Source organism: Camelus bactrianus, chromosome 3, assembly GCF_048773025.1.
Source record: "Camelus bactrianus isolate YW-2024 breed Bactrian camel chromosome 3, ASM4877302v1, whole genome shotgun sequence".
Classification (NCBI taxonomy): Eukaryota; Metazoa; Chordata; class Mammalia; order Artiodactyla; family Camelidae; genus Camelus; species Camelus bactrianus.
In genome coordinates this window covers 28320989-28609346 of record NC_133541.1, presented here as the reverse complement: position 1 = coordinate 28609346, position 288358 = coordinate 28320989, and the positions used below count along the sequence as shown (strand labels likewise).

The 288358-nt window shown below is 42.6% G+C and overlaps 2 protein-coding genes and 2 non-coding genes across 7 annotated transcripts; 3 read left to right on the top strand and 1 right to left on the bottom strand.

The window, feature by feature from the left end:
• Positions 1-46624: 46624 nt before the first annotated feature.
• LIFR (LIF receptor subunit alpha) lies at positions 46625-117146 on the top strand. Of its 3 annotated transcripts, none has more exons than XM_074357252.1 (20): positions 46625-46643; positions 68712-68872; positions 70630-70744; positions 73181-73305; positions 78888-79051; positions 81568-81742; positions 83790-84044; positions 87993-88122; positions 88561-88730; positions 90537-90682; positions 91904-92066; positions 94223-94293; positions 96591-96804; positions 99078-99257; positions 102150-102251; positions 102871-103038; positions 106737-106898; positions 107860-107953; positions 109553-109631; positions 109998-117146. In XM_074357252.1, exons 2-20 carry the CDS (start codon positions 68731-68733, stop codon positions 110619-110621), a joined length of 3279 nt encoding a protein of 1092 aa, XP_074213353.1. In that variant the 5' UTR covers positions 46625-46643; positions 68712-68730; the 3' UTR covers positions 110622-117146. The 3 variants fall into 3 exon arrangements, with proteins under 3 accessions (XP_074213353.1, XP_074213357.1, XP_074213350.1); XM_074357249.1 differs by lacking the exon at positions 46625-46643 and adding an exon at positions 46946-47271; XM_074357256.1 differs by lacking the exons at positions 46625-46643; positions 109553-109631 and adding an exon at positions 46945-47271 and having other exon boundaries at positions 109998-110175.
• TRNAG-CCC (transfer RNA glycine (anticodon CCC)) lies at positions 58900-58972 on the top strand. The gene has a single exon. It is a non-coding gene; the product is annotated as a tRNA-Gly (tRNA).
• Positions 117147-125946: 8800 nt separating the features above from the next.
• On the bottom strand, positions 125947-287795 carry EGFLAM (EGF like, fibronectin type III and laminin G domains). Of its 2 annotated transcripts, none has more exons than XM_074357268.1 (23): positions 287465-287795; positions 231453-231562; positions 230218-230385; positions 227218-227244; positions 219453-219570; positions 218064-218199; positions 201116-201282; positions 176749-176864; positions 175841-176159; positions 175083-175183; positions 173740-173840; positions 171751-171895; positions 168535-168724; positions 160000-160125; positions 158637-158880; positions 155492-155603; positions 151188-151304; positions 150229-150409; positions 142742-142820; positions 139634-139777; positions 132850-132933; positions 128364-128467; positions 125947-127549 (listed from the first exon to the last, which is right to left on the bottom strand). In XM_074357268.1, the coding sequence occupies exons 1-23, from the start codon at positions 287559-287561 to the stop codon at positions 127395-127397; spliced, it is 3141 nt and encodes a 1046-aa protein (XP_074213369.1). In that variant the 5' UTR covers positions 287562-287795; the 3' UTR covers positions 125947-127394. The 2 variants fall into 2 exon arrangements, with proteins under 2 accessions (XP_074213369.1, XP_045374120.2); XM_045518164.2 differs by having other exon boundaries at positions 230302-230385; positions 287465-287794.
• On the top strand, positions 238698-238773 carry TRNAV-CAC (transfer RNA valine (anticodon CAC)). Its single transcript has one exon. It is a non-coding gene; the product is annotated as a tRNA-Val (tRNA).
• Positions 287796-288358: the final 563 nt, after the last annotated feature.

The window sequence follows — 288358 nt, the reverse complement described above, 5'->3', positions numbered from 1 at the left end:
TTAGGAGTTCAGGGTTTGCAGATACACACTACTATATATAAAATAGATAAACAACAAGGTCCTACTGTATAGCACAGGGAACTATATTCAATATCTTGTAATAGTCTATAATGAAAAAGAATATGAAACGGAATATGTGTACATATGTATAACTGAATCACTATGCTGTACACCAGAAATTAACACAACATTCTAAACCAACTATACTTCAGTAACAACAACGACAGAAAAGCCCCCATCAGGAACCAAATTATCAAGTCATTGGGGTTTTTAATTTCAAGTTCTGTTCATTAATTGTCCCCACCAGGGGCAGATTTTGTGAGGCTTGAGCTTATGTTTTTTGGGGGCCCGATCAGGAAAAAAAAACTACGAAATTACAAATACAAAGTTATATCCAGGGCTTGTAAGGGGTGCTCATGCGGGAGCAGAAGCTTGTACTTCCTTAATGACTTTCAGGGACTCTCCCCTACTTCCTGTCCTATGTATCAAGGAGCTTTTTATTTTCTAATTCTTCTGCTTCTGGAAACAGAAAACGGTCAGTGCCATGCCCTGACCGATGCATTCCCACCATGTTCCTTTCTCCACTCTGGGGATGTAAAACTGATTCAGGGACCTTGAGTCAAGCACACTGTTCTGCTCCTGTGACGGTTGGAATTACTCAGCACAGGGCCCCTTCTCTGTTTACTTCTCTGACTGACTTAATCTGTTCTATCCTTTGGCACCATGCAATCCCCAGAGGCTTTAGTCCCCAGCCTTTCCCAAGCTCCGGGCGTGTGTGTGAAGTGTCCTCTCTGACACCATCACATGGGCTTTCTCTTCCCCTGGCTCTCTCCATATCCATCACAGTCCTATTGCTTCTTTCTCCAAAAGAAACCTCAAATCCAGGATTCTTTTTTCTTTTCCTTTTCTTGCATTCCCACAGCCACCAGCCCAGTCACCTCAACTTCCTATGTGGTCTGCCCAGACCCACGAATGTCCCTCTCCAGGCCAGTCTCCATTCAGCATCCAGAGTTATTTGCAAAAACCTGAATGGATTCGCACCATCAATGGCTTCTTGTTGAGCTTTACATGAGGTTCTATATGGTGGGCCATAAAGCCCTGTGTGGTCTGCCTCCAGCCTCATCCTCATCACCCTCCTCTTTAACCACACGGCTGACTTAGTCCCCCGACTCACCACTCGCATTTCTGTCTCTGAGCCTTAGCCCATGCCGTGCCTGCCGGCCCCAGGGGATCTCACCTCTGCTCTCGGCATGAAGGCCCTTCTGTTCTTTGGGTCTCAGCTGAGATGTCTGAGAAAACATTTCAAGGACCACTTCAAGAGGATAGGTTCACCCCTTTCATTATCACTGCTCTCTTTGTTTCTTTTATAGAAATGAACATTTTTGGAAATTACATGCTGATTTTGTTTTTTGTTCATTCACTTGTTACTTGTCCATTCTTCCATTAAGCTTCAAGCTCCATAAGGTTAGGGACCGAGTCTGTTTTTTCCCCAACGTATGCTACATGCCTTGGATAGTGACCAGAAGAAATAAACACTAAATACATATTTGTTAAATAAATGAATTAATGAGCTACCTCCAAACACTGAACAGACCTTATTGTACATTTATCACAGTGTACCACAATTTAATTATTCCACATACTTTTCCCTGCTTGACTATGAACTACATAGGCAAGTTACAAATAATAGGTTCTCTCTGTATTGCCAGCATTTGACACAATGCTTGAGAAGCACATAGCCTACTAAGTACTCAGTTACTGCGTATTTAATTAAATTAGCTACCAAATTATTGATGACCATCAGCTCTCAACTTAGGAACATTCAGTGGAACCCAGAAGAGGTGATCATCTCAGCTGTAGGAGCAGATGATAGGGAAAGAATTTTCAGAATTACCCAGAAATAGGAGAAACAGATGTTATTTCCACAGTAGTAAGTTAGGTACTTGAAAGATACTTGAGATCGAAGATAACACCACGCCACTAACTGACGTGTTAATGCAGTGCGTTACTGCAGTTTATAACAAAGGAAGAAAAGTTTGCATCTTTCCCTAAACGTATCAGCTCTGTTACCTGTGATATTCATTAGGTTAGGATCTAACTCTGCAATCGGTTTCCAATCAACGATCACTGACTTAATGAAATACCAATTGGCATTTTGAAATGTTTTTATCTGATGTCACTGTATCTCTCCAACCAAATTATAACCTTATTGATATTAAAACCTTAGAGATATAATAATATCTATTTCTTTGATTTTTCCGTAACAATGCCCTGTATTTTTTGTATTGAGTGTGCTCAGTAAATGCTTGCTGATTGATATATAACACATTCCCACACTATATGCCAAGGCAGAAAACCAGGCACCACATGGTTATTTAAAGTTGGCCAAACTAGTCATGTACCTTCTCCTAATTCCTAAACTTGGAAAGGATTGGCATATCACCTGGTGACACCATCACTTTACTGATGAGGGAACAGTCTAGAGAAAGTGACTTGCTGAAGTGGTACCATAGCATGAACTCCAGGCTTCTCAGCTTGGGGTCCAATGTTGCTTCTTCTCTAGGATGCTGAGTGTGTGGCTACAGAAGAATAAGAAAAGAAAGAAACGGAAATTAGATAGGATTGACTTAAGTTACAGATTATTTAATGAGATTCTTGAGCATTGAGAAGTATTTTTACGTTACCGATTTCATCAGTGAGAGCACAGTAATGATCCCAAGGTTAATGCTAGATTAATTTGCCTTGTAAAGACTCCATTGTTTTGAAACGGGGAGGAAATGTACAGAATGAGACTGGTCATATTTCATAGAGGCGATGTTTGTGATTTATGATACTATCCCATTGTTTTTCGCAAGTTGTAATCCATCTCAGAGCTTTAATTTAGGATTATTTTATTTTTCTGCAAGAGGAAAAAGGCATATTTTACCCCAAGACAAATAAATAGCTAGCAGATAGTGCTTAATTATGAAGATAGCTTTTAAGCTTTGATTTACCCTCTGTTCCTGATTTTGATAAATGTTAAAAATTAGAGTAAGCCCCTGCTTGAGTTACAGAAAGACTCTGAACAAAGACGCTCAGATAATCTACATTTGCCTAGATGACCAAGGCTGACCACACAACTGAAAGACTTCCCTCCTGCTGTTCCATAGTGTTAAAGGGCCTGGGGAGAGTAATTTCCCACAGCTCTTTGGGTAGGTCTGTTCTCCCCACGAGGACCAGGCTGCCAGCCCAGGGGGTTATTGGCTCTGGTTGCACATTGGTATTGTCTGGGGGGTTTTAAAAAATATCACTCAGACCCCATCCCAGACCAATTCAGTTTGAATTCTGAGTATCCGTATTCTAAATATGTAAAATATTTGAAATGACACACATGTGCTATGTAGCCTGGGTTGAAAGCCGTTGGTGTGAATGGGTTCTTCTGCCCAGACGGAGTCCCTCTGTCCCAGCCCCTGCTCAGGAGGGAGAAGAGGCCACATGGGGAGCAGAGAGGCTAGTTCTCCAAGGTCCCACTTGTTCTCTCCAGTCCTGAGCTGAGCAGTGGGGAAGAGAACAGCGAGCTCCGGGTGTGTCCCTGGAGGACAGACTTTGTTTTGTTTTGGTTTTTTGCCAAAGGCACCAAAAGAGAATAAAGGTGTCCACTGTCTCTTAGAGCAGGGATTGTTGACCTCGGCTCATTGACATCTGAGACTAGACACTTCTTTGCTGTGAGGGGCTGTCCTGGGCATTGTGGGATGTTTAGAAGCATCCCTTTACCCACTAAGTGCCAATAGCACTCCCATCCCCAAGTTGTGACAACCAGAAAAATAGCTCCACACATTGTCAAATGTCTTGGGAAGAGACCATCATTTTATCTGTGCTTTTTTATGATATCCTCATAAAGAAAGATCACTCATTATGTTTACCTGACAAAGGGAATTATGGCCTTTGGCAAAACGATGGATCATATAATATATATATTTTTGTATATGTACAGTAAACTCTTTGAAACAAACAAAAAACAACTCAGAAACACTTCCCAAAGTTGGTTCACATATTCACCAGCTTTTCTGGGTTTATGGAGGGAATGACTTTATTTTTAAAGTAAGGGGGTGCAAAATCACCCCTGGTTGACATATTTTAGAGATAAGACAGCAGAAAGCTCTGGTGAAGAACTTGGTGATGACTGGGAGGGCATGACTTTTGTAATTAAGTGTTGGCAAAGGAAGGCAAGTATGGCTGTGTTAGTGAAGACATTGACAGAGATGGGGATTTTGGTCAATGCAGCAAGAAGAACCCTAAAGGTGGTCATACTGGTGTGACTGTGGGCCAGAAGAGGGTGGTGGGAGAGATTTCAACTGGTCATACTAAGGCCCTGGATTAAGGGAGCAATGGACGTTAGGCAACCAGGAGGTGGGAAAAGTTGCAGATTCTTCAGGAAGAGGGAAGATGTTGGTTGAACTTCGGGGTTCATGGAATGAAACATGGAGAGCATGGAGAAGGATTGGGAGGGGACGTGAATGCCACTTTTGAAGGACTAAAGAGTTATATTTGGATTGGACTGTTGAGGATAGCCAATAAGAAGGAGCTATCCTGGATAGGGTGGGACTCCTGGATGATAAGTCAATGGAATGAAAAGAAGAGCAGACTTAGCTTTGAAATCTCCTCAAGATTTATGTAGCACTATAATTAATGTTTCATTAGTCATAGGTATTAAAGTAGGACCTTAAAAGTTATACTGCATTTCCTTCCACTCGCATAATATTAGTCGTATTTACCTACCTCACTCTCCCTCCGCAGATGAAAGAGGAGAAGGAGGTTAGAGAGGATGAGAGGGAGCAATTTCCAAAGCCGATGAGATTAGACCTGATGCCACAATTTAAATCACATAATTCTAGCATTTAGGCTGGAAGAGACCATCATTTTATCTGTGCTTTTCTGTGATATTCTCATATTGAAAGATCACTCATTATGCCTACACTGACAAAGGGAATTAATGGCTTTTGGCAAAACAATGGATCATACAATATATATATTTTTTTGCATATACACAGTAAACTCTGAAACAAACAAAAAACAACTCAGGTTTAGGGAGCAGATGACTTTATTTTTACAGAGAATCATAAATTTTAAAGCAGAAAGTGATGTTACAGGGTTAGAAGTTATCTGGTCTACCAAATATCAACCTTAACAAAAACTATGGACTATAAGACTTTTGCCTTAACCAGTTCTAACCTTTAAAATGCCTTTGGCTAAATACAAGGAATGTTAAAGGATGCCTATGCTTCAACGTAAAAAAAAAAAAAATTCCATTAGCTTTCTATTTTCCCTTCTGATATATGTAAGTACCATTTTACCATCACTCATTCAGTAGAGTAGGAAATGTACTGTTATTTTATCATCTTCAAGTGTTTCAGTGGAAATAAACCAATTGGCACTTGGAAAAATTGTTGAAATGTGTTTAGAGAACCCTACACCGGGGTTTAGCTGTTTGCAGTCCAGGTCCCATATCACATTGCAAACAGGCTGCTTTTAGACTAGACTGGCTCAGCTTACTTTTTTTTTTTTTTTTTTTTAACGTCATGGAAGCTGAAAGTTGAAAAAGCAAACAGAAAAAAAGAACATGCACATTTTCTCCAGCTTAGAGATAAGCAGGAAACCCAAAGAACGTGTTCTTAACAATAAGACCTCAGTAAGAATGCCGAATAGAAATTCACCCAAGTGCATCTGACAGAAGCCCAGGCAGGTGTCCAGGAGATTCTTGTGGTAAGCTGCTGAGTCATGCCCTGTGCCTCCTTTTCCTCATCTGTACATTGGGGATGTAAGCAATGAAGCCTGGATCACCATGAAAGTATGATCTCATCTGTGTATTTTTAAAAAATGTTTATACATGCATAGGTTATTCCTGATAGCAGCATCCTCTTGAGAGACAGAGGCAGAACTGATGTGCAATCCCATGTCCTGAGTGGCCGGTTAAAAAACTTTGTTGCTTTCATCATGATCACCTTCGAGTCAGTTTCAAGTTGGCAACACTTGTTATCTGTACTACTGCCCCTAACCCCATGCACCTGACTCTGCCTGTCTTCCGACAATCCTGATTCTGCCACTGGCTTGCTGTGGGATCTACAGAAAGTTCCTTACCCTCTCTGGGCATTGCTTTCCTGGTCTATCAAATGGAGAGGGATAGGTAGGTTCCTCTCCGGGGGCCCCTGTTCTCACATTCAATGATCAAGATGAGTTATGAGTCAACTGTAGCTCACTGATCCTCTGTTTCACTCACTCTAGAATAAGGGTCTACAAATAGGAAGACATCTGTCTATGAAGTATGGTCTCATTTCTTTATATTATAAAGAAGATGCTTACAAATGAATAATTTTTTGAAGTGATATTTAAGACTTTGGAGAATGGAACTGGTGGGGATGGAGAGGGTGAAGGAGGAAAGAAGCTTGCCTTGCATTGTAGTGTGTGGGGGAAAAAAGTGTCATGTGCAAGTTGAACTTTTCTAATAAAACTACTAATTAGTTCTAAACATCCAGATGGGATATGACCTGTGTTGTGTAATTAAAGAGGTTTCTAAATTACTTCCTGACTAGTAAGTCATGGGAAGTAATGGGTTGCCTCTAACCCAAACATCCCCCATGAGAGAAAGTTATCACTTGATGAGAAAGGTTTGAGCTTGGGAGTGGGACAGACAGGAGTGTGAAGCCTGGCTCCATCACCTAACATGGACATTCAGCATTACAGCATTCAGCACCGTACCCTCTGAGCCTGCTTTCTCTCTAAAACATGAAAATAGTACCCACTTCATAGGTTGTTTGTAGAATAGAGAGTAGAAGCACTAGTTTTTATTACTATTTTAAAACAGTGGCTGCTGGAAGTACAGATAATTTGCACTATCTGGCAAAATGAGACTTCATTGTCTCACCCTGGATCTGCCTCAACATGGAAACGGATATTGATTGATTGATTTTACAAACACTTAAATTGCATTTGCTACAAGCTAGGCACTCTTCTAAATTCACCATAAATTGTAACTCATTCAGTCCTCATAAAAATCCTAGAAGGTAGGTACTAGGAGTGTCATCCACATTTTACAGATGAGAAAATACCCAGAGAGGTCAAGGAATTTGCCCACAGTCACAGAACAGCAAGTGGCGAAGCCAGGACTGCAGTCCATGCACTGACAACAGCCCTGGTCCTAAACCCCTATGTGGTGCTGCCTCTGTGCAAAGCTGGAAATACAGCCCATGTCTTTTAAAATGCTTGTTCTTTTTGGGAGACTGTGCTGGATATCCAAGTCAGAGATGCTATTCTGCCCCTCCTCCCCTGCATGGGCCTGGGAGTTAAATAGGAACTAGTGAATTCATTTTCTTCTAGGCAAAACAGTATAAAAAGGTCTATTCCCCTGGCCTTAGCAATTGCTGAAAATGCCCCCCAAGGTCTCCGAGTTCCCAAGCTCAGGTGCCGTGTCATCACATTTGCAACTTTTACGTCTCAGATATTAAATTATGCTCGTGTTTACTGCATTCAGTAAACACATACCAGGAGCCCACTGTATGTTTGGGACTTCCAGTGTCTACGGGAGAACTGTGTAAATGACCAGCACCTACCCTCAGAAAGCCTGAAGTATTGTGATTAAAGACCACTAGGACATACACAGGAACATAAAAACAGCAGTAGGATAACAGCTGAAAAGTGTGAAGTGAGTTGAGTTTAGGGGTGGGATTCAGCCCAGGGAAGGCCATTTCCAAGCTAAGTCTGACAACAGTGATGACGTGAGAGAAGGACATCCTGGAAGACTTGCTTTTCTTTGTATAATAAGACACTTCTTTTTCTTCTTCTTCTTCTTTTTTTTTTTTTTTTTTTTTAGATTCCACATATAAGTAATATCACATGGTATTTTTCTTTCTCTTTCTGGCTTACTTCACTTACAATGACAATCTCTGGTCCATCCATGTTGCTGCAAATGGCATTATTTTATTCTTTTTATGGCTGCATAGTATTCCATTGTATAAATATATCACAACTTCTTTATCCAGTCACCTGTCAGTGGACATTTAGGTTGTTTCCATGTCTTGGCTGTTGTAAATAGTGCTTCCATGAACATTGGCCTGCATGTATCTTTTTAAATTATAATTTTCTCCAGATATATGCCCAGCAGCAGGATTGCTGGATCATATGGTAAGTCTATTTTTAGTTTTTTGAGGAATCTCCATACTGTTTTCCATAAGGGCTACAACAAACCCCACCACCAATTCCCACCAACAGTGTAGGAGTGTTCTCTTTTCTCCACACTGTCTCCAACATTTATTGTCTGTGGACTTTTTAATGATGGCCATTCTGACTGGTGTGAGGTAAGATCTCATTCTGAAAAAAAAAAGACACAAATGAACTTATTTACAAAACAGAAACAGACTCACACTTACGGTTACTGGGGGTTGGGGGACGGGTGGGAAGGGATAAATTGGGAGTTCCAGATTTGCAGATACTAACTACTATATATAAAATAGATAAACAAGTTTCTACTGTATAGCACTGGGAACTGTATTCAATATCTTGTAGTAACCTGTAATGAAAAAGAATATAATGAATATGTGTATGTATATGTATGACTGAAACATTATGCTGTACACCAGATGTTGACACAGCATTATAAACTGGCTAGGCTTCAATAAAAAATGAATGAATAAAACTGCACATCCACTTTAAAAAAAGAAAAAGACACTTCTGATGGTCACCTCCAATCTGAGGCTCAGTCTCTGGAAGTATTAGGGTACCACAGCATCTCCTTCTCAGGGGTTAAATTGGTGACTATCCTTTTGTGAGAGATGGAGGTTGCTTCCTCCAGATGTGCTTCCAGAGCCGCTCAAGCCTGGGCTGGCCCCTTCTCTGTTCTCCAGGTCACCCAGGGCACATCTTTACCTTTATCCCTTGCACACATGTTATAAGGATCTGCTTAAGGGTCTTCCCCTGCCCTGGCGTTTGGAGGGACTGAGTTAAACCAGATCAAACAGATTCTGCTGAGAGACTTCCCTGAGCTCATGTGTATTGTCAATATGCTGCTTTCCCCAAACGTATTTAACCATAGATGCCTGTGTGAGGAATACCTTTTAATAACTCATGGGACTAGAATTCTGAAGAAGACAGCTTTAGAAGCCCTGGGCTAGCTTCAGAGAAGAAAGAAATTATGAGACAGGGTACCCCCTGACCCAGGAGCTCTGATTTTAGTGGGAAAGTTAAAAGCGTCAACAAGAAATTACAATTCAGTCCATTAAGTGCTGGTTTACAGTTGTGTACAGGGAAGTGGTGGCACAAGAGTTTAGAGAAACAAGGAAAGGTCAGAGAAGGCTTTAAAGAGAAGCTGATACAAGAACCAAGTGTTCGAGGATGAGTTGGCATTCACCACGCGGAAGGAAAAGGGCATGCCAGCCAGCAGACATGCACGCACAGAGGTCTGGCATTGGAGACAGCAGGGCTATTTGGGAGATTGCCCCTAGATGTAGATGAAGCATGAGGTACTACTTGGAAAATGCCTGTAAATAAACCTAGAAGGAAGAGGGCAAATCAGGGAAGAGACTGTGTGCCAGGCTTTGTGTTTAAATTTTATCTGGCGGCGACCAGTGAGGAGCCATTGGACCGTGGAGTAAGATCATCAACTTCCTGCTTTGAAAAGTACCAAGTGGCGTGGCGACTGGGAGGTTGTAAAACTAGACACAAGTGACTGGTCAAGAGACTGCTGGAATAGCCAGCTAGAGATGATGGGGGATAGCCAAGAAATGGGCGGTGGAGAAGGACAAGTGTGAAAAGTGAACAAATGATTAAGAGGCAGAGTTGACTTAGGGATAGAGGAAAGAAGAAGAGTCGAAGAGGACTCTACAGTTTCTGGTTTGAATGACTGGGTGGCTGGTTGTATCATTACCAGGAGAGAGGGCACAGGCAGAGAAACAGTCAGTGAGAGCAGATGACAATGGCTTCTGTTTGGACATGCTGATTTTAAGGGGTTTTTTGGCAGATATAGGTAGAATTACCAGTCTGGAGTTTTGGGCTGGAGATATGTGTTTGGGAGGTATCAACCTAAAAATAGTATCCCAAGCTGTGGGAGTGGATGAGATCACCCAGCAAAGCGAAATAGGAAATGAAAAGAGGAGAGCCAAGTGCAGAACCCTGGAGAACAAATGCCAAGTGAACCTGAAGGAGGAAGGAGGTCCCGGCTCAGCGATGTGGCAAGGCCTCCTGGAAACCTGGTCTGGAAATCAGTACCTATGTGTTGTTCCTGATCCTCTAAAGGGTGCACTAACCCATGGAAGAGCTGTGCCATGGTCAGAACTCAGGGTCTGTGAGAGAAATCTTGAACTGACACCAAATCTGCCTGTACTTTGCATCTCTCTCTCTTCCCATCTTTACTCCAGTCCTTCAAGTTTGCATCCTGATTGACTGGCCCCTCTAAAGTCAACCTTCCTGCTGCGTCCCCTACTCTGCCTCTGTCCTTGTCTATTCCACCAGACGCATGTTGGCTCTCAGCATCCACCCGCATGTTGGCTCTCAGCATCCACCCAGGGCTGCTTCCTGCTTTGTGAAAGGGAGCCTGCCCTCAGTTCCAGAGGACCAGGTCCAAAGTGATCTGGAAAGACAACAGGGCTTGAGTCTTAGATTTGGAAGTCCTCTTCATCGGAGCCATCACTGAGACCATGAATGTCCATTGTCAAGGGAGAGTTTGAAAAAGGAGAGGAGAGGGACAAAAAGAAATTTGAGTAAGCCTCTGCTTTCAGGGGACTGAGAGAGGAACCAAGCCAGCAACGGACGCTATGAAGTAATATTCAAGAAGACTGACAAAGAGCCAAGAGAAAAGGTGGTATGGAAACCATGGGAGGCAACGGTAAATGAAGGTGCTGGATGCTGCAGCTTGCAGAAGGTGACTCGAGGAGAAGCCGGTGGATTTAGTGATGCAGAAGTCACAGACAGCTTGCTAAAGAGACACGTCAATCATGAGAGAGTGGAGAATCCAAATCGTGGAAAGAAAAGGAAGTGGAGGCAAAAAGCAAGCACTTTCCAGAAGTTTAATGATAGAGGAAACAGGTTTAATTCATCCATTCATTTAATTCTTAAGCCTCTACTCTATCCAAGGCACTAAGATGACCCCTCCCCCCATTTTTTAAGCATCTAAAGCTTCTTCTAACAACAAGGAGTCTGTGATCTAATTGAGAAGGTAAGTTGCACATAAAAAGTTAACTGAAAATACAGGACATGGTGGAACTGTTTGTCGTCTTCCCCACTCAGCCCTGTTCTCTCTGCTCTCTTTGTTTCTCCACCCCCCCCCCCCGTGCTTGCACTTGCTCCCACAGCTTCAAGGACCACCTGTGACATAGCCTCTTTGTGTACTAAGACGACCGGAACCAGGCCTTAGCCCCAGACCTGCTCTCCAATCTCCAGGTCTGCACCTCTGCCCACCGAGGTCTTCCATCTACCCCGTCACTACTCTGCCCCGTGGGTTCTGTTCTTGGACGGGTGATCCTGTCAGTCCTAGTGCCAGAACACTTACAGGCAAATATGGGGGCCTCTTGACCAAAAATGCTTATCTTAGCTCTAGGACTTAAAGGCAATGATTTTCAAACTATGCTAGGTGGAGACCTCAGCGTGGCTCCTGGTGTATTCTCTACAGAGGAGACTGGAAAGGCCTTGTGTTTATACAACCTGTATCCCTGACTCACTTTCTGCCCTTGCCTGTTTTTCCTGTGACTGGTTTCCAAGTGATGCTGTTTCTCTGGAAGCCTAGCTTTTCAGGAAGACTGTTAACTCTCTATTTCTTGGCCAAAATCTGGGTGAGGTTTAGGACCCAGAAAGGAACACAGAAGAGCACAGCTATTTCTCATCCAGGAAATCCGTGCTCCTCTCTGTAGACTGGGGACGATTATAACTATCTCAAAGGGACTGAGAGGATGAACTGAGAGAGTGCACGCAAATTCTCTCGTGTTTTAACAAATAGGTACTGAGGGTCTACTATGAGCCAGGCATTGTATTGGGTGAGGGTTGATGCCTGCCTATAAGATGCAGTGAATTATTACAGTAAAGTGGACACAATGCTGCAATCAGGGTAAATGACTGTTGTCTAGGGGAGCACAGAGAAGGGATAAGCAACCCGGGGTAGAGGGAGTTAGAGCTGCTGTCAGTCCTTCGTCCCTAATGGAGGAGCTACAGTTAGCCACCCAATGGATGCTGGGGGAAGGAGAGGAAAGGGTCCAGCGAGGTGGGAGCAGCATATGAATGATTCACTGTGGCTGAGACCAAGAGTGATGAGTGGGGTGTGGTAGGAGCCGGGCTGAAAGTGTGCCTTCCACCTGGTATTTATATTTTATTCCGAAGGCAGTAAGAAACCAATCTTAAGTCCCAGAGCCACAGCCATCAATTTGTCTCATTGAAAGATTCCACCATGTAAATCCTGGACATAGCTCTAGAAAGCATGTCAATCTAGATTCTAATCTAGACCAGTGTCTCTCGACCTGTTTTTCATTATCATCTCCCTAAGGAGCCTTTTAAGACCTTTTTTCCCTAATCACTCTGCCTCCCATGAAACTTTAATATCACAAAAATGCTGTTTATCTGTTCAGATTCTGTAGACCTATCTGTGCTTTATACATAAATGATTATGTGTCTTTGTTCCCCAAGAACCAATTTTTACCTCCTGGAAAGTGATCACCTCTCTCTAGACTCCAGGTCAAGAGATGTTTGCCCATTCTCCCCAACTCACCTCCCTCTGCCCTCCCTCCTGCCTCCCCCACCTTCCCAAGCTCAGTATTCAGTTGTCATTTATCAGAATCCTATCTAGATTCCCTCCAGTGCAGGGGTGCCTGAGCATTTGGGGCCGGATAATGCTTTTTTGGAAGGAGGAGGCTGTTCTGTGCGTTATATAACATTGAGCATTTTCCCTGGCCTCTGCCTTTAGATGCTAGCAGCAGCTCTCCCTGCCCCCAGCCCTGGTTGTGACAACCAAAAATATCTCCAGACATTGGCAGTGCCCCCTAATTGAGAACTATTTATTTAGTGCTTTCGCTGCTCGTTCTTCAGCTCCTACAAAGCAATATTTGCAATTAGAGTGAGAAATTTTTCAGCCCAGGAGAGACGGCATCCCTGGGCCAGAGAGAATCCGAAAGGGAAAGCCCTTGCCCCTTGCTCTGTAATCTCCTTGCCCTACAAGCTACTTCTGTGTCTTTCCTTTACGCAGCTCTGGACTCTCCAGCTCAGACCTCCAGGTCTTGAGTTGATAATCTCATTAAGACTAATCCTGTTTACGGCCATTCTCTTGGCAGAACAATCTTGTCAGGTCCGAGGCTCTTCCCTTGCCCCCAGCTGTTCTCGCTGCTCCATTGTTCCTGGGGACTGTGGCCTGGCTGTGTATAAGCTGTCATTGATAGGGCCTATCCTGTTTACGGGGAGTCTGCAGAAGGACCCCATCAAATACTTCCATCCCTTCCTTCAATAAATAGCTCTCTTTGATCTCTGCAAGGCCAAATCGTGTTTATCAGAAACTGGGCTTCCTCTAGCTGATGATGGGGACATCCTGGCTCCCCAAAATAATATTTTCAGGTTTCTCTTTTTTTCTTTTTTTTTTTTTTTGTAACTTTTTTTTTTTGGCCAGGTATCTCTTTATGGCAAGGAAAGAAAGGGGCTGATTTTAGTTGTTGAAGCCCAGGGTAACATAAAGCTGAACGGTTGCCTGCAGGTCACTGCCAAACAGGAGAAGAGGACAGGGCTAATCATCATACAAACATTTGGAACCAGGACAAGAGACAAGATTAGTGCTGGCCAGGTGAGATCCCTTTTCATGTTGTCAGTTTAAAGCTCCAAGTTATCTAACAAGGTGAGAAAGAGGTCATGGGTGTTAGTCATCTGAATAACAGGGTGGTAGGAGCTAGTTCAATTATGTGGATGAATGGTAAGTGGGATTTTACACTTTCTTAGCTTGGAAGAGGAGAGAGGTTCTTAGCCAGGTGAAGACAGGTTCTGTGTGCTGCAGAGGTTCTCAAAGTGTGGGCCCTAAATCCAGCAGGATCGCCTGAGAACTTGTTAGAAATGTAGATTCTCTGGCTCCACCCCAGATACTGAATTGGCAGCTCTGGAGGTGGGACCAGCATCCGTGTGCCAACATGCCCTTCAGGTGATGTCAACGCACGCTAGTGTTTGAGGACCGCCCATCTACCTCCGTCACCCTCAAACTGCAGTGGACTTAGGAATCATGTAGGGAGCTGATGAGAGTGCAGATTCCCAGACCCCGTCCCTAAAGATACAGATCCACTTGGTCCAGGGTGGGCCCGGGGCAGTCGGCCTTGTTAATAAGTATCCCAGGGTGTTTTGGATGCAGGGTCCAAGGCCCAAGCTTAGAGAAGCCCTGACGTATACAGTAGAAATTTTCCACAGAGCTCCAGTCCTGTTCTGAAGAGACTCCGCTCGCGGCTGAAAATGAGCAGGTATCACAATTCAGCTTCCCTTCCCAGTCATTCCATGAAGCTGGCTACTAGGGTTACCTGTGGTGGCAGGTGGCTCTTTTCAGGATTGCTCTCATACTAGAAGGTTCAACGGGCCCCATCGGTTCCTCTCACGCTGATGTCTGAAGCACTTTGCTGACTCCTAACCTGGGTTGGGCTCACGCCACTAGCCTAGAAGGGAAAACTTTGTATCCCATTACTAGTTACTAGTTCCTTGAACCACAATCCAAGACAGCCTCGTTTTCCCAGGAGTTTTGTTTTGCACAGCAGATGCATTCCAGTCGTTGTTGGGGTGCATTTTTCTTCTCCTCTTTCCCTCCAGCCCTCAGCTATGCCGTAGGCACATATATAGCCTCCTGGGGTGATCACCCTCAAATCCTAACCCTCTCTCCAGGGCTGTCTCTCCCACCAGATACCCGGCCATTCACCGTGCAAAGCTGAGCTCACCAAGATCTCTGTCTGCTCCGAGTTCCAGCCCAGAGAGGGAGCCGCAGCTGCTGTGTCTCAGATTTAGGCTTCTAGGTACAGTATTGCTGTGGTTTGGCTCCTGCCTCCCTGGCTTTATTTCTTGTGTCCCCTTTGACTTCTTACCACTCAACTTTTCTGCTGGTTCTGAGGGTCACTCAGGGCTCTGTCCTTGGCACTCCACCAATGAAAGACAGTATTTCTCATGTGGTTTACCGCGATGTGTTCTCAACAGACTCTTCCTCCAGTTAGTCTTTGGCAGCCTACAGAGAGGGTCCTCCTTTGCCCCCAGTCACTATTTGGAGCCCCACAGTAGCAATGGATGGGGTACCCTAGAGCCACTGTGTCCAGTTGTTCAGTGTGTGCACTGCACAAAAACACCTGAGGAAGAGGGTAAGTGTGGACTGAAATCCAGCTTGTGCTCTCCTCACCAAGATGAGTGCCTGACACTGTGCTGTGGACACCTGGAGGAAGGTACACTGTTGTTGGTTTTTTTTTTTTACATTATTTATATATATATATATATATATATATATATATATTATATAATTAATTACATAATTAGATTATCAGCTGAGACTAGATTGTGTTTTATCGTCATCTTAGTGTTTACATGAAAATGAAGACATTTAGAGTGCTTGAAAATATTTTATGAGAAATTGTTAATTCATAGATTTTATTTCTTAGAGCAGTTCCAAGGTTACAGAAAAACTGAACAGAAAGTTCCTAGATATCCCTACCTACTCCTTCCCACCCCACCCCACCTCCAGTTTCCTCTGTTACCAACATCTTGCATTAGTTGTGGTACGTTTGTTACAACTGATGAACCAATATTGATCCATTATTAGGAACTAAAGCCCCTAGTTTACATAAGGGTTCACTCTGTGTTGTACGTCCTACAGGTTTTGGCAAATATATAATGCATGTATTCACCATTTTTGTATCAGAAAAGTTTCACTGCTGTAAAAAACCCCCTGTGTTTCACTCCTTTACACTGCCCTCCCTGGCTTGCCCTCCTCAGGTCCTGGAAACCACTGATCTTTTTACTCTTTCATAGTTTTGTGGAAGGTATGCTTTTCTTTGTATAAAGGAATATCCACCAGTTTAAACTACAGGGATGCTTTGCCCAGAGATGCACCATTTCTTACGTTTAACCAATGCCTTGAGTCTAAGTTGAAATGTAATTCAAAACTAATTTAGTTCCTTTCTCTGATTCACTCCAGTGTACCCCATCCCCCTTATTTCTCCTCATCCAGTACAACCTTTCCTTGGTAAACACGACTTTATGGTTTCCTTTCTCCATTCATCCATCCCTTCCCTTCTCTGCTGTATCTTCGATGTCAGTGTTGTCCAAGAGGCCTTTCTGCAATGATGAAAATGTTCCACATCTGCACCACCCAGTACAGCAGCCACTACTTTCACGTGGCTACTGAGCACTGGAAATGTGGCTAGTGAGATAGAGGAACTGAATTTTAAAATCCCATTTAATTTTCATAATTTCATCTTAAATAGCCCCATGTGGCCAAAAGCTACTGTATTGGACAGCTCAGATTTAAGTTTTTGCCTTAAACGGGGGCCAGATCGCCCACTCCCATAGCATTCATAAACTTTCCCCTACTTTCATACTTGAAATCCACCTCCTTCCCCTTGAATCTTCCCTAACTAATTAGAAAAGAAACTGAATTCTGCCTGATCCCATGGCTGAAATACACAGCTCCCACATCTGTCACATTTATCACCATCGAATATATTCCTTTTTTCCACAGAACGTTAAGATGTCTTATAAAATTTATTTATTTTATGAGGGTCTTTCATGTCCCTTGCCTGTGTGTTTTTATGTTTCCCTCTGTTAAATGTTTTCTGTTCAAAACTATACTCCTAGAAAACAGAGCAGCGTTACATAACCAATGCTTAAGTTGGCAGTTAACGACAAGCCATTGTGAGTGGGTTAATGCATGTGTTTTAGATGATCGTGACACAACGTTTAAGGTATGAAAGAGGGGAAAGAGAAGAAACAATAACCTCAAAGGAAATCAAGAGTTTCGAGCCAGGAGTCAGCATGGAATGAGTAAGGAGCTAGGGGTTGTGGCTCCCAGGAGGCTGGACTTCTAAGCACATCCGTGCCGCCAGCTGGCCCACGTCATTGGTCATATCAGGCACTCAGCTTTTTCCTTCACAGAATGAAGGGTTTTGACCAGAGGCCCCAGTTCAAGGTGTCTCCCAGATTAAAATGCTCCTTGGGTCAAAAGTAGCACAGGAATGACTAGGAAATTTTAAATAAACTGGTTCACCCAGAATATTTCACACAGCCTCACACCCCACCACCCGTTTCCTCAACTGGCAATGTTTGTGATGAACACATTCACTTTGCTGAGGACAAGACTGAAACAATATTTGAAGAACCAACAAAACCCAGTTCCGAGTGAGTCACCGGTCCTGACTATAGTGGCTAAACTGACCACAGAAGTTTGTGAATAGTCTATATGGTGTCCTTAAAACATCTGCACAAACCTTTTATTTGCAGGGCTTTGAACAGAAATAAACACAGCCTTTAATTCCAAATTCTACGTTCCGCAAAACAGATGAGAAGTTCAAGTATAGCCCGGGCTCCCTTGGCTGAGTGTCTCCCGCCTGAGTGCCCAGGCCAGTGATCAGGTAAATGCCCGGTCTGGTTACATAAGCAGTAGGAAATCTCTGCATATAAAAGAGGGGTGAGTTGTGCTAAAGTCAGAGTCCTGTTCTGGAACTCGTAATGTGCACGTAATTACCACTTAGGCTTCCAAGCTAGATGGTTTGCTAATAGCAGCTAAAACGAGACATGCCCCAGAGTGAAATAATTGATTCATAACTTGGGAGGGTCTGAGTAGATTATCCTCAGCCAAGTGCTTAAATATTTTTTCTTTCCCCTCTAAACCTTGCTTCAGTGGTGAGGAGTAAGGATAGTGTTGCGATGACTAAAGGAAACGGGGGCATAGCGCTGTAAGGCCTTCCTTCAGAGTCCTTGGCACCATTGCAATTATACATTTGTTTATATCATCACTGGCCTTCTGTCTCTCTCATCTAGACTGTAAGTGCCAAGGGGGCAAGGATGGTGGCAGCTTTTGCTCAGAGCCTGGCATGTATGAGAGAGTCAACAAAAATCTTTGGAATGAAACATATAAATCATTTGGCATCACTGGAGTCAAATTCCTGGGTTCAGAGCCTGTATTCTTGGACAAGTAGCTTTTCTGCCTGTGCCTCCATTTCCTCTTCTGTAAAGGATAAGAATGGTGACTACTTGATTGAATAATTGTGAGAATTAAGTGAGATAGGATATGCAAAGATCTTAGAACAGTGCCTGGTACTTGAGGCCTCAATACATGTTGATTTTTAATGATGATGATTATAGGGGGTGTGTAATAGGCACTTCATTAGTGACATTTCTTCTTCTAATTTACTATTGTCATTGAAAGAGGATTTGCCCTTTGAAGTATCAGTTATATGGAGGTCCTCAGTTCCATATGCTGTAACAGGACAGCTACTTTCCCTTTGTACGCTATGCCAGGGACAGGGTGGAGACAGCATGTCAAAGGAAACACCGAAATGATGTTCACAATTGTACATGGGTCTTTAGGGTTCAAGGAAAAGTTACAAAACGTTTTCCCACCTCCCTGTGTTACATCATCCCTCTCACCCCCGGTACCCTCCTCTCGTCTCTATTTGACCACTCGTCCCAGAAAATCCCCAGCTTGCAAATGAATCTCCCCTATAAAATCTGTCTCTACCCATAACAGTTAAAGGATGTTTTTCAGCAATGTATTCTCTTGTGGAAATAATCTATTGCCAGAAAGTAAATGATAGAAGCCTATATTTCTATATTCAGGACAGGAAGGGAAAATAAGAAAAAAAAAAGAAAAAGACTTGAGGCTAATTCTAGATCCTGACTTTACTTCTGGTAAGTTACTTGATTAATTGTGTCTCAGAATAAGATCAGTTAGATGGGAATAATCGATGTGAGATCTACCTCTCAGGCTTATGAAAATTAAATGAGATAAATATGCAAAGGACCTAGTTCCAATTAGGAGAAGAGAGTTTCTAAATTGTGAAAAGAACAAATCTTGTCACCCTTGCCCTTCCAACTCTAGTCATTCTGAGTTTTCAAACTGAGCTGGGAGATTTAGCTAAGGGCTTTTTCCTTTCCCTAGGGACTCCCTTTTTAGATGGTGTGGCTATTTCCTATCTGAGGATAAAGGAGGGGTGGGGAAGGGCACACACACACACACTTTCTTTTCTTCTTTGCCTTCTGGCCTCTAATTTGTAAATAAAATTTGAATAATGCTATAATTCCATTCTAGTATTTTCTATATAGTATTCTTTAATGGAATAAGGTTATCAAATCTTATCCTTACCCTCTCCCCTAGTTTTCTGGATTTAATGACACTAGATTTGAATTTGATGACATTTCAGGAACAAGTTTTTGCCCATATAATTTGGGATTTAATTTCATTTGAGAACTGACTGTTGTTAAAATCAAATTATTTTTAATGAGCAAAATCAAATTATTTTTAATGAGCAAAATCACTTTGATCCACTCTTCTTCTTCTTTTTTTTTTTTTTTTGCAATTAAAGAGCATTCATGTTAGTATTCACAGGTCTTTGAAGTGTAACACCACACGTTACTATTTCTTGTTTAAACATGATCTAGCAAGATCAATAGTTAACGTATGAAAAAGAAAAGCAGGGAGGGGTCAGCATGACACCTAAAGAAGGCAGGATCCCAAAGAACATAATTGTGGGAAACGAGAACAGTATCACACATCTCCTCGATGTAAATATACAATAAATACTATGAAATATATGCATAATCTCATCCATTTAATTCTGATGGGCAGAATATATAAAAACATTGCTAACCTACAGATAAATAGTTTAGATAGATGGCTGGGTAGATTATCTGGAAAATGAAGTGAAAGGCTCAGAGCTCATGGTAAACCTTGCTAGAGCAAACCTAGTTCTGAAGAAAAATGTTCAGGCAAACTCTCACGTTTAGGTCTTAATACACCTTTTATCCTATTAGGAGCCATTCTTTTTCTGAGCATTGAAAGGACAAGATCTGGGAGGTGCTTAATTAATCCACAGGGATCTAAAGCCTTTTTTAAAAGGCACTCAAAGACCTCAGCAAATATTGCCTCTGGATTTTGTAAATATTTTATTCCTTACTTCTTTGAGCAAAATCATATGTCCTCCTAACAACCCTAACTAGATACAACTTTTAACCTAAAGAAAAAAAAAATTGGAAAGAAAAAATGGGTTTTGGGATTTAGTTGGAATTGAAAATTCTTTTCCTTTCTATCTAGTAATGAGTTTTGTGTGGATTTATAACAATAAGTTTGGTTAAAAATATCTAAAGCCATGAGAAATGATTGGACAGCCCTGAATCATGCAGTATACAACATTCTTTGTGTTAAAATCATGTCTCTCAAACTCTTCCTCTTCCCTCTGTCTCCCTTTCCCTCTTGCCTGGAGCAACCTCCTGATCAGAGGGAAACTGCTTGGCTGAGTAGCCCTGAGAATTTGGTTCCCAGAGGGCAGACGTTGGTCTCCCAGTTCTGGAATTTTCTACCTGTATGACCTTGGGCCAATGGCTTAACCTTCCGAACCCCAGTCTACTCATCTGCAGCTGTGCACCACTGCCCAAGGCTGTTGTCAGAATTAAATCGGATGGTGGGGATTTTGCTTGCAGGAGAATGGTTTCCTTCACCGCCCCCAGTTGCAGTTAACTTTCCCTTAGACAGGATGTTGCTATTGGTCTAAAACAAAGTGGGCTTTGGAACATAAATAAATAGATGGGGTCAGAATACAGATGCCAAAAACCACATCACCACGGAGAAGGAATGAAGGCAGGGCCTTTGAATCCCTACACCTTGTGTACATAGTAAGCACTAGACACGTATTTTTGAACGGTCTTTTGGCCGATGTGATAGAGATCCCGTGCCCTGACTGGAATGAAGCTGGTTAAGCGAGAAGATGGCAGAGAATGACTGGTTAAGAGCAAAGGATGGAGATCAAGCATGCTGGGTTCAGATTCCAGCTTTGGAGTGACTTTGGGCAAAGGTGCTAATTGCTCTGAATCTGCATTCAAACCTGATCATTCTTCTCCCTGTCACACCCCTGCCTCCCCACCCCAAACACACACACAAAACAGTAACAACTGCAGTTACCACTCTGAATGGCTCCTCCGCATGGCTTCACCTTGTCTTTAGGATAAAGTCCCAAGCATGGCACACAAGCTGTGGTCCCCCTCACCCTTCTATCCCCGATTCTCTTAGCTCCAGCAATAGTGCCCTTTTTTTAGTCCCTCAGAAGTGCTAGCTGGCACTTTCTTGCCCCTGTGCTATCTGAAAACATCTTGTCTCATCTACCTGGGATGATTTTCACCCCCAGCACGAGTACCCCCTCCCCCATTAACTGAATAACCCTGGTGTCTGGGCTTAAACATCATTTTCCCAGTGAGATTTTACATTCCGACCCCCTCTAGGTTAGAGCTCCTGTTATATGCTTCTTAGTTTTCCTCTTTCTTTACTCTCACTGCACTATGACATCTCTTCCTCCCAGCAGACTCCATGAGACACCTGCATATGTGGAGAGACTCTGCAGTCCTGGTGACCAGCCCAGTGTCTGCTCAGGACATACACTGGATGCGTGAAGGACTTAGTATCAAGAGACAGAGATCTCCTCACAGACATGTGAGGGCTGAAGGAGAAGATGTATGTATAGGGTTTCGCACAACTCTCGGCACCTGGTAAATATCCCAGCCAATGGTGGCTATTAGCATTAATAGAAATGTTTAAGTGATGGATTTGCTTCATTTCTAAATACTTTGGTGGGCACTTCTCCAAATGGGAAAGTTAAAGGAAGATAAGCAAGCTGCCCTTTGGTACCCATTCTTCTGTTGGAGAGTTTTAGAGCAGAACGAGATGAAACAATGTGCCAAACCAAAATTGGAGCCAGGACAGAAAATGTCTTTGATGTGATGGATATGGTGTAATTGTATGTTTGCATGGGCCTTGGGTCTGGCTATGCTCCAAGTGCAAACATCCATAACCCAGTCCATCAACCAGATGTTACCAGTTTGGAGAGTTTTTTTTAAAACAGAAATATGACCTATGCCTATAGAAACCTACATGTTAGCACTTGGAAAGTGACTGCAGTGAGTATCACATAAAAACACAATTTGCAAAAGGTAATTATGAAATCCACTTGGAAGTCTTATACCTGGGTCTTATACTTGAGTAATAAAGGGTGAATACTGTACCTCCAGCTGGAATTTAAAGATAGGATTTTCATAATGGAGGCCAGATTATATAAAATTTGATATGATAAAGCTGAATCTTCTTTTATTAAGAAATATAAACAAGTGTGAGACTTCTTTTATTTTCAACTGACCAGGACTCTTAAGTTACAGACTTTGCTGAAATCCAACATGAGCAGGATAGACACTAATAAATCTTAGTATTGAAAGAAACTTCATGAGTCAAAGAAAGGAAGTGATAATGTTGACATGTCATGTATCAAGACTGATGCTTTAAAATGGGAACTTTAATTTCATCTTCTGTGATTGGTCTAAAATTTTATGGGAAGGTGAGGGGGGAAATGAAGGGACATTTGGAAAGGGGAAGAAACATCTGACTAGCTTCTACCTCTCCTAAACTATTATCCCTTCACTACTGGTAGCCTGCTGAGACTGGCTTTTCTCTGAGCATCCCTAGTGGAGCTTCTGTTAATAGACTTGATATGTCAGTTAGGAATGTGTTTGGCTGCAAGTAACAGAAAACCAAAACAATACTAGCGTCAACAAATAGGGGACTCTTTTTCACATGTTACAGAAATCCAGAGTTAGGTGATTACTGGCATTGTTTGTAGCTCATGATGCCATGATGGACCCAGGTCATTCTATCTTTCTGCTCTGCCTCCTTAAAGCCTCATGTTCCAAGGTGTTCCAAGATGTTTGCTGTAGTTCAAACATCACATGTGCCTTGAAAGCAGGAAAAGAGTGTTACCTCTGTTTCCTTTTAACAGGAAATCAAAGGCTTTCTCAGAATTCCCAGGCAAATTTCTACTTGTGTTTAATTGGCTGGGAAAGAGAATATTTAGCTGGACAAGTGTTTAGTGAGGACAAAGAGGGAAGTGGGTATTGGATAAGCAACTAACAGTGATGCTACATTTGGCTTGGTCTTCATCATTGCTCCTAGTTGCTGATGGGAGGTGGGGAAGGGGGTTGAATGACCTATGTGTTTAGTCATGCTCTCTTGGTAGGCAGTAGTGAAGAAGTGAAAATATGACAGGCCATTTCAGGGGACTTCCAAATCTGAGCTCAGCCAGCAAGGGAGCTCACTAATAATATTTTGCTCTTAATTTTCACTTTGAAAATCATGATGTCATTTAGATTAAGGTAGATAGCCATTCTGAACTGAGCTAGGTGCTTTCCTACCGAGAAGACAAGCCACTAAGTAAGCATTCACAGTGGTTCCTGGCTGAGTGTGTATGACTCTGTGTCCCTGTTCTCTAGAAATAGCTGAGCCTTCCTGATGTCCAGGCTGGCATCTCTTGCCAAGCAGAAAGCAATCTGAAATTCCCATTCCATTCCATTTGCAGAAGACACCACAGCATTTCTTCTTCCGACCCTAATGAGAAGCACATGGAGGTCACTGAACATTGGGATCCCTTCTTTGCTCAAATTATGTTTTTCAAGCAAGAGCTATGATAAAGTAACCTCTAAACATGACCCTGGCAAAAGTCAGTAGCCTTGCTTATTCTGGCCACGTTCCTGGTGCAATCCAAGGTTCTGGGAAGATTTACTTTAATTACAACCTCCTTCGCCCTCTTTCTCTCCCTCTTATACTCTTGATCTCTTACATAACATGTGTTAGAGTTACCAAAACTGAAAATTTTATTCTTGAACTAATTAGATGAATATAATTTGGACTTGGCTTCTTTTCTTTTAGAAGATCTGGTCCAACGTGCATGTTGTACTGTTTTTCTAAGGCACATATCACTTAAATTCTCTTTCCCTAGTTTTTACGTCTCAGTAAAAAATTCATTTTTGTTTTCGGTGGCTAGGATAATAAAGAGACATGCATCTTCTAAATTTTCTTTAGCCATACAATAGCCTAGGAAGAATATGTTTAAAGACTTTTTTTCTTAGTATGCTAATAAATGCTCATGAGAATTGGTTCATTTTTGAAAAGTTTTGCATAAAGCTTATATATAAAAATTAAAAATCACACTAATTAACTCAAAACATATTAACTCAAAACATAAAACACTACATTCTTCATGAATTATGAAAATATTATCATACATTAAAACACCAGATTGAGAAAATGTTTTCAACTGTACTGTATCACTTGACACAATTTGTGTTGTCATAATTTTTGCCTTCAGTTCAACAGCAGCTTCACAAAACAAACATTAACTGAGCACCTTATTATGCACTCTGCTCTGAGTAAGAGAAGAATCAGACAGTACAATACCTGTTGTCAAAAGACTCTTATTCCATTAAGAGGAAACAGACACATAAATAATTACAATGCAATGTGATAAAACATGATGATAAAAAGATAGACAGGGAAAGGATTGATCCCAGTTGGAGGATGGTGAAGAGAGGACATTGGAAAGAGTTCAGAGGAAGGTGATGCCTGATGAAAAGGCACTTTTCATCAGTCAAGACATTCTTGATTGGAGGAGGGCATTCTGGGCAGAGGGAAACAAGTAAGAGCACAGGTAAGGAGTGATGAGATCCTGAACTAAGTGCTGGAGGAGACGACAGGGGATGAATTTGCAATACTGACGAGGTAAAACTGAATACCTCAGCGATTTGATTTAGTATCTTCCCAGAAGGCTACCAAAGGTGTGACTAATTGATGGTTCATCAAGATGATTTTACTGACAAAGGAAAATCTTTTCTGGAACACCCTCATACCTGGAAGAACCAGCTTATTAGATTCACTTCTTAAGTGCTCTCCAGTAACAGTATTAAATTTCAACAGCCTAAAACTCCTTAGAATAACATGAACGATATTTGTATAGAATTCCCCAGGTTTTTTTCTGATGACTTAGTAGAATACCAGAATTTTTTTTAAAACATGAATAGCTTGAAGCTACACAAAATTTATTGTGCAATATTCTGCCAGGAATATCCCACATGCTTGCTTCGTAGTAGAGAAAGGAGAAAATGTTACTCTGTCTACAACACAAATGACATCTTTGTCCAACCCTCCTCACATTGCTGAGGTGTGATGAGATGGTGTTTGAAAAGGGTTCCATGGAAGCAAAGCATGGAGACATGGGGTAAATCATCTTAATTTTTTCCCATTGCAGGACTTCTGAGGCTTTTAATACTCTGGTTTACATTGTGTAGCTCCCGAGGTTGCTAGAGGATGCAGCAGTCCGCAAACTGATCTGACCAAAGATTCCCTCTTTTTTTTTTCGAGAACACATGATCTACTTTATCAGTTGTTTTATGTGGTAGGTTATATTTCTGTTCAAAATGTTTGCTTCTCCTCCCTTTAGTATCCTTTTTCTCTAGGATTATCCTTCCCCACTCCACTGAACACAGGAGTGGTTATGTGACCTGCTTTGGTTAGTTTAATATGGTTGCAAATAACATGGGTCACTTCTGAGTGGACACTTTGAGACCAGCCTGCAGTCCTCCTATTCTTTTCACCTTCTGCTACCAGACCAGTTATGTCCCAGAGAAAGATTGTTCCAGTAGCCCTGAGTTCTGGCATGTCCTGTGATGGATATGTAAATGCATAAGGAATAAACCTTCGAAGTTTTAAGCCATTAATATTTCAGGTCATTTGTTACTACAGCTAACTTACCCTGAGCTGACTACATCCTACCTCTAAGCATTTATAAACTACCTGAGCCTTACTCCTTTTACAGGTGTGCTCATTCAATCTTACAAATGATGAGATCTTCTTAGAATTATTCTTTAGGTTCAGACAGTAACACTTGAAGGTTTACTAAAAGTATGTATATGAAACAGGACTTAAATGATGCTCAAACTCTTGTATGCCTAGAAAATTACCTGGAATTCTATCCGAAATGAACACTGTCAGACCCAGTCCCCAGAGATTCTGATTCAGTGGGCCTAGAATGGGTGCAAGGAATCTGAATTTTAAACCAACCCTCCAAGATATTACCAGTGCGGGTGGTCTGTCCACCACCCTTGAGTGTGTTGCTCTAAAGCCACCCATTTAATTACCAATTATATGATAAATAAATGCCATTTCAATTCAAAGAGGCACCATGGAGACTCCTCTTCTAAATTACTAGATGCTTGTATAATTAGTTTCATCACATTTTAGCTTATATTTATTATAGTTCATTGTATTTCACTGCAAAATATTTTATGCACAAAATGGTAGCTATGTTTGAATGTTCAAAAAATGTTTGAATATGTAATATTCAAAAAGCCTGCCTCTAGATGACCCTTGTCTCTTCCAAAAAAATCAATCTGCTCTAAAAAAATTAAGTTCTGTTATCTATGAAAATCAAAGGCTTTCAGTTGCAAGTGACAGAAGCTTAATTCAAACCACCTTAAGCAAAACAAATTTATTAGTTACAAAACTAAAATGTCCATGATTTTGAAAGAATGAAGTTTGAGCAGATTGGACATGTTAGAGCTAAAGACCAGATCTGCCTTTGGGAAGATGCTGCAAGTGGGGAATGTTGCAGATGAGGGTGGTGTGCAGGTTCTCATGGGAGGAAGGCCCACGACCAAGAGGCTACCTGGAGAGTCTAGAGACAGGTGAAGCGGAGGTCTAGACAGGTGATTTGCACCGGAGAAGTTTTGTGAGGTGTGATCAGGAGGAAGTCCTGGAAGCTGGGCAGGGAATGACCAGAGGTAAGGAATAAGGAGGCAGACAGAGTAAAGAATGTTAGTCGTCTGGAATCAGGGCTTCACTTGGAGGCTAAAAAGATGACTTCATGTATCTGTTTTTTTTCCATCTCTCTGCTCTTCTTTCTTCCACGATAGCTTCCCTCTCAGGCAGGCTCTCTCATTAGAAGCAAGATGGTGGCCACCAATTTAGTAGCCGCAAACTGGGTCTCATTGGTCTGGCTTGGTCAAGGCCAATCTTTGACCCAATCACTGTGGCCAGAGATACCTTATTTGGCCAGCACTGGGCCATGTGCTCATCTCTGGAGACAAGAATGAGTTACAGCTACTGAATCACAAAGGTTCTCCAAAAGGGAAAAGGTTCCCGCTATTCCCAGCAGGAAGAGGGCAGTGAGGACCGGGCAGGGAAATTCAATCTGTCTCCTGTAGATCCGATGACACTTCTAATCTGGGTCAGTAATCTGATGGGGAAAGGAACTGGACTTTCCTTTCTCCCAAAGGGGATTTTTTTCTAAGATGAAAAAAGCAAGCAATTTTATTCCAAAGTGTTTGAATTAAGCAAACCGTGCCTATTCCTTCTTGGGAAAATACCAAAGAGGAACCCAGTGTTACAGGCTGCAGTTAGGTCTAATTGCCATCCTAGGAACCTGTGTTTTCTACCTCAAGGTTGCCTGTTAATAATATTTTTCCACTAGATATGTTGAACCTATGAATCTTGCTTTAAATTCACAATTGTTTAGTTTGCATGGAAGCCAGATTTCCTATAGATGCATAAAGTGTATGGAGAAAAATGCTGGCAACCTCTTGTCCTTTTAAGTCTGTTACTAAAGACTGAAATCAGAGCCATTTGCTGCAGAGTTCTCAAAATAATCACAGAGAAAAGCAGTTCAGTCTTTACTATGACTTTCACTGACTCACTTGTGAGTTTCAACCAAGATGCTCCACGTCAAGTCTCTTGACAAAAGCAGGTTTTGGATTTTGCTGTATCTTTCTATGTATAGCTTGTATTTTCACTTATTTACTATCCTGGGACAGTGCTAAAGTAAGGAAGCTTATAAGTAAAGTTGTTTGTTGTTTCTCGTTACCCTATTCCTTTTACCTAAAGAAAACATCCTCTACTTGTCCCCCTGGTATAATTAAGCTCCCCTTCTTGTACTTTTGCTTGTATACTGTGTTAGCATGATGCCTGGTATACAAGGAGTGTTCAATAAATGTCACTCATCAGTGACTCAACACAGGATCGGCACGTTTTGCATTATGCCACCGTTCATTGAAGCACTGTCGAGTCCTTTCTGAGACAACTGGGAAGTCTCCCAAGACTGAGCTATTTGGGCATTTTACCAGAGACCTGGGAAATTCCAAACATGAGACTTTAAAAAATATATATGGCTTCCTTTTTTAAAATCAAAACAGAACAGCAACTTTTATTTGTTAAGGCTCAAGGCGTAAAGGGAGCACAGTTAATAAGGTTTATTTAGGAAGACTATTAAACTCTATCTAGATGTTGGCAACTTTGGCATTCAAGATTTCAACGTCTGACTGCAGAGAAATAGCTCCAATGCCTATAATGCATATATAACTTGTGTGATGGTGCAGATTGAGCAGTCTCTGCCCTTTCTCACGTCACATTTCCTCCTCTGCACAGCTGATACAGTAATAAGTGTATTTATCATTTTCTGACCATTGTAGAAAACATAGAACCAGCCAGGAAACCAGATTCTTGTCCTGCCCTTGCAGTGTACCAGCCATTGTGAGTGTGATAAATACCCCCGCCACACCCCCGCATAGCAGTCAGGCATTGAAAAGTTCAAGGGCATGGAGCGCTTATCTCTGTCAGCTCCTTCCTTTGGTAGCTTGTAGGAAAACTGTTAGAAGTCAGAATGGGAAGAGAGAGGAGGGAGGAGGGTGGGTTGGCTGGATACCATGGCCAGATGTCCAGAAACCAAATCATAATCATCTTTTCAACTAGTGTCCTTGAGCTATTCATGAAATGCTTATAACCTCCAATATCTGATTAGGTCATCAGTGTCAGCTCAAATCATGGATTCCTTGGATAGTTTGATAAATGACCTTCAGTTTTCTCACAGGCAAATGCATTCTGGTTCAATCAATTGTTTTGTTTATGTGAGCACTTTGGGCTTGTGTCCACAGATCTATTTCTAGGTTTAAAAAGTTTTAAGAGTGTTGCTTTGCCAGTTCTAATAAGTATGTGATTTGGATGTATATGGATTTTGCTCCCAAATGCCTCTCCTCTACAGGCAAACAAGCAAACCTGAGGCAGAAATATTATGCATTTGGTTACTTGATTCTTTCTTATCACAGGCAACTAACTACTGTATCCAGATAAGTCCCTGCTGACATTATGGTGGTGTCTGCCAAAGAAACTGTCTAATGTCACGTTAATGCAACAGAAATGAGGACCAACCTTGACTTCAAGTTCTCCTTCACTTGAGGCATCTTGACTTTTGGCATTTACAGTTGTTTGCTTGTTGAACGGTGTTGGGTTTCTATGGCTCCAAGAGCTGGCTCACGTTACAGTCAAGTGGAAGCAAGAAAACTCAGGCAAGCCTTTCATGGAAAGATAGGCCTGCCACAATTTCAGGTTTCATGGTAAATGAACAGGGAAAAGGGAGATGTAATCGCTTGACTTTTCCAAGATTTGGACAGAAGGAAGTTGTGGAGTTGGAGACGTTGGAAGGTCATGTTAGAACTGGAGAGCAGACCAGCTCCACTTCTGGGAAGGTGGTGGGTGGGGGCATTGCTGGTGGGAGAAGAAGGTTGAGGACGGTGTGCAGGCCCAGTGCGGGGAAGGCAAGGTAGCAGGGGTCACAGCATCTGGAGAATCTAGGGGCAGGAAGGTGGCGATCCAGACAATTAATCTATCCTAAGAAGGTGGAGGTAAAGAATGAGCAGGTGGACATCCGGGCAGGTGGGCTAAGCACAACCAGAAATAGTGGGAAGGAATGAGGCTGTCCAGATCAAGAGTGCTGGTCAACCAAAGTCATGGTGCCCTCTGGAGTTGAGGGGCAGACCATAATCTTAGGGGATGGAGGTTACAAGAACAGGAAGACAGAAGCAGCACAGTGACTAGGATGCTATATGCATGTCAGACACAGAACTGGGCTATAGATTTTATTCATTCATTTATTCCTCAAGTTTTAATTGAGCATCTAGTCTGTGCCAGGCACTGTTCCAGGAAAGGGAAAAAGAAAAAGTCTTGCCCCTTTGAAGCTTATATCTTCATAAGGGAGACAGATATCAAATAAATAAGCTTGTTTTAAACTAGATTGGTGGGTAATAAGTACTCGAGAGAAAAAACAAAGAAAGGGAGAGACACAGGGAGTATGGAGGATTCAAATTTTAAATAAGAAGGTCAGGGAAAGCCTCACTGAGAAGGTGGCCTTTGGGACGATCCTTGAAGGAAGTGAGGGAGTGGGCCACGCAGATACCTGGGGGAAGAACATGATAGGTGCCGAGTAAGGTGAGAGGGTGTCTGGTGTATTCAGAGAACAGCAAGGAGGCTCGATGGCTGGATCTGCACAAGTGAGGGGCAGAATCAGAGAGGAGAGAAGAAGCAGACAAGCGATGAAGGCGTGAAGTCCTCTAAGCCCTTTTAGGCCAGTGATTTTCAATTGGGGTCAATTCCAGGCATATGAAACAGCCCGAGGGAACTCTACAGGGGGCACTTGAGGAAAAGAGACAGTGAGTGTGTAGACAGAAGGCACGTGGAGGAGGGGGAGAGACAAGAAGGAGGGGCAGGCAGGACCTTTAAGTGATGAAATTTACATCAATTGACATTTGCCAATAAATGGAGACATTTTTGATTGTCACCACTGGGGGGCTGTTTGTTCCAGTTGAGACTTTAAACAAATGCAAAATGGGCTTTTTATGCATAGGAAGCGCCCACCTGGGCCAATAGTGGCCCCACACCAGACTGTAGCATTAGATTTCAAATTGGTCTCTGTGGATTGAAGTAATCAGAAACAAGCAAGTATGAAGTTGTTTCATAAAATCTATTATTGAAGGATAATATACATCAAAAACAGTGTTCATGCCATCAATGCACATATTGGTATATTTTCACCAGCAAAACTCCGATACCTAACTAGCATCCAGATACCAAGAAACAGAACATTAGCAGTGCCCTGAAAACCGTCACCATCTCCTCCAATCACTACTCTTCCTTAAGTAGCCACTATTCTGACTTTTAATACCATAAATTAGTTTGCCAATTTTTAACCTTTTATAAATAGAGTCACATAGTGTGCACGCGACTCCTTTCCCTAAACATGACGTTTGTGAGATTCATCCATATTGTCATGTAAAGTCATAGACCATTCATTCTCATTGTTATATAATTTGCCATTGTGGGAATATAAAAGAGTTGGTGTATTCTACTTGGATGGACATTTGGATTGTTTCCAGTTTGGGGTTATTACAAGTCGTGCTGCTATGAAGAGCCCAGCGCGTGCCTTTTGGTGAGCACATGTATGCATTTCTGTTGTGGAGTGAAGTGGAATTGCAGGGTAGTAGGAGAGAAAAGAAATCTTATTAGTAAGATGAAATTAGCACATTATAGCGAGAGCAGTAGACAAGTCATATAAATATGATAGGGAAGGTTTGGATTGGTTCAAGAATGAAAGAGAAAGCACAGAGCTCACTGCGACAGTGAGGATGCGAAGTAGTGTTGTTGAAGCTACGGAGAACAATGTGTGTAGATAGGCATGTAGCTTGCAGAAATCAAGTGGCAGCTGTGCAGGGTAGGAAGGGGCTTGGGTAGGAGTCAGAGAGACCAGAGTTTGAACCTTGCTCTACCGAATATGACTGTGTGACTTGAGGGCTTCACTTGGCAGTTTGAAGCTTTGACTTTTCCATTGCAGGAAATATAGGTTGTTGAGAAGATTAAATTCATTCATTCAACACCTTTTGATTGAATACCTACCTGTGTGCAGGGTACTGGGGATTCAGCAGTGACCAAAATGAAGGGTCCTTGTCCTCAACGATTTTACTGGAAAGGAAAGCAGTGAACTTTGGTCAGTTAACTAAAATTAAGGTAAGCAGAATGAAGAGATCTAACTTAGTCTGGGGGTCAGGAAGGCTTTGCTGAGGCCAAGCAGATACGAGCCAGGACAAGAGTTGGGAATGAGAAATTCCAAGCACATGAAACAACTCAAGGGAACTCTATAGGGGACACTTGAGGAAAAGAGACAGAGTGTGTAGACAGAAGGCACATGGAGGAGGCGGAGAGATGAGATGGAGGGGCAGGCAAGACCTTTAAGTGATGAAATTTATGTCAATTGATTAAAAAAATTTGTTTTAATTGAAGTATACTCAGTTTACAATGTTGTGTCAGTTTCTGGTGTACAGCATAGTGGTTCATTTACACACACATATATATTCTTTTTTATAGTCTCTTTCATTATAGGTTACTACAAGATATTGAATATAGTTCCCTGTGCTATATAGTATAAACTTGTTGTTTATTTATTTTATATATAGTAGTTAGTATCTGTAAATCTTGAACTCCCAATTTATCCCTTCCCACCCTCTTCTTCCCCTGGTAACCTCAACTGATTTTTAAAGATTTTAAACTGAAGATAAGGAGAGGGCCAGCCAGGGAATGGAGTAGGAGAAGTGACAGAATCGGATAAGCACAAAAACTTAAGATTGATTTGTGAATTTGTATTTCAGTATTTATCCATGAATTCATTTATGTTTATAGCATGTGGGGCTAACAAGTGAATCTGGTAGTGTTGGAAATTATTTGGCTATCAATAACTATTAAATGGATGAATACATAAATAGTAATTTATGAGGTTAACACAACTTGGAAAAAATCTATTTAATACTATTTAATTCCTTTTGCTCTAATATTAACTTAGTTTAAGTACATCTCTACTCTAGGAACAGTAGCTAATATTCATTGTGTTACTATGCACCAAATTCTGTTCTAAGCAGTATGTAACAGATATATTTTCTCATTTAATCCTCACCACAACAACCCAGGGAGGTTTGTTTTATCATCGTCCTTGTTTTCTGATGGGCAAGTAGACACCAAAAGGCACGCTAACCTACTTGCCTGAGATCAGCCAATTGGTAAGCATAGGGTCAGGATTCACACTCAGGCAGTCTGATTCCAGCCCACAAGCTCTCAATGACTGTTCTTTATAGCCTCCAGAAAAAGGTCGCAAACAAGCCAACACAAACATCTCGTTGGTTGATTGCTCCACTTCTCACTGTAAGCTAATAAATTAGCACTGTGTTTCATGCATTCATCTCTTGTGAGCTGATCAGCATGACTCCATTCCCTAGGGCTTCATCCCCTGGTAGTAGACTAAGAAAGCTGAGCTTCCAAGCCTGCCAATCCAGCTGTGGATGGAGACTGATAGAAGTAGAAATTGGGGAGGTAGGCAGGGTCCAAATCCTATAGGTCTTGTAGACCATGGAAATGTTTCAGATTGTCCTCTTAGTGCAGAGGGAAGCAATATGATTGGTTAGGAGGTGATTGAAATAGTCTGGGTGAGAGATGTTGGCAAGTGTGACAGCAGTTAAAATGGAGATAAAATGAGAGAGTCTAAGTACAAGGTCTTGCAAAATGCCTGGCACGTAGTAGGTACATTGTAAGCATGGCTATTGCTAACGATGAAGACAAGATCACTTCAATCTAGCAGGTCAGATTTCATGGAGTGGAAACTGCTGCCTGAAGCGTGGCGTTGAGAAAGATTTCCGAACATCTTCCAGACCCACATGGAGGGCGTTCTGGGATGGATGAGAGATGTGTCATGGGTTCCGGATCAGCATCTGGTAGCACGCGTGCTGAGGGGTGCTTTAATAATGATTTTCAAGTACAGACAAAATTCATACATAGATGATTCTGAGTCATTTTTCTCAGTATAAAAATAGTATTAAACTATAATATGAAATAGTACCTGATATAAAAAGATAGATAGGCTTAAACTATAAAAAGGATTTTTTTTAATTAGAAAAAAGCAATATCTAATGGATAGTGGATTATTAAAACTTACTAAATTGACCTTGGACTTGGAAATATTCATGGACAATGCACTGCTGACAAAGGGCTCCACGGGCGAGTTAGTTTGACTTGGGTCAAATGCTTTAACCCCCTCGTAGATCCATGATGTGTAGCAGCATGTTAGAGGTTCAGCAGAGGACGTGCACTTACAGGAAACCTCTTTAGTGTTGTTGCACCCAGAATTTTCCAAATTGGCTTGACCTTGGAATTTTTTTTTTCACCTCTTATTAACATCTCAGAGAAACATGATGGCATCTGTATGGATATTGTGTTATAACAACATGATGCTGTGCTACACAATTTCTAAGGCCATCTCTTTTGGTCCTGGCTTCTGTGGAGCTCAGTCAGTGAAAGAGAGACAGGAGGGGGAGAACTGTATATAGAGTTTGTTTTTAGAGAACCATTCCTACTTAATGATAATTGGTTGTATATAGGGCAGCTTTGCTCTGAATCTGATCACTGACTTTGTAACTCAGATTTAATCGTTGACTGATGAAGATCAATTCCTAGCCTGAACCCATGTTCTGAAGTTGCCTGAATTTCAACGACCCAGCAGACACACAGATTCCACAGATGTGGGCCAGTTACAGAACACTAGGGCTTATTCATTTTTAAAGTTTCCAATTTTCAGTTCACTGCTCGGTACATAAAAGAGACTCCACAAATATCTTTTGAGTAAATGAATGAATACATAGCTGAAGGGATAATAATGGTCACTGTTTGTTCTCACAAGAAAAGCTATTTATAAAACCACTAGGTATTGTACCAAATCAAGGAGAAAATTTTCAATAAAACAATGAGTCTGAGAAATAAACAAGATTTCTTTGTCTGTTCTACGGAGATTTAACAAGTTAGATCTACTTTCGTTTGAATTATACATACTGAAAAGAACAGCATCTTTGGGCAAAAACTGGATAATGTTACTGAGTAACTTTGTCCTTTGATAACTTGGATAAGTTTGAATGAATTAAAGTCACATAATCCCCTTGTTTTCTTGTCTCCTGCACTAGGTGGTCTCTAAAGTTCCTTTCAGTTCAAAAGTGTCTGCGAATCTATTCGCTTGTAAATGTGATACTTTGTGCTTTTCTTTTTTCCTTGCAACATTGGAAAAGGGCATAATCTTCATTATAAAACCAGGTCTGAGTCCAGATTGAAAGGGCCCCAGGAAAGCACAGAATTCCAAAGCATTTTGCAAGAATATCTTCACTCATTTAAGGAATGTTCGTGAGAGGAAAACCAGAGCTCTGTTAACAGGTTTCCCTGCAGAAGTGCTGTGTGACGGCCCCTTTACTGAGTATATGATGGCGAGAGAGGGCAGCGGTCTCCTCTGTGGCAGTCTTGGTGAGGACGGGTGAGCGTCGGTCAGCAAGGGGGCTGGAGACACGGGCTGGTCCCCTAATGATCTCTAGGCACTACTATGAGCCAACACTTATACGTGCTTATTAAGTGGCAGCCATTGTCCTACATGCTTTGTTTTTACCAATTCACTTAATCCTGCCAACAACCCCATGAAGTCAATGTTATGATTATGGAAATGAGGATTTTACAGATGGGTAAACTGAGGCATAAAAGGTTAAATTTTCCCAGGATTATGGACCTAGGATGTGATGAGCCAAATTTTGAACCCAGGAGTAGGGATCCAGAAGCCCTGCTTAACCACTCTGCTCTACAGCCATCTCAGGATATTGTCCAGCCATTGATGAAACCTGCAATGCACAAGTCACCCCACATTTATGGGGAGCCCTCGATGTTAAATGCTGCTGGGGCCTGAGGCAGGTGGTGGTGAAATAATGAAGACTTCATTGCTACACTTACCCAGCTAAGAAATCAACAACTCACGCTAGGCAGAATGGAATGAGTTTTAGAATAGAAGTTCTGGGGAAGGAGGAAGGTAGAATTTGAACTAGTCCTGAAGCGTAGGGTTTTGATAGATAAAGTGAGAGCAGAGCATCTCTGGTTCCAGCAACAGCTTGGATTTTAGGGTGTCCCAAATAGGCTTGTCTGCACAGACTGTAAGGCATGCAGTAAGGAGATGATGTTCGGCTTTTAGAAGGTACTGAACTCTGTGCTAGGGAGACTACATGTAATTCTGTGGGCAATACGGAGCAATTTGGCTTTTACTTGGAGTACAGTTCTGGAGATAGCATGGTGGAATGAGAAATTAAATCAGTTGCAGTGACAAATGTAAAAAGGGATGGTGGGATGGATGTGTGATATGGTACTCAGACTCCCCTTCAGGAATAAAGGTCTTACTATCCAAGTCACTGGGAGGGCTGCCAGCAGAGAGCCCTCAGCTGTTAAGCTCCTTTACCCAAGGTCATGCCCTCTTCCTGGGATGTTTGGCATCCTGTGACTAATTATTGTGGGGGTATAAAGGCCTCTAATTCTCACTGTAGCTCAGGACAGCTCTGAAGGGTCATCCCAGCTTCAGGACTCCTTGCATTGCAGTTGAACTTCCTTCTCTGCCCAGTCTTTCCTCCTTCCTTTCTCTCTGACAGGCTGTTATCCCAAAAGCACTCCCTAATAAACCCCCTCCATGCTAATTTCTGTCTTCCAAGTCTGCATCCTGGGAAACTCAACCTGCTTCCAGTGGCTGTTTGGTGCTTTGTAAAACAAAACCCGCAGTTGGGCATCTGTGCAGGCATGTCGTGAGTGAAAGAGAAGGCAAGTCAAAGAAGATGCCCAGCCAAGGTGGCTGGAAGGATGATGGTCCACCTAGCAAGGTGTCCCCCTGGACGACTGTGAGAGGCCCCTCAATGACCTCCCTGTTTCTCTTCTTGACCGCTAAAATCTGATCTTCACACATAAGCCAGAAGGATTGCGTACAGAAGATAAAAAGTCTTTATCATACCTACAATGCTCCATCTAATCTGGCCCTCAGATACCTCTCCAACCTCTTCGTGCTCCCCATGTTCCAGCCACCCTGGCCTCCTTGCAATTCTGGAACATTCAGCCACACACCTGCTGGTCCCCCACATATTCCCAAGGCTCCATCTCTCATTTCATTTACACCTCTTTGCTCAAAAACTCCTTCTCAGGGAGGCCTCCCCAATTACCCCACTTAGAATAGCACCCTCTGTCATTTCCTATCCCTTAACAAACCCACTTTATTTTTTTCCAGAGCACTTCTTTCCCGTTGACATTTACATTGTATTATTTACCTGTTTGTTGGTGTGTTTTTCTCCAGCATGAGAGCTCCATGAGGACAAGAATTTTGTGTTCTTCCCTGTTATATTCCCTGGTCAGAAACATAATTGGTGCAAAAGTTAACGGAAATTAGGGACATGGGAGGAGCATACTTTTGGTAGAAAATATGAGTTTCATTTTGAATATGTTGGGTGTGAACAGTCCTCAGAACAGTCGCATCAGAAGTTTAGAAGACAGTTACCAATTCAGGTTTCCAGGTAAAGATGAAGACGAAGATGCACCTCAGCGGGTCCAGTGCCCTGTAAAGTGTATGGCAGAGAATGAGCTAGAACAGCAGTTCCCAAGTTGCTCTGGGGAATATGAGTCTCATGAGAGACTCTTTGAGAAAAAAAAAGAATAGCATGGTCATATTCTTTCAATGGAACAGAGCCTAATTCAAACAGGTGTAATAAAAGAAAAATAAATAAGCTAAGAAAGAAAGGACGAGAGAGAGAGAGACAGAGAGAGACAAGATGGGGAAGGGGATTTATTGGCTCATGTAACTGCGAAGTCCAGAGACTCAGGCAGGTCCATATCCAGGGATTCAGAAAGTGACACCAGAGCTTGGTGTCTCTTTGTCGCTCAGCTCTGTCCTTCTCTCTCTGAGGTGACTGCATGCTCAGCCAGCCTCCTTTGAAATGGACCACATGGCAAGTAGGTCACCAGAATTCTTTCCAGTTCCTTCTAACAGCAAACCCAGCTGAAGACAGTGCCTCTTCCACAGGCAACCTTTTTACTAACAGTGGTGAATTCTTTACTTTCTGCTCACTTTTGCTGTGAGCCGAAAGCTGCCTTTAAAAAATAAAGTTTATTAATTAAAGGAATACTGTAAATAATTTTAGTAGCTGAACAAATGCCAATAGCATCATTTAAATAATGGATACATGCTCCTACAACATAGAAGAACCATGAAAAAATTATGCTCAGTTAAAGAAGCCAATCACAGAAGATCATATATTGTACGATTCCATTTATATGAAATTTCCAGAATAGGCAAACCTGTAGAAAAAGTCATGGTTGCAAAGGGCTGGGGTGAAGGATGTGAGAGGAAATAGAGTGACTGCTAAGGGTTACAGAGTTTTCTTGGGGCGGAGGGGGAGGTGTGGATAATGAAAATGTTCTAAAATTATTTGTGAGGATAAATGCATATTGCTGTGAATATACTACAGACCACTGAATTGTACACTTTAAATAAGGATATTTATTGGTTTGTAAACTACATCTCAAAGCTATTCAAAAAATCCCCCAAAATTCAAGGAATTGGACCTAAGGAGCTGGCCTGGCTTGAGTCATGCACCCGGAAGGGTAAGTGGTCTGATTCACTCAGTCTGGGACGTATCTGATTTGATGCTAGAGGTTCCTACACTGTGTGCGTCTCTTTCCAACTCCACATGCAGGGATGTCACCTCAGTAGCTTGAAATTGGCTATGGTGGGAGTATTTACACCTCAGAAACTGGCAAACGCTATAAATAGAGACTATTTTTCTTTGAAGAATTAGTTGTTAAATACCTGCCAGCACATCACTGGTCTTATGGCCATTTCTAAAGCTAGGGAATGGGGGATGGACCCCCCCAGAACCGAAGGACTGAGAATGGAGGAGAGGTGGCTCCCTAAAGGAAGATATTGTTACTGAAAGACAGGAATGAATATTGGGCACTCTCTTCTATACTGTATATAATGTTATATCATATTATTACATCGCATCATATTATAATTGGAGATCCACAATGAACGTAACAGCTCTACATGGCCTACGATCTAAAAAGTTGTTTGGGTCTATTTAACCCATTGTCACCCAAACTTCTTTGATTAGAGAGCCTCTTTTTTTTTTTTTTCAAAAAACCCTGATTAACTTCCTGAAGTCTTTGGAAACTAGTGAACCAGAATATAGAGATACAAGACAAGGGAACTAAAAATAGCAATAATATTAATACGTATCTATTGCTGTGTTAGTGGCTGGGGAAAAAAATTAGTTTTTAAAGTTTCTTTCTCTCTTAAATAGCAACTAGAAAATACCTAAAATGAAAAAAGTGTTGATTTTAATTCAACTGAGATGTTTGCATATTTGATTTTGACTTTTAGCCACTAAAAAAAGGTTTAAAATCACAGGAACAACCTATATCTTTTAGGTTGGATATTATATGTTAATTTTGAATACTTTTCTGAGCAGTAATTAACCTTGGGCCTTTGAGAAATCAAATGTTAAGGTTTTAAGCATTTTGGTATAAAAGTTAATCTAGTGATGTGATAGGAACGAAAAATGAAAAACAGAAAGCATTGGGAAACTATAGTTAACTAGTAGGAAATTAATTTCAGAGCAGTTTTTGTTTTGTTTTGTTTTTTGGTAAGTCAGGCTAATAAAGTACATTCTGACTATGTGTTGGAAACATCTTAGAATGCAAACTTCATGAAAATAAGGGCTCCGTTTGTTTTCCTCACTGTTGTGTCCTTAGCATTTGTATGTAGTAAACGATCAATGAACATTTGTTGACTATCAAATGAAAACATCTAAAAATGATGACAGATGTACGTTTTCTCCCATCTTATGCTTCCTCATAAACCTGCCCACCACGCATCCCTTTATTTAGGATTGATCCTGCTTCCACAGCTCTGACCACAAATCTCCACAGCCATCTGAAAGTTCTCATGTTTTTTCATACTCTCTCCCCCTTCCCTTTTTGCCCTGCATTGAAAACTTATGGTTGCATTTCTACCATGTACAGGAATCCTCATTGATCAGTCTTCACTGATGTCTATTATACTGAAAACTGTATTTGTGAAATATCGACATTCTTTGTTCTTTAACTGAATTTTTTTTTCTAAAGATGGACAAATGTCTTGAAAATCCAAGTTTCAATAACTGAATAAAATTCTAGTGTAATTTAAAGAAACTCCTAGCAAAACTGCTGTGTGTAAAATTAAGATATTGTTGTAAGGCATTAGCAAAACAATAACCTCTCTAAATCCACTGGAAGTATTTGGGGATGCTCTTGGATGTTGGGGGTTTGAATACAAAGACACTCACTTTCAAGGAAACAGTAACCCCACAGAGGTAAATGATAATATGAAAATCTGATCCCAGATCTCAATGCAGAGCAGGGGAAGCCTAGGGAGAGTGGGATGGGCCAGGTCCTGTGAGACACAGTACTGTACGATATGGCAGAACTCAGTACCCAGAAGATACAGCACATCATTTATCTCAATGAGTGAAAACATCTGAAACAGGGATGTATGAGGTAAAGAGTTAGATTCATGCCAACAGAGGCAGAAGAGATGGACAAATTCGACTACGGAGACTTTGGAGAACATTCAGAGCATGACTCCGGATTGAGGTGGGCTTTGTATAGCACTGGGTCAAAACCCAACTTTGTCAGAGCCTTATCTCCAGCAGCAACGAATTGTAGGCGAGATCTCAGTGAAACTCCTGAAACTGAAAGGGCAAAATGGTTAGCTACCACGCTGGCACGGATAGTGGAATGCGAAGTCCAGTAATTAGGAGTGTGGGTGTTGGAGCCTGACTGTAGTGGTTTGAATGACACTGTTGTCAATATCCATGTGGCCTCCTTTATAAATGGGGATGACTACCTTCCCTGCAACTCACAGGGCTGCGGAGAGGATGGAGGGATTGGTGCACAGTACCTGGCACGCTGTTAGAGCTCAAAATATGTTCATTGCTGGTAACTAGCAAGTAAGTGTTCTGAACCCTACTTTTAGTCAGTGTCTTCTAAATCATTAGAATGACTTTGGAATTAACCTGGTATATTGAAATATTTATTGTTTTACTTCCTTGAGCTTTGGTCTCTTCCATCTGTTAAGTGGGACTAGTACCTATAAGATAAAGAAAGTACCCAGCACTGAGACAACTCATGTTAATAACCAATTAATAGTCATCTCCCAACCTGAGGGTCACATGTACCCCTGTTTCTCTTTCCCAGAGTTAAAAAAAAAGTCTAGCGAGCTTAGATGAATTGGTGTAGTCCAGCCTGCTTAGGTGGATAGAATGAGATTCTGTGAGTACTCGAGTTTGAACTGGATGGTAATTTAGGTAGTGTCAAGGTTTCTGTCAGCTCTTTGAGCATAAGATTCTGTGATTAAACAAAACGGCCAGAAACTTCAGATTTCTTGGGCATGTCACAGAAATGAATCTCCGAGCTGCAGGCTTTTCCTTTGAGAGTGGTGTCCTCAGTTACCTTAAGTTCCAGCAGGGACCGCATCAAAAGAAATGTCCCTGTCGACCACAGCTACCATAGCGATGGCCACTTTTGTTTTCCGATATGAGACCCAGACGGTGTACCAGATTAGGTACCCAAAGGAAACCCCAGGGACATTGCTGTTATTAAAATTAATTATTTAACTGACTGGTTATTTTTCAGCTACCTGATGTGTTAAGAGACCTTGAATTAACTCTATTGGCAAATGTGTAACCACTGAAAATTCTCCACAGTCAGAGAGACTGGAAACAAAAACTTACTCTCTTTCGGTTTTAGATTTTTTGGTCTTACACAGAGCATGAAAGTCTGTGGATTAAGTGCATTAGTTAGAATAATATATTTGAGGATTTAAGGAATTTGGGTTTGATTTCGAACCACTCCACTACCTTGGCTTGACCTCAACTCAATTCCTTAATCTTTTGGCTTCTTTCACTATCTGTACAAGATGCCTCTGGCAACACACAGAGTGCAGTAGCTGTAGGAACAAATTAAATAATGGGCTTAATATCACCACTGAGAATGGAGTAAATTGCTCTTTTGTGGGATCCATTAGCTCAACTGAGAATATGAGCGCAGGATTCTGGGTCTTTGATGGACTACAAGGAATAACGTAGCATCAATTTTAATGTCTTGCTTTGCCCCTAAATGACTCTAGACACCAGACAAAGAATACAGGAGAAGAAAGAGAAAAGCAGGGACAGAGGAGCAGGCTTGGTAAGTCAAAAGGAAGAGATAAAATGTGAACAGATGGAGGACCATGAGATAAGATGTGAGGTTTGAGTGCAGGCAGATGCAGAAAAGAGAAGATGGGAGAGGCAGGAAGAGAAACAAGAAGATGACCGCGTGAGAGGAAGACAAAGATTTGAAATGAAGATTCAATCAGATAGCAGTTCATAAGGACCAAGTGGGAGGGATGGAGAAGGAGGCAGAGCAGAGGGGGCAGGCAGTTTATTCCAGAAAGAGGGTTTGCTAGTGGTGTCCTCTCCTGTCTTCAGTGGCTCTCTCCGCAGTCTTGGTCCTCCCTGTCCCCAACCCTAGGCTCTGCCTCTGGGATTTGGCCTCAACAGCTTGAGCCATTGAGCCTCTCAGAAGTATAAGAAATTTAACAAGATTCTTGAGGTAACAGGTCTTAGGACACAGGGAGTTAAATAGATGTTAGCCTGTTGTGGGAAGGGATCCTTACCCAGTGCTCCTCAAATCAGACAATTGAGTGAAGTCACGTAGGACAGGAGATGATAAGCAAACAACAAAAGGAATATTCATTTACTCCTCACCGTCCTCTAAGCTTTACCTACTAAGGGTAACAAGATTTCACAGCCACCTCACCACCACATGTAGCCCCCACACGGGCTCATCTGCATGCTTTGACAGAAGCGATAGTAGAAATGGTAATAATGATAATATTTATAGCTAATATTTATTGCTTACTTTGTGTCAGGCACATACACCAAAAGGGATTTGAGAGGGGTTACAATAAAAGAGATTATAGGAGGGGAGGAAAAACTGTATGTACACACTTTGGGGAAAACTATAGCACATTCAACACTTGGAGCAGAAAGAGGTTTTATAGAAATTAACTCATTTGTCCTCCCTGCTACCCTCTGTTAGGCACTTTGAATAAGTCCTTTTTATAAAGAAAGAAGCTGAGAATACCAAGATTTGATATTACGTCCTTGATTTGCCTTCAAAAATAGTAACTAGAGAGGGGAGGGTATAGCTCAGTGGTAGGTGTTTGTCTAGCATGCATGAGGTCCTGGGTTCGATCCCCAGTACTGCCATTTAAATAAATAAATAAGTGAATAAACCTAATTACTTCCCCACATAAAAAAATTTTTTTAAAAAAGTAACTATAGGTACTTACTACTTACTTTCAACAATAGTGATTTCAAAGCTATGCACCAGAAAAAATACATTAGCCCTGCCTATTGTATACTTCTTATTTAGACTTTTGAATATCCGTCATATAAGGACCCTTACGACAAATTCCTCTCCAAGCTTGAGCCAGGAAAGACTTTCTCCTAAATAAACTCTACGCTATGATTCCTTGACTCACTGGACAATGAGAGTCATAAAAACCCTCATTTCCCCTATTTCACTTGGCTATGAGGCAGCCTGGAACTAAGTTTTATGCTTGAATGGTATTGTTTGTCTCAGCCAGAAGTTTTTTGTTTTGTTTTGTTTTGTTTTACTTTTTTTTTTTTTTTTTTTTAATATTTGTCTTTCATTGTAAACCACCTCAAGCCTCTTTGGAAGAAGGCACAGTATAAATAAGCAAAAGACAAGCAAAATACAATCCTGTTGGGGCCATGCTGGGGATACAATAGTTTATCAAAATAGTTTATATGACACTCTTGAAATCTATCTAACTAAGAGAATATTTTAAACAGAATCCCGGGGCAGATAATATCTTTCATGGTGTTTATTGCAGTTTTCATGCCCCTCAGATAACATTCCAAACCACTTTGGGTAAAGAACATAACATCTAGAGAAAATTAGGTGATTACTCTCATATATCTTCTTGTTACAGAGATCTAATTAAAGTTTTGTATCTTGTCCAAAACTGCTCTAAAATAAACCAATATAAATCCACGTTTGTAAGTCAGGCTTAAAGTGAAGAACAGTTTCACTCACTTCAACTATTCACTGGATACAATTAATTTGTAGATTTTTATTTGGTTCCAAAATTTCTTCCAGGAACAAAGCCATATCTTGTCCCACTGACTGATAAACACTACACATGTTAAATCACACATCCCAGGAAGTCTACTTAAGGGCCAAGATGTGACTAATTTAATAACAAAACCCCGTCATCTCACATTTGCTGCTTTTGTAAGTGATTGATCTTTTCAAAGACCAAAGCCTTTCATTTCCAAAACTTCCATTACAGGTGTGATTATGATTTTTGTTTCACTTGAAGATTTTTTTTTAATATTTAAGCATGTCAAATGAATCTTATTTATAAAGAAAAAGAAAAGGAAAGAAAGGAAGGAAGGAGGGAAGGAAGGATGGAAGGAAGGAAGGAAGGAAGGAAGGAAGGAAGGAAGGAAGGAAGGAAGGAAGAAAAAACCAGAATAGCAGGGAAAATAGCCAAAAGCCAGAAAGATGAGCACAAATCTTGGGCATAAAATAATTAACCAGGAAGTCAATTCCACTTATCCAGCAAGTAGTTTAAGTTCAAGGTTTTGCTGGTTCATTCCCATTCAATTTTAGCTTATTATATAACCTACCTTCTTCTAAATATGTAATCACTTCCATTTCATTCTTTATTTATTTGACATTGAATGAGAACTGCTATGTGTCAGGCTCTTCATATTATACAAGGTAAACATCAAACAAAAAAAAATTCATGTTCTGATACTTATTTTGCAACACTGTGGGGTTTTTTGCAAAAAAAAGTAAATATTATATAACATAGTATTTACAACATAAACTAGTCTATGACAAGGGAAATAAAAATGGTGTCAATCTGTGGCACTTGAAATTGGGTTGAAATTTCTTTAGGAATCCAGTGGTTATTTCACCTTTCATACTTTAGTTAAGGAAATTTTACCACTGTCAGCCCAGATAGCAGGACCATCTCAAGGGTTGCAAATCAAGTTTCTGGTCATAATCTGAATATTGCTAATGTAGTTTTAAAGCCCTTGCTTTGTTACAGAAATATAAAATCCATGATTTCTCATAAAAAGTGCTTATACCACTAGTCTTCAAAGCAGACCTCGGTATGGTGCGGGCACTGAGATGCTCCATAGAAGCTGTGGCAAGTTCCTAAGGTTCCCAACCTATGAAATGGGGGTATACAGCGGAGGCAAGTTTTCTGAGAAGCTAATTAAAGCATAAGCTTCAAGGCATCTTTCCAGACCCCCATCCAAGGCCCTGGCAGGAACCCTAGCAATACATTCACGTGGTCGTGTTTTTGCACAATTGGCAAAAGTAAGATATTTTAAACACAATCAGCTGAGACTGAGGTCTCTTTCCTCTTGGATTTTCCCTTTGTTACTTTCCCTCGTGTTGGGTGGTGCCGGAGCAGCTTGGGTGTGCTGTATTGTTTTGTTTGTCTTTTTTCTTTGGGAGGACCACCCAACTTGCATAAATTTCAGGCCTCATAAAATCTGGATCAACCCCTAGGTGTCATCAATACCTATTTTACAGGTGTGTTGTGTAGATTTAAATTAAATATAAAACAAAGTCACAGAAGTTAGAATTTTACACAATGTGCTTAAAACTACAGTTTTTTTTTTTCCACGGAAGGAATTTTTCAACCCAAGGTAGGGGTTGCATCATGATTGTCTTGGAACCTAGGCACTCTTGCCTTTGTTGAGCCCCCTCCTCCATTAAAAACATTTAAAATATGATAAATTTCCCAAACCACCAAGGACTCAAGAACCGGGGTAATACAAAAAGCAATGTTGTACATCCTAAACAGAGCTTCTGGTACACACAATAGAAGCATGTTTTGCAAACGTGGTCTTAGGGAATAGGAAGGATTCAGTCTTGACTTTCAAGAGATGCACACGGATGAAATTGGCCATTAGAACACCAGTGAGGACCTTGTCTTACTGTGAAACGCATTCATCTAGGGAGCCTACTTTTCAATCAATGCATTTGCTGGTGTTCTGTCTCCATTTTAGTTACATTATCAGCAGGGAAGTATTATTTCAGAAAATGAGCTTCGTTTTGCCAGTTTAGAAATTGCTTTGGAATTTCATCCAAAGGTCTCTAAAAAAACACGTTGGCCTTGGTGCTGGTGCATCAGATAAATCACAAATGAAACAAACAAGCTGGCTTCCTATTGAAGGTGTGTCTGCAGAGCTCTGTGACTCTGCGTGCCAGGGGCTCCATCTGGCACATTTCTGAACTTTGCAAAATTAATTGTGCCGAAGAGAACATCATCAAAAGCGTCCGGCATAGAGCGTAAACATCTTCAAACCATGATTCTGCGCCATCAAACGCTCTCCAGCTAATTTCTTTTGGTGCATTACTCTGGAATAAAATCGAGGCCAAGTGAAACTGCGGAAATGGGAACAATGCTAGGAGGAAAAATCTCACCCCATTAAGGGATCCGTTTTTTCTCCGTACAAATAAGGCAAGATTAGATGGCTCCAGGATATTCTCAGAATGCCCCCTCGGGCCTTCTCGGGCTGAGGGAGCCCTGCACAGGGCAGGAGGGAGGCCTGAGTGGCAGCGCCTCAGCCCTGGGGGCATTTTAGGTAACTCAAAATCTAAGCAGTCGCCCCCCCCTTATCCCCCATCCAACCGCAAAGGTTGGTTTTCCTCTGTATTTACAGAGGAAGCTTAAACACGGCCCCACGTTGCCCTCTCCTCTATGCAGTGTTTGCAATGAGCATCGAAAGCGTTTTAGGAGCCGCTCTCCGTCGCGCAAGGCCGCCGCGCGCTAGGCCAGCCTTCCGTGAGTATTTGCACCGGCTGGGCCGCTTCTCTCCCCGACTCTTCCATGACCTTCCGAGATTGGCCCGGCGACAGGACTCTCCGCAGAAGCACCACCCTCGGCGCTCGGGCCCTGCGCGCTCCCGCCCTTCTCCGACTCCCCGGGGCGGCCCCGCGGCGAGCGCCGGACGCGCGCGGCCGGGCTTGGGGGCAACGCAGGGACGCGCGGGCAGCTTCCGGCGGGGGCGCGCGGGGCGCGGGCGGCGGGGCGGGGCCGGGGGCGGGGCCGGGATCGCAGCGCCCCCCGCCGAGCGGCGTGCAGGCACCGCCCCCGCGCGCCGCAGTCCCGGCTGGAGCGTCTCGCCAGTGGCCGTGGCTGTTACTGTTGCCTCCGCGCGGCTCTGGCGGCGGCGGCTCCCGAGGCTCGCGGAGGGCAGCGGGCCGCCCTTCGCCCGTGGTCGCCTGGAGCAGCCCAGCGCTGGGACCGAGGAGGGGAGACGGCGGCGGCGGAGGCGGCGGGTTGTGCCCGGCCCCCCTCGTCCGCGCCTCCAGCGCCCGGGCGACTGCGGACTCCGGGCAGCCCCCGGGCGGCGGCCGAGGCGGCCGAGCTGACGGCCGGGGATGGCCACATAGCGGCGCGGGAGCGGCCCGTGAGTGGCGGGGGCGGGTGGGCGCGGCGCGGGCAGTGGGCGCTGCGGAGCCTGGAGCCCGGTCCCGTGGGCGCGTCGCCGCGAGCGCCCGGCAGCCGGCGAGGGGCGGGGGGCAGCGCTCCGGCCGGCTCGGGTCCCGGGGTCGGGGAGCGCCCCAGAGGAAGGACGGGGGGCGGGGGGTGGGGCGCGCCAGGTCGTGCCGCTGTCGGTGCCCCCTCGGGCCGCCTTCAGCTCCCAGAGGGCGCAGATTCCACGGCCGCGAACTTCTGCCCCACGTCGGGCAGTAAGTTCTCAGGCCAGTCTACCTGGGAGATAAGAAGGTGCTTTAATTTTTATTTTCATTACGAGGTGTAATCAACCGAGTGATTTCGTGACCCCGTGCCTCAACTCTTCTTTAAACTAGTTCTCTGGCCCTTCTGTATTCATGGTGTATTTGATTTACCTGTCTTTCTATGTGCTTGTATGTCAAGGTGCTATACTGATTTTAAATCTAGAGTTAAAAGACTTGGCGATCAAAGTTAGGCTTGATAAAAGATGCCACTTTTAATGTGTTGTTTAAAAGGACAAAGCTGGAATCCTGAGTTCTGACCGACAGAAAACTGCGCTTCAGATGTTGTGAATTTATGTCTGAGCTTGAATAATGTGATTCTGGTCTCCACCTTCGGCTACCAAAAATTTATGAGGTGTTTTATTTGCAGTTGGATATCTCTGTGTTCCTTTTTGTATGGGTGTGTTTAATGCAGTCAAATATTGATATAACGTATGAACTATTATTGAATGGCATTTGTATGGAAATGATTTTTTTTGCCCTTTGTAATACGTTCTTTTAAGATGTAGTTTTCAACAGAAAGGTTTCAGTTTAAAGTTTGCTTTCTGATTTGTTCGTTTTCAGTTTCGGATTTGTCTTTAATTTAAAAGTTTTTTTTTTGCTTGGAGTAAAATTAATGTGACTTAGTAGAATCATTTAGTCAGGGATCCAAAAATGATTCCTAAATTCAATTTAAAGCATTCCCCTCCTCTCAAAAAGAAAACTCAGAGCGTTTGTTTAGTGCAAAAGATGCTTGCCCCTTCCCTTAAATGATGACTTTGTCACAGACCTGAAATCACATTTCACTAATATCAGAGGGTTCCTTGTCTTAGCCTTGGCAGAGGAAAGGAAACCTAGGTATAGCATGTGTTTTTAAAAGCACTGTCCTCTTGCTTGTTTCTTACCTTGACTTTCTGTTTCATAGCCAAGGGGAGACTGTGTTGATTTGGAGGCTTCATTAGTTAGTTACAAGCTCGATTTGAATTTCCCTTCCAAGTATTGAATTAGGACTTATTTGCTTTGTAATAGGTAAGATCACAAGCGCGCCTCTCTAATGAGTGGAGACTTGGATTCTTTTGTGGGAAATAAGGATCTGGAACTGCCCTGTTGCTGTCGAAGGGGATGAACTTTTGTGACTTTTGAAAGCTTTTGCTTCTTGATGGTCATCCTTGAATAAATAAACATCCTTTAATGTTGACAATAGTATAAGTTCTAATGTTAAATTTTATCATGTTAATTTGTGGGACAGGCAGTGCATACTGTGCACACTATAGAAGATTCAGTAGATATAAAAAAAACTGTAGACTGGAAGCATACCTCTCCCTGCTCGTTCTTGCGCCCCCCCCCCCCCCAGTGCCTCACAGCACCCTGTTCTCCCAGGACCCAGGGTTACTAGCTCCTTATGTCTATCTTTCCTGATAAAGCCTATGCTAGGATAAACATTTTGTATGTGTTCTTTTTATTTGTCTTTCCACAAACGAGGACACATTGTATACTCTGTTCTGCACTAGCTCCCCGCCCTCCCCCCCCCCCTCCCCGCAGAGTCCTAAATCTTGGCAGTCTCTGTATCAGTACCTAAAAGCTGTCTCATTCTCTAACGGCTGCTGAGAACTCCATTAAGGACGAACCATAATTTATTTAACTTCTCCTTTCTTGAGGCATGTGTAGGTTCTTTCTAATATTTTGCTATAAAACATTCGTTTTTGAGGTTTCTAAGTAGATTTCAATTATTCCCAAAGGTCCAAAGGCAGTAGTAACTTACTTCTTTGCTTTATGTTCCAGGAAATAAGTGCCCCTTCTCACCAACATACACCATTTCCTTTGTATAATTTCAAAGCAGTCCATAAGGATCTTTGGTGTCTTCGTGGTGAAGCATGAGACCTCAAGGCCAGTTACTAAGGTCATAGTCCTTGATTCACAAATTAGTTCTTTGTTTCAACAAAAAAGTAAAAGAACAGATAAAAAATTTTAAGAATAATCTATAAGAAAAATTAAGAGTTTAAATATTCTGTATGTGAGAAACATCTTGTACCTTTGATTAAGTTGAAGATAAAGGCAGTTAGTGTTTCATAAAAACGTATTTGCCATTAGGCACTGATATCCCTGCCTTCTGTAGCTCATCACTGGTGTCTCATATTTTAATGTTGCTGTAATATAGTTATAAATTGTATAGTTTATGAGAAGGTTATTACTCTTAAGGGGAATATGGTTTTAGAAAATACTTGGCCCTTTTTTTAAATTAAAAATTGAGGTCTCGTAGAGTTCTTTTCAAACAGAGTAAATTATAGAAGTAAGACTAATGCTAGCTAGCAATTGAGGGAAATGCATTATAAAACTTGAGAATTAGCCAGTGTTGAGCTTTATATTTCCATTATGCTTATTTTTGAGAGTGTTTTTAAGACTAGTTTAAGAAGCTATAATGATCTTTTCTTTTTTAAACTGACCAGTCAAACCTTTTAGCATTCAAGGTCTTTTCTTTTTCCTTCATTATTGAGTACTTGTCATTGTGGTATAATACTGCTAATATTGCCTATATTTGCTTTTCGTAAATAAATACTTACTGATCATCTGTTACATTCCAGGCAACTTTCTGTGGACTGAGAATATAGCAGTACACCAAACAGACAGCCTCAGCTTTAATGAGTCCACATCTTAGTGAGGGAGGTGGACAAAAGCAGAGAGACAGGAGAGGAGATACTGTCAGAGAGTGATAGGTGCTGGGGGAATAATAAAATAGGGTTGCTCTGGTAAAGAGGGGCAGGGTTGGGGCTGCTGTTTTAGACTGGCCCTAGCAGCCTCTTTGAGGTGGAGAGATTTGAGTTGAGTGTTTTTGGAGAGCTAGAGGAATGGTGGCTCAGGCAACAGGGGCAGCAAGTGCAAAGGCCCTGTGGTGAGACTGAGTCTTACACGTCAGAGGAACAGAGGGCTTGCCTGTGTGGTTGGAGTTCATGATGATGGGGAAATGGAAAAAGTGGCTGGCAGGAGAGAGCAGGTGCTGGGATTGGTGCCCTGGGTATTTGTATACATCCAGGAGTCTTTCCAGAAGTGAAAAAGAGACCCTGGATAGTGGAGTTCCACCTGCTGGAAGCTCCAGGAGGGCAGGCTCCAATCTGCTTGTCAATGAAGATTGCTCCCCCAGCTCCAGGAACAGTCTTGGTCAGAATGCACTGTGAATATTTTATTGCATTAGTGAATAATTAGAGAGTTTCAGAAATAATCTTGCCTGATTTTGGTCAAAATACCTAGATTCGGGAGCCTTTTATTTGAGTGTTCCTCTTGGCTCTGGCCCTGATGTTACCAAATCTGTTCTACTATTAACAGATCCTCTCAAATTTATTGCTCTAAATCAGTTGCACTTGATTTTCATTCCCTGAAATTAAAGTACTAAGCCTTAAAAACATGCCTAATTCTACAGAACATCATAGTGACGTCTGAGTAATTTAGTCAGAAGTTTCATCTTGATTTCAGTGAATTAGCCACTTGCTTAAGTGTAAAAGTTTTAGAGGTGCCTTCTTTTGTACAGTGAATGTTTAAATTTGCAGGGGGGGGCAGATGGCAAGACATAAAAGATACGGGCTTTGTGCAGGTACTTTTATTCTCACAGGAGGAATGTGTGCCTGATCTATTTTAGGGAATATCAGGAAATGTGGTATTTCCTCTCCCCAGCTTCTAATCTGTTGGTCATTCTAAATATATGTTCCTTTATATTAATTGAAAGCTTGGGAAATGCGTTTTGTGCCCAGCACTTGTTATAGATGCTTAATTTGAATCGGTTGTCTTTTTTTCTTAGCTGTGCCTTTTGAGCCCCTGTTCAACATCAGGAGTTTTGTGACCTTGCAGAATGAGAGTTTTTGATTTTTTAATTTCCTGTTCTAATTGGTCAATACCTGAACCCAATAAGTTGTTCCCACAAAAGGTAATTTTATCTTCCAACATTCTCTCATAAGCACTGTGCACACACTGTGTAAAGGATGGATTCTGTCAGTCCTAAATCTTAAGTCAGGTCATTGCCTTACGTCTTTTGCCACTGTCCTTGCAGTGAAAGCTCTTCAGACAAATTGCAAAAGTGCGTAAACATCTATTTTATATGCCAGTGATACGTTTAGAGGCTTAGGTGCTTGTTAAAGCACTTTTACTGCTGCCTTTACATTTCCTGTGTGAACTGTAGAAATGCAGGAGTTCCTCATTTGTCTTCCATTGTCTACAATTTACAGCACATACATTCTTACCAGTCCTGGCTGCTGGTGCTGCTGCTCGTGTGAGAAAAGGTTGTGTTTTATTGAGTATCATTTTATGCTTTTATATTGAAAGTTGTGGAAAAACTTCTGGTAGGTGAATTTTTCTTGTGCTTTTGCAGAGAGGTGAGAAAATCTTGGCTCTTACCCATTCTTTTGGTTTGTGGGGCAGATACAAGCTTGGAATCATTGTATGTGCCCATAGTTGAGACTATGTATCTGTTATTATGTGGCAGTGTCCTAGAAGACCACAAGAAGGTGCTGTTACTTCCAGAAAGTGTGTGGCTCTTCCCTAGAGGGTGACTTGGGATACTGAGGCCCCTTGCCTTCCTCTAGCTGCTTCTTCAAGGAGACCCTGGAATAGAGGACAGCTGAAATGGTGGTGGCAGGAACATGTGGTGGAAAGTAACAAGTGGTGGCAGAAATAATGCTTCCCATGACTAATATTAGAAGTGCTAATGGAGCAGTGAGTTGTGGACTGTCTATAGACAGGATGTGCCTCTTGAATTGGGGGTGAGGGTAAGCTGGAGAGAGGTGAGACTCCCCCACTGCAACTTCAGTGCTGCAGCCCCTGAGGGCACCAGTGCACCACCTTAAAGCTGGGTGCCAGCCATTCCCAGCCACAGGCTTGGAGACCTGCCACCATACCAGTGACGTGCTGTTTCACGGTTTATGCCCTAGTATTTATACTGTAGTACAGAAGTGAACGAGGCAACATTTTAGGATCCTCTTCAAAGAAACAGTTGAAGTTGGGAGTATCAGTCTTCATCGAACTGGCACCTTATCCTCTGTTATTCCTTGCAGTTACCTGGATCACCAAAGGTTTACTGGAGAAATAAAATTGAGTTTTTTGAGGGAGAGGCTGGTTCTGATTTCATGAAAGAACTATATAGAACTAAAATGCAAAGCACTTAGAAGTAAGGGAGCTTTAGCATTCAAGCAAAACCAAAGAAGATACAGAAGTTGAGAGCCAGAAGGGACCTCAAGTCATCTGGTCAACTTTTTAAGTTTACTGGTAAAGAAACCAAGCCCCAGAAGTGTTCTAATGTGCCCAAGAATCCAGTAGTTCCAGACTGGTGTATTGTAACCATGATTTGCTGATTCCTAACTACAGGGTTCTGAGCTCCCCTCTGGAACAGCAGGAAATATGTGGGATTCACTGCTGTGTCTCCAGCATAGAACAGTGCCCAGCCCACAGTCGACTGATATTTGTTAAATAAATGAATCCATAAGACAATTTTTGAGAATTTGATTGCCACATTAGCTATTAGATGGTAATAATAAAATTTGAAATAATGTCCAATTTCATGAGTTTCCTGTTAAACAACAGAGCATATTGCTGTTAAAGCCCAGACTGTTAGTCTGATATTAGCCAGATGGGCAAGTGAAGATGTGGAGTTTTACTTACTGGCTTGACACCTTTCAGAGCCCGGTTTCACTGGATTTTCTAATAAATCATTCTGTTTGGCCTGCTGGGATCTGATGTCATTCAAGTTTTATATTTTGCATTTGAAAACATGCCTACTTTAAAATCTAGTATTTGTTGTCTGAATTGTTTGCTATTTTCCTAGATGTATTTTTATCAATAGTTTCACTGTTTTTAAAACTTAGGGCCATATAGGGATTTGATTGTTTAAAAACAATCTAGCTATTAGGTTTGGGGAATTGTCACTTTCAAATGCTGCTGGTGGGTGTTTCAATTGTTATAACTTTCCAGGAGGGCAATTTTGTATTACTCATCGAAAGCCTCAAAAATGTGCCATGTCCCTTAGTCAGGCATTTCCACCACTAGGAATTTAAACTAAGGGGAAAAAAATAAAGCATGTGTACAGAGATGGACCTATAGCAGTGGTTCTCGCCTACACAATGCATGTGGGCACCGTGTTCCTGTCAGAAGCTTTCTCCCCGCACACTGATTCTTAACCTGGTGGGAAGTCTGCTTGGTGGGGTGTCTCAAAATCTGGCAGGGGTGCTCTCCGAAGTTTGGAAAAAATTCATCTCCAGATTCTGGTGACCTCCACAGAAAGTACACCAAAAAACCCAACCTCTAATTTGCCAAAGTGATTTTTGTAGCTTTGTTTATGATAGTTATAAACTAGAAACAACTTAAATGCTTAGTAATAGGGAGATTGATTACATAAATTGTGGTGTATACATGTAATGGAAAACCCTTTCTTCATTGACGGTATTGATTGATGTGGAAAGATACTCAACATTTGTAAACAGCAAATTGAAAAAGCAGTTTGCAGAACAGTATGTGTAAGTTGATCTAAGGTTTTTTTGTTTGTTTTTGGAGAGAGAGAGAGGGAAAGAGCGAGTTAGCAATTTTCTACCTAGGATGTAGGAAAATGCCAGGAAGACTGTAGACCAAATATTAGGTGAGATTATCTCTGTGTGTTCAAAGCACAGGTGACTACTATTTTTATTTTCCTGGATTTCCAACATCTAAAGCATGTTGTGCAGTAGAGGGCATGAGAGCAGATCCCCTTGGGAAAGTTCTGTGTCTGATTTCTCATCCGTAGAGTGGGAATGGTAATACCCAGGTCACTGTGTCCGCAGGTTGTGAGTAAGTGGTAGATAAATGTTACCTTGCCCTCACTATTCTGTTATGAGTAAGGCCAATATTCCTATTAATACAGAATTTCGAAGCATAGTAGCTTGTATCAAACTGTTGTGAAAAGGATTTAGGACATTTTGACAAAATATTTCAATGCTTCTGGTCACTGGGAAACATTTTGTTGATTTTTTATTTACTTTAAAATTAAAATGCTTTCCATTGCCAAGTGACTTGGTTTTGTATTAAAGGCATTTTTTTTCCCTTCTGTTGTCATCTTCAATCGTCCTGTATGAGAAGTTCTTGAAGATCAGGGTCTGATCTTCTTTCCTTTTATGAAGTTGTTAAAGTGAATTGTGAGTCATTATTCAGCAACTCTTAAGGGCCTCTCTTTTTTTTCCAGGCAGTGGGTAGGAGTCAGATGTATAGCAGTGCCTGGGACAGACACATCCCCAACCACTTGAATGGCAGGGGAAGTGACCAGAACAGCTCAGGGCCAGGAGGCACACACACTCAATAAACATGTTACCACAGTTGACAGTCAAATCAACAATCCTCTCCTGCAATTTTATTTTTTAATTTTTTCTCCTGCAATTTTAAAAGAAACTGTATTGTGACGTGTCTTTTCAGCGAACACAAACATTGCCTCCTGTCTTTTCTATCAAGTCCGTGAAGAGCAAGTGAGGTCATTTCACCTTGACATCCACTGATGATTTAGTGATGACTTGTGTTATACATGTGTGAGAATATCCTAGGCTAATAGTCTTAAAATTGCACTATACATCTTCTGTGAAGGACATGCCTTTTTGAAACTATCTTGTATAAAATTATTGAGATGGATTTCTGCTAATAAATTTATGATGGGTGGAATTCATGGATAGCCCATGTGAGAAATTCCAGCACATGGTCTCACTGAGGATGAGGGTGATAAAGCATGAGGTTTAAAATAATGATTCCATTTGATGGTATATAAAAATGCATTTATTTTGTAATTTGTTCCTTTTATAGGGACAGCTTTTTTTCTTTTTAAAGCTGGCAAGAGCTGTAAATATTTTGATATAAAATAGGCCCTCAGTAGTCATGAAAGATGTCTTGGAACCTTCATGACAAACACTAATCTTGCATTTTATTTCCCTTAGACAGCCTAATAAAAAAAGCTGGTTTTATAAATCATTTTTTCTTGTTCCTGTGTAGAATGCATGTAGAGGTCATGTTACAGGTTGGAGCCACTAGCAAAGCCAACATTTTATCCTTTCTTTCTCTTACATTTTTTCTGTCTACACCATTGCTTTCCATGGCCCACTTGGGCCTCCACTGAAACTAGCAGTTACCTTTGTTTTTTGAGCTGGGGTGTGGAGGAGAGGGAAGAACCACTTTTCATGAAGAAATACTCTCTCTCTCCTGAGATGTACTGAGTGTATACAGAGAGAGCCACCAAGCTCATGTTGCTCTGCAGACATTAGGCTATTGGCTGCACGTAGCGCTTAGCCAACTTACTCTTTCTCAGATGACAGCTTCAATAAATGACAGATGATTCTGTTTTGGAACTTTTCACTCACTTACAAATAGTCAGAATTGTGTTTGCTGTACTCATGCATTCCATGAGCTACATTGCTGGGATCCAACACTCAAATGCTTACAGGGGCAGTGGAGGTCATGTCCATTGCAGAGTGGATCTGATCTGCCTTTTGTCTTTTATATTTGATAGAAACAATAAGAAATATTTTACTTTCTTCTTAATTCTTCTACAAGGCAGTGATCATCTAGATGCATGGCAACTGGAATTTGTCTCAAGTTTGGGCACCACTAAGGAAAGACACTGAGGAAGGTTGGATCTGGAGCAGTGTGAACTGAGCTTGTGTTTGACAAATGGACAAGGAGGAGTGGAGTTGGGGGGACATTCTGGGTAGAGGGTACAGTGTATGCAGGGACACAGAGGACAGCTGAGCCTGGCATGTTTGTTGGGACTCGAGCGCCAGGCTGGTGTGGGGCAGAGGGTGAAGGCAGGCGGAACTGCAGTTGGGTGGCATGAGACCGTGGAGAGCCTCACACCGCACTAGAAGCTGTCCCCTTTTCCGGTAGGCCAGAGAGAGCCACGGAGAATTCCAGGCATGTGAAATGGACGTTTCAGAAGAGTGGCTCCAGGTTGTGTCATGGAGGCTTGGGATCCAGAGACCAGTGAGCAACCTGGCAGTAGTGCAGCCGAGGGACGAAGCCCCAGCCAGGCCCCAGCCAGGCCCAGTCCTGCTTTTCCTGGTAATGTTGAGGCAGTGACACGTGCAGAAGTAGTGACTGCTTCTCATGCTCAGTCCGTCCTGCCCTTTTCCTAAAGCTTCTGATTAAACTGAAGTGATGAGAAAGTGTTCAGGATGTTTAAAGCTCTCAAACACAGATCTGTTGGTGCCTTACCCTTTAGTTGCTAAAAGTTTGAGGGGTCCCTGAGTGTGGGCGGTGTCATAAACCAGGAAGCAGGTGAAGTGGCAGTGACAGAGCGGCCGCTTGAGCTGAAGATGTTGGTCAGAGGGCGCAGGCTTTCAACTGTAAGTTCTGGGATCTGTAGTTAATGACACTGCATTATAGACTGGAGATTTGCTGTGAGTGTGGATCTTAAGCATTTTTACCACACACGAAAAAGAAGACACCTGTGAGGTGATGGACATGCTATTAACTTGATTGTGGCGATCATCCCACGATGCACCTATGCCTATAGCAAATGATCATGTTGTGTACTTCAAATATATACAATTTTATTTGTCAGTTATACCTCTGAAAAGCTGGGAAGAAATAGGGAGTAGGTTGCACCTATGAAGAGAAGGGATAAGAATACTTAGAGTAAGATTGATATTGAAGCAAGAATTTACAATAATTTGGACAATAATAGCTTTATGTTTCATATTAATAATACCTTAATGTTGGACTATCTACTTATTAATTTTTTAGACAAGAAATGAATCCCTTAATTTTAACACTATGGGAGAACGGGATTTTAGACGTTGTGATAAAATGAGGAGACAGAAGCATTGTCCCCCTTCGTATTATTTTGGCAGTTACGTTCCATTATTGGTACATTTCACTAACCAGTTTTTTGTGCTTTGCCCACATGTTGCTGTTAAACTGTGTCTCCCCCAAACTGTATTTGTTCATTTTCTGTGCATTATTGTCATCACCATCACCGTTTTATTTGGGACCCAGAAATTATCAATGCTAAATTTATCTTATTGGATTAGTTTATTAGACTAATTTATCAGAATCCTCATTATGCATCCAATATATTTACTATTTTTGCCTAATTTTTTTTGGAGGAGGATCCATAAATCTGACGAATGTGATTCCTGCTTCTTCCTCCAGTTCATTAATGAAAATGTTTAGAAAAACAGAACTCTGTCACATCTGTCCATAATCTTCATCCAGGTTGATGTCATCTGTTAGTTGGCACCCTCTGAGTAGGGTTGACCACGTGGCGAAAGAGCCCCCTTCACCCTTTTTCACACAACTCATGAACATCTTTGAGGTGTTAGGAAAGGTCTTGTTCAAATCCAGACACTTCCTGTCTGTTTCTGTCCCTGGCTTTCCCAGTTCAGTGACCTCGTCAAGCAAGAGGTGAGGTGGGGCTGTGATACATCGGATTAGGGCCCCTTTTCTGATGCATTCTGTAGTCTTGTCCAGGATCAATGTCAAGCTCACATGTCTCTGGTCTGTAGAACTTGCTGTCTTGATAGAATGCCCCTTTCCGAGATAGTTTTGACAAATGCCAATTATTTCATATTCTGAGGTATTTCTCATTCTCTTTTCCACCTTATGTAGAAGACTCAAGTACACGTTAGGTAAATGCTGTGCTTCCACATACTTGGAAGTTGGTAACCCTGGTCAGAAGCTAGAGATTTTATTTCAGTTCTTTTGTTTGTCTTTTTGAGAAGCATTTGTATTCTAAAATAATGCTCGGGATTTTGAGATCTAGGATTAAATAATATGATAAAGAAAAAAGAAAACCATCTGAATTCTTTCAGAGAGGAGAGCTTTCAGAGTTCAACCCCAAAGAATGTTAAGAAAATATTCAGGCACATTTTGGTCAATATCTGTGCCCTGAAATATAAGTCCTCAAACGGTTTATATTTTAAGATTATTTCAAAAACAAGGCAAGAATTTTTTCATTCTGATACATTTTGAAACAGGTTGTTAACTGGCGCCCTAAGAACTGTATTTGGCTTGAAAATGTATTTTGTTTGGCCTACAAAGTGTTTTTTAAAAGATGGGAATTAGTTGCTAGCATTTAAAAATAAGGAGATTTCACATTAAAGAAAAAAAAGGCCCTGCACTTCTGGCCTTTTGAAAACCTTGAAGGTCTGTGACTACACAGGACGCATGTACGTTACCTGCATGGAGGTAAAGAGGTAAGGAGCTAGCTGGGGCTGTCCCCCGGGGTCCTCCCCTCCTTACTGCGTTTCCTGGGGCCAGCATCACTCACTTCCTCTGCCTGGCCCTCAGTGTGTCTGAGCTTGCATCTGCCGAGTCAAGAGCTAACCAGTGGTGGGGGAGGGTATAGCTCAGTGGTAGAGCACGCGCTTCCCATGCACGAGGTCCTGGGTTCAATCCCCAGAACTTCCACTTGAAAATAAATAAGTAAGTAGATAAATAAATAAGTGAACCTAATTACCCCACCCCAATTTTTTTTTTTTTTAAAAAGAGCTAACCAATTGAAAGTGTGCGTAGAGTTGGGAGGACTGTAAGGCGGTAGCAGTTTGCTGTCTTGCTCCCTGACGCAGACTGCCTGGCCTTTGTCTGATGTGACGCTTGGAAGAGCTTGGCAGGGCGGGCGGTATTTCCTCCAGGAACGGCGCTCCACTGGGCTGGCCGGGGAGAGCAGCGTTCCTGTGCACATTCTAGGCCCCCTGCTTCACGGAGGTGGCCAGTTAAGTGTCCTAAGAAGAAAACAACTTATGACATTTAAAGTGGGGAAAGTAAGCCCTGGGTCGAACCTGTGTGATTTTAGAGAGGTTAGGGGATTTGTCCGAGGTCACACCCCTGCCACCTAGTCAGTGGTGCAGTGGGGACTGGAGTCCCCCACTCCTGACTCCAGTTCCATGAGTTTTCACTGCACATTTTTCAGTTTAGTGTAAGGGTCTCGAGATGAGATTTGTAGTCAGATCTGTATTTAAATCCAAGTTCTGACCCTGACTAGCTGTGTAACCTTAAGCAAGTGTCAAAAACTTCTCAGTGCCACATTTTCCTTGTTATAAAAAGGGGGAGAATAATGATAGGGTTGACTTCATAGGGTTGTTATGGGGATTAAATCCAATCCGATTAAATCCAATATTGCATTTAAAGAACGGAAAACGATGCCTTGCCTGTAGTAAACAATGCGTAAATAATGCATGATATCTGAAAAGTAATATTTATGAATTCTGTGTTATGGGAGGCTTAGCTAAAACCAGCATTTCAACTACTCAAAATTGTTACATTATTATTCTTTTTTCCCTCTTAAATTTAGAAAGGGCTTTAAGGATAGTTTTACTCCATGTATTAAAAATAAAAGCTTCCAGGATTTGAACCAATATTGTCTTTTTATTCATAAGTTTTCCAATAGTGAAGAGGTGCATTCAAAAGCATACCATTCAACTTTCTCTTCAGAATATAAAATAAATAATTGGGTGTCACCAAACTATTTTAAGTCCTTACCAAAGATGCCCTTTTGGGTGGGTTTGTTCAAGTCACTAAAAATAGATCTTGAACATGCAGTGCATATAAAGCCCTCTTAGATGCAAGAGTGTTGTAAAGACAAATTTCTGCTTTTAGGGAGCTTCTAATTAATGGGAAAAGAGAGTGGGAGGAAGGGAAGGGATAGTCTTCATAATACTTGGTGTGATATAAATGCCCAAAGTGGGACCTCAACACAGTGCAGAGGGAACATTAAGAGAACGCCAGTATCTGAATGTGATGGGCTGCGAGAGAGCCAAGAGGCAGAGATGCCCCAGCACAGGAGTAGGCAGAGAGGAGAGGCAGATTGTAGAATCGAGTTTGAATTTGAGTTTGGACCTATAGTCTGAGCAGTTGGTGTGACAGCCTCCAGATGTTTGGCCCAGAGTTTGAATGAATGATAAGAATCAGATGGAGATGATGTTCAGAGCCAAACAAGTCATCGTGGAAGATGGATTGTAGGAGTCCCTGCTGGAGGCTGTGGGATGAATGAGTGATTTAAGTGACCTATGCCAGAGATGCTGGTGGGCCTTCCAGAGCAGTGGGAATGGAAGTGGGGTCGATGCTAGGGGAAGAGTCAAGGTATGTTTTGGAGGTAGAACTGTTGAGTAGGTGGAAGGGGGCAGAAAGACAGGAGTTCCGTGTGACCCAGGAGAGACTGGTGCCAGGAATGGGGACTGGGGCCCAAGGCACAGGATTGGAAGGGAAAGGGAGTTTAATTTTGCACATGTGGAGTTTTTGAGGGATCTGTGGAATATCTAAGTGGATATGTAGCATCAAAATGTTTTGTCATTCCTGAAGGAACTCATTTGAGTGGAACTGTGCAGATAAGCGAGAAATTGCTCAGGAGATGGTTAGTCTGTGGCTGGGAAGAGGCCAGTTCTGGATGTACAGATTAGGAAGGCATTAGTTTTGAGTGATGGTTAAAGCCACAAGAATAGATGATGCTGTTCAGGGAGGGAGTGTGGGGTGAAGGAGCAGTGGATTGGAGGAGGTCCACCAAGGAGGTTGAGAAGGAATGAGATCCCGAGGTATCTCAAGTCAGTGGAGGAAGGAATGGATTATTTAATTAACAGGATTTGGACGAGTGGTAACCTTTGGCTGGGGAAGGGGAAAGCTGGGTCCCTGACTCATACTGTTCACCAAAATTAACTTCATATGGATTAAAGCTTAAAATGTTAAAAGCCTTAACTGTCCTTGAAAACAATATACATGACAGTTTTATAATCTTGGCATGAGAAAGAAGTTTACAGTCAAAAACTATAAAGAACAAAATTGAGACATCCAACTTAATAGAAGTCAAACAAAAACCTCAATGGAAGGTCGGAAAGCAAACTGGGGAATATATTTGCAATGTATGTAACAGAGTTAATTGGCATACTATATTTCTTTCTAATTGAGTGGTAAGGAGCAGATTAATGCCTAATTAGAAAACCAGGCAAAAGATAGAATAAGCAGTTTATAAATAAAGCTACCAATAAACATATGAAATGTTATTTTGATTACATGAGCAAGGAAATGAGATTTATGACTAACAACTGGAAGAGATTAAAATTTAAAAAAGAAGAAAAGGTAAGCCTTGATGGTAGTGAGTGTGGGGAAGCGTGGCCTGGAGGATGGAGCTGTTCTGGTTCTTTTTGAAGGTGAGTTTTTATCATGCTTTCTTGCATGTTAGGGATCTCTTGGCATGGTTTTGTAGAAGAAGGAATGTTCTTCATGTTGTTTCTTTACTACAGTAGTTGAGTGTCTCACCTTTGTGATAGAAGGAAAAAACAGGTTCATTTGTCTAATGGACATTCATTACCATTTATTGAAGGCTGCTGCAGTCACCCCTCTGCCCAGCCGAGAAGAGAAATGAGTGGACAGGTGTCCCTCTTTGTGGTGGAGCCTCCAGGGGCTCCTGAGGGATGGGAAGAGTTAGAGTGTGGAGAACATCACAAGGGCTATTCCACAGAGCGACAGTTTGAGGGGCGGCCCGAGGCCCCCAGGAGTGCGGAGGATGGGGAGCTGCAGGGGTCTAGCTCCGCTGTGGGGTGGGGTGGAGGCGGACTGGAGGGGCTCAGTGTACCAGGCTGAATAGTGACTCGATGTCAGAGCAGCAGGAGCTTTTGAGAGATTTTAAGCACCAGAGTGATGTACTCAAATGTACTCTTTTGGACGTGCTGAGGTGCGAACAGGCTCTCGAATTAACAGGGAGATACTGGAATGAAGATGACCAAAACCAACTGTGAGGAATGTAAGGATCCTGAGAAAAATCTAGATGAAAGTGTATAAAAAATTCCTAGGAAATGCAGAAAAATAAAAGCTAGTTTCTTACAGCAAAAGTTAAATTTCAGTATCATTCTCCTGCATGCAGAATGCAGACTAAAGTGTGACTGTGGAATCCCCAAGCAGCTGAGCTGACCTCTAATTTAATTCTCAGACTTTCTGATTTAAACTGTCCTTAGTGTTTTATTGTTTTAACAGTGCTCCCAGGTTGTAGGAAATACCTAACGATTCTTTTTATGCAGAAGTTAGGTCCAAACAATTCAATAAATATTTATCACCTGACAATTTAGTAGCAGTTTGAGAAAATAATGCATATCAACTGAAAGGAAATAATGTTTAAAATTTTATTCTTTAAAAGCCACACACATGAACCTACTGCGTGCTGCATAGCTTCTTAGACCTTGGAAGCAGATTGGGCACTGCCACCCCATTTCCATTTCTACAGTGATTTGGGTGGTACCTGTGTTTTATCACAGCATCTAACAACCCTTCCCTCCCACTTCACAAAGATATGACGTCCTTGAGAAGAACGCAACATGACCTACTGTTGAAACCAAACTGCCTTGAGATAAAGGTTGTGACAAAGATGTCAGTTTGTTTCCTCTGAACATTTAAAGTTCACTGTGGTACCCTAGTTCGTTTGCTTCTGTGCCTTGGGGCATGCCGGCACAGGGTTTGGGAACCACAGCTCTGGTTCCCCGTGTTGGCCATCCTCGGGCTAGTGTGAAGCCTGGCAGTCAAAGCATAGTGCGCAGACATGCACGTACTCACTTAGGTGCTGGTTCTCACCCACCCATCAGCCAGCTTCAAGTTTTGTGTGTGCTCAGTGCAGGTTCTGTGCTTGGACACTGGGGGTCTTACAGTGAACGGAGAGACAGCGTTTCCTCTCAGGGAGCTTGTAGTCTGCTGGAGGAATTACAGGCTGGGAGAAGGGTCAGCAGACTTTGTGTAAGGGGCCAGGTCGTCCAGTATTTTAGGTGCTGCAGGCATGCAGTCTCTGTGGAAATCGTTCAGTGCTAACACCATAATGTGACGGCAGCCCTGGGCAGTGTGTAAACAAGTGGGCGTGGTTGTGTGCAAGTGAAACTTTATTTACAAAAGCAGTGGTGGGTCCAGTCTGGCCCTCAGGTCAGGGTTTGTGCAACCCCTGTGATAGAAGGTGTCGTGCAAGCAGAAGGAGCCGCACGCCTTCGGGGAGTCCTGCCTCCTACCCAAACCTCCCAGGTGAGCTGAGGAGAGGCTGGCAGGAAGGAGGGAGCCAGGCGGGAGGGGTGCTGGGTGCAGAGTCCTGACAGGGTCCGGTTGCTGGGGGAATCCTATACATCTTAGTGTGATTGTGAGTGAGACCAGGGGGGAGGCACAGAGCTGCTCTCCTGAGTTAAAACTTCAGTTTCATGGGTCATTTTTGGTTTTCTACCTCTTCTTTTTCCCTGAATCCTATCTTCTAGTAACCTTCAGAGAACGGCAGCCAGGAAGGAATATCTTTTGAGAGCTGGTGTTTCTGTATATAATGTATGTCATTCTCTCAATCAGTAGTTTGAGTATAGAATTCCAGTGTGAAAATAATTCTCACTCAGCTTTTGAAAGATGCTCTCTTTAGCTGTTAGTGCTAAGAAGTCTGCATCCCCTTCTCCCCTGGCCCAGCCTCCCCAGCCTGCCCCAGGACCCCCAGAATGTTCACTGATCGCACACCCAGTGTCTCCTGCACGTGCACCCATGGCCACCGGCGATGGCCCTGTCACCTTCCCCGGGTGACGCCGGATGGCTGCTGGGCTCAGGGAGCTGTTCCCACACTGCTCTCCTTCCTGAGCCCCGTGTGGACCCCTGCTCCCTGGAAGTGTTTCTCCTCATCTTCTGTTCTCAGTGCTCCTCTGTGGAAGAAGTCTTTTTAAATTCCTCATGCTGGCTACTTGGGGAGCTCTTTGAGGACTAGATTTTTATAGTTGAAAGTGGATTTTGTGTATGTCTTTCTGTTATTGCAAGTGTCTCTTAATTAAGCTCCTTAAAACACCACTTCCTTCAAGCTCCCGCTCCCTTAAAGCCTTTCCATCTCCCCGCACAGCCTCGTCTCAGTCTGCCTTCCCACACCGAGCTTCCCCATCCAGCCAGGCTGGGGTTTTCACGGGTGCTCTCCTGTCCTTACAGCCCCGCACTGCGCTTTGCTGGTACCACAGAGTCTACCCAACCGCCAGGATTCCGGTCCGAGAGGCCCCCTGCAGAGGCAGTGCTGCAGGAAGTTAGGACCTTGGAGGGGGTTGGGGGGGGGAGTAGAATTAGGAAAGTGGTTGCTGCTCACGGTTTTCAGGTGATTTGTTATGTTCCCTGACAGAAAGCAGTGAAGAAAAGGAGACTAAGAAGAGCAGGAATCGGCAGTACAGACGCTGCTTTCCATTCGGTCTCCCTGGCTCAGGCGCCATCCTGGCATGTCCTATAGACTCTGCGACCTGCTTCTGCATTTATTTTGCTGTCTTGTATGTAGTTAAGCAGCTTTTCTCCCTCCAGTGTTTCATTCCTTTGTGAGTTAATGACAAGGGAGTTATCTCACTGTGGTGACAAAGATAGAGGCTCGAGATAAAGAGGCTTTGGGTCCTCTTTTTCACTCACCATCTCCTGACTGAGCAGGTGTTTCCGCAGCTCCGTCCCAGGCTGGGGTGGATTCCTGCCGGCAGAATGCTCTCTGTCACGTTCCCCGTTCCCTCTGTGCCCACCTGCCTCCCTACCCACACCGCAAAGGGAAAAAATGAATACAACACCCTAAACAAGATATGTCAGGAATACAGTTTCTGGTGCCTCTCTGCCTTTAGCTTTACTTTTCTCCCCTCTTTTTTCTAATTGTCCTCAGCAGAAAGGTCCAAAACTCTCAGAGACTGGAGCCAGAACTCTCAGAGCCCAGGGGAAGGCAGACGGTGCTGGTGCCCGTGTGGATGCCCTGCTGTCACAGGAGGGGCCAGCGCTCTGCGGTTTGGGGCGGAGCTCTGCACATGGGCCCAGCTCAGGCTGCTCGGCTGCCTGCCTGAGACAGAGGTCAGGATACCTGCAGAGAAACACAGACAACCAAACAAAAAACAGATTTTTTTTTCCTATTCAGCAATTTTGTAAATTGATTCCGCACGATTGATTTTCCTAAACAGAAGGGCTCATTGACATTTTTGAATCCTTCAATTACATTGCACAGGATACAAACTGGTAGTCCTTGTGCAGAATGCAGTCAGAAGGCGTGTTTTGCTTGGCCTTTAGAATGTTGGAAAAATATGAATCAGTTGCGTATGTTTACAAATTTGAGTATTTCATGTAAAATCCCAGATTGCTACCTTGTCTTGAAAAAGCAGAAAATCTGGCAAAACAAGCCCATTGCTGGCTGCCCTCAGAGCAAGTGGCTCTCCCTGCCATGGACACAGCTCCGGTTAGCACCTGCCTGTGTCGTTTCTTACCTGTTTTGCCCTTCTAGGCATTTACATTTGCATTCTTCTGTGTGTCTAGGGACAGCTATCGTAATTTTGAAAATTAGCTCCTGAAATTCTATAAAAAATGTGCTTTCCTCTAAGGAATAAGGAATTGGTGGGAAAAAAAAGTAAGTTCTGACAACGTTTCTATCAGAAGGGAGCAGAGACAAGTTTCACATGTCCTTGTTTTCCTGAAGTACACTGCAAGGCTCTGTTCATGTATTATTCTGGCCTTAAATAAGTCCATTTGAAAGTTTTGCTTGGTAGAGAAGCCAGGTCTATTACAAGCATAATATTATATGGTCTAAATGGCTTGCTCAAAATTTCGTACGTAAATGTTATAACAAGAAAGTCCTCTTTATCACCCTGCCTATTTTCAGCTAAGCTGGCAGCGGTGACAGTGCTGTTGATTCTTCTGTTCCCGGGCACCTCCACCCTGACCCTCACAGACCTTCCCGGTGGTGTCCCTGATTGGTGGCTGTTAATGGCACTGCTGACCTTGTGCCAGTGAGCTGCCGACTGCTGGCTTGTGCCTGCCAACAGGAATGGAATATTACAGCGTAACCTGGGGATGGCTCTCCTGTGGACCCTGAGAAGGGCTTGCCTCCGCCCTGCCGTGGTTGAGGTTGAAGCCCGGAGGAGTTAAGTGATTTGCGCTCAGTCATGCTGCTAATTAGTAATGGAGCCAGGATGAGAGTCTTAAGTCCACAGAACCCGGTGCAGAGCTCGTCCTTGGCCGCCTCCATCCCCCACCTGCCACTTGGTGGGACACACCCCTCTTTTCTAGAAGAACTGTACACTTGGAGTGAGGGACTGTCTCATTTCAAGATAATGTTTAGCCAGTCAGTGAATATGGTTTGTGATGATTTAGTCATGGGTTGGTCAAGTTTGGTCTCCTTTATTCAGTTATTCCTGTACATGCCATGTAATTCTGTAACTTTAGCGATTAGACATTCCATGAATACATTTTCATTTTAATAAGTAAGCTTGGCGACACTGTGTTTGACCAGGAAGTTATTCATCCACAAAATACTTGACCACTTTTGAAATGTGTACTTGTGCCTCGTGTATGTTTTGGTTAGAATTATTTACACCATTTGGGATTCATTTCCTGAGTTTTTGAAAGTACTGAACAGTAGCCAAGTAGCCATCCTTGCCACTTGCTGTCGCAGAAGAATGTTTCTTGAGTTCTCTCATTAGCCTCCAGTTATTTAGATGTTGGATCACCTTTCCTCCGTCAAGTCCCTGTTTCTCATATCTCTTCTCACATTTTACGTTTTTGTCTTTTGGTTATCCTGAAAGATGGCTCAATGTTTTATCTGTCATCTAAAATATTTTAATATCCACCAATGTATTTATCATGTAAGGGCTATCTTTATTTCTGGTTATTCATTTTTTATTGCATCCCCTTGTTTTTATGGCTGTGCCATGTCTGCTTGGAGAATACTGTTTAGAGGTGGTTTTCTGTTTGTTTGTTTGTTTGTTTATTTGTTTGATTTTCCTGTTTCTCACATTATTCCTATTTCCTCTGGGATTAATTTTTCTTTCCTTTTGGCAACCTTGTTTATCCTGAATTTATCTTTAATGATTTAGGCTTTGCTTGCGTGTTTTATGATCCTTTGTTGTCCATTCCAATATACAAATGAGGCACTATTAAGTCTGACAAGGAGTTTTCAGTACCTTTGGAGGCCTTGTTGGCTGGCAGACTTCTCCACGTAGCAGCTAGAGAAATCCTTCCAAAGTGCAGATTGGATCATGGATCTCCCCTGATTAAAATGCTCCAGTGGCTTCTCGTCTCTACCCCATTAAACTCTGTATCCTTTTGATGGCCATAAGGCCCTCTGTGCCCTGACCATCCCACCGCCTCTCAGCCTCTCTTCCTGACCTTTGAACCTGGGAGGCCCATCCTTACCTTCAGGTCTGTGTGTCTGTTCTTGCTGCTCTCTCCCCTGGTACTGTCATGGCAGTCTTCTCATCAGTCAGATCCCAGCTCGAATAACAGAACTTCACTCACACACTCTCACACATGTACTGACTCTGGTTTTTAAAGTGCATGCCAGGATCTTAAATTTATTACTTGTTTATGTATGTTTCTCTCCAAACTCGAACCTAAGCACCTGGAGGGCAGGGACTTTGTCTAATTCAGTTTTGCACCTCTGGTGCCTGGAGGAGGGCCTGGCACTTGGTCGGCTGTCTCTCAGCATTTGCTGACGGGGATCTTGCGGAGCTCTTGGGCTGAACACCACATCCCTCCATTGCTTCCCCTCCCTACTGCCCACCAGAGCCAGTCCCTGCTCGTCTGTATGCTTTCTGTTTTCCATAGCAATGTGTTGAAATCTCTAGTCTGTCAGTGATCCCTTCCCACTGTAGTTGTTGCAGTGTTTATTACGCTTTAGACATTTGTGTGTCATTGTCAATACTTTTGTCACGTCTGCAGTCCCCCATATGTTATTAATTACCCTGATTTTTTTCTTTAACCTTTTAAAATATAAGTGAAGTAGAAACTTTATATCACAGTGTACATGAAAAAGAAAACCAACATTTCTTGTCATAAATAAATAACTATAAAAGTTAATATGTACCAATTAAAATTAAAAACTTCATTTCATGTATCACTTAAAATTGTCAGAACCTTGGTTTTATGCACTGCTTTTCTATACTCTGGCAGTACTGGAGTGTTGATAAGTATGTACTCGGTTATAATCTTGAACCTGAAGCCCATCATTTAAAAACTGACCCTCTGATAGCGCCCAGAGCAAGAACTGTGTTTGACTGTCACGTCTCCTAAAGCCAGAGCAGCTGAGTCTAGTGTCTCCATGGTTTTAATGTGCAGTGTGTTTCAGTATTTGTCAGTATCCATTTTCAGTGTTGATGTGCACAGGGTAAGGTATGTCTGTGGACCAGTTTGAGCACCATTTGAAATTCTTCTCCTCATCCAGGACTGACTGCATTGCATGGATGATGGACATTTTTTTATGTTTGAAACAACCATCCCGGATGGTGGACAGTAAAAGAATGAGGATGACTTCAAATTTCCAGTGGATCTTGTTAACATTTCTTCTTCTATATTTAATGAATCAAGTAAGCAGCCAGAAAAAAAGTAAGTGCATCAGAGTCAGAGAAAATGAACCTATTGCAATGTCATTACTGTTTTGATTAAGAAGCAATCTTTTGTTTTTATCGAACCCTTCAGGTTATTTGTGGTTAAAGTCCATTTCTTTGTCATTTTTAAAATGTACTTCTGGTTTCTTTTAAAAAGCTCCGTGAAGATAGATCTAAATGTTCTTTCCCCATTAAAAAATTAAGGTACAACTTACATACAATAAAATTCACCCTTTTAAGGTAAAGATCTGTGAGTTTTGACAAATGCATACAGTCATGTAACCACCAGCACAATCAAGACACAGAACAGTTCCAATATGTCCATGTATAACTGGAAAATTTTGCTTTACACTGGAATTTGACACAACATTGTAAAATGATTATAATATAAATCAATAAAAAATGTTTAAAAAAATCTCAAAAAAAAAGACACAGAACAGTTCCATCATTCCAGAAAATTCCCTGTGCTCCTCTGTCGTCAGCCCCTCCCACTACCACCTCCAGCCAACACTGATCTACTTTCTGTCTATAGTTTTGCCTTTGAGAATGTCACATAAATGAAATCTAAATACCTTTTTAAGATAACATGTGATTTCTCTTCATTTTATTGAAATACATTAAGGATGTTTGTGTAGATGTTACCTAGCTTACTGCCCCTGAGTTTAGTTTTTATATAATTTCCATAATTAAACAGGTCTTCTCTTTTCTCCCAGAATCACTATTAAATAACTTTACTGTGATTACTGATGATTTCTGATGTGTTCCTAATGTTTTTGTTTTCTGTCTTGTATAAGTACCTTTATAATTTATTGCTGTAGTGAATATCATACCAACCATATGTAAAAATTGAAGAAAAATTCCTTTTTTATAAACATGTATGTAGAGAATCTGAGCTACAATAGCCTTTTCACATTATAATTGCTTTTTTCCCCTCCCTCCCTCCTTCCGTCCTTCCTTTTTTCCTTTTGTCGTCCCTCCCTCCCTCTCATGCTCTCTTTTCTTTCTCTCTCTTGTCCTTTTAGAATGACATTTTTTCACTGTATAGTGCTTATGTGTTCCATGATCTAATACTATTTTATAGATGTGAGAAAGAGCTGTTAGGATTGTAACCTTCTGAATTATTCATTACTTTCCTATTGTTTAAGCCTACACACAATATGTATATTTTTCAGATACTCGTGTGAGTTTATTACTGTTTATGTGATATACTTCATAAGAATCTAAGGATTGGCTCTGGGATTTCTGTACAGGTGGCAGCCTGGTAACAAGCCATGAAGTTGTGGCTGGGAGTGCCCAGAAGCTGTGTTTGTGGCTTGGGAGACACAGAGACACAGAGTTCCTAAGAATCTTAGAGTTCTGTTTTTTCTCCCCCACCAAATGGGACCATTGGCGATTAAAGTTCTCCCAGGCCCCCTCCTGGTCCCTTCACTGACTCTGTACAGCCACTCCCTGTATTTATCCTAGTTGCCTGGAGGTGGAACTTTTGAGAAAGGCCTCCCCCCTACGTGGTCTAGCGCTTGGCCCACTTTCATCAGTTTACTCATTAGCTTTTTTAAAACCAAAGCTACAAAAAGAAACATAAAACCAGCCACCTCCTGTGACTGCAGGTTCAGCTCCGCATAACGAGCACAGGCCCTCAGAGACTTACGCTTAAGGCTGAGGACGGTCTGACTTGTTGACTTTTACAGTGCAGTTAAATTAATAAGCGTATTGTGTGTGTGTGTGTGTTTGTGTGTTCTGTTTCTCCTTCTCTAGGGACTCCTCATGATTTGAAGTGTGTTACTAACAATTTACAAGTGTGGGACTGTTCTTGGAGAGCCCCCTCTGGAGCAGGCCGTGGTGCTGCTTATGAAGTTTGCATTGAAAACGGGTAATGGAAAAACTCTGATTAATTCATAGTTAGAACCTGAAGTTCTTTGTCCTTTGATTTTAGGATATAAAGATTTTATTCTGGAAATTTTTAAAAGAAATTTTAAATCTTAGTTCTCTAATTTCCTAAAAATCTGAATCTTACATCAACCAGGATGGAAACAAACCCTTCTCCTGCCTACAACTTTGATTCTCTTACTATGTGAATATTGAGTATGGAACACAGGGGCTGTGGATTCTGATCCTCTGGGGGGAGTATTACTGGTCTGTCCTGAGCCAGTGTTTGTCTACATCAATAAAGTTTAAGTTTTGACTCTGCCTAACAGAAAATGTCAGTAATAGTGGCTTAACAGACAGACATACACTGTCACATTAAAGGTCCGGAGTAGGCAGTTCAAGGCAGACGTGGCTGCACATGGCAGTGAAAGGCCCAGGCTCCTCTTTATTGTACTGCTCGGCTGTCCTCACTGTGTGATCTCGTGGTTCCAGATGACGCTTCAGGAGCTGCTGTAATGTCTGCATTCCAGAAAGCAGGAAGGAAAAGAAGGGTGATCTTCTTTAAGGAGACTTCCAGGAAGTCCCATGCAACACCTCTGCTTATACATCTCACTGGCAGAACTTAGTCAGATGGCTAAACCTGTTTGCCTAAGAGGCTGGTCGATGGGTTCTCATAGCTGATGGCAGTGTGTCTGGGTAAACCTTGGGCTAGTGTTCCCAAGGAGAGGGGGGGCATGGACATTATGAGACACTCAGTAGGTCCTGTCACACCACCTTACCGTCTCAGGTCATCTTGGAGGCAGCTACAAGTGCCAGAGCCTGGAGTGGAAGCCCTTGGGCTGTCTGCAAGCCAGAACATTCTTCTTGCTTCTCCCTAATCCCAGCAGGGCTCTGAGCTTTTAACAACACCAGAGAAGTTCCAGCACAGCAGCTCCGAGTCCCAGTTTGCTGATGAGTGGTTCCTAAAGTAAACTGATACAAATGTGGATTTAAATACACTCAGATTTTTTCCCAGTCAGTGTACTTCTGTTGAGCATTACGCTAAGTGTTGTGGTAATTTATCAGCCAGGATGAGCTTGGTTTTGTTGCAGAAACAACCTTTGAATCTTCCTTATTTTCTGCAGTGAACATAAAGGATTACCTTCTGCTTGTGTTCCGTGTCTGTCTTGAGATCAGCTGGCATCTCTGCCCCTGGCCCCTCCCTCAGGGACCCAGGCCAGAGGCCCTCATCTTCCAGTGCACCAGGACAGGGACCAGAGGGGAGCACAGCCTGCCTGCCAGGCTTTTAGAGCTTCCTTCCTAACATGATAGATGTGACTGTCACTTAGTTTTTCTACACATAACGTCACGTGGCTGTGCATGGCTTCGGAGGAGCAGAGAAGTGCGATCCTCCTGTGAATCCAGAAGGGGAGGACCTGCAGAATCTGGTAAACAGCCACACAGGGAGGACGTCATCCCAGCTCCAGGACGTCGCAGAGCCTAGCAATACTGTAGGAGTTGTCTGTGATGGTCTAAGGGAGCGTTGATTGAGGAGTGTGGGGACTAGAGGGGCTGTCAGAGCTGTGGTTTTGGAAAAGGAACACCCAGTTTTCTCAGCAGAAAAGGAACAGAAAACCATTCCAGCCTGAAAGAATACTGGGACAATGGCACAGATGTATAAAAGAACATGATTTAGAGAATTCAGGTGGTTTTGTGTTGCTGGCAGGTAAAGAAGCCTCACAGGTGAGGTTGAAAGGAAGCAAGCTGACCCTTCCAGGTCCTCAGTCCTGAGTGAGCACCGTGGAGAGGCCTGTGCAGGACTGGGGCAGGGCAGGTGGGAAGCTAGAAATGCACCTGAACAACAGGAAAGCACATGTAAACGTGCCCTGTAAAGATGCCAAGGGCCATGGCACCACAGAGGAAAGAATCGCTTTTGTCTGAGAGGCAGTAGGTGGGAACTAGAAGCATTTTGAAAGCAGAGCTGATGAGTGTTTTGTACGAGTGAACCGTGAACCAGGACAGAGGAGCAGCCAAGCTGAGGGCGTGTCTGAGGACGATGAGTGGCCGGGTTCCTTTCTACCATCAGACTCTGTGAGCACCGTCTCAGGGTGAGACCTTGTGATGGTCTGGTCCAGAAGTGCAGGGTATGTAAGGTGAGAGGCGAGGCTGCAGAGGAAAGGTTGGGTGGGAGTTTGAAGGGCAGGCTGAAATCCTGTTTCTTGAGAGAACCATCTCTGCTTACTCACTTGACGTCCTGGTACAGTCTGGTTATTTTTCCTACCACCACGTTGATGGACTTACCGCCAGCCTCTCTTTTTTTCAGTCTTAAAATGCAGTATAACCTGTTACGTTTCTGTATACAAAAGAGCGTATTTTCCAGTGTATTTTGTGTTAATCAAGTTTTTATGAAAATTGCGCTCAATTTTATCTGCTAATTAAAATTTGATTTCTTATATTGCAGGTCGCATTCTTGTTATCGATTGGAGAAAAATACTAAAATCCCAGCTCTTTCACCTGGTGATCATGAAGTAACAATAAATTTTGGAAGTTCAATAAGTAAATTCACACTAAATGAAAAAGATGTTTGTAAGTATTTGAAAAAAAATTGATCTGAAAATAACTCAGAATGGTGCCTTTGTTAGTACTGTGGTGCTTTATAATTGACAGAAATGCACCATCTTTTTTGTATCTGCTCTTGCACTAATGGCTCTCATTTATCGAGCAACCATGCTTCAGACGGTGGAGTGTAGCCAGGATCAAGATGGAAGCAGGCTCTCTCTCTGGTCAATCAAGTAGATGTCACAGAGGTGACGGTCCTTCCCACAGTTGGATACTTTCATCCTACCCTTCTACTTTGTTGATTCCTGCACGCCTTTTGGAATTCCTCAGGCGTCCCTAAGAAATAGTCTTTGACCATCTCCCCCCAGGGGGACCCCATTCTTTTCTTAACATTGCTGTAGGCTGTGTATTTCTTTTTTGTGGCATTTCTTACAATTGCATAAATAATTTATTATGTAATTAAGTGCTTCCTGTATGTTTCCCCCACAAGCAAATGGGTTCCCTGAGGACAGAGACGTTGTCTTCTCCACCTAGTGTCTAGCCCAGTGCCTTACATGTTGACCGATTGCCTAGGACATATGCTACAGGCTGGGTGGAGGCACAAAATAAACCCAGGCTGACGGAGATGGAAATTTTGCTGCACAGTGGGACCTTAAAAACCTCAGTGGTTTTGACTCTGTTAATGGTGGAATAAGCAGGTTGGTTGCCTTCTGACAACTATTATGAGATGGCTTCATAATGATATTACAGTGAGTCTTACAAGGATGACTGACTTTGACGCAAAGGAAAGAAAATATAAATAACTTTGTGATCTGTCCAGTTTTACAGACAGAGTGCGTGTTTGGAGTGGTGTGTGTCTAAGATAGCACAGATTTTGAAAGGATAATAACAAAGCATGCTGTCCAGGAACTTAGAACCTGTCTCATTTTCTGGCTGAGGTATTGTCTGAGGAGAGTGCTACTTAGGGCTGTTTTCAGGCTAGAGAGAGAAGAGCCATGTTTGTTATTTTCTTCCTGTTTCTTCCATGTGAGATTGTTTTGTGCAGATGAGCCATGATCCCAGTACTCACGGAGAAATTCTGTTAATACTTACATGTATGTTCTGTGTCTGTACATATAAATAGTAAAGTTCACATTACTTTATGATAGACTTCACAGAAGATGTAAATTTTCAAGTTGTTATGTAAATAAATCTGTATTGTTTTTACAGACTGCATGGTGTTCCATTGAATGGAGGTACCATGATTAAGTCATTGATTATTAATAATGAGGTTTTAATTTCTAGTGTTTCAATATTATAACCAATGCCTTAATGAACATATTTGCATGTATGTGTTTCTGAATTTGTGATGACTTCCTTAGGCTAAATTTCTAGAGTTGGTAATGCTGCATGCAGGACATCCCCTTTTTATGACTCTTGATATTTTCATTGCGAATTGTTATCCAAAAATTCTGAATTTCTCTGCATTCCCACAAACACCATCTTAGAGTGTGCATGCCTGTCCACATCCTTGCCAGGACTGGGTTTGTTCATCTCTCTTAATTTTGCCATTTCAATCTGATGGCCTCCAAATTATGCCACTATTGTTTTTATATTTTTGTGATTACTTTTTAAAAACTTACCAGTCATTTTCGTTCTTTTCTGAACTGTTTGTATCCTTTGTAGATTTTCTCTTGTGTTGAAATTTATCTTTTTCCTCATCAGTTTGTAAGAGATCCCTGTATATAGTACGACTATTCATTCTGTCATATTTGCTCTAAATATTTTGCCAAGTTTAAAATTTTAGCTTTGTGCTGTTTTTCACACCTCAGGTTTTTATTTTTATATAATGGAAACTTTTGCTATTTTTCTTTATGAGTTTTTGGTTTTATTATCATGCTTGATTTAAATCTTTCATCCATCTGGAATTACTTTATAGTAAGGTTTGAAGAATCTAACTTAGTTTTATTCCAGATTTTTACAGAATTCTCCAGGACTCTGTCGGAGAGCCAGTTTGTGTTGTCTGCTTTTTCAGTAGGGATTGAGAAGGTTCTGTCTGGGAAGCTACTTGGAATGACAGTTTTAGAATTAGAAAGGCAAAGCCAGACAGACTCTAGGTGACTTACTTGATTAATAGATCATTGTTTTTGCATATCATACAAGTTGTTGACAGCATTTTTGATAATAATGGGCCTGATTGTGATTAGAATATTAGATTAACAGTATCTCAATGCTAAGTTATTTCTGCTGCTTCTCTAATAAGATAATACTGATAAGAAAATTGAAAAGCATTGTGAACTGTAATTGAGATTCACAAGGTTGACTTTAGCAAAATGAGAAATCCTGAGATTTGTCTTAATAAAAATGACCATTATTGTTGTTATCTATCATTACTGTAATTATTATCATTGTTTGTCCTTAATTATAAAAACAATAAAGCTTATCTACCCACAGAGAAAAAAAAAGAAAATTGAAAAGCAAATTAGATGAATAGAAGAGAGGGAGGTAGATGCATCGGAAAGCCTTTGAGCACCTACCATGTGCAAGAGAGGCTGTGAAATGACAGTGGAGCTATGCATGAAAAGATTTGGGCTCTTTTGCGACTTTCTACTAAATGAAAGTGTGAGAAATTAAGTTTTCTCCAGATCTTAAGATGCTTTAAAAAGTATACATATAAAGCAAACAAGATATTTAACACACGTCATTTAATAAGCTTCTAATTGACAAGGGCAAGCACAAAAATCAGTCTTTGTAAGATTTTTAATCTCTGAGTTTCTTAAAACAACCTAAAATTTTGGATTTGTCTGAGACAGAATAAATAACATGGATCCTATAAAAGAGCTGGGAAAGCACCTGTCTCCTGATGTAAGGCACGAAGGGCACGGAGGTTGTGGGTAAAGACGTAGCAGCTTTAAAAGATAAATAAGACTGATGAAATTTTTTTTCTAGCTGAAAAGTTTCTAGAAAGCAAGTTAACATTGTCCTCAAGTGTCTTTTAGCTGGAGAGAAATGCACATAACAGTGGGAGCTTAGGGGAACTTCCCAGGTATACGACGAAGAAGTGTACCATGAAGAAAGTGTGTTTGCGTTTCACCTTTTCATTTGTGATTGTGGTTGTTACTGACTTTAGCTTGAAATATTGGCTATGACTTGGGCTTTGAGAAGTAGCCCACTGCTATTTAGATAAAATGTAAATGGTATGTCCTTTTCCGGGAGGGAAGCAGTTTAATAGGTGAGTGTTTCCTTAACAAAATACTCTCATGTTTCATAATTTTAAGTTACTACATTGTGACATCTTGAAACATTTGAAGGAACTGTGTTCTTGGCAGCCTCGGCTCTGTGTGGTTGCCCTGCCACCTTGAACTTGCCCCTCCTGGCACTGAATCAGCTCGTTGCTCTTCGTTTGCTTCTCCTTTTTTGAAAGCAGCTTCCCACTTAAAACTTCTCCCATAAAGCATCCTCCACTGTCCTTATTTAGCTGTGTATCTGTTGACCTTGCTGCTTAGTTTAGGCTTTAAATCCACATGTTCCATTTCCTGTGCAGCCCTGAATGTTTTACATAAATCCAGTGTAGAGCACTGTGGTCGGCAAATTTTAGTTAAGTTTACTAAGTACTAATTTTTTAAGTTCCAAGATCGACTGACTGACTGACTGATTGATTGGTTGATTGATATTTTTTCTTCTCTTTTTTTCCTTTTTCAGTTTTAGTAGGTAGAATTATTACAGTTTGACTGCACATATACATTCTATTGCATGTAAATACATATATACAATATACTGCACATTTTTTTTTTCAGTTTACATGTAAGTACTGATCATTGTTTCTAAGAACAGATTAGAGCTTTAGGTTTTTAAACTTACATAGCTGAAAGTTCCAAGACTAGTTTATATTGGCCTGCTCCGCCACTTTTGTTACCTAGCGCATTCGGCCCCTACCTCGGTCAGCTCGCGCAGTTGTGCTGGCTGTGACTTTACCTAGAGGTCCTTGAGCTTCCTGGGGAAACACTGGGGTAGATGTGGGGCCTGAGAGCCTGTGTCTCTGAATTTCTTTTCACTTACCTGCACTTTACTGTCATTTGAGGAGAGAACAGGCAAGAAAGAGCCCTTCACACTAGAAAGCCTGAGTTTCACAGAACCGAACAGGCTCATGCCTTGTGTGTTTTCCAGTGAATCCCACATTTTGCAATAATTTACCCATCCTTTATAGGTAGGGAGACTGAAAGATTTTGAAGACTCCCTTGTTCTTTATGCTACTTTTGTTTGTTTGTTTGTTGACCAGTTTGTCCCTGTGAGAGGCCGTGTCCCTGAGCAGGGTTTCCCACTTTTCCTTTTGTCACACGGCTTCTGAGCCGGCTGCCCGGCCAGCCCTTTCTCAGGTGTTGATGGTGCCCTCACCCCTGCCCGGGGTCCTCTCTCAGCCTTCCTCTCTGAGCGCTGTTTTCTTTGGCCTGCACGACGCCCCGTTTCTTTTGATCCCAGGAATCCTGGGTTTTCTCTGGTTCCTAGGAGGTGTGACTGTGTCAGTAGCTCTCAAACAAGTTTCGTCTGTTCTGTCTGTGGCTTATGCTCATTTCTTGAGCTGCGCTCAGCGAGTTCCTCTTGAGGTGGTGTCCGGGCTCTGACTGATCCCCGTTCTCACTCACTGTCTGTGCCCCACCCCACCCCCCGACCCCACACTGGGCAGCTCTTCTTCCCCTGAAACATGGTCGTCCATGGCCAGTTTCCCATATCTTTTCACAATGGTCCCTGATTCCTTTTGCCTTTCTTCCTACTCTCTGGGCTAGAAACTTGAGGAAATCTTAGATGTTTTCATTTATTGTTGTACTCACCCATCATCTCTTTGATCCAGTCATTTCTTTGATTTTGTCCTTTTTTCTCCACGTGGGACATCGTGATCCACATCCTCATTACTCTCACCCGGCTTTCTCCAGCTGTCTCCTGCTGGGTCACCGTTTGTCTTTCTCAATCCCCTGCAGGCCTGTTGCCCACCACTGCAGACTAGGCTTTCTGAAGGACCCCCTAGATCCTGCTAAGTACTACTTTCATCTACATGGTGCCCTTTTGGGTACCTCGGCTTCCTCAAGTCCGTGCTTCAGTCATTACCCCATCTTGCTACTATTTATGAGTTCTTGTACCAGTAATAGCTCATTGCATCCTCCAGTCGGTGACTTCCCCCAGCATGGGGAGCTCTAACACTTGGAGATGAGTGGAAAGAGTGCAGAGAACACAGATGGAAAGCTTTACCAAGGAAAGCTTTCCATAGTTCATGCAAAAGAAACCCTTTCCCTTCTCTCCCACATTGTCTACTTGGAGCTTCAGACCCAGTGACACTCGAGCATTGTGGGAACCCAGTTGCTGTTTGTATCAGAAGACATATTATGGATTTGAAACAACTGGCTGATAAATAGTTTTCTCAGATGTGGCTGATGAATTACTGGGAGCTGCTTATACAAATAAATACATATTATTTACTCTCTTTTTTCAGTAATAAGTGCGAAGGTTTCCTTTAATTCTTAATTTTTTTTTGATCAAGAAGGAACAGACCTTAAAATTAGTTGATTAATGGAATTACAATATAAAGAATCATTCCTTACTTTACTAAGTTTTGTCTTCTGTTTCCTTTTTTTAAGCCTTCATTCCAGATACTCCAGAGATCTTGAATTTGTCTGCTGATTTCTCAACGTCTACATTACACCTCAAGTGGAATGACAAGGGTTCTGTTTTTCCACGTCACTCAAATGTCATCTGGGAAATTAAAATTCTACGTAAAAAGAATATGGAAATTGTAAAAATAGTAAGTTTGAATAACAATCGATTTTTTTTTCCTGTGACATTAAAGATACAATAATTTTTAAAGATTTTAAGGTGGCGTGAGTGAACCTTTAGGTTATTAAGGAAGTAGATCACATTCCTTACAAGATTCATTAGAAACTATATGCTCTGACTAAAACCATCACTTAGTCATTGAAATAACATGAAACTATTATGAGAAGTTTAGGAAATTAAGGGAGAAATAATCCATGATAGGAATAATCCATAATAATCCATGATTCTACCACATGGACATAGTAAACATTATCTTTGTGTGTTCCGTCTAGCCTTTTTATACACATGTTTTTACATAAGTGAAATAAAATATAATTTAGTCTGTTATTGTTATCTTTTTCTTTCATTATAAACATAAAAATGAATGTTTTAACATATTTAGCCATAGTGATTGTTGAGAAATTTTGTGTAACTCTGTAAGTTTGAATTTATCTGAATCTGAAATAATGCTCTTGTATTTAGTAGTACATGCCTTTTCCCCTCTGCTTTTTAAAATCATGTTTATGAGTGCTTTCCTCATGATCTGTCTTTATTTTGTTCTTAATGTAAGGAATAGTGAGAGATTGTGGTGAGAGGTGTTGACAGCTAGTACTGGGAGTCCTCCTTTCTGTCCTTTTACTCTTTTCTTCCTTAGTGAACTTGACATATGCCTAGTGAGAGCCTTAAGAATTAGACAACCAGCTCATGATTTTACAGTTTACTTGCGTAAGCACATAGGTAAGATACTAAAGATGATAAAAAGGATTATTCTGTATTTCATTGTTACTGCCTTATTTTTCCTTGTTGTCCTAAAATAACAATAGCCATAAATCATGTGTCTGATGCTCCCGGCGTTCCTGGCACTGTTGTAAAAACTCTTTATGTGTTAATAGTGTGCACCTTCACAACTAGCCCATGAAGGAGGCACTATTAACATCATCCCCGTTTTACAGATGAAGATACAGAGTCATAGGAAGACAGTAAGTGGTGGAACCAGGACTCAAACCCAGGCAGTTGATTCCAGAGTCTGTGCTTTCTTAACCACTGCGATTTGTATTACATCATCAGTGCACTTATTTTCATCCAAGACGCCCTCCTTTTCCTTTTCACCTATCCAAACTGAATACACATCTCCAGCCCCAGGTGTAATCCTGCCCCTTATTTTAAATCTCATTCCAGTTACCTCAGTCTGAAATGCTCTCCTTTTTCTTGAATTTTAATGGTAATTCTGTGTGTCAATCTGATTCGCAGTTAGCTTTGCTACAGCTCTATCATTGTTGTCTTAAAAACTATTATTTATTTAAAATTGTATTGTGTAGCTTTTTATTATGTCCTGATATTTTATATTATGGATTACTGCTCACTGGCTTAGGATGACTTCCCCAAATTTTCTTTTACTTATTTGTAAAGTAGTGCTAGTATTTGCTGTAATACACGATATGATACTTATAAAGCTACTAAACAGCTGTTAGTTGTCATTACTTCCTTTGGGGGCTAGATGGGCTTTTTTTTTTAAAACTAACGTATGGATGCTAGAATAAAAGGGATACTCCTTGAAGTATAAGTGAAATCAAAGTATTCTAAGGTCGTGTAAGTCATTGCCACAAGATGCATAAGAAGACAGCAATGGCAAAGTAGTAATTCCCTACTTTTGGGAACATGATCTTTGAAGAAAATTCTTTGTATAGGGAAAAATAATAAGGGGTAAGAAAAATAGAGATAGAACAATTTGATCTTAAAAAAGTTATTCCTGTCCATAGTAAAACGTACCATTTTTATTATAGCTTTGTTATAGCTATAGTATTAGTTGTTTAAGGTAGAATTGCATATAATCATTTTATGACAGCTTATAATGCTGTTATTTTGTAATAGTTTAAAGATTGTGAAACACTGTGGATGAATGTTTCATTTATAACTTGACAGTCTCTGCCTGCAGCCTCGCATCCAGCTGTGGGAGCTGTGCACTGCACAGACCAGGATGTGAACGACCCTTGGGAGTTAGGCAGCAACCCTTCACTCCTCGCATTTTTCTCTCCTGTAAACAACAAATTTCAGTTATTTTAGCTAATTCTTTTATTATTTGTCTCCATTTTTCCAGATAGCAATGTTTATGTTGCTCTTCCTTAATTTTCTCTTTTAGTTTTGATCAGTGTTTTGTTAACCTCCCACAACAGAAGATGAGGATTTAGTCCCGTCGAACCTCCCAGCCCAGGCACACCCACTCACATGCTTGTGCACTTGTGTGTGCCCTCCCTCTCTGTCTCGATCTCTCTCTCTTCACTTACTATTTTTTCCAGCATCATTCTGTTGCAATTTTTGGTAGACAAGTATTTGTTGTTTGTGTTATAGTTTTATAAGTCCGTAACGGAGATAGTTTTGCAAAAGAACAAACCTTTACCTTCCTTAGCTGGTGATACACAGTCTGTTGTATTTTTTAACCCTAAAAAAAAAGCAGACCATATCACTACTTGGGAATAGAATTTTGTGTTTGTGTTCATTTTGTAGATGACCCACAACACAACTCTGAATGGCAAAGACACAGTTCATCACTGGAGCTGGACGTCGGACATGCCCTTGGAGTGTGCCACTCACTATGTGGGAATTAGGTGCCACATCGATGACCCTAAGTTCTCTGGTCACAAAGAGTGGAGTAACTGGAGCCTACTGAAGAACATTTCTTGTAAGCTCATATTTAAAGAGTTTTTGTTTCAGATGAATTAGATTAGTCTTGCTTAAGTGTAGGGTTAGTTGATGCTTTCAGTTCTCTGAGCCCCATTTGGCTGCATGAGGGTCACCTGGGGATCTTCCAAGTCTCCATCCCAGAACAGTTTGATTCAGAAACTCTGAGATAGGCTTCAGGAGTCCGTATGTTTAAAGAACTTCCTGAGTGATTGGATAAACACCAAGGTTTGAAAATCACTGTGGTAGTCGTTGAAGAACATTAAAAAATTATATGGTAATGAGATCAAGTCCATATTAAAGAAAAAATGGCTCTCAGTTTCTTCACAGAGCAGATCCCTACAAGCTGCAGAGCTATTGCAGAGAGCATGGGAATCTGCACGTGTACCAAAACATCTGTACGTTGAATAAAACTCACATGCAGGAACAATGTCAGCAGAGTGAGAGAGGGCCTGGAAAATTGTTGACAGTAAAATGAAGTCCTTAAAAAGGCTGCTACTCATTGTAGGTTATTTACTCTAGTGACAGTACAGGGAAGTGGATCAGAGGGAGAAAAGAATGGAAAGAGGCAGATTAATAAGGAGAATCTTGTTGTAGTTCAGTGTGTAAACTAGACTAGGACGCTTGGGTATAGAAATGAAAAGGGAGAATAGATATGAAAACACTGAAGAGACAGAGTTAGAATTAGTGACAGTGCATTTAGTAGGGGAGAAATGGAGCTGAACACGGCTGTTAGTTTGGACAGCTGAGTAGCTGGTGATTGTTGTCCAATGAGATACAAACTATATGATCAAACTAGGTGGGACAGATAAATTTCGTTTTTAATGTGTTGAGCTTGAGGTAGCTATGAAGTGTCTGGGAAGCAGTGTCTCTTTGTCAGTTGGGAATACAAGTCTGGCATCCAGGTAGTTAGCTGGAGCAGGAGATAAACAGTTGACCCTTGAACAACCGGAGGTTAGGGGTGCAGATTCTCTGCATAGTGGAAAATCCACATATGATTTATAGTCAGCCCCCCGAACCCATGAATCCTCCATATCTGTGGTTCCACATCCAGAGATTCAACCAACCACAGATCGTGTAGTACTGTAGTATTTACTATTGAAAAAAAATCCACGTGTAAGTGAACCCATGCAGTTCAAACGTGTGTTGTCCAAGGGTCAACTATGTATTTGAGAATCATTAAAATATGTGATGGGAAATTTTTTAAATCTTGGAGGTTAACATAACTCAGGAAAAGGGGCATGGAGACCGAGGACACAACCATTAGAAGTTTGTATGTCCGAGGGAAGGATGGGAGAAAAAGAAGCCAGCAAAGCAAGCAGCAGCCAGAGGATTAAGCAGAGTATAGTGGTCTGCAAGCCAAGAGAAAAGGGAATTTTGAGAAGGCAGACTTTAGGCAACATTACCGGATGCTGGGGAAGTCGAAGGAAAGATTGCTGAGAAGTGGCCATTGGATTGAACAGTTATGCCAGTGAGCCATTTTAGTAGAACGGGTGTGGGTAGAAGCAGATTAAAGAGTAAGTAGATAGAAAGGAGACAGGAGATAATTTTTTTAATTGGCTATTTAGGAAGATAAAAACAAAGATGTGGCTTTAACCTGCAGTGAGTTGGGATTAAAGAAAAAGTGCTTTTTAGGAATTGGAGTACTTAACTATATATTTAGGCAGATGGGAAGAAGTCTGCTCTAAATACATAGAATAATTTCAAAGGAATGGAATTATTTAATGAGCAACTTTTTCTTGACATGGGTTTTTCACATGTGGACATAAACCCACTTAATTTGAAACTTTAGACTTCTTAGATATTAACTGGGACCCTGAACATTGATTTACAGCCCCCTCCACTCACCCCCCATCACCCCATCGTAAGTAAATAAAACCACACACTTTTATTTCTCATACATGTCTTGCTCCTTTGAAACCTGAGGGACATAACCTTATCTTTGGGCCACCAATGTTATAAAGTATGTAACAGTATGCTTTATGTGCACTGGGCCAATTTATGTAAAAGACTTCTAAAGTATTTAAAATTCCTTTTGCTCTTTCCAGGGTCTTCTGATTCTCAAACTAAGGTTTTTCCTCAAGACAAAGTGATACTTGTAGGCTCGGATATAACAGTTTGTTGTGTGACTCAAGAAAAAGTGGTGTTAGCACTGATCGGGAGTACAAATTGTCCCCTTATTCATCTTGATGGGGAAAATGTTGCAATCAAGATCCATAATATTTCTGCTTCTGAAAGTAGTGGAACAAATGTGGTTTTCTCAGTAGAAGATAACATGTTTGGAACGGTTATTTTTGCAGGATGTAAGTATATGATGTTTTTTTAAAAAGTTCCTGTTAATCTGTTTTGATCCTCCTTAAAAGCCTTAGTGCTTTTTCTGGGGTATGAATTGGTTCTATTTTTTTTATTCTTTAATATAAATGATATATGAAGGCACCAGAAGTTTTGTTTATTTTAAGATGAGTTCTAAGCTTGTTTTCTACATACCTGTATCTATATAATTTGTAGATTTTATAATATTTGAAACATTCAACTGCTAATTTTTTACATAAGTTCTTAGTTAACAGCTTTGTTGAGTCAAGGGCAAGTTAGTATATATAAGACTTCTTAATCCTATATTGTTTAGGAATTTTTTCATGTAAATTAATTTCCCACCTAATTAAAGTATACCTTTTTTCCAGTACCTGCATTAAAGAAATTATAATGATTTTACACAAAATCTTTCTTTTTAAAATTTTTTTCTTTTTTTGTTTCCTTTCAAAATATTTTTCTTAAAAAGGGAATTTTTTTAAATGGGGGGGAGGTAATTTTAGGTTTGTTAATTTTTTTAAACAAAGGTTTAAAATTGAACCTGGGACCTTGTGCATGCTAGGCATGCACTCTACCAGTGAGCTTTACCCTCCTCTCTCTCTGTTCTTTTTTTTAGTGGAGGTACTGAGGATTAAACTGTCAACTGAAATAAAATCACACAATGTGAGAGTTGTGGGTTAAGTTTCATTTGGAGCAAACTGAGGACTATAGCCTGGGAGACAGCATCTTAGATAGCTCTGAGGAACTGTTCTGAAGAGCTGTGGGGAAAACTCAGAATCATATATGAGTTCAGTGAAGGGGGGCACATGCAGTCAAGCACACATTTAGGCAGAGGCTGCTGCTAGTCACAAAGAGCAGATGTCACTGTTAATAACTTTAGTGCTTTTCTAGATAGAAGGAGACTCAAGAATTGGGCTCATAAAATCTTTTCCTGAAAATAGCTAACTATATGAAGGCCTGTTCTGCCAGTTTTCCCAGAGCACAGAGTGCCTCATTCCTGATCTCCACCCTGAACTTGTTTCAGAGAGTCTTGGAGGTCAGTGGCTGCAGCAGCTCGTGATTCAGTCCTAGCAGAGGTAGATGGCAAGTGCCAGCATGATTCAATCCTTGTAGAGGCAGGTGGCAAGTGCCAATTTTTAGTTGGCAAAACCCAGGACCTTGTGCTTACTAAGCATACACTCTACCACTGACTATACCCCTCCCCCGGACAAAAATCTCTCAATAGCATATATATGCTTCTCTGATGAGAAGAGGGTAGCTGGAGGACATGGGTAGAAGGAAGAACCCCTTTCTCACTGTGGTCCGTGTATGCTGTGTGCTATGTAATGCAGGGCATCTTTAGTAACACGGCCACTCCTACAGTTCTAACATTCCATGACATTTCCAAAAGTTGCTATGGTTGGTGGACTGCCCTACCTATATAGCTTGTATTGAGCATCCACAGATAATTTTGTATTTGGAGTTTTTCTGTCTCCTTCCTGTGGTCACTATAATGTTACTGTGCACTGGTGGCTTTACTTCCTGCAGTGCTTCCCCTCCTCCATACATTCTGATTTTAAAGCTTCTGAGTTTGGTCCAAGAGTCTCTTGAATGAAATGTATGAAATGTAAGTGGCTTTTGTAACTTTCTTTTGATTGCTAAGTGATTTTTCTTATGCTTTTTTTTATGCTTCTCAGCTATGTTCTAGATCTGCAGCTCTCAGTCCCTCTTTTACTTTCACAGAACTTATGAATGACATTCAGCTGCTGGTAGATTCCCAAGGGAGTAACCAGGATGAGTTGCACTTAGCTTGCTGGCTGTATCCTTACTCTCTTTTTGTCTTCCCAGTAAGGCGTTTTGGAATTCGAGTGAGAGTGAGGATATATTCAAATTTAAACTTTAGAAATTAAAAAAATTATGTTTTCTTCCCTAAATGGAATTTGAGGAGTTGACTTGCAACATTCCTCACAAATGATCTTGGAGTCTAAATTGAGAATCAGTGTAGTGAAGATTCTTGATAAATGATGCCAAAAAGGGAGACATTCACTTAAAAGAATGAAATGAAAAATTTAAACTTAGAAGATGAGAATATTGATTCTTTTTATTATTTCTATCAATGTTCTAATCTTTTATCATAGTGCTAGAGCAAAGCTATTTAATTCATAATTTAGCTTTCATTTATAACATTTGGAGGTTGAAATACTGATTAATACCTGTCAGTTCAGAAGCTCAGTGGTAACATTTCACTTCAGAGGGAGCGCTTCAGAAACTTACAGAAGCGGCAGGCTGTAGTGTGAGTTAGGGATCAAGATTCATTTTTCTTTCCCATATGGGTATCCTGTTAACCCACCATTTACTGAAAAGACTGAAAAGAGTTTTGGAACCAGCTTCAGGTTTTTCCTACACACACACATGCACATTCAAACCTGCCAGGTCTTTGATTGGTATTACATTAAATCTATCAATTTAGGAGAATTTTTATTCTCACAATATTGAGTCTTTTAAACCATGAACATGGTATGTCCTTCCATTTATTTAGATTATCTTTGGTTTACTTGAGTGATATGAGGTCTTATTTATCTTTTGGTATATTTTTCCCTAGGTATTTGGTGTTTTCTGGTGCTATTAAAAATAGATGTTTTTAAGTTGTACTGTCTATTTGCTGCTGTAGCAGAAATATAATTGATTTATACCAAGCTTTTACCTAGCTTCAGTTAACTCTTTTGTAACTTAATTTCTTTGAAAAGAAAAGCAGTACATTACATTTTAAATATTGCCCTCTCATATTTTTTCTTCTTCAGTTTTTCCTTCCACTTCTTTCTAATTTGCTCCTGTTATTTGGATTTTAAGTTTTTCAGCTTATCTGCCAAATCCTAAAATAATCAGCATTTTAAAAAATCCTCAAAATTTTAGGTATTTGATTTTAATAAAATGACTAAAAGTTTGGCCTTAAGTTTAAAATACTTTTCAAAATAAATGTCAATGTTGTTTTTATTATCCAATTGTTAAACTTTCATATAAATGCTCATTACTTCACTTAATGTTTCCTAAGTTACCTGGAAGGTTATAATGATTATCTCTGGGAAAAGTATGTGAAATTTTCTAAGTCTTGTTTGATGAACTCAGGACTATTTTAAAAATATAGGTTTTTAAAAATAAAATTATCTTACAGACTTTTTCAATGAGTTGATAATTATTTAACAAAGATTTACCTTCAGTGAAAGATAGCTTGAACAAATATGACAGTAGGAAACATCATTTCTTATATTGGTTGTTAAACAAGATTACAGAAGTACCACTTTCTATAATCAGACTGTAGAATTTTCATTTATCACTTTAAGGCCTCACAAAACAAAAACAACTTTTTTCTTTTTCTAGTCTTGCTCCTACAAAAACAGAGCAGTTTCAATAAAGAATAAGAACAAAAGAGCAGTAGTCACTTTGAATATAGGGAGATGCACAATTTTACCAATAGGTACTTTGTAAATAATAGTCCTTATAACTTATTTAAGAACTCTGAAACTTGTAACATGACTTGCAATATGATTTGGTACTTCTTTTCAAATCACAATCTAAGGATGATAGGTAATAGTACTTATAACCTGTAGATTTTTCTGATTGAACTAGTTGGACATAGGTTCCTTCGAGATATTTGATGAACTCTGAAATACGACTTAAGGGGGAAGAAAACGAAAGGTCATCTCTTCAGGTTGCTATTGGGGAGTTTCCAGATGAGCTATTAGTCACTCTTCAGTATATTTTAAACTGTCATTTCTAATGTAACATGAACTCTACTATAACATGCTATATAAAGAATGATAATTCCTGCATTGTTCAAAATGAAAACATTTTGTTTTTTAAGGAAATTGTCTAAAACGTGATTGACATTTATGAAATACAACATTTTCAGGGAAAATATATGTAATCATAAGTAACTGAATTTTTTTCTTTTTTTTAATTAGATCCACCTGATATTCCTCAAAAATTGAACTGTGAGACATATGATTTAAAAGAGATAGTATGCACTTGGAATCCAGGAAGACCGACATCCCTGGTGGGCCCACGCAATACAAGTTACACTTTATTTGAAAGGTAAAGGTCTCTGGCAAAGGTTGTCAGACAGTGAGGAGTGCATTGGAAAGATGTTATATGACATGGGGAGATGGTCTGTTTCATTTGTATTATGAGCAAGATATAAAACAAAATGTGCTGTATAGAATTGGATATGCTATAAATGCTGCAATTTAAAAGCATATAGACTTGATACCTTGTTTTTGAAAAAATCTAGAAGGAAAAGACCTCAAATATGAACAGAGACTATTTCTGGGTCATGGGTTTATGTCTGATTATTTTCTTCTATTTTCTGTATTGTTTATATTTTCTTCCCTGAGTATGTGATATATCTATAATTAGAAATGGAAACTTTTTTAAAGAGTAATTATTAGAAATTTACCAATTCATTTTTTCCTGCAATATATCTCTTGCCATTTTGAAATTATTTTAACATTCCTTAATGCTCTCTTAATTCAGTTTTTCAGGAAAATGTGTTAGATATAAAAGAGCTGAAGTGCCCACAAATGAAAGCTATCAGTTATTCTTTCAAATGCTTTCAAATCAAGAAATATACAATTTTACATTGAATGCTCGTAATCCCTTGGGTCAATCAGAATCAACACTTTTAGTTAATGTAACTGAAAAAGGTAAGCTACTGCATAAACCAATGTCTTAAAAATAACTTTAGAGGTGGTAAAATGTCTTGAGATTAATGAAAAGTGCCTCTAGGGATTACTTTTTGCTGATTATTTTCTTTATAATTACTTAATATTAATTTTGTAAATTTTACTGAAAAATATTTAAAATTTGTAATTTCAAGTCACTGTTTTATTGAAGAAATAAAAATTTGAATTGTTTCCACAGAAACTGTAAGTGGCTTTATCTAATAGTTTTTGATTTCTCACAATATTTTTTGCCCAATTTTTAAAAACTTTTTTATTTTGAAATAATTTAGACTCACAAGTAGTTGAAAAAATAATAAATTAGAGCCCTGTGACCCCTTTACCCGACTTTCCCAATAGTAACATCTTATGTAACTGTAGTACAACATCCAGACTGAGCAGTTGACTGGTACAACACTGTGAACCAGGCTACTGAACGAGACCACTAACCTTGCTCAGTTTTCGCCAGTTTTTACATGCATTTAACTGTGTGTGTGTAGTTCTGTGCAGTTGGATCCATGTATAGATTCATGAAACCACCAGTACAATCAAGATCCAAAACTGTTCTGTTGCCCTAAAGGAACCGCCTCCTGCTTTCACTTCAGCAAAGCACACCCCTCTCCCCCTCCCCCAGGCACTCAAATCCCTGTCCCTGGACGACAGCTAATCTGTTCTTTGTCTCTGTTATTTTGTCATTTTGAGAATGTTGTATGAATGGAGTCATACACTGTATAACCTCTGCAGGTTGGCATTTTTATTAAGCATGGTGTCCTTGAGATCCATCCAAGCTGTTGTATGTATCAATAAATAGTTTGTTCCTTTTTGCTGCTGCTCATTTCTGAATTTTTACCAACCCTATTAATATATAGCTCAAAATAGAAATAAAATATGGCCCATCTTTTTGGCATTCATTCCCATGGTCATTGCATGGGTATCAACTCCTTGCCAGGCTCTGCAACATGCACAGCAGTGGAGTAGAGGCCTTATCCTAGAGACTCGCAGTCGGGGAGAAAGGGCTTAAACTGGATGCATTATAGCACAGCCTGGCACGTGACTGGTAGATGCTCCTGTTGCCTTTTTGTTTTGTACACGTGGGTCACTTTCATCAATTATTCCATCCCATCATCTCTTGTTTCTTAATTTTTCCTAAAACAGCTGCATTTTATACTTGAGTGGCAGTGTTTGCATGTATTTGTCTGCCCTCTGCCATTTCACCCTTACCTTCCACATGATTCTTTCCCATCACTTGCATTGCTATGTGCACCATCACCAGTGTAATGTGCAGTTTGCTTTCACTGTGCTTTTGCCAAGACCCCAACCTGAAATGCTCTTCTGCATCATTTTGCCAATTTCAGTCTAATTCTAGCCTTCAAACCTCATCTTCATTCCCATCTTTGCTGTAAGACTTTCCCTGCCACACTTACATCTAAATTCCTGTAGCAGCTAGTATCTATACTACACATTTAGGAACTAATGTATACACTGTAGTTGATTTTCTTTATTTTTGTTGGTCATTCTTCCAAGTAAATTATGGATTCCTGAATGGTAGAGACTATGATATGACTACGTTTTAGTATTTATGATGCCAGCTCAGGAACTTCAAGTGTGGTTGGTCCTGAAAAAAAGTTGGCATGATGTTAGCAGTGACAGTGAGTTTTGTGTATTCCACAAATACTGGGTAGAATATTGTTGATCAGTACTAATGACACTTCTGTTTTTTGTTTTCTATGATTCTCACTTGTCATATTAGAAAACAGCTTTCAAAGTAATCTTTGAAAATTGTATTTACAGTTCATCCCCATACTCCTACTTCAGTCAAAGTGAAGGATATTAATTCAACAGCTGTTACACTTTCCTGGCATTTACCAGGCAACTTTGCAAAGATTAAGCTGTTATGTCAAATTGAAATTAATAAAACTAACTCAGTACATGAATTGGTGAGTAAGATTCTTCTATAAACTTCCTTTGAGGTTACTTTGGATAAAATACTTAGTTTTTAAGAAGAATTAAGTAAATTGTCACACATAAGCTCTCAGGTTATTTATTATAGAGATTTACTAAGAGCCAAGACATTATGTAGCAATGTCATAATAGCATTATATTTAGCACTTAAAAACAATTATAATGTTATATATTATGGAACATAAGTTTGACTTTTACTACTCAGAATGTTTTCAAGTCTAGTATAGTACCTGGCATGTAACTGTTGCTCAATAAATTTGTGAATGAATGAGTAGTTTTTGCTGTAACCTTTGGCGTTAGTTAATGGACTAATCGGCACCAGAGAGAAAAAGTGATTTTTTTAAAACTATTAAGTGCAGCAATAGGAGCAAGTTATAATTGGTCATTATAAGTCAAAACATGACTTTTTAATACATTTTAAGTACTTAGGCTGACTTTTATACTGTACCGTCTCGTAACTTGTGGTAAGTCCAAAATAGATGATGTTGTGCTTAAATAGCCTTTCAGAAACTTACTGATGATTTCTAGAAAATCAGTCAGACTGCAAAATGTACAAAGCTCCTAGTTATAAGTAATTGGGAACTCAGAGACTTTCTTGAGGCATGCAGATCGTCAAATTTGTTTAGAAATACTCCATCTTGATTTTATTTAGTTTAAGTATTTGTTAAATATTCTACATGTTTAGCACCACACTAGAGCTTCTAAGTGCCATATAAAAAAAGATGCGGAAGATGATGCCTGCCTCCAGTAAGCTTTCAAGTGTCATCTGAATAATACGGTCAGTCCTCACGGTTGTCTTAGAGTACCAAACACCAAGCTTATTGCATCACCACTGGCCGCTGGCTGGTTGTCACAGTTATCCTTTCTGCATAATTTAATTGACCATTATTATTTAGATCCAACTTTTGAATTAAAAAGATACCTTACTTTTATTTATTGCTATTGCAGAACGCAATTTCACTGGTTTGACATTTATATAAGAATTAAAATATAGTGGATAAACTGTCTTTAGTCTTACAGAGGTAAATGCTCATGACATTCAGTCAATTTGTTACAAATTTGGGAGACTTTCTTATTAAAAAAAGTATATGTGTATGTATTCATATATATCCTATACATTATATAATATATATTACATATTACATATATACATTATGTATGTAGTATGTTTTAAATTTTTGTTTGTTTTCTCATAGAGGAATATCACAATGAAAGGGGTAGAAAATTCAAGTTATCTCATTGCTGTGGACAAGTTAAATCCATATACAATATATACTTTTCGGATTCGTTGTTCTACTAAACCTTTCTGGAAATGGAGCAAATGGAGCAATGAAAAACAATATTTAACCACAGAAGCCAGTAAGTTGACTAAATGATTTGTGGCTTAATTATTACTATGGATCCTGAACTTTATGACTTTTCTTTTCTAAGAAAATGTCGCCAAAGTGACTAAAAGTAGGAGAATGTTTAGATAAGTTGTAAAATTGTGTAATACCTTCTGGTAAAATATACAGACATTTTAAATGATGGTTTTTAACTTTTTGTGATAATATGGGAAAATGCTTGGCATGTGTTACATGAAAAGACTAGGCTACTCTATTCACAGTGTGATTGCATCCATATTAAGAGGATACATACAAAACCAAACTTGAAAGATTATGGGGTGATTTTTTCTCACTCTTTCCTCCTCTTCTTGGAATTTTAATAATATATTTAGAATACCTCTTTATTGGAAACAATAATAAGGTTAATTTGATGGAATTTTATTTGCAAACTAGGCCTGAGAAATGGTTGGGACTACAAGGTCTTAAACTTTAGTTTCTGTGGTACACCCAGGTCACACTATTTATAAAATCAGATAACGGGTTTTCTGAGTATGGTAATTTCCAAAGACAGAATGAGATCTATTCTTGATTAAACAGATGTCAGCTTTAAAACAAACATCAAAAAATTTAGAAATAGGTGTAATTTTTCAGGAAGCATTCAACAAAAGATTGCAAAAGCATTATTTATATTATATAATATAGGGAATATACAACTTCTTCCAAAAAATTTAACAGCAGTAGGACAAAAAAATGACAGATGTTACCAGATTTTCTCTCCACATGAAGACTAGAGAGATGAGAGGAGCTTTACAACACCTGTAAGAATTGTTTGGACCACGCTTGAGTCCAGGGAAGAAAGAGCATTAGTTATCTGTTGCTATGACAAATTACCCCAAAAGTCAGTGGCTTAAAACAGCAAACATTTATTATCTCACAGTGTCTATTGGTCAGAAATTCAGGAGCAGCTTAGCTGAGTGGCTCTGGCTTAGAGTCTCTTATGAGGCTATAATCAGGATGTGGGTGGGGGCTACAGACTTGACGAGGATTGGGGATTGGCTTTCAAGATGGTTCACTCATGTGGCTGTTGGCAGGAAGCCTCAGTGCCTCACCATGTGGGCTTCCCCACTGGGCAGCTGGAGTGTCCTCAACAGAACAGCCAGCAACTCCAAGGCTTAGTGATCCAATCTCCACAGTGTCTTTTATAGCCTAGCCTCAGAAGGAACATACATCATAGCCGCCATATGCTGCTGGTCACACAGGCCAACCCTGATACAGTGTGGAAGGGACCGCACAAGGGCAGGAACATCAGGAGGTGTGGCCAGTATCTTGGTCATTTTGGAGACTGGCTGCCAGAGCAGCTTTTGCCTTCAGTTGATAAGCTGTTGTTGCCAAGAGGAAACATTTTATTTCACCTCATTGAGATGAACGCATTAATTCACTTAACACTTACTGAGAATCTACCATGTGTCAGGGATTGTTCCAGTTACCAGGGATATGGCAATGAATAAAACAGCAGTCTCTGCCCATGGAGTTTATAGGCTAGAGGATTAGAAATGAGTTTTTTTAAATATATATATAATAGTCTATTGGGTGGCAGTGAGTACCACAGAAAAAAAAAAAAGAAAAAAAGACCCAGAGAGAGGACTGGGGAATGAAGGCCAGGTAGTTGGGGAGGGGGATTGCAGTTTTAAACAGGGTATCTGGAAAAGACCTCACTAATAAGGTAGATAGCACTTGATCTGAAGTATACAGGGGTGGGGAGGCAGCTACATGATTAATTCAGAGGAGGAGGAGAGTTCTAGGCAGAGGAAGAGAGGGCACATAAAGTGCAGAAAGCCTGGGCGGGTGACCTTGGCATATTTGAGGAACAGCCAGGAAGCCAGTGTGTGGCCAGAGCTGACCTGAGTAAAGGGAGGTGGGAGGTTATGAGACTGAGAGGCACTGACACATCTCGGAGGGCCTTGAGGGTGATTTTAACCCACTGTCAGGGGCTTTGTGTTTTGCAGCCGTTCAGAGCTCAGCTTTTCCATTGCTTCATTTTCTAAGTGGAAGCCACTTGACTACTTCACATTTTTATTGAGAATTCCAAAAACCTAGACAAAAATTTCAGATACTACCATCCCAATGATTGATGTTATCACCTGACAAAGTATGTATCTTCAAATACTGACTTTTAAATCTGTTTCTTAGTTCCTTCAAAGGGACCAGATACTTGGAGAGAGTGGAGTTCTGATGGAAAGAATTTAATAATATATTGGAAGGTAAATATCTAATTTTTCCTTCAATAGTTAAGTAACTCACATATGGTACTTGGGTTACCAGGGAGCCAGGATTTCCCAGACTGGCTAAGTTTGCAGTATTGCTGAGAATGTAACCCGGCTTCTGAAACCCCCAGATTCCTCATCACTGCAGATGCACCACAGTCATTGTAGTGGGGGTCTTCTGTCTCAGATCTGAGCATTCTTTAGTTGATTTTACAAGGCCTATAAAGGACTGAGGAGTTCGTGAATTCCATCTCTCTCCCTTTAGTCAGAAATGCAGCCAGAAACTACAAGTTAGAATCCCAAATGTTCATGTTGCATTTTTTCATCCAGTGAATAGGAAACCAACTTTTTATTCATGTGTAATTTTTTCCCTTAAATAAATTGCATTATGACAATTATAAAGTTTTGTATAGTTCTGTAAAATTTTAGATAAAATATGAATTGCATTGTTTTACTAGTTTTTTTTTCTTACAAGAGCAAACATTTTTGTCACTGTAACTTTTATCTGATTTATGAACATCAAAAACACAGTTGTTTTCTGCATTGGATTTCATAGGAGCAGTTATAGTTGGATTCTTTTAAATAGTGAATTTTGTTATTGAAAATAAAAATGTTATTTTTTCAAAAATTTAGCCAGCATATCTTGGAGTAAAGTGAAGTCTGAGCAAGTTCTTTACGCGTTCGTTGCTTTGAACTTGTCTGTATATGACTGTGCATCCCCTCTGCCTCTTGATTAGGAAATCCCCTGGCTACTCTCAGTTGTCTCTCAGATTTCACAATAATATAGTAGTGATTATACAAGTTACTTCAGTGTAGAGAAAATTTTAAATGTTCAAACTAGATGAATGTTTAAGCAAGGATTAAAAATATTGAAGCGATTTGGATTCTAATTTCAGTGGCTAGTTGATTGTTCTGCCATATTTGGGTGGAAAATTAAGTTGTTTTGGACATGCTGAGTTTTTTAAACATGTGCCCCTGGGATATCCAAGTACAGTCCAGTAGGTGGTGGTTTAATGTAAGGCTCTGGAGCTTGGGAGAGGTCAGAGCTAAAGGCATAGCTTTGAGTAGCATGTAAATGGGATCACTTGTGGGGAGCACGCAGGGTAGAACTAGGCCAAGGTGGAACCCTAGGTGATGGCAGCATATAAAGGACCAGGGAAAGAGGAGGATCCAGCAGAGGAGATTGGGTAGGTCAGAGGGTCAGAAAGACCAGAAGAAAGTAGTATTGCAGAAGCTAAGGAAGAGGGGGATATGTGAAGGAGTGAACAGTATCAAATGAAGCCCGCAGGTCTTTGGATGGCAATGTGTCCACTGGACCAGGCATCAGAAGGCCATTGGTGACCTCTGTTGGAGCAGTGTTTTCAGCAGAATGTTAATGTCAGTGTCAGCCTAGATCAGAGGGTTCCATACATTGCTGTACAACTTGGAGCAATTGTTTTGTAAAGCAGTTTAGCTATATAAATAAAGACGTTTAAATGTTTATTTCCTTTCCAGTAAGTCTACTTTTGGGAACCCATACTAAAGAATTAATCCTTGTCATGAAAAAAAATATGGCACCAAAAGGTTTATTTTAGTATTATGAAAAATCAGGAAAAACTTAAATTTCATTTATTTAAGGAATATTCAAGTAAACTGGTAAAAACGCTACGTGAAATATAAAGCCATTAAAGTGTATATGACTATATTATCATGGATGAGTGTACATTATAGAAAAGTGAAAAAAGATATAAAATTGTATAGTACAATTAAAACAATTTTAATAAAAAATCTCCATCTGGAAAAACAACTTGAAGGAAATATCAATATATAAGAATATTTAAGAGATGGAAATAGAGGAGATATTTCTTGTTTTTTTCCAACTTTTGAATTTTTCCTAAATGTTCTGTGATGGGCAGATACCACTTTAAAATGAGAAAACAGCAACTGTTTAAAAAACATGATGTCATACTTTTTAATATTTTATTTTTAAGTAGAGCAGTGCTTCTCATCAATTTCTTTTGGTTTGCTTCTGAAAAATGTGTTTCCGTTTCGTTACTGAATTTTTATATTTCCGTGTGCTCTTACTGCTTACAACAAGTGTAGTTTTTCTTCAGCATCACTTTCCTGATCTATCCAGGTCTCAGTGGGTTTCACATCTGTGTTTTGCACTGTCGACAACTTCATTTTTTCTTGTTAGGATGCCTCGTTACGACTAGTAGAGTGTCCAGTTTATTTACACTCAATGGCCTTTCCTCATCACAATGTCACTTTTTGCAGGTATTTTTTAACAGAATTTATTTTTCTGTTCTTCATAGCCTTTATCCATTAATGAAGCTAATGGAAAAATCCTTTCTTATAATGTATCATGTTCATCAGATGAGGAAACACAGTCCCTTTCTGAGATTCTTGATCCTCAACACAAGGCAGAAATACAGCTTGACAAAAATGACTACATCATCAGTGTGGTGGCAAAAAATTCTGTTGGCTCATCGCCACCTTCTAAAATAGCTAGTATGGAAATTCCGAACGGTGAGTACTGAAGGTAAAAGTAGTGTATGAAACACTTTGAAGGGGTTGCTTGCCCTCGCGTCTGTCAGCTTTCTTCTCGTGTCCCCTGCCACTGCTGATGGATAAGGAGGGACGGGCCGATTCATTCATGTCCAGGATTCATGGAGGGGCCGCCGTCATTAGTACCGACTTGAAGCATCTACACTGATGGATAAAACAATGACTAAACCCAGTTACTTGAACACCTAACATCGTAGAGTCGTGGTGGTGGATATTACCCTCAGGAAGAAATATTCTAGCAGGTTATTCAGATACCATGTTCATATATCTCCCCAGGACCATGAGGGTTGGTGCTTACGTCAGCCAGGCTATTTTCAAACTGTCAGGCAAGGAAAGATACCCATTTTAAGTGGCAGCTTTGTTGATGAGACATTCTTTATCAATAGGAATCCTTTATCGGTAAGAAATTCTTTTAAAGTCTAAATTAGATCTTCAATGTAAGCTTTAAAAAAAAATTGTGATGTAATTTTGAAATTCCTTAGTGCCCCCTTTTACGTTTTATGAATTACCAGTGATTAGTCCATTCCTCCTTAGCTGCACTGACAGCTTTGTGAGACCCGAGGTTTTAGTGGCCACTCCCACCTCTTCTCCCAGTTAACTCCTCTCCTGAGTTATTCCCTGCTCCACCCTGCTGTCCTGCCCCAATATGGGGACACCTTTCTATGACCACCCACTCCTAGAGGAAAAAATTGGTCCAGTTTGGGTCATAAGTATCTTTTCAGCTCTTGCATGAGGCAGTGTCTCACACCGTGTTCTGTAGTTGGTTCTGTCTCAGTCGGTCATTGGCACGTTAGAAGGAAGGACTGGGACGCACAAGTATATTTCAGAGACACACAACACAGGCCAGAGCCCAGGTGGCAGTGCACACCGGAGAGGAGAGGCCTGTAGGCGGTGGTCTGGAGGCAAAAAAAAAAAAAAAGAGAGAGGTGTGAACACCGTTAGCAGAATAACCTGCTGACTTAGGTTAGGTATTTCATGGCTCTTACAGCGACAGGCAGTAGCCATGTTACCTTTTAATTCAAGAACTATATTCCTGCCTTTTCCATGTGTCCTTCAAGAGGCAGTAATTTATAGAACTAACAGTAGTCTGGTCATCAGCTTCCAGACAGTTGCTGAGACCAGAACAAACCATTGTTTCTTGAGGATTTCCCAAGTTGGAGGCCTTGCAGCCTCAGCCCAGGTTTCCATTGTGGTTTTTTAGTCACATTGAGCCAAGAAGCTGTCACACCCAAAGTCTTCTGTATTCTAAGCCAAATTGTTGTCTTGTGTCCAGTAGTAGTTGCTTATGAATGCAAATTTTGTTCAGTAAGCCTTTCCGTGGTTTTGTACTGAACCCTTAAATAGGCTTCAGTTATAGAAGTTACTCCTTCCTGCTGTTACTGTGGGAACTTTCCCCCAGCCCTTTGGCCACGCTGTCCTAATGCCCACCAATTCCTCAACCCCAACCTTGGGCCTTCCTTATCACCTCGGCTGAGTTCTGGCAGGATGGGAAGACCAAACCTCACCCTGGCCCCCTCCTGCCAGCCCCTGTGCCTCATCCCTCCTGGACCCCAGGGCACTCCTCCCTCCCTGCCCATACCTGCCATCCATCCATCCCATCCCGCAGCGTGTCATCCCGCCGCATTTCAGCGTATCCCTCCTCTCCCTGCCCTGTCTCCAGAATCCCATCAGCCCACCTCCGGGGTAGCAGTCTTCCTTGAGAGGCAGAGAGGGGCTGGCTCACCCACCCACTCACTGCGTGGCGTGCTCCTGTTCTGCGCGTGCGGTCTGTGCCCAGGGCTGGAGCTGCAGGCACAGGGCCCCCGTCTGCTCTCAAGGGAGGAGGGATTCTGACTGTCCGCCCCGTGCTCTTCACCGGCCTCCTGCCTGCCCTCCTCCCGCCCCTGCCGCCATGCCGCATCCCCTCTAGTACCCGACGTCCCTCTGCCCCATCCCTCACGGCTGTTGGTCCTCGGGTCCCTGCCCCGCTACATCACTACCTGATCCTAGGTGCTTTCTTATTGTTTGCTTTCTTTTTTCAGCTGCTGAGTTAATCTTTACATACAGGCAGTTGCTACTGTTAAAACAAAAGCGACAGAACAACAACTTCTAAACTTTGCTAAAGGTTTATCTAGTTTAGCACTGTTTTGAAATGTCTGTACAGCGAAGTAATTTTTGTAGTTCTTGCCCATTTTCCTGAGATTTACCTTAAAATATTATTTTTAACACTAGTAAAATATCCTTCTTTCTTGAAGATGATCTCAAAATAGAGCAGGCTGTTGGAATGGGAAATGGGATTCTCCTCACTTGGAATTACGACCCCAACATGACTTGCGACTATGTAATTAAATGGTGTAACTCATCTCGGTCTGAACCCTGCCTCATGGACTGGAAAAAAGTGCCTTCAAATAGCACTGAAACTGTAATAGAATCTGGTAAGTGTCCCTCAGTTAAAGTGCTTTAAAAATATTTTTTGAATTTACTTTTTAATGGGAAAACTTTGGTTTATAACATTGTATGTTTCATGTGTACAACATTATATTTCTCCCCTGTGTACACTGCAGCGTGCTCACCATCGAAAATATATATGTATTTTTTTTAAAAAGAGCAACACATGGAGTGACTGGTTGCAGTGCAGTGACTGTTCTCCCTTACCACTGGGCAGGGTGTGGGTTGGTCTGACTTTTCTGGAAGGCGGTTTGTGGCACTATGTGTGTGAGACGATTCATAGCCTTGGATCCAGTCATTACTTGCCTAGGAATTTATCCTGAGAAGTAATCAGAGAGTAGCACGGATTTACAACTAAGAACATTCACCATAACATTATTTATAGTTGTAAAAATTGAAAACATCCCAAATAACAAATAGGAGAAAGTGATTTATAGCACAATTATAAAATGGAAAGGTAAGTAGCACTAAAGATGGAACAACAGAGGGAAGTGCTCACGAGAAAAGAAGACTACAGGCTCTCGGCAGTGTGATCTCACCCGTCATCCTTTTGCCCTCCTTCACCCAGGGCCCAGGTTGCTGAGCAGGAAGGATGTGCTCCCATCACCACTTTCCCTGGTGTAGGTCAGGGGGCCAAGGGCAGCCCCCCCGTGCCCGGCTGCCCCAGGCCGTGAGCTGCCCTTGATACGATGCAGCCTGAGGTTCAGCCAGGAGGGTGGTGGTAGCCTACAGGCTGAAGCAGCCTTGTCCTTTGGAATTACAGCCTCCTGTCATGATCACTGCCCCTTCTGAGCAGCTGATGAGCGTGGACTGTGCCTCTACCTGTGGGAATTCTGGAACGTGTCGCAGTGATGCTTCTCGGCGTCATTCCCCTCTTACGGTTCTCCCTCCCGCGTTAGTGATGTTCAGGGGAGCAAGCAGCTGCTGATTCTCTCTCCCCGGGAATGCATTCTACTCATTTACTTTGTTCACTGTCAGATGGTGAGGATGAGCCCCATTCATTGGGTTCCTACATGTGGCTTCAGATTATTTTCCGGTTCTACTTGGAATGTAGCCAGACTCCTTCACATGCGCAGTTGGCCAAGGCCTTGAGGGTTGCCCTCGTCCTTTCTCACTGCACATGTCACTTAGCAGCGTGCCCAGCCGCGCCTCGCCCTCCTCTTTCCTACACCTCCCTGTGCGTCTCCCCTGTGTGTAGCTGCCCGAGTCTGACCCAGTACTAGTGACTCCATAAATTCTAACCCCACTTCCATCCTTTCTTACCTGGGCTTGGAGAATAATCAGAATGGACTGGGGCAGGGTAGAGTGATGTGGACCAGCATTGCTTTAGATAGGATACCTGGGATGTAACTTTAAGCTGAGACCTGTTGGGTGAGATGGAGAACTTTCCACGCTGAGGCATGTGAGCAAAGGCCCTACCTACAGTAGCTGAGAAACCAGAGGCTCCGAGAAGCTCAGTAACTTGCCCAAGGTCGCAAAGCTAGTATCTGATCACACCAGGGTTTAACTTTAAAGCAACTCAGAGCTATTCAGAGCTTTAAGAGGCTGGGGGTTTTGTCTTTTATTTACTGCTGCTGGGACAGAGTATGGCCACAGCGGGCACATTTCCTATTCCTTTCTCACCCAGGCATCCACTCTTTCAACTTTCCACTCTCTTTTATGACCGCAAAACACGTTTCTAATGCTCGAAACACATGGGCTCTTTTTCTTTTTAAGGCAGCAAAACCCTGGAGAATATTGATATGCGTAATTATAACATAAAAGTAGGCACAGATTTCCTAATATACGTGCGGTATAGAATCAGAACCTGAAGCATACTTGTCCCCAAAGAAAAAAGTCGCAAAGTGATTTTAGAGGTTGACCATCTCATTTTCCAGCCTGTAGAGCACTGGTGTTCTGAGCCGGAGAGCGAATGCTTTCGCCACACAAGAATGACTGTATTCCACAGATTAAGTGCAGTGCCGGATACTGCCATTTCCCCCCAAACAGTCTCTTCTTCCCAGATCACTGCTGGTGAGCTACAAAGCACCCTTCAAGGCTCTTTTCAAATGTCACTTCTTGGTGGCTTTTTCTGACCTTCTTAGCCTCATTTGGTCCCTCATTGAAGGGGCCACAGACTATGAAAGGTCCCCCTAGTCAAAACACAGTCTTGTGGGGACCCCTTCTCATGTGTCTCCCCAACTCTCTGCCAACTGCCCCAGGCCAGGGGCCTTGGTAACAGTCCACTGCTGTGGTCCCAACACTTCACCCACTACCTTGTACTGAGTCGGCATTTAAAAGTGATTACCTTGGATTGAAGTTAAAGGTGCTTCTCTTGTATGTCTTGTGGAGTTAACTCAGGGGCACTCCGTGGCAATGCTGTAGAGAGGATAGACTAAGGCCCATTTCCTTTGACACTGAAGTGTCACAGTAGAGTGGAAATTTTAGTATCTGATTGTTGGAACAAGGAAAGAACAATGGGTTCTTTCCAACCCAGAAATAACCCTGTTGAGTGAAGGGCTTTTCAGAGGCATAATATGCGTGATCTGGACCTGGGATGGGTTAGAAAACTGTCCCTGGATCAAATCTGGGGAGAAGTCATCATTGCCTGATTTGAAGGAACAAAATGAAGGTCTTGATTACCATTTTTTCCTTTTCAAGGTGATGTCATGTTATAATACTAAACTTTACAGCAGAAATGAATTTGTTTGTTTGATTTTTACTGAGTTAATTTTTCACTCTGAATATTTACCAATTTTGAAAATGCAGATGTATTTTCTATAATCTTTTTAAAATTAGCATTGGAAATTTCAGAGTAAGTTATAAGTTTGATATTTCTAAAATAGATATTTACAGTAATATTTACTTAGGAAAGTTTATTGATTGTGTTCATCCTATAGATCAGTTTCGACCAGGCGTAAGATACAATTTTTTCCTGTATGGATGCAGAAATCAAGGATATCAATTATTACGTTCTATAATTGGATATGTAGAAGAATTGGGTAAGTTAAATGGGTTAGTTTTCTTAGAGTTCAAGATAATACAAGTTATAAATGGATAACAGTTGTAAGATTGAATTCTAAAAATAGGTTGATTTGAGCTATTTATTTGTTCAAGGAAGAAAAATAATTTGATAACTATAAAATTGTTTGTAATTACTTATTCTTCATTTTTTAAATATTTATATTTCACAATTTTACTATTGTCATTGAGAAAATTAAATCTTAATTTGGATTTCAGAAATAACCTAATTTGCACTTATACAAATTTTTAAAAATAGTAACTTATTGAAGACTATCAGTAAAGAGGGGAAATACAAGTAAAAGTCTATTTAAGTGGCCACCTCTATAGAAAAATTTAAAGATTTTGCATAGGTTACCTCCCCAGATAGGTATTATATCTAAAATATGTAAGTTCTACCTTTGTGTCTCTGGTTACTACTATATAAGCTTCACAGCAAAGGCATTTGTGATAATATCTGTGAAAGTTTATGATTAAATAGAGAATAAAGTTCTAATTCCAAGTTTAACTATTTTTGAAGCTAGAAATCTCACTAAACCTCAATGCCTTACTCTGTATTAGTAATCCCTCCTTTAAATACTGACCTTTCTCTTTTCATAGCTCCAACTGTTGCACCAAATTTTACTGTTGAGGATACATCTGCAGATTCGATATTAGTGAGATGGGAAGATATTCCTGTGGAAGAGCTTAGAGGCTTTTTAAGAGGATATTTATTTTACTTTGAAAAAGGAGAAAGAGACACATCTAAGATGAGGGGTTTGGAATCAGGTGAGTAAATACTAGAGTAAGTACACTGTGTCTTAGAAGTTCTTCATTAACTCCAAAAAAAAAAGAAGAGGAAAGAAAACATGAAGGAAGATGCTGCTGAGTAGTTTAGACTGGTTTCCAAAACTGTCTGAAAAATAGGGAAGTGAAAATGCAGTCATTTGATGAATATGAAAATTTTAAAATTTTAGTATGTGACAAATGGCATGTAGTCTTTCAGAAACCATTTATTCTGAAGCCTTTGATTTTGTGCCCCACGGGACAGAGACCATCTCTTACTGGTCTTGCATGATCCATAACATAGCACCTTATGAAGCTTACTTGAAAAAAAAAAAAAAAACTTCCTGTACTTACAATAATGGAGGAGAAAACTCAGGAACCTAAAGATTGGCCTCGGAGCCTCCGAGGCTGACAGAGAGCCATCCACCCAGTTAGCCACGGCCTTAGTGAACTGGGAGACCCAATTAAGTTGACTGGGGATGTGTGTATCCATTAGGTCTTAAAAAGCATAGTCAGCCATTGACAATTGTCCAGAGACCTTTGAGAGTCCCCAGAGTTACAAATGCAGAAATGTTTATGCAGACCTTTGGCTTTTAAACCCTAAGTCGTATATTTCTGTTGGGAGTCCGATGTTCCTTATTCATGGCTGGGCAACACAAGCATATCATCTCTTCAGTTTGGGAGCTTTCATTTTCCTTAATGACCTCTCTTTGGAAAGAAACCACTTAAATTGTTTGGTGCCTGTCTGACAAGTAGAGAACAGCAATGCTACACGGAGATGCTGACGAACTGGGCATCAGTTTATTCACCTCCCAAGAGCAGCTGTGTAAATGAGCACCTGCCCCAGATCTCTACGTTCTGCATTTCCTGAGCCATCAAAGCTGAGGGAAGCCCTAAATAATCAGATTATGCAAACATCCAGAGTCTAGTGTTATTTCCCTCAGATGCTCAGAAATTTTACACTTGAACCAGTTAAAATTCTAGCATGTAGACTTCTGGTTAGGCTGAATTGGTCATTAAAAGTAGAATAAAAGAGAGAAAAAAAATAACAACACATAAAGACACAGAGAACTGGAGGGGCCAGAAAAGAGAATTTGGAAACGGAGTGGGAAGAAGTGGGGCAAGTGAGTTGGAGGAGTGGAAAGTAGGGAAGTCTACGTGGACGGTTGGGCTTCAGTAAGAAGTCATTTGGTTCATCCTGCAGGGCCAGGAGTGAGGGCCAATGGTTAGGATGCATCAGGGCTGAACAGTGGGAGTTGATTGAAAGTCAGTAAGGAGCAGTTAGAACTCCCAAGTCCTGTATCAGCTTCATGCAGCTAACGTGAGTGCCCTCTCCCCTGCCTGAGGACAAGAGGTTTATTCTGAACCAGAGAGCCTCAGGACAGGGAGCCTTAGTCAACAGTGTGACCTCCCCTCTTCCTCCTCCCACCCATCTAATAGGACATCTTCAGCTGGGCCTATTTCCCAGGTAAGAGGTGAGAGAACTAAAGTAAATGGCTCCTGAGGAAAGACATAGAAGATGCTAATATTTGGGGGATGTTCCCAGTGAAGAGCCAGGAGCCCCACGGTCATTCCCCATCAGTGATAAGTGAAGCCCACCAGCCAATAAACCCCAACTATGTACCCCGAGCTTCCAATGAGCCTTTTAGAGGCTCACTCTTGAACATAACTAGCAGCCAGGGATAACCAGGTGCTGGAGAGGCTTCTAACGTGAAAGACAGAAGCCAGGAGAAATTAGAGCACTGTGGGAAAACAAAAAAATTTAAAACAAAACAAAACTATCCTTGGATAGTTGAGATAGCCAGTATTTATTGAAAAGACATGATGCTATAAAAAGGGACAATCAGAAGACAGTTAAAGAACTCCTCAAAATTAAAAATATGATCAAATGAATTTTTAAGGAATTAAATAGAAGTAGAGAAATTAAATGGAAAAATAGAATAATTCTTCTCAAAATCAGACAAAGACAAAGGAGAAAACTTGTAAAAAGAAAACTAGGTAAAAGATGAGAAAGTTGGGGCTTGAGTCAAAGACCTGAAGTGTCCTCCTTTACAGGAGTTCTGTTCAAGAGAAGAGTGAAAAGGAGAGAAGAAAATTATCAAAAAAAATAGTAGGAGAAAATTTCCCCAAACTGAAAGATAGTAAAAGGTCCCATCAAGTACAAAATAAAATAAATAGAAAGATCTGTGCCCAAGTATGTCACCATGAATTTTCAGAGCACCTAATATATAAAGAAAAAGTCCCAGAAACAATCAGACAAAAGCAGCTCTTGTGCAGGGGATCAGGGGTAAGAATGGCTGCAGACTTCTCAACAACATACCAGATACGAGAAGCTATCACAGCTATGTCTTCAAAATACTGTGTAAAAATTATTTTCAGCCTAAAATTCTGTACTCAGCTAATTTGTCGACTAATATGAGAGTAGAATGAAGACATTCTTAGACATGTAAGGCTACATATATTTACTTCCCCCCTATATCCCTTCACCAGAAGCTACTAGAAGTCATGCATCCAACATGAGGAAATAAGTGGGGCAGGGAATTCCAGGACAAGGTTTCCAGTCCAGAGCAGATGCCCCAGGAAGCAGCCTGGGAGGGACGTGGGCAGGGGCTGGGGGAGGCAGTGGCACTGGGATTTTGTTGTGTTGGACCACATGGAACATCGTATTGGAGGATGTGGGAAGAATTAGGAATTGGTACATCAAGCAAATAAGGGGGAAAAGCAGTTGTAACAACAGAAAGAAAGAAAGGAAACATGATCGTACTGGGCAATTTGTCTTGGCATTAATCCATATTTGTATGATCTCAGTCATGTAAATACTGAGTTTACCAAGTGTTCTGATGTTTCTGTGTGAATTATGTCGGCTGAGGGGAGAAAGGATATGTTGTGTGAGAGCTGAATCTCCATCTGCCTGGTAGGACGTGAGTAGACAATGTCTAAAATTTCAAAATCAGCACTGCCAATCTAAGTTTATTACAAAATGTGAAAGTAAATACCCAGAGCAACTGATAACATGATTTTAAAGTGATGCAGGTGGCAGGGGAAGGTGCTGGCAGGGAATGCTACTATTTTATTAGTCATTCAGTGTGATTTAATTTTTAAACTATTGTCTTGCATTATTTTGGTTCAAATTTTAAAAATAATCATTTGAACAGTTCTTCAGACTTCCTCTTGAAATGATGCAAGGGCTTCCTCACTGGTGTCTTCGCTTGAGAACCTGCATGCACTGCCTCATTTCCTGAGTGACTTGAAGCAGTCCCTGCTGATTTGTTCTCTTATTCCCTGGAGTTTCTCTCTCGATTCACAGGCATGATCAGCCCCAGTGGGTTTGGGTTGTGGTGGGTTTCAGTGCTGTTGGTAACAGAAAGAGAAGACTTACTGATTGTTTGCTGTATGCCAGGCGTTATTCTAGAGAATATGTGTACAAAAACTTCCCACAGCCCAATGAGGTAAGTCGTGATACTCTGCTTCATAGTTAGAGAAACTCAGGTTCACAGTGGTTTAAATCATGTGTCCAGATAACATATCCACTAACTGGCAGGGGTAGAACTTGAACGTGGCTCTGGCTGGCTCCGTGGGCCTTGGCCCTGCAGGCGGCCAGCATTCAGAATCACTTACAAGGAACGTGGGAAGGACAGCTGTGAATAACCATGTGTTTGAATTGGTATAGAAATCAGTGATAATCTTCTCTTTAAATATAGGTCGTTCTGACATAAAGGTTAAGAATATTACTGACATATCCCAGAAGACACTGAGAATTGTTGATCTGCAAGGTAAAACCAGTTACCACTTGGTCTTGCGAGCCTATACAGATGGAGGAATGGGCCCAGAGAAGAGCATGTTTGTGGTGACAAAGGAAAATTGTGAGTTAAATGTTGCCACCAAGATACTTTTCAGACTTAAATGCATTGTTTCTAGTGATTTTTTACTTTTCACATTTTGTTGCCCTTTTATAGTGGGTAGAGGACATTGTTAAAAAGGCCATGGGATGACTTCATATTTGTTCTTACTAATTATCTGAAGCAATTCCCTAGTGAGTACTCAAAGAATTAATGAATTAAGGATGCATCTTAAGTCTAGAGTTCTAAATTCATGTTGAATTTTTATGCTGGTCAACTAGTTTTAAATTTCTTGTCAGAAATATTCTGTGATTTTTAACATATCAAGGGAAGAGTGTAAGAAGTATCCTTAAAAAAAAAAGTGTAAGGAACAACACTCATAAATCTGAGATGAAAATAGAGAAGAGTGACGGACTTGACTATTTGTCAACAGCGAAGAACTTTCATTTGAGCACAGGCTTATTGTCCAGCCCGGGGTTGGAGTTCATACATGCCCTTAAATAAAGGGCTGTGTAGATTTGGTTCTTGTCTGGGGGTGGTTTTGCCTCCTAGGGAACACTTGGCGGTGTCTGGTGACGTTTTTGGTTGGTGCTACTGGTATTTGGTGGTTAGAGCCCCAAGGATGCTGTTAAATTTCCTGCAGTGCATGACAGCCTCTTCCTCAAAAAATACACAACAAAGAAATACCTGCCCCAAAATGTTACTAGTGCCAAGATGAAGAAACCCTGCTCTGAAGAATTTAAGTATTAGTATAAAAATTAAGTATATTTAGTATATACTAAGTATCAGTATAAAAATTATTTAAGTATTAGTATAAAATTACACTTTTTAAGATTATATTTTAATAGTCTTCCAGTGTCTCTCAAGAAGTTAGGATTATTTTTTCTTCAAAACATCTACCAACTTAAATATCTTATAATAAAAGTTTATTCTATAGATTATACAAAAAATGCTGACTTTAATATTTGCAATATTCTCTTTTCAGCTGTGGGATTAATTATCGCCATTCTCATCCCAGTGGCGGTGGCTGTCATTGTTGGAGTGGTAACGAGTATCCTTTGCTATCGGAAACGAGAATGGTAATCATTTACTCTTGCTGTTTTGTTCTTAAGGGCGTGAATATTTCATTAATGTATTAACAAACAAGTACATCTTTTTGATGGAAGCTAAGTATTAAAAAATATCTGTGTTAGGATTAATGTGTTGGAGTTAATATTATGCAAGAATATGGCATATTATTTAAAGGTTTTAAAATTAATAGAGTAAAAGTCAGTTTTTCCCTACTGTATTTACTAATTAAAGTAATAACAGTTACACTTAGAAATTTTTTTTACAGTCATAAATATGGCAATAGCTAATATGCAAGATTAAATATAATGTAATGATTAAGATCTCATTTGTCCTGGTGACCTATTTAGAAAGTGTGTTCATTTTTATTCATTTAGGATATCATAGTGAACTAATGAGCATGGTCATTGGACTTAGAGGATAGTGGGGAGGATGAACATTAAACTCATACTCATTCGGTAAATACAGGTGTACAGAGTGTGAGTGGGTGCTCGGAAGGGTGCTGGAGGCGCTCAGCCAGGGCTTCCTGTGGGAGTTCCACTGGAGCAGAGTCCCAGAGAGGAGGGAGCGGGGGAAGAATGTGCCAGGCAGAGAGAGTAGCTTCTGTGAGGGCCCCGAAGTTGGTGAGAACTTGATCTTCTGGAGAAATGAGAGGAACTGTGTGTCTGGGTGCAGTGAGAGAGTGAGTGGGCCAGCCGAGGTGAGGTCAGCAGGGGTTCAGGAGAGGGTGCCGCGGAATCAGCTGGCAGGAGCTGTCCTGGGCTGGGCTCGGGGCCGAAGGCCGAGCTCATGTGTATGTGGTCCTCTCTGGCCTTAACTACGCACCATTTGTGATGAAGAAGAGAACATATTCTAACAACCCTGGCTTCTGAATCAAAACAGTAATAGTTTAGAACTGTAGACTGACTGCCCTGTTTTGGTAACCAAATTCTCATTACCAAAAATCGCATTTTAAAAATTATTTCAATACGAAAAAGAGATAAAATAAAGAGATAGTTTGGAAGTTAGAGCATTTCAGACTTAAATTAATAAGCTAAGTTGTTTTTTGGTTTTGGTTTTTTCCTGCATGAATTTCAAATAATGTTCTTTTTAACAGCTGTAAATAGGATAGGACACTGAGCAGATTTCCTTTTTGTTTGTGTTCAGTTTTTGCTCAAGATGAATAGCCTTCATTTTCCTGATCATCTAAAGCCTGTTAAGAACAGGGGAGAACTGCATAATGCAGATGTGTTCCCTGAGCAGTCGACCGTGCTTAATCCAGTTTGCAGTGTGAACATTTTGGTTTGATGAGTAATGCCCGTATTATACTTTTGACTTGGTAACACAATCACCATGTTAATTCTTTGCTTTCCAGTTCCATAAGATACATAAGATACTGCAGTTCTAGAATTAGAAGTACTATTTCTAGTTTTCAGATAGGAACTCTCAGTGTCTCGTGTCAAAAGCTCTTGCAAGTGATCACACCGAAAATGATCATCGTTTTATCTCAGATGTTCAAATTAGAGTATTCATATGAAACATCCAAATAAGCCTGATAACTTACTAACTTATTTGTTGTCTAATTGATAATCTTATCACTATTAAATGTACTTAATCATCTTTATTTAAAGGATTAAAGAAACCTTCTACCCTGATATTCCAAATCCAGAAAATTGTAAAGCTTTACAGTTTCAAAAGAGTGTCTGTGAGGTAATCCTTTATTTTCTTACATTTCTCTTTGAAGTACTGACTTCCTTTTGTTAGCCTTTTGTGAAAAGTTTTTAATAGGTAGATGTCATCGAAAGTAAAATGTGTTGAGAAAATAGCAATGCTTTAACATCTGCTGAACGCCTGAAATTATTCATTTTAAATTGTTTGCACATGGCTTTTTTCCCACTACTATTAAGAGCAAGGAAAATGTTGATATGTAGAAAGAACAAAGTAACTTTGCTCTAGTATGCACTACAGAATAGTAGAGCTGTGAAAAAAAATTAAAGATAATGCTGCTTTTCGTAGGAAGGGCGCTGCAGCAGCTTTTCGTGCCATCCCTAATCCCTGTTTTAAATTTATTCCTAGGGAAGCAGTGCTCTTAAAACATTGGAAATGAATCGTTGTACCCCAAATAATGTCGAGGTTCTGGAAACGCGATCCATGGTTCCTAAAACAGAAGATACAGAAATAATTTCTGCAGTAGCTGAGCGTCCAGAAGATAGCTCTGATGTGGAACCCGAAAACCATGTGGTTGTATCCTATTGTCCACCAGTCATTGAGGAAGAGATAGCCAACCCTGGAGCTGATGAAGCTGGAGGGGCCTCACAAGTCATTTACATTGACATCCAGTCCATGTATCAGCCTCAGGCAAAGCCAGAGGAAGAACCAGAAAATGACCCTGTTGGAGGGGCAGGCTATAAGCCACAGATGCACCTCCCCGTTACTTCCACTGTGGAAGATCTAGCTGCAGAGGACGACTTAGATAAAACTGCAGGTTACCGACCTCAGGCGAATGTAAATACTTGGAACTTAGTATCTCCAGACTCACCTAGGTCCACAGACAGTAGCAGTGAGATTGTCTCTTTTGGAAGTCCATGCTCCATTAACTCCCGACAATTTCTGATTCCTCCTAAAGATGAAGAGTCCCCTAAGTCCAGTGGAGGAGGGTGGTCCTTCACAAACTTTTTTCAGAACAAACCAAACGATTAACAGTGTCCTGTTTCCGCCTCCCCCACCCATCACTTCAGTCTGCCATCTCATTAAGCTCTTGTCAGCACTGGGTGTCTGGGAGGGATCCTGTGAAGTATTGAGGTGGACTTCACTCGCGCAAGTTACACTGCAAGTGTTAATGTGCTTTTAATGCTTTAGTCTAAAAGCCAAAGTACAGTAACTCAGAAATTCAGTCCACACATCTCATGATTTGGAGCTTATTTTTGATTCAAGGCAAAAAATTCTCCCGTCGATCTACCTTCAAGAAGCATTCAGTAATGAATACTGCCCAGTCCATACCTGCGAAACAAATCCTGCAGTAACTGTATTCTGTTGTCCACCGTCAGGTTTTCTCATGCATATACTTTATGGAATTGCAAACAGATTTGCAGGCAAGGGCGAAAAATATCAGAGAAACAATGATGTTTATTTGGCATTTGCTCCATTCTAGATGAAAACCAAACACAAATTTCAAAGCTTTGACATTATTCTCTGTCCCTGCAACATTTAAGAAAGTTGGTATAATTTTTAATGTAGTAACAGCTATTTACTGTTTTGTTTGATAAAGTATACTGATTTCTGTGCCTACTGTATAATGGTTAGCAAACAGTTTTCTCAGGGGTACAAACTTGGAAAACGAGTGTGACACTGACCAGCCCAAATCAGAATCATGCTTTCTTGCTTTGGTAGCTTTTTCAAACCGTTTCATTACTTTTTAGCTTTTATGCTAGCTTCCCTAATTAGGTTGCCCTAATATTTAAAACTTAAACTTCTAAGACTATCGATCTTAAGTTTTTAAGAAATTTTTTCAGTGACACAGTGTCAGTTTAATAAATATATGAAGAAACTAAGTATTATTCATAAACATATATAATCCCAGTGACTTACTATTTGAGACAACTACTAAGCAATATCTGGCAGCATTAGCTGTCTCTGTAGTTCTGATTGGCTTCAGTTCCTCCTGAGAAGACCGCACTCTGAGCCCCGGCTGCCCAGGCAGTGACGATCTTTGACACCTCATAGCAGGTGTTCCTGTGCGTCTTAGCAGTTCCTCCCTCTTAAATGATCATCCGTCCAGACTATTTGATTCAGTCCTCACATTTTTAAATATAAAACTGAAAAGATAATGCTTCTTACAGGGACAGATACTCAAGGGCTATTTTATATGAAGTGTCATGAAACTGATTTGAGGCGATGGGCATACCTGTATTCAAGGTGCAGCAGTTGCTTTGGGAGCTGTCCAGAGTTGTGTCTTCACAGCATCCTCTGCTACCCCTGGTTTTCATAAGCGATGTCTAGAATGAATGTGGTTCTTGGAAAAGCAGAATGAAAAACTCTAAAGTGTATCTTACATTTTCCCTGCCCTCGGGTTGTCTATGTATTTCGTCCTTTAAGAGGTAAGGCAAAAGTAACGTGAAAATTTGAAAGATCTGAATAAGTCAAGCTATGCCTTTCTCAATTGTCTGAATTTCTGTAATGTGTTTGCACATAATGGATCGGTTTTTTTTTCCTAGTTCATAATGTATCATTATAAAAACCATGTTGTGGAAAAAAGCCACAACAAGGATGAAAAAGGACAAAAATCTATTTAGGTACTCTCTCAGTGAATCCTGATTTTTAATTGCTAGGTTTCAGCTAAATTCCTGAGCTTCCTGGTATATGGACATGTAGAGTGAAATACAGTCAATTATGTATACACACAGTGTAGTAGAACTACATCATAGCTCATAGAAATCTTCAGCAGTGAAAACTGTATCAAACCAGAGCCACCTCTAGACAGTTCCCAGACACCGAGACCTGGGGCTGCCTTCTCTCCCTGCCGAAGTTTGTCATGACCACACCCCTCTCACCCCAACTTGTGCCTTTCTCCCCATCAAAACTCACTGGTCCTGTACTTCATCTCTTTAGGATAAGTGTTGGCTAAGGTAGCGTTTATTGATCTAAACTCCACCACCTTGAGATAATAAGGCCAGAAGAGATTGTTTGATCTCTGTTATGAATGCATGTGCATTTCAGCTGTGACCATCTAGATCCAGTGCCCTGTCTAACCTGTACGACTCATTTGTTTGGCTAATGTTGAATATCACTGGGGCTCTTGGGTCCTTTCACTCCATCCAAGACTTCACCACTCTTTCTTTATGAAAAAGATTCAGAGTGCAGCTCCCCTGTCCCTTGCCTCTGGAGATCGGTCCACAGGGATCAGTAGGTTAATGAGAAACAGAACTGCTCTATCAGTCTGGGCAGGCTCCTTATAACTTGTAGCATATTTGAAAAATGTGGTTTAAGTCTGAGGTCAGAACAGATTTCCTTGTGTTTTCCCATTAAATTGAAGACAGCCAGACCTACTGTGTAGATGGGAAATTATTACCTCCCCAGCCCCCACTCCACCTGGGCACAGGGGGACAGAGAGAGAGGAGGGGGCAGGGGAGAGAGAAAACACCCTCTGTCCCATATCCGGTCCATATTGTGGCCCTGGAGACCCTGATAAATGTGCACTGTTTGTCAGTAGTGGGACCATGTGCACCTGTGAAAAGAAGGCTTGCTCTGTCCAGTCGGATTAGCATTTCTTCCCAGGGGAGGGCTAACTAAACTGCTTAGAAGAGTTGGGGGTGGAGGGGGCTTTAAGTGTTTCCTCCAGCCCTTCCTAACTGGGAAAATAATTGGGAAACCCCTCTTTTTCTGCTAAAACCCAATCATTGGTTAGAAAATTCTTAATGTCTGAACTAGCATCATATCCCATTATGTCTGTTGAATGGTACTGTGTAAAGGACATGTTTTCACATCTCTTAAAGCCAGTTCACTCATCAGCCATTTCAAATCAATCTTCCCTTCTGAGGAACGGGGATTCTGGTGGTCATTGTGACTGCGTTTCTCTTGTGAGTGTCCATCTTAAGTAAACAATATTTAATATGACAATATTCTTGGAAGACTTAGCTAGGCTTTTGACATTAGATAGACCTCGTAGATTATGTATTGCATGGATTGGCACCCATATGCGATGGAAGTCTTCAGTGTGCTGACCCTGTAGAAGCCTGGGCCCCCGTATCAGGATAGTTGAGTCGTGTGTTTACGTGCTTAGATGGTAGAGGTGCTTTGTTCCTGCAGCTTAGACACAGAGGCAGCCATTCATGGAAAAGTTTAAGGGCAGAAGTATCAACCTCATTTTCCATACCAGCATTGCTTTCACGGCTCATGGATCTGAAGGATTGCACTTAGAACATCTCGTCCTGTTGCACTTTCGGAAACTGTGGTAAAAGTCACATTCTTAAAACTCCATGCAACTTGTATTCTTGTTGGAAATTAATCCTGTGAATTCTTAATTGCCTTTATGCCGTCCATATTTAAAGAACATGACAGTCCTTTCTATGTTTGAATAATTACATGTAGTTTAGTGAAGGATACTAGGGAACATTTTCTTCCAAAAGGAATTTGGAGTTAGTTTTATGGTATTTAGAAATTAAAGTACTCCCTAACATGTCAATATGCAGAAAATGTTATCACACATTTTTCTACTGTTCAGGCACATAATCTGATAAAACTTTTTTTTCTATTTACTCTGAAGTAATTTTTGCTGTTTTCTGTTTTGAACCATGTTGAAATGTGCGTATCTTTTATAAAATGCCTTGTTTTCTTCTTTTGAAAGTATAAAATTGGGCATCTCAAAAGTCAAATGTGGGATCATTAGCTAATTACAAAGACTAGGCACATTGTGGACGGTCAGTCAGTGTTTTAGTGGCAGAGTTTTCCTGAAGGGTGGTACACATTTACATCTAGCTTGTGTAGATCTGAGACTGTTGGCTGGAAGGTTCAACTCTACTGTAGAAGCGACTCCACAGTGTGAGTGAAAACTTGGAAAAGACTCATGCGAAAGTACCACTGGGTATCTTACTCCAACCTAATTTTAAGTGTTCACAGTATCTTTTTATTTGATGGGTACACAACTTGGGACATATTTGTACCAACCCGTATGTGTTCTAGCAGACCAACAACACATTGATGTGTGAGCTTAATGGACTAGTACAGACAGTCCTGTTCTTGATAAACTATTTATTTCAAACTGGCATTTCCTGCTGAAACAAAGTTTCTTGGTACCCTGCCCATCTTATTTTTCATACCCAGAAGAAAATCTTTCACAGAAGAAAATGATTTGTGGCTAAACTTCCTGGAAATGCATCTTATAGACATGACCTTCGGGTAGCATTGGGAATGACTTGTTTTGAATTTGATCTATTTATACCTTCATAGATTGTGTACCAGGGCTGTTAATATTAAAACTTCTTGTTTCGATAGGGTGGTAAGATTTTTTATTCCTTTTCAATTAGTACTTTTGTCTTAACTATTACATGATGATATTCATGCTAATTATAATACAGGTGAACTATTTTTAATGTTGTTAATGGGGGATTAAGGACAACAATCAGCTAATTGATATATCCAGCCTTATTGTGTATGGTAAAATTTCAGGGAATGTGATTTGAATATATCCAAACCCTTACAATTATGATCTTGAGTTATGACAGGATTCTGTTATTTTTAACCATGAGTGGTACTTGTTTTCTCCCCATATTAAGAATGTTAATATTTTGGATTATAAGTGTCCATGTTACAGAGAGAATGTGCCTGTGCAAGACAAATTCTAACTGTGCAACATTTTTATGAAAATTGAAAATAGTCTTTTAAGAGGGAAACCCTCTGAATATTTTTATGTGCAGCTGCCTAGCTGAAGAACCATAGAAACAATAAATTCAAAAGCTCTTAAATAAGTAAACTGTAACTGATTGAACATTAACCAAATACAAAACAGTAGTAACTTATATTCCTTTTTTGGTTGCTGTAACTGAATACCCTGAAAACCTAGAGATGTGAATGAGGGGGAGATGTTTAATTGACAAGGAAACTGATTTTTATTACATTTTCATTTATCTTCTAAGATAGCCTTTGCGGTAGCCAATGAGAACTTTAAAGCAAATAAACAAAACTAACAACATAGGCCTTATGCTGCACTGAAGCCAAAAATACTTTGTATACCTAATTGAATGGCTCACTGAAATGTGCTGAATTTCTTTACACATTTAAAATGTACTTTCCTTTAGAAATACTCATTTTAAATAGGTGACTTTCGGCTTCTGAACTTACTTTTTTTCCTAAGCGTTCCAGTGGTATATTATAAAAGATAAAAAGATTTCTAGGTGGTAATACAGTTTTCATTAAAATATGGACTGTTAGGTTTAACCTTAGGATCAGTATTTTTGTAGTTGATCATAGGAAACAATACTGAATAATGATTTTCATAAAAAAATTTTTTTAAAATACTCTGTTTCCAGTTTGATTTCCAATACTTTTCTCCATTATTTATGATATATCTTTCTGTTTAATTTTTTCCTTCCAACATAATGTTTGGGAAAATGTGACTACGTTATGACTACATCACAAAAAGAAACCCTATTCCGTTCACTGTTGTGAAAGTGTAGGTATTATATGACACCCTGGGACTTGTTTTATCCGATTATTTTGTCCAAAAGGAGCAAGGCTTTTTCTTAAATACATTTCAATTCAGAATTGTTTGAAAAAGATTGGCCTGGATAGAAAGACATCCTAAATTTGAGATGGTGCCACCTTCAATGTATGTTCAAAGGTAAAGTCATTTTAAAACCCTCAACTTTCTTTCCTAGTAGGAATGTATTATCTTTTCTTCTCTTTCATCAGCTGGCCACCAGTCAGAAGTCCTTATAATGCTAGGAAATTATTTTTTACTTTCAAATTGCATTATAGTGAATTACTGTTTACAAAACACACATACTGTGAACAGATATAAGTTTTTGTCTTTTATAAGGTTGTTTGTAGAATGAGTGTTTTTTTAAAGGGATGTTATATGTTCAATATTTACAGTTTTTTATAAATACTAGTAACTGTTTACTAATTTTCGTTTGGTCAGGTGTGTGCAGATGTCGCTGAAAGATAGGGAGAAACTGCAGATCCAAAACTGTTTCCTTTTTCATTTCTTGAAATGTTACCACTACAGACTTAAAAAAACCCAAAAAACCTGAATGATCAGCTGTGATGTTCTATACCTAAAATCATGCTTAATCATATCAGGAAACATTTAAATATACACATACAGGAAGTAAATTATAGATTGCAGTATATTTGTCTGATTCAGTCTGATTCACAGAATTCTGAGTTTAATGTGGAATAAAACAACTCCATTTACAGAGATGACAGCTGAAGTATTTTCTGCCTTGTGAAAATTTGGAGATTATGTTGCTGTTAGAAGGGAAAATTTGGACATTTTATATCATTGTATAATTTCAGAATTTAGTTTCCATATCTTTTGGGAAACATGGTTATAGCAAGAACATAGACTATAAGTAACCTATTACTAAGACACCTTAAATGTAAAACTAGTATGCTCGGCTGTTAACTCTGAAGATGTTACTTATGTTTGTTTTTAAAACATGCATGTATTTAACAATTTTATCATAGTATTGTCATGGAAAAAAATAAATATATTTTCTTACAACTTAATACTGACAGATTTGGGCATTACTCTTTTTTTTTTTTTTTAGCTCCTGCTTTAAGCACTTAGGAAAAGTGGCTTCTGCTTGGTTGTTAATAATTTGATTCTATCTCATAAGAATTACAGTGATTATGAAGCAGCCACATAAGGGCTGTGACTGAATTTTTATACATTACTATGCCATTGATATAACCTTCCATATGTGCCATTAACTTCCATTACCAGCAAAGTTACCATAAAAATACCAACTAGTGGGAACCCAACATTATAAAACAAATACTAAATAAATACTGGTCCCTAGAGTATGTTTTTTTAATTTATTTCCTCTGAAGGTAAACATTTCTGAAGACTCTAGAAATATATCCAAATTCTATCATCAAGTTACTCAATTTGGAAATATGGGTCATTGATTCAGAAAAACCTCAGTGATTTTTTAAGTTATTATTGATTTTAACATTTTTTATTGATTTATAATCACTTTACAATGTTGTGTCAAATTTCAGTGTAGAGCACAATTTTTCAGTTATATATGAACATGTATATATTCATTGTCACATTTTTTTCTCTGTGAGCTACCATAAGATCTTGTATATATTTCCCTGTGCTATACAGTATAATCTTGTTTATCTATTCTACAATTTTGAAATCCCAGTCTATCTTTTCCCACCCCCTGCCCCTTTGGCAACCACAAGTTTGTATTCTGTGTCTGTGAGTCTAAGAAAAACCTCAGTAATTTTGAAGTATGAAGTGATCTTAAATAGAATTTCATAAGGGGAGAAATTAAGTCTTTAGTCTTATGTAGCCTACACTTATCCAGAGTAACAACTGTTATGTTATGAATGGGCCTATATTTAACCTGAAGAAACTGTAGACCAATCTTAAATTAATTGTTAAACACGTGTTAGTATTTAAGTACTGAAAGAGCTCATACATGTGGTCTGTCCTTCAGGGAGATCTCAGTGCATAACTAGTTTCCCAGATGGTAAGTTCTTGAGCCAAAATGTATAGCGCCATCAACCCCAGGAACTTTGAAAGGGTCAAAAAGAGGAATGATGTAATTATTAGGGGAAAGAGAAATAGAGATGTTTGAATGAATCATCTTTTTTTTTAATGTATCATATTTAACCTTAAACTAAACTGTTAGCTTACAAACTCAAGTTCATTACAAAAGGCCTATGTAGGAATTAGTTTTGAATGGCCTATAAATTTGACCCATTACCCTTCCCCTAGAGTGACTAATAGTAGAATTGAATTAAAAGTGCTTATTCAGTCTGCGAGAACCAGCGAGGCTGAAGTAACGAGATGTCTTACACTGATTTGGGATTAAACTCGAGATGATTTTATCCAGTTTCAGCACTGACTACCTGGGCCACCCTGGAGAACTGACTTAACCGCATTCTCATTCTCCTCAGCTCTAAACTGTGGGTCTTGATAACCTGCCTTTACATAACTGTGGGGATTCCAGAGAGTGTACATAACGTTCCCAACAGAATAGAGGTCAGATGATTACACGTGTCTCTAACCCTTGAGAAACCTCGGGAAAACCTTAGACTTTCTGACCAGTGCCTGAAAGGTGTAAATGCCTTAAAACTGGTTTAGATGCCCCAGAGGTGACATCTCTCAGGTACCCAGAGCGGAGTTACCCAGCAGAAGGTCTGCAGGTAAAGCACGGGGTCTCTGCCCATGTGGCCCAGTGCTGCGGTCCTCACCTTTCTTCACGTGGGTAATGTCTTCCAGCCTTGGGTCTCAGTTGAGAAGATGCTGCTCGCAGAGGTCTTTTCCAGCATCCCAGGAAACCTGCTGTCTGCCTGTCCAGCAGCAACCCCTCTGTGGTCTGAGCACAATCCTAAGGCTTCATCTGATAGTAGGAATTGAAGCACGTCTTAGTCACTGCTGCACCTACAGAGCTTAGCGATGTATCTGCCACGTCACTAGTGCTCAATAAATGTTCTTCAAATAATTGTGCCTTGAAAAAATAAAAAAGTGGTTGAATGTGTGTCTCTGGATATTAGAAATATGTTGTCTTACAGAGAGGTGGCCAGCCTGTGACATGGTCTCCAAGGATGGAAAGACAGAGCAGACCTCGTGGAATGTGAATGCCTCGGAAGAGGAAGGAGGCTTCCCAGGTCCGCCTGGGGAAGATGCTGTTCGTGGTAGATGCTCTTGTTGCTGAATGCGTTACCCTTTGTTCTCCCTCAAAGGAAATGTGCCTTCATCCTCTTATCTCTTTGACAAAAGCATGTAGGAGATAAATGGGCATTAGCTGAAGTGACAACAGCTTAGAGCCCTTCTCCCACCCACTCCCCACTCCCCACCTCTTCCTGCTTTGAAATATATCTCTTTCTCTAGGTCAAGTTCTCTATATCCTTCCAAATGGCAAGGGGCATGACCAAGGGATTTGCTCGTATTCCTACCTCTCTTCCCCCAGTCACATATCTGCTTCTCCAGGAGACAGTCCGTATCCCATCTCCCGATCTGCTAGGCATTTACTTTGTGGGTAGGTAAGCCCTGGAACTTGCTGCAGGTGACACTGGGCTTTAGTCTCCTCCTTCACCCAGAACTGACACATATCTGTTCTCTGTAGCCAAAACTTTCTTCTCTGGGCCAGAGAGCTGGGCTCCTGGTTCCATGATCCTCCAAGTTAACAGCCTTATGCACATAGAGGAGAAGGGGTCCCTCCTCCCAGAGAGAACTCTGGCCTGGCCTGTGTCACATGTTCATCACTGGTCCAGAGGTTCTGTTCAAAGTTACTTTCATAAATATTACGTAGCTATTGGAGGAGGAGGAAAAGAGAAGAAGGTGATATTCTGGGTGGACAAAACAGTAAAATACTACAGCTCACTGATCAAAAACTGGAAAATATAAGGAAAAAGAGAAAAATTCATACACTCTTTTTATGCACCATTAGCTATTTTTAGCATTTTACTTTTTGTCCTCTCAGACATTTTTCCTATGCAAATATGTATGTAATTACATTTACATATATTTCATATGTATATATACATGTATATGTATGCATATATAAAAAGGATTATATTAAGTATTCTAGTTTGAAACTTGATTTCAAAATTTAACATATTTTGAAAATGTTTGCCTGTCAATAGAATATTTATATGACATTATTCTTCCATGGATATAGAAAATTCTATCATATGGATGAATTCTTTAATTCAGCATTCTGGACATTTGTACAGTTCACTTTCCATCAAATAATGGATAACATTGAAAGGCAGGCGAAGATGTTTGGCCCTGATTTGTTTGGGACTAAGGAGCGACACTTGAATTCACACTAGGTGCCATTGGAGGACTCCCACACCACCTTTCCTAGGTGGTAAAGTGCCGTCTTCACCGCCAACAGACTAGTGAACATATTGATCTAATGCAGAGTTCTCCTGCTCACATGCCGTTTCCCCTAAGACAATGGAGTGGCCGGCAGGAGCTCGGGGTGGGGACTGCTCAGGGCTCTGGCTGAGTGGTCACTGGACACAGCAGCTGCCCGGCTCAACTTCCTCAGTCCTAGGGTACCCACAGCATCCACTGAACTCTGTGCTGGGTCCCTAGTCATTGGTGAAGGGTCCCAGGACCCAGGGGAAACAAGATTGAAGTATGTAAGTAGGGATTTAGAAAGATTTTTAAGTTCTCTGGGAACAGAAATTCTCTTATCCTAGGAGTCTTGATTTGACTCATTGGGGAAGTAGTGAACTGTGATGCATTCTTTAGATGGGACAGCATGTGACACAAAGTGCACTTTAAGAAAACAAAGCTGGTCTCTGGTGAAATCTCTCATCTGGAGTAGGGAGAGACTGGGAGTCGGAGTAGGTGAGGGTTGGGACAGGCAGGATTTCAGATGGCCCTGAGACCTGGGTACACACACCTGGTACAATCCCATCCCCTGGAGTGCGGCCGGACCTGTGCTTATGACAGGAAGTCACTCCCACGATTAGGTTTCTCGTCAACTCTCTTCGTGTTAGTAGAAAGGGAGGCTATCCAGGGTGGGCCTCACCTAATCAGGAGAGCTCTTACAAGAGCAGCAGGGCCCTTTGGAAAGACAGTCTCCTGCTGGCTTTGAAGAAGCAGGTGCCCAGTGGGTTTAAGAGGGCCCAAGCCTCCAGTGACCTCACAGCCCTGGCTGACACCGGTTGGAGGAACAGGCTTCTCTCTCCTTTTAAAGTCTCACCTGCATCTTATCTGGGTGGTTCCGCACATAGTGAGAGCCTGTGGCGGGGCAGGGGGAGGGCAGTGCCTGTGAGGAGGACCCAGAAAGTCATTCTGCATCCCCGCCCTCCATCCTAACACCCCTAAAGCCTCCAGACAAAGTCTGAGGGCTTCAGTCTTCCCAGCCAGAGGCAATCCGGTGACAGTGACCAAGGCCCCAACCCTGGGCAAGTCACTCTACCTCCCCAGCCCTGTCTGAGGGGCTGGACCAGGAGACCAAGCAGCTTTATTTTATTTCTGAGGTTCTGACAATGTGTCCTGAACAAGCAGTGGGTGCATTTTCTGCTCTATTGGACAGGGACCCCCATGTCATGTCCACCCTCCCCACAGTTGCCCTTTGAGCCCTAAGTTCAGTGAGAACACAGGATGCCTGCCACCGGGGTGGGGAGGTCACCAGGCTGCAGGCCTGTAGCCCCACCCCCACCCCCACCGCCCTCTGGGAAGCTGGTCCCTTCACTCTGTCTCTGCTCACCTTCAGTCAACTTCCTGCCAGGGCCTCCCACTGCCCGTCCCCAGCCTGGCCCCTGTCACTTGTTTCTAAATAAATGCAGATGAGCAAACTCCTGGCACTGCCCTGGCCTTCCTTCTCACAGACACTCCCATCCAGGTCCTCTTTTGGCCAAGTCAGAGGTGCAGCCCCTTAGCACCTGGCAATCCAAGGAGGCCATAGCCCCAGGCTGGGCCCTTGCTTGGAGGTGGGCCACTGGGACACAGGGGGAGGCCATACCACATGTTTGAAGATCTCTGTGCCTTTGGAAAACAGAGAAAGGCAGCAAGCTCATCCCAGAGGCTGAGAGACAGAGCTCCTCGTGCACCTTTCCAGGAAAAAGTGCGTGCTCCTGGGAGCCCTGCGCTTTCTAGGACAAAGCTGTCTCAGCAAAGGCAGGCAGGAGAGGAGGGGAGACGGAGTTCTGTCTGCTGCATGCCTGTCTCTTGCAGTCGTTGGCTTGGCCAGGGCTGGGCAGGGGTCCAGGCGAGCACACTGCTGCTTGGAAGTAGCTTGCAGCAACTCCCAGGAGTGCTGGAGAGAAGAAAAGACTTCAAGCCCCAACCTCACAGCCTGCTGGGGGCCCTGAATCCCACTCGGATGGAGTGGCTCTGGCCTCTGCTTGTTCAGCCCAGAGTCCTCCTGATAGGAGCGCTTTGGAAGCAGGCAGACTTGGAGCTGTTGTGAGAACCTGGCCTCTGCCCAAATCCTCCCCACCCACAAGACTGTCCTACCACTGACAGCTAACCCAAGGGAGCCCCAGAATGCCACTGAGCAATCCTGGGCTCCAGGGCCCGGGGCATCTGCCCGGAGGTCAGGTAAGGGGTAGATGTGATCCCCAGTGAAGCTCCGTGGTTGCGTCCTTGTGGTAGGACCACAAGCAAGTCACTTGGTCTTCCTGGCCAGCTTCTGTCTCCCCGAGTCAAACTGGCCTTGCCCATCTGCTCTGGCCATCATCAAAGAGGAACTGTTGTTGAGATCAAATATGTGAACATTCTTTGAACGTGAGGTTGAAGCACAGTTACTCACAGGGCCTCTCTCAGCAGCCAGACCATGCTGCTGAACTGGGTTAGTCATTCTGCCGCCTGAATATAGCCACCTATAAGCTGGAACTTCCTAATGACAGCCTGTCACTTCCACCGGGACCCAGCAGCTTACATGCCTGCAGACCTCACACTCTGCGGCCACAGCAGGGCTAAGGCAGGGCCGCCTCTATTTCCCTGGTGGTTTTAGTGTGTGCTGTAGGAGTACCCAGTTATGATGCAGCTGAACGACCCCCTTCTCCATCCTGGGAAGTGACTACCTGGGAGTGGGTTACAGCAGCAGAAACCTTTATTTTGGATGCTGATTCTCTGTGCTGGCAGCCCTCTGCCCCCTGGGCTCCCTCTGGATGGTAGTCTTGGAGCCTTTCTTTCCTGCCTTTGACAAGCTAAGCACACACCCTTGTCCGCTAAGGGACTGGGCTGTGTGTCACCGGGCACACATCTCCCCCCCGCACCTCCACCTTCAAGGGCAGGGACACTGTGTTCCTGGACTGGGCTGGAACTGGAAGAGGCCAGGAAGGGAGTGGGAAGCAGTGATGCTTGGTTCCAGCCCCTCTCCTGAAGCGTGACTCGTCTTCCCACATGGAGCTGGAATTCCCTGCCTGTCTCTCCCTGGCAGTGGCCTCTGCAGGCCGCCCCTTGGTGCCTCCCTCCCAGGGACGAGCAGCCTTGGGGGGCAGGGGGCTGGCTGTCAGAGCTCCGAGGGGGGCTGGGAGCCCCTCCTCCTCCCTCTTCTGCTTCCTTTGGGAACTCTCAGTGCTCAAAACAAGCTTTCTGAGAACTATATTTTTCTGGGTTAAAGGTGAAAAATGCAGCATTTCCTCCAAGTGGAAAGCACTGGGGCTGCCAGCTCCGGGCACATTTCCGAGAGCTTCCTCCCACTCAGGGAGGAGGCAGCTCCTTGCACAGGGGGAGGAGGAGAGGTGGGCGGTGGAGGGAAGGAGCAGAGAGACGGCCGGAAGGGAAGCCCCTGTGACTCTGGAACCAGGGCCGTTTGTGTGGGGAAAGCAGAGAGCCTGTTTGTGTCAGAGGAGCCAGGAGACAGGACTGGGCCGGAAATGGAAGGCAGAGAGCAGGGCGGGAGAGCAGGGCAGCCGTTCAGAGTGGGGCCTGAGTGGAAGGTCACCAGGCTGCCTCCGGAGCAGGGTGGGGACAAAGAAGATCCCACAGACCCCCTGGGGGATCCTGCTGTCAGGCTTAGAGGAAACACATGGAGGAGGTGGTGAAAGTCAGTCTTGGTAGGAAAAGCAAGAACATCCCCCTCCGTGACCCCAGCCCAGCGTCCTTGCTTAGAACATGTGGGAAGTTCTGGGGAATTTTCTCAGATTCCGACTGTGGGATAAAAGCTTTTCAGGAACCCATGCCTCATGACTTCCTTCCTGGGCAGGACAGGGGTGGCATTGAGCTCCGACTTTGCAGGACTGGCTATTCTGCGAAACTCTCCCTCTGGCCAAGAGCCCAGCCCGCCTTCTCCGACAGGCCTCTCCGCAGAGCCGCTGCCCCCAGACCATGGCACAGCCCCTGCCCCGCCAGGCCCTCCTCAGAGTGACAACATGGCTGCCAGGTGTCAGCCAACAGATGGAAGCTGGGGGACAATGGGCACAGCAGGCAGGGCTGGAGGAGGCGGAGGCTGCCCCCCTGGAGGTCCGTCCCTGTCACCGCAACCTCACAGGCCTCGTCCCACCCCCAGGGTCCTGTCGACGACCCACCTCAGGGCCGCCTCGTCCTGCTGCCCCACTTCCCTCAACAGCGCGGGACCTGCTGTGATGGATTGATGGCACCCACGGGCCTGGCTTCCCCCTCCCTGTGTCCATGCCCAGTGCCAGGAGACTCTGCAGTTCCTCCCATGATGGAGGTACAGTCTGTTTCTTCATCTCTTGAATGTGTGGACTTTGACTAACAGTGACACGAGGCAGTTCCAAACCTAGGCTGTAAAAGGCCTTTACTGCGATTCCAGCGCCCTGACCCTCCTCCGTGGTCGCGTGAAGGGCATGTCAGGCTAGCTCACTGGTTCCAGGAGGAGGCTGGAGCAGACACAAGTTACCTCACCAACCCAGCCGAGGCCATGCTATGGGAGCCCATGGGAACGAGTCCCACCGAGACCAGAAGAACCACCAAGCCCAGCCTGGATCAGCAGAGTGCCCACTCCAGGCATGTAAGCAATGAACCGTTCTTGTGGTATGCAACTGAGGTTTTGTGGTTGTTTGTCATGCAGCTTTGCTGCAGCAATAGATAGCAGATACACTTGGAGAGGAAACTGGGGGACCCACAAAACCAGGCTGAGTTCTCAGCCCGCCTGCCCATCTGAACCCACGTCTCATCCCTCAGCTTCAGGACAAGTTTATACCCTCACAGCCAGCTCTGCTATAGACTCATCCCACGTCTCCTGATTTTTGGCCACTGAGAAGGGGAAAGAGCTTGGGGATATACTGTCCCTCACCCTGTTCTCCCACACTGAGCCTCCCATGTGATCAGCTCCTCTTGGGTCCCCTACTGTGCTGCCCTGTCACCGGCAGGATCTCTACTACCTTGACTTTATCATGCGTCACCCCTCCCCTTCCAGCCCCTTCTGCAACCCAACAAGGGGAAAATGGGTCAGCACCCTCATCCATCCCAGTACACCCTCCTGGCACCCCCTCACCACCTCCCATGGTGATTGTGTTTTTCTCTGGATAACATATGTGGGAAAGACATTGTATCCACAACACAACTCTTCTGGCTTCAGCTCAGTGGGATATTTTGCTAAAATCACAATGACTTTTTTTGGCTGGAGGTAACTGATTCAAAATGTGAATCAATTGGAGTTGTGAAAGCACCTGCATTAGATCTCGGGAAGCCCTGGCCGGAGGTGTCCCCTAGGAACTGATGTGGAGGTGAGGGTGGTGGGCAGGTGGTAAAATCCACTTTCAACCACGTAGCTTTCTGTACATTGCACTCGCGAGGGGGCCTGTGTAGGACAGGATGAATTATTACTGTTATTGTTGTTGTTGTTACTGTTAGTGTTCTGGGAGGAAGGATCCTGGTTGTCAAAGGGTCCCAAAGACAGGAGGCAGAAAGCTGAAGCCCAAGGTGACCATCTCTAATTTATTTACTCATTTTCTAGAACTCTTAATGTGCCTAGAGGTGCTTGGCACAGAGCTCCAAGTCTTCTCTGAACACCTGCTGCACACACAAGAAGAGAGTCAGGACGGGACTAATTATAGGCTCTTGTGTGAGCTGGATCCCGTTTCCCTCCTCTCTGGTGGCCGCGTTCATCTCACCCTTCCCTTTCCAAGTCCTGTCGTGGGGATCTGCCAACAGGCCAGCTGTCCCTAGGTTCATGTGCATGACTGGCAAAGGGGCACAGCCGATGGCTCAGAAGCAAGCAGCCCCGTTTCTCTAGTTCTTGCCCAGATGCTCAATCCAGGCTGAGGGCACCCCCAGCACAGCCTGAAAAACACGGACTGTATTCGGTCCATTTCTGGACGTGGCGAATGACTTCCTGAGCGCGCTGTAGCCTTCTTCAACTCCTTTATTCAAGTTTACTACAGACATCCCCCCTCTCTTAAAACCCACTTTGGTAACACATGTGCCTCTTCATTGGCTTATTTTGGAAGCTTTATATTCACCTCCCTGAGCCATCAACAACCAAGGGAGAACGGTCAGCTCCCCAAGGTGCCCACCCCAAGTTACCTCCTCAGCTCCACTGACACCCCAAAGGGCCCCAAACCAGTCTCCTTTGGGAGAAAATTCCTAGGAAGTGTGCAAAGAATTCAGGGTCATCCACCCAAACTTGCAAAAAGTATACCGTGTGGACAATCTGTGGCTATAAAAATATACACATACAAAAGGACAGCTAGAAAATCACGGTGCCCACTTTGTTAGACGTACATTATAAAAAGTAAGGATTTCTCATTAAAGGTCAGCTTTAGGGGGCAGGTTGATAATTGTGATTCTATCTCTAGTCTCCCTTCATCCTTATTTTCACGGAATAGTCAGAGCACATTGAATCAGCCAGTGAGGAGGGGAAGGGGTTAATCCTAATAATTCATGGGCCAAGGTGAGAAATTCGAGGTTCAAGGTCTTACAGTCATTCTGCTGGCAGGAAGAGTGTCATGAGTCAGGAGAGAAGAGAAGGTCTTTAATACTGCCATTTGGGTCTCTCTCTCTCTCTTTTTTTTTTTTTTTTTTTTTTTCCGAACTATGAATCACAACACAGTCATTGAGCTACAGCAGACAAGCTCGGAAACTCGCCTCAATGAGTGATCTCTGGCAGCCACTATGTATTCAATGGACAAAATCCGATGCTGCCTACAGAGTATTCCGTTGGGTTTGGCCCGTGGAGTATCAGCAGGAAAGGCCACACAGAGACTCCTGTCTTGGTCCTAGTTTCGCATCAGGGTGTACTTGCTCCTGGATGAGAGGAAGCACACCTGGTCCCCGAGCCTCTGTGTGTGGCATCAGGCAGGGTCCTGGGGCCCCCGGGATGCTCAGGATAGAAGGCTCTGTCCCTCGGGCAAGGCCAGCTGGTGTTACTTGGCTCCACAAGTGTTGATGTTTTTCCCATCCACGGCGTCTTCCACGAGGGAAATGTGGTAATCGGTGGACAGGGTGAAATGAGAGATGCAGCCCACGAGGCCTCGCATGTACTGCCTGTTAGTGTGCAGAGCAATTTCCTTCATCCCACCTGCCAGGAAGCAAGAGGGAGTTGGGGTGAGCCAGAGGGGAGGATGTCTCTCTAGGACACTAAAATGTCTACTGACCAAGGCATTCCTTGGCTGACAGGATAAATAAGGCTGTGGTACACAGAACTCAGTACATCACATCTGATCTATAATTATTCTTGAAGGAAAATGTTGACTTGGAGCAATTTGATACATAACCAGAGCCTATAAATATTTGCCTCCTATGTGATTTCTGACCTCTTTGACTACTTCAAACCAAATAGTACCTGGTAAATTCTGAAATGTTGTGTAAGGTCAACAAAATGTAGTATGTAGTTAAAGGTAGGGTCATCTTAAACCAAAAGAAAATACAGTGATGCTGTTGAACGCTTTCTATGAAGTTCACTTTTAGGAAGTAGCATATGGAGAGAGGTATCTTTTCATGTTTACATGTCTACACAAGTGGGTTCTAAGCTATTTACAAAAGTACCACTTATTCGAATTCCGACAGGGGTTGGAGAGACAGATGCTCCTTCCTCAGGGAGAATTTGAGAAGCTATATTTAGCAGGCTCCTGTTCTATAAACAAGGAAAGCGGGGTTTTCCTGGTGGATCAGTCCACAGCACAAAAGCATCTAAGTGCTTCCTGACCCCTCAGCCATGAGTCAGAAGTTCAGCAAATGGAAGAACAGAGTATGTGGAGAGCTTCCTGATTTCCAAGTATCTGCCTGATCCAGTGAGGCGCAGAGCTTTGGGAAGCCCCAGCATGACAAAGGGAGGACCAACAAGAAAAAGCCTTGGCATAATTTCGGTTTGCTCCAAGGTCAAGGTCACTTACCCACATACAGAGCCCCGTTGATGTTGAGCTGCCTCATCATGCCAGGTGACTTGCCTGTTCTGGCCCCGTAGTCATCCACGGTTATCTTTCCTGATTGGCCATCCCTGTAAAAACCACCATTTTTGGAGCGTCATTCAATCAATCACTCATTTCAATTAAAATGTATTCAAGTCCTCACTAAGCACCAGGCACTATACTAAAAGATAGAGCTGCAAAAATGGAACAAACTAAAAAAACAAAACAAAACAAAACAAAAACCTCACCCGAATTCCTGAGGCAAACCAAAAAATCAAACTGTAAATGACAACAGTTGTCACCACTTTCTGGCAGCAGAATGCCCGGGGGGCAGAGGAATTCCATTGGAGAGAGACGCCCAGGGAAAGCTTTGAAAAAAAGACCGTCTGAGATGTGTTTTGAAGGCTGGGTAGGTAAGTCAGGTGAGGAGGAGGCTAATGCAAACAAGAAGTGGCAACGACAAAGAGAGAAGACACAAGGGGCTTGGTACAGACTGAGCAGAGAGAGTTCTGGAGGTGGAAACAGAGTAAAAGAGGAAGCTGGAAGCTGCTGGTGAAGGGCAGAAAGAGTTTAATTAGAATTTGTCTTGAAGGTGAGAGGGAACCAGGAAAGAACTTAAGGGGAGGAGTGGTGGTGACCTGGTGACACCTGGGGAGTTTGGATGTCATTCTAAGCACAATGGGAAGCCAATGCAGCAGTCTTTGCAGGCAGACGGTTACTCTAGGGGAGGTCAAGGAATGACTTAGAAGTTTCTAAAGGACCCACAGAATCACCCAAAGTGACTCTGAGGACAGCAGGGTGGAGGTGCTTATCTGTGGCAGGGACTTTGCCGTTTTTAAAGATGGTTTCCAAAAACCAGACAGGCTTCTTCTTCTTCTTTTTTTTTTTTTTTTAATGAGTTCTTTACTGGTTACTTAATGTTCCTTTTTTTCTTTTTAATAGCAAACAGTTCTTGTTTCTTGGGTTAATAGCCTCTGTGACCTCTCCAATGATATGAATAGTCTTAATCCTTTTTTTCACTCATAGATTCTGTTTCCTCCAAGATGCTTTGTTTCATCTATTGTCCCAATATCCATCTATTATACTGAAGACTTTTTCAAGCGCCTAGTGATCCCTGGCTGCCACTTCATGGCTAAGGGTTGAGCAGAAGCAGCAGTCTGGAAGCTCTGTGTGCAGGGTGGCTTTTGTGGTCTGTGCCGGGATTCGCTCAATCCCGTCCTTGGGGGATACCCAGAGTGTCTCCTCTTCTTACTGTGGGGTATAGACCTGGCTTCCTGCACTCTGGAATCTCCATGGGGGAAGAATTATGGGGTTCTTAATATTCAACACAGGACCTTTCCCATAGTTCCCAGGATCAACTGAGATAGTGTAGACAGCGTCGTCCAGTGTTTAGTTATACCCAGTGCCACCTGTTCCCGAGACACTTACTTCACTTTCTCCAGAGAATTGACTTTCGCTACTTTCCCATGGGTAGGGAAAGGGCAGTGTGGCAGCTACATGAAGTAGAGAAGGGGCTTGGGGTCTGACTCCTCAAGTAAACTTAAGTAAAATTTTAAGCCAATCGTTCTGCTTTTAGCCCCTCATTCACCTTCCAGAGGTTTTTGGCTCTACCCCTTTTCTGGGGGGAGAAGGGTGATGATATAAATTTTGTTGCTCAAACCTCACTTCTTGATGATAGTAAGTCTTCTCGCAATGGGTTTTAGAGGTATCTCTCCTGCTCTGTTGTCACCCTTGAGACCGCACTGCCTCCCCATTTCGGATATGCTTTTTCAGAATCTCATACCTAAAGGCTGTGATGGGCAATGCCTTGTCTGCTCTGACTTTTTCCCCCATTACCCTAAAAAATTCCATTTCTTCCCACTTTATTTCATCAATTCTCAAAATTTTTTTTTATTTCTTAAATGAGGCTACGTCTTACAATCATGGCATCTCATAGTTGGAAAAAACATGGTATAACCTTCTAACATAATAAGTAACGTACTTCTTCATCACGTTCATTATTTCTTGTCTGTGGTCTCTCACTAGAATCCAAGACCATCAAGGCAAGGATTCTGGTATTACTCAATAGGGGTGTAGCTCATGTGCCTGGAATAGTATATGGCTCATAGTATAAACACGTGAATCTGTGGAACTTCAGCATCCTCACCTGAAATGGAAATAACTATGCCCATCTTCCAAGGCTGTTATGGAGATCAGAGACTATGCGTGCAGAGCACAGAGCATGCAGTCTGACACACACACCTGCTCCACACAGAGTGGTAGAAGAGAGCATTGTTACTGTTATCAGTGTCATCACCATTCTCATCCATAAAATAAAGATTATAAAACCCAGGTTCCTGTGAATATTTACTGAGATAAAGTATGTAAGATACCCAGCAACCTGAAGATGCTTAATAAATGAGGATTTGCTTTCTCCTTTCTGCTAGGATTGGTGCCTGCAAGACTGGGATTACTCAGAGCAAGGCAATGTACAAAGCAAGGCTCCCCATGGAGGTTTCCTTTTCATCAGTTTCTCTGTCTCAGACCCTGGAGCCTGCTGCAGAGAACTAAGGGATCCATCCAAAGCTTCTGGCCATAGTTATGTCCAGGGCTTTGAGCCAGTTCCTGCTTAGATGGGTTGTACCATCCCTTCCAGGTCGTCTGCTCCTCTGGAACACAATTTGCAGTATCTGCTGGGATCCTCCTATCTATCCAGCTCCTGGTCTCAGTTCCTTCTGTTCAGCCCTTACTGCAACCAAAAGACCCACTAGGAGAGATATTAATGACAACAATGGTAAGAGCCAAGTCTACGAAACCATCTTCACGGTGCCAAGCTTGATGCTCTGACATCTGAAGTTCTTCTGGTGGAACATCCCCTGCCTTATCCGTTTAAGACATCTGAGGGGAGGGTGTAGCTCAGTGGTAGAGCACATGTTTAGCATACATGAGGTCCTGAGTTCAATCCCCAGTACCTCTGTTGAAAAATAAATAAATAAACCTAACTACACTCTACAAATGTTTTAAAACTTAAAAAAAAAAGACTGGAATGTAAATAATACATATGTGATGGGAATAAAGTAGCTTCTAAAAAAAATAAATTAAAAAAAATAAAATAGAACATTGGAAATCCCAGCTGGGGTGATCTAGGATTCTAATCTTGGCTCTGCCCACAAACAGTTGTACAGTCTTGGGAAAGTCACTTAACATCTGTTTCCTTAGATGTCTCGGAAGTGCCTGGAATCCCCATCAGGGTGGATCTTGATGCATATAAATCAAACTGCAGCAATTTGGGGGGTTTAAAAATCTTTCCACAATGTCCGCGTGTTCTATAGACCTTTTCTATTCAAGGAAATTGAGAGCAGGTATTCCCTGATGTTCCCAGGAAGAGAGTTATAAGAATCAGGTGTGGTCAAACATTTCCTACTCCTTTGGATGTTTCTGTGTGAGCCCTTTCATAGATGAGTAAGACAGAAATGAAGAACTTAGAACCACATAGTATGAAGAATCCTGGAATTGAATTGGATTATGAGCATTTTAACTTATATTCTAGAATATATTTGAGACCATGCCTGTAAATATCCACCATGGGAAGACATTTTTTAGCAAGTCAGAGCTGGGGCTTCACCAAAATCATTGTTTCTCAAGGGCTTTCAAGGCCACCTGGGCAGATGATGGGCACAGAGCTGCCTCGGTATCCTGACTCCTGTATCCTGGGTACCAAAGGAGGCAGAGTGGACAAGAGAATGGGGTCTAGCAAGACTCCCACCACAGCCTATACGTAAGCTGAGGAAACTGACCATGGTAGCTCTATGTTTCCCAAGTCTTGTTCACAGCCTCAACCACTGACCGCCCCTCAGAAAGTGCTATGATAAATTCTCAAGGAATCCAAGCCAAAGACTGTTCACCTCATCTCCTGGAACCTTCACCAAATGTGGCAGGATTGACTTTTTTTTTTTTAATATAGTTCAATTTGGGCCTGATAGTTGGTTTCTTAAAATATATGGTTAGGGCTATGAACATAGATAGTAAAACTAGTTGGAAGGGAATGCTCTACCCTACACTAATCAGAAGTCGGGGGAGTGAGCTCCGGCAGGGGGCAGGCGTGTAACTGGGGCCAGGTACACACGGCTTCTAAGGTTCAGGTAATGTAAGGTCCAAAAACAAGGAGCGGGGCAGTTGTCCACATAATGGGGTTTGAAGCGTCCCTCAAAGTCACCTGCCATGGAATCTTATCTTGTGAGAGGTAATCTAGGTCTCACTAGAAGGCGAAGTCCCTGTCCAGTTTAGCCATCAAAAAGCGCTTTCTCCAGGAGCTCTCTGTTGAGTGACAAGCTGGGAGCTTAGCCTCTCTGGCCTGTCATCAGTGAAGGGCACAGTGGGGGAGTTGGTAGCAAGATGCCTGAATGGCCTGGGTCAGGCGGGGATGCTAGGCACGGGTGGAGAACAGGACATGGGGCCAAGGTTAACTGTCTCGCCTATGGCAGAGACTCACCTCACAGCCTTGACTCGGTGCCACCGACCATCGTGGAAGGAGCCGTTCACCATGATGGATGCCACACCACTGCCCAGGTTGTAGCTAAAGGCGTCGGAGGAGAATAAGACAGAGAACAGAGTGAGGCACTGAGGCACAGGTAGACGCTCACTCACAAATGATTCTCAGGGTGAAAGTTCTTTGGTACTCAGAATCTAGCTTTCTTCACACAACACAAATCAATGTTATAAAGACACTGGGTTCCCAGATTAGGCCATGAATGATCAAAACTGGTTTTTAATTTTTTAATTAAAAAAAATTTTAATGGAGGTACTGGGGATTGAACCCAGGACATCATGCATGCTAAGCATGCACTCTACCACTGAGCTATATCCTACTCCCCAAATCTGGATTTTATTTTTGATTGTGGTAAAATTTATAGTCTTAACCATTTTTAACTGTACAGTTCAGTAGTATTAAGTACTTTCTTACTGTTGTGCAAACAATCTCCAGAACTCTTCACCTTGCAAAGCCAAAACTCTGTACCCCTTAAATAACAACTCTCTATTCCCCCTTCCCTCAGCCCTTGGCAACCGCCGCTCTCCTTTCTGTTTCTATGAATTTGACCACCCTAGGTACCACGTATAAGTAGGGTCATATGGTGTCTGTCTCTTTGTGATTGGTGTTTTTCACTTAGCATAATGTCCTCAGGGTTGATTTATTTCGGGCCGCACGCACAGTATTATAGTGTAAAGAACGAGATGGGCTTTATCGTTTGTAATGTGTTTTACTGGGTTGAATAGTGTCCCACCAGAATTAATGTTCACCCACAACCTCAAAATGTGGCCTGATTTGGAAACTGGGTCTTTGTATACGTCATTAGTTAAGATGAAGTCATACGGGGTTAAGGAGGTCTTAAATCCAATATGACTGGTGTCCTTATAAAAAGGAATTTTTGGACACAGAGACAGAGAGGTGCAGAGCAGAACACTCTGTGAAGACAGGGGCAGGGACTGGAATGGCACATCTATAAGCCAAGGCGCACCGAGGCTCGCCAGCTGCCACCGGCACCTAGGAGAGGCCACAGAACAGATTCTCCTCCAAAGACGCCAGAAGGGACCCACCCTGCCAACACCTCCAGGTTGGACTTCTAGTCTCCAGAACTGGGAGAAAATTAATTTCTATCATTTTAAACTCTCCAGTTTGCCATGATTTGTTATGGCAGCCCTCTGAAACTAATATATGTGTTTTCACTTTTCAAAAAAACAAAACAGGACAAAACACTGCAGAGACGGCTGAGCCCCAAAGAGATGAAGGGAATTTGCCTAAAATCCCAAAGCTAATGTATAGGACTTGGTGTCCTACCTGCCCCACCCCCACCACCCCACCACAGTTTACTCAGATAGCAGATCCACTCAGCAGTTTTCTGTTTTCTATTTCAGTTTCCAGATACCCTGATATCCTAAGGGTATCAGAAGACATGGATATGTTGTTTACCAGAGAGAAATATCCCTCCTAGTCCAGTGTTCATTCAATTATTCTAACTTAATTCAGTACAACAAATATTTAGTGAGTTCTAGGCTGGGCACTGGGCCAACTGCCTAGATCTCCCCTTGATAATACAATAAAGCCTATGTAATCATGCTTTTGAAGGCAAATGTGTTTCCCCCGGACAACTCTCTCCTCATCTTGCAAGAGGACATGTCTCTCCTTTAGCTCACTGGCCAAGAAATAGGCACATGGAGAGGAAACCCAGATTAATCACTGACCTCTTGCATGCACTCAGTCTGAGAAAAGTGCAAGCAGAGAAAGCTCTGGCTCTCCCCAGGGAAAGCACTGTGGGTCCTTTCTTTAACAACGGGGGCTCAGAGAAGTCACCCAGCCCTTAGACACTGAACCAAGAATAGAACTCGAGTGACTTGACAAACTAGGAGACAAAGCTGTCACTCTGACTCAGAAAAACTCACTGTTTCTAATGAATTTTCCCACATCAAGTGTCTCCTTGTATAAAGCAGCCTGGAGGTGGAATTTTCAGATTTCATTATTCAGTAGCCAAATGCTTGTGGAAGAAATGAATGAAGATAAAACAGAGCTGAGAGCTGGTTGGCAGACACTTAGCTGAATTACTATGTGTGGCTTTTATGAGAGGCAGCGCGGGATGACAGAACAAGCCTGGGCACTTAGATCAGACTAACCTGCCCCGATTTCTAGACTTGCTAATTACTAGCTCTGTGACCTTGGGCAATCTGCTTTCATTTCTCTGAGCCTAAATTTTCTCACCTGTTAAATGGGAGTAATAAGATCCCTGAAGGATCGTAGGGAAGACTTGATAAGATAACATATGTAAAGAGCACGCCACACGGTAAGTAGGAGCCAAACAAATGATCCCACCACCCCAAGTATATGCACTACTGCAGGCCGCTCACAGTCAGCAGTGACAACACATCCGGAGGAATGAGCAACAGGAGAAAGTCGCCACCAGGAGTTAAAGGGGTCAGCCTTTGCTGGAAGAGTAGTCAAGTGTGAGAGTGAACCACAGGCTGTAAATACGTAACCAAAAAGTTCAGGAACACCCAGGTCTCAGAATCAGAGTGACTTGGGCCGAGCTACAGCGAGGCTAGACTGGACTGTGATTGTAATCCAGTGAATGGGAAACTTTCAGTTGTGTTTAGATACAGGATGGGCTTTCTTCTCCTGTTCTCCCGCCTGACAACACACTCTCCATGCAGAGAGTCAGACTGTACACAAGGGAGCAACACTGAATCCAGCAGACAGGAGTCCAGCCATCACTGCAGGTGTGGGTGTGGCCCAGGTGGCATGTCTATGGCCCAATGCTCCAATCCCCCATCTCTGATTTCAGACCTTCCAGATAACACCCACCCTCCCTCCCCAGACACCTGATACTTCACCCTGGAATTTCTTTCTTCTAAATAATAATAAGTAACCAAGAAGGCAACCATTGCCTTCATTGGGAGAGGGCGTGTTTAAAAATGTATTGAGTTGTGTACCTAATCTGTGTGCACTTTATATAAATTACACCTCAGGTTTTTTTTTTTTAATTGAAGCATACTGATTTACAATGTTCTGTTAGTTTCAGGTGTACAGCAAATATATATAAATATTCAGTTAGATATATATATTCTTTTTCAGATTCGTTTCCTTTATAGATTATTACAAGATATCGAATACAGTTCCCTGTGCTATACAGTAGGACTTTGTTGTTTATTTATTTATATATAGAAGGTGTATCTGTTAATCCCAAACTCCTAATTTATTCTTCTGCCCCACTTTTTCTCTTTGGTAAACATAAGTTTGATATCTATGTCTGTGAGTCTATTTCTGTTTTGTAAATAAGTTCATTTGTACCATTTTTTAAGATTCCACATATAAATGGTATGATATAATATTTGTCTTTCTCTGATTTACTTCACTTAGTTATGCTTCAATTTTTTAAAAAAAAGATACATGAATGCATGAATAAATGAACAAATAAATGCATGTCTGATTTCTCTATCAATGTCCTATGAATCTGGCTATCCTGGTCCGCATTTACCTACTCAACTCAGTGAGTACGAAGAACCAGGAAGGAGGCTGAGCACCAGGCTGGGCCACCAGGAAATGTCATCAGGCGAGGCTTTTGGAAGCCACTTGCCTGCCTCCAGGTGGTGGCACTTATCCTCACTTACACTGTCGTGCCTCCTGTAAAGCCTGACATTTGCTAATGTCAGATTGTGTCCCTTTCTCTGTGGCATGAAAATGTCACCAAGATCACATGGAACATTAGTGGGAAAGATCTCCAGGAGAATTTCTACACACCTGGTTTTATGACCCATATTTAATCATGAAACAAAATGAAACAAAGCAAACAACAAAAAACCACACTCTCAGCTGAGTGTTTTGATTCCCTTTCTCTTACTTCATCTTGTACCCAAATCAGGTTTTTTGTTTTTAAGAATTCCATTGCCCTTCCTTATGCTCTGGCAGAAGTGCTTTGAGCAGTAAGAAAGCCAAGAAAGTTGAGACTACATTGTTTCATCTTAGTTTTCCTATTGCTTGCTTTGGACCTAAATCAAACACCAAAACCTCCAAAATGGTTTGTCCACCCAGTAGACCAGTTCACTCTCTACGTTCCACTGATGTCAGCGGCTTAAGAGCAGGGCCTTATTTAAAATAACTCTTGACAATTACAATAACAATAGCTACATTTTATATAGTCTGTACATTGTGCCAACTCCGTTACATATGTTAGCATCTGAGTTTTCAGAACACAGAACACACTTGATCAAGGATAGTAATTTTGATAATCATTATCACTATTAACTAGATATGCCAGGCCCTGCTCGGAGCCCTTTACGTGAATGAACTCTTTGAGGCCTCACAACTCACACTTTACTTTTACCAGCTCGGGTAACTTGCAGGGGATCCCAGGGTCGTGGGAACCAAGCATGTCTGACTGTCCAGCCCACAGGCTTCTGATCACTTCAGACCCTGTTTTTCAGGGCGTGGTTCCTGATCGCTTCCAATCAGATTCTGGCGCCCACTGGGACCAACGCCACCGGAATCTCGGGGGTGAGTGGGCCAGGAACCGACCTCCGATACAAGCCCCAGTGATGACTCTCTCTGCGCTGCCAAATTCAAACCACTGGCCACACTCGAATTCCTCTCGGTGCCCAGCCTCCCGCAGCGCCTCTGTACTTCTGTGTTGGGGAATGATGTGTGGGAATAAGCGCCCAGAGGAAAGAAACTCAGCAAAGCAGCGATGCCGGGCTCCCAGCCCAGGAATGAGCGCAGAGGTCTGCCTCCGCCGGGCTAAGCCGTGCGCCCTTGACACAGAACACAGCCAGAACGCCAGGCTGAGGAGAAAAACCCGGGGCCAATTTTCAGAAATTTGAGAACAAAACGGTAACAAAAGAAACAGGTCAGGATGGAGGGAAGTTTTAAGAAGGATGCCCAGGGGGCGTGAGGTCTGGCCAGGGCCGGGAGTAAGAGCCGGTGGGAGCTGCGGGGCCGCCCAGCGCAGCTCTAGTTTCCCTGTCCGGCTGGGGTGGCTGGTGAATAGGTTTTCATGGGCGGTTTAGGGGGGAAGTTGGGCCTCCCACCCACGGCTGAGCTACTGTTTCAGTTCCCTTTTCTGGGCACAATCAAGTACTTGAGGCCTTGGCGAGGTTAACCACAGGAAAACCACAAGAAAATGGCTTTGCGGCAGCCAGCCTGAAACTGGGGTGTGAAGAGCTTAGCATCTGACCTCGGGGCCAGGGGGAAAGGGGTGGAGACGCTGAGGGCTGCTCTCTCCCCGGCAGCCTCTAGCTTTCAACCACACGCGGCTCTCCGAAGTCCCCAACCACCATAGGATCGCGTCACGAGCACCCAGTGCTCTGTGCAGCAAGCGCGATGCTGGATGAGTGACATTTCCTCTCAAAATGCCTTTTATTCAAATTGAAAAGACGTACATTATACAATCCTGGCTGTCAGCAATCCCAGTGCATGACCCCACCCCACCCCCAAGCTCCAGAATTAAGTCATCTTCTCTGTAGTTGTTACCTGCCTTTGTCTACTTCAGTTCCAGTTAATTCCTTATCATTGAGTGAACGCTTGTGCTGGCAGGGATGGGGATTTAAGAAGGAAAAGCTAGAGAATTTCCTGCCCCCATAGAGCAAATGGTCTAGAAAGTGAGAAGGATTTTCAAACCTCAGCAGGCATCAGAATCACCTGGAGAAACAGCAGATTGCTGGGTCCCACCCCTAGAGATGTATATATATATATTTTTTGGTTCAGTAAGTCAGAGGTGTGGCCTGAAAGTCTGTGCTTTTAAGTTCCCAGGTGATGCTGGTGCTCCTGGTCCAGGGACCACACTCCAAGAACCACTGGTCTAGGTAAGTTATTTCTAACCTCAGGTGAAGCTGTGTCATCACAATCTCTAGAGGAGCTTTTTCATGTTAAATAGCTGGTCCCTGCCCCTTGGGAATCCAGCTGCCACCCATCTCCCATCCAGCTTCTGGTAGGGAGGAAAAGTCCAGGTAATCCTTTAACTGCTTCATAGCTACCCATTTGACAAATATGAGAACAGTCTAAATTCACTTAAAAGATGTTAGAACTTTTGAAACTGTCTTATCAGTTATTATCCCAGAGACATTTACAAAAATCCAAATGTTGGGCTGCTCTATTGAGGTATGACTCTGTGCTTCGCAGTGGGAGACGGGAAAGCGGGCATTCTCCTTCCTAAGGCTCCACAGCAAACGGGGAGCAGAGCCAGAGTATAAAGCCAGGTCTCCTGACTTTAGATCCTCAGATCTGCCTGAGCTGGTGAGCACTGGGCCGAAGACTCCTGTCCATGCTCAGCTGTATCAAAGTCCTCTTTCTTCTCCTTCCTAATTTGTAAGTGGGGAGTATATGACAGTAACATACTAGAACAGGGGTCACAAAATTGTTCTCTAAATGGCCCTGATAATAAATGTCTTAGGCTTTGCCATACATTCCCTATTGAAACTACTCAAGTGTACCACTGTAGCATGAAAGCAGTCGTAGACAATATATAAATGAATGAGGAAGGCAGTATTCCAATAAAACTTCGTTTACAAAAATGCGTGGTGGGCCAGATGAGGCCGCCAGGCTGTAGTTGGCCAATTGCTGCTCTAGAGATGGATCCTGGAAAGACCAGGAGCCTCATATAAACCCAGAGCTTCAGGCAACAGTTCACTCTAGCAGACTGGGTTCTGGCTCCCTCTGCAGCCCTCTGTTTGACATGATCTGCACTGTCTGAAAAAAACTGCAAGGTGATGCTGAAGGCAGCTGGTGAAGGGGTTACCTGAACACCAGGGCTCCATCCCGAAGGCCCAAGGAAATGAAGTCACTGTTGGGTCTCATGGGGCTGTCTCCCCTCCACATCAGCAGGCCGTCTTTGGCAGTTGTCTTAAACCTCATGAATGCATTTGATCGTGATCCTGACACTCTAGAAGGAATACACAAATAATTGCACCTAAACAACCAGTCTCCACCAACATCCACTTCTAAGTAATCCCAGTTCTGCCTGCCAGCCCCGAGAAGCTAGTTATAAGGAAAATCAGACTTTTCTGACACTTACTACCTAGAGATTAGAAAAGGCGTCACCACCACGAGTCATGCCACGGGCCTGAAAGTGAGCTACTCACTCTGCAGGAGTGTATCCCTCCCCAGGTGTGGTGAAACCCCACAGGAGAGCATCTGATGAGTCACAGATTAGCCAGACTCTGGCCAGTGCCACAGACACAGCCTGCACGCCCAATACACACCTCAGTCTTCCCTCTTCCCTCTTTCCTGTCCTCCCACTCAAGGGTCCAAGAGAAAGTGTTCCTTATTCCCCAAAAGGAAGTGGTTTCCTTAATTACCAAGAGTAATTCAAGTTGGCAGCTGCTCTGGGCTATGATCATGGCTGTGGATGGCCATCTCTGGAGGTGACTGTCCTTGAGGACAGAGGAGGAGTGACTGAGAGGGGACAGAGTGTCAAACAAGGAAGGCGCCTTGATGGGGTAATGGCCTCAAGAGGCGTTGGAACAGAGGCCGGGTGGAGAGGAACAGGAAGCCGAGAGGAAGGGAGGGGAGCTGAGGCAGGTCAGGTCCTGGCTGGGAGCAGGGTCACGTGCTTGTGTGTCTCTCAGTTCTAGGGGTGTTCTTGTCAATTCTTGGGAACAGACCAGTTCAGAGATCCAGTCTCACTAGAGTGACCAGTATTTCATCTGATGTAGGCAGAAAAGCAACCATGAAGTCTTTAAATAGAAGGTGAGATAAGAGGAAACATAATTTAATATTGCTACCAAGATGGCACTTCTGGAAAAGTCCCTTTCTCCATTTTCCTGTCATGTGTACCACCCCCCTATCTGTCTCACGAACCTGGCCTGGAGCCGTAGAGTGCATTCAGTAGTGAACAGTGGAGGGGACTTTTGTCTAAGACTTCACAGATCCTGATCTCAACAGGAAGAGTTCAAGTTTGCCCTCCGCATGGAGGGTCTCAGAATGGTGAGCAAGGAGCTGGGTCCATAATGCTGACTTCTCCGCCAGGCCAGGTGCAGAGCAGTTCTGTCCTGGGCCATTCCGTAGAGATCTGTTTTTCCCAGTCTTTCCTTCCAGGTTCCTTCCGTCCCTCATTTGCCTTGCATACACTGATTTGTACTAGCCAATCACAATGGTTCCATTTATCTTGCAGTGATTGGTTTAGGGGTGGGCATGTGACCCACTATGGTCCAATGAGCTAGAGGAAATTTATCAGGAGGATTCTAGGAAAGATTCCTTTCCTTTTAAAAAAAGTCATATTTTTTAAAACTGGATATTGCCATGATTTATAGCCATTTAATGAGCATCTTATAAACAGCTGTCTTGTAACCACAAAAGGTATGGCCTCTGGAAAATATACTGAAGCAGAAAGATGGGTCTTTGATGATGCAATTGATTCTCTGAATTAATCAATCCAGGATCCAGTCTAAATCTGGACAGCTTGTTATATGAAATAATAAATACTCTTCATGTTTAAGACATTTTGAGCTGAGTTTTCTGTTACTTATACCCAAAGCCATCTAACTGAAACAGACCCTGAACTTGACTTTTACGTACAGCTTCACACACATGCACACGCACCTACATGTATGCACACAAGTGCCACTGAACTGCTCTGCTTTGGGGCCCTGCACCTCCTACTTTTTCACCAAAGCCTTCTGCTCTCCTGAACCATCCAGTGCCTCTCACTAAGTACCAGTGGGCTGGAGACTTGGGCCCTGTTCACACACTCCCACTTTCTGGGGACTGAATGCCATCTCTGGAGAGAAACAGCTGAAGAAGGAAGAGGATTTCTTGGCTGGGAATCCACTTTCCCTAAGGCCCATGCAAGACAACCTTGATAAATACAACACAGTATTAGAGAAAACAAAGCCCTGTCTGTCGGGTGTGTGTTCAGAGTCACTAGGGATACTCAGTGCCCCAGGAAAAGGTCTCTCAACCAGTTTTGTTCCTTGAAAAGCCACCCAATTCCACCCCAAGAACTGGATACCTTTGGCTTAAAGCTTTGTCTGAATCTGTGAAGATGCGATCAACCTGAAGAGAACAGACAGAATCTAGAATGGCTGTGCTGGGGATGGAGTGGGGGTGGCACACCAGAAACTACAGAGAGCTAGGGAAGGAAAAGAAAGAGAAGAGGACCAACTGAAGGTGTCAAAGATGAGCTTCATTCGATTGAAGGCTCTGCTTGGAGCCAATTTTCCCCTTGTTGTGTAAGGAGGCTATTCCAGACTTGGAGCTTGGACTCCTGAGCAGGGCTGGGGCTTCTGCCATCTGTGATTAAAAGCCACAGCTGTGACTTGGGCATCTCCTTGGGCCACACTCTTGTATCCACATGAAGAGAGTTGAGGAGCCTCTCACTGAATTGGAAATAGCCTGAAGAGGACAGCGGACCTCCTTGATAAAGACGCAAAGTAGGACAAGGACTTGGAGCTGTTTGTCTGGTTGAGGGTGCACCAGAACCCTTACACTGCTGGCTCCAGGCAGACCTTGGCCACAGAGCAGCAGGAAGCTGACTGCTGTGCTGGGGAGTCACACGCGTGTAACCCTGCCTTTGGGAGCACCAAGTTCTCACTGCTGTCCAAGCTTGAATATTAGAGATTCAGGGGCTGGGTGTGTCCCTCTCTCCAGGCCCTTTGACCAGAAAGGGTCTGGGTTGTCTGTAATGGGGTTGTTTGAAAGCCTGCATTTTTTAGTTTGTTTTTTTGTTTTGTTTTGTTCTAGTTTCTATGTTTATTTGGTATGTTTTCTCCCCTTGGGGCTGTGGCTAACTTTGCATGTCTTCTTTGAGAATTATCTCTTGGCATGCAAGATAAGGAAAATCTCTGGGGAAGATATTGAGAAATGATCCCTAAAAGATATAAGGAAGGTTCCTGAGGAAGCTTATTACCTCTTGAGGATATCCGGATGGTCATACGTCAGGTAACTGCGGCCGATAAATTGCGGGATCTCAATGGCTTCTGTGATGGCTGAGACAGAACAGAAAATGGAGGTTACGTGGGATGTGGCTCTCTTGACCCCAGCACTCAACCATGTGGCAGGAAGATACAAAGAGAGCCAGCTCCTGGAAATAGGACATTTATCAACTAGTCAGCCTCTTCCTCTTGGCTGCACATGCACTTGGCCAGGTTTGAGGCTGCCCGGCCTGATGGCCTGGAGTTGGCGCCTCCCTGTCTCCCCTCCCCGGGGCCAGCTGTCACCGTTATCAGCCTCAGCACTACCAAGAAGCCTTTGCACTATGAACGTGCCCAGTTATTCTTGGAAGTCAGAGAGCGGGTCTTGGGCCATGTGGGGAGCAGCTGGGGGTGACCAGAGATGTTCTCCAAGGGAGGCAGAAGAAACAGTCCCCCAACAAAACCCACCAGGATTTCTTTATTTGAAGCCAGTCTGGCCAAGAACCCCTCCAGCCATGACCTCAGATACTGGTGAAGGAGAAGACAGGAGGCTCTGACTGTTTGCTGCTGATCACCTTCCAGTGCTGCATTTCCCAAGATTTTCACCACAATCACATGAGGTAGCAGGGAGTAAGGGGGGAGGGGAGGGTTGGTTATTCCCATTTAATAGACGAGGAAAAATGAGGCACAAAGTCATCTAGGTTTTGCCCAAGATCATGCAGCTGAGAGAGCAACAGACCACGGACCAGAGTGTCTCTCCTCAATTCTGGCCCTCAGCCCACTTCTTTTTATTTTCTAATATTTTAGAAGCGTATTTCCTTCCTCCCAACATCTCATCACTTTGTTTTCTTGAGCAATCGCCCTCTTCCACACAGTAAAAAAAAAAAAAAAAAATAGATTAAGTAGTCATGTTTGGTGACTTGAATTAGGGATAATTTAGGGGATTTCTTCCAAAGAGATAATAACATTATCTCTTTCCTCTTTAGAAAAACCCAGAAATGGTGGTTTAAAGAAATTAAGGTAGACTGAATCTCACGTTCAAAGAAATGTGCAAAATGAGAGAATAAACCAGCTGATAAAACGAATTATAGTTTCACAAAAATATGCGGCTGGGGCAAAGAAGACACTGAACCAAAGACTCCACACCCAGGAGAGAAAACGTGTTATTACTGACACTATGGGTGATAGGAGAGTTTCAACTGAACTTCTAAGAAGAAGCAAGCAGAAAAGAACAGAGATACAGCCAACCACAAACCCAATGACTTTGGGCCCCCAAATATAAGTTCCTGTGTTGGCAGGTCACCCACAGCATGCTCCCAAATTCTTCATAGAAAACAAAAGGGAAAAAAGAAGAAAAAAAAAGAAAAGCAGAGGAAGAGATATAAAAATTTAAAAGATAATTTCCGAGGTAACTATCCAAGAAATTGCTTCATTGTCCTCTGAGGCAGCCCAGCCCAGGACGAGGGCTTGCGGACCCACCCGCAGGGCCTATTAGAGACGGAAATGACAGGCCTTGTCTCTTAAATTCTGGCCCAGGCCACCGGCCCAGCTCCCTCTGGTTCAAGCGAGTAGGAGAAGAAGGAAGAAAAGGAGGAAAGAAAAAAAGACGCAAGATGGCAGGAGTGAGTAGAAAGATGGTGGGGAGAGGAGGAAAGGAGAGGAGGGGAGAGAAGGCTATGGAAGCCAAAGAGGAGAAGACGAGACAAGAAGGAAGAGCCAGGTGGATGGCATCCCCGGGGTGGAGGAAAGAGAGGGGGTTGATGAAGGTGAGGCTAGGGGAGAGGACCCGGAGGAACAGAAACAGAAATGGGAGGGCAAGAAGGGAGGGTGAGAAGTAAGAGGGCAAAAGCCCAGGCAGGCCAGGGAGCTGGCTGGGCGGTCAGGCCCCCAGCTGCAGGCTGCCAGCGCTGAGACTACCCTTCCCAGAGCTGAGTGCCACCCCGGCACCCTCACTGGGTTTGCCTCAGCCCCAGGCAGGGCCTGTACCCGCTCTTATTGGCCATGGACCCATGGATATAGGCCTGTGGCCAACAGTCATGGTTCCCCTGGACTCCTGGAAATGGTCAGGATGTGCTCTGCACACAGAGCCTCAAAGGGCCTGTGGGCATCCTGTCCAGCTGTCTGGTAAGCCCCCCAGCTCAGGAGGTCAGGCGCTTCCTGAGGTCCAGCTGGGGGACAAGTGTGTTCCCAGGGTCACTGTTTTGGAGGGAGGATGCCCACCAGCCTGGCCAGGGTGTCTGAGTACCACACCACTTACCCAGGTCCCCTTCTGCAGGTGGCTGGCCTGCCCGGTGCCCGCAGCCTGGCCAGAGCCTGCCCTGGCATGAGCTCCGAGCACCACTGTGGGTTCCCAAAGAGCTCACGATACTTACTATTGAGGCAGTGGTTCCCACACTCTGCCAGGTGCCAGCATGAAACACAACAGGGAAAGTCAGAATTTCAGTCACTGTAAAATCCCAATTACTTTGGTTTATAGATCCCTGGAAACCAGCCTTATGGCCCTCACGGTGCCCTGCAGGAATTCACATTCCTCTTGGGGAACATGACCCTGATTCCCAACAGGAACCACTGGAAATCTTTTCTCAGCATGCTGAGCACCAAGTCACCCAACACACCTCCCCAGTCCTGGCCTCACAGTGGGGGTGTGGGTGGCGGTGGCCCTGTGTATCATGTGTCTGACACCTCTGAGGCTCCCTGACCTTGAACAGACAATCCCCACTGAATCTTACTTACCTTGCCAATAACCATTACTTTTCACAGCTCTAGGCTGCATGTGAAACAGGAATGATAAGCCAGCCAGCTGCCTCTTTTTTCTCTGGAGTGGAAAAATCTCACCCTCATTCCCACCCCACCCCTCTCTGCAAGATTCCAGAGCCCTGGTTATTCTGTGATTAACAAAGAACAGGGGCTCCAGAAATGACACCACTGAACACAAAAATGGTGAGAATATACTCAGTATCGTCAGTATATGTGGATAAATATTAATTCTGCCCTAAACCTTTACAGCTAGAAGTGACCATCTAGCCCTTTCTGGCCCTTTGTGATTTGTTTAAATACTGTAAACCCGATTATATTGTATCCGAACACTTTGTATCTGATTTTTTCTATATCGCCTCTTTTTCTGATGCAAAAGCACTAGTTGAAAGTGGTTTTGGTGCTTCCTCACATTTAGACCTAAAAGCTTGGGCCACCTGGTGACACAAAAATACCCTGATGAACAGCAGCGTACAAGCCAGGCAAAGCGAATTTTCCACTGGAGGGACCTGAAATTCCCAGCGGACTATAAAGAGTAGAAGGGACTGCTGGCTCTTTCATACAGTCCCAGGGCCAGTGAAGGAAGGACCCGGGGTGTTGTAATCTAGCTTTCCCAGCAACCAGGACTCCTCCCAACAACATCCTGAGGGATGGCCATCCAGCCCCAGGGAACACTTTCCATGATGGGCAGCCACTCGCACACAGGGCAGCACCCTCCCGTGCTGGACAGCTCTGCTTGGTACAGAAGTCTTGGTTCCAGGCAGCTGACTCTGCAGCCACAAAGTAAACAACAGCAAAAAAAAAAAATCTCTTTCTACATCACCAGCCTTCAACTCTCTAAAGATCAACATCTCGGCTGAACATCCCCCAATTTTTCATTGTTTAATGATACCCTATCCCAAGAAAAGAAATTCCCTGTAGTCTGCACAACTTATATGTTTTTTCATACTGAGTTTGCTTAAATCCCAGCCCATATTTACTGAAGCTATTCTTTTTATGCACTGGGATGCCCCACCCCTGAAAAAAAATCACCCAAATCAGACCCAGCAATATGATGGGAATGTACTAAATGCAATGTAAAATGTCCAGAATACTGTGCATCTGGTAGATCAGGAGAGATCAGGCAGGTTCCGATCTTTGAGGACTGTGCATCCCCTACAAACGTGTGACCCTTTAAGCCTGGTAGCTTTTGGTGTCAGGAGTGAATGTGGAGCGGCTCACCTGCTGCAGAGAAACACCCCCATCTAGTGGCCTGCAGGGTCCTGCACGGTCGGAGCCTGGACTTTGCAGAATTGCAGGGAAGGGAAGAAAGGACGGGGGCTCAGAGTTCTTTCCCAAGTGGCCAGGTTGCTGTTGGCTGGGGGAACCCCAGAAGGAAACAGCTGCATCCTGTACCCTGGTCTTAGACACTCAGAGCATAGCAAAAGCTCTGAGAAGGACGGCAGAAGAGAGAGCATTTAACTGTCTTTATGCAGGATTACCCTGTTGATTTGACCCCAGGACACCCCTCATATTTCGTGTATATTGTGTATAATGTATATTGTCTGTCTCTGTGTGTGTGTGCAAAACAGCTGTTGATATTTCTTTGAACTTCATTTTTTCCCATGGCTTCGAGATACTCTGCTTTAGCTTGTTAGTAAGTTACTTCGATACAAGAGCTCTGAGGGACTGGGTCATGAGGTGGGTAAATTTGGACGAGAGTAGAGAGAAAAAGGAAAGAAATTTCTAAGGTTGGGGAATATCTTTTTGAAGAGGGAGGCCTTTTGACATCCCTCTGGTGAGATGAGAAAGGGGCCTCGGTACTGGGTTGTGGCACAGGGTGTTGAGGTTTGAGGTGGAAGGAGGCACCTAAGAGTGAGAGCCCCCAAACAGAAGGTGACAAGACCACCAAGCCTTGTGGTTTTTGTTGGTGCCTGAAGCTGTGGCTGGGAGTTAGAAGAACCTCTGGCTTTTCCTACCCCAAGTTGGGAAAAGAGGCTCCCTTTTCTACAGCTCAGGGGGAGCCCCGTGCCTGGTCTGGGCTCAGGCTCTGCTCCTGCCTCTCATTTCACAGAGATCAAGGGCAGGGTGAGGGTCCAGAAACCACCACGATGGTCTGATGGTCTGGGTGCCTGGAAGCCCTCCAGGATTTGTCTCAGTTTCTGGGCTCAGCCCTCCTGTGGCCCAAGAGGTCAGGACAAGCATCCAATCTCCTGACTCGGGCCCCAGTGGGATCTGCCTGCCTGTTACAAACTCTCTCTGACAAGGTTAGAGAGAACCAGACTCACTGAGGATCCTCCAAACTCATTTCCTGTTGGGGAGGTGCCCGTTGGGAGGGACTGAGTGGGGCCTGGTGCCGAGGGTTTCTAAAGCACGCTGCTCAAAGTACAAGGACTGCTTTAACTTCTGCACGGGATACTAGGGACAGGTACTTGCTTTTGAAGTATGGTATGTTAATCAGGGAGTGAGAAAAACAAATCTTTAAATATATGAGGCTAGGAATCACCTTGCTGGATTAGACAGGATGCTCTCTGACAACCAAAGATATCTTCTACCCACTCTCGGTCTTTCCCACTAAGAATCAACCCAAACGTTTAGACTGTGCTCGTGCATCTCGACAGAATGGTGTGCTTAGCCATCCCTCTTTCCTTTCTTTTCAGTCCTTAGCCAGGACTAGAAGCTCATTGCAAAATCACAGCCATCTGGATGGTGACTGTGCACCACTGAGTACCTGCTGGGGCCTGGAAAACCTGTGCTTAACAGCCCGAACCTGCACCCGGAGTCCCATTAATCTTCTCAAGCCATGTCACAAGAGAGGAAATTATGTGATACAGGCCATGCCTCCTGTCTATGAATCTTCCTGGGATTGGCATCAGCTGCTGTTACGCCAGAAGCACTCTGTTTCCAAGCACAAGGCAATACTGATACAACACTAGGGCAGCTCATGTTCTGCCTGGCTTTTAAGCTTGACTCTAGCCTAGGATGTTGCAGAAAAAGAGGCCTAAATGCCCCTTAGATGCCCCCTGCCACTGTCCGCTCCCTTGGATCTTCTTGCCAGGAAGCCCAGGTCCTCCCCAGCAATCTGACTCTTCATTCTGGTAAGATTTCTCACTGAACCTGAACCTGTCATTACGAAGCTATACATGTGAGCACTTAACATCCATCTGGCTAACGTTCTGTAACAGGAAATGAGGGTTAACAAGATCACAAATTATCCTTTCCTTCCTCCTTTAATTCCAAAGCTAAATGTTCATTTAAGCCTGGATTTTCTATCTTGACCATTGGTGTTAGCGTGTAAGGCAGGAGTGAGCTTAATTGCTTGCAGCAAAACTGGAGACCTAGGAGATTCAAACACTGATATGTGAAATCTAGAGGCAATTTTCTGAATGGCTGGGCCACACCTGAACTGAATCTCTCCAAGTACATGCTACTAGTTAACCTGTGATTTGCTCATTCGAATTATAATCAGGAGCATTCACAGATGGATCAGTTCCTCTGGTCTGAGGGTTCATCACTAGGGTGAGTGATGTTAATAAACATATTTCATATGACTTGCCGTGAAGGTTTCAAAACTCATGTCGATAAAATGCTGCTTAGTCTTCCAACTGGCAAATTGGCATCTTTCCTATTTTCCAAGACTTCTATCATTCCACGTACCAAAATATCTACCTGTAGTTTACAGTTTTCCTCTAAGCCCTACTTTTGATAAAAATCAGGAACTTGAAACAAACAGGAAAGAGAGAGACCACATGCCTTCACTTAGGATCGCTGCCTTATTTCCTTCAGGCCTGTCTACCTTTTTTTTTTTTAAAGGACAGCTGAGGCCATCCTGACAGTCTAACAAGAAGGTCCGTATGGCCCCACGTGCTGCCGCTATGTGATGCAGGCCTCTTAACCCCTCGGCGGCCTCTCTCTCCTGTGAGCAGGTGTGGACAGCTCAGTCCAGCAGGGCCCGTGGACTGGGACCTGCTCTGCTTTCAGACAAAGGCAAGTTGGAAGCTGAGTAGCTCACAGCACCTGCTGATGGGTTTTATTTTTCTCACCAAGAATAATAATGATCAGTATTGGTGGAGTACTTACCAGGCCCTCTTCTGAGGAATATGGACTGCCGCGTTCCTCTTCTAAGGACTACACATTGCCTCATTTAATCTACACTACCATTCTCTGTGTTAGGTAATACTGCTACCACCATTCCCATTCTACAGATGAGAAAACTGAGGCACGACTTATATAGCCTGGAAAACAGCAGTCTACAGAAGGTTATTCATACTTTAAGTTTGGAATCAATTAATATACAATTTATACTTTTCCAAATTTGGCGATTTCTCTTTTATAGCATTCACAGGTAGGAGTCAAAAATATTTAGTCAAAATATTGATCAGCCTATAACACCCAGGCATCTACCTTTCAGGACAGGTTCTGGGAGTAGCTGAGAAGCAAGGGTCCTGGAAACCCCCACATTTATGAGTTAACCTTTTGGTTGTTCAATCATGAGGCGATTCTCAGAGAAGGAGCCAGGGAGTAGGGGTCTTAATTACTGTTTACAGAAATGTTTCTGCATTTTAATTGTTATTAAATAATTACTGTTATCTACATGTAATTAATTATCTAATATGTTACTGATATCATTGACAAAATAACCAGTATGGATGTCTTGAGGTTATCAACTCATCCTTTAAGAGTGGCAATCCCCCAAATGGTCTGTCCGTTCCCTCTGCTCCCAGAAGCAGTGCCTGAGACCCCCATGTACCTTTCTGGCAGTGCAGCCCCTCGAAGCCCAAGGGGCAGTCACACTCATAGCCCTCCTTCCTGGGCCGGCAGCTGCCCCCATGGGCGCAGGGGGCCCCCACGCAGGGGTGGGCTGCATTCTCCACATTCACGCCCCAAGTGAAGTCATGCTTCACGTGGATGGTCCGGTCATTTAGGATGATCTTAGGAGAGAAAATGTAAAGAAATTCAGGAATTCAGAAAACATCCTTGCAATCTTCTCCAATTTCCAAGTACCAGCTGAACTATATGCCTAGTGAAGGAGCTTTGAAAAAGAGAGAGCAAGTCCAGTAGCTGCTTTCATAGTCTTGTAAATGATACAGGAACCGAAGTGGTTACATCTGGCACTTGGGAGAATCTGCATCATTTACAAGACTGTACAAGCACCTTCCTCTGCTCGGGGAAGACCTGGCCACTCAGGGAGGTCTCAGAGAAGTCCCAGTCACCACAAAATTCAGGTTCTAATTCTGCATATTAGAATCATGGGAGGGGGACGGGTTAAGAAATGTAGTAATGCCCAAGCCCCACCCAGATCAACTGAATCACAATCTCTGTGGGTGGAGTCCAGTCATCAGTAACTTTAAAGAGTTTCTCATGTGAAGCAATGGTCGCCATGAGACTCCATTTGCTTCCTTCCCTTTCGTAGAAATGTCTGCAGCGATCTGATGCTGGGTGCCTCCTCAGTACTCTGGGGATATTTTAGTGGATTCATTGTAAAAATTCATCTTCACTGAGTTCGCAGAATGCCTGCTGGGCACAGACCCAGGAGCAGATGCTATAAGAAAGCAGGGTTGGAAAGCTATGCTCTGAGCATTAAAAAACATAATCTTAAAAATGTTAAAACTTTCTCCAAGCTTCCTTTTTGGGTGCACTGATCACAGTTCTCAATTCCACTGCCTGCAGTCAAGGTCACACAATACAATGAGGAAGGGAAACCGGTACCTTCTGGATGCTCCCACTGAATGGCCTGAGGATGCCCGAGTTTTTCTTCACGTCATCGTAATTGGGGACCCCACCAATGAAAATATCTGAGTTGCACTTAATCTGGGTGAAGCCTCCCTGCCAACAGAGTCAGAACAAAACACGGTATAACTTCAGAAAAGATGGTTAAGATTACCAAATGTGCTTTTGGTTCCCTGTTAGGGAACTCACGGTAAAGACAGTCTCAAGACCCATCATGACAGTCTGGTTTGATCTTTGCATTGTTTTGCATTGCTACTTACCACCTGTTTGAATGTGTGTAAATTAATGGACATTTCTGAGACTCAGTTTCATCAGCTAGGAAATGGGAGTCATCACGTCACACCTCACAGATGTGTGGTGACGAATGCAGTAGACTGCTCCATCAGCAGGACCCCTCCCTGCAGGAAGACTGCCTCCAACCTGTCCATCTCAGGTGGGGCCATGTAACTTGCTTTGGTCAATAAAACATGAGAAGAAGAGCAATCAATCGCTTCTGGGCAGAGGCTGTCAGAGCCAGGAGTGGTTCACCATGCCCTCTTCCCCCGCCCCCTGTTCCTTCAGCCTGGGTCTCAGATTAAAGCTGCAGCTGACCATTGATGGACATGTAACACGAGTAAGACATAAGCTCTTATTATAAGCTGCTGATACTTTGGGCTTGTGTGTGCCCAACTAGAGCACAGTCCAGCCTGTCCTGGCAGCTGAGATCCCACTGATTTAACCCTGCCCAGAGGTGGATGCAAAATCAGCATTCCAGCGTAGCAGCTGTTACTGCAATCACTAAGGGTAAAGATAGAACCTCTTTAGGCCAAGAGAAAGGGCAAGCATGGGGGTGGGGGCAGGCATTCCTTGTTATCAAATACAAGGGGCAGAGAAGCTTTTTTCAGATTCTCAGAGAATTCCCCAATTGTCAATCCCCAAGGACTTCCCTTGCTTCCGGTCGTTTCACCAGCCTAAACTCCAGTGGCTGGGCCAGATAACATGCCGTGTGTGATATTTAGTATCTAACCTCCTTCAACATGAGTCCTAAGCAAAATGTTAAAATATTCTAAGATAACATACAGAAATAAATTAAAATTTGAGATCTCTGGGGACATACATGCTTTGGGTAATGTAAGTTATTGTCTCCTTTTGATTTATGGTCAACAGAAATACAAATAGTAGCAGCATTTAACTATTTATTAATTAACCCAAATGTTATTGGGTACCTACCGTCTCCCAGGTACTACGTGCTGCACAAACCACAGTTAATAATGAAGACCAGGTCCCTGCCCTCCAGAGGCTTACACTGAGGGGAGTACAGGCAAGTAAATGAGCAGGTGGGATCAGCCCTGTGAGGACCGCCAGGTGACCATGGGTACATCTGGCAGAGAGGAGGTGTCCTACACTCGACCCTAGACACAGGGAGCAGGGAGGTAGATGAGGAAGAGTTAGAAGTATCGAAACTGGATGAAGCCAGGGCTTGGAAGGAATGTAGGCACAGGGCAGAGGTAAGGAGGGACCAGGTCACACATGGATAGAAATTTGCAATTCACCCCAAAAGCAATGCGTTTTTAGCAGGAGAGAGAATAGTCAGATCTGTGTTTTAATATCACTGGCCAGAAGGAGGAGAATGGATCTGGGGTCCAGTGGAGATGGAGAAGGGGAGACAGGCAGAGCAGAGAGGAGGATGCCCCATCTAGGGGAGCTCACGGTGGCCCGGTCCAGCCAGGTAGCAGCAGAGAGGTTTGGGATTAGGCAGACCAAATTGCCTTTCATCAATGGCCTTTGGGCAGCCTTGAGGCTTCTTACTTAACTAGTAGGGGAAGTGAGGAGGTCATCAAATAAGAGCTTTCAGCAATTCTTGCGGCCAGAGGGAATATGGAACCAGGCAGGAGCTGTCAGCACACACCCACAGGCACCATCTCAATCCTGTCCTGAAACTAAAATACTATGAGGAAAGGAGGAAGATTGCAGGGTCAAAGAGATTTCAGAGAAGCAGGCTGTTTTGAAAAAACCTGGAGTTACTTGGTGGTATCCAGTGAAGGGGGCGGGGTCTTGTGGGGTGAGAGCCCTTTTGGCAGCTCATCAGAATCCTCCCCCGCCACCTTCCTGTGGCCCAGAGGCAGGGCTGCAGCTGCCTCACCCACGCGGGGCTGCAGGAGAGAAGCCAACAGACCCCACCAACATGGGCTGCTCTGGACTCAGGCTACGTGACCAGATCTGCCACCTCCGTTTGGCTGGAAGTGGTTGGAAAACCTGAGTAAAGCCCCAGCTTGGGGTTTCCTGAGGCTCTGGGAAGCACCGCCTCTCCTCTGAGTCCCGCAGAGAGAGCTCAGCTCAACTTGGGCTGTTGATATTTCTCCATGTAGCCAGCAGAGCAGTCCCACGTCTGTGTGGTCGGGACGCTTAGGGGCTGGGTTAGAGAAAACCCCAGTGAGACCCTCTAATCCCTGCCCCCACGGTCTCTAAACTCCAAGACCACGGCCCCGGTCAGCCTCGCCTTTGAACATGGCGTGGACAGCTGGGGAGCAGAACCCCCTGGCGGGAGATCTGATGGAGGCTCAACTCACCGAGATTAGGCTGGGGGCCTTCCCACTCGTGTCTAAATTAGGGCGGCCTCATGGGAACCAGCCCTCAAACGCCCACAGAATAGCCCCACCTTCCCTCCACCTGTTTACCCTGCTTTCCAGCGGGCAGCCCTCCACTCAGCTCCATCTGTTCAAAAGGCCAATAAAGAGACGGGACACTGGTTCTACTATACTGGCTAATTCTCACTCACTGGAGAGGTAGTTAACAGAACCCAAGGTGTGCCTTTCGCCTTAGTGCTGCCGCGTCACTGTAGGTTCCCAGTGGCACCTGCTGCGTCCTGAGGAGTTCCTTACTTATTATCAAAGGCCTTTCCCCTGCTATTGACAGACACCCCCATCCTTAGTGTTTGTTACTGTTTTACAGATGTTTGTAGCTAAGGCCTAGAGAGATACGATGCTTTTTTGAATTTAAGTCAACACACAGGCAGATCTACTCTTGTGAGCCTCTAATCCTGTCTTGGACTAAAGTCAGCTGTTGTATCGGAAGTGACACCATTTCTGGACTGTACCAGAAGTGACACCCATTCTCCCTTTAAAATCTATTTTCCTTTATCCATTTTCCTTCCTTCCTTTCTTCCACAAATACACATGGGGCATTTTCTAAGGGCGCTCCCCTCCTGAAGCAGAACTCAGTTTGGGATTCTTCTAACTCCCTAGGAGGTCTGGTTCTGACAGGACCTCTCACCACTGCTGGCCCTGAACCTGGCTTCCCAACCTGTGTGTCCCTCTTTCTTCTACCTTCCTCAACCAAATACCTCTTTCCCCATCAAAAGTCCCCTTTCCTTCCTTTTCTTCTACCAATTCATTTTCTTATCAGAACCCCCGCATTCATCCACGCCCTCCTTCAATCACACCCTCCTTCAATCTTGTGATGCACATAATGAAGACTGCGGAGAGTTAAAATACTGGCAAATCTAAAGTCCCTTTTGTTTTTAAGGGTCTGTAAATTGTGTGTGTGTGCAGAATCCTAGTAGGTTATAGTTTAAAGCAAATCTTATCTCTCTTTAAAAATGTCATTTTCCTTTGGACATGACCTTGGAAATAAAATCATGGATGAAAGTTATAGACTTGAGTAGAAATTCTGAGCTCTTGAGGTCACGACAGTACACTATTAGCAATCATAATAAGTAAGGCCACAGAGCGCCACCCATGCGCCAGGCTCTGCTGTGTTTTATAAGTACAGCTATTGTAATTCTCACAGCTCTAGGAAGCAACACTGTCATTATCATGAGCCTGGGAGGTCAGGTGACTGGTCTGAGTTCACACTGCTGGTAGATAATGGAGCTGGATTTTGAACCCTGGGAAACCAGGAGTCTGGTTTCAGAGTCTGTGTTCTAGTCAGATGTGTGACCGCCACATCGCTGGCCCCGCCTAGGAGCCTGTGTGCTGAGCACCACATTACACACCGACGTGGACAAAGGCAGGGGGTTGGCGGGGAGGCGTGGGGGTGGCAGGCAGTTTTCCAAGTGCTACACTTGTGTTGGCTCACTTAATCGTGACAACCACCATGTGGGGCCTCTACTAGTAGCCTCCCTAACCACAGGTGATGAATGGCAAAGCAACTGGCCCAGTGGGGAGCTCGGGGTTTAGCCAGGCAGACTGGTGTCGGAGCCCACGTGTTTAACTATTATGCTGCTGCTTTTGTCTCCAAGACAGGAAGAAAACAGTTACCCTGCTCACACGAGCCATCCCATCGGGAGGTGATGTCCTCCTTACCTCTGCCATTCCCTCTACCACCTTCTGCTTATCCACCTGTAAGATGCCATTCTTCGCTGTGCGAGACACGTGCAGCTCATGCCAGTGGCCCAGGGTGAGGGGCTCTTCACTCCTGCGGAAGAAAGGAAACTGAGCATGGGTTAGCATCACTGGCGTTATGGATAATGTCCATCAGCCTCGTTCTGATGAAATATGCCAACCTTGTGCACCTCATTCTGCTCAGCAGAGAAAACCGTCGTTCCTCCTTGGGAAACACAGCAGTGCTGTCTCCATTTATTGGACTCCTTCATGGTAGGAGGAATGCATTTATTATTTTACTTAGTCCTTACAACAAGCCTGAAATGTGGGTAGGATTAGCCTGGTTTTCAAGATCAGGGGTGACATGAGGGTAAAATGTGATCAGAGCTGCACACAAGCTTTGAAGAAGAGAAAATTATATGAGCTATGGTGGGAAACAGATTGCTGGATGTACTGATGTCTGCAGCATCCTTTGAAATGTATAAAAAATAAGATGGATGGATGGACAGGGGAGTATAAGGGTGAACAGATAAGGCAAATACAGCAAAATGTTAATTATCGACTACAGGTGGTGGGTATAAGGATGTACACCATACAATTCTTTCAACTTTTCTGTATTTAAAATTTTTTTCATAATGAAATGTTGCAGGGGGACAGAGTCCCTGTTGTCTGATATTGTGAAAAGGATGAAAAGTACTTTAAAAATTCAATTATTAATTCAAAATGGAAACACTTGAAGTTTAAATGGTATCAATAGGAGTTTAACATGGTACGTTTTACAATGAAATGTGCAGAGAGGGTAATTATTACATTTGTATTTCTGATGATATATGTACAGTTCCTGGCCTTCACTGAACCTCCCGATTTATTTTTTGGTCCTGGATCATCTTTAGAAACCTGTCAGGAATACCAATGGGCACAATTATTGAAAGGTCTCCACCTCCTCACTTGATTTTTTGCTCTGGCAAATGCTTTTGTGATTTGTCCTTAGCAATTAGAATTTAATCACCTTGGCTCAATCAATAGGCAATAAAGAAACCAGCGGCCCTCTGGCAGCAGCCCGTCTCCGTAATAACTAACAGCGCCCGCGCCCGTTCTCATCCTGAAGAGGTCACTCCCTGTCGATGCACTGCCTCCCTCAGCACGGTGATATTGATCAAGGCCATCATGAGCTCATTTCAGTTGTCTCGATTTCTGAATCAAGTTCATAATAAATTAGACCACCTTATCCTTTTCCTAAAGTTAAAATGCTTTGGCCAATCCCACAGCTTCCTGGAGTTCAGGCTTTCACTGAATTGTCTTCATGAAGCAGGAAGTCTTTGAAATGGTTTTCAAAATACTCATCCTCCACAGGGTCGCCTGGAAGACTAACCATGATCAGGGCTGTCAGTTACACTAACCGTGAACAGTGTTGTTGGTTACACTGGAGAGGGGATGGCACGAGGGAGCAGATGACAGTCTGCTTCCTGGAAATTCAGCTCTGTTCTCCTTTTCATCAAACCTGATATTCAAGAATTCTTTTTCCAGGTACCTTTCCTGACTGGCAGGGAAGCAATAACTTATGTTTAAAAAAAATTGAAAACACCTCTTCTCGAAAATAGACACAGAATTATAAAAGAGAAAAATGCTGGATGTCTAAGGTTCCAGATGTCTGGGACCCCACAGCTGGAGCTGCCTCCACAGAGGTGCAGGGAGCAGGGGGCAACTGTGCAGGAGGAGGGCTGAGGAGCCCCGACCCTCCCCAGCTCTTTCTGGTCGTTCCTTATCCAGGAAGAAGCCATTTGAAAGTACAAGGTGATATTCAAGGTGTCTTCCTTTCTCAACTTGACAAATAGTTCTAAGCAAATTGCTTAGATTGTGTTGCATAATCATATGTAAATTGAATCAATTAAGTACCTACCAAAGGTGTCTTGAGACATAGGATGTTTTTGCATAACCAGAAGTACAAAAGTGTTTGTCCATTCCCCAAGGTGGGAGGTGTCACTGATGTGTAGGAATTCAGCCTTAAGAACAAAAATGAACTGTCCTTTTTAAGAGCTGTTGAAACCCAACGCAGCATTTCCCATCAGCCATGAAAAATAGTCAGCAATTAAGGGCAACGTATGATTGTGACATCTCACTGACAAACTTTCTAGAAATGACAGTCTAGCAATATGAGTTGTGACCGAATACATCCCACAATTTCCTTTAAAATAACAGTGACAAAGACTGATTTCCTGCTGCAGGGCACCACTGAACACAACATCGTAGTGAGTTTCAAAAGAGAAGAAATCACAAATGTAGGAACAGGAATCATGTCTGCTTGGACTAGCAGGCGGCTGGCTTGAAGGTAAAAGCTCCCATGGGAGGCACACAGGAGACATAAACAAATAAGAAAAACGCCTGCACCTCCCACCTGCAGGCTCTGAGGGGTTCACAAAGATACTGCCACACGGTACGGGAACGATCGATCTGCTAAATAAGTGAATAGTGCAAACTGGATAACAGGAGGAAAGTTTAACAACTCAGAACCAGGTCTGCAGACACCAGTAAGTACTTTGGAAATGCCTCGTTACTGCTGTGCTGTAGAAACCACTCATTTCACAGGCTTCTTGGGCACATTGGTCAGGGCCGGGTCTTTGCGATTGCTGCTAATTCACTGTCAGTTTTCCCCTATGGAGAACACTAAGAGCCATGCTAAGTAACCAGTTACCATGAAAGAAATAGTGCAAAAGGAAAGTCAAAATGTAAAGGGAGGTCACCAAGGACGTTTCTGTGCGTTCAGTTTCTATTAGCACTTTTTCACTAGTTGTCATGTATTTGACACTCGGGGCAAGGGGCTGATTAGTGACAGTTTACCAAGTTTTTGATGATTGCATCACGTGATCTCAGGTGAAAAGGAAGATGGTTTACCCCTGTCCGAAGCCAGCCCATTTTCCAGAGTTCAAAGCAGAGATTCGCTACCTGCTGGCTAGTTATTTGAGGAAAGGAAGCCTTGCCAGCAGGAGAGCATGCCATCTGTATGCATCAGGACTGTGCAGGGAAGACGGGAAGAGTGCAAGATAGGAGACGATAAATTTGTCTTTTTCCAAAGCAGCTGTTGTTTGGCTTTTGGGAGGAAGCAGCCCCTGAAGGTCTTAGCCCTTACCTGAGAACACCAGTCCCAGAGCCACAGTCAAAGCGGAACTCCACGTGGCCCCCTGCCATGTTGATGGACAGGAAGTCTTTGCTGCCCGTGTCATAGCTGTACAGGAGGACGCCATCACCCGAGTCTGGCCGAAATGTAATCTCAAACTCCATGAAGGAAAGGTAATGCCGGGGCTCCAGTGGCCAGGGTGTGGTGGCGTAGGACCTCAGAGACTCTCTGAACTGAGGTATGGTCAAGGTGAAAGCTGCAGAAACAAGCATGGGGTTAGAAATCCCTCCGCGCCAGAGCTAGCTGTGTTCTTTTCCTCCTGGGTATAGAGCTGAGCTATACTTCTCGGCTGCTCTGGAGGGAGTGGCTGGTATAACTGAGTTCTGGCCGATGGAAGGTGGGTGGGTATGTTACACAGAGCTCCAGGTCTGGCCCCTACAGCTTCCCTCCATCCCCCATCTCTCTCCCCTCACCAGCTGGCTGGATGCAGGACTCGATGGAGGATTCAAAGGCCCCAGCAGAGCCACTGGAAGGCAGGCCCCTGTGTCACTATGGAGCAGAGCCACCCCCTCCCACCTCTGCCCTGCAGTGATGTGAGCAAGGATCAACTTTATTATGTTAGGCTGCGGAAATATGAAGATGGTGTGTAATAGCTTTGGCTGACTCTGACTCACAACACCTTTTTCTAGATGACAAGAGATTTGAGATTACACAGTGTTAAAAATCTTTTCCCCAGAGTGGTGTCTTAGGTCTAACTCTGAATTGCTGGTACAAAAGTTAAAACATGTTCCACTCTGCTGGGTTTTTCCAAAATCTTTTAAATGTTTAACATCTTCCCCTATTATATGTGTGTATTTGTGTGTGCATGTGTGTTTACATGTATATGTATACATATACGTGTATATATATGTATTTTAATATAATCAATATATATAGCATTGAGAGGTGGGATACTTCAGCACAGTACAAGAAAAACAGAAGCAACAGCATGATCACTGTTAAGGTTTCTGTGTATCCCTTCCCAGCATTTTCTCTGAAACTATCAGATATTCTAAGGCGCGTGAGCTGTGAATGCTTCAAAGTCCGATACAAACCACACAAATGGAGGCTTTTCAAAGTTATCTGAGGGCCAAGAAGAGCCCACCTAAGCATGGACCAGGAACATCTTCAAATGAACTTGGCTTTGGCTTGTTCGACACTCTGACACTTAAAAACACTCCAATGTGGTTTTAAAAAAAGAAAGAAAAAAAAAAAGAGAGAGTGAAGACCAATCCCATAGAAATGTATGAGGCTCTGCTAAAAGCATTGATGAGAAATTACGCCGACGTGAATTAACAATGCAGACAGAAATTGCCATCATTTGCTTCTTTCTCACCATCTTCACAGTGGCGACCTCTAAATCCCAGGGGACACAGGCAAATGTAGGAGTCGGCTTTGCTTGCTGTGCAGGTGCCACCGTTGATGCACGAGGCTTCATCACAGATCCCGCTGCTGCATTCCCCTAGACACAGAGCGGGAATTACAAAGCCGATTCATCGCGGGAGCCTGTCCAAGACTACGGAGCTGACCGCGCCAACAGCTCACGGTCCTGAATACATACAGTTCCCTCCCCACTCCTGTTGATTGGCGCCTCTGCACAACTGCAAACCAGCTTTCAGGAGGAGTGGAACCTTCCCTTCATTTTAATTTGATTTAATTTGATTCCTCTGAGGAGGAGCCACAGAGACTTGTTAAAACATGGTGGACATGGTAAATCCAATAATAAATTACTGGGCAATGTGATGACCCTTGACAGGGAGGACTGAGTTATTTCTGCTGTAATTCATCTTGCTGTCATTCCCACAAGAGTGTGTTTCAACCCCTCCAATGTCAGCAGTGTTTATGTTAAAAGTGTTATCGTTTGTGTGGCCTCAATTACCTTAAGTGCTGCCGCCTTGTTGGGTGAAAGTTGAGGCAAGCCAGATCAGCCCAGAAGGAGTTAGGAGCCTTGTCTGAGCTTATTAACAGGCTTGGGTTGTGACTCCTCTGTCTCGAGCAGGCAGCGGGGAGGGAGGGCTCCATTGCACCTTAGCGGGGGCTCCAGAATCCCCATGTCTAAGCTCAACATTACAGCCTTATGAGGGGCAGGGCAGCGACCAGAAGTAAAAGGTGCTGAAAGGTTCAGTATCAGATGGGTCAGTTCTCTTGACCAAACAGGTATTAGAGAGACCCGTAAAGGCTATACGCGGTCATTTTGAAGTGGAGATCACCCAATGAATGAAAACAAATGGACCTGAGCGGGGCTGCTTTCCTTCTCCTTCTCCGCCCTTCCTTCTCTCCTCATGTACGAGAAACAAACTAGACTGCTGGGCCGCAACCCGGCCCGGAACTACGTAGGTGAGTACAAAGCACCTGTTCTCGGGACTGAGCAAAGGGAAGGCATCTCTGATTGAGCCGTGAGGGGTCCAGCTCTGCACCCCGAAGTCTCCACTGAGACGCCCGCAGGAGCCAGCAGCCGCCCTGCTGTGAGATGTGGACCCCTTGTGGCCCGACTGTGTCATCTCACCGGTCATCTGTGAGATGACACAGTCATCTGAGCCAGGCTTTTTTTGAACTGAGCCAGGCTTTTCTTTTTCTAAAGCCTGCTTGGGAGGAGGGGGAGGGCTCGGCACACTGTGTACCCAAGAGAGGAGACTGACCTCAGGAACTGACATCAGAATTTAAAGCCTTCCCAGGTGGCTTGCCACTCTGGCCGGGTGCACTGGCCTCTGTGAATTCCCACTGGGGGCCACTGCAATTTTAGGCAGAAGTGACCTAAGGTGGTCTGTTTTTTTTCCCCCTCAGCCCTGAGAACACTGCCAGCATTCACAGCCTCTATAGAAAAGCTGATTTTAATTTGGAGAGCCAAGCTCTCACAGGTCCCTAGACTCCCCCAATTTCTGTGGGCTGAGGGTCTTTCTCAGAGAAGGACTGCTCCCACAGGAAGAAGTGGGGTTCTTGGGTTATTTTAGACACACATGTTAAAATTATTTTGCAGATTTGCTTTATAACTATTTTTTATAGGTGGGAGTTGGGTGGAGGGGCAGGGCTGGAAGTAAGCCAGCGTTGTTTAGCTGATGAAGGCAGTGTCTCAGCGGCAAGATTCAGTGGGCGATGGTATGCAAGATAGACTGTGAGTGGTGGGGGTGGGAAGGAGGAGAGAAATCCTTTGGGGACGGGGCTAGATACGGTGAGGGCAGAGGAGATGGAGAGAAAGAATCAAAGAGACACAGGACAAGAAGGAACAGCCAGTTCATCCTAGAGTTTGAAGTTGAGGAAGACTCCAGCCTAACCTCCAGGTTTCTAGCTTGGAAGACCGCAAGGAGAGCGGCAGGAGTAAAGACATGAGGGAGGCTGTGAACAGGAACTGGTGTCTGAGGAACAGAGGAGGAGTTGGTGTTCATTCGATTTGCGCAACAGGTGATGGGGGAAACTGAGCCCCAGGGCAGGAAAGGACCCTGCCCACAGGTGAGGGCTGGAGGGGCAGCGGCAACGTGGGGGTGATGCTGACCCAAAGAACAGGTGGGCTCCTTGAGAGAAGACAAGGTGGAGGGGCCCCCTGGAACTCCTGGGGAACCAAAGAAGGTTGAGGAGGCAGCAGAGAAGACAAAAGGAGAACGGACTGAGGGCCCAGAGGACCCAGACAGGGCGGGTTCCTGGAGGCTCAGGGAGGACCAGGAGCAAAGAGAGAAGTCAAGTTGATACCACCAAGAGGTCCAGGAGGGGTTTGCAAAGAGTGAACTGCTCAGAGATACAGGAGAGCAGTTTCGAAGTGCGGTAGAAGGCTGAACCCATCATAGGAGGTCCAGACAGGGGGCCTGGAAGGGTGCCAGCCAGATTCAGGGCTTGAAAGAGAGGAGGGAGGTCCTCAGGGTTCCTGAATCAGAAGGGTCCAGGGTCACACAAACCTGGCACTGGTTTGAGCTGGAGAGGACCTGAGTGGGCGTGAATACGCTAGAGCAGGAGATTCATGAATTTTGATGGGAAAAATATTCATCTTTATTTTCCATGATTTCTGAGTGGACATGAGTAGTTTCATCAATTATGAATGGAAACAACAAACCTCCAATATTAGCAATTCTTGTGAACTGTGACCAACAGACCTGAGAATGGTGTGAATCACTTTCCATTTGCTGCAGACAGAGATATCTATCACTTATCATGAAAATATCATTTATGCTCATTGCTACTTTGGAAGCATGGTAGTTACTGCTCCCACCATTAAAGAATCCTGTTCTTTAACGCTTTATGAGAAAGCACATATGTTACTATGATAACAAAACTTCATTGTACTGCTTTGTTTCAATATAATTGTTTCCTACCATGTACATTATTACCTGCCTCCTGTGAAGAGGTCTGTAGGCTTCACCAAGTTGCTAAAGGGGTCCATGGCTCACAAAAGGTTAAGAATCCTTGAGTTACTGAGAAGAGACAGTCCCGACAGCAAGGTCCCAGGGACACAGGGAAGGATGGGTGCCAAACGGAGATGAACAGGGTAGTTCCAGGGAGGAGGAAACCCTTCATCTCTGAGAGGAGGAGGAAGGGGGCGCAAGATCATGTGTATAAGGGTCTGGCAGGACCGCATCATAAATATAGAAGATAACTTTTATTGACACTCACACCCACTATATACCATTTGTCGTGTAGGTTTACGCAAGATAATGAAGTAAGGGGAAGAAGAGACATCAGGCTCCCGAGGAGGGAAGAGAAGGTGGAACATGGTGGGGCAGGATACACTAAGGAGACCGTTGACAGTGAGCAGCCTCCCTGCCCCTCCTCCCCCAATCCAGCCCAATAACAAGGCTTATCTATTTCCCCTCCTAAACATCTGTCAGATCTGCCACCACTACCACCCTGGATCAAACCACCATTATCTCTGATCACGACTACTGCACAGCCTCCCAGCTGGTCCATGTGCACACCATGAAGATCCCTTCCAATAAGCTGCCTATGATCAAAGGGATCTTTTCAAAACACCAACTAGATCGTGAGACCCACCTCCCCCTCATACTCTCATTTCCTCTGCCTGGAAGGCACTTCCATTTCTGCTCTGCTTTTTAACTCCTGCTCTTGCTTCAGATATCAACCTCACAGCGCATCCTCAGAAATGCTTTTCCTGACCCCCAGCCTATAAATCCCCCCATCATACACTAGTACTGCACCATCACTTCCCCGCTGTAACACTTACTCTGAATTGTAATTTTACATTTATTTGTGTGATGATTATTTGACTAATTTGCTCTCTCCTCGTGGCAGGTACATGAGGAATGTGCTGGGATCCTGTTTACCTTGTTCATTCCTTTCTCCCCAGCACTCAGCACTGTGACCAGCACTACACAGGATCTTAAATAAGTATTTCCTGCAGAAAGATGAGTAAGAGAGTGACAAGGCATACTGAGACCCATGGCCACTGCAGACTTCTTGAGTCTCAAAGAACTTGGGAAGCTGACTCTGTGACCTTGCTCCAGCAGGGAGTGGAGAACCAAGGCAGGATTGGAAAAAATGAATGGTGGTGGTTTAGGTCTGAGAATTTGGGTGGAAATAATAAAAGAAAAGGCTGGGCCAGAGAATGCAAAATTTCACTGAGATTGCTGACTGTTCTAGAATGTGAGTTCAGAGAGAGTCCAATAGATGGAAATAGTCCAGTGAAGGAGATGAAGTGGGAGGGGATGAGTAATGAAAGGCCCCTTGGAAACAGGTTTAGTAAGAGTGGGGAGGTGGGACAGAGAAAAAATTGTAGTTGAAGATCGCAATACCAAGTTCAAGATCAGACCTAGGAGTCGTGACGTGCCACTGTGGTCACCCTCTTCCAGAAGCCTGTATCTCCACCAAAAATGCACTGCTGTTTGCAAGAGTTCAGTCTCCCCCGGGGTGAGACTGCATTTAACTTATAAGAACTTGAATCATTTCAGGAAGACTCACAGAAAGGAAAGCAAGGATGAAGGGTGAGGAAGGACAGCCAGCCCCGTTCTTGTACCTCGGGGGGTGGAGAAATAGGGAAAAATAAAAGAAAGGCCATGTGACCAAGGCCTGCCATTAAGTTTCATAGAAATTGAATAATCCAGTTGCTGCCCCCAGGGAGCCCAGAGCCAGCAAGGTGGCCCTCCTTATCCATCTGCTCAATGGAGAGGTTGGTATTGCACCGAAGGAGAATTTAAAATGCTGTCAAGAAATCAGCCTTTGCTCAACTTTGTAACTTCTTAACTACCTGTGAGAGGTTACTGCAGCCTCAAGACTGCCAAATCTGTCCTGCAGGGCTGTTTCCCTGTCAGTTCAAAGAAGAGAGAAGAAGCAACTTTTCCCCTGTGGATGGGTGGAGTCAATATTAATGACATTAACAATAGGAAATATTCACAACACGTTTGCTATTTGCAAGGCTTTATTCTAAGTTCTTTACATGCACCACAGTGCATCTAGACAAATCATCTTATATGAGGCATACTATTTATAGATGGGGAACCCAAGTCCCTAAAAGGTTAAGTGATTTACCAAATCCAGGCAATCTGCCTTCAGAGTGCTGGCTCTTCAATACCACAAGAGATGGCTATTGGAACCAGTGGCTCTTAACGTTCTGATTTCCCAGAAGAGGAATTTTGGAGACATTATCCTACCACACTGGGTGCCTTTCTAATAGTTTTAGTCATTACGGTTGTTTGTTTGCTTTGACTAAATGATCAACTGAGGAAAAAAGTCACGTAGGGAATAACATGTGGCTAGTAATCATTTTCTTTTAAGCAAACTCTCTCTTTTGTCATTCTAACAATGGTATCACCTTTTGGAGTTAGAAGGGTAGAAGGAAGCAATTCAAAGGCAGTTCGGGAGCCTTTGATGTGGTAGATGTGGGTAAAAGGGCAGGTGCTGGAGCCAGACGGCTGAGGTCACCACTTACCAGCTCTGCCACTTACTAGCTGTGTGACCTTGGGCAAATTACTTAACTGTTCTGTATCACCAGCTCTCATCTGCAAACACTAAGGCTAATCTTAGCACCTACTCTATAGGAATACTGAGAAGATTAAAGCAGTTTAGAATGGTGGCTAACTGTAGTAGGTGCTCAACTAACATTAGGTATAAAACAAACAAATAAATAAAACAAACCTGGAGTTTGAGTATCGAATCCTAGCTCTGATCCAGGAATGGAGAGAGGGAGGGATAGGTTCATATATGGCAAAGCAAATGTGGCAAAATGTTAGTGGTAGAATCTAGGCAGTGGGTACATGGTGTTCACCAAGTGTTCTTTCAAAATAACACCTTGAAGATGGTGAAAAAAGTGACCCAAGGAAAGGACCTGCTATTTATTGCCCAAACAATGTCATATGAGGATGTGATGTTCAGAATTGTGGCACCATCTTGGAATTACATGTGAAAAGCAGGAGAACCAAAGAGACACGAACCGGGGTTCTGATATCATTGCGTCACTGTTAGGGGCTGAACTGTGTCCTCCCAAAATGCGTAGATTGAAGCTCTAACTCCCGACGTGACTATAATTGGAGACAGGGCCTTTGAGGAGGTAATTAAGGTTAAATGAGGTCATGGGAGTGGGCCCTAATCTAATCTGACTGGTGTCCTTCTAAGAACAGGGAGAGACAGCAGGGATTCAAGCACAGATAAAAGGTTGCGTGAGGACACAGTGAGAAGGTGGCCGGCCATCTGCAAGCCAAGGAGAGAGGCCTCAGGAGAAACCAAATCTGCCAACACCTTGATCTTGGACTTCTAGCCTCTGAAACTGTGAGGAAATAAGTTCCTGTTGTTTAAAACACCCAGCCTGTGGTATTTTGTTATGACAGCCCTCGCTGACTAAAACAGACACTGCATTAACCAACCTTAGAATTATCTATCTGCTGCCTTCTGTGATGGAATAAATGTCCTTATTGCTTCAAAAACAATCCTAGTCTTTTCAACAAATGGTACTAGAACTGGACATCCTACCAAAAAAAAGTGAATCACCCTTCACAAAAATTAACTCAACGTGGATCACAGACTTAAATGTAAACATAAAACTACAAAATTCCTAGAAGATGGCATGGGTGAAAACTTAGATGACCTTGAATAAAGCGATGATTTTTTAGATACAACACCAAAAGCATGATCCTTGAGGGAATAATTGATAAGCTGGACTTCATTAAAATGAAAAACCTCTACTCTGTAAGAGACAATGTCAAAAGGATGAGAAGACAAGCCATAGACTGGGAGAAGATATTTTCAAAAGACACATCTGATAAAGGACTGTTTCCCAAAATGTGTAAAGAACTCTTAAAACTCAACAATAAGAAAACAAACAACCTGATTTAAAAATGGGCCAAAGACCTTAACAGACACCTCACCAAAGAAGACATACAGAAGGCAAATAAGCATGCGAAAAGATGCTCACATTATTTACTCACCAGGGAAATGCAAATTACAGCAAGATTTCACTACACACCTTTTAGAATGGCCGAAATATGGGACACTGACAACATCCAATGCTAACAAGGATGTGGAGCAATAGGAACTCTCATTCGTTCATGGTGGGAATGCAAAATGGTACAGTCACTCTAGAGCACAGTTTGGGGGTTTCTTACAGAACTAAACATACTCTTACTGTATGATCCAGCGATCATGCTCCCTGGTATTTACCCCAAAGAGGTGAAAATTTATGTCCACACAAAAATCTGAACATGGATGTTTATAGCAGCTTTATTCATAATTGACTTGGAAGCAACCAAGATGTCTTTCAGCAGGTGAACAGATGAACTGTGGTAGATACAGGTAATGAAATATTATTCAGTGCTAAAAAGAAATGAGCTATCAAGGCATGAAAAGGCATGGAGGAAACTTAGATGCATATTACTAACTGAAGGAAGCCAATCTTTGAAGGCTCTGTAATGTATGATTCTAACTATATGACATTCTGGAAAAGGCAAAAACTATAAAGAACATAAAAAGATCAGTGGTTGCCAGGGGTTTGGGATGGGGTGAAAAGAGAGATGAACAGGCAGGACAGAGAGGATTCTTAGGGCAGTGAAAGTATTCTGTATAATACCATAATATGGATATATGCTATTAAACACTTGTCCAAGCCCATAGAATAAAAAACATTATAAATGAACCATAATGTAAACTCTGGATTTTGAGTGATGATGATGATGTGTCAATGGGTTCATCAATTGTAACAAATGTGTAACAAATCCCTCTGGTGGGGGGTGCTGATAGGGGGAGGGGGGTCCTCTTCAGGTGTGGAGGCCGAGGGCATATGGGAAATCTCTGTACCTTCCCCTCAATTTTGCTGTGAACCTTAAACTACTCAAAAAAATAAAGTCTTATTAAAGTCTTAATTTAAAAAAAGGAAAATAGGAAAAAAATCCTAGTTCTGCCCTATTTTGGATAAGTTCTTTAATTTTACAAACCCCAGTGCCTTCATGCATAAAATAAATATAACAGTTTCTGTCTCCTGGAGTTAGTGTCAGGAGTAAACGAGAAGGCATTTAAGACGTGTTTGGCACAGTGGTCACAGATTAGAATGTGCCCATTTCTTTTAGAAGCAGAGAGTGTACGAAAGATGTTTTTACATTATTGTGTTGGCTCCTCCACTGGACTGGGCGAGGCAGGGTGAAAGGACTGAACTGCTGTTGCCTTGGAAGATGAGACCACGCCACGTTCCACAAAGGGGGCAACGATGGCAGCAGGACACCACCGAGGGTCTGATGCACAGCTGGTATGATTTGCATGTCTTGATGTTCATATTCAAGGTCATCATTCTGCAGGGCACCAAGCTCACCCTGTAACTCCACCTCCCTCCTGAAGCTCTGCATTAACCATCCACCTAGGGTTGCAGCCCATGAAGCTGCTCCCCTCCCCGGCCCAAACCAGAAAGGCAATCCCACAAGAGTACCCTGCCCACTGGGCAACCCCTTACCTACATCGGCCCCGCTGAGTGCTTTCCCCAGTGGCCAGGGCCTCAAGTCCATTCTCTTCCCGTTAACAGTGAGTGACTGCACACAGCCTTGAAAGCCTCGATTTGTCCCGGTTGCTCTCACCAACCAGTAAGCACTGGGAGCCCCACCGACATAGAGAGGTGTCCGGAAGGTAATTTTACTGTACTGGCCCTTTAAGAAAGGTGGAAACCACAACTCACTAAGCCAAGTCAAAAGCTAAAACATAACAGATTTTCATGAGGGACATGGTTAAGATGCAGTTTGTAGCCCCAGTGTTTTCTTCCATCCATATTTATCTTTAAGTCATTACCCTACTGGAAAATTAAACCCACAGTTAACTATAGGAAACTCAGAGTGCTTCTCAGGGGGTTGGTGTTACGAGAAAGGATGATTTTGGAATGCTTAGAAGGGAAGGGAAGGTAGGTCAGAGCCAAGAGCAACCCAACAGGCAGTGTATTATGTTGGGCATCCAAAAAAAAAAAACGTTCTCTTTCCAGTCCTGACACCAATTTACCGTGTATCTTGGATGGGTCATAGGGCTATTCTGTGTCTCAAAAGAATAATAATAATACTAATTTTGTGTGTACATGGGCTAACACTTACCCTTTTTTACCATCCTAGTCACCTTTATACTATATCCCGCAAAAGGCATTTGGGAGGGAGAGGAAAATTGCCAAGACTGAGGTTGCAAAATATTTTCAAATTTGCTCATGGATACAGTTTTTTTTTAAAGTGTTATCATAGCTACATAGGGTCATTTCCAATCTTAGACCAAACCACAATCTGGATTGTACATTTTGAGGTTCCAAAATACAGAGCTGAACATTAGGTGGGACAAAATTAAGGTGCCCTTTGTTATTTGTTTTTGTGTCACAGAAATGTCTCATTTGTTTGGATTAAAGGGTATAGAAGGAGGTTGGGAAAAGGTTTGCTGCCGGAAGTTAGAAAACTTTCAGAATGTAAACCACTGAAATGTAATCTTTACCCTTTATACTTTTGTTATCAACAAGTAAAACATCTAACCATTGCTTTATCTTTTCTAATGAATAGACAAGAATCTTTGTAAACAGTATATTAAATATGAGCTAGGCAGCTTTAAAACACTTACCATGGATTTCCAGGATTAATTATTTGCCAGCCACCAGCATAGAGCTTTTGTTAGATGAATTGAGTCCCCTGTTGGCTTATTTCATCAAGATCCTCAGGAATTACTCCTTCTGGATCCCATATTCACCCCCTGGCCCTGTTCCCTGATCCAGGACCACAGCAGGAGCCTGACAGCTCAATCCTTTCCTCCTTTTCTGAAGTGTCAAGTGCATTGTTGGGGTGGGTGCTTCCTCTGAGGCTCCTTTCACAACACTTCATCAGTAGTCTTCGAGTCTGGCCTTTACCTTCCTCCAAAGAGGGGGTTGTCTTTGGGCCCCTGGAACCTGCTTTGCCTGCCTATGCAAAAAGCTGGTGGTGCCCTGGAGTTTGCATTCCCCCCGCACAGCCCTTAACAGTTTGTAATTGGGTGCTTAAGTGTGAAAGTCCAATTCCCTTACTTTGGGTTGGGATCACTCTGAGGTACTATTAACATTCCAGAGCTCCCCTGTGGGATCAGGCTGAAGCCAGACCTATGAACTTTGCCTGAGATCTTACTCTTGCTGACTTCCACCCTGTCCCTTTCCATCTTAATCCCCTCCCTTACAAGTTTCCTGTGGGAGAATTTTCTTAATGCATCATTTGCACAGTACTCCTTATCCCAGGTCTGTTTTGGGGAAACCCTGACTTAAAACAGAGTATCTCCCAAGAGAGTTTATTAAACATTCCACATTGGCAGTCCTGCTTATACAACTTGCTTAGCAAGTCCTAGTAGTAGAGAGGTAGATGTTGCCCTGAGTATCCATAAAATTAAATGCTTACAATTAATTCTTGTATTCATTAAAATCATTGACTCCAAATGCAATCCTCTCTGAGGATTAGAGTCACCATCACAATTAGAGCACTGCAAATTATAACACTAGAATAGAACAGGATTATTGCCTCCCTTTTTCTAGATGCTATACCTCTATTAATGTGACCCATAATTTCTTTAGCTTGTTGTTACCACATGGCCCTATTTATTAGCCTTTATTGAATTTCCTTGTTTTAAACCATAAGACACTTTCAAATGTGTTGCTTCTGTTACAGCTTCTCCATCCTGTATTCATGTTAGTATTTTGGACCCAAATTCAAAGCTTCTTTATTTCTATCAAATTTAATTTTAATCACATTAGGCCTATTGTTCTGGCATTTCTGTGGCTCTGCAGTTCACTTTTCTGGTCTTTTCCTTCCTTAGGAATATATGCATATATGCATAAGTGATCTTCTTGGATTTACATTCACTCTATTTGGATTCCTTCAAAACCAGTGGGATCCAAATGAATGAGATTTTTTTTCCCTATTCTTTTCTTTTAATCAGCAAGTCATAACCCTTTACATAACATGTCTTGTCAGCAAAGAACAGTGAAGAGCCCAAGCGAAGGAGAACTTATATCCATATACACAAAGGCTTTCTTGCTACATTTTTCCTCAGAGAATACAGACACCTGCCTGATTATAATTACAGGCTGGGTTCCTTGGCAGGTTGCTAATCCAAACTCTTTATTCTAAATACAGTCCTAAAATTGCTCAGAACATGACAAATATGTGAATACCTAGGTGATTTGCTGAGTAGCCCACCAGTTAAATTGTTTTACCACTTCCTATAATCATGGCCCCCAAAAAAGGTGGATGAATGGATAATTCCTGCATATTGAACCAAGTGAACCTTTCGGGATGATTTTCTAAAGCCACAGGATTGCAACACCCCTGCCTTAAAAGCAAGCTTTGTGTTTGGCACTAATAATGGCTTCTATTCTTCCAATGTGGGTTTTCCTCCACCCCTGGCTTTGATGTCCTTGTAGAAAGAGAACATATCCCCGGCACAAGGCCTCCTGCATGTCCTTGTGCACCCACGGCCACGATGCTAGCAAATTCAGTCTTCCGCATTGGTAGATGTGGGATGGATGTGTGCCGGGAAAGCCCACCTAGAGTGGAAAGACCAGTAGGGGCACACGGGTTCACCATGAAAAACAGCCCTTCTGCCACGTCTGCCAGCTCTCTTGTTGTGGGACCCTCCCAAGGTGCTTACAGCAGGTGCCGGGTGGATGGGCAGGGAGTAAGGTCGCACTCACCTGGGATTGGCCTGTCACCGGGGTACCATTGTTCAGCTGCAGCAGTCCATTCAGCCCATCTCTGTAGAGCGTAACCGTGTGCCAGCCCCCGAGTTTGATTTTGGTTTCACTTATGATAATGGCAACCCCAGTTCCACAGTTAAATCTGTGGGGGAAGAAAAGGAAAGGAAGACTCTTAGATCAACCAGTTCACTATGTTTTCAGACCCCATGGACATCACTTCCAGGGTAATGGCTTCTTTGAGAGCCAGTCTGTTCAGTTAGCTTTACGAATAAAGGCCTCCTTTAACCTGATTTTCTCTGCAGTTTAGAAACTCGTGGGCAACTGGGGTCCTCCCTCTCCTTCTCAGAGATTACCAGACGTTTGAATCTAATTCAAGGTGCAGAGAATTAGAGTTTGAGTCATTATGTTTCCAGGGATTTCTCTGGGGACTTCCCACAAATCCCAAATGACAGGCTCAGCGATATTAATTAAAAAAAAAGAGAGAGAGAGAGAGAGAGAGTCTTCTCCTTTTGGCAAGCTGGCCAGCACCGCCATCTGTGTTCAGCTGGGTCCCAGTGCAGGTGTGGTTTCCAAGGAGGCTCCGGCTCAGAGTGGGGTGTGGGTGGAAGAGGAACATTCTCAGACAGTTGCATTATTTTTGTTTTTCCCCCAACTTCCTGTATGGCCTGGGGTGCCCACTGGTCACTATGCCTGACATCTAGAATTCTGACCCTTTCCGGCCAACTTCCAAGCAGCCACCGTGCCACCTCCTCACCGGTCCTGAGATTGCCGGTGGTGAGGTCCTTATCAGGACTTGCACTAACGGCAGCCCGCTTCTCATGGCCTCCTGTTATCTCCTGATCCTCAGTGGAGTAGAATGGGGTTGAGAGGATCCCACTGCAGACCAGGCTCACCTAGAAGGGGATGTCAGAATCACACAGCAGGACTGCAGAGTTGGACAGCTGCTGCCAGCGAATAACCACCAGGGCTACTGAGGGTCTGTCAGATCCTCCAAGTGTAGACCCCACAAGGTTAGAGCCCCTGCCCCAGATCCTGCTGGCTGACCTCAACCTCCCGTCAGTCAGACCATTTTCTACCCCACGTGGGATGCTCGACAGTTTTTGCCAACTTAACCCCAAATAATTCATGTGTTGAAATAATCAAAAGTCACTAATGATTGACACTTACTGACTGCTTGCTAGGGGTCAGGAACCGCTCTAAGCACTTTTTATGTGTTATACATTTCATCCTCACAATAACCCTCGGAGGAACACAGACTTGGATAGGTTAATTCATTCACTGAAGGTCAGGCAGCAGGAGCATGGCACCAGCAGAACCTTAACCAGTGCACCACGCAGAAGCATAAGGCTGATCCCCACTGGTCGTTCTCAAACCGGTGCTGTGGACACCTCCATGCGGGTGCTTAAAGCACTCATACCTCCACAAAACTCTACCTCTGGGAAACCACACATAAACCAAAGGTGGCTTCCAAGGTGTGTTCGGATCAGGGCAGAGAAGGTAAGCCAAACAGCCCACCACAGCCCTGAGAGAAGACAGGGATGGGGTTTGAGCTTCTGGGAACTCTTGGGAGGCTGTAGGTGCCTCTCTGCTCTCCGTGGCTCTCAGCCATGTCTACCACGGGGACAAGGAGGAGATCCCAGCCTTCCTTCCATCACATCCACCGGAGCTCCAGGACAGAAAGGACTTAATTGCTTTGGCTCACTACCAAATTCCTAGGCTCTACAGTGGTGCCAAGTACACTGTGGGGACTCAGGAAACATTTGCTTTTGGATGAACCAATGGTTACAAGGTTCCAAAACTCAAGTTTCAGAAGTGACCCTGCAATCCTGATACCCCAGTGTTCAGTAAACTGGTCCAGGCTCATCTTAAACACACTGTTCCTTTGTTTATAGGCATCCATCCTGTAGAGATTTTATTCACACTATAAAAAGGGAAACATAATGTAGGGTAGTATTAAAAATCCAAGGGGTTTTTGGCAGGAACTACCTGAACTGGAGCGAGCGCCGGATGATCGCCAGGGACATGAAGTCGCCCCTCCCGTGCTCACTCTCCCCGCAGTAGAGCAGTAAGCCATCCTCCGCCTCTGCCTGTCAGTAGACAAACAAAAGCCACACACACAATGACCATCTCCTCTTCCATGAAGCGCCACCGGGAAATACTTATGAATGTGAAACTTGAGCATCTCCATGGAAGTCCTATTTACAAGCATGTGGACTCCAATTATTTCCAAGGCACCTAGTCCCAGTTCATCTTCAATAAACAAATGGCAGCGCTATAAACAGAGTGTGAGGAATAGCAGTGAGGCGAGAGGAAGGCGGCCCCATATCTTCCCCACTCTTTATTTACTTGGCTCTGTGGCTCCACTAGCAGAGCCTCAGGGAAACCATGTGCACAAAGACCACGGTCACACAGACGCTGTCCTCATGCTCCTCAAATTCTAGTCTCACCAAAGAGAATCCTATTTTTTTTGCTTTATTTTGTTTACTTCCCACGCAAATTTGCTTCTTTCCTTCCATTAGGAGAACCTGACAATAAAAACCCAACTGATAGACTAGTTTGGTTTTTCACCCACATTGGCTGTCCTAGACTGGGACAGATCAAGGGATCCTCAATACTTTGACCATGACCTCAAAGGAGATTTGTTTCTATATCTCCAAACCTTCTCACATCATCTGAGATACCCAAAAGAATCACTTTAAGCTGAAGGCACTCAATTCAGACCTGCATCTGATTCAGATCAGAGAGCATTTACTAGGTCCTCACTGCATGCCAGGGTTGGATATAGCAGTTTTTCTATTTGTCCAGGTGCAGTTGTGATAATGAAGCTTGTCTGGGCTCCCTTTAAATGGGATGATGGGAAAAAGAATGGATTTATGCCATCTGAAATCCTCACCTGGAAAGCATCACTATTATGAGTGTCCTTTGGAATAAAAGACGTACAACCTAAGAGCTGAGAATTATGTTTTATTTGGTAGACTGGCTGAGGACTTAAGCCTAGGGAACAGTCCCTCAGAGCTATTGGGCTTAAGTCCTCAGCAAGTCCACCGAATAAAACATAATTCTCAACTTGTAGGTCGTGCATTTTTATTTTTCAGTTGACATGAACAACATGGCTGGGACCCACACATTCTGCCAGAGTTCAGTAACATACGGAACTCACCCTCCCCTTGCTGTCGCCCTTGAGTGTGCAAATGTGCCCATCATTCTCAAGACCCTGTGAACAGGTTCACCTCCCTGCTTCCCCTCGCCCTCTCCTCCTCCATTGGACGGAGTACACTGCTGTGTGAAGGTGTCCAATTAGCACTCATTGAACGATTAATCCGTCTTACCCTAAATTCAAGAGTAATTTGAAATGCCTGATAAGAGTTCTTCAGAGGTTCAAAGGTTACATAGGAATGACCAAAGAACTGAGGATACTGTATAACAATATCTGAAAGAGAGAAAGACAATAAAAGAATGCTGTTTCCTCTCTTCTTCAAATGCAAAGATCAATACACACCGTTGCCTGAATGTCACTAAGTGAAAACCCCTGAGAGTCTGTTAAACCTAGCTTAATATCTTCTTTTCACCACTCTTTACCCCTAGGATTCTCACTCCTAGGGACTCTGAGCTTCTGAAATTCTTAGGGAGGAATGGACCTTTGGAGATGGTTACATGCCACCCTAAAAAAAATCAATGGCTTTAAGGCCACTGACCCCTGACTGCCAGCTGTACGTCTGTGTAATGTAAGTTGGCTCAATTATTATCTTTCTTAACCTTCATGCACATGTTCTGCTGCATTTGTTCAGTAGAGGTGTGATCAAAATAAAGCCCACCCCCAAGGTGCCATCAGGATGATTAGTAATTGCCCCTAGAGGACTACATGTTTGGCACATAGAAATAGGGCTGCTATCTAACTAGAAGCAATGGAAGTTGCCCCACTTTTGCCCTGTATAGCTAACTAGCAAATTTAATGACTAAAAATTGGAAGAAGGGGCTTATCTTAGAAAAAGGGCTTGAAGGCACCATCTGTGGACTGCAGAGCTGCCCTCTGGCTCCCAATAGGGGCCAACCTACCACCATATTCTTATCCCCACCAAGGGCTTACCTTCTGAGCAGCTCTCACCACCTTTGCCCAGGTTGCAGTGGCATCGAGAGCCCCCCCAGGTGTAGTCATTAACACAAAAGCTGTCAGCAGAGCAGAGGGTTTCATCACAAGACATGTCAAAGAGCCTGGGCATCAGAGCCACACTGTTCTTCCTTTTCCTCTCTACTGGAGTGGGCTGGGGAGCCACAGTAGTCATAGGGAGAGATGGTGGGGTGAGGGGGACGAGCCTAGAAATGGTCATTGGGTTTGACCTAGGTGCCATCTTGGATTCTACCAAGAATTTCTTATTCCCTTCTTTGATAGCAGGAAGTGGTTTAACCTAAAGACAGACAAGAAAAAGAAGTTCAGGATTAACACAGAGCACAGTAATTAGACTACTTTTATTATGGTTGATTATGGAAACATGGTCACTTTTGATATTTCTCAAAAACCTGGGATGTAGATGGGGCAAATAGTATTGACCCCCAGTTTACAGATAAAGAACTTGAGCCTCAAGGATTTTAATTATCTTCTTCTGTATTACACAGAAAGGTCAGTGGTAAAGCTGATATCATATAATTTATTATTATTTCACTATCACAAAGATGCATTGCTTTGTCAAGGAATTGTTCATTTCCTTATAATACCCGACGTTATAAAGCTGCCCTTGGTGGGAAATCTAAATTTGTTTTAGCCAGCTGTGAAGACAGCAGGCAAGGGCTGACTACAGAACAGCATGGTAGGTACTTAGTCACCGTTAATTTATGATCACCTGGAGCCTAAAAGTCAGAGGAAATAAATAAGTGTTAAAAGTAAATGGGCCAATGTAAGTAAGTTTTAAGTAAAATGTTCATGGTCTATTGATTAAATTGCCTTGTTCAGCAAGAAAACAAAACCACCCAGATTATAAAAGCAGTACTTTTTGTTACCTCCTCAAAGGAAATATCCAAATCTAAGTCATCTTCGAATCCATCATCATCCTCACTGACTTCAGTGTCGGTTATGTAATGGGGTCCATAGTGTCCACTTCCTGATTCCTCACGTCCTTCAGAGAAAAGCAGCACACGGCAGTCAGCACATGCCTTCGCTCCCTTTCCTATCCCAGTTCAATCATACACTGAGCTGTACTGAGTGGATGGAGATGTATCCGAAACACACAAGGAATTCAACGCAGAAGAGAAAGCATTAATGAGAAAAATTATGAAAAACATTTCATTTCATAAGTAATTTCATAAAAGAAACAGCTATCATTTTATACTGACAAGACTGGCAAATATAAAAGTCAGGAAATAAAAAATATAACCAAGGATGGGGTCAATGGAGACTCAAAACACTGATGTTAGGTGTGTAAACTGGTACGTTCACTTTGCAAAACAATTGGAAATATTTAATGAAGTAGAAACCATTCATACTTTTTGATTCAGCAGTCTCACCCCAACTTACAAAATCTGGAGAAACTCTTCCGCATGTGTACCGGAAGACACGTGCATAACACACTTGTGGCATCAGAATTTGTAATTCTGTACAAAAAAATCCCCACCAAACTTGCTATTTGTAATAGCAGTAACACCCCAAGGATCTGTCAACAGAGAATGGATAATAGAATACTATATAACAGGGGAAATGAATAAATGGGCATTTAATGCATCAACATGGCTTAGTCTCATATGATTTCATGCAAGAAATGCAAGTTGCAAAGGAACATATTCAGTTTGATAGCATTTATATAGAAGTCAACAGCAAGAGAAACTATAAATTATTTAGGGATACATATGCAGTTGTCACTCTTCCCTTGGTATCCGAGGGATGGTTTTGGTTACAGGACCCCTGTGGATATCAAAATCTGTGGATGCTCAAGTTCCTTATATAAAATGGTGTAGTACAATCAGCCATTGGTATCTGCGGGTTCTATATTCACAAATTCAACTAACCGCAGCTGGATATGGAGGACCGACTGTATGCATAGCTTAAGCTCTTACGAAAAGTCGGACAATGACAAAAAAAAAAATTGGGAAAAGCTAGAAGAGGGTTGTGAATGAGGTGTGACACATGGGGACCTCGGAAAGTACTCTATCACGTTCTATTTCTTAATATAGGTGCTTACATGTAAGTGTTTATATTATTTTTATGTTTTTATGTAACATAAAAACAATATACATAAAAGTATATATATCCTTTTGATGTATGAAATACTTTATTTTTAAAAGTTCTTTAAAATGAGAAAGATACATTACACTAGAGCGAACACTCCCATACCCAGAAAGAAAAGGGGTCCCGTGTGCCATCTTGGGGGTCAACCATTTCCATTGATCTTAGCTGGACAACAGGATCTTTCAGAACTGGAAGGTAGGGCTGAGAAAAGAGTTTAGGGGACAGACAATACAGGGTTTTGTTCTTTGAGAGATGGTCAGTTAACATTTTTATTCAGCCCTCCTCCCTTAGGCTGGAATAGGAAGCCCTACCCTCAGGATGAGTTTTTCAAAGTGCTGCTCCATAGCGCCCCCATTTCCTCCTGGCGGGTTTGAGTAAGCACAGGTCCCAGCTGCCTTCTCCACTCCAGGCACACCAGGCACCAGGCTTTATGGCTGTAACAATTTTGGCAACAGAAACTGACTATTGCGGATTGTTGATGCCTATTAGTTATGGGATGACTTGTTTAAAAAAACAAAGAAAAATGATATTAAAAACATAAATCGAACTTAAAGACAATCCTGCTTTCAGAATAAGGTAAGACAAACATCTTTCTCACAAGAGCAAACGCTCCCTCCTCTCAGCAAAACAGCATGCAGATTAAACATGAAACTGAAGGAAATGACAGAAAGGGAGTGTGGGAAGCCTGCTTAGTGGGTGTGCTGCTGACCAGACCTCTCCTCCAGCACCACCAGGAAGAGGGAAATGGAAACATGGTTGGCAGGTGACCTGCAGGCAGGCGGGAAGGAGCTGGTCTCAGGCACCAGGCACATCTCTGGTGGAGCTGGGATAACTCACCCACCAGTTCCCCAGTTTTATTCATAACAGCCCACACATCAGCTGAAAATTCAAGCCTGTTGATGCTGGATTTAAACCTAAATGCAAATTCTCTTAAGCCACCTGCATCCAGGGAGCACAGCTGTGAGCCAGGTGTCTTCACACAAAAAGCCAGGAGCCCCTGGAGACAGCTTCCCCCTCTTGTCTCTCTGTATCTTTCTATCATTCTACCTCTCTCCCTGCCTCTCTCCCTCTCTTCCTGTGGGTCTCCTTCTTCCCTCCCTTTCTCGCTTTCCATTTCTGTCTCTGGCTCTCCCATATTTTCAGAATTATTGAATTTCAGGAGAAAGAATTCATTCTGGTAATGAAAGAATTATGGACCACATGCATAAAGAGAGCTGAGTTTTAGCTTCAGGAGGTTGGTCTCTGTACCTCTAGGGTGTTCTCCCTTGCCCTCTGCACATTCTAGCCAGTCTTGTACTAGTCTCATCGAAGTCAAGTTTCTCTGCATTTCATCTTATAATACCCTATCTGAAAAAAAATCTTCAAAGACCCTCCACTGCCTACAAGATAGATTTCTGGGCTCCTTGGTGGAGAATTCAAGAACCCCAATGATCACAACTCTTTTTCTTCCCTTCTTCCATCAATTTTTTTTAAATTGAAATCTACTACTTCTGCCTTACTGACAGGTACTGCTGTGTGCTTCACATAATCCATTTCTAAACTTTACAATCATTCTGTAAGGGAAACATGGTGAATTTCATTTTGTAGATGAGTCAATTGAAGTCAAGGAGGTTAAGCGGTTTGGCCAAGATCAAAGACTTTGTGGTGGGCAGAGCCTAACTTAAAGCCAAGTTTATCTGGTTGCCACTCTTTCAGTGCCTGTAAGAGAAGAAGCCACTGTGGAGGCAAGAAGAGCCTGAGATTTATAAAAATTAATATTTATTGATCATTTTTACTGTGCCTGGAGCTCTTCATCGATTGTTTCTATTAATCCTCACAAAATCCCGTGAAATTGAGATCACTACTCCCATTTTACCACATGGAGATACACACCGAGACAGATTAAATAACTCCCTCAAAGGCATGCAGACAGGAAACAGCAGAGCTAGATTTATCCTTGGTCTCTCTCTTGATTACATCATGCCATTTATAGTCTTACTCCAAATTGTGTTTTGGCTTTTTTCCCCTGTTCCAAAGTCTTAACGGCCAACCTCGTCTACCAGTTGTCTAATGAACACATCTTGTGTTTTCTTACCCCAACACTTGGGGCAATGCTCTTCTCCACATTGCCTTCCTTTTCCCTCTCCCGTATATTTATACATTGTCTACCTAGCCTTCCAGTTGCACGATTCTTTGGAGACAGAGCCGAATATGTATCATCAAAATACCAAAATCAAGTGATATTTTAAAAAGTGAATAGCAGACTTTTCTGGAAAAAAAATGGTGACTTCAGAAAAGATAGAGTGGCCAAGACCCTTAGGACATTCCTTCATCTCCTCGTGGATGGAGCTATCTACCCACAAACAGGTGCCACTTACCATGGACTCAGAATAATCTCCCACGTTTGATCGAGTCAGTGGATATTTAACATGTTATTTACCCCTTCTGGACTCCTGGCCTGGGAATGTTGCCCTGGTATTTCCCAACTCAACTGTGAACCCCTTGAGGGCAGAAACCAAATTTTAGACTTCTTAATGTCCCTCTCCACCCTCCATTTAACTAACACAAAAGGCAAGACCCCCACTTAACCCACCCCGAAGCCTACCTTGAAGGAAACTCTTAAAGGAAAGGGTCACAGATTCCTTGCTACAGCTATGAAATAGTACCATGATGAGAATGGAAATGATTTCAGATTCTCTTCTGATTTCGACAGGGGAAATAAGGCATATATTGTTCAACGGATAAAGCTCTTTGGTCTTTATACTCATTGCTTTTGTTTGACACTATATAACATCTCCTTAAAGCCAGAGGTTACTTTTCAGTTTGGGGAAGCGAAGAGTGTGAGATTAGGGTGGGAAGAGAATACAGAATCACAAGGGCTTAGAGCCAAAGATAGTCTGACTTTTGTAGAAAGACCTTGGAGATCAGCTAGCACAAGTCCATTTTACAGAGGAGAAAACTGAGGCTTGGAGAGTCCCTGTGACTTGCCTAGAGAGACAGCTCATTTGTGGTAGAGCTGATCTAGAATTCTGAACTCCTGATGCCGCATGCCAATACTCTCTGCAGCATCTCTCCTTGTCTCTCATAATCATCCAGGCTAATCGTCATTTCCCATTTTAAGTAGGAAGGAAATGAGCAGAGAGAGTACCAGACATAGTACGACTTGAACACATCTGGAATGAAGCTCACTGCTCTTGTTTCCTGTTGGCTCCACCACTTCAGGTCTCAGATCCATGGCTGACCTGAATTAGTTAACCAATGTTGTTTCTAAGTGAGCACAGGATGTATAGTCCAAGCCAGTGCTAAGGATTCTCCCAGTACCCTGGGGTTACTGTAATTGAAGTCCATAACTTATCTCGCACTGCTTGGCACTTTGTTAATTAGGGAAAGAGAACATTAAAAAGGAGTCATTTATTTAAAACCAGAATAGTCAAGCCACTGACTGACTGCAAAACAAGTTCAAGGGTTATTTCACTATGACAAAAACAAATACACAAAATACATATTTCTATTAATAAATTAAGGGATGACTTTTATTTTACAAAAAAGTGTATGCTTATTTTTATAAAGGCATCACTGGTTTCCCATAAATAGAGAGTTTCTCTGATATATCAATATGGTATAGTTGGAAATACCACTGGTCACGGAATCCAAAACTTGAGAGATGGACGGACACAAATGACTGTGTGACCTTGAACAAGCCACTTAATCTCTCCAGGTCTCGGGTTTTCTAATCCAATAAGGAATGGGATTGGATTTGATGACCTGAGGGCACTAACGTTCTGTGACCTTAAAGTTTACACTTTTGGTTTAGACATGTTGCAGGCATCTGTCACTTCAAGCAAGGTTTGAAAAAGAAATAACTCAGGTATTTTACTTACATGGATGAAAAAGAAAAAAGGAGTTCATTCAGCATGGGGATTGTAGCTTTGTGTTCAATATTATAAGCCTCCTGGAAGATGTGACCTATCATTTATTAGAATTCATCTTAATTCATAAGGACCAGGTTGAATCAGGTCCCTTCTTTTAACAACTCTTAGCAATGATGAGAGAGGAACACTTATCCTCCACTCCTGAAGCTGCAATCAGCTTCAGCAAAGAATAGTTTCCCAAAATACTGCCGCATCCTTGTCCAACCTTTTCTCCTCCCTACAGAGGTAGAGACAGAAAATTACGTGCTGAGTAGAAGCATTTGGTTCATATTTCTGAACTGAGTGAAGCTAATCACTCAAAGGACCTGGAGGAGGGAGGAGGGATTTGGAGCAAATCTGGTCCCTCCCACCTTCCCGCTCCACCTGGACAAGTGGTAAGCTGCAACCTAGCAGGTGCGATTTCTCTGCAAACCCAAACTTTCCTTCAAGTGGGTTCCACAGTCTGGATTGGGCAAAAGGGAGCCTGTAACTTAGGGTAAGCCATGTTCTCTGACCCAGTCTCTATCAGAAATAAGAATGGCATTTGATTCTTTATCTTTTAAACGTGTTGTCTTATTTCCCAACTGGTTCAGAAAATGGAGAAAGAAAGAGGGCTGCAGAGGGTCTGCAAGGATGCCGAATGGGGTCCTTTGCTCCTCTCTTTCCCACAAATAGTCCACCTGATTCTCTTCCTCCAACCTGAATGAAACTAACTAATCCCGGGGTACATCTCTGTGGTGGAAGGGGTGGGACTGTTGGGAGAGCGCAGCTCTACAGGAACAGTTACAGGTAGATATACGGTTGTTCTTTTCTGCTCATCACGTTTCGTGAAACTCTTATCTGACCATAGCAGAAGGATGGCACCCCAGGCACCATGTGACTCATCTCAAAGCTTCTGTGACTCCTGCATCTTTATGTCTGCACATGCAGAGGAAGCGCCAACTGTGCATCACCCCTGCAGAGTACTGTCTTTTGAAGAACATAAACCAGTCAACCAAGCACAACCCACTCTGTCTTCCTCCCTTGGAGCCTCCCTTTCTAAAGATAATGGGGCTGTGGAGAGTAAAGCAGATGGCCATAAACCAAGGTGTCAGGCACCTGCTTCTCTACTACCTGCTGATGGAGGAGATACACAGGCAAAGTATAACACGAGAGGCGGCTGTGAACACAGCAGGACCACCCAAGGCCATGTTTTCATCATGGTCGGCTGAAAATTTCAGGCTTGTTCTGTGGCAGTTGCTCAGGACTGGAGGTGGAGTGGGTGGTGTAAAATTTAGATAGGCAAGTAAAACATTTCTAAACAGCTGAAACAGTGGCCAGCAGTGTTATGTATACAGCAGGTACTCAATACATATTTCTTAGATAAGACAGTGAGTGAATGAATGTTTTCTATAAGAGCCAAATCTTCTTACAGGATGCTTTGCACACGGTCAATGCAAAATAAATGTTTGTTGAAAATCCTCGGCTTTAATCTGGTCAATGGCAATGCTCTAAGTGTCTAATCTGTATCTATCATGCTGTTTCTGTTGTGTTATGTTTGTTCACTTGTTTTGTTTTTTAGATTCCACATATACATGAAATTATACAGTACTTATCTTTCTCTGACATATTTCACTTAGCATAGTACCCTGTAGGTCACGTAGTATCTTTGTATGGGGACATACATAACTTGACTTAGCATGGTGATCACTCTGAAATGTACAGAAATATCAAGTCACTATCTTGTGTAACAGGAACTAACAGTATTAGAGGTCAATTATGCTTCAAAAACAAACATAGAAAAAGCCATCAGATTTGTGGTTACCAGAGGTGGGGCGTGAGAGGAGAGGGAACTGGATGAAGGTAGTAAAAAGGGACAAATTTCCAGTTATAAGGTAATTATGTACTAAGGTTGTGGTGGACAACATGATAAATAAAATTAACAACATGCTATGTTAATTATATATGAAATTAACATGCTGTTATTTTATATGAAAGTTTATAATGTCTTATATATGAAAGTTGTTGAAAGAGTAAATCTTAAGAGTTTCAATCACAAGGAAAAACTTTTTTTTCCATTTTTAAAAATTTTGTGTTTTGTATCTATATGAGATGATGGGTGTTCACTACACATATTGTGATGCTCTTTTCATGACATGTAAAAGCCAAATCATTATATGCTTTAAACGTATACAGGGCTGTATGTCACCTAGATCTCAATAAAACTGGAAGAAAAAAATTAAAAAAAAATTCAAACATCCCAAATGGATTCGCATTTCAAAAGCCTGCAGGGCTTTAGAAGAAGCCACACTGTAGAAGAGACCATTGGTGAATAATTGATCTAGAGCGGGTCCCATTCTCATCCCGTCACAATGAAAACATCCCCAACTTTGTGAATATTGTCAGGAGAGTCAAGCCAATCTGAAATTGGGGAAAGGAGCCTGGCTTTGGTCCTCACTCTGACCCTGAATCCTACCCAACAATCAATTGAAAACCCCACAGAGCATCTGTCACAGAGCAAGCCAGCCTCTCTCTGGATCATAAGATTAATTGTGCCCAACAAAACTTTTCAAAATAAATGAAAACAAGAGTAATCCATTCTCATTTTCAAACAGATACTGTGGCATATGGATTAAAGCAAGACACAGAGAGAGGAACCGGAGGTGCCACTGAGGGTTTCTAAACGTTGAAGCATCACAAAGCTTTCTCCATCACAGAGAAAATCATGCAGCACCAACGCTGAGACTTCACTGTCTGAATGGAATTATCCAGTGGATTTGCCAAGGGTTGCTCTCTGAGGGAAGAATTTCTGCAGTGGTTGGAAACCAGCACCTTGAGAAAAAACCACTTGGCTGAAATTTGCCGAGCAAGGGAAGAGGAGGTTGGGGCAGTGCGGGACGGACTCCTGGAGACAGTGGGTAGGGCTGGGATCCATCTACTGGGGTGGAGGCCTCACACCCTGAAGCCAAGAGCCATAGGCAGAGAGGCTGGCTGGAGCTGGGCTGTGGAAGATGTTGGGATAAGGAGAGTGGCCTTTCTCTTTACCAGGAGAGTAAGGTGGTTTTACGTTAGCCCAGCAGGGGGTGCAGGGGGCTCTACTTTCTGCCTCTGCAGCCCTGTATCTTTTGGCCTCCTGTACACCCTCAAAGAGCTCTCTCAACACTCAACCCAGAAAACTTTCTGCCTGGAGTATCTTGTTCCTCACCCTCTGTTCCTTTGGAGAACTCCCCATTTAATTCTTACCAGCCATACCCAACATCACCTCATTATGGAACCTCTGCCAATCCAGCTCCCAGCTCCCTGATCCACAAAATCAACCCTTCCCCTTCTCCATGCTGCAGGGCACCTGCACCTGTTCACTGGACTGGATCCTGGACCCCGGAAGGCAAAGACTGGCTCAATTCTCTTCGAGAAGGCTGTGGCCAGAAGAACTATTTGTGAAACTAAGGACTGATCCTTTTGGTGACTTCTCTCCAGAATACTCCCTCACGCTATGCCTTTCAGTGCTCATATGTAGTCTATATGAAACTGTATTCAATTTCCTTATATATTTGATTCAGTATTATTCAAGCCACATCTTTCAAACCCATTAGCAGAGACTAAAAACAACTCACTAGGGCCTGACTACCTTTTTAAAAAATGGAACCAAATGATGTAAAAAATACAAAGCTCTGCATTTAGCACGGCTGACTACTGCTTTGTGAGGCATTTGTACATTCACACATGTATTTCTAGACGTGTGTGTGCGCTGGGCTGCTGTGCAAATGGTAGACTCTTACTGTGGGCTGCATTCCAAAAACGTTTGATAAAAATTCTTCACTTTAGTTAATTTTTTGAATGCCAGTGAATTTTCCAGCCTGATTGCCATTTTATTTTAAGCAAGTATTGGATTTTCTAATTTTACTTTTGTCCTATAGTGCAAGTGTCTCAGCCTCGGCACTACTGACATTTGGGCTGGATCACTTTTTGTTGTGTGTGTTGTGTGTGTATTGCGGGGGGCGGGGGGCGGGTCAGGTGGTTCTTCTGCACATTGTAGGATGTTTAGCTGCATCCCTGGCCTCTCTCCACCAGTAGCACTTTCCCCCCCCTCGGCTGTGACAGCCAATAAGTGTCTCCAGAAATTGCCAAGTGTTCCAATAGGGGGCAAAAGTCACCTTCAGTTGAGAGCTATACACTGTGGTACCCAAAATAATGCTGAGCATTCAGGCAGATTTTAAGACATGCATAAAATAGGTCTGAAACAAAGATCCTGTTGCCTATTGCAACAGAAGATCTGAGAAGCCTGATCCTCAAAGTTTCTTAATTTCCATCAGGTTTACAACCAGGTCCCTACGGACCGCTATCTGACTTCACAGAATGCCATCAGTCTAACCAAAGGATTTCCACGAGGGCTGAGTCCAGAAGGATCCAGCACGTGTTCAGGGTCAGAAGGTGTTCCTGGAGGCACCGAGAGAGGAGAAGGAATCCCAGCACTTCTGGCTGAAAGACATAGAGCCTTACAGCAGAAGAAGCATCTCAGGAAGCTCGTGGGGAAGGTTCCCACTTGGGATCATGGAGCAACAATCCCCCTGCTCGAAAAAGGAGCTACAAGCATCCAGGAGATGGGTGAGAAACGGTGTCAGGTGGCAAGAAGTGAGACTGCTCTTACCTGGAAGGGTCCGACCACACATGCAAGTGGAGTCTCTGCTCAGAGAGGTGGGTAGGGAATGCCAGGAGCACTGGACAGAGAATCCCATGAATCTAGCAACACTATGGTGACTAACTGTGACCTAGAACTAGTCACATGATCTGGTGATATTTCAGTTCCTTATCAGAAAATTGTGGAAATTTGGCTAGGTCCTTAAACCACCTGCTGGTTTCAAATCCCATGATTTTGGTTGGCTTTGAACAATATAAAATTGCCTCTCTATTGGTCTTCCTTCCTCTCTGCTGATTTCCACATCGTAGCTATAGCAAGCCTGCTTAAAATGTGGATCAGATCAGATCATTCTGCTGCTCAAAACACATTAAGATCTTTGCGTCTAACTTAGAATAAAACCTAAAGGCCTCACCAGAACCTACAAGATTGGATGCGATCTAACCCCTGTCCTCGGGATACCTTTCTGACCTCATTTCCCATCATTCATCTCACTTACCGTGTTCCTTACTGTTCCTAGGATATCCCAATCCTGCTCTCACCCCAGGACCTTTGTACTTGCTGCTCCCATCCTAAGGAGGGACTCTGCTCAAATCTCTGTTGAAGGGAAAGCTTCCTTGGTAGCCTATCCCAAACAGCAGCTCCCACATCCTCTATACCCTCTCACCCCTTCTCTTCCTCTTAGCACTTATCATTAAAGACACATTATTTATGTATAATAACATAATAAACACTCATTTTATTATCTACCTGAGACTGATTCTCCCACACATAAACTCCACAAGGGCAGAAATTGTCTGTCTTACTTACTGCTAAGACCCCAGCACCCAGAAACTGCCTGGCATATTACAGGCATTAAATACACATTTTAAAAAGTGAATTGGTAAATGAATGTTTAAACAAGTGAAATAATCACTCTCAACTCAGAAAATAAATTCTTTCCTTTCCTGAGCATCATCAAGACATTTTGCAGATTAATGTAAATAATTGCCAGTGGTGATGTATGAAGCAAAACCAAACAAACAATCAAAAAAGGTCTGACTTAACTTTAAGTTGTTGGTAGCTTTTCTGATCTCATTCTTCTATTTTCCATTGTTCCAGTTCTTTCTGAATTTGACAGCCCTTTATTTCATTTTATCTTAGAAATTTATTGTCTTCAGTTCTTTCTACCATTAGGGTTCAGCATTGATTATAAGTCACATATTATTAAGATCTCAAATCACTGAAGATTTCAATTTCTGCTTGTGAACTTTTTTCTGATTGCAAAAACTAAAATCTAAAATTAGTTGCCCTCTCTCATTTTGGTGGGACTAGTTAATCATGGGAGAACTCAGTCATCTGAGGCAACGTAATGGCACTTCTCGGTTTTGTCCTCATTTCTACCATGGCAAGGAACTCCAAACTGACTTTAAAGGGCTCTTTGGGCTCTAAAAGTCTGTGAACTATCGCCATCTGCTGGGTGACTTGTGAACTACTGCCATCTGGGGCTCAGTCTTTGTCCTTCCTCCCAAGGAGCAGTTGTTGGTTATTCCCTTATTTTTGTGATCTTCAGAATCTGTTGGTCTCTGGAAGCCCTCCATGACCACGTGATCAAGACTACTGATGGCAGAAACATTTCACTGGGCCATAATGGACACACACATTTTTAAATATGGCAGATGCTATGGTTGAGGTTAGATGGCAACACTCTTGGCTCACCATGCAAGTGGGAATGAGAAGCCAGAACCACCCAAACTTCCACTGAGACCTGAGCTTCAAAAATGGATAGTTTCATCCTTACAGCTGATGAGGCTTGTTTTGTTTCGTTTTAAGATTTTTGGCTCAAAAGCGTGTATGAACACCATGCTTCAGTATGGGTAGTATCCATCAAACATTCACTAACGGTTGAAATGGCAGGAAGACAGTTGGGCTTCAGACGTCGTCCACATCATGAATGGGCTGTACACGTTAGTTTATCCATCGATAAACACAGCAGAGAGATAACTAACAGTCCTGACCCGCCCCTCCTTCACAGAGACAGCGAAAGGCTATCTCCTGGACAAGCCAAAAGGTAAGTCAGGGGAGTGTCACGTGGCCCAGCTCTGCACACAATATTGAAACAATCTAAATGTCCATCAACAAAGAATTGGTTAAATAAATAGGGTAGAGCTTCACAATGAAATACACTGTGGTCATTAAAATTAATGACGTGGCTCTGTATTTATTTATATTTAAAGCTGTGTTCAGTGTTTTGTCACATAGGAAAAGTATATGTACTATGATTTCATATTGGATTTTTTGAAATTCTTTTAAACCAAATGATGATGGATGATGATAAACCAGAATGTTAACAGTGGTTCTGTCTCTGGGTGCTGAGATTAGAGATCATTTTCGTCTTGATTTTTTACATTTTTTATGTTGCTCATTTTTTTCCTCGTAACAATTATGGATTACTTTTACTATTTAGAGACAACAGCAAAAAAAAAAAACCTACTTCTGCTCTGGGATTATGGCAATGGTTTCCTTCATTGGGCTTGCTGCTCTTGCCCTTGGCCGTCTACAACCCTTCTTTCACATGCCAGTGAGAGTGGTTTTGTTGAAAACTAAGTAAATTCTTGTTGCCCCTCTAGTCAAGCCCACCCCGCCCCCCAACTTCCCTAGTCTTCCCGTGTCTTTCTGAGAAAAAGCAAAATGCAATGACCTCCAATGAACTCTCAGGTCTTGATCAGCCTCCACCAGCTATGAGCTCCTTCTCTCTCTGACCTCATGTCCTTCTCCTCTTCGCCCTCACATCCCCATCACCTGGCCACACAGGCACCCCCTGTTCTTCCATGAACACCCCAGGATGCTCCTGCATCGGGGTCTCAGTACTCACCTAGGGCACTCTCCCCCAGGGGGATGGCTAGATGATAGATACGTTAATAGATAAATCAATTGATCCAGGTATATATATCCAGAGAGTTCACTCTGTCCTTCTTACTGAAACGTCACCTTCTCAGGAGGCTTTCTCTGACTGCCCATCCCCATCCCTGTTTCGTTTTTCTCCATACTTCTTCCTGTTCACTTCTGCCCTGACCAGAATGTAAGGTCTGTGAGGCAAGGGGTTCCTTTGGCCTAGTTTGTTGACTGCTGAATCTCCAGCATCTGAAACAGTGCTTGGAACAGAGCAGGCATTAAATATTTGTTTGAAAGAGTAAGTGGATCTGTCTTAAAATAATTCGGGACATTGATTCTTAGAGAACAGGAATCCTGCTAACATTAGGTATCAAGTTGAAACAAGGTAATCACCAAACTGGGCTCTTGCCCAGGTTCTGCCACCAGGTGACTTGGGAAAAGTTTCTGAGACCTTCTGGGCCTCAGTTTCCTCATGTGCTGAATTTCCAGCTCCACTAGTTTACAAACTCTCAGTAAACAAATCTGGGCCATGAGACCTGATGATCTCTTATGTTCAAGAAAATAATCTAAATAGGCAAAGATGGAAGAGATAAGGCTGTGCTCTCTACGAGCAAAAGACCAAAAAACAATCCACATTTTTGCAACCCATTTAAAAGTCACCATCCTCTTACTATCTGAGATGATACTATGGCTGCTCACGGTAGATTCCTCCTTCTGATCTACCTCTGCCTGGGGCCCAGGGCAGCCCACCTGCCTGGCTTCCTGCTGTGTCCTGCCCATTGGAGGCACCTGCAGGGGAGTGAAGGTGGGAGGAAGGAGTCAGAGTATTTGTTCTCCAACTTCCACCCTGGGAGGTTGTCATGGGACACAGCCCTTGCCGGATGGCCCTCCCTGTCTGTCTCCAGAAGCTGGTAATTGCCTCCTCTTGGTTTCCTTGCAACCACCCAAATTTGCAAACAGTCTCTTCTCTAAACTCACTTTATCTACCTAATTGCATGTGCTTCTGTTTCCTGCTGGGAGCCTGGTGACACTTGAGATCATTAGAAAGTCATCTTTTCTCCCTTGGTTGCTTCTCATTTGCACGCATTTGTTTCATATTTGGTTGTGTAATCAGACAAGACGCATCAGGCTCAGCCAGTATGTGCTGCGTCCCCTCATAGGCCTGTCACTGGGTCAAGCTGATTTCATATACAGCCTTCTCTGTGCCAAACCACGACTGGGGCCCTGGTCTCTCACCAGAGCACCTAAGTGATTCAGGGATTTAGATGCTAAGATCCCAATGGAAAATTATGTAAAAGCAAGAAGTGCTCCAAAGGAAAGAACAGAAAAGATTAACTGTGAAGTGATGCATATAAAGGAAAGAGAACAAAGCGAGTGATAGGGAGATAGAAGGAAACAAAAGGAAAGACAGTTAAGAACATTTGGGTATTACTCATTTCAACATATTCAAGTTTAAAACTCCACTGAGACGTTGCAGAATGAATAGTATTTGGTCGTTCACCACGGGGGCCGCGAGACTCCAGCGGACTGACTGAAGTGATGCTACAGTTGACACTAGAGCACCCCGAGTACCTTTTATTTTGGAAATTACGTTTTCTTATCATTTGTTTTAGTCTTTTTTCCCTATCTACCCTGAGGGGGTAAAACATCGGTGCACACATTATAAGGAAATGTATGGTGATGTAAGATGTACAGAGGCCTCAGAAGAGCAATTAATAGGCAGCAGGTATTTAAACAGCAAAGTGAACCATTCCCTTTAGAACCAATAAAGTTGCACAAATGAGTGTTACTCGGATTTACGCACGCATCGCGGCATTAGCAGATCAATAGAGTGATTACCGGGGAGGGCACCTGAAAGTACAATCATACTTGAAGTTATCTTTATGCACAAGCTGCGCATTTAAAATGCAGAATTTGTCTAAGCCGGGAGTGAAACAGATGCTTTCTTCTTCCTCCTGCTCACTGTTTTGTCTTACATTCAAAAGATTTACAAATCCACAAAACTCACCAATTTATAGCCCCATCCTAAGCTCCTGAAGCAAATGCCAAGCAAAGCCTGTTTCTCAGTGCTTCTGTCTGTCTGTCTGTCTCTCTCTCAGCACAGACCTGTCTGAATATAGTTAAGTCACAGGCTCTCCAGGTCTCTTATTTACTTCAGAACATTCATGTGAGCATTTAAACTGCAAGGATTTCTATCAAGGGGACAATTTCCTCAGGCTGCACAATGAATTGATTCCTGCCAATTTGGACCAAATTGCTATCAAAGAGAGGAGTCCCCAAACTTCCTGGAGAATCTCCTAAAATGTGGGGAGAAAACCCCAGCAACAGACTGCAGAGGTCAGCAAACTATGTCCCATGGGCCAGATCTGGACCCACCTGTTTTTGAACCATGGAAATAAATTTCGAGGCCCCAAATGAAGCCACTTCTGCCAGGGGACCACATCAGCAAACCAAAGCTCAGATGACTTTCATGCCCCCCAAAATGTGCTGCTTGACCAAAAATACAATCTCCAGGCACACCTGGTTTTCCTGGGCTTCACTTTTCTGCCCTGCTCAGACACTGCGTTGTTTTTCACAAAGTGAAGGTCTGTGGAAACTGCATCAAGCAAGTCTATTGGCACCACTTTGCCCACTTCAAATCACTGTGTCACATTTTGGTAAATCTTGCAATATTTCAAGCTCTTTTCACTATTATTATACTTGTTATGGTGATCAGTGATCTCTGATGTTACTACTGTTAATCGTTTGGGGGCGCCTTGAACTGCGCCCATGTAAGACAGCGAACTGAACTGATAAATTTTGTCCGTCTTCTGACTGCTCCACTGACCAGCTGTTTCCCCATCTCTCTCCCCTCTCCTGGGTCCTCCCTATTCACTAGGACACAACAGTATTGAAAGTAGGACAATTAATAATTTAACAATGGCCTCTAAGTGTTCAAGTGAAAGAAAAGTCACAGGTCTTTCCCTTTAAGTCAAAAGCTAGAAATGATTAAGTTTAGTGAAGAAGACATGGTGAAAGCCAAGAGAGGCCAAAAATTAGGCCTCTTGCACCAAACAGTTAACCAAGTTGTGAATCAGAGGAAAGGATGGAAACTAAAAATGCTGCTCCCATGAACACATGAATGATTAAGCAAAACAGCCTTATTACTGATATGGAGAAAGTTTTAGTGGTCTGGAGAGAAGATCAAACTGGCCGTAACTTTCCCTTAAACCAACACCTAATCCAGGACAAGACAGAAAGTGAGGAAGCTGCAGAAGAAAACTTTGGAGCCAGCAGAGTCTGGTTCATGAGGTTTAAGGAAAAAGAAGCTTTCTCCACAAGGTGCGAGGGGAAGCAGCAAGTGCTGATGCACACGCTGCAGCGAGGTTTCCAGAAGATCTAGCTGAGCTCATTACTGAAGCTGACTACGCTACACAACAGATTTCCAATGTAGATGAAACAGCCTTCTATTGGAAGAAGATGTCCTCTAGGAATTTCATAGCTAGAGAGGAGAAGTCAATGCCTGGCCTCAAAGCTTCACAGGACAGGCTGACTCCCTTGTGGGTAATGCAGCTGGTGACTTGAAGTTGAGGCCAATGTTCATTAACCATTCCAGAAATCCTAGGGCCTTTAAGAATTATGGTAAAGCTACTCTGCCTGTGCTCTAGAAATGGAACAACAAAGCTTGGATGACAGTACATCTGTTGACAACATGATTTACTGAATATTTTAAGCCCACTGTTGAGACCTACTGCTCAGAAAAAGACTCCTTTCAAAATATTACTGCTCATTGACAATGCACCTGCTCACCCAAGAGCTCTGATGGAGATGGACAATGAGATTCATGTTGTTTTCATGCTGCTAACACAACAGCCATCTGTAGTCCATGGATAAAGGAGTAATTTTGACTTTCACAGCTTACTATTTAAGAAACACATATCGTAAGGCTATAGCTGCCATCGATCGTGATTCCTCTGATGGATCTGAGCAAGGTCAATTGAAAACCTTCTGGAAAGAATTCTCCAATTGAGATGCCATTCATAATTCATGGGACAAGGTAAAAATATCAACATTCACAGGAGTTAGAAAGAAGCTGATTCCAATCCTTATGGATGACTTTCAGGGGTTCAAGACTTCAGTGAAAGGAATCACTGCAGATGCGGTGGAAATAGCAAGAAGCTAGAGTTAGAAGCGGAGCCTGAAGATGTGGCTGAATTGCCACAACCTCATAATGAAACTTGAACAGGTGAGGAGTTGCTTCTTATAGATGAACAAAGAAAGCGGTTTCTTGAGATGGAATCTGCTCATGGTGAAGACGCTGTCAAAATTGTTGGAATGACAACAAAGAGTTTAAAATATTACATAAACTTAGCCAGCAAAGTAGAGCAGGACTTGACAGGATTGGCTCCAGTTTTGAAAGAAGTTCTGCTGTGGGTAAAATGCCATCAAACAGCATCGCATGCTGCAGAGAAATCGTTTGTGAAAGGAAACCTCAATTGAAGCGGCAAACTTCATTGCTGTCTTAAAGAAACTGACACAGCCATTCCAGCCTTCAGCAACCACCACCCCGATCAGTCAGCAGCCACCAACACTGAGGAAAGACCCTTCACCAGCAAAAAGATTATGGCTCACTGAAGGCTTGGATAATGGTTAGGAGTTTGTAGCAATGAGAAATTTTTAAATTAAGGCAAGTAAATTGGTTTTTAGGAGATAATGCCCTTGCATACTTAATAGGCTACAGTATAGCGCAGACAAAACTTTTATATGCACTGGGAAAGCAAAAAGCTCTTGTGACTCGCTTTATTGTGATACTCGCTTTATTGTGGTGCTCTGGAACTGAGCCAGCAACATCTTCGCGGTCTTTCTGTATCCCAGTCAGCCAATCCCCAAACGCCAAGCCAACCCTGAACTCTGTACTTATTTCCTTCCCCCCTGTTCATTTTTCACTTTCCTCTTCTTTGTTCTTCATGATTTACCCTATAAAAGCTTCCCACCTCCCGCCCCATTGTGCAGTCCTCTAGACCTTTGAGAATGGAGACTGCTTACATCATGAAATGTTAAAGTTTGTTATCACCTAAACTGTCATATTTAATCATTTTTAACAGTACATAAGTTACAAAGGGTTTTTACATTCTTAAATGGCTGATAAAAATGTTTAAAAAGGAATAATTCCTTGTGATACATAGAAACAATATGAAATTCAAATTTCTGCGTCCATGGATTATTGGAACACAGTTACACACATTAGTTATTGTCGACGGCTGCTTTCAGGCTACAGCAGCAAAGGTGACCCAAAAGTCGCAAAATATTTACTACCTTGCCCTCTCCAGAAAATTTTGCTGACCCTGTCTAAATAAATTTTTAACATTTAGAAAGTTAAAATCAAACAAATAAAAACTAGAGATATAGTTCTATAACTTTGTGGAATTTTTTTGCTTTTTTCCCTCTTTGCCTGAGTTCAGAATATGCTTGAGTGATGAGAGATGAAATTATGCTGTTAGCATAGTTCATTGTGGCTTGCAGTTTTAATTCTCTGATGTCTTCTAAGTCTGCAGTCTTTTAAGACTAACCAACCAACCAAAACCCATTCTAATGATTCTACATAACCTAATCAAACAGTAACCCTGGTCACTTCTGATCTTCCATTTCTGTCTGGAAACTTTTTGCCCCTGACCCTTGGTTTCTGAAATCTGACATTCTAATGCCTTTGAGGCCCAAGAGCACAGCTCAGGGCACTGAGTCATAAAGAAAAAGCGACTGAGCGGCTGGTGGTCACCCAGGTCAGTTACACCATCCTTCGGGATTTATGTGTGGAGGAAACTGGTGTAGACATCTCTTTCAGCGGGGAGGGTATAGCTCAGTGGTAGTGTGTGTGCTCAGCATGCATGAGGTCCTAGGTTCAATCCCCAGTACCTCCATTAGAAAGGTAAATAAACTTAATTACCCCCCAAAACAAACAAACAACAACAAAATTTTTTAAAAAACTCCTTCATCTTGAAAAGTGGGCAGATGTCATAATCTGTTTCACAGGGATTTCCTCAAAATAATCTTGAAAAGTAGAAAATACTACCTGTCTCAGACATTATTGTACCCATTTTAGAGATGAGGACACTGAGGCCCAGAGAGATTGTGACTTTCTCAAGAAGGTCTCACAGCAATGTAATAAGAGGACAGTTCTCCTGGCCCTTGGACCCAGATATGGCTGCCAGATTTGCTCTGGCCAAAGGTACAGTGTTGGGGAGCAGTGAGGAGTTTTCAAAGGTTGTGAGGACTTTATATTTACAGGCATTTGCCAAAAGAGGCAGCAGGTTGTACGGGAGTTGCTAGAAGGATTTTGGAAGAAGCTACTTCCAGTTCCTTCCTGAATGCTTCTGCCCCTTCCCCCAGGGATGCCACTGCCTCCGGCTCCCACCTGCTTCCCCTCTGCTCACTGCTGTAGCCAATTCAGGGCACTGCTGCCAAATAGGAGACTTTGTTAGTGACTGGGGGTAAAGGAAATCTATTTTGCGACTACATATATGAGAACATGTACCTAGGAGCCCTAGCATGCTGAGCTGGTCCCTGGGGAGACAGTCAGGCAATTAAAAACAAAGGCCCAAATCTCAAAGCAAAACTGGGCAAAAGCCAGATTCACAAATAGACACTAGCATGACCAAGGGCATAAACAGACACACACCCAGCAACAGCTGAACAAAGCAACGTCTGAGTAAGCAGGACGGTAGAGACAAGAAAAGTGAGATGGGGTGGCAGGGGAGGTGAGGAACCTATGGAATCAGGTTTGCTGAAGAAATTTGATTGATTGGGACTAGAGTGGGTTGTCTCAGCTCAGAGGAAGTTTCTGAAACTGTTGAAGAAAATGGATTGTGGGGAGAAGGGCATGACGAACACCAAACCCAAACGAAGCACCTCTCACTCCTCCATACCTGATCTCTGAGGACCCGAGACCAGAAGCAGACTTACGAGGACCAGGGAGAAAATGTACTCTAATTTAGCATAGAAATGTTAAAGCTTATTCTAATGATCAAGAAAGAACACAGGAGTAAAATGAGGGTTTGATTTGAAAGAGATGGGAAATGTCTCTCACTTCCTCACCTCCTTTATCCGCAAATGGTATTCTTCTGATCACTGAAATCTCTCTCAAAGGCCTCCTTTCCATCCTTATTGCCTTGAACTTAAACTCTCTGGGTTTGCTTTCTCCCTCCTTCCCTTCCTTCCTTCCTTCCTCCCTTGAAGCTCTACATTTTTTCTTATTTGTGTCTCATTGCAATTCTGGGAGTTCAACTCTGCCTATGAATCTTGCCCGTAGAAAACCCACTCTCTGCCTGGTGGGTTTCCAGACTAGCTTTCTCACTGCATCTTCTCTTTGAATTTCCCAGACAGTGGAAGCAGCGAGCTATCCAGGCTCCATAGTCATCACGGGCCCTTAGCTTGTGAAGTCACATTCAGTCACTCGATCAGTACTTATTGAGAGCCTGCTTTGTGCAGGGTGTTGGGAACGCAGCCCTGAATGAATCATTTTGACTCCACTATGGAGCTTATCCTGGAGGGGGAGATAGATAACTAACAACTTCAAACAGTAAAAGGGCTCTAGAGAAGCAGGGAATGGGGCCGAGGAAACAGTGTGTGGAGTTTAGGGGAGCCTGTCTGGGGGACTGACATCTGAGCTATGGTCTAAAAGAAGAAGTGGGGAGGTGATCAAGGGGTCATGAAAAGATCTGGTGAGAAAGAGAGTTCTAAGCAGAGGAAACAGAAGGTGCAAAAGCCCCCAGGGCAGAAAGGAGCAAAATGACTTTTGCTGGGAACAAAAGAACACCTTCTACTGGGGACCGCCCTGAGGATACCAATTTCACTGCAGTGAAAAACTTATTGGTTCTTTCTCTGCCTATATCAGGAGAACAGAACATGAGAAATTAAATGGTTTTGGGTGGTAGGACCAAGCTCGGTTCCCAGGGAAGGTTATATAAGCCTAGAGTTGGTCACACATATGAGTGATTTTTCATTTCATTTCATTTGTCTTTGGGGGGAAAAAAGAAAACACATGACTTTCTGACTTCGGCCACTTCTATTATTTATAGTTCATGTCCTTTATTACTTGTTCCATCTTTCTTCAAACTAAGCTTGGGTCCCAGAGAAGTGACCACCAGACGGGGCAAATACACATCTTATTACAAAGCCACATGTGTACCTGTGTCCATGAGGCTCCACAGAGCCCCCTGCTCTGATTGGCTAATTTATAAGATCAATCACAGGAGGAAAAGCATGCCATAGAATAATAGGCAAATTATAATGTTTTTGGTATTTCTTTCTTAAGGAAAGAAGTACAGTAGGACAGGATAAAGAGGGAGGAGTCATGAGAACAGAACAGGCATTAATATTTATGGAAAGTCCCTGCTGAGAAAATGGAAGTAAATACCTGGTAATGTCTTTATTATTTAAGGTCTGAAATGACCTGTTTCTCATTAGGGAACGTGGACACTAAAACATCTTAATTTTCCCTTCCCGTTCTAGTTGTAATGTTGTGGAACTGAGGTCAGATGTGGACATTGAGCCCTCACCGCTCTTCACACAGGCTGAGCAGCAGTTAAGGTCCCTGGGCCCTGGCTTTCAGTAACTACCTCACAAGAGCACCTGAGGTCAACCAGTTGCCCCAACTGAGCAACTAAGCTGCTAACAGAGTCTGGTATTGATGGGTCTGGGCAAAAATCAGTGCTTTGTGATGGGTTATTTTTTTTTAATGAAAGGAGGTAGATACAGGCCTGAAACAGGCAACAGAGGAGCCCAGTGACTGGTGGTGTCCAGGGTGGGCTCTAAGGGTTCCCACTGGGCCCTCTGCGCATGGGTGGTCAACCTGAATGTCTATTCTGAGGTTCGCTGTTCAGGAAGCAAAATGGGCATGAACCAAGGAAACATCCACGTAGGAAGGACCTGGAAGCGGGGAGGAGTGGGAGCAACGAGAGAGGGGATACCCAACATGCGGAAACACTAGTCTCACAAATCCCTTCAGGGCAGCATTCAAAATATTTAACAACTGGCGTGGCTTGGGTCTAACCCAGCACAAGGGCTGCTGGCTGTAAACTCCCAGGGCTGTACCGATGCTTACCGATAGAATTTAGTGCCTACGTGTATGTTTTATTTGCCTTTTTCCATGTACAATACAACCTCACAGGTTTGAAAAGAAAAAAATTATTAGAGGTTTGTCCTGTGCTGTCAGAACTTCCTGAGCCCATGGATTCTCCAAGGATGGCCCCCTGTAGTTTAACTGCTGACCTTACCTTTCACATGCTACTTCACAATAGAAGAATAAGAACCTTCTTTAATTTGAATCCCACTCAGAGAAGTGGTTTAGTGGTCAGCCAAACCTGAGTTCAAATCCTGCCTTTACAACTATTATTCCTGGCAAAATATGTAACCTTTCAAAGACTCAATTTTTAAAATCAATAAAGTGGGAGACTATTCCTTCAGCCCAGGGTTTTTGCCAGGATTAATAATGGGGGTTTCCAGGTAAGCGCTCAGGGCAGTGCCCACTCATGGGAGGTTTTCCCAATGGTAGCTCTGATATTTAGAATTTACTATAATTCTGATAAGGGCTATTTGATAAGTAGGAATTTTTACATATTGAAAAGCAGGTTTGGGAGGTAAAATAATCATCTAGACAAACAGCAGAATAAGAAGTGTGAAATGTGCCAGAATACAGGGTTTTCTAAAACATTAGAAACGATCATGACAAAAAAATTACAATTGAAGTACCAATGACAGCACATGTGTATATATTTAAGAAACCAGCCATCTAATAAACTTGGTTTCTGTTATCCTGATTTGAGTAACCATATGGATGTAAAACAGTTGAATTGTATTTATTTCAGAACATTTCATAATTGAGAGTTCTCACTGAATTGGCCACATCCCCTGCACACAATTACTTCAAAATGGTAAAGTTTTACTTCACATAAGAGACCTGTTGCAATGAAATGTTCTGTATCTGTAAAGAATTTTCACATACCTTATTCCACTTAATTCACAAAGCTGGCATCCACCAATGGGGAAATAATTATCAGAAACTCCAAGACCAGAGTAGTGTTTCACTTTAAAAAGAAAAAGTTCAAGAGATGCTTCTCCCGAGGCCCCCTCCCCTGACTCCAGTCTCCACACCCACATCCAGGGCCAGCTGAGTAGTGATAGCTCCTCCTCCGGCTTTCTTGCCTCTGTGGAGGAGACCCTAAAGGATATGAGGTAAGTGAGCGCGGGCCAGCTCATAGGATGGGGGCAGAGGAGTTCGATGCTGGGGAAGGGTGGGTGGGAACACAACTCTGCCTGCAGAGTTTATAAAGCAAAAGGACAAAGTACATGTTTCCAAAAACAGTCAGACCCTGAGGACTGCCTCCACTACTGCTGCCCTGATTTCTGACCACACAACACAAAGTTTAGCCGAAGAATACCGTATGGATCTCATCCAGCCAGAGGAGAAGGAGGCCCTCTTTCAATCTGAAACAAAATTGTTACCATTTTTTCTAGAAAGGAGGAGCTCCATCCTTTGCCATGTAACTGGGGAGTTTTAGTTCCTAAATTCTAAACAAAAGCAGTGAAACAATTGCCGAGGGACCATTGTCACTGTGTATGTACGGGTGTGTGTGTGTGTGTGGTGTGACCATGCCGTATCCCCGTATCTCCCAACAATTCCATCTGAGGGACGGAGGCCTACCGTTCAAGGTCAGGGTAAGAGCTGTTTTCAGAAGAGCCAAAATTCCTAGGACTTGGGGAACTTGAATCTATACCCCTGGAACAGAAGGTAGGCACGGAAGTCAGCTGCAGGTGTTGTGCGAGGAGAGGGGAGGAGTTTACTCAGATCACCTAACCAATAAAAACAGGGCTCTGTGCTGGCCAAGGGAAGGCCTCTGACAGTGCTAAGCAGGCTTCTTTTCTGAGCTCCTTTCCCAGGCAAAGGGGACCCAGGGACGGCAGGAGGGCTCTTCAGACACAAGAACCTGGCGGAATTTATCGGTAAAATTGAAAAGATAACAGTCTTCAAACAAAAAATGTTCTGAGATCTCCGCACTACAGAGGGTCCTGGGTTTATTTAAATGTACTCCCTACTTCCATAAGACAAAGATTTCTAAGGCAGATTGGCAAGGTGGTCTAAGAAATCTAAATGTGGTTCTTGAATCATGTGGGAGCTTCTGAAACCCGAGACCATCATCAGAATCTGACTCTTCACAGAATCCCCAGGTGATCTGATGAACTGGTCCAAGTTTCCGCCCACCCCCAGAGAGGGCGCTGTGACCGACGGGAACCTAAGCCATCCGCCAGACCCCCAGCTATATATCAGCACGCTAGCAGCTTGGATTCTCCCTGACCATCCTTCAGAGAGGCTGATTTTACTTGAGCATCCTTGATTTGTCGGTGAAGACTGACTCCGAAGAGTTTTTTTTCTTCTATGATTCTGAGATGAATCCTTTTTTTTTCCATTAAATGAAAAGAGGGTGGGGGGAAGGCACACCATCTCTTTATGTGGTCTATTTTGCACTCATGAAAGAAAACTGACCTCAAACTCCCTCAGGATAATGCAAAAATAAATCTTCTGCTGACCTCCTGTACACAGAAACAGCCTGTCCCTGTTGAGCGCCTCTAACTTCCAAAGGGCTGGGAAAACCACAGCAGGAAAGGCTGAGAACAGCCCCATCCCAGGCTGCCCTTCTGCAGGGCGCTAAGAAACCTCGGTCAAGTGGGTCCTCAGGACACAACCCCAGCATTGCCGCTACGTCTGTCCTTCAGAAGGGCCGTGGTACTCACGGGCGGTTCGGATGGTGTTGCTGGGCTGGCTGCGGGGGCTGGGGCCGTGGGGGTTCATGGCCCTCACGGCAAACTGGTAGTTGGTATCCGGATCAAGGCCCTTGATAACCATGGAGTCCATCTGGATCTGCTCTTGGATTAAGGTCCAACTCTTGTCGAAATCTGGCCTTTATTGATTAAAAACAAAAACAGAACAAGAAGCAGTAGTTCAGGAACAGCAGAGCAAAGGAAAGCTTGCGGGCTGGGTAAAGTAACAGCGTTTGAAATCTGGGAGCAATACTTAGAAAAATGAGTGAACATTTCCTATCTAAAAGTCACTCTGATTTTAAATCATAGGTCATCATTTTTAAGTCCTTGCTAATAAAAACAAGCATATCATTTTTAGGGCCATGGCTTCAAGATCACCCACTTTCATGGTGAAAAGATCCCCAAATAGGAGTTTATTTGCAAGGACTCTGTCTTCCAGATGTTTCGTAAACACGCCTTCCCCTGACAGTCCCCATTCCCACAGGTCAGGAGAGCACAGATTCCATCTAGTCACAATCTGTTCACAAAACAAACAAATATAAATTTTATAGGGTGGCTAATTGCATGAACTGCCATGGGAAAACCCAGGAAGATTCTGTTCGTGGCCGTTCTCACTCAACAAAATTGTGCAACTGTGCCGACTTGCCAAATGTTCGCACGTTTTCCCGAGAACTCTATGGAGACTCCAGACCTTCACTTAGAGCCTCCTTCTGGGGTGGGGAGAGGCAACATTCCTAGGGTAAGAGAATGAATGCTGGAGCTGGACTGAGCTGTCCAAATTCCGCCTCTACTCCTTACTAGCTGCTCTTTCAATTCTTTAGGTCTCTAGTTTCTCATCTGTAAAATGGGGGTGATAAAAGTACCTACCTAAGAGGGCTGTCCTAGAGGAGAAATGAGCGCTGTGTCCCCAGCACCGTGCCTGGCATCACACTGTAAACACTCAGTGTGGCTTCCCTTCCCACAGGGCTGGTGGCAACCCTCGGCCACCTGCTTACTCGACACCTGTGTGTTCAATGCAATGGAGCTACTCAGTGCTTGAAATGTGGCTCGTCTGAACTGGGATGTGCTGTAAGTGTACAATGTACAGTGGATTCTTTTTAGAGCTTAAACTATCTCAGGAATATTTATATTGATTACATGTTGAAATGATAATATTTTGGATTCAGTGGATTAAATATACTGATTATTAAAATTAATTTTACTTGTTTCTTATCACCTTTTAAAGGCCCCTGTTAAAAAAACTTAAAATCTCATATAGGCTTACATTTTCCATTGGACAGTGTTGCTCTATACAGACTTCCTGATTGGAGGGTGAACAGAGAGCTTCCTGGGTAACAAGAATGCAAGATGAAATTTGGGAATGTTTGTGCATGGCTAGGGGACAGGGTAAATGGCCTACCTGGAGTAGAGATTTTGTGTTAATAGCTAGTAGTAGCCATTATTCATCAAGTTCATGTGAAGTATTGAGCACTGTTGTAGTACTTCAACTCATTTACTTCTCACAATTACCCAATGTAGTAGATACTAATATTAAATATCTCCCCTTCCTTTAAAGAGGGAACTAAGGCACAGATTGGGTAAGTAACTTGCCTGAGATCACACAGCTGATAAATGGTGAGGCCAACTTGGTTTGATGAAGAAAGGATAGATTAAGAAGATCCTTGATGCTGAATAAAAAACTCGGCTGATAGTGGTTGGGGTTCTAGATTCCATCCCTTAGTTTGCTCCCCAACCACTTCTCAGTTCCTTTATTCTTAAATATGCTCGCAGATATTTAGAGGAAGGCAGGAAGCAAAAAAAAGACTGATGTTTGGCCTTTATGAACAACTTACTAAGCAAGGAAATGAGATTAATTTTGCCAAAAGGAGATGCCTGGACAGTACACAGATACCTCTAATATGTTCTTGCCTAGTTTTTCATTAACAAGAATTGTTGAAAACCAGACGGAATCCTTAATTAAAGCCCAGTAAAAGATGCTTCCATGGGCTCACCATGGTGCCAAGGAGTTTATGGGGCCCGTATCTCATGAGAATTCACATGTTTGGAGAAGCAGAGGTCACAGGGCAAGTCCACTGGAGGAAGCAAGGCTCATTTCTCTCTCTTGGTATCCTTTCCCTAAAGATGGACTTCTCCATGTAAACTAACTTCGTCATCAAAGAGAAAACCGCAGTGAGTGGAAGGAAACACATTTATAAACTCAAATTAGAACAAAATAACTTCACAGAGGAAAGCCACAGGGGATACCTAACAGTAAAGTCAGAAAAGATGTGATCTTTAGATAAAGGTATCCAGTTATCCTTTGCTAAGCTTCCCCTGTGGCATTTATAGAGGAAAGGACTGGTAGCTGCTCTCAGAATGTGCCATTGTCTACCCAGGGCTACCTGCAAATATCTGCAACAATCTTCATGCAAAAATTACAGCTCCCCACCCACTTCCACACACACACACACACACACACACACACACACACACACACAAAAGAAATTATTTGTATTCATTCATTTCATGCAAGAAAGCAAGCTATATTTTCAGTAAATAAGAGATTGACATCATGAACATTTAATTCCATTCTATAGAATGAGAGAGGAAAGCTTATGTAGATTGCCAGTTCAAAACCTCTAACATTTTGCCTCTGATTTTGTCAGGGCTTTTGCATTTAAATGCATTTAAATTTTTAGAGTCTCTTGAGGTACAAAAGTGCAAAGGTGAAGTTGAGAGAACGATAATCAGGCAAAAGCACTCTTTTGGATCAACCTCAAACAATAGCTTTATCTTTTTCCACTAAAGGAAATCATTTTATCCTAACTACAAAGTTGCCAGTCAAATCACCATAGCAACACTAGCCTGCCAATTTCCCTAACAAGGAAAAGGCTAGAGGGGAGGAAGTGACTACAAAAACGCTGCTGTCTAGGTAAGGATGGACAGCTTACTAGCAGGGCAGGTACTTTAGCACTTTTCCAAAATGTGGGATAGACTTGGGCTGGACATCCTGTATTTCAGGAGATCAGGAGGACACCTCTGGAAGGAGGTTGGGCAGGGGAGTTCAAGCGGAGCAGATGCAATTCAGCCAGCAGTGGCCATTCAAAACCCAAATAGCTGATTCAAGTAAGCAAGACTCGCCCATTGGTTCATTTTGGTGGGAAGAAGCATTACTACCATTGGCAATGTTAACATCCAGCCTGGTTATCAGGAACCTTAGAAATCATTTAGTCCAAGTATCTAAGGGCTCTTAGAGATTACACGCCAGATTTTATATGTGAACATCATTTCATTTTCCTAAGTAAAGTGTCCTTCACTTCTTATCAGATTCTCAAAGATAATCATGATCCCAAAACTTTTAGAGTCACTGTCTAGGCCAGCCTCGCATTTTACCCATGTGGACACTGAAGGAAAATCATTTATCCAAAGTCATAAAACCACTGGGTGGTATATTTTTCTATTTTATTCCTTTTCTTGTGGCATTTTGACCACCTTGCCTATTGCCAACTTCAACCTCAGTGGACAGTCATTTTTCTTGGTAACATCAAACCCAGTAGGTGGCTGCCTTGGGCCACTCAACTGGCAAGTGATTAATGATTATCAACCATGCATCCATCACAGAAGCTATATTCTGGGAGGCCCCAAGGAACTATAAGCACAGTTTCATTCTCAGGGAGTTTGTAGTTTAATTGGCAGATAATACATCTAAGGATCCGTAGGAAGCCAGTGCAAAGTAGCACATTTCAAGGGCTATATTTGAATGGGTCAATGTGAACTGGAATTCTAGGGAAAGAACTTAAGTTAGATTTCAAATATATTTGGATTTTGATAACTGAAAAGGAATACAGCATCTTTGGGTGGAGAAGAGATGAGTACAGTGTTAGCTCTATATATCATGGGAATAAATTAAGCTCCACTGCATGCAAAATACAGTGTGGGATATCCGAAGAGAGTAAATAATATGGGTCCCTAATATGGATGATCAATTAATCTACATAAAAGATGAGTATCACATATAAAAACATTAGCCGTAAGGAGGTAAATGAATACCCAGCACCTCTCCGCATATCACACATACTCAAAGCTTTCCTTACCAACCTCTACTTCACCAATTTGTCAGTTAACCAGTGGTCTTTCTTTGTCCCCACTAATTCAGCTGTTGACTTATCAAAGTTAGCTGTGTTTATTCCCAAATTTCTTTATGACTTTTGTGTTTGCTATTGTAATTATGTTATTTAATGCAATATTATGTAAACAGTGAATACGAGTAAAAACTAAAAGTGATAGCTATGTTGAATGGTTTTGAATGACTTGTTAAAGCTGAACCACTAAAACTTAATTGCCTCTGAACTAAATGAAAGCAAGACAACTGTAAAGGAGTGAGAAGGAGAGGATACAATTCTAGAGGGATGTTGCAGCCTGAAAACTTTGCAGGTGACTTCACATTTTTAAAATAAGAAAAAAATTGTAAGCAGAAATTGTAAGTGATACCTTACAGGTGTGGTTAAAATGCCCCCACTACCCAAAGCAATCTACATATTCAATGCAATCCCTATCAAAATTCCAACAGCATTTTTCACAGAAATAAAAGAAATACTAGCAAACCGAATTTGACAGCACTTTAAAATGATCTTACATGATCAAGTGGAATTTATCCCTGGGATGAAAGAATGATTCAACATATGCAAATCAATAAATCTGATCCATCACATTAGCAGAATGAGGGATGAAAGACAGATGACCATCTCAATAAATGCAGAAAAAAGCATTTGATAAAATTCTGCATACCTTCATGAAAAAAACTCTCAACAAATCAGGCGTAGAAGGAATTTACCTCAACATAATAAAGGCCATATATGACAAGCCCACAGCTAACAACTTACTCAAAGTGCAAAGCTGAACATTTTTCTTCTAAGACCAAGAACAAGGGCGCTCAAAGGCACCCACTCTCACCATTTCTATGAAACCTGGTACTGGAAGTCCAAACCAGGGCAGTTGAGCAAGAGAAAGAAATAAAAGCCATCCAAATTGGAAAGGAAGAAGTCAAATTTCTCTGTTTGCAGATGACATGGTATCATATATAGGAAACCTTAAATACTCCACTCAAAACTGTTGGAACTAATGAACAAATTCAGCAAAGTTCCAAGATACAAAAACAAACAAACAACGAACAAAACCAAATCAGTTCTGTTTCTATACACTAATAAACTATCTGAAAAAGAAATTAAGGAAATAATCCCATTTACAATAATATCAAAAACAAAATATTCAGGAGCTAATTTAACCAAGTGAATGTTCTGTACACCAAAAAATATAAGACACTAATGAAAGAAACTGAAGAATATATAAATAAATGGAAAGATATTCTATGCTCACAATTCAATAGCAAAAACAAACAAACAGTCCCATTAAAAAATGAGCCAAGAACTTGAATAGACATGTTTCCAAAGAAGACATACAGGACCCATCTCCTCTTGAGGCAGAGTTCCAAGGACTGGTACTGATTGGCTTGGGATGGAGAGGACATAATAAGCCTAGGCTAGTGTCTTTAGATAAGTGATAGTCGGTGTTAAATAAAGATGGTGAAGACGACTTCTGGGTTTTCAGTATCAGACTAGGAGGCCCAGTGGTTCCTTACAGGGAAGCCAAATGCAGCACATTAAAGGAAAACCCTTTGATGGCAGTAAGGAATGGTCAACAATGAAGCCAACTACTTGAAAGGGCTGAGCTCTGCATCAGAGGCTGTGCTGAAGCAGAGGCTGGGTGGCCATCCATCAGAAATGTAACCAGCTAGGTTACCGGTAGGAGGCTGAATTTCATTCAGTGTCTCTGACCACAATGCACAGTAAGAAATATGTTTTTGCATAACAACCCAATATGCCTATTCATATATGTGAGTACAAACCCAAAATAAAAGTTTCAGGAAAAAATATTTATCTTTACTAAATTGTTCACTTTTCTATTTTCTCTTCTTTCTCTTTTTTTTCCTTCTTTTTTAACAAATGCTGATAAGAACCCACTAAAGTGATTTCATCACTGGTTGAAGTGTTGTGACCCATAATTTGAAAAACACTGGACTAGAAGTTTTTCTTCTAAAATACCTTAGATGGCACTTTCAACTCTAAAACTCCAAGAATAAAGAAAACTTTTTTTTTTCAGCCACGGAGAGGAATCTATGACTTACAGTTAAATGTTCAGAAAGTGGCAATGAACCCTGTTAAACTCCAAGGGTGCTGTGATACGTCAGTCTCTACAGCACAGTTTTCAACCTTTTTCAATGATCCACAAGACATACATCAAACACTGTGACCCAGTACACACCAGACAGACTTACACACATGCACACACACACAATGGAAACACAAGTTTCACAAAATAATTCTTATTTCCATTATGTGTGATATCCTCTGATATTTTTCCTTTCTTTTTCATTTTGCTTCTGAAAAACGTTGATCAGGACCCCCTCGGCTGGATTTCACTACCTCCTAATGAACCACCACCCATGGGTTGAGAACTCCTTCTCTAGAAAGTTTGAGCTGAAGTGGGGATTGCAGTTCAAGCATGTTGCAGGCATTAACTAGGAAACTCGCCTAGCAATGGTTAAATCCTGCTGGGAGAATAGTTTTGAGAGTGGAATTTCTTGGAGCAGAAAACAGTCCTCTAGGGGATCCAGCAGAACATCCAGAATGGCCCTGACAGTGGAGGCCACTCTAGGGGCAAGAGACGGCAAGCCTAATTACAGTGCAACCAGAGATATACATGGCCTCCTTCCCTCGATAACAGACCTAGCATTCCGTGGTTTAATGTTTTCTGGAGGCCCTTCGATTATTTGGAGATTTCTTCCTTCAATATCTTCCTTTATGTTATTTCTTGTAAGCATCCTTTCAGAAACAAAATTGGTAAGAATCTTGTCTGGACCTTCCCATCCCTGAAATCTGATTCGGTTACACTAAATATAACACCTTCTAATGTAATTTTATATTTATCTTCCCTACTAGCTCATTAACATGCTGATTGTCTTAATCATCTCTGTGCCCCTTGGAATATCTGTGTGATCTTTCAGAAAGCAAATTCCATCAGTCCCTCTCCTGCTTGACACTCCCATAGCTCCCTATTCCCTTCAGGACAAACATGAGCTCTTTTCTAATGCCTTTCCTGCTCCAACTCTTGCTTATCTACCCAGTCTTATCTCTCATCACACTCAGCTTGGGGCTTCTAAGCAATTCTGAGAACATTTTCTTTTTGTCTCCAAGTCACTGCTTCTTCTGGCCTGAGCCTTTTCATGTTGCTTCCTCTCTTCCCCGTGCCTGGTTATCGCCGGTGTGTCCTCCTTAGCTCTTGTAGGAGGCCTTTCCAGATTCCTTTAAAACTGGGTCAGATGCCAAGGTTCTTCTAGGCCCCTGGTCCCCTCCCCTGCCTGCAACACTCAACACTCTGGACTCTGCTCGTCCACCTTCCCCACTGGGCTGTCCAAGCAGAGACAATAGCTGATTCCCCTCCTAAATCCCTTGCACATGCTTTGTCTATAGAAGACACTCTATATGTACATGTTTGGATGCGCATACGCACAAAGTAAGCATCCAATAAAGGGTGAACTAAACTGAATTGAAATAGCTTCAGAATTTGACGTTAGGAATAACACGATGCCCTAAACCAAGGGACGGCAAACTTCAGCTGGCTGCCAGTTTTTGTAAATAAAGTTTTATTGGAAAACAACCACACCCGTTTGTTTAGGTATTGTCTGTGGTTGCTTTCCTGCTACAAAATGGGAGACTACATAGCTGGCAAAGCACAAACTATTTATTACCTGACCCTGTAGAAAAAGTTTGCCAGTCTCTGGTCTAAGACAAAAATCTTTAATGTTGTTTGTGCCACTTTGACAGTCTGATGGAACCTGTGAATCCCTTCTCAGAATAATATTTTTAAACGCACAAAATAAAATGCATAGGATCACAAAGGAAACCAGTTCTACTGAAAACAACTACCAAGGCAATAAAAAATTACGATATATTAATTGATACACTTCTTCATGAACACATTAAACAATAATACCTAGCAACGGATTTAATAACTACAATAATTTCATAGTAGTAATAAGCATTAACAGTATTTTGGGACACGTGCAACAACTGTAATGGAATAAGAACATACCTGTGATGCTAGTGGTGACAAGGTCACAGGAATTGCTAATACCACTGTGGGCTGTTGATTACATTCACATTTGAAGAAAACATTAAATTTCAGTTGGTAAAACTAAGAATGTCCTTTTTTGTCCAACCAAAGTTCAGGGACCCTTTGACTTTTATCCATGAACCCCTTGGAGATCTGCAGACTGCCCTTGAAGCACCTCGCTCTAAGAGAAGAGACAGGGCCCCACAGATTATCCGGGGTGAACACGACAGGAGTGAAAGAAAACCTCGTGTGAGGAGGAGCCTCCAGCTCTCTCAGTTTTACAGACGTGCTCGTATGCAGGGCTTGCTCTACACTAAATGAATTGCAGAGGAAAGTCCAAAACCACTAAGTAGTCACAGTTTAAAAAAAAAAAATGATATATTATTTGACCTTCAGCTTTCAGCCTTCTTTCTTTCTTTATGAATTGGTTCAACCCAACCAAATGACAAACAGATGGCTAGAATGGGGTAATGATAAACTCAGCTGGCAATTTGTTCCTGGCAGGGCAACTGGAGAGAACACTTTCATTTGTAGTTTACAAATGGCTCCCAACGCTGGTACACAAGAATTCAATTTATGTCAACTCCCATCAATCTGACCAGGGATTATATCAGGAAAGCTCAGTGAGAGGGAATGAAGTTTTAAGGGATCAATTTGTAGAACTGTAGGTCAAACTTCTGCAAAAACATTCAGAATCACCTTTCTGTGTGAGCCTCAGTGGAGGAACTGGATGGCTACCAGAATTTCTGGGACTAGGCACCTGTCTGGAAGGTGGTTCTGAGATTTTCAATTTGGAAACCAAAGATAAGAAGAAGGAATTTTTCATTCTTAAATGGCACAACTTCCTAAACACTTTCTTGAAAAGAAAGGGAAATTCTTTGTTTGTTTTTTCCCATTATTCCCCCAATTAATTAACTGTGTAACAATTCTTTAAATATATCAAGTTTTATACTTTCGGGGGCAGGAAAACCAACACAGGGCTCCATTACTGTTAAATAGTGCAGCCATTTGCCCAGTTATTGCTATAAATTCTAGTAAAACCCTACGAAAAAAGTTGGCAGTTCACTTGCGTGTGATGAAGAGCTCCGAAACACACGTTATCATTCAATATGAAATAAAATCACAACAGGAACTTTCAAGTTAGTCTTATACATTAGGCATTACTTGAAGCTTTACTACATACCAAGATCCCTTTTATGATGAGAAAACAAAAGCAATAAATAACTTTGGGTCCAGGGGAGGGCAAGGAAACATGTGTGCAGATCCATGTTGGGTTTTGTCTGGCTTTTATTTCTGCAGTTGGTAAGGAAGGATGTTGGTTACTGTTGTGGCCTCCCTCAGAGATTAGTGGTAAAAGATTCACTGAATCTCCTGTGGCTAGTATGGTAATACATTTCCATTTCCATGTGGCTCAGGGTAAGGAAAAGGACCAACATTAAAAAAAAAAAAAAAGAGTCTTCCATAAGCTACTCTTCTAAGAACTGAACAGACATCTTTTCATCTTCATAATTCTTCTGAGGTAGCCACTATTAGCATCCCTACTTTACAGCCAAGGGAAGTAAGGCTCAGAGAGATGAAGGATCTTGTGCAAGGTTGCAGCTAATTGTGGATCATTCTCTAGATTCAATCCCATGACTGCCTGTGTCCAAATGTTCACCAGCTCCTATCTGACAGGTGGTATGTTACTCCATGCTAGGTGCCATATTCTACAGGGGGGAGGAAGTCAAGACACTACCCTCATGTCCAGGCAAGGAAGACAGACCTTGAACAAGTAATTAACTACAAGGGTGCTGAGTATTGCAAGTTAATGTTTCAGGTATACCTAACCTAGCCTGAGGAGGGGGCAGGGGTTCATGGAAGGCTTCCTGGAGGAAGAGGTACTTAAGTCACCAGCTGCTACTGCCAACTCAGGATGCAGACAAGCAGGCAGCCTGGCCTCTGCAGCACCCCCAACTGAGAGGACTCAGAATGTGATAGGACAAGACACTGGCCCTAGATAGCTAGGTGCTTGTCAAAGGAATGATTTCTATGAACCCAGACATTTGCTCCCTCCCATACACAGAAAAGGACTAAGTTCTTTAACTTGAGATGTCTGGTTTTCTTTAGTTAACAATAATCTTTGAATGTTCTGACTACCTGGTCTTTGTTGTAAAACTCCTATACATCCTGGCTCCTCCCCTACCTTTTCGGAGCAGTCCGTCAGAGTAATCTGAGAGGCTGTCACCCTGGGCTTGAAGGGGTTCAAGCCCTCAGAAATGTCTGCTGAATTAAACATAACTCTCAACTTCTAGGTTGTGCATTTACTTCAGTAGACACTAGGTAAAGAAGCAGAACTATCCTGGCAGAGAATCACAAGCATAAAGACCTCTAGCCAAGGAGGAGCATGGCTATAAAGGAAAGCAGAAAAGACCTATCACAAAAGCCTTACTAGGAGTATTTCGCATCAGTTGAGCACGGACTACATGCCAGGAGTTTTTTGGTACATTTTGTGTGCATCAGCTCATTTAATCTCACAACAATCCTATGAGGTAAGTAAACTGTTACCCCATTCTTCTGTCTGAGGCACAGAGAAGTGAAATAATTCAACTATGGTTTAAAAGTGGTGGAGATGAGGGTTGGACCAGGGAGCTAGGTCCAGAGGCTGTGCAGTAACCAGCTGCCTCACCTTTGTCGGAGTGACCAGATTATAGAGGTCAAACAGCCCAGCCTTATTTCCTATGTAGGGAAGCTTAGAAATGGAATCAAGCCACTTGTCCCCAGGATTAGAGGCCAGCTCAGAGCTGCGTCTTCAGACTCCACATTTGGAAAAACTTAACCCTGAGAAATGATACCAAGAATTGGACTGTACATCTCAAGTCTGAATGAAAAAAACGTCTTTAACCTTCATAGCCTGTGACCTTGACCATGAGTCAAGTCACGTCATCCTTTAAAACTCTCCAAGGAAAATCCATAATCCATTTGGCTTGCACTTTGAATCCCAGACTTGATCTTCATTTCAGTAACAGCCTTTGTAGGGTCATTTCCTAGGAGGAAACTCATTAAATTCATTTGTTATTTGTAGATGGAGGAAGTTTATGATGGGATGGAAAGACATGACTTTTAACAAAAATATCCGTTTGTAAAATAATTTTAAAAACCCCACCCAGGTGTGCATGACCTTGAGATTCTCAAGTCAAACCAAAACATAGACACTGCAAATCAGCTTAAAAGCAGCCCCGCCTGAAGATGAATTTTGCGAGTCTTCTAATGGAAGGATTCTGCAAGGGACCAGGGAATTATGTAGGCAGAAACGTGTGAACGAGAAAAGAGAGGAAGCATTACTCATTTTCATTTATTAGTCTGTCTTGGGCTGAGATTTAGAGATCAACTTTTCTTGACTTGTGTCCCTAAAATATATACAAAAATATTTTGAGCTTTCTATGCACCCAAAATTAGCCAGTGGTGGACATTTTATTGAAAAGAGCCACTGAAAGCTTTCATCTACCCTTTCCAAAAACCGACAATGCAAAGTTCTGAAGCAATTTTAACTAATCAGGTCACACCTGCAGGAGAACTATAGATGCATTAAATGAAAACTATTTTTCACTTTTAAACAATCTAACAGGCAGCATATGTGGAATATGGCACTCCAACTGGACCATCAGAGGTAAGGAATATTTTTTCAGGCCTTTGGTTTTCATTGCCACTATAGTATATATTTTTTACTTATGAGAAAAGGATTTACCCTGGGGAAATTCTTAGGCAGAAAGAGAAAAGTTTCTCAGATATTTTTAGCCAAAATATTTCAAAACATAGGTAGCTATATTTATGCTTGGTTCTTATTTTAATGAACACTAAGACTGCTGCCCACAAAGAAATTTTCAGTATCACTTTAGAAATAAAATATTTTTCTTCACTTCAAATGCATGGTTTTTCTGTTTAAAAAAAAAAAAAAGCAGGAGGAAAAAGTTTTAAAAGCATTGCAAAATATGTTATAGCCTGCAGGCTTACTTAGAATTTGCCTCTTCAAATCTTTCTACATTGATTAAAAATTTAAAATCTACTGTAAATAAGGAAGTTGATGAATAGCCCGCAGGCCAACTATGGGAAAGATTATGAAGATCACTCTCATCTAAAACCTCCTCCTGCCTGAGCCAGAGACCAAGCCTCCTCTCTCATACAGCCACGGAGAGCATGCCTTCGAGGTGCTCACCTTGGGGGGCCCTCTATTTTATGGGAGGTAGAAGCTGGAGGAGGAACAAAAATTTGCTTGGTTCTAAACCCATGACCCAAGAGAGCACAACAAATACACTGAATGTCCGCCTGAAATATGACCAAAAGTAGCAAATAAGCAGTCAGTGTCCCATACCCTGATCTAGTGTCACTTCTTAGGTTAATCTCTTATTAGACAGTTAAATATTTCTTTAATAGTTTTTTAAGACTATTTCCAAGCAATGCCTTTGACATCATTATCATCACTGAGTAAGAAGAACAACTGAAAAAAAAAAAAGAAGAAGAAGAACTGATGTATAAGCACCTACCAAGACAGAGAGAGAGCTGGAGCCCAATCTCCCAGTGATGGGACTCAGACAAGAACTTCACATCAAGATGAGTGAAATCTGAGGATAAGTACTGGCAATACATGCATTTCTACAATTTCCTAGCCTCGGCCTGTTAAAGGCCTGCTTCTTGGATATAAAAAGAAACTTTTGGCTCACACAGAGACCTGTCACAGGTGTTTCTGTACACAAGAGGTATCTGGGCAAAAGGAATTCAACATTAAACATTAAACAGAACTCTCTGGGAAAGACAGGTGACTGAAGACCCTCAAAACCTTTCACATTAACTGCATTTTCTGATTCAGAGCCCAGGAAAGCTCTTTCTAACCACTTATCCTCAGACTCTCAACTGAAATGGGATAGACTCTGAAATACATACAAATGAATGTGGGGATTTATTTTGCAGCCAAACATTAAATGCCACAATAAGCCTTGAAAGCTTCCTCTCAGGAATAACAGCAAACAGCAGCCGAAGATAAGGCTGCCCATTTCCTCAGGCAGCAGGGCTCTGGGCGGGCTGAGTCTCGACTTCCATCTCTGAAGGTGGATCACAGACATGACAGAGACATAGAGTTTTGTAGGAAGAGCCTTGGACTGGAAGTCAGGAGACTTCGGTTCTAATTTTAATTGTCCCTAATGAGTCATTTTACCTTGACAAAGCAACTTCAGCGATGGAGCCCTAGTTTCTTTCTTTGTAAAAGGGAAATAATGGTACAGGGTTGAGGGGGAAGGAAACAATTAAATGTCTACTATGTACAAACACTCTATGAAGACTGTAAACAACAACTCTGCAATGAGGGTCACTTTAGCTTGATATTATAGACAAGGTAATGGAGGTCCTGAGATAAAATAACTTGCCCAAGTTTACATATTCTGGAAGAGATAATAGAAGCAGAATTCCTAGCATAGGTGCTGGAACCAGGAGCTGGTTTTCCCTATTCTACCATATTCCATTTGGAACACCGAGATATCCAAGAGTTCTAAATTTGAAGCTAGCTTACCAGGACATTGTAAAGGTATATTTATTAAGATAAAGAGATTTCTAAAATATTTAGCAGTTTGTTAGAATAGTATATACTTTTAAAATATTTATACATAGGAATTTGGGGCCAGAGCTCCTCAAATGTTAAGAGACAGTTCTGAATCTTAAGATGCATTTTTGATGGAAAAGAATTATAATTATTAAACACAGGTACATAACACCCACATATACCTTACATTAGTACAGGTTTTTGATGTCCACAAAGCTCTTTCTCATATGTGATTTCACTTGATCCTCATACTGACGTACTACAATGCTAGAAGAAGTTATCACTCATATTTTGGGGATGGTAATAGCTCAAGTGGTAGAGCTAAGCATGCATGAGGTCCTGGGTTCAATCCCCTCCGCTAAGAATAAATAAATAAATAAACCAGATTACCTACTCCCCACCCCAAATAAAAGTAATGGGAAAATAGGAAACTAAAAATTTAAAAAGAAGAAGTTATCACTCATAATTTTCAGATAAGGATCTTGTAGTCAATGTTTTTGGGGCGTGGGTCACCCACCTCCCCTTGTCCTACTTCTGATTTCAGCAGCCATGCGGATGTGGAGAGTTTCATGTGAGGCCAACTTGCCTCGCAAGGTCAGCATCAAATCTCAAGCACATGCTGTGCTCATATCACTTCTTTTATCCCTAGACCTGCTACCTTAATCCACAGGCCAGCAGAGCCTAGATGGCTGGGAAGTTATACCTCAAGGGGAAATCTTCAGTCAATAAAAAGAGGACAGAAGCCAGTGAGTAAATGGCTCTTGTCTGTGTTTTTTTTAATGTGTAACATGATTTTTTTAAAAAAATTTTTAATTTAAGTATAGTCGGTTTACACTATTGCATTAATTTCAGGTGTACAGCATAATGTTTCAGTTATACATATATATATTCCTTTTCATTATAGGTTTATTGCAAGATACTGAATATAGCTCCCTGTGCTGCACAGTCTCAAGAGGAATTCTGTATGCCCCAGAGAGATCTCAGGGGAATCCAGCCGTGAGTGGAGCCTCACGGCCTGCAGAAGTGACTTCAGTAACACACAGTCACATGTCCTCCATCCCCCTCCCAACTTTCTCATTCCTGCCTCCAAATAAAATAAGCTACTTGCACCCAAGTCCTTGTAAAACGCTTTCTTTTGGGGGATCCCAAACTATGAAAGATCCTGTGTCTTCAGGAGGGGAAGTGATTTGCACTGTGCCCCCTGCTGGCAGTAGAAGAGGCAGCACTCTTCCAGTTCTGGTTCTAAGTCCAATGAATCTCTTTCATCTTCTCTTTCAGTTATGCAGGCAGGTTAAGAAACTGCAATTTCTACCTTTTACCAATACACCAGACTTAAGTTGGAAAAATACATATTTTGGCACAGAATTAATAGTAAATGATAACCATCATCTTTGCTGGGGGTTATACGGATGATCTGCTAGGCTACTATAAAAAACGTTGCATTTTTCAAAATTTTAAAGTATTACATTTTGCTTTGCTGGTGTTAGACAAGTGAATTAAAAATGTTAAGTTTCACTCCAAGTTTTACAGATGAGAAAGCTGAGGTTTTAGGACTTTCCATTGTTTCACATTTAACTACTTTCGGAACTGGGCTTTGAATCTTTCCTACTCTAGCACATTCTGGGCTTTGCCACCAAATCTTGTTCAACGGCAGGACTGTAGATTATCCTCAGTGAAGGGCACTGGTCTGGAGCTTTGCAGTGGGCAGCTTTTATTTATTAATTTTTAAAAATTTCCCAGCATCTGTTCCTCCTTTTTCCAATTAATCGCACCACAACCTTCCTTTAAGAAGCCAAACCCTCCTGAACTCTCAATTCATGTACTTCAGGTCTGAATGACCCACCAGTCCTTAGTTCTAGAGCTCAGAATATGACAAGTGCCTGGCCAATTAGTGTCCTCTTCTCCTTGGCCAGAGATTGGCTCAGAGAATGAAGAGGGACTTAAGCCTGGCCAATTAGAATGAATATTGAGACTCTTAAGTCCACTGAGATAGAGCCACTCTTTTCCAGGCGGAGCTAAGCTAGCAGACAGCAAGCCTGCCATGCCTGGTGGCCACCTTGCCACCATATAAGAGCCTTGAAAATGAAGCCAATGGAGGGGGACACATAGGACAGAGATGAATGGAGACAGACTGCTGATGTGACACACAGATGGTCCTCCTCGAGTTTAGATTTGCCACCAGACTTGACAGTCACAGGGGCCGATATTACTGCCTCATCTTCTTTCAAGCCTCTGCCACCTGCAACTCAGTAAGTCCTGCCCGAAACAAGCTCCGTGCTCAAGCGGTAAAAGAGACTCGGTGTAGTACTTCTCTGAAGAAACAAATACCCGTTTCCTACTACCAGAGAATAGGCTAGGAAGTCAAGAAACAAGCAGAGCTAATCAGATCTTGGCAGAACCCTTCATCCCAGCTTCAGAGAGCCTCAGGAATGAGGTGCTGAGCTATTCTCTTTATGGATCCATGAAGCAGCTGGCCTCAGACAGACCCATCACCTTTAATGCAGAGAACACTGTTCATCGGCTCGGTGCTTCAATTCAAATTCAGCTCTAACTAGAGTTCAGAGGAAGGGCCTTAGATTGGGAATCACTTTTGCTCGTTGTTTGGTTGGTTGGGGTTTTTTTGTTGTTGTTGTCGTTTTCGCTTAAATTTAGATCACAGCTTTGAGAATCCATGTTTTTACATCTATCAGTTCTTAGAAGAACTTCTAATCACTCTTCTACCCTCTGATAATCTGAATAGGAGAACTGGAGAGGCAGAGAAAAGAGTTGAAAAAACGAAACCAGGAAACCTGCCCCACGGCAATACAGATGCAAAGGAAACAATGAATTGTACTTGTTGTTGTAAGCCACCCCCCTCCCCTCGAGAAAAGTCACCATCAAATATACACTTCAAATATAATGTTTCAAAGCCACGGAGGCAAGTTTCAAGACTGAAATGCAGGCAGGCTTGTCAGCAGTGATACTTCAGGAGTTTCCAGAGCCAAGGACAATCTGATGTGGAGATGGAGAAAAGGTGAGTACAGACGGGTCTACCAGATGCCCCACCACCGAAGAGGGGACAGGAGCTGGCTCAGGGTTGGAGTGTAAATCTAGGCCCCAAGCCTTGGCACCTCTTGAATACAAATGCAGTGGAGTCTCCCATCATGCTCATAATACCTGCCGTCAATGCATTTGGCTTCTGAATGTGACACACAAACTCACCTGATGAATTCCACAGAATAGAACTGAATAGGGGAGCTTCCGTCACCCTCCCCAGGCTTCCAAGATAGGGCCACTTCCGAATCAGAAACCACAGTGACGTGCGGCTGCTGGGGTGCAGCTGGAGGCAGGCAGGAATCTAGGCAGGACAGACAGCAAACAAATAGAGTTGGCTGTAGTCTTTGCTATTGGAGAGCTTATATAATACACACACAAACACACACACACACACACACACACACACACACACATATATATATATATACACACACATACATAAAATAAACAGCCTCAAAATCCCAACCAAGTGAACACAAAAAATCATCGCAACTGGATTCATGTAAGATTTGAGTCCGTAAGAGCTGGTCTTCCCTTCCCCAGGACTCTGGGATGGAAATCCTACTAAATTATGTCCAGACTGTTGACCCTGGGACACACAGTGCTGTGTACCCTTTAAAACCTTCCATCACGCCTCCTAATAACCTGTCATCTCTGTCTGCGTGTTGAAATTGGTATGGACCAACAAGGAAATTAAATGCTTAGTGTTACTGCCACCTCCTTTGAATTCTTGTGTTTGTGTGTCTTTTCCCCCAGATCATGAGAATACAGACCAGTGGTAGGACATTTGGGAGCTGCCCTCCTGTGTGAAGATGCAGGATGATCCTACCACCCGAGGTAACCGCTCTTACTGTTTTCTTATCCAGACTTACTCACATCTCCCAGCCTTTCTTTACACTGTTACTTCGACCAGAAACATTTTTCCTGTTTTTGCTTCCTAGCAAAAATCCTATGCAGGTTCCAAAGTCTGAGCCAAAGACATGGTTCTTTCTGAACTCCCCTCACCCCCACCCACCGAGCCTCGGGGTGGAGGAAGTGCTCCCGTTAAGTGTCCAGAGCCAGCTGGGCAGACCTTGGAGCTACCTGCTTACCATTTGCTTCTCCCTCCTCAGTGAGCTCCGGTGAGCAATGATGTTTTCAAGTCCCCCAGTGCCCGGCACGGTACCACCTCAGTGAGCCTTTGCTGGATTCCCTTGGCCTGTGAGATCTTTTCTCCCATTCCCCTTCCTCTTAGTTCCCACTTACTTAATCAGATCTCCACTCGTCCTCACCTCAGGGAATCCTTACCGCACGCCTACGTTGATTCTCCTTTGCACGTTCTTACAGCGCTCTGAAAGCACTATCCCTATCTGTGGCTACACATTGATTAGATAATGCCTTGACCCACCCCACTAAGTTCTAAGAGGGCTAGGGTTTTTTGTTCACCTGTTTTTGTTTACCTCTGAATTCCCAAAACCTGGCACGGAGTAGGTCCCCACTGATATACACTGAATGACGGAATGAATGAACAGCACCCATCACTTTACTATTATTAATGAATCCAACCAGTTTTACCTTGGGGTAAAGTGGTAACATGCCGAGGGGAGCTAAGCCGCCCTTTGCCAGTCTGGCTGTAAGCTGCTACGCTCACTTGGTACTCAGTGGCTGGTTTCAAATCTCCGACCACTTCCTCCTGCCGATGACCAAACAGGAAATGTGTCAATGATCAGAAGCTCTTTTGAGGAAAACTAGACAATTTCCATGAGGGCTGCATCTCGAGGCCCCTGTGAAATTGCTTGGGAGAGAGGCTGTTTTGCTTTCTCTGGGACTGGCCAAGATTTTTAATTTGCAGAGGAAAACACCATGACATATTTCACCAAGACCAGAGAACTACCCTTTATTGAAATCTATACACTGTCCTAGAAGTGGAACTCATTCACCCTGTCAGATGTTGCTTTTAACATTTGAGTTCTTCGCTCAAGAGTACTAGGCTGCTGGAATTCAGGTAACAATCTTTTCCAGGGTTGAAATCCCACAGTTCTTTCTTCCCATTTGCACATCACAGATGCTGAGGGACTAGCCACAACAGAAAACTGAGGTCTTGATGTGTACCCGTAAAGCAGGGACTCAAACTTTGGTTCCCAAATTTTAAACTGCATCAAATCAACAGGAAGGCTTCTTAAAACAAACTGCTGAGCCTGGCACCCAACGTTTCTGATTCAGTAAATCTGAGAAGGGGCCTAAGAACTTGCATTCCTAAAAAGTTCCCAAGTGATGCTGCTGGTGGTCCATGGACCCCACACTGAGAACCACGAGGACTGATGATGGATGTGTCTGTGAACTTCACCCTGTGAACTTAGCACAAATGGCCACAGCCAAAAAGCCCCAGCTGAAGAGGACTTGTTCCTCCTTGGTTTTTGACAAAAGTGACATGTATTTCAGGCTACAGTGATAAATAGTAAGTGGCAGCCTGGGTCCCACTGATCTCAGCACTTCATAGTGGAAAGAACACTGGCTTTGGAATCAATCAGTCCTGGGCGTGAATCTTGACTCTGCCACTTATTGCTAGCTATGGCCTTGATAATAAATTCCCTGAGGCTCAGTTTCTTCCTCTGTAAAATAGGGATGATATATAACTATCTCGCCCAGTTACAATATTTGGGATAGTGTATGGAAAGTAGCTGGTACCAGGGATGTCCTCAAGAAACAGAGTTGTAATGATTATTGCCTTGGGTACTTGAAAACCCTCCTCTTCTCTGCTCACCTAGGTTCCACCACTGCTTTGAGGCCTGAATCTTCCCCTCGACACCTGACCACACAGACTTGCTGTCACCCTACCAGGTGCTGTGCCATTTAATGAGCACTTACATGTGTCACAAATTATTACTCTTTCTCCTATAGGACTGCAAACCACTGGAGAGCAGGGATCCTGTCCTGTATTTCTTCGCAACATGATTAAACATTCATTGCTGCTAAGGAAAACTAATCAACTGATCAACAAAACTTTTTTAAAGGATTCAGCAAATAATTATCGAATACTTAACCGCAGTAGTTCTTAACCCCAAAAGCACATTAGAACCACTGGAAGAGCTAAAAGATACCAATGCTTAGACTCCACTCCAGACCACTTATATCAGAATCTCTGGTGGGCAGGGCCTAGGTGCCAATTTGTTTAAAGCTCTCCAGGAGATTCTAACATGGGCAGCCAGGTTTGTGAACCACTGGTCTAGGGCTTGGCTCACCTCCTGGCCTCTGAATTCCATCTGTCCCCCCTCCTCTCTTTCTCCTGTATCTCCCACCTCTCCCCTATCCACCTGATCCTTCTGTATCTACTTCCTGTACTCAAGTCACTCTCATCCTAAAAACAATTAATTACCCCCCCCCACCACCACACATGCGCCCCTCCCTCCTCTCCACAGAAGCAACCTTCTTGAAGTTGTCTCCACTTCCTCACCTCTATTCACTCTTCAGCTTGCTCCCATCTGGCCTCTCCTCACCACAAACAATTGAGATGTTCTTAACAAAGTCACCACCACAACTCTGCTCTCAACTCGATGGCAATGTCTCTGTGTTTACTTGACTTTTTGCAGCTTTCAACACTGTTGCCACCCTTGCTCCTTAAACGTCTTGATTCCCTTGGACACCATGACTGCCCCTCCTTGGTCTTCTGCTACTTCTCTTGTTGCTCCTTCACAATATCCACCACTCACTCCCCGTTCCCTGCTGGCCCCTGAGGTGTGGTCCCTCCCAGAAGCACCCCCTCACCACCTTCTCCTCTCACTCTGTAGCCACGCTTAAGTCAGCTCCTCTACCAATCCTTGGCTTCGGGCACCTTAGTATGACACCTCCCACTGTCTCCAGCTGTAGCCTGCCTCTGCAGCCCCAGACGTGCAGTTGTGACTGCTTCTTGAACTTCTCTACTCAACAACTACACTGCAACTCAAGTTCTGCATAACCCAAGCACAACTAATCATTCCTCCTCCGACTACCAAAAACAAACCCAAAAAATATCTCACCTTTTGTGTTCTCTCTCATTACCCAGACCAGAAATTCTCAACACTTGCCTCTCTGTTCACCCCTCCTCCCTAACCACCACTCAATCAATTACCAATACTCTTCCATATCACTTGACTCTGTTGATGGCATTTTTCCCTCACAGCTATTTAAGTCCAAGTCCTTGTAATGATGACAATGTCTCTGGCTCTCCCTGCCATCAAAGCTTCCTACACATCCAATTTGGACTCTACACTGCTAGAGTGATCTTCCCAAACTCCAAATCTGATTGTGTTGCTTCCCATTTATAGCAGGGTCCTTAGCATCTTTCCGTCCCTCTGTTTATCTTACCAGCATCATCTTGTACCACCTCCCTTCCTGATATTCTACATTCTGGTCATACTTAAGAACTTGGCAGGGCTCAAATTTATGCCATTCAGTCCCTTGCCTCTGGGCCTTTGAACCTGCTGCTCTCTCTACATGAAACGCCCTTCTCCCCACTCTTGCCTGGCTCACCCTGCTCATCCTTCATGACTCAGTTCCGCAGAGACATTACCTCATTTCTCTGACCCCCAGCCTCCAGTCTGGTTAGGCGTCCCTCCTCTGTGCTTCCCTGGTGTCCTTGGCATACCTCAATCGACGCAACACTCACCTTATATTGTAACTGTCTGTTTATTGATCACCTTCTCCCCACCCACTTGAGGGCAGGAAGCAAGTTCTCATTCCTCTGGCATCCCAAAGTTTAGCGCAGCATGATCAGACATGTAGCAAATGCTCAAGCAATGCTTTTTGATGAATGAATAAATGAACTAGTGAGTGAATGAAAGAAAGAAATCAAACCAAGATGCCCGATATAAATAGATCACCTCATCAAGAACTAGATTCTCTGACTGACCCCTCCAAAATGATTAACAGCATCTGTATCTCTGCCCAGACACCAGAGTTAGTCATCCCAGAGACAAGGCTGACTTCCTCTTGCTCACTCCCCCAAGGCACCTCCACCTGCCTTTCAGACCTGTTCCCTTCTTCCACTTCCCTTGAATCCTTACCTGGGCCATTTCTACAGCCTCCAAGAGGGTGTCTGTCTCCAGTCTTCCCTTCCTTCTCCCTCCCCCAACTCTATCCTACGTGTAACTGCATTATGGGTCTTTGCTGAACATATGGACCTGCTTTCACAGCACCCTGTCCTCCCCCAACTCTGACCCTGGCCAGCCCCTGCTCTAATTCTCTGCATCTGTGCATCCTAATTCCACCATCTGTCCCCTTGTTTCATGTCAAGTTGGTGGTTAAGAGGCTGGAGGTAGCTGTTGTATACAAGCCTCCTGGTCTCACTCCTCTCCCAGCTGCCACTTCCAGGCTTTTCCCCTAGAAGCAGAGATATGCTTTCAAACCAACCCAATGTTCTTGCAGGCCTTTGCTGTAGGATCCTTTCTCCTGTGAAATCATCATGCTGTATGAAGCACAGGGGTGCGGACATGGTTTCATAGCTTATTGTAGATATTAGCTATGAGCTGATACCATATACAGCTACCATTAGTAACCATTTATTGAGTGTTTTCTCTGTTCCAGGAACACATACAGCCTGGTTCAATTCTTCCTTCAGCCTGATGAGGTAGGTATCACTCTTGTTTTCATTTACAGAGCAAAAAACGGAATCTCTGAAAAGTGAATGATTTGCTCAAAGCTGTATATTTATTAAGTGGCAAAGTGGGGATCTGAATCTTGCTTTGTTTGATTCTAGAGACCAAGACACATAAGAAAAATGTGAAATAATATTTAAATCAACAAAAAAAATACTTTTAAACACTGAAGACTAGATTGGTATTTTATCTATAAACCTGGAAGTCTATGTATCAGAAATTTAGAAAGGGATCTGTGAAAAACAAGGGAAATTTCCCTTGTAAAAGGTTTCCTTTTTTCCCCCTCGATGGAGGCTTTGGGGATTGAACACAGGACCTCGTACATGCTAAGCATATGCTCTACCACTGAGCTATATCCACCTCCCTGTAGAAGTTCTTAATGTGGGTTAAAAAAACACCTAAACTTTTTGGTAAATATGGAAGATTGGTGCTACCTTTAACCCAGGTATATTTTGAGAGGGGGAGGTTCACCTTCCCAGAAGCTAACTATTTCCAGTCTTTCCTGGTGTCTTTTCCTGAGCTGATAGGCTGGTAGGTTAGCATAAGGGAGTGAGTGTCAAGGCCACTGAGTGACCAGAGTCATAAAAAAAAAAGGGGGGTGGATTCAATGATTTAACTGTCACTTCTTCCTCTGTCATCACTCCTCCCAAACGGAATCCCTCAGAATAGTGTGACTCACGATAACCCTTGAATTCTTTAGTAAAATGCTGCAAAATTCTATAAATCTTTCTATTTCTGTCCTTAAAAGTTCTATGGTCCCTGGTTTAGCCTTGCATCAAACTAGATAAGATGCTAACTATCCCCTTTTCAGTGTAGAAAAACAGTGTTTTGTTGCCTTGTGGAGGTTTAAAAACAAGTCAAAATACTTATCTCTCTCAGACCTCTTTCTGCACAAAGATGGTGAGAAACAAAGTGAGAGAAATTGCTTTCTTGATGAAGAGGCCAGAGTGAACTCAACAGTCTCCTCTGGCCCCTCCCATACTTTCTTTTTTTGGTCAGGGAAGCAAAGTTGGGTGTATTGCAGCAAAATAACCCTGCTTTGTGTTTGTCAAGCCCTTTCCAAAATACGAAGTCCCTTCCAAAAGTTGCCTCATCTTTTAACACCTCCAGTGGCTGTCATGTGATCAGAGAATTTATATCTACAGAAGAGAAAAGCAAGGCTAGTTAGTCAGTTCAGTGATATCAAGAAGAAAGCTGGTCTGGTTTCCCTTATAAAATGCACCACTTAACATGCTTCCAGTCACCTGATTCCCGGACAGCAGAACCAGTTCTCCGGCTAGCATTTTGTTTTTCAGATGTCCACTTCTACTGTGCCAGACCCACTCCCCCAACTCACCGTTGGTAATAGTAATGACTCGTCATCCCCTAGTATCCATTCTCTCCTTTCTTGCAATAGATCTCCTGTATTTTTCAGTTGGACCATGGCCACTCAAAGACTACATTTCCCAGCCTCCCTTGCAGCTGGGTGTGGCCATGTGACTAAATTATGTCCAATAGGATGTGAGCAAAAATGCAGAGGGCAATTTCTGAATTATCCTTTAATAGTAAGGGGTGTGTTCCCTTTCTTCTTTTCCTCATCTATTGGCTAGAATGTGGATGTGGCAGTAAGATATTCTGGACCATGAGGAGGCAGGCCAGGAGGATTGGCAAAGCAATGAGATGGAAGAATCCTGGCACAGGGAAGCCACCAGAAGAGCCCTCAACTGGTTATATCCAGGCGGTTACACGAGGGAAACGTGAACTGTTAGGATCACTGTTATTTTGGGTTTGGGGACTGCTAGTCTTTCATCTTAAATAATACCTGATCCAACGCACAGAAACAACCTGGATAGCGTATAAGAGGAGCCTCTGGAAAGACGGGGATATTCCTAACTAAACATCTGTTCACTTTGCAATGATGAAACTGTGTTGAATGGTTCTGAACTTAAATCTCTGACCCTGAATCAGACCTCACCTTTACCCCCTTCCATGCTACACTTCTCTCCTGCTGCTGGAAACCCAGCCCCTTTGTTTCCAAGAATGAAGCTGGATATTATCTGGTTCACCAGTCCTGACATGTAGCCCCTAGGCTGGGAGGGCATCCAGGGTGCTCAGCTGAAAGGAGGCACGAAGCGGGAGAGCACTGGACAAGAAGCCAGGAGACCCAGGTTCTGGGGCCAAACAGCTGTGCGGTTTGAGAGGGGGGCACTTAACTTCTCTGAGCCAAACTTTCAACAGGGAAATTCTACAATTCTTCTAAAACAACCATCACTGGTAGCTGGTCACCTTAAGTTCAGCTTCACAGTTGGCTCTACCAGTCAAGGCTGGGCCACGGTTGCCCCAGAAGAAGTTAGGAGGAGTGGAGGGAGGAGTTGGAGGCATTTCCATTCCCTGAGAGGTCATAGAAAGTTAGAGAGTATTTTCCAGGGTTTTACAGGAGAGGCAGCATTGGCTTTGGGCCTGGACAAAAGTCTTCCTCGTACAAATCTACCCTGGGTATTACAGAAGAGTCCGTATCCCTGAAGCTTGTTCACCAAAATGCCCACACATATTTCCATAGGCCCAGAGGGAACAAAGAAAGCCCCATTTGGGAATCATGATGAATCAGCCCCTTCAAATAGTCAAAGAGAGGTTCACAGGGGTTCAGTGACCTTGCCCATGGTTATCCTTGCTCTAGTGACAGAGCTGGGGCTCGATGCAAGTTTTGTAATCCCTGGCTGTTTCTCTCCCTAACCTTGGATAAGATCCAAACAGAATCACTATTCTGGGTCAGCCAGGACAGTGGACTCCAAAATAGGGTGGTGGAATATTCTCCTGGGTGAGCAAGATAATCTACTAAATGTCAGAAGAAAACATAAGATCTTTTTATTTCTATTTTATATCCTCCTTCAAAAACTCTGTGGGATTTCATAATGTACATAATATATTGGTAGAGTGGCATATGTACAAATACATAAATATGCATATATTGCCACATGTTCAAATATTTTTTAACTGATGGCATGAATGATCAAAAAGTGTGGAGACCACCAATTTAAACATCCATTTCTATCTCTAACTCTAAAAAAGTGACCAAGTTGTCCTGATTTGTTTTACTATTTATTTTTCCAGGATGAAACCTGCAGGTTGTTCTTCTAAGAAAAGGGTAAGAGTCAAATGTTAACCAAATCAGAAGCCCTTATACAGGCAGATTATCAAAGAATGCGTCAGAATTCCACATAATCCACCAGGTTATTCTGGTCATTTCTTCGTTTGAATCAGACTAACCATTTGTCAACCCAATCTTCTGTTTGGTATTCAGTCCAGAAAGTCAGTCAGTTTTAGGTAGCCGGTCCTGTCTCACTGAGAAGGCCTGGAATTGTCAGAGGAAATGAGGGAAGAGGGTGAAGGGGGTGGGGGAGCTCCCCACAGTGATGCCCACTAGTTTACATATTTTCTCTCCTTTCCAGTCTTTTTCACTTGGTCTTGAAACAGAGCTTAAATTGCTCCAACTTTTTAAAATGTCGCTTTTAACCTTACTCCGCCATGTGAGATAAATGCAGCATCTTTCTAAATGATTAACAATTCACCTGGTATGCACCGCCATCCTGCTCACAACAAAAACCAAGCATTCCCTGCGGGCCTTAATCAGCATGAGGGAGATACAGCAAAAAGCAACATTTTGGTGAAAAGAGACCCTCTGAATCCTGGTTTGGGGCAAGGGTTGAACTTTTCTAAAGCATACTTACAAAAACCATCTGATGATCCACTCGTTCCTGGAGAGGAGAAAAAAAACAAAACAATGTGAAAAGGAAAGGAAAGAAAAACTTGCAGGACGAAAATGAACCCGTAGAATAGCTACCCTCCCGCTACGTACAGCCAAGGGCAGCAAACGCGCATCTTGACGTCGGGAATTCTCCTGACCGCTCACTCAGTTCTTACTCTGTGCCAGGCTTGGTTTTTCTTTTTAACTGAAGTATATTCAGTTTACAATATTGTGTCAATTTCTGATATACAGCATAATGTTTCAGTCTTACATGCACATACATGTATTCCTTATCATATTCTTTTTTACTATAGGTTATTACAAAATATTGAATATAGTTCCCTGTGCTATATGGTAGAAACTTGTTGTCAGAGGACTGTAGGACCACGACCTCATTTAATGCCCACAACATCCTTATGCTGTAGGATGATGCGATAGAACACAGAGGTTCCCAGACTTTCTCTGATCGTGGCTCCATTAGTATCTCAGTCTTTTTACAGCACCTCTAACTCCCTCACCTCACACACAGCTCCATTTATTCAAGAGTTATCCCCAAATAACTTGGTAGTAGCAGATTACACAGATGTTGCTGTTTCCGGTGAAAAGTTCAATATTGCACGAGGCCCCTGTGGGTTTGCTGCAGAGCCCTGGGGCACCATAGCACACAGACTGGGAAGCACAGATATACCCCTGATACAGATCCTATTCGAATCCCTGTTTTGTCTATGAGAATACTAAGACCCAGATACAGGAATCTGAATGCAAGTCATCTGAAGCCAGAGCCCACTCCACTAGACTAGACCGCCCCCCTCCCCTCTTCCTGACTCACTGCCTCATGTCCAGTCATCATTTCCTCGCTCCATTCTGTGTATTCTGCACCTCCCCCGTCCCCTCTCCCAAACACACAAGCACGTGTACATGTGTGTTCATTCCCTTAGTTCAAATTTTTTGAGCACCCCTCCCTCTCCTCTGTCTTTCCAGAAACTGCCCGTTTCAGTTCTCAGCTCCAAATTTTACCTCTTGACCACTTATCCCTATGCTAATCTCTCCCTCTTCAAAACCTCAGTCTGCCTATTAAGTGGCATGTAAGTGACATCTGGTCTCAGGTTGCTCTCTAATTGCTTTATCAGTGTGAATGTGGTTTTCCCAGTAAGACCAAAAGCTGCCCAAGAACGGCGCCTGTGTGTTTTTTGGTGCTGGGCAAACAGTAGCAATTATGAAAGTTTGATGAAATCAGTCAGGTAATTACATGCCATAATTTGATAGCATATTCTAATACCCAGGTGTGATTAAAGGAGAGGATATATTTAGCATAAAGGCAGGCAGTGGTCACCAGGAATAACAGCTAACCTCTATATGGTCCCTTTACATTTTACCAAAGGCTTTTACATGCACAATTTTATTTGATACTCACTCAAGTGTAATTATTATACCCCTTTCATGGGAGAAAGTTAAGGCTTAGACAGTTAAAGTAGCTTTGGCCAAAGTTATCCAACCTGTAACATGCAGGAAGGGGGTTGGAAGCCCAGGGTACCTGTCTCCTTCCTGGGCCTCTGCTTTGTTAGCCCAGCAGTGATTTTCCCAGAGATGCCAGCGTGCTGGGCTTGGGTTCATGTGACGGGGCAGGATCTGGATTTCAGAGGCACCAAGTAGACTCCAAGATACCCGTCACCAGCACTATGTTCTCTCTACCCAGATTATGCTCTAGTCTGAGCAGAGAGCCACACTCACTGCAGGGTAGGAGACTGGGTGGCTGGGGACACTGCTAGGGATGATGCCAACCCCTTGGTGGGGTCCAGGGTGAAAGTTTCAGTGCTGTCAAGGGGAGATGGAACCTCAGCCAATGGTAGCTTAGGTGGGGCCAACCCAGTCTCCCCCTCTTAGGATAGGATAAACCACAGAGGCTGGGGCTGAGGGCTCCTGAGGTCACGGAGGGGTGCTTATGGGAGCATCTGAGAATAAAAGCAGAGCATGCAAAACACAAGCCAGCTGAAGATGTGCATCTCTTCTTTTTGAGTCATGAGGGCTTTGGTAAAAATAGCCAGAGCAGGGCTCAGAATTCAGTCCGCCCCGGGTCTACCATCGAATCTGTTACTTGCTAATGTACAATTTGAAGAACGTCCCTTCACCTCTCTGAGTATCAGCATCTTTGTCAGTAAAATGAGGTCATAGGATAGTTGTGAAGATTAAATGGAAAAACAAATGTAAAGCATGAAGTCGAGTGCCTGGCAGGTAACAGACTCTCAATAAGTGATAGCTACTTGTCATGATGGCAACTAGGACCCTGTATACCGTGCCTTGCAGGCACTTACTAAGTCGGAGTTACAGACATCACCACCACCGCCACCTCCACCACCGTTACAGCTGCAGTGTTCCGGGCACTGGTGCTAACTCCTTGAGAGCAAGTAAAAGGGCTCGAGCCTACGGAATAACCACAGTAGAGCGGGGAAGGAAGAGGACAGTGAAAGAAAAAAAAAAAAACAGAACGTTTCTAAGGCAGAAAAATTCACCCCGAGAGACCTTGACAGGAAACAGAAAAGAAATAGATGAAGAGCCAACAATGGGTTAGTGGAAGGACAGGATGCCGGCTGGAGAAGAAAAATAAACAACTGGCATCGCCTGAATATACATTTCCAATTACATCATTTGCTTCTACATTGTGTCTCCAGGCAGTTGAGAAGATACAAATGTGTCATATTTATTTATAAAGCTTTATTGGGATTTCAAAAAAAATCAGATTTGAATTTTATGGAGAAAAGAAGGGGAAAAAACAGCTGTAAGGTGGTTGTTTTCTCCCAGGATAAACGGGGTGGGCTGAGTTCAGGAGGGAAGTGCTTATGCCAGAACCCTCCACAGGGCTGCCTTCCTGAAGACACAGATGAGCGCGTGGTGAGGTTCCGGCCTCCGCGAAAGACATTCTCAGTCCTCAAGGACTATACTGACATTAGTTATTATTATTATATACAGTAGCATACATACACACCAGGTTAGAAATCCTTCTGAATATCCATGAAATGCCAATCAGGGGTGTGCTTTTGGGAGGGATCGCCAGGTTGGAGATACTCACAGTGGTCGTGGTATCCGGGCTGAGCGGCACGTGGTGGGACCGCTCCTGCAGGGATTTATCTACACCGACCTCAGAGTAAAAGACCTGGAAGAGATGCAGGCATCCAGGGTGAGAGAGGGGCCAACATTTCTCCACCTGACTGAGGACCGGGTTTGAACTTCATTGACGATCGCAGTGGGTCCTGAGGGGAGCTGCCGTACCTCCTGCACCCTAGCTCCTTGTCCGCAAACATCAGACATACCCAGCCGGAGTCGCAAATCTATGTCTGCAGAGGCCAGGAGGAGGACATACAGCAGAGTGGGATGGAGAGGGCTGAGCCCAACTCCCGTTACTTCTCCCCTAAACCACGACTCTTTCAGGTAATCTTTTATTTTCCCACTTTTGATAGAACTTGAGTCCAGAAATACATCTCTCTACTTTAAGATGACACAGGACAAGGGCCATGACAGATGGCTACTCTCCCTGGGTGAAGGGGGGACAGGAGGGCGTGGTGGCTCTGGGTGCTATGGGGGGTTTACATCCCAGGGGACAGCTCAGCGCCAGTGGGCCTGGCGCCCCCTCATAGGAGGGTGGGCCCGGGCTGGCCAGGTCTCTGAATATTCCTAGATATTTCAAGACTCCAACTTTATCTGAAATCTAATTTCTAAAAGTTGACTCATTTTAAAAACCACTATGCAAGGAAAACATTTTGGTGAACTGAAGTCAAGCCAGTTTGCAACCTCTGAGGGGTGTGGATGCGCCCTGCGTTCCCTCCCCCACTTTGCCTGCGCGCCCCTTCACTTGGATTCAAAGGTCACCTGATTTTGTGCTTATTGACAACCTTCCTCAGTGACTCCCTATTATTTCCCGTGTTTCTGCTTTTGTCTTCAAATTTGACTGCAGGAAATTAGAGAGCAGGAACCACGTCTTCTACTGAGTTTGTATTTTTTCACGCCTGAACAGAGTAAGGACTCAGTAGACCCAACTGACTTTCAGGGCACTTACAAATGTCCTTAAAACAGGAACAGCTCCTCTGGTTTCCTGGAGGAAGAATGAGGCCCAACACGGGAGGGCTGCTACCAGGAAGCCGTATACAGGGGGAACAAGGATGGGAAGGAGGTCCAGGTACCTCAACACACCCACTACAGAAATCCCCGTGCCCGGGTACTCACAGTATACCCAATGATGGGGCTCCCAGGATGCCTTGGCATTTTCCACTGGATGCTGAAAGCTGTACAGTTCAATGCATCCAGCATGATGTCGAGAGGCGGCCCCACCTTGCCTGTCCCAAAGTAAAAGAGATTGTGTTAGAAGCTCTGTGCATGCTGCCTTGAGTACACTTACACAGGATGTAAGAGAGTGTGCTTACAGATGGAGAGCATACTTAGAGATGATTCTGCAGGCGCCTCTCCAGTACACCACACCTGTGTCGGCTGAGTTCCCCAGCACTCTGCTAGCTCCTCCCCGCCTCACAATCGGAAGGAAATCAGCCCAGTTACTGCCCACAGTCCCTTCTGTAGCTTATAATACCTCAAGTACAAGTGAAGGGAAATTTGGGGTACCATAGACCAAACACTCTGGCTTGACTCTAGGAGCTTGAAATAAAGCAAGATTGTGATTTTTTTTAACTCAGCAACATTTTATAGACATGATATATAGATACATCTGTTTATAGAGCTCATATATTCTTATTGCTGAACATTTCAAAAATATGGTTTAGTGTAAAATGGGATTAGGAATTTTCAAATGTTTTACTGTATCCTTAGGGGAGGGTAATAGCTCAGTGGTAGAGAGCATGCTTAGCATGCACGAGGTCCTGGGTTCTATCCCCAGTACCTCCATTTAAAAAAAAATCCTTAAAATAATAATACATTTTATGTTTATAAAAACAACACACGCAGATTTCAAATTTTAGAAAACACACACAAAAAATTACACCATTCAGAAATGAGTCCTGCCAACATTTTAATATAGCATACCTCTTCTTGGTTACATGTAATTTTCTTAAAGATAGATATATATATATACACACACACACACACACACACATATATAATATATATATATGCACTCATATATGTATATATTTTATCTGTATAATGTATATATAATTTTAATTTTTCTTTATTGTTTTGTTTATTATACATAATATTCACATATATCCACATTATATATATTCAACATAGATTCATATATATTTTTATTTGACTTAGTATATATATATAAATATATATATTAACTGATCATCTGCATTTATTAATAAAAGTAATTATTTTAATTGTTAATGGCTGTTAGTTTTTCCATATAATGCATGTGTCATAATTTATAGTCTGTCTTATTCCAGTATTGTTAGACACAATTAATTTCTGACATTTTGCTATTTTAAGTAGTACTCCATGAGGGCAGGAACTAGGTGTCCTGTTCAGAGCACAGAGATTAACAGATGGAAGAGCTCAATAAACCTTCCTCGAGAGAATGAATGTCCTTCAGTTTGATTTTCCACCTCCTAACATGTCCTGATGATTTCTTTTTAAGGACTGCATGTAACTCTCCAGCATATCACCTGGGATACTTTGCTTGCAATTCACAGAAATCTAATGTGTCAATTTCTTGAACTACCACTGAGGGCTTCCACCAATATTTTCAGTAACAGAGCCCAAGGCCTTTCTGGTGGGCCAAGTAAAGGAGGCTCAGTGCTGTCACCGGCAAGAACTGCCATAGACTCTCCACTGCGACCACTGCAGCCACTGAGCGATTTGGCCTTCAACAGTCCTCGGGCTCCGCCTTGGGTCAAGATTTAAAGTCCCATCTGATTGGCCAAACTTATATCATGTGACAAACTCAAGTCATGTGACCAAGGTATCAGCGAGGAAAGATCAGTTTTTTATGGTTTCCAAACTGGGAACTGACAGGATGAACAGAGTCCTGTTAATAGTTCTCCCACTAAGCCTGACCCACTGTACAGGAGTCTCCCTAAAGGAGGATAGGATCACAGGAAGAGAGTAGAGGGAGATAGGATGGCCGAAAACTCTGCTATACAGGGTGCGTGTGTGTACCTTAATTATGACTCCAGTGATTGACATTTAGGTGGTTTCCAACACTTCACTGTTAAAAATAGTGCTGAGAAGAACATCTATGTGTGTACCTTTTTGTGCACATGTCCAAGCATTTGTAGGATGGATACCTATTAAAAATTATGAAAATTTTGAGGATATGCATTTTAATTTTTAATAGCTACCAATCTATTGCTCTCCAAAAAGGATTAAATAAATGAATCTTGAAGTACATTCAATTTTTTCATTTGGGTAAATTCTTAAAGTGGAATTCCTGTGTCTAAGACAGAATTTATCAGCCTTCACTCTGTTGATGTTTTGGCTGGACAGCTCTTCATGCAGGCCATCCTGTGTACTGTGGGGTCTTGAGAAGCATCTCCAGTCTCTACCCATCAGATGCCAGCAGCGCCCCCCAACCATAGTTATGAAAACAAAAAAACATCTCCAGACATTGCCAAGTGTCCCCTGGGGGGACAAAACTGACTCCAGCTGAAAACTGTTGAGCGAAGAGAATGAATATTTTAAAGACTTTTAAAAGTGTAACCAAACTTGTATCTAGAAATTTAGACTTTTTGGAGGTGAATGCCCAGTATTGGTAACACATCTTCACCAGATCTGAGTATTACTTTAAAATCTTTGCTAATTTGATAAGAAAAAAAGATGAGTATTTTAATATCTTCTTTGGCTAGTTTTCTTCCTCCATTCATGTGTTTTGTACATTTTTCAATTGGGTTAATTTTTTTCTTACTGATTTAAAAGAGCTCTTAATGTGTTAAAGATCTGAATCATTTATCTATTATTTTTTCTTGTGTTGTTTTTTACCTGGGTCCAGCTGCATAATTATCTATTACTGGCTAGCTTTATTGCCAAGTTGGGGTTTATGCTAACAGAACCTCAAAAGAAGCTGGGAATAGGGGGAAGGATAATGGAAATTATTTACCAAACCCTCACAAAACCATAGAACAATCAGTAAGCAATGGTTCAGTACAGAAAACAGAAAATTGGTGGGTCCTGATTTATATCCAGAATCCTGGCTGCAGGGCAGTCTGGGAAATGTAGTTTTTATTTCTCCAGCCTTTGCATTACAGTAATGGCACTTAGAAGGAGGGTAAAATGGATGCTGTTGAACAAGCCAATTCACAGTAGCCATGACATCCTGGTACCATAAAAATCATGAATTCCAGTATACTGTCCCATTTACTTTCATATTTTCTAGGAAAGTATTCAAACCAAGCCCTGTTGGGACACAGCTACATATGACTTCTCTTTTATTGGTATTTTATTCATTCATTTATTCAATCTTTCACACACCTAACAAATATTTATTGATCCCCTATATGTATCAGGCACTGGCTTAGTCAGGGAGGCTACATTAATGATGAAGAGAAACAGGGCACCACAAACAGGTTAGCAGGACATTATAATTGGCTGTGAGGTGCCTAAAGGAAGCCTGGGGCTCTTTGGTGTCACGTAGCAAGGACACACCTGACTCCACCTGACAGACTGGTAGGAATGAGGTAAAGCAGGGGTGGAAAAATGACCCAAGCAGAAGGTGCAGCAAATACTCTTCCTCAAAGAGTCAGGAGAAGAGTCACATAATAGAACCAGTAGGGCACCACGGTTGAGTGGAGGTGGGTGGTGAAGGAGAGGAAGGAGAGTTCCAAGGATACAGTCTTGGGCAACACAGGGGAGGTGGTAGATGCCACCCATTCATTTAGGAACTGACGTGTGGTCCTCTACAGCCGGTGAGTGAGAGGTGGCCAGGTGAGATATTTGGGCCAAATACCAAAACTATCCAAGATGAATCAAATGATTAAAGATAGGAAATCAAAAGATGGAAGAGAATTGAAGTTTAAAATCAGATCTTTTTTAAGATAAACCTTTCTAAGCTCAAAAGAGGTAAAGAAAATAAATCAAAAGAAAAGTGATGGATTCCACATCATAAAACCTTCATTATGCTCTTCAAAAATTACAAAAGAAAAAAATCAAAACAACAGATCAAAAGGGTATATAATCACAGCAAAATGACAGGCCAAGGGATATCTTTATTATAAAACTCCTACCTATTGAGAAAAAACATATTCAGACCCAAATAAATAAAATATGAAGAGACAACTCATAAAAGAGGACGTACAGCTGGTAAACACACATGGCAAACTATTCAAATTTGCTAGTTACCAAATAAATACAACTTTTAAGAATTGAGGTGTCATTTTTACCCATTAAGTTAGCCAAAATGCTTAAGTGATAGTAACTAATGCTGACAAGGGTACACGAATATGCTACTCTCCAAAAATTACTTATGGCAGAGTAAATGAGCACGGGAATTTGGAAAGACAATCTGGCAAAGTGCAGTATTATCCAGAGCCGCCAGTGCGTTCCTTTCCCCGGAGACTCAGAAGTGGGATTACGGTCTGTCTTAAAAGAAGAGAAGTCTGCTCATATGAAGATGTTCTTCAGGGGATCACTTGTGATACAGGAAAACCATAAACATTCTCAATACTTAAGAACAGGGCAATGGGCAGGTCAGTCATGGTGCGTTCCCTGGATGGGCTGTCATACAAACATTAAAAATGAGATTTGAGTAAACACACTGTGGTATCTAGGATTGGATCTGGAACAGGAACAGGAGATTAATGGGAAAACCATTGAAATCCAAATAGTCTGTAGTTTAGTTGATACTATTGGACTACTAGTAGTTAGTACTAACACTAGTTAGTTTTTTAGAGTTGACAAATGCACCATGGTTATATAAGATGTTAACAGTAGGAGAAACTGGGTGAAAGATAGACAGAATTCACAACCCTCTATAAATCTAAATTAATTTCAAAATTAAGCTTACTTTTAAACCGAGGTTTGACTCACTCTACGGCAACAAATAAGATGGAGTGTTAAATACAAAGTATACCTAGGGGCCGTGGATACAATTATTAGTCATGTGAAATGCTCATTTGTAAAATAACTGGAAGGCAAGAGGAAAAGGCTAATTGTTATATTAGGGTTGCTGACATTAAGGATGACTTTTCCCCCTGTTTTCTTCTATTTGGTATTTACAGGACATTATTGTTTTTCATAATTTGAAATAATTACTTTGAAAAGTTTCTTTATATTCAAAGACCAAATGTGGCATGGGTGTGGATGTGACCAGGCTCCCTTGTAACTAAAGGAAATCCACAAACTAACAAACGCTTCATTAGGGCAGGCTGTGTTGTCTCAGGTTTGCTGTCTGCCTCTCGGTTTAATGGTAAGGCTAAAAGTAGTTTGCAGTTAATGAAGCAGGTTTACTAGCTCTTAACCAAAGGTAATGTACCTGCCGTATCACAAGTCAACTATCACACTGAAACGAAGGTGTCCAGAGAGGCTATTGCTGCTGTAAACAATGCTGCACAGAATCGTCACTCAGCAGTGACTGAAGCACCAATGGGGTGACCTGATCTTGTAAAGGACACAGAACAGGCACTCTCTTGCTCCACCCTTCTTTGGTGGCTGGCCGGAATCTAGAACAAGATTTCCCCCAATTTTTTGCTGTCTATACCCTGGATTCTCTAGGGTAATTCTGATTCCAAATTATGTCTTATAATGATGTCTCAAGATTATGAATATGTTAATATGTTATTAATATTCTAAGTTATGTCTCACAATTGTGTCCAAGGGGGCATCAACACAGGGCATCACAGGATATGAAGGCCTACAGGATGGCCCAGCCAGATCTCACAATGTGCAGGGGAGGAGAGATGGGCCGTGGCCCTGGTCTCACATCTTCCTGAACATTCTAAACTAGAGCGAGTGGGGCAGCCCAGTGCCCCGAGTACACTGCCTTCACATACACTCACTCAGTGTATGTGATACCATTTCCCAGAACAAAGAAGAAGATTTGTTTTCTCTCTCAAAGTAACTAACATATAATGCTACAATTATTATTATTATTTTAATTTTCAAATCTTTTTAAAAAAGAAATAAAATGAGACAAAATATTTGCAAACCATATATTTGATAAGAGGTTAATATCCAAAATAAATAAGAAACTCACACAACTCAATAGCAAAAAAACAATAATATGAATAAAAAAGGGGCAAAGAACATGAATAGACATTTATCCCAAAGAAGATGTACCAATAAATAGCCAACAGGCACACGAAAAGGTGCTCAACATCACTGATCATCAGGGAAATGCAAATCAAAACCACAATGAGATACCACCTCACACCTGCTAGAATGGCTATTACCAAAAAGACAAGAAATAACAAGGATTGGCAAGGATGTGGAGGAAAAGGGAACCCCTGTGCACTGTTGATGGGAATGTATATTGGTGCAGCCACTGTGGAAAACAATATGGAAATTACTCAAATAATTAAAAATATAACCACTATATGATCCAGGAATCCCACTTCTGGGCAGTTATCTGAAGGAAATGAAAACAGGATCTCAAAGATATATCAACCCCCTCAACATTCACTGCAGCGTTATTTACAATAGCCAAGACATGGGAACAACTAGTGTTTATTGATGGATGAATAAGAATATATGGTGTACCATATATCCATACCACAAGGGAATATACTATTCAACCATAAAGAAAGAAGGAAATCCTGCCATTTGCGACAACATGGATGAGACTTAAGGGCATTATACTAAGTGAAATAACTCAGACAGAGAGAAACAAATACCATGTTATCTCATTTATATGTGAAATATAAAAAAAAAACCAAACTCATAACAGAAACAGAGTAGACTGGTGGTTGTTAGGGGTTGGGGAAGATGGGGTGGGGGGAGGGGGAGAGTGAGTGATGGTAGTCAAAGCATACTAGTCAAAGTTCCAATTATAAGACAAATGACTAAGCTCTGGAGACATAATGTACAGCATGATGACTAGTTGACAGTACTTGAAAGTTGCTAAGAGTGTATCTTAAAAGTTCTCACCACAGACACACAAAAGTGTTAACTGTGAATGATGGATGTCAATGAATCTTATTGTAGTAATCATTCCTCAATGTAAATATCAAATGCATATATCAAATCCTCACATTGTACATCTTAAATGTATACAATGTTATGCATCAATTGTACCCCAGTAAAGCTGGAAATAAATGAATAAATGGATGTATGATGGTGCATAGGGAATAAAATACAGCTAAAACTCCATTCTTCAGTTCTCTCTTCCAGAGGTAACAACCATTTGGTGTTACATATCTTATCCCCTTGTGAGTTTGTGTACTTTGATCTTATCTGCACATTTCTTTAATTTATTTTTACTGGAAACAACCTAACTGTCCATTTATAAAAGAATGGGTAAACTGGGTTATTCATACAACATACCAGTATCTGTCCCACTTGAACATCTATTTTTTTAAAAAGAGATCAGTGGGGGGTGGGTATAGCTCAGTGGTAGAGTGTGTGCTTCACATGCACAAGGTCCTGGGTTCAAGCCCCAGGACCTCCACTAAAAAAAGAAGAAGAAGAAAATTAAAAAGAGAGATCTATCTGAGTAGAGAGAGAGGGATGCATAAGAAAACTCTGTTTATATTAAAACACGACTCAAATATTAGCCAGCTTCCAATCTCCTCACTGCTGACCTAGCAACTGTGTTTTGGTTTCTAAATCCATTGCCACTTGTCCAAGTGCATTTCAGTCTTCTGTCTGTTTCCTTTTGTCCTGCCGGTTAATGCTCTTTGCCCCAGTTTATAGGCATTTTAGTGGGATTTGGGAAGGGCCAGTAGTAAATACATTTGTTCAACCATCACATTTCACCAGAAATCAATTGATCCTCATAATAGCACAGAATAGAAGAAGAAGACATTATTCCCACTTTCCAGATGAAGAAACTGAGGTCTAGAGTCTGTTGATGTAAGATCTTATCAGTGGGGCAGGAGACAGAGACCATGAGTAACAAAGAAGAGATGATCTCCCCCCCTTAAAGTCTGTGTTCTCAGTGATTCTGCCCAACCTCCTCTTCTCAGCCTAACTACACTCTCTTCCTGAGTGCTTTCACCCCTGCCAGACATTATCACATATATGCTGATGGCTCCCAATCCATTCCCCCAGCCCAATCTTCTCTCCCAGAGGGCAGGTCTACAAGCCCAACTGCCAAGTGGACCCAGATGTCATGCGGGCCTTTCAAATTCAACAGGTTAAAACTGAACTCGTCATCTTTCTCTTTAACCTGAGCCCCTCCAGTAATCCTTGTTCTGGGAAATGGTATCACCATTCACCGTAACATCCAGAAACCTGGAAGTCACTCTTGGCATCAAATTGATCACACAATGTCCATTCTCTTCTATTCATGGAGGCCTCAGAATCCTCCTTAACCAGTGCCTGGAGCAGCACTACCAGCTGTGCAGAGCTGTGCCTGCAACAGAAATTACTTGCCATTTGTCAAGACTCCCCCCAAAGTTTCTCTGCACTTTCCGGATCCTGAGGGATATAGTTTCCCTCCCACAGCTCCCATAGCCTGCACCCTCCTCCAAAGAATGCATGTTAGTCAACTAAATGCTTTTTGTTTGTTTGTTTTGCTTTTTTCTGCAAAGCAGTTGAAGGCCATAGGATTCCTGACTCTAAAACTTATGAGTAGGAGGTGGGTATGAAGGGCCATCTGGTTGGAAGGAAGCATCAGAGGCCTTGTCTTAAGGCCCATTAGCATGGCGAGCACAGTATTTTTCTCTCTGTGTGTTTGTATGAGGCGTCCTTGAAGCAAGGGCAGGTCTCCAGCTGGGGGCCGTCTGAAGCTGTATTTGCAGAGTAAGCACATTATTCATACAGAGACTGTACCATTATCGGAGTATCCATGGAGGGGCCAGGCTGAAGGCAGGAGTGAGCCACCCAGTACCGCCACCTCTGGGCTGGAGACAGGCTCCAGGTGGGTGGTGGCAGACATGGAAAGGCCAGAGAAACCAGCCAGCAGGCAAGTCTTGAGGCCTGGCCTGGGTATCAGCTGTGGAGATAAGGAGAGGTTGGAGTGTGGTCCAAACTGGAATGAGCCAATCAAAATATTTCTCTAAATCTCTTCCAGCTAGGGGAGTGAAGGACTGGGAGTGAAACCAGAGAGACTTTCCTTCCGTCTCTACAATCTCTGAGGCATCAGGAGAAAGTACAGTCTTCGGATGGGGCAGGTCCAGCCCCAGCTACTCTCTCCAAAAACTCTTAATGAAGCAAAAAAGGTTTGATAATGATTATAACACTGAGATTTCCTGGGATTTTATCTATAACGATATAAAAACGTACTAGTGCTTCCTCAATATTAAAAAAAAAATCAAAGTGGTAGGTCACTTATATGTGGACTACACAATATTTAAGCAGTTAAATACAAAAATAACACTCATATTTAACCAACAATGGTTAACATATTGGATTATATATCACTCAACAGAAAACTGTTTTGGAAAACTGTAGCCTTTAAAACTTGTATAATGCATTCCTACACTATACCCTGAAGCTGTGTTCTTGTAAGCTAAAAACTATACTTCTTAAGAGATAAATAAACAAAAAGTGTGTTTCTTTGCCAAGAGGGAGCTGTATTTTTTGGGCTTTCCTTTTTGGAGGCTTTCAAAACCGTGTTAGATTTTTTTGCCTTGGAAACTTATGAATGATCAGGTCCATTTCTTATGGTAATTTTATTTCATAAACTACTTCAACTTCCTGAGTAAAATTCATCTCTGATTCAATTAGTTTTCTAATCCAATTCATGAAAACACTCCAAAACGCAAACAAAAATATCATCTGTGACAGAAATACATTGCTAGCTTTTTAGTTATTTGATTTTCACGGAAGGAGCCAAGTTATATTCACTGATGCAATGGAAAGTGCCCAGACCAACCAAAAATAATCAGGAAATTCTGAATAAGAAGAAAACCTTATTTCCATCTTTTTGAACTTGCTCCAACAATTATTACTAAAGCAGTGTTATGAATATGTAACCAGAATCTGCCACTAGAGCCACTTTCAAGGTGATGCCTTCAAGGCAGCGGTAAAAATGTGGGTTTAAGACGCAGGGTGATCTTTGTTCTAGTTACCTGGGGATTCGGCACTTTGGAGCAGCATGAAGTGTTTTCTAGAGCCCTTTGGCTTCTCTTTGTTGGGGGGCTTACAGTCCACATCACAATCATGCTTCTCTCTGAACTCCACCATTCCAGCGTGTCATTCCAGAATGTAATCCACCATTGCAGAAGGCCTCGGTTTACTCATCTGCTAACCAATAGGCTGGATGAGATGATTTCTAACGTCCCTCCTACTCTCCTAAATACTACATGGGGGAGCATCCACAGAACATTCTGGGTGAGAGGGAAGAGAATCACTCAGAGATCCCCAGCACGATTAGACCCAGACAAAGGTGGGCTGTGTTTTAGAAGGACCAGTTTAGATCCTCCTTTGGCCACACCATGCCCCATGGCTGGACTGTGGTGTCCCAGGCCAAGAGGACATGCCTATAAGAGACTGAGGCCTCTCTACTCATGGACCACTCCCTGAGCACGTAAGACCCTGGATTCCCTATCTAGGTAGTCCTGGGCCTGTTTCCAGGTCCTCAGTGGCCCCTTCCCTGGGTCTGTCCTTCTGAGAGTGGCCCGTGCTGCTGGTGTGTGCACCGTCAGTGAGATAGTGGCCCATGGGGCGCTGTTTGCCAGGATGGGCGGTGGACAGAATTGAGCTGTTGGTTGAACTCTCCACATGTATGCACAGGAGCGCCCTTCAGGGAGGGACAAAGCACGAGGAGCAACAGACCAGCGCTCAGGAGCCAGTTCTGTCCACACTGTCTTTTTCAAAGTGCAAATTCAAGGAGTCAGAGAAATCTAAATTTGAACCTGGTCTTCCAGGTCATTATGAAAGTATATTTGTCAGGGCAGAAGGAGAGAAAATAATGTATCTAATAGTTTGTTTGGGGAATGAATTGTGAGTTTTTGCAGATGGTATATAGGTGTCCATTTGAACTCTTTTACCTGATGCACTAGCTTGAGTGGCAGGCTCGCCTCCCAGCATCACGCTGTTTCATAAACTGGGCTCAGCTGGGGTGGGAGGAGGCCCAGCTGGTGACTTCGGCAGAGGGAAATCTCGGCTGAGAGCCTCTAAGAACAGTTCCTGTTAAGAATCAGTCAGTAAGTCGAATGGACCACAGGTGCCAGAAATGACGAGAGATGCCTGGAGACAGCACCACAGAGTTGGTGACCTACTAGAGTAATAGTTAGATGACAGACTTCTGGGCCCAGCTCTACCCTAACTCCAGTTGTGTTAGAGAAAGCTAAGGCACAAGGCAGCTTTTGCGTGCCTGCTGTTTGCGGTCACACTTGTGACCTTTTGCTTTCATTGGCAGAAGCTCATTTCTGACCACGTCATCCAAGAAAGCAAGAGGAATGCTCTGAGTCTCCACTCCAACCTCCTGTTGCCACACACACATGCACAGCGTCCCTACCCCAAGCAGAAGCCACTTAACAATGATTCATTATTAACAATGATTAAATGCTCAGATCATTTAACCCAGGGAAGACAAAGAAACTTGACAAAGGCATCTGGACAAGAATATAGAAAAGAAGCTTTAAGCTAGAAGGGAGCTCCAAATTCATCAAATCCAGCCATTCTCAAATGTTCAGCAGCATTGAAATCACCTGACAGGCTGGAATAACAGATTGCTGGCCTCACCTGGAGTTTCTGATTCAGTCAGTGAGGGATGGGGCCCAAGAACCTGCATTTCTAACATGCTCTCAGGAGGTGCTGATACTGCTGGTTCCACAGTGTGAGAACCACTGGTTTGTGCTAACCTCTGATTTTAATGATGGGGAAACTAAAACTCAGAAAGGCTAAGTGTCATGTGAGATCTCAACAGCTAACGAAGAACTCACATGAAGACCTTGCACCTCCAAATTTCTCAAAGCTCTAGTGGCTTTCAGTTTGACGCCGGCCTCCTCTCGGGTTAGACCAGTCACCCTCAGCCCTTTTTGTTGCCGCAGCACAATCACATTCCCCCTAAAGGACATCTCAATGGCGTTAGCTTAGGGAGGATGCCCCTAAGGGTATTTCAAAATCTCTAAATGTTTGGGTCAAGGATACTGTTGCATGGAGTCTGAAGAAGCCCCCAAGTGGTCCTAATGCACACCTGCCTCTAGCTGAGCCCCACTGTGAGCTGCGTTCTTCCAGGTGGTCTCACGCATTTCCATAGTGTCCCCAAGCACCTACCCAATGTATCTTTTCAAGTAAGCCCTGCATATCTAACTGGGCATCTCAGCCTTGATGGCTCACAAATTTCCCAAACTCCAAATGTTCTTGATTGAAACTATCTTCAGTCTTCAAATCTCCTGTCCCATGTTCCCCATCCTCCAAAAGTCTGGGAGCATCCTTAACTCTTCCCTCTCTCTCATGTTCCAATTGCATCCCCCCATGCTGCCCCCAATGGCCCCTAGAATGTAATGGCCTCCATGAGGGCCAGGCGTTCTGTGGTCACCCTTTATCCTTGGCACCTAAAACAGTTTCTAGAATGCAACAAGCATTCCATAAATATTTGCTGTCTGACTGACTAAACGACTGACTGGGTAAGTCCGCATCCTCCTTCTAGCGCTACTGCCAGGACCTTAGTTCAGCCTCCCAGCAAACTGTGCCAATATCCCCAAATTAGCCACAGACCTGAATTTGCGCTCCCGGGTACCCAGGGTACCACAAGGATCACTAGAAAAAAGAAGTCATGCAGGGCAAGAGTGGGTCACTTCTCCCCAGCACTAGAACCCTGTCTTGGTTGAGACCAGAGGCCATTTGCTCCAGGTTTGAGAACAGCTGAGACCTGCATGTCATGCTCAGTCTGAGGTCCAGAGAGAACGCCTCATTCCAGAGACCCCTAAGCAGCAAGGGTCTGCTGCAGGAAACAGGGTCACCTTTTCAAAAAGGGCATGGAAGGGACACTGGGGGAGGGCTGAGGTGGTATTTGTTTTTATTATTAATTTGCCCCAGAGGCCTGAAGCCACAGCCCTGTAGGGTGTCCTTGTAAAGGCTAGGGACAATGATGTCTACAATCAGCCTCTTACAAAGTTCTCTCGGATGACCTCAGAGAAAGCGACCGGTGCTCACAGAAGGGAGCCCTCCCTGTAACTCCTCTGCTTCACTGCTAGATGAACGGGATTTCTGGGTTGCTGTGACTACAATAAAGGACCTTGTGAGAAAAGAAAGAATCACCATTAGAACACCACAGTGAGCATTGCTGCAGGCAAAATGCAAACTTTAGTGGCAGAAGCTTGGATAAAGAGAACACATAGTCTCAAAGTATCCCATCAAAAGTATCTACCAATTGCCACGGTGGTTTTAATGTGTGTCCACAAATTTGCTTTACGGTGGAGAAACCTGGCAGACACCATTTTAACCAAGTGATCGAGGTTAACATCACCAGTGAGCAACCATCCTGACATCCTCTGAGCCTCGATTTGATGAGATATAGAGGACAATTCACTTCTCTGATATCCCTGACGAAGGTGCACAGCCCCGGTCTAATCATTAGAAAACATTAGACAAACCCAAATCGAATGACACACTGCAAAATAATTAATCAGTGCTCTTCAAAAGCGTCAAGGTCATGGAAGACAAGGAAAGACTGAGAATCGGCCACCGAATGAATGAAACTAAGGAGACATGATAACAAAATGCAATGTGGTACCCCAGATGAGTTCCTGGAACAGAGAAAACGACATTAGTGGAAAACTGATAAAACTTGAGTAAGGGTTGCACGTTAGCTAATAGCACTGTACCAGCGTCAATATCTCGGCTTTGCTGCCACGGCCAGGTAAGATGTTCACACCAGGGGCAGCTGCGTGAAAGACATACGGAAACTCTACACTATCGCCACAACTCTTCTGTAAATCTAAACTTAATCCCCAAAAAGACTACTGAAGAAAGAATGTGGATCCTTCCTTTTTCACTATAATACCAGAAAGGAGAACCTTATTTTCTCTGGCAGGGGCCCCTTCCCAGGCAAGGCTGTCTCACTCCTAGAGCACAGCTACCCCCAGCCCTGAGAATCAGCGACAGCAGCCCTCCCTCCCCACCCACTCGCAGACCCTGCACAGCCGCCGCAACTCTGGGGAGAGCAGCTCTTCCTCACCATGGGGTTCCTCTCCTGTTCCCTCCTGCCAGCACTGGCCCCGCACCATATGGCAGCACATCTGCCAGGGATGTCCAGGCTGCACCTGCCTGAGGAAGCTGCTTCCCCTTTCCCTCGTTCTGGGCCAGAACCTGGCTTCTGCAATGTTCAGGGTGGTGGCAAGAAGCATTTTGCCAAAACTTCACTGGAGCCTTCTTCCTGGTAAAGCCTCTGGGATAGCAGAAATGAAGCTTAATGATCAATACACTGCATTAGCTTGTAGGTGATCACAAGAGGTTTAAAATTTCTTGTCCTTCAGGAAACAGAGATTAATAGTCATTTTAAAATGTGTGATGAAAAATATTGCCTGCCATATCAGTAAACAAAGGATGCTAAGGCCATGGAGTCATCAACCACTACTGCCCCTCCCCCACCCTGCCTTCCACCCTCACCCCTACCCCTGGCCCGGGATGATGAGCCTGAGGCAACTCCTAATAGAAAAAGAACAGGATATTGGCCCTAGATAGCTAGATGCATATTAAAGGAATGATTTCAATGAGCCCAGACTTTGCACATACCCATACATAAATTCCCTAACTTGAGCTATCTGGCTTTCGTTAATTAACAGTAATCTTTTAATGTTCTGACTACCTGGCCTTTTTTTTTTTCTCTCTCAAAAACTCATATATATCCTGGTTCCTCCTTTACCTCTTCAGAGCAGTCTCTTAGAGCTATCCTAAAGGCTGCATCCCAGAGTTAAGTCCTCAGAAATGTTCACTGAATAAAACAGAATTCTCAATTTTTAGGTTATGCTTTTTTTTCAGTTGACAAATGGAGATGAAACCAACCACCTCCCTTTTCCCAAAATGATGGAAAATGTAAAGACAGCAGGTTCATAGCTTGGGCATATGAATTTGCTAAGGATGATAATGGCTTTATTTACTGACCACCATCTCTAAGCCTGAACTCCTCAGCATTTTACAGAGTCCCTTCCACCACCCCAAGCCCACAGGATGCGTTTAAACTACGAGGATAAAGATTCTCCCTCTGAGCAGACAGACCCCTAGGCCAGGCACAAGGTCTGGAGAGGGGATGGCATTTCCGTCCCAAGGCAGTTCCATCCTCAGCCACTGATGGATTAACTAGGTAATCCCAAACTGGATTCCAGATCTCTGCTACTCTTGGCTACAAAGAATTGGCCCAACATTATGTAAGTTACTCTTTTGAATTCTTTCAACAGCTCTGCAAGATAAAGGTCATTACACCCATTTTTCAAATGAGGACACTGAGGACTGTTAATTGACATGTTCAAGATCATAGAAAGTGAAGTCACCAGGATTTGACCTCAGGCCTTTCTGATTCCAAAGTGGATGTTTTCAGTTACTTCCAGGATCCTGTGATGGAAGAACCACTGGAATGTTGATGGGAATGAAGTGAGATTTACTAACTACATGGGCAGTAATTGCTGGCAAAAATCATATCCTGCTTACTTTGCCTTTGGACCAAAGCAGCGTCTTCCCTTGCCCTCCACTCTTTCTTAGTAGCATCTTAAAAGGTAACATAAGAACATAGGGACATTTTATTTCCCCAGATTTGGGGTTAGGGGGCAAACTGATCTGGCAAGGTTACTCCCCAAAAGAGAAATAATGGGAGCAGCAGAATTGGACCTCATGCCTCAGGGAGGTTCACAGGGAAAGGAGGGTCGTGCAGGAACACAGGCTTTGGCAGGCTGTGGGATGTAAAGAACTGAGCCTGCAAGATGGAGGGGATGTGGAATCGTCAATAAACATTGCCAGACTTACACAAATGTGGAAGAGGAGAATAACAACAGCAGAACTGTGATGACCACTTATTACACGTCAGGTACAGTTTTAGAGGCTTTGGATGTATTAATTCATGAGTCCTCATAGCAACTCTGTGAGGTAGGCACTAGTACCGTCCTGTTTTAGGGGTGAGGAAATTGAGGAAGTGCGAGGTTAAGTAGCTATTCCAAAGTGATGGAGATAGACCAGGAGCCGAGGACAACTCCAGAGCCTTGGGGAGCAACACATGGAGCTTGGTGCCAAATTTAACCGACCAACAAAGGAACGGGGGTGGGGGTGGGCAAAGACATCTGGGCTATGCTAGTAATAAAAACCAATAAAAATAAAAATAACTGCTTTAAGGGCCAGGTTCTGTGCTTAAGCACCTTACACATATTTTTCCCGTCTAATCTTCACATAGAACCCCCTTTTACAGATGAGGAAACTGAGGCTGAGAGAGATAAAATAACTTGCCCCAATCACACACCTCATAAGTGGCAGCTAGGAATCCAAGTCAGCTGGACTCCAGAAACCTTTCAATCACTAGGCTTTACAGTAATCCCTCTTGTTGGAGACGATGTCCATGTCCTTCTCCCCATCTAAGGCTTCCAGTTCCGGACCATCTTTGCAGGTCTGTTTGGTTAGGGGCAATAAGGTCTTATGATTAGTTTAAAAGGTGTAACAGGGAGCATCTCACACATAGACTTTGGAAACACAAATACACAGAATATATATTTGTGAAATGAATGAAGGGAGGTCCAGGATGGCCCTATAACCTGTGAAGGGACAGAAGTTGCCTAAACATTGATCATGCCTATCAGGACTTATGATCTGAATGAGAAGAGAAGACAAACATAACTGAAGCAATAAAATATGAAGAACAGTCTACTGTCCAGCACAGCAAATCATGTCATAGGTAACAGAGAAGAGGGGCTGGAATCACTAAGGACAATAAAACCTAAGTTAGAAAATCAATACCCAGTAAATGAGATTTGAGATATGCAAAGTCACCTTAAAGAGATGAGCCGATAAGACTTGAATAAAATACAAGGCTAACTAATGATCATGCTGTGTGCACCTCCATGGTGCCCTGGCTGGTATCTGTTTTGATTAGTCAAGGCTCCTGTCATACCATTTGTTAATTATTTTGTCTCCTGCAATCAGTCAGGATAGGCTAGGTCATGCTGCTGTAATAAATGACCCCCAAAACACAGTGGTTTACAAGAAGGATTTATTTATCATTCATTCTGCAAAATCACCATGGGTTGGCTGTAGCTCTCCTCCATGCTGTCCCCACTGTGCAGCCCAGGCTAAAGGAGTAGCTTCTATCTGGAGCTGGTGAACCATGTGCTGACTCGTAAGCTTCTTCCTAGTAGTGATACACGTCACTACCACTCACCTTCATTGACCACAGCCAATCACATGGCCCCACCTAAGTCCAACAGGTCACAGGTGAACAGTAGCTTTCTACCAAGATGTGGAGAAAGATGCTAACCCTTAGTGGGGGAGTAGGGGTTCATATGGAACCAGAGTCAGAAAGGCAAATGACAGTGCTACCTGCCTAGGCCCTGTCCGGGGGGGGGTGGGGGTGGTGAATGCCTGGAAGGCTTTCTAATGACATGTCTACATCCCTGAGTATCTCCTTTCAACAAACAGCCAATCCCTCTGCGACCTGTTCAAACCCCAAGACAGCAAGAAGAACAAAACTGTTAGGCATTTATAAGTATCTACTGCCCATATCCTCACAGTCACATAATTGTTCTGGCCTCTCTCTCTTAAAGTAGTGGACTTAAAATACCCTTCAGCTATAATTAAAACACCATGGTGTTGGCATAGAAATGGACAGGCAGATCAATAGAACAGAACAGATATCCCTAGAATGTATAGAAACTTAATTTATGATAAGAAAGGCATCTCGGATCAATGGGGAATGGAAGAATTATTCAGCAGATGACACTAGGACAGTTGGTTAGCAAATGAGAAGAGAAAATCAATTTCTAGCCTTAACTCATGCTACACACAAGCATAACTTTAACTCCGGATGGATTAAAGAATTAAGAGAAATTTACATTTGCAAAGCCCTAAAACAAGATTATCCCCATTCACCCCCGTTTACCCCCAGCATATTTACTTTAAAGTTTTTGTTCCTAGAAGAAATCATACACAAAATAAACAGATTATGCAACAAACTTTTTTAAACATTTCTTCCTGTCAAAGCAAGAATCAAGGTTAAATACAGCCTAGGGAAAATATTCACAGACAGAAAAAAGATTATTTAATACATAAAATGTAACAGTCACGTTTTATGGTTCATAGAGAAAAATACGCAAACAGTATGAAAAGGCAAGTTACTAAAAACAGACAATGTTTAAAAACACACATACAGAAAAATATTCAAAACACATGAATAATTAAAGAAGTAAAACTTATCGCAGCATCGAGAGCCACAGCTTACTTATACACCGAAACACGTTTTTTTCAACGATAAAACCTAGTTCTACAAAAACATGTTTTTGTACATTTTCACTGTAGTTTTACTTGGTATAACTCTTATCTTAAGTAATTAGGCAATGTCTGAGGACTCTTAAATATACATAAATGTAACCTTGTATTCATACTTCTCATAATCTATCCTAAAGAAATAAATCTCAGATATGGGAAATAAATGTTTTAGGCACAAGCGTGTTCATCTCAATGTATTTATAATGTTGAAAAAGCTTAAACAACATGAATTCAGGCAAGGATGTCAAAGTGAATTATAGTAACAGGTATGTACCTGATGGCCTATCATAAAAATAACGTTTATAGGAACATGAGGAAATGCTTCTGTTACAATGTCATGTAAACAAGGCAGTCCAGGAAGTAAATGCACATACAAAATTATGCAGAGCAAAATCCTGATTTAAAAAAGCATCAAAAGTTCACTGTAATTGACCCAAAGTGATTAATTTTTCTTTCTACTTTCCCATCTATTTAAATTTCCTCTAAAGAGCATATATTCCTTTCATGAGAGAAAAATAAGCATCTTAATAACGAATTGATAATAACCGAGTGTTGACTGTGTCAGGTGCCAGGCGGGGTACTTTACAAAATCAAGGCAGAAGCAGGCACAGTATTATTATCATCACCATTTCACAGATGAGGAAACTGTGGTACAACGTTGTACAGCTAATGAGTGAGAACAGGATTTGAACTCCACTGTCCGATCCCAGAGCCCAGAGCTGTTAACCACTCTGCTAATCTAAAGGAAGCAACCTCAGAGCAAACCAGTGACTTAAATAAATGGAGAGAAGGAACAATTAGACTGTTTGGGGATCTGGAGAAATAAGAGCTGGAAAAGCAGAGGTGAATGGTTCATCCAAATCTGTTTAAGTGCTTTAAAAGGTAAGAATCAACTTTTGTCCTAGGGATAAAATGCCATCTAGTGCCCACGCTTTGTGTGTTCCTTAAGCAATCAGCACCCCCAGGGGCTCAGAACCACATTAGCGACTTGGGATTCCCCATCATGGCTTATTTAAGTTGTTTCTGTCACTGCCCCTGGTGTTACGGTGGTGGCGTTTTGTGTCATTGTGTAGTGCTGGGTTATCATCATTCATTAAGGTGATAGGCAAGTGGGACTTTACCTGCTCCAAAGAATCAAAGTTACTGTCCTGAAGTGGACTGTCTGTTCCCTTTCCATGTTGTATCAGAGCAGTGAGAGGGATGAAGGAAGGGCCACCACCATGGAGCAAGACAGAGATATTCCCAGACCACCAGCCAGGCAAGCTCAGTGGCAACCTTCACCTGCGCTTTATGGTACAAATACAGTGTGCTTGACTCAAGGCTCTAGTGACATTTCCCAAGAGGTTCCTCCGCTGCTGCTGAACACACACATATGGGCTTGTCAGTGTCGGGGTACACTGGGCTCAAATAAACACAGAAGTAACGAGAGGGCAGAGCAGTCTACACCTCAAGCTGCTGGAATGGGGCAAAATCTCCTTGCCTTTCTCTCCTTAGTTTCTCTTCTTCATCTTCTCCTTCTTCTCCTGCTCCTTCTTCCTTCTTTCTTCTTCTTTTTTACTAGTGTTAGTGATTATCTGTGTAAGTATAACTACCACACTGTGAGCTCCAATGAGGTATCACCTCACACTGGTCAGAATGGCCATCGTTAAAAAGTCCACAAACGATAAATGCTAAAGAGGGTGTGGAGAAAAGGGAACCCACCTACACTGTTGGTGGGAATATAATTTGGTACAGCCACTATGGAAAACAGTATGGAGATTCCTTAAAAAACTAAAAATAAGAATTACCACATGATCAAGCAATACCATTCCTGGGTATACATCTGGAGAAAACTAATTTGAAAAGATACATGCACCCCAATGTTCATAGCAGCACTATTTACAATAGCCAAGACATGGAAACAACTTAAATGTCCATCAACAGATGACTGGATGAAGAAGAGCTGGTACATATACACAATGGACTACTACTCAGCCATAAAAAATAAGGAAATAATGCCATTTGCAGCAACATGAATGGACCTAGAGATCATCATACTAAGTGAAATAAGTCAGACAAAGACAAACATCATATGGTATCACCTACATGTAGAATCTAAAAAAAGACAATAACAAACTTATTTATAAAGCAGAAACAGATTCACAGACATAGAAAACAAACTTACAATTACAAAAGGGTAAGGAGGGGAAGAATAAATTAGGAGTCTGGGATTAGCAGATACAAACTACTATATACAAAATAGATAAACAACAAGGTCCTACTGTATAGCACATGAAACTATATTCAATATCTTGTAGTAACCTATAAAGAAAAGGAATCTAAAAATGAATATATATATATATCTGAATCACTATGCTGTACACCAGAAACTAACACAACACTGTAAATCAACTATACTTCAGTTTTTTTTTTTTAAAAAAGGACTACTTGAAAAGAACGTAGAGGAAGAAGTCTGTTTATTCCTAAGGGGTCATCTTTCTAACTTTTTTTTTCTGGGAAACTACTCTTTCCCACACGAAACTACCGAGATGGAATAAGCAGGCCTTCCCTAGAAGGAGAGAACAAACTGAGACCAAGGGTATAAGCAGATCAGAGAAATGTCAAGAGAGCAGTCAATGTCAGGGGAGGCCATGCCCAGCCCTCAGTCCAGACTGGGCTGCAAGGCTGGATCTCAGCGTAACTCTGGTCAAAAATACTAGAAAATTCTGACTAGTAAACTCATAGACTCTTAGGCATATGGTCCCTTGAATGTCTAAGCAGCCTGAAATATTTCCTTAGGTGGATAACTACCCAAAGAAAGAGAATTGCCAAGAGAATTATATGCAAACAGCAACAAAAAGAACTATAATCAGCAATTTTTTCATAGCTGTCTCAGAAAATGGAGCCCAACACAGATCTGCGGGCTACACCAGGTGCCAAACAAAAATAGTAATATGACTATCTAGTACTGAATAACAACTTAACGGCTTAAAATAATCTTTCTTATTAGTTATTTGTTCACGATCCTTCAGCCTGGACGGGCTTGGTGAAAACAGCTTGTCTCTGTTCCACAGGGGCAAGTGGCTTGGCCTCCCAGCTGGAGGCTGGAGGATCCGCTTCCAAGACGGCTCACTCACATGGCAGCTCATGGGTCCGGCCATTGGCTGGGAACTCAGCTGGGGTTGGTTTCCAAGGGTCTCAGTTCTTGGTTCTTGCTGTCAGCTGGGCTTATTGATTCTCCTACTTGTGGCCTCTTATGTGGCACTTACACTGGGCTTCCCCACGACATGGTGCACCTAGGGCAGCTAGACTTCCTGTGGGCAGCCGGCTTTCCCCAAAGTGCAAAAAACTGGGAGCTTCAAGACTCCTTAAGGCCAAGACTCAAAACTGGCACAGCGTCACATTTTCTGCATTCTGTTGGTTAAAGCAAATCACAGGACCAGCCCAGATTCCAGGAGAGGGCTGTGGAAGTGCATGAATACCCACAGGGAGGCGTGTTTCCCTGGGGATCGCCGCTGCGACAGATTGTTCTCACTAGTCTGAGAAGCAGCGTATACTCAGCAGCATCACATCAGTGTATATATATAAACAGAGTAAATAAAACGAGAGTTACATGAAAGCAAAAAGAATATCAGTTATAGAGTAGCACCAGCAGTAGCAACTGCAGTTCAGTGCAGAACATTAGATGCTGAACTTCAACAGCTGACGCTGGGGTGGGGTTGCAGCTTCCCTGTGAGCCTGGAGGCTAAGCCACAAACAGGCCAGACTTCAGCCTGAGCCAAGGAGCCACTGGACCCAAAATGTACGCTCTGCTGGGTCCCTTTGTCTCAGAACAGCTATTACCAAGTGACTAAACGTGGAACTTAGGTTTGGGGGTTGACTAATGATGTGGTGCCCCTTCAAAGCAATACTGCCTTAAAAAGAAAGAGAGAAAGCTGTGGTGATTCAAATAAGATTTCTGCTCACTAGGCCCAGACTTTACAAACCAAGTAATCATTTAGTAAGCTCTCACCTATCAGCGCGATGCACCAGCGATGCACCAGCTGACACCAAAAGTCTCTGCACGTCAGAAGTAGAGGGCTTACTGCTCCGCCTGCTGCCAGGTGTGATAACCATGCCCACCAAGTCTCTGGTGATTAAGTGCTGCTTCTTGGCCCCTGTAACCCTGAAATCCTATCATCCCCGCTGAATTCAGGGAGCTCAGCTTGGTGACAACAGTTTCCACTGTCATTTTCTGACCTACACAGATGCGCTCGTCAGTGACGCCAGGGCTCACCTAACAGACGTTTTCCTCACTGCCTTGGTGAAGGAAGTGTCCTCAGAGACTTTCTGGGGTCGCAGTGTGCAGGTCTTCCATAATAAATCCATCCCGGTGTTCCTGTATCCCTAATCTGCATTCCCTGGAGTAATACACAATGTTTACTGTTAGTAGTGTGTGTGTGTGTGTGTGTGTGTACTTTCATAACTTGCCAGTCTTTTAAATTTCCTCTCAAGACATTTAAGACATGTCAGATATTTTACCAGTTTTATTTTGCTGAAGAACTGTCATTCAGAGCCTCCTGACCTGTTCCAGTCTGGATGGGTTGCCTTCTTCATTTACTAAATAATTATCATCCTGGGTTGAATCTCCTTTTTCCTGCATCTTGTGTCCTTTCTAATTTACCCTCCTTGTTCTGGTGGTGTCATTTTCCAGCAGCTTCTTGAGAAAAGGCACAAGAGAGGTAAATGCATCAAGAGCTTTATTTTATATCCTCACCCTTGACTGACAGTTCTGCTGGGTATGGAATTCTGAATTAGAAATCATTTTCCTTCAGAATTTGAAGTAATTGCCCCACAGTCTTCTAGCTGTCAGTATTGTGGAAGTCCAAATCCATTTTTATTCTTGACTTTTTCTATGCTTTTGTGTTTACAGTCTGGAATTTTTTGATAGCATTTTCTCTTCATCTCCTAGTTTGGGTCTGTTTTCACCCATTGTGTATGGGCCTTTTTGATCTATACATTCATGTCCTTCAGTTCTGGGAAATATCTCTGAACTATTTCATTGGTGACATCTCCTCTGTTTTTTTTTTTTTCCTGTTTTTCCTTTGTAGAATGGCCATTATTTATACATTCGATGTCCTGCACAGGGCACTAATTTTCTTATCTTTTCTTTCTTTTTTGTCATCTGCTATTTTCCAAAAGAGTTCTCTTTTTAATCCTTATAGTGAGTTTTTGATTTCTGATAACATATTATTAAAATCCCAGAGCTCTTTTTGCCCTCTTGTTATTTTCTTTTATACACTAGCAGGCACATGTTTCATGGTTGCAACATCTCATCTCACTAGGGATCTGAGTTCATAATTTTTTGTGAGGTTTTTTTTTTTTTTTTACATTTTCTTTTCTTCTCATAGTCTCTATTTCTTCCAAATTGCTTATTTCATTTTTATAATTTTGGTTTCTACCTTTCATGTCAGAGGCATTCTTTAGATGCCTGATATGCCTTGATTACATGCTCATATTTAAATGTTCAGGAGTTAAAAGCTCATTGCCAACTATGAACTTTACTGTAACTTCTTCATGAGTTTTCAATATCAGTATCATTAAGTCTCTCCTCACAGGCAAGACAAATCCCAAAGAAGGATCTTCCAATATCCTACCAAAAGGGGAAAGTCTGTCTGCCAAAAATATTGGAGCTGAGTAAGGAAGAAGACATTGAGGTCTCGGTATCCTGTGTACATAGACTTTTCAGTATGGTACCCATTTCCTCAACTGTGATGAGCACCCCCAGTTCACAGGACTTTTGTTTTACCAGACTTTTGGGAAGGGAGAGGGGAGGAATTGCCCAGCTATGCAGATGTTAAGGAGATCTTGGACTATGACCACTTCTTAATCATACTTTCAACCAGTTTTCTTTATCTTAGCTTCTCCTTTACCTCCTGCTTCCAGAAGCATCTGGTGCTACCAATCTCTGGGAATTTTGGAGATTTCAAGGTGTAAATCTGCTAGACTCTCAGCTGTCCTTACTGCCAGCTTAGGATTCTAGTTTCTTAAGTCTATTGAGTCATTTATTACTTTTCCATATACTTTTTAGTTTCAAGAATTTTATAGCTGTCCTTATTCCAATTCTGTTGATCCTTTGGTTAAAAAAAAAAACAAAAAACAAAAAAAAAAACCTTTGCAATCATTTTAGTGGAGCTTTGAGTAGGAGAAAAAGTAGCCACGTGTGCTTAACCTCCACCCACTGCCCCCAACACCTAAGCAGAAACTCAACATTCTTTACATATATGACCAATACTTATTTAAGAACCGGTTGCTCACTGCCTGGGGGACAATGAAGAAGGGTAAGTGCCCAGCAACTCAGCTCTCACCCCAAACTTGCATAGTTTGCCCAGCAAGACTTAGAAGCCCTGTGGATAACTGGACTCATATCCTTACAGGGCATTTCAGGAATTCCTTTGTTAGCAAGAATTCCCCTTGAGGGTTTGGTACTCTCTATGAGAGGTGTTCTGGTAGCTACAATTGTCTTCATCTTATATTTCCAGAGAAATTTTTACTTCCTTACGATATTTTAGCTTCCTTACGATATTTTAATTCCTCATTGATTGAGGATTAATGAAAATACTACAGTAGATTGAGAAGAGCAGTTAGATTTGTGAAACGTTTTTCTCTTTAAGAAGTTCTTTAAAGTTATCCCAGAAGTGTTCTGGGTAAATCTCATGGACAATGGGTGTATTTTCTGCAATTCCACAGCTTGCTAGTGCTTTTCTTACTTCCCCTGGGAAACGGGAATGAAGACCCTCCCCTGATCTTTCCTCAGAGCAGCTGTGCATTCTGAGTTAGAGGACACCTGCTAAGTCCTGGGATTCTAAGAGCCCAGAATGAGCTCATTGTTGAATCTGGGCTATTAGGGCATGAGGACGGCTAGTGAGTAGCAAGAGTAGAGGTAACTCATGAAATCCTCACTCTAGTCATTCCCAGCCTGTTCAGAAGATTACCCTGGAGCTGAAATAACTAAGGCTTTGTCTCTGACCAGGTGTGAGGGAAGCTTTAGAAAAATCTATGCAGTCCATTTTACAGTTATTTGAACATACAAAGAAAATATACATACTTTTTTTTTTTACAGGTGCTCCTTTTTGATTCTCAGACAATTCAAAAACAAATCTCTTAAAGAAACAGAGTCTGAGATCTCAAGAGTCTGGAGAAGTGCCTCTAAACTGCTGGAAGAAATTGAACCTAAAGAAAGGGAATACAACTATTTTCTGTTTTAGAAGGCAGTGGAAAATTAATTTATTGGCTCTTTTTTTGTGTGCCAACATTTATGGTTATTATTTATTCTGGTCAATCACTATTATCTCAGAGGAATCCTGGCTTTGGATCTCCTGCCCATATTATGAGGTCTACACATCTACTTAAGACTGATCACTTTCTATCACAGGATTGTGCTGGACCTTTGGGACTGTTGCGGGGTGGGGGGGAGATTGATGCCAACTGCATACCAGGCACTGGACAACTTGCCTGGCACAAGATGCTGGGTTGATCTGGCTGATAACCCAAACTCACAGAATTTAACAAATGTCAGTCCTCAGATTTCTCTCTCTCTTCCTTCCCATATCATTTTTATCTTGTTCCACCTTCCTCCACTTCCAATCCCCAAATGACACCAGCAGTAATATTTTATCAGGTTTTCTAGTGTGAACTCTAGCACAGAAAGATGTCATAATGTTATTTAAAGAACGTGAACTAAAAGTCAATTAAACCTACCATTATTTCCCCCATCTTAGAAAAAATCCTCCTGACGCTACTTTTTCTAGTAACCACTGCCCATTTTTCCCTCCCCTTGGTAGCAATACTTCCCCCAAAGAGCTGTCTCCTCTCATCTCATTTTCCCTAAAACCCACCTCAGTCAGGATTTACCCTCACCATGTCACTGAAATGCCTCTCTTCAAAATCACCAATGTCCTCTCCCTCTGCCAAGTCCAATGGCCAATTCTTTAGATATCATTGTTTCACCCTCAACCTCTCTTCTAAACTCCTGACTCACATACATGTGGTTGTCTCGCAAGCATCTCAAATGTAACACACCCAAAATAGAACTCATCAAACCCGGCTTCACCCATCATCTCCTTCATCCAAATTGACAGAAAGTTCTTCCTTCTAGTTGCTCAGGCCAAAAATCTTGGCATCATTCTTGCCTCCTCTCTTTTACTCACTCCCACTTACAATGCAGCAGAAAATCCCGTTGGCTTTATCTTCAAAATAAAGCCTCAACTCAAGCACTTCTCACCACCTCCACTGCTACACCCTGGGCTGAGTCACCACCAGAATCTCCCTCCTGGATTACTGCAATGACCTCCTAACAGGTTTCCCAGCTTCTATGTTTCATCTCCTACACATCTAGCCGCCACACAGCAACCAGAGTGTTACTTTAAAAAGAGAATCCAACCAGGTTATTCCTCTGCTCAAAACCCTGCAGTGTTCCTGACTTACTCAGCATAAATCTGACCTTGGAGATCCTGCCGGCTCCGACCCCTGATTACAGCTCGGCTCTCTCACCTCCCACCACTCAGCTCCAGACACCCTGGCCTCTCTGATGCTCCGGGAACCTGTCGGGCACACTCCCACCTTAGGACACTTTTACTGACTGTTCTTTGTATTGCTAACTCCCTCGCCTCCTTGGATTCTTCTGGTCTTCTCAGTGAGACTGACCTGATCACTCTTATTTAAAATCGCAGCCCACAACTGTCCCTGCTAGCATCTCTTATCCTCCTGACTCTGCAGTGTTTCTAGCTTTTCTATGGCGTAACTAATATCCATTTACGTAGTCATTTTCAGGTTATTGTTTGTTGCCTCTCTCTCTTCCCTCTAGAATAGAAGCTCTATGACAGCAGAGATCTGTGTCTGTCGTCGTTCATTAACGCATCTCCTGCACCTTAATCAGTGTCTAGAACATAACAAATACTCAATAAATACATGTCAAGTGACTCCTGTCCAACACCTGGCTAGGAGACTGGCCAGAGCCAAGCCTTATGTGCCTTAAATGTCTTGCCATAGTGTCCTGACTTCCATTCCATCTCACTGGAGTTTAGGTAAGCTTCCTGAGGTACGCTACATGGTTGCTTGGTTGCTTTATAAGTAAAGAATAACAAGTGGACAAGGGAATGCTATGAAAAAATAATTTTCTTTTTCACAGTGATGAGCACCTGAGGAAGCATAGTCTGGCCCACACCCATCTTCTGTGTTGCAAAGTACAAGCCAGAGCCCAGGAGTGGCACACGGTAGGACCCAGAGCACAATCGCTGGACCATATTGCCTGGGTTCATGACCTGCCTCCAACACTCACAAGCTGTATCTACTAAGGGGAATTTCCTTAACCTTTCTGTGCCTCAGTTTTCTCAACCATCAAATGAGGATAATAGTTGTACCAATATCCAGTCTCATATAAGGATAAATTAGCTAGTGCAAAATACTTAAAACAATGCTTAATATATAATAAACAAAACATAATAAACATAGTATATAATCAACATTAATAGTTTATTAACATATAATAAAAATATACAATACTTTTGGCTATTATTTTGTAGAATATATTTAGATATTTTAATTTATATTTATTTGCATCATTTCATGGAAGTCTTATCTTTCATATTCATAGGCAATCAAATAGTTATATAAAAAATACTTGATGCCTTAAAGTACATAAAATCCCAACACATGAGCTTCTAGAAGTTTTATAGCCCCAGAGATGGTTCAAAGACAGGGGCTTGTGAAGGTGTGGGCTCATCAGGACTGAGCAAGTGAGCCATCTGCAGGGTGCCATGTCACAGGGGAGCAACAGAGAAGGTGCAACAGAGGTGTAAAACAGAGGATGTCTGACATTTCTCCTAATTAGAGAGCCCCACGAGAGGGTAGTTGGGAAATTATCTCCAAAGATAACTCAGACATTGCTCAGATACAGCGGGAGCCACAGTCAATTAAAAATGAAACCTTTGAACAATGCTGAGTGCTGTACAGAAGAAAAAGAAGAAAACATCAGAGACACACCACCAGTAAAGGTTCTTAAGGAGAGCAAGTAGGAAAATCATCCGCCTCCTTCTCTCAGCAACAAGGCCTCCTCTATTAACCTGGCTTCTCAAGATGTTTTCCGTGCAAGTCTTGGTAAGTCCTGGAAGACTTCAGTTTTCCAGAAGTCATTCTTGCAGTGGTGGTGTCAACCTGCAGTGTGGCTTTGGGCTGAATGGCACTGCCTGACTGAAATGCACTGGACAAAAAACATTGTCTTTGGATGCTGTTGGAGAGCAGATCCCAGCTTCAGGCTGTCTCCTCCTTGCTCTGCCAGACACCCAGGGACCAGGGGCACCCAGAAATCGCTCTGAATCTTTAGTGGGGGGTTTTCAGAGCACAGAAGTTATTGGAACAATTCCTGGTGCTGTTATTTGGATAGTGAGCCGAGGAACAGTAAGCATAGTCCTTTGATATTAATCACACTTCTTAATGAATGGCTCTTGCCAGCTTTTTTTGACTGAGAAGTGTGACTTTAAACAACAGGTAATTACTACAGAGTTGGGACAGGCTGAGAGTCCAGCAAATGCGGGTGTTTTCTAAAAGGTTTCCTTCCATTTCTGATGTGATTTATTGCTCATACAGTCTCGTCTTGAGGAGTCCAAAATCCAAAGGGCAAAATCAAAAGGAATAAAATATCCAACTGGCAGTTTAATGCTAAAACAAAGTTGTGTAATTTGAAGTTCACTGCTGAGAGATTAGATAATTTAGAAATCCTTGGAATTTCTGTTTCTGAATAAGTAAATAATAGATGATAAAGGTCTTTATTTGGTAAAAGGATGATTCTTCAATAATACAATAAGATCCCTGGACTCTATTAATGTTACTTACAACATTATCTTTAGTTTTCTAAACTTTGTGTTTATTTATTTAATTTCAGACTTACAGAAAATTTGTAAAAAGAGTAGAGAGAGTCTTGCATACCCTTTGGCAAGCTTCCCCTAATGTCAACACTTTACATAACCTTAGCACAAGGATAAAACCCAGGAAATTAATGTTGGTTCAATACTAGTAACCAAACTATGGTCCTTACTCAAATGTCCATTTTTCCACTAATGTCTTTTCTCTGTTTTAGGATCCAATCCAGGATCCTATATTGCATTAAACTGTCATGTCTCCTTAATCTCCTCCAATCTGCAACAATTCCTAAATCTTTCCTTGTCTTTAATGACTTTGACCCATTTGAAGAATACTGGTCAGTTATTTTGTAGAACATTCCTCAGTCTGGCTTTGTGATGCTTTTTTCATAATTAGATTGAGGTTATACATTTTGGGCAAGAATAGCACAGAAGTGATGCCCTTCTTAACACATCATATCAGACATACTCAATGTCAATATGTCTTATTACTGGTGATGTTAACCTTGGTCGTTTGGATACAGTGGTGTCTGCCAACTTTTTCCACTGCAAAGTTACTGTGTTTCCCTTTGCAATTGATAAATATCTTTGGGTGGGGAGATGCTTTGTTGTTAGGGGTTATCCTGCTTCTCTTCAAACTTTTGAAGCATCCACGCATGCAGCCTGCCTGTATTCATTATTACTGCAGCATTTGACTAACGGTGATTTTCTACTTCCCTCACTCCTTTGAAATTTATTAATTAGAATTCTTCTGTAAAGAAGATACCACTCTTTTTAAGTAAGAGGCAGACAAGTACACTGCGAGGCCACTGAATCTAGATGAAATGAACTTCAGAGTTAAACTGACCTCTGTTGGAACTGAAACTATTCAATTTACCCTTTGTGTTCAAGGGTACCTAGTCAGTAAGTTGATTCTATGACCACCATCATCATCAAAAATAATACTTGCCTTCTGTAGAACAATTCTTAACTTGGCTTAGAATAGTTAAAGCAATAAGGGTCAAGAGATTTTCTTTCTATCTTTCTGCCTGGGTTTCTCCTGTAAAGAAACTGGATGGAGACTACCCTTCTTTCTAACTTGATCCATTCAATACTCCATAGACACTACTTTCTTGCCCATATATCATTTTTAAAGAACTGCATGTCTAGGAGTGTTGGATGTAACAAGAAGTAGATGTGTTCAACTCCCCAAAATGTCTTAACAATTATTCTTGAGTTTGCTTCTGGCTGTATTTTGTAGTTTAAATAGCAATAACCCTAAATATATAACAGGTATTCCTCTGCAGTTCAGAATTGCCACTGGTATTGCCTATACTGCGATACTTGCCTTCACAATGTAGGTAGTATCAAACTATGGTATCTCAACTCACTATCAATTGAAAAATGAGATTTGCTTACCAGTGGAATACATTCTGCTTGACATAGGCATTTTTTTCTACAAGAAGAAGCTTTTACTAGTTGTCTAATAACCTTCATCATAATCTTACTTATTGTTTGGGTGCATTTTGGGTATGTGAAAAACTGTACAGTTACATCAGTTATAAAGTTCAAATCAGGATCTCCCTCTCGGTTCCAGCCTAAATTAAAAAAAAAAAAACAATCAAATTCCTATTTGTAATTGATTATTTTCTAACCTTCTCCATGTGGTGAAATATTGGAACTCTTCTGACACACACCTGGAAGAAGAGAAGGGATGTCCTATTTGCTCATCCCCATTAAGCAGTTTGTCCATCTATACCTTATTCATCAGCAATATATATTTTAAGTTTTCAGATATTTAATTAAAACACCTACTCATTCAATGATCAGATATGGTCCTCTCTCTGTCTTGATTGCTACCACAAGCATGCTTTCCTTTTCAAATCAAAACTGATAAACAGTTCATCAAAAAAGCCCAGATCACTACAATGGTCCATGGACTTCATTTTGTAATCAACTATCCAGGCACTCTGGTTAGTGATTGGTGGAATTTACCTGTGGTTCTTAGTCATGGCATGCTACCATCAGTGTGAGCTCTACTGCAAGCACTTAATTACTAACCATACCTAAAGTGCCAAAGATTAAGAGTGATTTGCTTTTTCAAAAGAAGTCAAGGTAGATATACTTTCTTGAAAGGGAATGGAATGGTAGAATTACAGCTAGATCCAAGACAAACTCGTAAAACCTATAGCTTTCTGTATCTTTTTATAGCACTGGAAATGGTTCTGTATGACACATCCTCTCTGTGTCATTTCAGGATGGCCACTGTAGAGGGGCATTGGACTTTCCATGTTTATACTACAGAATTGCACCATACATAAATATTTTATTTGTAGGAATTCATCTTATGCACTTGGCAATAGGAATGGGTTAGATTATTGACCAAAAATATTTAATCTCCCTATGCCCTAACATATAAAGGGTATAGTTCGCCTACCCTTTTGACACTGGGCGTGGCCATGTTTTGCTTTGGCTTCATGGTAAGCAGGGTTTTTATATTTCCCCACTCTTTGTCTTTAAACTCAGCAATGTTACTTACTTTGACCAAAGAGATGTTAGCAGACATAATGCCGTAAGAGGTTTGATCTGTCCACGTGCACTTGGACTTGCTCTGGCCTCTGCCATTGCCTTGACAGCCCCTTCAGCCTGGGTCCCAGCATAGACATAAGACATGTGTGGGGCAGACCTGAGCCTAACCTGCCACAAGGAGTCAAGCCCAGAAGAACCCAGACCTTAAAACAGCACTGCTCAGCAGGGTCCAGTCTGACCCCAGCCAACCTGCAGATACATGAGTGAGAATAAATGATAGCGCAAATAAGCCACTGAGTCTGGAAGTGGTTTGCTAGCCAGTAATAGCTGACAGACTGAGTCATAAAGAAAAAAGAAAAGAAAGAAACATCAATATAAAGGGTGCTTAATGAGTGAGTGTGAGATGGGAGCCGTGAATCTACTTTTCCTCCATAGGTATCCACTCCCACACGCATCTCCCAGTGTGAGTATCCGCCCCACAGATTGTTTAAAGAGAAATCCTTTTCCTGCACATGACCCTCTAAGTGAGAGTCACATGTGTAGACATCAAAGCATACACCCTATACTTTATAAACAATAATAATAATAAAGGCTTTCAAGAATAATGTTGACTTCTTGGGCCATTTTGATATAATGCACTACCATTAGGAAATAACCCCACAAAACCTGTAACTCCACCTTTTCTATCTTGAGGCCCCACGTATGAAGACACTTTTGGGGACCAGTGAAGGGCAACGGCTAAGGGAAAATATGCTTTCTGTGTGGTTAACTGTTTACAATGAAAGTATTTCAGGAATGGAAGAAGACCTTAAAAGGGAAATTCTTGGCAGCCAAGTCTCCGGTCAGTGCCTGTACAATGATAGCACTGACCATTTCAAGTAACACATTTAAAATTTATATAATGCACATGACTAAATGTAATCCTTACTACCATTCTGCAGGCAATAAGTATTGATCTCCCTATTTAAGTTATTTTGCAAACACGGAAACAGAAGTTCAGAGAAGTTGAAGGCTTTGTCTGAAGTCACACAGCTAAGACTGGGGCTCAGACCCAGGTTTGCTTTCCCATCCCACGTTCTTCCCACCACACCACATATGAGGACAACTGCCACACAGCCTGGATTCAAAAGCAAAGGGTCTTCATAGTTTGAAACACTAGACAAATTAAAAGGTCAAAAATCAAAAGCCTTATTATTAGACTGGAAGTTCACAGTCAACAGCAGTTCAAATCCCTCTGAGTGGAAATGAAAAACACGTGGAGTCAGAGGCTTCAAGGCAAATATAAAAGCTGCAACCTAAAAATAAACAAAACACAGGAAAGGAGCTTTCCAACAGAGCGGTTTCTCACAAGGACAAATCTCTGTTGTGTGTCCCATAGAGAGAGGAAGAGATGGAGAGCAGGAATTGATTTATTTTTAACGATTGTTAATGGTTCTCTGCAGAAATACCAACGATCTCACTAAGTATAATAATAGTAAATGTTCATCTGACTCGCTATAGAATTATGTCCTTCCCCTAACACTGGCACAGAATTTGTCTCTTCCAGAAAGTTCTTTTTTCTTTTTCAGCAAGTTCTTTTTGTTTTATCACTGCCTGCTATCCCAGTCCTGGCCAACCTGTTTATAAATGTATATACAAAATTCTCCTAATATCAACATGTACTTTTGCAAAGTGAACTTAAGTTGCCTACACATGTACATGTGAGCACTATGTAACTAGAATTTCTATGTGATTTTGATACAGGAATAATTATTAACTTGTCAACTATGGGTACTTGGTTAGTGTAGAACAGTAAATGAGGGGAACATGAGTGATTTATAAATGGGATGGGCTTCAGAATCTAAAAGATAAAAGCAAATCTTTAGGGTGCCTGCTCTTGCAAGAGACTCAGAACTGAGAAGCTGATTTTTTCAACATTTTTCTTGTAGACTTTCGATTTAGGCCACATGAAACATGACAAAGCCATTCTTCAAACAAACTCTCAGCCATAGAAGAACAAAAGAGCATTCAATGAAATCGAAAGGCAACTCATTTAAAACAGATAAAAGAAAATGCTTTTTATTTTATTATTATTTTTTTTTTTTGGTCCACAACATCATTAACTTAAAAATTTGCCGCGCAGGAAATTATTAAGGCAAGGTATTAGATATAGTTTGTTTTGTTTTTTTTTTTTTTCAAAAAAGATTTGACTGAGAATATAATCTGTTTCTACACTTGATGGGGCGGGGGGAAAGATGAGAAAGGTCACCTATCTTTGTTCAGAATGAATTACTACTTGTGGCCAAAGTTCCTCCTTGGGCGCAGCATTTCAAAACTACATGGCAATATGCACAAGGAGGGTTGGGGCTACCCTGTGAGAAAACCTCCCGGTGTACAACTAAGAACAGCTGCCCTGTGGATGAGCCCAAGGCCATCTACTCTGCTGTTATTTCTTGTCGTGTGCTCCGGTGTACGAATCTGAAGACTGATCTTCAGAAGGCTGAGAGTGTCTCTTTGGAAGCGAGGGAGAGCCAGGAGGAATCTTCTTTTTGAGTCCGCACCCCTAAGAGCGCAGGTAAAAGTACTTAGAGTTACTTCCTTTCCCAGTTCTGAGCCACCCAGAGCTGAAGGTTTGTGTTGCCTCCTAAGCACTAGAAATCCTTGGCATATGGTTTGGGGTGAGAGGGTGTGTCACCTGAAGGCTCATTGCATCCTCCTGGTCATGTCGCCTGAACTAGGAAAACCGTCTTCATTCTGCTGCCATTTCAAATGCGAGAAATGACAAGAACGCATCTCCCAGACATGACACCTCAGGGGAATCTGCCACACACTGCTGAGGACTCCCCCGCCCCCATCAGTCAGCTCCTTCACCTGTCCCTCTCAGGACTGGAAACAGCCGGGGGCCGCACAGATACCAGAAGCCAGGTGAGTAGAGAAGCTGATGGGCACGTTAAGCAGAAAACCCCCTCCTCCCGAAATCCAGACCCGTGTGAGCTTTGGAGATGTCAGTCCACATAGACTGACCGTGACATAAAAGTGCAAATGGACATGCGTGCACACACGTACAGTCCTATTTACCTGCCTTATTCACAGAGCATTCAAAGCAGCTGAATGAAATATGGCTCATGCCCTCAAGGAGCCCAGCGTCGAATCCGGAGAAGGACCTGTAAGTGCCTCCCTGCCATGCAAGACAGGACAGGGGACATGCTGAAGAGCACCACTGACTACCACAGGGTTTACAGGGGAGAGGCGGTGTTTGGGAGAATCAAATACGACTTCATGAGAAGGCGATGTCTGAGCTGAGCAGAGCACATGGATAGAATTTAAGTAGGAGGCATGAAAAAAGGGAACTCCCAGTGGAAGAAATGGTAAGAACAAAGAGATAGAAAGAAGAGGACAAGATGGTCTGGAGAGCAGTCAGTGATCCGCTTTGACTGGAGCCCGGATCTACCTGCAGGGTCAGTCGTGTAGTGAGAGGTCAATGTGTACAATGGGTTCGCAAACAAGAGTATTTGAGTTTAAATCTTATTCACTGTGTTCCTTGGGCAAGTAACTCCACCTCTCTGTAGCAGGAGCTGCCAATGCCTATATCCCCTTGGTAATCAACACTGTTCCAGAACACTGACAGCCTGCTTGCCTCTGCAGAAGGGTACACTGTGGCTGGCAGAATGGGCTTGGCTTGTGGGCAGGGCAGGGCGAGGGGGCTGGGGACTTATCTCAAGAGCAATGCTCAAGCAATGACCTATAGGAGTTGGTGGAAAACTAGCCCAGTTCCTTGGCCCGCAGTGTAGCGCTCTGTTCTGCAGTCTCTTAGAGACAAACCCACTCATTACACCATTACTGACATTCCTCTCTTGCTGTTATCACAACCCCACACCCTCACTGGGCTTCCTGGTAACCAAGTCCTTGCCATGTGGTCTGATTTTGGAGAAACCCAAACTAGGACATTCTTTAATGCTCAGTTTCTTCATCTGTCATATGGAGATAATAACGCCTTCCTTGAATAATTGTTGTAAAAAATAGGTAAGATAATGGATTAAAGACTGGAGCAGGGTACCTGACACAGTAAGTGCTTGAGAAATACTGGTTATTTAATACACGTTAGCGATCCATGAATTCTTGGCCGTCTGATAAAGAGTAGGAATTGCTGAAAGGTTTTAAGTAAAGGAATGCTTTGAGGAGACTCCAATGGCCTTCACTGGAGGACCTGGTCTTCAGTGGAAGATTCTGGACTTCATTGTAGGATGGAACAGTGCACACCCTAGTGCTCCCCAATAACCATTTCTCCACTTGTTGCAAGCACATGAGAGGACCCCACATTTCTGCCACGTGACTAGTTCTGGCCAGTGACTGTGAGCAGAAGTTAGTGTGTCATTGCTGGGACAGAATATTTAATTTTCACTGAGGTCATCCAGCTCCCCCTTCTCCTTGGAAAACTGATGAAATTCTAAAAAGTGGAGCTTGGATCACTGAGGGGAAGTGCTATGGGAATCAACCCCTAGAATCTATGATGACCATGTAACATAAATCACAGGTAAATCTTATTTTAAGCCACTGAGATTTTCTGATTGTTTGTTACTGTAGCATAACCTAGCTCACCCTGACTAATGCAGTTGGGAAAGAGGCACAAAGACTGAAGGCAGGTTAGTTACGAGTCTACTGCAAGCCTTGAGTAAAAACAGTTTGAAATAAGGCCTAGAAACTGGAATGTAGGGGGAGGGAAATAAAAGAATAATTTCCACGGAAGAAGAATCAGCAAGGAAGAGAGAAGAGAAAAGGACTTGAAGATGACTCCAGGGATTCAAGCTTAGGAAGCTGGAAGGAAGATGGTATCATAAAAGAAAAAAACAAGTCTAAGGAAGAGTGGATCTTGGAGAGGCTGGTTTGTATGAGACATGAGCTTAAAGGGGTTCTACTTCACACCATCAAAAGAATCCTTCCTCTGTCCCATCCCCACAGAGAGCAGGAACCAGAGTTAATAGTGGGATAAGCCATAAAGGGGTTCCCTAGTATTTCCTGCATCACAATGTGTGCTGATCATGGACCCAAATATAGGACATGATGATGGGATGGCTTGTATTCAGGGTTCTTGCCTTATAACTCAGTGCTCTTCCTATGACTCAGAACTGCCCCAATATTGAAGAAATAACACATCTGGTCTACACAACCAAAGGAGGGGTTGCTCAACAATGTGGTTAATTTGCTATTGTCTAGACAATAGAGTTATGTAACTTGTAAGGAACATAAAGCAAAAACTTGTCATCTTTTTCCTTCTTATAGTCTAAGAATGTTTTACCACAAGAAAATATAGCATTTAGGTTGTCCTAAGCTTATGCAACCTAAAAACACGACTTTTCTCTAAGAATTGATAAAAGCCCTATATTTTCTCAGCTTGTGGACGAAAGTCTCAGGAACTCAAAATTCCACTTGCAAACTTCAATGTGGACTGCTTAATCAGACTCTTTGTTATTATAACATTTTACAGAATTACTTAGTTTTTCTAGTTAACGTACAATTGTGAAATGAGAGCTTTCTATTTGACCAGAAGATGAAAATAATTTGCATAATAAATCATATTAAAGTGGAGGTCTTTTCTTTCCTAGCCATATGTTTTTTTCATTTTCCAGTTTTCAGAATGACCATCTTCCTTTCAAAACCCCAGAAGTTTTAGCTATTTTACTAATTATATTAAAAGTGCTTGAAGATGTCAAGAAAATTGAGTAATATAATAAAACAGCCCTACCATTTATTTAAGCTGTTTTACCTTTAACAGTTTCTTTTTAAATCTTCAGACCATCTAACCTGTGCACTGAATTTCCATTTATATAAAAATACATTAATAAAGGTCTATATTAAGAAATTATACTGGAAGAGCAGTTCATTATGTACCTTTCAGCTTTATAATTAGTTCTGTAATCTGTAATCAGATGATTTAAGTCTAATATAGTTAAATTACAAGCTAAGTAATTTCTATTTCCAACCGGAATCATTATATCTCTGGAATTTTGCAAAGCGCTAATGAGTTTTAGAGAAATGATTATATTTCTTCTTCACTTTATTCCCAGCAGTTAGCACTACCTGGCATATGGTCCTTGCTAAAGAAACAACTGCTGAATAAATGAATGAATATATAATCATAAATAAATGACTAGCAAAAGCACGTTCATTCGTCACTGCTCCCTACTCCCCTGCGATACTCACCTCTGCATCTCAGCTCAGAGCACTGACCCCATTTTTTTCTGATCGGTTGGGTGTCCATTCTGACTGGACGGTTCCTTTGTCTTATAGTTTATGAAATAGAAATGTGCCAGCCTCCAGAGAATGTGTGATAAAATGCAAAGACGACTGATCTAAGAGTCAAAAGATGTAGGGTCAGGTTCTGCCACTGCTGTGATTCTTTCTGTGTCAAGAGATGTGTTCGTCATTGAACCTACTATAAACTAGACCTGTGCTTGGCACATCATAGACATTATAAGATTTAACTCATGGAACTCCAAATGGTAAAAGATTTATCCCTATTTTACATGTTAAAAAAAAACCCCAAGGTTCAGAAAAATTAAGGAACTTGACCAAAGTCACAAATCTAAGAGGCAGCACTGTAAAACAGCTCTGACTCCAAAATCTATCACCAGGAGCAATACTAGTGATAGAGACAAATTTGCCAACTCTGAAGCCCCATATACGTATGTACTACCACCGTCATAATGTCAGTCTCCCATATTTCTGTCTTTGCCTTCATAGATACTTCTTGTCTGAAGGCAACAAAAACCACTTAATTAATACATTGGTGGAGTCCTCACTTTGCCAGATCTCTGAGTTTGGCTCTAGCCAGACCTCCTGTGTTTAACCCTTTCTCGGTCTGTTTAGATCAGACATGACTGACTGAGCATGTTCATACACTGGTCATGTTTCATAGGTGCCAAGTCACTATTCTGGAGTTACATCTCCCACGATTTTACAATTTGTATAAAGTGTAGCATGTTGACGCTGGTGGCATAGCGCCCTGCGCTCGGATATTCAGTCCAGCCATACGGCTTTCTAATGGCAATTTTATATCCATAAAAATCTAAGTATGCTGGAGTTTCAGGGTCCATGGCTGAGAATTAAAGAGGCTTGGTAAACTTCTACTTTGGGCTTCTCACACCCTGGCAGGACGTCCTCTGGACTGGAAGTCTACCATGGCCATCAAGTGTGTCTTCCTTAAAGAACTAGAGATTTGGGAAGCTGTCCTTGCCCTACACATCCCAGGCTGACACTTCATAATACACTTTGCTGAGAACCCATCATTTGTGCTTACTGGAGTGAACTGTAAGATGTAAAAGATTTGAGTGTCAGAGTACTCTTTTGGGTCAAGTTTCCAACCCATCATCTGCAGGACAACTTCAGCCCTGGAGAGGCAAGGAAAAAATGGCTAAGAAGAAAGCTCAGATTGCCTTGCTCAAAGCCCAGCTGTGCCCTTCAACTTCTTTCTGCCTCAGTCTTTTCATCTGAAAAATGATCATGGGATAAGACTTGCATCAAAGGGATGTTAAAAGGAATAAAAGTACATAATTTCTAAGTACCTTAAATAATACTTGGCATGCAGTAAAGCTATATGAATGTTCAAAAATTTTTTTAAATTCTGAAATAGCTTACTAATCATTGTATTTTTTACATACATGTGTCATTACAGAAGACACAGGTTCATGGACAACTGAGAGGGTATTCAACTCACTGAAAAGAATTTCACTGATTTGAACTCCATCAAGGCAAAGTTAGTTGGCAGTTTCATCAGGGTTTAGCAGAAGCTTGTGTACAGCCTACTGTGAAGAAATTACCTGTGCAAAATATGAGTTTGAACAAGAGGGCAGGAAATCTGTTTTGACCAAACAAAATGAAACAACTTTTTAAAGCACTGTGAGCAAAAGAAAGTCTACCTAAGTTACTTCCTGTGTTAACCAACAGCCTCCATTCTGTCTGTAAAGTGCACTGATGCTGACGGCAGCCAACGCCCCTGGAAGGCTCGGGCTGGGAAGGCTCCACTCTCTGTAGGGTCCTCGGGCATCCACTTCCCCCACCGCTGAGCGGTGTGCTTACCGAGAGTCACTTGCATTGTTCCCAGTTGTTACTTTAATTACATGACCTTTCACTCTGCAAATGGATGAAATACAAATACAATAAGAAAAAGCTGTTTCTATAAAAATGAGGTTGACTGCTTTGGGATAACACAATAAAGGTGTTTTCTAAGCAACAATTGCAGCAACTCTAAAAGACTGAAAATTCCGGGCATTTTCTGCACCCAGATAATGCCCTACTGTTGCAATTCGTGCTTGAAGAATGACCAAGAGCTCCAATCAGTGGGTCCGTGTTAAAAAATAAAAAAGAGAAGCAGCAGCAGCAGCATTATCCCTATGTCCAAATGTTGTCAAATAAATCACCCATTGCTCTCTCTCAACTGAAAATAAATTGTATCTATATTTAAATTGTCCCCTTAACCGACTCTTTCCGTCAACTGACCAATCCGAATTGGAGTGGATAGGAGAGTTTCTACTTTAATAATGTAAGAATAGTTACTCTTGATAACAACTGAGTCTTATTTTTCCTTTAAAACAGAGCTATTGTCATTATTTTGAAATATGAGCAGAATGGAGGTTCTAGGATATGGGTCAGGCCCCTAATGCTTTCTATGTGTGTGTATTTTGGACATAGTCATATATGGTCCATTATCTACATCAAATGGAGAGCTTATTGAGTGATAACTTGATTATCTCAGGGTTATTTACAATAGAGCAAGACCCTCACATCTATCTAAGGCTAACTCCCTTGGACTTGCCCTAATATCCCCATCTTTGTTGGCGTTCAAGAATTGAATCAAGCTATCTGCCAGGAAAGGAGAAACGTTCAGCAGGAAAAGAGGACGTCAAGGATGGTAATAATGAATACAGTCACCACAGAGGGAGCAAACAAAAGAAAGTAGCAGACCTGAGGATGTGTATTATCTGAAGGCTTAGTCCAACTAGGGTTCCAGCAAAATGTGGCCCTCAGCCTGTTTTGTAAATAAAGTTTTATTGAAACAGTCTTACTGAAATACATGTAAATTTCTTTACATATTGTCTATGGCTATTTTTGCTTTACAGTGGCAGACCTGAGTAGTTGCAATGCAAACCCAATAAATAAAATATTTACTATCTGGCCCTTTACAGAAAAAAATTATTAACCTTGGCTCTAATGGATCAATTCCATATAAGGCGGTACTCTCCAAGGTATGACTGTAATTGTGTTTTTTAAAAATGTTTTGGAATTTTGCCATAGTGGATTAAGTCTTCAAGGTTATCCCCAACAAGGAGAAGCAAGCCAAGTGATTAACTAAGCCACTGCCTCTGTCTTATGACACAAATTTCCCCTCAATTTCCCCTTGAAGGATTCACTTAAAAGCATGCTGTGGAGATCATTTCAGATGGGAATTTTCATTCTGTGCAAATGTACTGTTTTCTCTCTCCTGATACCCCTGTCTACCTGCAAGTCTCTGTGGTTTAGAAGGTGATGCTTCTCACAGACTTTGTATTTTGGAGCAAACCACGAGGATCTGACAAGTTTGCCTGGGTTACCTTTTCACAGATTGTTTCTCCAAGCATGGTACTGTCCTAGGAGCCTGGGCAGAGGGTTCATTACCTCTAAGCATACAAGAAAGACCAAATTCAAAAGGAAAAAGACAAGTCAATGAAAACAGAATGCTCACAGAGGTGGTGGGTCTGGCAGACACAGCTCTAGGTCAGGAATCAGAAGACGTGGGTCCTAGTGCTGATTCTGCTGCTAACTAAATGCATGACCTTAGGCATGTGACTTATCTTCACTGGACCACACAGGTTTAGACAGTTACCCAAGGTCCCTTCTAGTGCTAAAGTTCTAGGATTCCATAATGCCTTAGGAGGCTGTGCTGCTACTATGTATGCCTCACATATAGCAAGCACTATATAAATGTCAGCCATCATTATTGCTTTGTGAAGGCAAAATGCATGCCTTTAAATGTAAACATGGGTACTTTCCTATTGTAACAATCAACAACCTAAACTCAAGTTCTAAACTACAGCATAACCATACGCGATGAAGACTCGAATTTCTACTGGCCTTTTCCATTAGCACAAATGAATAAAGCTTTTTATGTAGGCAAGGGGATGGTGGTGGTAGTTCTTGGATCTAAAATCCAAGTGGTCATCCTTCCTGAATATTTCCAACTGGAGATCTGGTGCAATTAAGTCTTTATTTTATACTGTAATATAAATCTTTCCCCTCTGAAAATCTTGACGTGGGTTGGGATTCAGAACTAGGATTCAGCTTCGGAGCATCCAAACATCTTTTGCCTTCTTTTCATAACATATAACCCCCTTGGAGAGTGGAGTGGAGTTGTCCAACAAAACGGCAAATGACATTCAGTCTTGAGTTTCCAAATAAGATTAATCGATTACGGGTGTAAAAGAACTGAAAACCCTCAAGCCTTGCCACTTCAGAGCTGACCAACGTGAGTTACCTATCTTGGTAAATTTCACCTGAGAGTTTTCTCAGAAGACACAGAAAACTGCTCTGTCCATAAGTCTGGCAGGCATAAGTGTTGGAGAATTAACATTCACCCTTCAGCAGAACCTTCCCCAGGGATGGATGGAATTGATGTGAATACCCTGGCTCTCTCATCTTCAGGCAGGATAACTGAGCCACATGGTCTATACCATTTTCCCATGAGTCTAAGCTGACCTCGCCCACAGTGTAACTCGCCTGATGAGGAATCCTTCACTGACTGCCTTCTCCTTATCTCACTTCCCCACTCTCCTGTTTTTGTTGTTGTTGTTGTTGTTGTTGTTGTTGTTGTTGTTGTTCTGTTTTGTTTTGTTTTACATTCAAATAAACTATTTTGATTCAAGTCTTTATTCTATGGTCTGTTGCTGGGGAATCCAAACGAAGACAAAGGGTGTAACATAATTAATTCTCTAAAGTTTGAATAATGAGCATTTTCAACTCTACTAATCAGTGGAATATCAGGTACAAGAGATTTATAGCCAAGAAGTCAGAACAGAATTGAAAAAATACGAGCATAAAAATCAGCAACAAACCTAAGAGACATAGAAGGAAAGCCCACGTTTCTGTGGTCGTTCCCTTTAGGTCAAATTCACTTACAGTTATAAGAGGTTAGTCTGGGTTCATGGTGACGTTCTCAAGAGATGGAGAATTATTTCATATGTGTTCCAGAAACCTCTGAGTTCCTAGAATTTCTACTGAGAGCCCTGGACATCACTGCGATCATTTCTCAACACCACACAGAAATGGATAGGTCAGTCTCAATGTGCTCTTATCCAAGCAACCAGCAGATTTGGGCCCAGAGGACAAGCTCATTCTCAAAAGATCAAGGTTTCTATTGCTCTTGGAGTTACTCCATGAATTTACAGCAGGCATCCTTAAGCTAACTCAGACCTGATCCTCAGAGAGTTCTGAATACAAGCTAAACACAAATCAAAACCTTATGGTTACATCTAAGGAGGAAAACAGTAGAAATAGGGCACATAGCACAAAGCAGTGGTACCAAAAGTATCAGTCAGGATCCCAGCAGGAAGAAGAATTTACTTAATTTAAAAAGATTTCAATAGAAGACTACTTACAGAGGTGTGAGCAGCTCTGAGGAACAGCTAGGGGTACTGATGCACCCAGAGGCCAGCAGCCAGGAGATGCTGCCGGTACCCCCAAGTCAGAAAGCATAAATGGAAACAATGCTGCTCCCAGAGCAAGCCAGCCAGAGACGGAAGTGTCGGAGGGCCAGGAGATGTGGTTTTCGGGAAATGCAGCTGCTGCCAGCAAAGCAGCACCAAAGCAGGAAGGAATCGGGGGAGAAGCACACCAGAGTCTCCCCTGCCCTTTTCTGATCTCCTTCTGATGCCTCCCATGAGCTGGACCCCAAAAAAGCCAAAGGGCAAAGCAGTCTGGGTGATGCAGTAAGGCCAGCCCCAGGTAGCAAGGAGCAGGGCAGAGCAGAGCAGAGTGAGGAGTGGAGGAGGAGCACAAAAGTAGAAAACTTGCAGCCATTATTTAGGCACAGAGCAGAATATGTTGGAACCTCACTCTTTATGGTAAAAACTTTGTGGTCATTTCATTTGTTTCCTTGATACTCAGGTTCATCTCTACTCTCACTTTGCTATGAAAATAATTACCCATTACAGAAAAGTGAGAGTTTTAGAGTGAACACGTGGATAATCACCCCATGCTTTCTGCCATAAACATTACACTGTACTTGCTTTATCACACATGTGTCAACAATCTTTCCCTGTCTCCATCAATGAAGCTGATTTTTGATGTATCTCAAAGTAAATTTCAGACATCAGTACACTTCTCCTTAAATATTTCAGCATCATGTCATTGACTTTGTTCATTTTTAATTGCTACTACAACACTGCGTATTTTCCAGTTCTACTTTATATATATAGTATTTATGTATATATGTATATATCAAGAAACCAGTTGATGAAATGGGTCAGTCAATCGGCTGCTTTCAATTGGGCCACCCAGGGGCATGCATTTTATCAGGCATGATAGTCCTTACAAAACAAAGACTAGAAAAACCTGTGTAAACACTCTACTTTTGGCTGCTTTACTTTCCAGGGATTACAGAATTGATCTTCTCAAGCAAGCCAGGGTCAGCACAATAAAACTGAAGAAGACTGTTGAAGAACTTGAGTACGGTTTTCCTCCTGACCTCACAGACAGATCTCCTTACGAGAGACGGACAGGCTTTATCCCTTCTGCAACCTGACCTTTTCAATCACACCGCCAATGCCATTCCCACACAAGTCTCATTTTCCTTTGGTTTCAAAGACAGATGGAGGGTGGAGGGGAACTGAACACTGGACTGTTTTAACTCCTCCTCCCCCACTATCTTTTGATGTATGAGTAAACAGTATTATTGCCTTTGCTTCCTAACCTCCCAAAACATGATAAAAAGCAGGTCTGAGACAGCCCCACATGTTACTTCAAACTCCATCTCTTCTCTGGGTATCAAAAATGACATATTTCATTGTATGGACTCAATCAGACCCTCCTTAAAAACCCACAATTCGGATAGCTTCTGGCAGCACAGAGATGGGATTTAAATTACATACTGCTGCAGACTGACTCCTGGGCCATTTCCTTCTCTAAATCATACTGCAGTGTGGGTTTTCAAATATCGACTCAGGTTGAGGAAAAATGTTGGCACATAGAAGTGACACCTTTCTGCATTGTGATGGAGAAAGGAAATGAATTCGGGAGCTGGGAACATGATCAAATTAATCATGCAACGTTAAAATGTATTTGCCCAAAATGAGGCCATCGTTTTCCACTGCACAGCTATCTGGGAAAGGCCACCCGCATGCAAGACGCTCCACCAGGCGATGGAGGGGACACAGAAGTGGGGACAACAGTGCTTCTTTGACAAAATTACAGATCTAATAGAAGGCATGTGTCAGGTATTCCAAAAACATAATACAAGGAAGAATGGGAGAAAGGAGAGAGGACTTCTGGCTAGAAGGGTCCATGAAGACCACAGAGAACAGGGACAATGTGCTTGGAAATGTCACTGCATTCCCTTGGGCAGAGATGAGGGAAGGACATTCCATGGGGGCAGATCAACATGTGGACAGGTTCAACCCTAGGAAGCAATGAGGAGGTCTACCGAATAGCAAATAACCGAGCTTGGTTGGAATACAGATTGTGTATTCAGTGAGAAGACAGGAAAAGTAAGTGGGGGCTATCCTGTGATAGACCTTGGATGCTCAGATTTAGAGTTTGGAAGGCAGCAGGGAGCCAGAAAAAAATATTAAATACAAGAGTGACAGGATTAGAACTGTATTTTAGAAAGATTATTCTGGCAAAGAGTATGGCTGACTCAAATGGGGAGAGAGGAGACACCATAGAAATAGCAACTTTTATATTTATTCTCTTAATACCTCAGTGAAGAAGGTAGCTAAGGAAACTTTTTTTTATATTCTAACTGCAAATAACCTCTTTTGGGGGTAAGGAACCAGACAGCCACTATGTGAAATCTAACGCTACTGCAGTAGCTGTATATAATCTTGATGCATGATCTTGATTCCTTCTTCTTGGTTTTATACAGAATCCAAAATGAATGTTAGCTATTTTTATTAAACTCTAAGCTGATTCTAGATCTTTCATCAATAACATAAACTTTATGACTGATCTAGACACCAAAAGTCATGATTTGATGACATAAACACCAAAAATCTAGAATATGAAATTCCTTTCAATTCCATTTTTCCTAGGAGCCTAAGCTCAATTATACATTTGTGTCAATGTTGTCAATATTTGGGGTTATATCAAATATGGAAAAAGTACCGTCTCTACCACTATATAAACTCTATAAAGCACAATGAACTTAATTAATATTGCTAACTTTGAAGTGCCCGTTATGTACCAAATATTTAAGTACCCTCCTAGGTACATTTCCAGTCATCATATTATCTCATTGATTTATCAGATAAAACCCTGGTGGTAGGCAGTATGAGCCTTAAATTTCAAGCGGAAATCTAAGGCTTAAAGAGATTAAGGACTCTGTCTGGGATCAGACAGCCATCAATTTCAAAGCTAGGATTCGAACCCAGGTCTGTTTGATTGGATTCTTGTTACAATTCCTCCAAGCTGAAGGGATGTGTGTTATGTGTGTAGGTTGTGGCCAAAGCCCATCAATTACTGCAAAACATCTATCAAAGGAAGGCTTCTTTTTCTGACCTAACAGTTTACTTGTTTTTTACTTGTTTAACTACACCCATTAAGCGCTCCTAGAACATCAAAGAGATGCATAAGAAACTCACAGAAAGCCTTGAATGCTAAACCTTGAAGTACACCACACTGAAGGTCTAGCAAATACCATTTGCCAGTAAAGAAGATGGCTAAATAGTAGAGGAATGGAAAACTTGGAGGAATGTGGAAGAAAGCCAGGCTGAGCCTCCTGGGCATCCCTGAAATACCAAAAAGATCCTCTGTGGGAGACACTGGGAGGATTCTGGAGCTATCCTCCAGCCACTACAGCTACTTCTCATTTACAGACAGCCCCTCAGTCATCACATGTTTTGCAAAATACACACCAACCAGTTAGGAATATGACTGAAAGCAGTACCAGTTCATTGTACAGAGTGTCCCATGACATGCATGGAGCCTCTGCAGGTAAAGGGTGGAGAGCTTTGTTGGCAAGGTCCCTCCTGGCTGCAGAGCTGGACTCAGGCACATCACAGTGATCATGTTGGTGTCCATGAGTTGCATGAACACCTCTGGTTCATGGGAAGCATCAAGGGCTAGGGGTTGTCCACCTGGGTTCATGCCCTGGCTGTGCCTGTTTCCTCTTTGCTAAGTCATCCACTCTTGACTTCCCAGTGCAGCAATGGTTTCAAGATCTAATGAGATCAGGTGCCTGAAAAAGTGCAGTGGTTCAACAAAATGTATCGACTGATTTTTGTTGGGAGTCAGTCCACACCATCTCCATCCCCATCAAAGCAGGCTGTGGTGTCTAAAAAATGATTTTTATATTTTAAGATGCAACTCTCACTGAATAAATTATTCTACCATGAATAGTCCTTTTTGTTATGGGACACAAATAGAAGGAGCCTCTAGAAAACTGTGGCAAAAAAAAAAAAAACTGGAGTTCTAGTTGATGTGCCTTAAAAACTCACTCGATTTAACACACTGGGTAGTGATTTTACTTTCTAAAAGGGATTAATTTTACTTTTTGTAAAACGTAGGAAATACATAGCAACAAATAGCATATAGTCATGTAAACCTGTTTTTGGATGCTACTGCAAACTGATCTAAGTCAATTTGACTACTTTGCTTTTAGGATCTTTTATTAAATCATGGTAGCCTGTATAACAAGTAAAGATACTCTCTGCTCTTCTACCAGGTTGGACATAACAATGAAAGCAAATTCCAGGCCAAATTCTGCCCCATATACACATACTCATGGCCAAGAAGTCACAAAAATTCTCAAATAACTTACTCTTCTTACATCCCTGATTGTCCTTTTAGGAATGCCAAAGGACTATGTCAGCGCCAGTCCACCACATCTGAACTACATTTCCCGGTCTCCTTACAGTTGGGTTGGGGGCCTGTGATGGTGTTCTGGCCTGGCACATACACGTCTCTCACACAAGCCTTCTTTCCCTTTACCTTCCATGACACCTGGGAGGCCTCTTTTAAAGATGGTGACATTACAAGATGGAGGTATTAAAGATACATGACTCAGGTATTCAGGTCGCGGTATGGAGGAGGGCAGCCCAAGAGAGCCACCCAACAAGGAACATTCCCTTTGGACTTGGAGTAAGTGGAAAATAAATTTTATGTCAAGCCACGGAGATTTGGAGTTGTTTGTTATGCAGCAAGCACCTTGCTGAGGCAGATACATCAGTATTCTAATGGCAGGATCAGCAAATCATCTAGGGGGACCAGGCAAATGAGTCTACTGTGAAGTGAGGAAGATACAAGATTGAATGGAGCTCTGGCCCAACGCCAGAACAGCCTGACTGTTGGGCTTGCTGGATTGTTACTCTTTGTCCATGCAAAAATAGAGGGACATGTACAATCTTTTTAGCCAATCACATATTTCAGCAAGGAAAACATTATCTCTAACATAATTTATGCTTATTAACAAATCCCCTAGCTTGGATTTTTGATAACATCACTTGACGTATTTTCCCAGTGACCTTTGAGAGTGGACTTCATAGTAAAGTTCTTCGAGTGGTAATTAACCAGCCGGCAAAGAGGTGAAGTTCAAAATTTTTAACCACTGGTATGGCACAACTGGTACCAGGTCCAAACTCGTTTTGCTAGCCTTACAACAGGCCAATAAATCGGGAGCTGATGTGCTGGGGCAAGGAATAACAACTTTTTTCAGAAAGCCAGCAGACTGAGAAGATGGGGGACCAATGTCCTACAGAATCATCTTACCCAAGTCAGAATTCAGGCTCCTTTCATACTAAAAAGGGGAGGGGGAGTGGTTGGTTGCTGCAAACTTCTTGGTGTCAGAATCTTTGTTCCTGCAGCTGTCCATGTAGGTCAGGTCGTGATGTTCTCATAAACCTCCAACAAGACAAATGTTATTCTCTGTTCTGCAACTTTTTATCTCTATATAAATGGAAAAGTGTTATATCCTTACAAGTCAGAGCCTTGAGAGTGGGATATCCTTATATTTCAGGCTACAGGCAACAATCTTTAACAAAAGGCACAGAACCAGTAAGACTAAGCCTAGGAAACAGAGCACAGGGTTAGCGCTAAAAGAGCAGATCTAATATGGAGTCAGATTTGTTCTTCCCTAGTACACAGTCACCAAGAGATTAAAATAGATGTAAACTCTCATGCTGGAGCGGTGCCTTCTATCCTGGATTACTTAAAATGTTAATTAAGCACCCTTAGGGTAGAGATTAAATTAATTCACACCATGACTGTTTATACTGAAGTATTTAAAAAAATAAATTACACACAAACAGGCATCTAATTCACAGCCATCATCTGGTTTATTTATGTCTCTACTCACTCTAAGAATTACCAGCAAAGGATCATGGGACCTGTTCCTAAGTGTAAGATTAGATCAATAAAATTAGCCATCTGCCCAAGGAAGGCTTTAAACTCAGGTTGTTTTTAAGTATTATGTTTCCAACTGCCCAGATGTTACAGAAAAGTGCCTGCTGATACAACTCTTTTTGCACAGTATAAACCATTGACTGGCTAATATAAACTTGTTGCACCAAGAAAAATAAATAGCATTAACATTGCTTTAAATCTGATTTGGGATTTTGGGTGCCCTGTCAGCAAACACAAGTGTTAAGATTTAAATTGCTCAGGATTTGCAAAGTCAGACAAAGAAAGAATCTTCAAGTGTCTTTAGGGGAGTGGGGAGGAAGAGACTGGAAAAGAGATCAAGGCTTCAGCACATGTACCCTTGGTTGGTTGGGTTGGTTAAGGTAATAATAATTACTGTGAGCATTGTCAGATAATAATATCCTGTCTTTGTGCAGCACTTCAGTTCTTTCAAAGCACTAGTCTGCTTTATTTCCTTTGATTCTTAAAATAAGCTGGCTGGGTTACCTGGGGTACCTTTTTTTTTTTTTAACAGCTGTGGAAATGCAAGAATCATTAAATAGGAAAAAGAAGAGGCAAGGAAGTCTGGTGGTCTCTTCTCTGTCTTTCTATGTCACGGGTAGTGGCTCATTAATTACTCCAATCTACTGATCAATGAGCAAACCCCAGCCATTTCTTAGCTCTCCAGCTTCACGGGGATTGTCCCAGACTCCCAGTCACATGTCAGTCTGGGCAATTTTCTATCAGGGGCAGCGGCTCCCCCCACCCCATAACCCTGTAAAACCTCCACATGACAATTACCAGGCAAAAATCATCCATCACCCTTGAGGTTACTCTTACTCAAAAGAATCCACTCAAGCAAGACCACAAAAGTGGAAGCCATATTTCCAAACCCCAAATCAAGGCATGTGGTTGGCCAAAGAGTCTTTCTGACTTGTCAATTTATCCAAAATAAAAATTGCACAACTCAGTACAAATTAAATCATGTTATCAATCATACATTAACATGTATGAGAAAGGATACAAGTACATGAAATCATAAGTGTATGTGTTAATTATTCTGATGCCTGGAAATACACATTTTCTTTCCTCTCCCCACCCTCCCTAACCCCATCCAGATCAAACAGTCCCAATTTCACACACACTGCCTCCAAGCTTCAGGCTTCTAACCCTTTTCAATGCCTTGGTACATCCTTTATTTTACCTCATTTAATCCTTAAATGGCAGGTCCCCTCCTTACCCTATTTTTCAGACAAGGAAACCCAGGGTTACAGAGCTAATATAACTTGCCCTGTGTCACCAAGTAACTAATAAAAAAATAAGTGTCAGAACTTGAACCCAAATTTGTCAGATAGCAAAGCCTGTGCTTTCACCCAAGCTCTCCTGCTCAGCCGGGAGAAACCAGCCTGAAAAGGAGCTGCGTGGAGGTCGGGGTGCAGTGGGTATGGGGGAATTGCGGGCGGAGGGGCTGGTTGTACACAGCTCAGAACGGCTTCTTATTAATGCAGGGTCCCTCCTGTGTGCAGCCATGTCTCAATGACAGGGTTAGGGGAAGAGGGTGAGGAGCAGGAGGACTTCCTCAGAAAAGACGTCCTTCAGGGACCTTCAGAAGACCTCAAGTCCCAAAGCCAAACTTCGGAAACCCTGCAAAGAGTCTAAACACCCGGGTTGTTGTGGTTAAAATACAGATGCATGATGTGGAAGTGGAGATTGTCGAGTGGCACTAGAGAGTACCTGGAGTGGGGGTACCGAGGGACCCGAGGCAGTGGGAGGAGCCCAACTTCTCCTCGCTCATGTCTCTAAGTGTGGCCTGTGAACCACATGCACCAAGTGACCCGAGGTTCTTATTTAAAAAGCAGATGTCTGGGATGCTCTCCAAGAATTCTTATCCTCACAGAAGTTCAGGAATGACTTGCCTGGGTCAGAGGTCTGAGATGGGCTCTGAGCCAGCTCTGGAAAGTGCGCCCTCTGCTGGTAGCAATTTGATTTGACTTCCACCTGAGTCTCTCCCTGCCTCCAGGCCCCGTCCCCCATCCCAAGAGATCAGGGGTTCTTCAAGGAGGCAAATGCTTTCCAGCTCACTTCAGGAGGCTGAAGCCACACTTTGGGGTCCTTCAAAATGGAGCTTCACAACCGATGGAATCCAAGATGGATTTGGGGGATTTCGCCTACAAACTGCCATTTAGACTCTGCAGTATCTCCTCACCTTTCCCCTTTTTCTTCCCCTGAAACAGCAGGTGCACTTCCAATACCTGCAGCTTGACATGCTGTGACCAAAACAAGTGGCAGGGGTCTTGACCAGCCCAAAAGATTCTCTGTTGCAATTAAGACATCACATCACTCATTTAGTCCGTTGAGAGAAATCACAGTCTCACTTGCAGAGTGGGTGAGGCAGGAGAAGACAGAATTTCCCCAGGATAACCCTGCAGGAGCTGAGGTCCCACCTCTGCCTCAGACACCTGAGTCCCAGTTTTCCAGAAATTTAGCTCTGGGTCACTGGACCACTTTTGAGCTATGAACAGAGGGACAACTACTCCCAAAAGAATTCTAAGATTACTAAAGCCCTGGGCTCAGGGTAAGAAACAAAAAGCAAAAACAACAACAACTCCAAAAAAACCACCATTCAGTTCCTTCTGGCCAAGTCACTCTTCCATGAGAAAGCATTCTGAGAGAAAAAGTAGTGCTTCATGTTACACACAGTTACTCCTGACCTTGACCTCTCTGTCCCTTAATCTCATAGAGAATCAAAGGAAAGAGACAGAGAAAGAAAGGGGCTTCTTTATAAGGATTTGGTATGATTTGGAAACAAACAGGAGGGTGAGAGGGCGGACGGAAGGAAGGATCAGAGGGAAGAATTTCTGCTACAGTGCCTGGGCTGCGGGCACACCCGTGGCTATGTGGTGGGGAGATATATGCATCTCCCTGGTGGCCTTGGTGAGCCCCAGTTTTCCCTGGAAAGCAAGACAACTTCCAGGTGGGTGGCAGAGGTAGAACAGGATGACCCTTCAACCATCCAGCTTCACACTAGTAGCAGCAGAAACCGCCTAGAGGTGTATGTATTCCCCACCATCAACCAGTGAGGCACACTGCCCCTGAGCTAACTCTGCTCTGCTCCTCCAGGCGTTTGATTTTTCTTTCCGCCTTTCCCTGGACCTTCGGTTTAGTCCACTTTTTCAGGTAGAGAAATGCTGAGGGAAAAGTGGAAAGGAAAAAAGACTAGCAACCTGTATCTCCCCCCAAAATAACTGTGGACCTCCAGTCCCCAAGGAAATCCTTGACTTCTGAATCTTGACCTGACCTTGTCCCACTGGCCCTGGGATAGCTGGAAGGCAGCTGGCAGGCAGAGGAAAGACTGGGCCCACATGCAGCCCTCCAGCCCCTCCTGGAGCAGAAGAGTTAAGCTAACTCCATGAGCTACCAATCTGCCTCGGGGACCGTGTGTGGCTTGTTGCATGCTGGTTCAGGCAGATGTGTCTGGATTCCCTTTTCCCTTCCTCTGGCTCCACATAAGTGGCACCACCATCCTCCCTGCACTTCCTGGTGAGACTCTGGGTAAGGGAAGTGCCAGAAACCACTCAAGACGGTCTGGGTACTAGTCCCAGCTCAGCTTCCGATGTTAACTCAGGCAGGTCCCTTCACCACACTCAGCACAGCTGTAAAACAAGGGCTTACCACTTCCTCCCAGGTCTATGATGTGAATTCGGGTGCCCCATGGAACCACCCCCCCACCCCCCCCACCCCGTTCATCCAGGAGGAAGATGCACCCACTGACAGGCTGCAGTTTGGCTATCAGGCTGCTAAGGACTCCTTTTCGGTCTTGAATATCAGAGCCCGAATGCCCATTCCCCCACTTGTTATTGTGTGGCCCTGGGTGAGATATTTTATCTCTCTAAGCTGCAATTTCCTCTTCAGTTAAACAGGAGTAATAACGGTACTCATCTCACAGAACTGTTGGGTTGATTAAATAAATCAGTATGTGTCCAGTACTTAGAACAGTTTAGTATGCACTTAATTAGTGTTTATTATTATTATTTTATTATTTTTTATTGAAGTATAGTTGACTTACAATGTTGTTAGTTTCAGATGTACAGCTAAGTGATTCAGATATATATATGAATATATATACATATTATATATATATATTCTTTTTCAGATTCTTTTCCATTATTGGTTATTATAAGATATTGAATATAGTTCCCTGTGCTATACAATAGGTCCTTATTGTTTATCTATTTTATATATAATAGTGTATATCTGTTAATCTTAAACTCCTAATTTATCCCTCCCTGCTTCCTTTCCCCTTTGGTAACCATAAGTTAGGTTTTTATGTCTGTAAGTCTATTTCTGTTTTGTAAATAAGTTCATTTAAATGGCTATTATTTAATTTGACTTAATTTGAAAACTGTCATTTTCTTGTGAGTCTCAGCAAATGCAGAGGTTTCTTTATTAATGCTCAGTGACAGAAGAATAGCAACCTGGGGTGGAGGGAAAGTTGCCTATGTCGGATCCAAATGAGACTCATAATTGAAGCAGCTACTTGATTTTTTCTCACCAGAGGCAGTGGGGATGGGCAATTTTCAGGTAGATTTTGAATCCAAGTCTTTGCCAGCAAGGCTGTACTGGTCAAAAGTAGATTTAGGAGTGTGAGGAGAAAGACAGGGTCAACCAAATAAAACAGGACTGTTCCAGGACAGCTTAGCTGGTAGTCATGCTACCTTCAAAGTACTGCACACACACTGATTTCAATTGAGGAAAACAAGGTACAGAGAAACTCCCACATGGATACTAGCAGGATTTGCTGGTGTCTGGGGAAGATTATAAATTAGCTGGTTGCTGTTCACATCTGAGCCAAGTGAAGCACATTCAGTTTTTAATCTGGACCAATTTTCCGGATCAAAAACTAGTCTTTCCAAGGGATGTAAATGAGCCCAGGAGGAAATTTTCCCCCGAAGTTTATGAAGTAGCTGTCATTTTAATCTGAGCAGCTTTCCAACCTGAAAGCCAGTGTCTGGATAAAATTATAAAGTAATGAAAAACTCTTCTAGGCTGAACCTAGTCCAAACACTCCTTCCACCTCAAATTTGATATATTTAATGTGCCAAAATACTTTAAATGTAGAGCTCCCACTATCAAAACGCTATCTATACTTCAAATAAAACCAAAGAGACCAACATGGCATATTCATGGCATAAATAACAGACTCAGACCCTGGATGAACCAGGTAGGAAATATTTTTAGGAGAGGAACTACGAAAAATAAGAAAGGAAATATGGTAAACCATATGAGCAGTTTTACACAGCAGGCTTTTGTGAAATACTTATTAAAAAATTCTGCTTAAATGAATTGAAATCTATCCTTAAAAGAACATGACATACACTGCTCACACTTAAGAACTACAGAGGTACCTATTCATTGTTCAAAATTATGACTAGATGGTTCTATGTGCATAAACCCACAGAATGCAATGTGATGTAGCTATCTTAGAAGCCCTTCATTGAAATCCTGGAAGATGAGTGTTTGTGTACACGTAGGAAAAGAAACAACTTTATATAATATCATCTTGAACTGCTGCTATTTTCCCCAAAATGAATTATCAGTGGGAACAGGACAGCTCATAATTTAAGCGTGACTCAGATTATAATAATGACCATAAATTTCAAGGCAGGTAGCAAGGCACAGGTGTAACAGATACAGCTTGAAGGGTGAAGGCTCTGCCAGAGCTGAGAGGCAACAAGTCATATTTCCAAATGGAGAGATCCTTGAACAGCGAAAATATTTAAGCAGCCATATGGGAACCTGCCAAGATTATTTTCTTTGCCCTCTGATATATTTTCCCCGGTTTGTCTCTTTCGTATAGAAACATTTGTGAAGACAAACTGCGCTTTCTGCAAAGTTTTGCAGTCTGCATTCAAATAAAGTTATATTGTTTTCCATTGTTCATAAAATATAATTAATCCCATAAGACAACCTCGCTTACAAAGTAAACTAAGAAAAAACAGATTTTTCAGAATTCTAAATATAGTCTCCCCAAAGAAGAATAAAAATCATTATTCGAGAGACAATGTTTAGAACTTTCTTGCTTAGGAAGGTCTACTTTGAATAATCTCACAGCACAGGTCAAACCGCCAAGTAGAAGAAAACACACGAAGACTTTCTACCTGTACAACTAAAGGAAATGCAAGTAACTGTGTTTCAAGTTCTCTGCAGTTCATTGCAATAGCCTGCAATGCCATACATCTTTGTTTAAATCTCAGAGCAAAGACTGCAGCTCTAAAACATGGTAAAGAATTGACTCGTTGGGCGCTCTTTTCTGAGAAAACGGCCCCAGAGTGGAAGGGGATCCAGCAGAAGAGGCCACATCCCTACCTAGTGCGTGGGAAGGACTGGAGACGGGCATAGGGTACACCAGGCAAATCTTCAGACACATAACAGGAAATGGCTGAGCTCTGGACAATATGAATTCAGTAAGATGTTTAGAGACACAGGAGGAGCTGCTTGACTTCTCTTGCACAGTTGCAATCCTCTGTAATTGAGACAGCATGATCGCTGCCCCCAATCTCAGCTCTCCGTGGTTAAACACAGAGCCCTCCACCTCTACTGTGTCTGGTAAATAGATCACCCGTTTAACAAACAAGTATCCCTGGAACGGCCGGGGCTGGGGAGGCGGGTAGGGGGAGGGCGAGGTTCGCGTCTTTTCTCAGCTCTGGGCAGAGACGAATCCAGTTAAGTGCTGCTTAACTGGGGTGAGAGAGGCAGTGCGTTGCCCGCTTTGCGTCCTCGCTTGGGACTGGGACCTGGGCGCTCCGGGCGTGGTGCCCCCGGGAGCACTGAGCGCATTACCTGGTTTTCTGAGAGCTGCTCTGAGCGGCACAACTCCAGGTCCAAGGCTGGAAGCTAGGAGCAAGAGCCGGAGCAAGACGCCTCGGATTAAATCCATTTCACCGCGGGCGCCTCCAAAGTTTCACGAAGTCCTGGGAGCACAGGGAAAGGGCGTCTCCTGGGGGGCGTTGGGGGACGCAGCCCCCGCGGATCCCCTGACCAGGGTGAGGAGGCGAAAGGCTGAGGGAGCTGGCCCGAGAACGACGGAGGAGTCCAAGGAGGCAGGACAGCAGCCAGGAGGTCGGCGTGCGGGAGTGAAGCCGGCTGCGAGCTGCAGGGCTTTTCGGGCGGGGGGGCGGGGGCGGCGAAGGAAGCCGACGGGGAGGGACCGGCTGGCCACGCAAGGGAGGGAGGCCCGACCGGCCCGGGGATGGAATTACAATCGAGTGCAAGTGAGACGGGAGGCCCTGAGACAATTTACTCTTCGCTCACCTCTGGGGACAGCCAGCCCATCACCCCGATAGCGACCCCCAGCGCAGCCCTTCCTGACTGGTGACCTAGATCAGGGCGCTAGGAGGGGCCGACTTCAACCACTAGGGGTGCAGGGCAGGACCCTCTGCCTTGGTCCTAATCCTGAAATCTTGCGGCGCCTCCCCCTCCCCTGGCTATACTCTCCTCCGGCCGCGCCCCTCTAGGTCGCTTCCACCCTGCTTGGGGACTTTCCCCAACACCTCCAGAAGTCCACCACACTTGGGAGAAGGCGGGTAATAGGGGGAGGAAGGAGGGTCTGCGATTTGCAAGTGGGGGAAGTAAGGAAGAAGAGGGGGCGGGGCCAGCCGGGACCAAGGCGCTAAGAAGATAAATGGGATTTAAGGCGCGCAGATGGAGAGCTGAAGCCGGCCACTCTGTTGGAAA

Coding starts and splice junctions, on each gene's coding strand:
- LIFR (XM_074357252.1), top strand. CDS start 68,731: ATGATGGACATTTTTTTATGTTTGAAACAACCATCCCGGATGGTGGAC. Junction 79,052..81,567: donor ATATGGAAATTGTAAAAATA/GTAAGTTTGAAT, acceptor TTCATTTTGTAG/ATGACCCACAACACAACTCT. Junction 84,045..87,992: donor AACGGTTATTTTTGCAGGAT/GTAAGTATATGA, acceptor TTTTTTAATTAG/ATCCACCTGATATTCCTCAA.
- EGFLAM (XM_074357268.1), bottom strand. CDS start 287,561: ATGGATTTAATCCGAGGCGTCTTGCTCCGGCTCTTGCTCCTAGCTTCC. Junction 176,865..201,115: donor CAACACCATCCGAACCGCCC/GTGAGTACCACG, acceptor TTTTCTCTGAAG/GACGTGAGGAATCAGGAAGT. Junction 142,821..150,228: donor GGGGCTGCACTGCCAGAAAG/GTACATGGGGGT, acceptor GTTCTGTCTCAG/CCATCACAGAAGCCATTGAG.